The sequence below is a fragment of the Orcinus orca genome, chromosome 16, assembly GCF_937001465.1.
Source record: "Orcinus orca chromosome 16, mOrcOrc1.1, whole genome shotgun sequence".
In the NCBI taxonomy this organism is placed as follows: domain Eukaryota; kingdom Metazoa; phylum Chordata; class Mammalia; order Artiodactyla; family Delphinidae; genus Orcinus; species Orcinus orca.
This window is the reverse complement of record NC_064574.1, coordinates 29,519,801-29,764,365: the sequence shown is the minus strand read 5'-3', so window position 1 is coordinate 29,764,365 and position 244,565 is coordinate 29,519,801. Positions and strand designations below refer to the sequence as shown.

Genomic DNA, 244,565 nt, shown 5'->3' with positions numbered 1-244,565 from the left:
ATGTATGTCATAGAGTGTTCTGCCTATGTTTTCCTCTAAGAGTTTGATAGTTTCTGGCCTTACATTTAGGTCTTTAATCTATTTTGAGCTTATTTTTGTGTATGGTGTTAGGGAGTGATCTAATCTCATACTTTTACATGTACCTGTCCAGTTTTCCCAGCACCACTTATTGAAGAGGCTGTCCTTTCTCCACTGTACATTCCTGCCTCCTTTATCAAAGATAAGGTGTCCATATGTGCGTGGGTTTATCTCTGGGCTTTCTAACCTGTTTCATTGATCTATATTTCTGTTTTTGTGCCAGTACCATACTGTCTTGATTACTGTAGCTTTGTAGTATAGTCTGAAATCAGGGAGCCTGATTCCTCCAGCTCCTTTTTTCGTTCTCAAGATTGCTTTGGCTATTCGGGGTCTTTTGTGTTTCCATACAAATTGCAAAATTTTTTGTTCTAGTTCTGTGAAAAATGCCAGTGGTAGTTTGATAGGGATTGCATTGAATATATAGATCGCTTTGAGTAGTAGAGTCATTTTCACAATGTTGAGTCTTCCAATCCAAGAACATGGTATATCTCTTCATCTATTTGTATCATCTTTAATTTCTTTCATCAGTGTCTTATAATTTTCTGCATACTAGTAGTTTTCTGGTAGCATCTTTAGGATTCTCTATGTATAGGATCATGTCATCTGCAAACAGTGACAGCTTTACTTCTTCTTTTCTGATTTGGATTCCTTTTCTTCTCTGATTGCTGTGGCTAAAACTTCCAAAACTATGTTGAATAAGAGTGGTGAGAGTGGGCAACCTTGTCTTGTTCCTGATCTTAGTGGAAATGCTTTCAGTTTTTCACCATTGAGGATGATGTTGGCTGTGGGCTTGTCATATATGGCCTTTATTATGTTGAGGAAAGTTCCCTCTATGCCTACTTTCTTCAGGGTTTTTATCATAAATGGGTGTTGAATTTTGTCAAAAGCTTTCTCTGCATCTATTGAGATGATCATATGGTTTTTCTCCTTCAATTTGTTAATATGGTTTATCACATTGATAGATTTGCGTATATTGAAGAATCCTTGCATTCCTGGAGTAAACCCCACTTGATCATGGTGTATGATCCTTTTAATGTGCTGTTGGATTCTGTTTGCTAGTATTTTGTTGAGAATTTTTGCATCTATGTTCATGAGTGATATTGGCCTGTAGTTTTCTTTCTTTGTGACATCCTTGTCTGGTTTTGGTATCAAGGTGATGTGGCCTCGTAGAAGGAATTTGGGAGTGTTCCTCCCTCTGCTATATTTTGGAAGAGTTTGAGAAGGATAGGTGTTATCTCTTCTCTAAATGTTTGATAGAATTCGCCTGTGAAACCATCTGGTCCTGGGCTTTTGTTTGTTGGAAGATTTTTAATCACAGTTTCAATTTCAGTGCTTGTGTTTGGTCTGTTCATATTTTCTATTTCTTCCTGATTCAGTCTTGGCAGGTTGTGCATTTCTAAGAATTTGTCCATTTCTTCCAGATTGTCCATTTTATTGGCATAGAGTTGCTTGTAGTAATCTCTCATGATCTTTTTTATTTCTGCCGTGTCAGTTGTTACTTCTCATTTTTCATTGCTAATTCTATTGATTTGAGTCTTCTCCCTTTTTTTCTTGATGAGTCTGGCTAATGGTTTATCTATTTTGTTTATCTTCTCAAAGAACCAGCTTTTAGTTTTATTGATCTTTGTTATTGTTTACTTCATTTCTTTTTCATTTATTTCTGATCTGATTTTTATGATTTCTTTCCTTCTGCTAGCCCTGGGGTTTTTTTGTTCTTCTTTCTCTAATTGCTTGAGGTGCAATGTTAGGTTGTTTATTCGAGATGCTTCCTGCTTCTTAAGGTGGGCTTGAATTGCTATAAACTTCCCCCTTAGAACTGCTTTTGCTGCATCCCATAGGTTTTGGGTCGTTGTGTCTCCATTGTCATTTGTTTCTAGGTATTTTTTTATTTCCTCTTTGATTTCTAAAGTGATCACTTCGTTATAAGTAGTGTATTGTTTAGCCTCCATGTGTTTGTATTTTTTACAGATCTGTTCCTGTAGTTGATATCTAGTCTCATGGCGTTGTGGTCAGAAAAGATACTTGATACAATTTCGATTTTCTTAAATTTACCAAGGCTTGATTTGTGACCCAAGATATGATCTATCCTGGAGAATGTTCCATGAGCACTTGAGAAAAATGTGTATTCTGTTGTTTTTGGATGGAGTGTCCTATAAATATCAATTAAGTCCATCTTGTTTAATGTATCATTTAAAGCTTGTGTTTCCTTATTTATTTTCATTTTGGATGATCTGTCCATGGGTGAAAGTGGGGTGTTAAAGTCCCCTACTATGAATGTGTTACTGTCAATTTCCCCTTTTATGGCTGTTAGTATTTGCCTTATTATTGAGGTGCTGCTATGTTGGGTGCATAAATATTTACAATTGTTATATCTTCTTCTTGGATTGATCCCTTCATCATTATGTAGTGTCCTTCTTTGTCTCTTCTAATAATCCTTATTTTAAAGTCTATTTTGTCTGATATGAGAATTGCTACTCCAGCTTTCTTTTGGTTTCCATTTGCATGGAATATATTTTTCCATCCCCTTACTTTCAGTCTGTATGTGTCTCTAGGTCTGAAGTGGGTCTCTTGTAGACAGCATATATAAGGGTCTTGTTTTTGTATCCATTCAGCCAATCTGTGTCTTTTGGTGGGAGCCTTTAGTCCATTTACATTTAAGGTAATTATCAATATGTATGTTCCTATTCCCATTTTCTAACTTTTTTTGGGTTCGTTATTATAGGTCTTTTCCTTCTCTTGTGTTTCTTCTCTAGAGAAGTTCCTTTAGCATTTGTTGTAAAGCTGGTTTGGTGGTGCTGAACTCTCTCAGCTTTTGCTTGTCTGTAAAGGTTTTAATATCGCCATCAAATCTGAATGAGATCCTTGCTGGGTAGAGTAATGTTTGTTGCAGGTTTTTCTCCTTCATCACTTTCAGTATGTCCTGCCACTCCCTTCTGGCTTGCAGAGTTTCTGCTGAAAGATCAGCTGTTAACCTTATGGGGATTCCCCTGTGTGTTATTTGTTGTTTTTCCCTTGCAGCTTTTAATATGCTTTCTTTGTATTTAATTTTTGACAGTTTGATTAATACGTGTCTTGGCGTATTTCTCCTTGTATTATCCTGTATGGGACTCTCTGTGCATCCTGGACTTGATTAACTATTTCCTTTCCCATATTAGGGAAGTTTTCAACTATAATCTCTTCAAATATTTTCTCAGTCCCTTTCTTTTTCTCTTCTTCTTCTGGAACCCCTATAATTCGAATGTTGGTGCATTTAATGTAGTCCCAGAGGTCTCTGAGACTGTCCTCAGTTCTTTTCATTCTTTTTTCTTTATTCTGCTCTGCAGTAGTTATTTCGACTATTTTATCTTCCAGGTCACTTATCCGTTCTTCTGCCTCAGTTATTCTGCTATTGATCCCATCTAGAGTACTTTTAATTTCATTTGTTGTGTTGTTCTTTGTTGCTTGTTTCGTCTTTAGTTCTTCTAGTTCCTTGTTAACTGTTTTTTCATTTTGTCCATTCTATTTCCAAGATTTTTGATCATCCTTACTATCATTCTTCTGAATTCTTTTTCAGGTAGACTGCCTATTTCCTCTTCATTTGTTAGGTCTGGTGCATTTTTATCTTGCTCCTTTAACTGCTGTGTGTTTTTCTGTCTTCTCATTTTGCTTATCTTACTGTGTTTGGGGTCTCCTTTTTGCAGGCTGCAGGTTCGTAGTTCCTGTTGTTTTTGATGTCTGTCTCCAGTGGCTAAGGTTGGTTCAGTGGGTTGTGTAGGGTTCCTGGTGGAGGGGACTAGTGCCTGTGTTGTGGTGGATGAGGCTGGATCTTGTCTCTCTAGTGGGCAGGTTCACATCTTGTGGTGTGTTTTGGGGTGTCTGTGGCCTTATTATGATTTTAGGCAGCCTCTCTGCTAATTGGTGGGGTTGTGTTCCTGTTTTGCTAGTTTGGCATAGGTTGTCCAGCACTGTAGCTTGCTGGTCGTTGAGTGAAGCTGGGTGCTGGTGTTAAGATGGAGGTCCCTGGGAGATTTTTGCCGTTTGATATTATGTGGAGCTGGGAGGTCTCTTGTGGACCAGTGTCCTGAAGTTGGCTGTCCCACCTCAGAGGCAGAGCCCTGACTCCTGGCTGGAGCACCAAGAGCCTTTCATCCACACGGCTCAGAATAAAAGGGAGAAAAAGTAGAGAGAAAGAATTAGTAGAAGTAGGAAGAAAGAAAGAAAGAAAGGAGGGAAGGAAGGAAGGAAGGAAGAAAGAAAGAACGAAAGAAGCAAAGAAGGAAAGAAGGCAGGAAGGAAAGAAAGCAGGGAGGGAGGTAGGGAGGAAGGAAGGAAGGAGGGAAGGAGGGAGGGAAGGAAAAAAGACAGAAAGAAAGAAGATACAGTACAATAAAATAAAGTATAATAACGTTATTGAATTAAAAAATAATTATTTAGGGAAAAAAAAGGGGGCGGATAGAACCTTAAGACAAATGCTGGAAGCAAAGCTATACAGACAAAATCTTACACAGAAGCATACGCATACACCCTCACAAAAAGACGTAAAGGGGAAAAAATCATAAATCTTGCTCTCGAAGCCCACCTCCTCAATTTGGGATGATTCGTTGTCTAAAGGAGGGAAGGAAGGAAGGAAAGAAAGAAAGAAAGAAAGAACGAAGGTAAAGTATAATAAAGTTATTATAATTAATTATTAAGAAAAAAATTAAAAAAAAAAACCCATGGACGGAGAGAACCCTAGGACAAATGGTGGAAGCAAAACTATACAGACAAGATCTCACACAGAAGCATACACATACACATTCACAAAAAGAGGAAAAGGGGAAAAAAATCATAGATCTTGCTCTCGAAGCCCACCTCCTCAATTTGGGATGACTCGTTGTCTATTCAGGTATTCCACAGATGCAGGGTACATCAAGTTGATTGTGGAGATTTAATCCGCTGTTTCTGAGGCTGCTGGGAGAGATTTCCCTTTCTCTTCTTTGTTCTCACAGCTCACAGGGGCTCAGCTTTGGATTTGGCCCTGCCTCTGCGTGTAGGTCGCTGGAGGGCGTCTGTTTTTTGCTCAGACAGGAGGGGGTTAAAGAAGCCGCTGATTCGGGGCCTCTGGCGCACTCAGGCCGGGGAGGGGGGGGAGGGAGGGGCAGTGTGTGCGGGGCGAGCCTGCGGCGGCAGAGGCCGGCGTGAGGTTGCACCAGCCTGAGGCCCGCCTTGCGTTCTCCCGGGGAAGTTGTCCCTGGATCCCGGGAACCTGGCAGTGGCGGGCTGCGCAGGCTCCCCGGAAGGGGTTGTGGATAGTGACCTGTGCTCGCACACAGGCCCCTTGGCGGCAGCAGCAGCCTTAGCGTCTCCCGCCTGTCCCTGGGGTCTGCGCTTTTAGCCGCGGCTCGCACCCGTCCCTGGGGTCCGCGCTTTTAGCCGCGGCTCGGGCCAGTCTCTGGGGTCCGCGCTTTTAGACGCGGCTCGCGCCCGTCTCTGGAGTTCCTTTAAGCAGCGCTCTTAAACCCCTCTCCTCGCGCACCAGGAAACAAAGAGGGAAGAAAAAGTCTCTTGCCTCTTTGGCAGGTGCAGACTTTTTCCCGGACTCCCTACCGGCTATCCGTGGTGCACTAATCCCTTCAGGCTATGTTCAAGCCGCCAACACCAGTCCTCTCCCTGCGCTCCAACCGAAATCGAAACCCAAGCCTCAGCTCGCAACCCCGCCCGCCCCGGCGGGTGAGCGGACAAGCCTCTCGGGCTGGTGAGTGCCGGTCGGCACCGATCCTCTGTGCGGGAATCTCCCCGCTTTGCCCTCCGCACCCCTGTTACTGTGCACTCCTCCGCGGCTCCGAAGCTCCCCCCTCCGCCTCCCGCAGTCTCCGCCCACGAAGGGGCTTCCTAGGGTGTGGAAACTTTTCCTCCTTCACAGCTCCCTCCCACTGGTGCAGGTGCCGTCCCTATTCTTTTGTCTCTGTTTTTTCTTTTTTTCTTTTGCCCTACCCAGGTACGTGGGGAGTTTCTTGCCTTTTGGGAGGTCTGAGGTCTTCTGCCAGCCTTCAGTAGGTGTTCTGTAGGAGTTGTTCCACGTGTAGATGTATTTCTGGTGTATCTGTGGGGAGGAAGGTGATGTCCGCGTCTTACTCTTCCGCCATCTTCCCCCTGAGTTCCTGTTTCTTGCATTTTGTCCATTCTATTTCCAAGATTTTTGATCATCCTTACTATCATTATTCTGAATTCTTTTTCAGGTAGGCTGCCTATTTCCTCTTCATTTGTTAGGTCTGGTGCATTTCTATCTTGCTCCTTCATCTGCTGTGTGTTTTTCTGTCTTCTCATTTTGCTTATCTTACTGTGTTTGGGGTCTCCTTTTTGCAGGCTGCAGGTTCGTAGTTCCTATTGTTTTTGATGTCTGTCTCCAGTGGCTAAGGTTGGTTCAGTGGGTTGTGTAGGGTTCCTGGTGGAGGGGACTAGTGCCTGTGTTGTGGTGGATGAGGTTGGATCTTGTCTCTCTAGTGGGCAGGTCCACGTCTGGTGGTGTGTTTTGGGTTTCTGTGGAGTTATTATGATTTTAGGCAGCCTCTCTACTAATGGATGGGGTTGTGTTCCTGTTTTGCTAGTTGTTTGGCATAGGTTGTCCAGCACCGTAGCTTGCTGGTCGTTGAGTGAAGCTGGGTGCTGGTGTTAAAATGGAGGTCTCTGGGAGATTTTCGCCGTTTGATATTATATGGAGCTGGGAGGTCTCTTGTGGACCAGTGTCCTGAAGTTGGCTGTCCCACCTCAGAGGCAGAGCCCTGACTCCTGGCTGGAGCACCAAGAGCCTTTCATCCACACGGCTCAGAATAAAAGGGAGAAAAAGTAGAGAGAATTAGTAGAAGTATGAAGAAAGAAAGAAAGAAAGAAAGAAAGAAAAAAGGAGGGAAGGATGGAGGAAGGAAGGAAGGAAGGAGGGAAGGAAGGAAAAAAGACAGAAAGAAAGAAGATACAGTAAAATATAATATAGTAAAGTATAATAAAGTTATTGAATTAAAAAATATTATTTAGAAAAAAAAAGGGACGGATAGAACCTTAGGACAAATGTTGGAAGCAAAGCTATACAGACAAAATCTTACACAGAAGCATACACATACACCCTCACAAAAAGAGGTCAAGGGGAAAAAAATCATAAATCTTGCTCTCGAAGCCCACCTCCTCAATTTGGGATGATTCGTTGTCTAAAGGAGGGAAGGAAGGAAGGAAGGAAGGAAGGAAGGAAAGAAAGAAAGAAAGAAAGAAGGTAAAGTATAATAAAGTTATTATAATTAATTATTAAGAAAAAAATTTAAAAAAAAAAGGACGGATAGAACCCTAGGACAAATGGTGGAAGCAAAGCTATACAGACAAGACCTCACACAGAAGCATACACATACACATTCACAAAAAGAGGAAAAGGGGGAAAAAATCATAGATCTTGCTCTCGAAGTCCACCTCCTCAATTTGGGATGATTCGTTGACTATTCATGTATTCCACAGATGCAGGGTACATCAAGTTGATTGTGGAGATTTAATCCGCTGTTTCTGAGGCTGCTGGGAGAGATTTCCCTTTCTCTTCTTTGTTCTCACAGCTCACAGGGGCTCAGCTTTGGATTTGGCCCTGCCTCTGCGTGTAGGTCGCTGGAGGGCGTCTGTTTTTTGCTCAGACAGGACGGGGTTAAAGGAGCCGCTGTTTCGGGGGCTCTGGCGCACTCAGGCCAGGGGAAGGGAGGGGCACGGCGTGCGGGGCAGGCCTGCGGCGGCAGAGGCCGGCGTGAGGTTGCACCAGCCTGAGGCCCGCCTTGCGTTCTCCCGGGGAAGTTGTCCCTGGATCCCGGGAACCTGGCAGTGGCGGGCTGCACAGGCTCCCCGGAAGAGGGCTGTGGATAGTGACCTGTGCTCGCACACAGGCCCCTTGGTGGCGGCAGCAGCAGCCTTAGCGTCTTCCGCCCGTCCCTGGGGTCCGCGCTTTTAGCCGCACCTCGCGCCCGTCTCTGGAGTTCCTTTAAGCAGCGCTCTTAAACCCCTCTCCTCGCGCACCAGGAAACAAAGAGGGAAGAAAAAGTCTCTTGCTTCTTTGGCAGGTGCAGACTTTTCCCCAGACTCCCTCCCGGCTAGCCGTGGTGCACTAACCCCTTCAGGCTATGTTCAAGCCGCCAACACCGGTCCTCTCCCTGCGCTCCAACCGAAACCCGAGCCTCAGCTCGCAGCCCCGCCCGCCCCGGCGGGTGAGCAGACAAGCCTCTCGGGCTGGTGAGTGCCGGTCGGCACCGATCCTCTGTGCGGGAATCTCCCCGCTTTGCCCTACGCATCCCTGTTGCTGTGCTCTCCTCTGCGGCTCCGAAGCTCCCCCCTCCACCTCCCGCAGTCTATGCCCGCGAAGGGGCTTCCTAGGGTGTGGAAACTTTTCCTCCTTCACAGCTCCCTCCATTGTCCCTATTCTTTTGTCTCTGTTTTTTTCTTTTTCCTTTTGCCCTACCCAGGTACGTGGGGAGTTTCTTGCCTTTTGGGAGGTCTGAGGTCTTCTGCCAGCCTTCAGTAGGTGTTCTGTAGGAGTTGTTCCACGTGTAGATGTATTTCTGGTGTATCTGTGGGGAGGAAGGTGATCTCCGCGTCTTACTCTTCCGCCATCTTCCCAGCCTCTCCGATGAAATATCTGAAAGAGAAATTAAGGAAACACTCCCATTTACCATTGCAACAAAAAGAATAGAATACCTAGGCATAAACCTTCCTAGGGAGAAGAAAGACCTGTATGCAGAAAACTGTAAGACACTGATGAAAGAAATTAAAGATGATACCAACAGATGGAGAGATATACCATGTTCTTGGATTGGAAGAATCAATATTGTGAAAAGGACTATACTACCCAAACCAATCTACAGATTCAATGCAATCCCTATCAAATTACCAGTGGCATTTTATAGAACTACAACAAAAAATCTTAAAATTTGTATAGAGACACAAAAGACCCCACATAGCCAAAGCAATCTTGAGGGAAAAAAAAACAGAGCTGGAGGAATCAGACTCTCTGACTTCAGACTATGGTACAAAGCTACAGTAATCAAGACAATATGGTACTGGCACAAAAACAGAAACATCGATCAGTGGAACAAGATAGAAAGCCCAGAGGTAAACCCATGCACCTATGATCAACTAATCTATGACAAAGGAGACAAGGATATACAATGGAGAAAAGACAGTCTCTTCAATAAGTGGTGCTGGGAAAATTGGACAGCTACATGTAAAAGAATGAAATTAGAACACTCCCTAACACCATACTCAAAAATAAACTCAAAATGGATTAGAGACCTAAATGTGAGACCGGACACTACAAAAATCTTAGAGGAAAACATAGGAAGAACACTCTTCGATATAAATCACAGCAAGATATTTTTTGATCCACCTCCTAGGGTAATGGAAATAAAAATAAAAATAAACAAATGGGACCTAATGAAACTTCAAAGCTTTTGAACAGCAAAGGAAACCATCAACAAGATGAAAAGACAACCCTCAGAATGGGAGAAAATATTTGCAAATGAATCCACGGACAAAGGATTAATCTCCAAAATATAAAAAGAGCTCATGCAGCTTGATACTAAAAAAACAAACAACCCAATCCAAAAATGGGCAGAAGACCTAAATAGACTTTTCTCCAAAGAAGACATACAGATGGCCAAAAGCACATGAAAAGCTGCTCAACATCACTAATTATTAGAGAAATGCAAATCAAAACTACAATGAGGTTATCACCTCACACCAGTTAGAATGGGCTTCATCAGAGAATCTACAAACAATAAATGCTGAAGAGGGTGTGGAGAAAAGGGAACCCTCTTGCACTGTTGGTGGGAATGTAAACTGATATAGCCACTATGGAGAGCAGTATGGAGGTTCCTTAAAAGACTAAATATAGAATTACCATATGATCCAGCAATCCCAGTACTGGGCATATACCCAAGAAAACGGCATTTCAAAGAGACACATGCACCCCAACGTTCATTGCAGCACTATTTCCAATAGCCAGGTCATGGAAGCAACCTAAATGCCTATCAACAGACGAATGGATAAAGAAGATGTGGTAAATATTAACAATGGAATATTACTCAGCCATAAAATGAACGAAATTTGGTCTTTTGTTGAGACGTGGATGGATCTAAAGACTGTCATACAGAGTGAAGTAAGTCAGAAAGAGAAAAACAAATATCGTATATTAACGCTTATATATGGAACCTATAAAAATGGTATAGATGAACCGGTTGCAGGGCAGAAAGTGAGACACAGATGTAGAGAACAAACGTGTGGACACCAAGGGGGAAAGCTGCGGTGGGGGGAGTGGAGGTGGTGGTGTGATGAGTTGGGAGATTGGGATTGACATGTATACACTGATGTGTATAAAATTGATGACTAATGAGAACCTGCTCTATTAAAAAAGAAAAATGTTGTTTGTATCAGAATGATTACTGTGTGTTGCAGGGAGAGTGGGCTACTTTATAACTTTATGTTGTTTTCCTTAATTCCTTGGAATTTTCTTTGTAAAATAGATGAATTTCTTTTAGGAATTCCAGAAAGCCTTTAGAGAAATATTCTTAAAATTGTTTGCTTTACAAATGTATGTTATTATTTTATTGAGAAATAAGATTAAAATCATCTTTCTGATTTTAAGATAAAAAAATAAAAATCATGAAAAAAATGAATATATGTGTATATATAACTGATTCACTTTGCTGTACACCTGAAACTCACACATTTACATAGTTGTAAATCAACTATACCCCAGTATAAAATAAAAATTAAATTTAGAAAAAAAATAGAATAGTGGAAATAACTGCCACAGAGCAGACTAAAGGAAAAAGAATTAAAAGAATTGAGGAGAGTCTCAGAGACCTCTGCGACAACAGTAAACACAGCGACATTTGAATTATAGGGGTCCCAGGAGAAGAAGAGAAAAAGAAACGGTCTGAGAAAATATTTGAAGAGATTATAGTCAAAAACTTCCCTAACTTGGGAAAAGAAAGAGTCAAGGCCAGGAAGCACAAAGAGTTCCATACAGGATAAATCCAGAAAGAAACACTCCAATACACATATTAATCAAACTATCAAAAATTAAATACCAAGAAAAAATATTAAAAGCAACAAGGGAAAAGCACCAAATAACATACGAGGGAATCCCCATATGGTTAACAGCTGATCTTTCAGCAGAAACTCTGCAGGCCAGAAAGGAGTGGCAGGACATATTTAAAGTGATGAAAGGGAAGAACCTCCAACCAAGATTATTGTACCCAGCCAGGATCTCATTCAGATTTGATGGAGAAATTAAAACCTTTACAGACAAGCAAAAGCTAAGAGAATTCAGCACCACCAAACCAGCTCTACAACAAATGCTAAAGGAACTTCTCTAGGCAGGAAACACAAAAGGAGAAAAAGACCTACCAAAACAAACTCGAAACTATTAAAAAATGGTAATAGGAGCATACATATCAGTAATTACCTTAAATGTAAATGGATTAAATGCTCCAACCAAAAGACACAGGCAGGCTGAATGGTTACAAAAACAAGACCCATATATATGTGCTGTCTACAAGAGACCCACTTCAGAGCTAGGGACACAAAAAACAAAGTGAGGGGATGGAAAAAGATATTCCATACAAACGGATATCAAAAGAAAGCTGGAGTAGAAATTCTCATATCACACAAAATAGACTTTAAAGTAAAGACTATTACAAGAGACAAAGAAGGACACTACATAATGATGAAGGGATCAATCCAAGAAGAAGATATAACAATTGTAAATATTTATGCACCCAACATAGGAGCACCTCAATACATAAGGCAAATACTAACAGCCATAAAAGGGGAAATCGACAGTAACACAATCATAGTAGGGGACTTTAACACCCCACTTTCACCAATGGACAGATCATCCAAAATGAAAATAAATAAGGAAACACAAGCTTTAAAGGACACATTAGGCAAGATGGACTTAATTGATATTTAGGGGACATTCCATCCAAAAACAACAGAATACACTTTCTTCTGAAGTGTACATGGAACATTCTCCAGGATAGATCATATCTTAGGTCACCAATCAAGCCTCAGTAAATTTAAGAAAATTGAAATTGTATCAAGTATCTATTCCTACCACAACACTATGAGACTGGATATCAATTACAGGAAAAAAACTGTAAAAAATACAAACACATGGAGGGTAAACAATATGCTACTAAGTAATCAAGAGTTAGCACTGAAGAAATCAAAGGGGAAATCAGAAAATACCTAGAAACAAATGACAATAAAAACTTGATGACCCAAAACATATGTGTTGCAGCAAGAGCAGTTCTAAGAGGAAAGTTTATAGCAATACAATCCTACCTCAAGAAATAAGAAAAATCTTAAATAAACAACCTAACCTTACACCTGAAACAATTAGAGAAAGAAGAAGAAGAACACCAACCCCCCAAAAAAAATTAGCAGAAGGAAAGAAATCATAAAGATCAGATAAGAAATAAATGAAAAAGAAATGAAGAAAACAGTAGCAAAGATCAAGAAGACTAAAAGCTGGTTCTTTGAGAAGATAAACAAAGTTGATAAACGATTAGCCAGACTCATCAAGAAAAAAAAGGAGAAGACTCAAATCAACAGAATTAGAAATGAAAAAGAAGTAACAACTGACACTGCAGAAATACAAAGGATCATGAGAGACTACTACAAACAACTATATGCCAATAAAATGGACAACCTGGAAGAAATGGACAAATTTTTAGAAAAGCACAACGTTTCAATACTGAACCAGGAAGAAATAGAAAATATGAACAGACCAATCACAAGCACTGATATTGAAACTGTGATTAAAAATCTTCCAGCAAACAGAAGCCCAGGACCAGATGGCTTCACAGATGAATTTTATTAAACATTTAGAGAAAAGCTAACACCTATCCTTCTCAAACTCTTCCAAATTATAGCAGAGGGAAGAACGCTCCGAAACTCATTCTACGAGGCCACCATCACCCTGATACCAAAAGCAGACAAAGATGTCACAAAAAAAGAATCACTGATGAACACAGATGCAAAAATCCTCAACAAAATACAAGCAAACAGAATCCAACAGCACATTAAAAGGATCATACACCATGATCAAGTAGGGTTTATCCCAGGAATGCAACGATTCTTTAATATATGCAAATCAATCAATGTGATACACCATATTAATAAATTGAAGGATAAAAACCATATGATAATCTCAAAAGATGCAGAAAAAGCTTTTGACAAAATTCAACACCCATTATTTTATTTCATTATTATTTTTTAACTTCTTTATTGGAATATAACTGCTTTATAATGGTGTGTTAATTTCTGCTTTATAACAAAGTGAATCTGCTATACACATACATATATCCCCTTATCTCCTCCCTCTTGCCTCTCCCTCCTACCCTCCCTATCCCATCCCTCTAGGTGGTCACAAAGCACCAAGCTGATCTCCCTGTGCTATGTGGCTGCTTCCCACTAGCTATCTATTTTACATTTGGTAGTGTATATATGTCCATGCCACTCTCTCACTTCATCTCAGCTTACCCTCCCCCCAGCCATGTCCTCAAGTCAACTCTCTATATCTGCGTCTTTATTCCTGTCCTACCCCTAAGTCCTTCAGAACCTTTTTTTTCTTTTTAGATTCCATATATATGTGTTAGCATATGGTATTTGTTTTTCTCTTTCTGACTTACTTCACTCTGTATGACAGACTCTAGGTCCATCCACCTCACTACAATTAACTCAATTTCATTTCTTTTTATGGCTGAGTAATATTCCATTGTATATATGTGCCACATATTCCTTATCCATTCACCTGTCGATGGGCACATAGGTTGCTTCCATGTCCTGGCTATTGTAAATAGAGCTGCAATGAACACTGTCAACACCAATTTATGATAAAAACTCTCCAGAAAGTGGGCATAGAATGAACCTAAATCAACATAATAAAGGCCATATATGACAAATCCATAGCCAACGTCATTCTCAATGGTGAAAAACTGAAACCATTTCCTCTAAGATCAGGAAAAAGGCAAGGATGTCCACTCTCACCATTACTATTCAACATGGTTTTGGAAGTTTTAGCCATGGCAATCAGACAAGAAAAAGAAATAAAAGAAATCCAAATTGGAAAAGAAGTAAAACTGTCACTGTTTGCAGATGACATGATACTATACATAGAGAATCGTTTTTTAAAAAAAATAAATTTATTTATTTTTGGCTGTGTTGGTCTTTGTTTCTGTGTGAGGGCTTTCTCTAGTTGTGGCAAGTGGGGGCCAGTCTTCATCGTGGTGCGCGGGCCTCTCACTATTGCGGCCTCTCTTGTTGAGGAGCACAGGCTCCAGACGCGCAGGCTCAGTAGTTGTGGCTCACAGGCCTAGTTGCTCCGTGGCATGTGGGATCTTCCCAGACCAGGGCTTGAACCCATGTCTCCAGCATTAGCAGGCAGATTATCAACCACTGCACCACCAGGGAAGCCCCTACACAGAGAATATTAAATATGCTATCAGAAAACTACTAGAGGTAATCAATGAATTTGGTAAAGTAGCAGGATACAAAATTAATACACAGAAATCTCATGTATTCCTATGCACTAACAATGAAAAATCTGAAAGAGAAATTAAAGAAATACTCCCATTTACCATTGCAACAGAAAGAATAAAATACCTAGGAATAAACCTACCTAAGGAGAAAAAAGACCTGTATGCAGAAAACTGTAAGAGTCTGATGAAAGAAATCAAAGACGATACAAACACATGGAGAGATATACCATGTTCTTGGATTGGAATAATCAATATTGTGAAAATGACTGTCCTACCCAAAGCAATCTACGGATTCAATGCAATCGCTATCAAACTACCAATAGCATTTTTCACAGAACCAGAACAAAAAATTTTACAATTTGTATGGAAACACAAAAGACCCTGAAGAGCCAAAACAATCTTGAGAAAGAAAAAAGGAGCTGGAGGAATCAGGCTCCCAGACCTCAGACTATACTACAAAGCTATAATAATCTAGACAGTATGGTACTGGCACAAAAACTGAATTATAGATCAATGGAACAGGATAGAATGGCCAGAGTTAAACCCATGCACATATGGTCACCTTATTTTTGATAAAGGAGGCAAGAATATACAATGGAGAAAAGACAGCCTCTTTAATAAGTGGTGCTGGGAAAACTGGACAGCTACATGTAAAAGGATGAAGTTAGAACACTCCCTAACACCATACACAGAAATAAACTCAAAATGGATTAAAAACCTAAAGGTAAGGCCAGACACTATAAAACTCTTAGAGGAAAACAGGCAGGACACTCTATGACATAAATCACAGCAAGATCCTTTTTGAACCACCTCCTAGAGAAAAGGAAATTAAAAAAATAAGCAAAAGGGACATAATGAAACTTAAAAGCTTTTGCATACCTAAGGAAACCATAAACAAGACAAAAGACAACCCTCACAGTGGGAGAAAATACTTGCAAATGAAGTAGCTGACAAAGGACTAACCTCCAAAATTTACAAGCAGTTCATGCAACTCCGTATCAAAAAAACAAATATTCCAATCCAGAAATGGGCAGAAGACCTAAATAGACATTTCTCCAAAGAAGATATACAGATTGCCAACAAACACATGAAAGAATGCTCAACATCACTAATCATTAGAGAAATGCAAATCAAAACTACAATGAGGTATCACCTCACACGAGTAAGAATGGCCATCATCAAAAAATCTACAAAACAATAAATGCTGGAGAGGGTGTGGAGAAAAGGGAAGCCTCTTGCACTGTTGGTGGAAATGTAAATTGACAGAGCCACTATGGAGAACAGTATGGAGGTTCCTTTAAAAACTAAAAATAGAACTACTATATGACCCAGCAATCCCACTACTGGGCATATACCCTGAGAAAACCATAATTCAAAAAGAGTCATGTACCAAAATGTTCATTGCAGCTCTATTTACAATAGCCAGGACATGGAAGCAACTTAAGTGTCCATTGACAGATGAGTGGATAAAGAAGATGTGGCACATATATACAATGGAATATTACTCAGCCATAAAAGGAAATGAAATTGAGTTATTTGTAGTGAGATGGATGCACCTAAAGTCTGTCATACAGAGTGAAGTAAGTCAGAAAGAGAAAAACAAATACCGTATGCTAACACATATATATGGAATCTGAAAACAACAACAACAAAATTTCTGAAGAACCTAGGGGCAGGACAGGAATAAAGACGCAGATGTAGAGAATGTCCTCAAGGACAAAAGGAAGGGTAAGGGTAAGCTGGGACGACGTGAGAGAGTGGCATGGACTTATAAGTACTACCAAATGTAAAATAGATAGCTAGTGGGAAGCAGCCGCATAGCACAGGGAGATTAGCTCGCTGCTTTGTGACCACCTAGAGGGATGGGATGCGGGGGGCGGGGTGGCAGGGAGAGATGCAGAGTGGGGAGATGTGGGTATTTATGTGTGTGTATGGTTGAATCACTTTGTTGTAGAGCAGAAACTGTCACACCATTATGGAGCAATTGTACTCTGAAAAAGATGTTAAAAAAAAATCTGTGCAACTCAAAAAAAAAAAAAAAAGAAATCAATTACTGTAACCCATTACATCAATAGGCTAAAGAAGAAAATCACATGTCACATCAATAGATGCAGAAAAGACATTTGCCAAAATGCAACACTCATTTCAAACCTTCAGTAAACCAGGAATAGGGGGGATTTTTTCAATTTGATAAAGAACATCTACAAAATACCTAGCATCATACTAGAAGGTTTCTCACTAAGAGCAGGAACAAGGCAAGGATGTCTCCTCTCACCACTTTTTTTCAATATTGGATGTTCTAGCTAATACAATAAGAAAAGGAAATGAAAGGTGTACAGATTGTGAAGGAAGAAATAAAGCTATCTTTGTTCATAAATGACATTATTATTTTTGCAGAAAATCTGAAAGAATCAGCCACAACAGCAGCAAGCTCCTGGGACTAAGAACCTATTATAGCAAGATTGCAGGATTTAAGGCTAATATAAAAAAAATCAATCATTTTCCTATATACCAACAATGAAAAATGGAATTTGAAATTTAAAAAACCATAATATTATTTAATTTAACACCCTCCAAAATAAAACAGATAAAATGCTAAGAAAATACATACAAGATCTATACAAGGAAAACTACAAAACTCTAATGAAGAAATCAAAGTACTAAATATAGGACAGATATTCCATGTTTATGGATAAGAAGACTTAATATTGACAAGATGTCAGTTCTTCCTAACTTGATCTGTAGATTCAAAGCAATCCCAATTAAAATCTCATTGAGTCATTTTATGGATATCAACAAAATGATTCTAAAGTTTATATGGAGAGGCAAAAGACCCAGAATAGCCAGCACAGCACTGAAGGAGAAGAACAACATCAAAGGACTGACACTACTCAACTTCAAGATTTGCTATAAAGCTACAGTTATCAACACAATGCGGTATTGGTGAAAGAATAGACAAATAGATCAGTGGAATGGAATAGAGAGCCCAGAAATAGAGCCACATAAATATAGTCAACTGATCTTTGGTGAAGGAGCAAAGACAATACAATGGAGAAAAGATAATCTTTTCAACAAAGGATTCTGAAACAACTGGACATCTACATGCAAAAAAAATGAATCTAGACACAGACTTTATACCATTCACAAAAATTAACTCAAAATGAATCACAGACCTAAATGTAAGATGCAAAACTCTAAAACTCCTAGAAGATAACATAAGGGAAAATCTAGATGACCCTGGGTTTGGCAATGACTTTATTTATTTTTACTTAAAAAAATTTTTTTTTGGCTGCACTGAGCAAGATGCAGGATCTTAGTTTCCCCACCAGGGATTGAACCCAGGCCCCCTGCAGTGCAGCAGTGGAAGCACGGAGTCCTAACCACTGGACCACCAGGGAAGTCCGTGGCAATGACTTTTTAAATACAACACCAAAGGCATGATTCATGAAAGAATTAATAAGCTGGACTTCATCAAAATTAATAATTTCTCACCTACCAAAGACACTGTCAAGAGAATGAGAAGACAGCCACAGACTAGTAGAAAATATTTGCAAATGACATATCTAATAAAGGACTGTTATCCAAAATATACAAAGAACTGTTGAAGCTCAACAATAAGAAAACAAATAACCTGATTAAAATAAAGGCTAAATACATTTAGCAGACACCTCACTAGAGAAGATATATAGATGACAAATATGCATATGAAAAGATAGTGGACTTCATATGTCATCAGGGAAATGCAAATTAAAACAATGAGATACCATTACATATCTATCAGAACGGCCAAAATCCAGAACACTACCAATACCAAATGCTGATGTGGGTGTGGAGCAATAGGAACTCTCATTCATTGCTGGTGGAAATGCATAATGCTACTTTGGAAGAGAATTTGGCAGTCTCTTATAAAACTAAGTATACTGTTATTGCATGATCCAGCAATTGGGCTCCTTGATATTTGCTCAAAGGAGTTGAAAACTTATGTCCACACAAAACTCTGCCCATGGATGTTTATAGAAACTCTACTGATAATTGCCATAATTTGGAAGCATCCAAGGTGTCCTTCAGTGGATGAATGGATAAACAAACTGTGGCACATCTAGACAAAGGAACATTACTCAGAAATAAACTATCAAGTCATGAAAAGACTTAGAGGAAACTTAAATGCATATTACTAAGTGAAAGAAGTCTGGCTGACAAAACTACTTACTGTATGATTTCAACTATGTGGCATTCTGGAAGAGGCAAAACTATGGAGACAGGAAGAGGATCAGTGGTTGTCAGGTGTTAGAGGAGAAGGAGGGTACTATAATGGTGGATACATGTTATTATAAAGTTATCCAAACCCATAGAATGTACAACACCAAGAGTGAACCCTAATGTAAAACTATGAACTTTGGGTGATAATGATGTGTCAATATAGGCTCATCAATTGTAACAAATGTACTATAGGCTCATCAATTGTAACAAGTATGCTATTCTAGTAGGGATATTGATAATGGGGGAGGCTATGCATACGTGGGGGCAGGGGATATATGAGAAATATCTGTGCCTTCTGTTCAATTTTGCCGTGAATCTAAAACTACTCTAAAAAATAAAGTCCATTTATAAAGAAAGTTAAAAGGACAAAAATAAGAATAACAATGATTGCCACTCAAGAATGCTATATAGGATTCAGTAAGATAATGGACATGAAACATTGAGCACGATATCTGGCACATAGTAGGCACTCAATAAATTTTTAAAAATCCTTAGAACAGTGACTTACAGATTTTACACTCTCAACGAATGTTAGATATTATAATTTTTTAGTACTTCCAATTAGTCACTTCATTCATTCATTTGTTTGTTCAACTACAATCTCATTCACCTCTTTGGTCTTTAATGAATATCTATGGGTACTTAATCTACACCAGACACTGCTAAGTGTGGAGGGCTAAGGGAAACCTGGTTCTTGCCCATGACAAGTACATAGTCTAAGATGGGGAGAGGGATGTACAAAGGCCCAGATGACTTTAAGCCAAAGTGGTCTAAAAAGACATGTGCACAGTGAAGGGAATTTTAGATGAAGGAGGGGCCAACTGTGTATGGGTGCAGCAAGGGGAGGAGGGATACGGAGAAGGTTTCTCAGAAGAGGGGACATTTCACTGGAAAGGGCAAGGATGTATGCATGGACATGGAGAAAAATGGTTCCTTTGCTGTATAACAAACCACAGGAAAACATAGTGACAAAACAACCAGCCGCTCTGTGGCTTGTTTGGCTTCTGGACAGTTTCTGCTGGTTTTCACTCCAAACTCAATTTCTTTAACAGATATGGGGAATATCTACTTTTCTTGAATGAATTTTGATAGTCTGTGTCTTTCAAGGAATTCATTTTATCTAAGTTGTCTGATTTATTGGCATAACATTGTTCATAATATTCCTTTACTCCCTTTAAATAGCTGCAGGTGCATTCATTCCTGATATTTGTAATTTGTGTATTTTTTATTTTTTCCCAATCAGTTTGGCTAGAGATATATCAGTGTTATTCATTTCAAACAACCCACTTTTAGAGTCATTGGCCAATGGGATGTTTGCAGAAGTGAAATGCATAATTTCAACTTTTGACTTTCAGATTGGGAAGGAGGGTGCCCATCTATTCCCCTTTTCTTTCTTCCTGCTGGATGGCCTGTGGGCTTTTGCCTTGAGCTGGAAGAACCACCTGGAATCGATAGGTAGAAGCTATGTGTGGAGGATGACAGCATTGTAAGACAAGGAAGCCTGTGTCCCTGAGATGCTTCCCTTGGCTCTTATATGAGAGAAATTAATGCCCATTCTGTTTAGGACCCTGGCAGTTTGGGTTTCCCTGCTATGGCTACTGAGCATATATCCTAACCAATAGAGTAAGGTCACCTAATTCTGGGGTTCAGCCAGCAGGCCGACTGCATCTCACACTTTGCTACAACCTCTAACTTCTCTTCTACCAGAAATAAATATGGCGCTGTGGCTTCTGCCTGCTATTTCTTTGTTTTATTGCTAAAATCCTTCAGAACCCAAGTGGGGGGGAGGGGTGTATAGACATAGCTCTAAGACACATGTACTTGGGGTTGGTTACAAACTCCCCATGGATTTTTAATGACACACCTTAGGAGACTCCCTTGAGGATGGAAACCCAAAGGCAGGGATCATGCTCTTGTTGGTTTTTAATTTCTCTGGACAGAGCCTGGCAGAAAGCAGGCACTCGGGAGACGCTTGCTGACAGGGCTGATGCTTGAGGGATTTAAAGTCTGGGGCAGGCCTCATGTGGATGGGAGGAAATGGAAACCTCTGGATTTCCTTTTTTCTAATAGAAACCAGGGCAGAAGTCTGACTATTTCACCCTGCCCCTGCTCACTGGGGACTGGTGTCTCTCTCCAGGCCAAATCAAGGGGCATTTGAGAGAGTGGCAAGGCTCCAAGAAGAGAGACGAGCTTCCCCCTCCATAGCTGGGGGCCTGGTGTCCTGCAGAGACTGGGAGGCCCAGCTGCGTTCAGACACCAGAACTGGGCCCTGGTGAGAGCTCCTTGACACCAGGAGCAAGTATGGACACGCGTTCTGGTGCTGACTGCCCACCTGGGGCACTTGGAGGTGGGAAGCTGACGCTGGACCAGCTTGAGATGCAGAAGCGGGAGAGGAGGTGGCTGTGGCAGGGCAGTGGAGCCCATGAAAGGGAACTGGGCTCAAACCATCACAATAGGACCACTACTTCCAGAGCAGTTAGCGGTAGGGGAGAACCTCCAGAGGCTGAGTCTGAGGGGCATGTTGGCCACACTGGAGACATGCAACACAGAAAGCCTGCACTTACATGCCAGCCACGTGGCGGGCTCCTGTGGCCAGGCTGCATCAACACCAGTGAAATAGAACTTTGTCATTTTTCTCCTAATTTCCTCTCTCCCTTCTCCAACTCTGATGGATCAGGCAACAAGAGGGGAAGGAGGAAGGAAGAGGGGGCATGCACAGTGCCTCCTTCTGCAAGCCCAGGTCAGGCCTGAGCTGAGCATAGGGCAGAAGCTTTGAACTGGTTGTGAGGCTGAAGCTTCTGTGTAGGTTGGACTGGTCCCTTATATCCAAACAGGGAGGCATGATTGCCAAAATGGGGTTAGTCAGCACCAGTGACGGAAAGCTCTGGGATCTGCTTCGGGTATTTCAAGGGGCAAAGACTGAGGAACCCTGAGAGCATGTGTGAAGGCAGAGAAGGTTCTGGTGGAGTTAACAGGGCTCTGGCTGCAAGAGGAGGGGTGTGGCACAAGTTGGGGCGAGTGCAGTGTGAGCAGAGGTTGGGCCACCACCCACACCTGCTCTGTGAAAGGGTTCCAGTGAAGATTTTGAAGTCCCTTCTCACTCTGACGCCTGTAGAGACCCTGGAAGAGTTTGCCTGGCTCCACAGAGAGTGCCCGAAGCCTGCCTGGACAAGGCGCTCCCTCCAAGGCGCTCCCTGCCTGCTCCAAGGCAGCCAATCTCTTTTTGGACATCATCTTAGAGAGGTTTCCTAAACTGATTTGAAACGTCTCCCTAGTTTTGCACTTGGAGCCACACAGAACAAGCCCACTCTTCTTGGACACTGGAACATAGAGAGCACGGCCTCCCCAAGGCCATCTGTTCTCCAGAAGGACATGGCCCCAGCCCCCCTCTCTCCTTCTCCACCACCTGAGTTGAAGCAGCAGTCCTGTAAAGTGAGTGCTGTGTGATCGCGCTCTTTTTAACATTTATTTTGAGGGTGCGGTTGTGAGTGTTACAACAGATGGCTAACCATCATCCCCCCACCTCCATAGTGGCCTAAGAGAGGAGCAGGAATGTGCCAACTGCAGGCTGGGGATCAGCAAACAGTCCAGACCATCTTCTCCCCCTGTATCCATTTGGAGAGCTGCTGGGTCAGGTGTCGCTCCATGCCCACAGCACTGAGGGTATAAGGGCTGAGCAGGGTCATGGAGCTCACAGAGTGGGCGGTGTTGAGGAGAAGCTTGGGGAACGTGCAAAAGTGATCAAGCTGCGGGCCAGGGTGAAACCAGCCCAGCCTGGGAGCAAGGGAGGGGTGTGTGCTGGAGCCTGGAGGTCCGAGTCCAGGCCACCTTGGGGGATGGAGTGAGTTTCCCAGGCTGGACAGTGTGTGTGGGCAGGGGGCTCACTCCACAGGTGAGCGCTGCCTGCTCCCTGTTCCCCAGTTTGTATGGGGCCACCTGGGCCCTTCACTCGACCACTTTGATGGGCAGCATGCCCTTGATCGCGGAGAACTTGTTGCAGGAGAAGTTGACGAGGAGCTGCTTGGTGCCACTCCTGGTGGGCAGGATCTCAAAATCCACTTGGGACTGCTCCCTGGGGCTCAGGTTTGGCATGCTGATGGGGAAAGGCAGGAGTCAGTGTGAGGCCTCAAGTTCTGCTCTGGTCAAGGTCACTGCTCCTTCAACTCCCTCTAGCTGCCACCCTGGGTCATCAAACCCCTTCAGCTCTGGGACCCCTCAGCAGGGGAAGGGGCAGTGGGTGGATCCCATGATCTCCCAAATATGAGGACCAGCTCCAAGCTCTGGTGACGTGGACTCCCCTTGAGTTCAAGTTTGGTGAACCCCCAAACCAAATGCAAACGTGTATCCCTATGTGCAGATTCCCAGGTTCAGAGGCTAGAGGAGTTCTGTCTGCCCTGCCCCGGGCTCTGGGGAGGGCCCCTCTGCCCCCGCTCCCACCATCCCACACTGGACCCTCAGCCTGGGACTCACTCGATCTCGAGGGTGCCCTGCAGCAGGCCGCTCCCCTCCGCTATCAGCTTGCAGTCCTTCACCAGCTCATCCAGCGGGTTGGAGAAGAGAATCTGCACAGTCACAGGCTTTTGCACGCGGGCCTGGTCCAGCACCTGTGGGGAGAGGGGTTGACAGAGTCAGGGCTGGGCTGTTCATTTCATCTGCCCTTGATGAGAGCCGACGGGGCTGCGCCGGAGGCTTGGTGATGGGGAGGATGTTGCTGAGGACAAAGGTAGGGAGGATAACGATCCTTAGGAGGTTTATTCCTCCTAAGTTCCAGTGACGTCCATGCAGGGGGTTCCTAGGAAATTGCTGTCATCCCCAGGATACAGACAGGACACCCAGGCGTGGAAGAGAAGCAGCACATCGCAGAGGCTGAGAGGGCTTGAATTCCCAGCCAGGTTCACGGGCCCTTTCTTAGTTCATCTCAGGAAGGGCAGCCGCCACTTCCGAGGACGTGCCACATGTGGTCTGCACAGGGTCCTTGATCAGGGGCTGGAGAAACCTAGGTTTCTGGTCAGAGGAGCACCCTGGACTATTTGCTCCCAAAGATGAAACCTTGTGCTCCTGCTGGTAAGCCGCCGAGCCTGGGCAGATACATCGTCTCCCAGGGCCTTGACTCTCACGCTGATAAAGAGGGCTGATCCCTCCCCTCCTCCCTCCCTGGGCTACAAGGGACCAAATGAGATCATGGATGCAGAAGAAGGCGTTTTGGAAACAGAAACAGAAACTGGGTGACTGGTGGATTTCTTTTCTCTGTTAGAGGCCGCTACTTTTTGTTCATTTGGTTTTTTTTTTTTCTTGCCACCAATTCTCACTGCAATCATTTTACAGTAATAAATCTGCAGTTCAGGTTGATTCAATAACCGAGGCCTTTCTGGTTCCAGAGCCATTTGCTCTTCTTGCTAGACCCTGCAATGCCTGCTAATAATTTGTGCATAATTGAAACATTTTAGAGACCATGATCTATACCGTAATTTCTCCCATGGAACTCATTTAAGTGTATGACACGATTTGAAGAGTGAAGCATAATTTTATGCCATTGGGACACAAGGGTACATAAACGATGCCATATCCTTCACGCTGATATTCAATTTGAGATTTTCGTGTATTTGTTTTCTTTTCTTTATTGCTGCTTACCACCCCGTCCTATTGACCTAAATCTGTGCATGCACCCAAAGAAGAGAATAAGAGCCACCAGAAGACTGTGTCTGATTGTCAGTAGGTCATGGGCCAACGTGAAGGACATCACCCTTTAGAACAAAGTTCAGATTGTATGGTCTGGTTCTAAAGTCTTCAATACCTACTCCCAATCAGCGTCAAGTAAGATAATAGGATTTTACCCAAATTATTCTCTTTTCATACAGATCACCCACGTGTCCTGCTCTGAGTGAGCTATGCATTGATTCATTCAATCAAGATGAGATTGTCTTGATTCTCTGAAGGCTGAAGTAAGGAGAGGTTGCAATAAGAGCAAATTCACACCAAGACGCCCCAAAGAAGAAAGAGCAGATGCCCTTTAAAAAGATTAAATAAGAAAGTTTTTGATGGAATATTTCCAGGCTGTGTGTATTCTGATTTCCTTTGAAAAGATGTTACACTCTCTTGAAAGACAAAGCTGATTTGATATGGAAGTCTAAAAGATGTAGAGTAAAAGTACTGCATACAAGAGAAAGCTATAAGCAGGTTTGAGGATATTGGATAAGGGAATATAATGGGGGAAAAACTAACTTCATTTAAACACTGATAATTTTTATGCAGAATGTTTCATTTCGCAGCCTGAGGAGTGGGAAACAACACTTGCTGCCTGTCATTCTACAGGGACGGGGTGCATTTCTTGGAAACGTCCTGGGAAGCAGGAGAAGCTTCTACACTCAGGGGACAATCATGGATTGAGGATGAAAACTCGGCGGGCAGGAAAGAAGGTGAGCCTGGAGCCCAGGAGCTCTGTTCTAGTCCTGCCCAATGTGGGGGGCTGTTTCTGTTTCACAACCAGTGTGATGGACCCACAACAGGGGTGGCCCTCCCTCCCTGGCCCTGGAGGTGATGGACAACCCCCCTCCCCCCATTCTGAAGAACAGTCTAGACTAACCAGGACAATGAAAGAGCTCTATTGCAGGCTAGCTGCATGGAGCAGGTGCCCTGGGTCCCCCTGCCCTCTGTCTGACATTAGGAACCTCTGAAGCTGGGGTGTAGCTTAGGGAGGGTGGGGCTAGGGCAGCCACAAGTACTCTACAAATCTGGGGCTAGGGAGGCTAGTGGCACTGCGATGGAAAATAAAAGGCAATCTCTGTCTAGACCACTGGTGCAGATATTACAGCAGACTTGGGAGGAGCCTCGGGAGGACCCATGAAGCTCTCTGTGGGATCCCACGGGAAGGCCCCATCTTCCTGACCCATTCGTCTGCCTGTCCTTCCCTGCCAGGCTCTCACCCCTCAGATGTGTGCTGTCTGGCTCTGGCAGCCTCCACACTGGGCTGGGGTTGGCGTGGTCAGGGACAGGCTTGGAGTCAGCCAAATACTTCCAGCCCCAGTGCTGAGGAAGGAACAGAATGGCCCCAAGTGCCTCACGCCAACCTGCAAGCCCCCAGATGCCTGGGCTCCTGAGAGGGAGCCTGGGAGCAGAGCCTGCAGCCAAAAACTGAGGCATCCTCATTCTCAACCACTGGGAAGATGCTGTTGCTGGCTGTGGGTGTGCTGGGTGCCCTGGAAAGGGCCTGAGGTCTAGCCCTGGCTCTGGCAGTAATTGGAAATTCCCTTCTCCTCTCTGGGCCTCAGTTTACTGATATGTGAAATGGCAGGACATGGGAGCTTGAGACTAGTTCTCCAAGAGTCCACAATTCTGTAACTCTGGGGTCTAGAGTTGGGAGATGCACATGAGTTTTGACCATTGCGGATTTGCTCTACAAGTGTGTCCAGGGGCTGGGCTGTGGGTTTCTTGCAGTCAGGACCCACCCCTTGTGGCCCCCTGTGATTCCCAAGCCTGGCACAGCCCAGGACACAGCAGATGTCCAGAGCAAGTGAGCTGAAGAGCCCCTCTGGCCATCCTCAGCTGGCATCCCCAGCGGGTCTAGAGCTGCAACCAAAGAAGCCACAGGGCAACGTGCCTGTGGAGATTGTCAGACAGGGAGCAAGGAGGCTACTTTTTTTTTTGCCTCATCCCACAGCTTGCAGGATCTTAGTTCCCTGACCAGGGATTGAACCCGTGCCCCCTGCAGTAAAAGCTCTGAGTCCTAACCACTGGACCGCTAGGGAAGTCCCAAGGGCGCTACTCTGATTGGAACTCCTGACTGATCCATTTGGCAGAGGCTGGAGCTGAGCTGGGCCCGTCAGCAGGGGAGGGCCTTCTCTGTAGTCTGGGAGGGCTGGGCTGGCTGGAGAGGCACCCCTTCAGCACCCCTTTACCTCCAGGGTCAGGGTGGGGTTTTCCAGGATGATGTCCCTCTCCACCACCACTTCGGTCTCGTCGCTGATCTCGCACACGGCTGTGGCCCGGATCATGTTGTCTGCCTTCAGGTACTTCTCGTACAGTGCATATGCGATCTTTACAGGATGCTGTATTTCTGGAAGGAGAAGCCAGGGAGCAGAGTGAGAGGGAGTGGGGTCGAAACCTTAAAAGCTGATGCCAAGCCAAGTTGATGCGAGCTGACTGGGATCATCTGCAGCCCAGGCTTGCCTGAGCCCTCCCTGCCAGGCCCTGTGGGAAACATCTGTCTGCTCCGTGCAGGCTGCAGAGCAAGGGCCAGGGGCAGCCCAGGACTCTGGCTGGATGGGCTCATAGGGGCTGAAGCCTCCTCCCTGTCCTGGAAAATATCGGAGGGCAAGTTTCCTTCTAAGGGGCAGGGGAAGAATACGAGTACTAACTCATTGCCCAATGACGAAAACAGTAATGATGACAACACAGTAATAACTAGCAAGGGAAGCCAGGGCTAAATAAGCGCTTGGGTCCTCCCTGGTCATCCAGTAGCCTGGGATTCTGTGGCAACAGCATCTGGACCACCTCCCCACTTCTGGTCTCCCCTGCTTCCAAGACACACACACCGGAAGATAGGCTTTAGAAGCACTTCCACCCCCACCCCCAAATCATGTCACTCTTCTTCCACGTCACTTCAAAAATCTTCCACGGCCCCTCGCTCCCTCAGGAATAAAGTTCAGACCCCTCAGTACGGCCCTTCGTGACCCTCCCCCTCAAAAGAACGTTCCCTCCCATGCTTCTCATTGTCCTTTTGACAAAATAGGTACCTTATCACCTCCAAGCTTTGACTCACAAGGTCCCCTCAGATGGAAAGGCCTTCCCCAGCTTTCCTCCCTTTATCTGGCTCCTCCCTAAGCTTCAAGGCCCCTCTCTGACTCACAGGGCAGGCAGCAAGGGTCCTCCCCTTCCAGCGGGTGCAGGGCACTCCCCCCTCCCTTATGCAGTCATGTTGGGTGGTCTGGGGGGGCCCCCGCATCCACAGGGTCATACACCCCTTGAGGAAAGTCTGTGAGGAAGGAGCTGTCTCTGCTTTTAGCACTGGAGGGACTTACCTAGCCTGCCCCAAATGTGGAGACGCAGGCCCTTGCATCAGCTGGTCCTGCCCTCTTGGACAGTGAACGCTGAGGCTCAGCAAAAGAGGGGGACTTAACAGTGTCGCCCAGAAAGTAGGTGATGATGTCAGGCCTCCAGAACCACTTCACTTGCCTCCTTCCTCTCCTTCCCATTTCACTCTGCTGCCTCTGGCAGAAGTATGGATTTTTAGAAAGCATTACCTCACGTAAATTATTTTTGCTCTACAGAAATAGCTCTTCCCTTGAGCTTTGAAGGTAAATAAGAGCCAGGCAGTTGCTCTTGGTATGGGGAAGATTTCTGCTACATTCTGCCAGAAGAGAGGTTGCTAGGGATGCTGCCTTCTGACAGGTGTAATACAGAGGTATTGCAGTTTCTCTGCAGACAGAATTCCTTCAAGAAGGGCTGTGTAATTAATCAGTTTTTATTAGTTCCTTATGTGAAGCAAATAGCCACCCCACCCTTGTCAATCTGCTTTGTATAAGTCCAGACTTTTCATAACAGCTTGAAGGATTTTGCCACTGTGGGCACACCTGCATTCTAATCCTTCCACAGCCCCAGACTCTCTCTCCTCTACTTTGGTCCCCTCCTGTCTATGCTACCCAGGAGTACAAAGTCATGGTTCCTCCCAGAGGCTCAGACCTCCGAGAAAACCTATCACTGTCGCTGGGAATCAAGAAATTCCACGCACCCATTGGCAACTGTGGGGGAACATTGGAGAGGGTTCAAGACCTTGTGGTATATTGCAACCCTTCTAGGGTCAAACTCAGAAAGTGATTCATTGCGTGGTGGGGAGGGGTGGGGTAGGGTGGCAGCTGGTATGGGAGAGGGGTGGCAGCAATAAAACCTAGGAAATGTGTGGTGGCACTGGATTTAGCATTAGGAAATCTAGGACCAAGACTTGGCATTGCCACCTGCTAGCTATGACACAATCTCTTAAGCGAGTCACAATCTCTCCAAGCCTCAGTTTCCACCTCTGTAAAAGGGAATACTGAAATCTGTCCTTTTAGAAGGTCAAATGTGATAGTACCTACGAATATATAAGGAAGTACTCTGCCCACTGGGCAATGTGGTATGTACCTGTAAGGGGTATTTGCAGTGTGTCTATTAACTGCCAAAGCCTCCCGCCTTCTTCCCCCAGGGCATAAAAGGATTCGGGTTAGCACCACACTGACTTGCACTATTCACCATAATAGCAGCCTCCAAAACTTCAAAACCCCAGGCTTGACCACAGAGGTCACGTGCTGTTCCTTCCTTAATCAATTGACTCAGTTCCAACAGGAACTCTCCAATCCCAAGAGAATACCAGCTACCTTGGGTGCATGGTACCCCAGCAACCTACAGGATGAGTTACCTTCATTGGGACCCAGAGACAGGGTGACGGACTCCTTCCACACCTCGTGTACAAGTGTACCATTGTAGACGATGGTCCAGGCTGTCATGTTCACCGTCACTGTCTTCGAATCACCCGTTAGGTTTCTGAGCATCAGGGCCATGTTGACTTCTTTGCCCACTGTCAGTATGTCAGTGATCTTGAACTTCCCAGAGATGCTGGGCTCCCGTTCCTCTCTACTAAAGACTCTTGCAGATGTTGCGCGAAGTGACATGGAGGGTTGAAGTTTCCCCAAAGCCTTTTCAAACACTTGCCTTTCCTGGCTGGAACCTGTGTGGTGGGAAAAGAGAGAAGCACCTCAGGGATGCGGTGGCAACCTGGACAAAGGACAGCGTCCTGCTTGGAAGGGTGGCCTGGAACTAACACTGGTTCTGCTGCTTGCCCAACGATTCTGATTCAAGCAAGTGTCTGACCTCTGCAGGTCTCCATTTCATCCTCCTTAATATGAGGCTCACATCCCAGCTGTTCCAATCAGCTCTAAATTTCCATGGAGATGTAGGGAAAGGTGCATAAAATTACTCTATGGCTTGATATTTTGCTTAGGCTAATTAGGCTAGATCGCCCGCTTCCTTCCTTCCTCTCTTCCTCTCTTCCTTCCTTCTTTCTTTCTTTTGATAAATGGTCCTTTGTGAGACAAAGAAAAAACAGATAATTTAAAAATAACAAAAACTGAGCTAAAAAAGATTACAATAAGTTCATAAGTGAAAAAATGGTTATGATTTAGAGTTAACTTCATTGAAAAAAATTTCAAACCAGTTTACCATGTTATTCTGCTTTGTTTCTAAAGATGCTTTGAGAATTGAAGAGTGGAACTTTTGTCCATGTCAGTTGACGAGAACTTCCCACAGTTGTTGTGGTTCCAGGTTATGACTAGTTTAAATTGTCGAGAGAGTTCAGGTTTCATAAACACAAAGGCTGAACCACAGGTTGGGTTTCTGGTTCTGACTTGGGTCATGGGTGCTGCTGAATGTGATGCTATAAACAGTCCCTGGAGAATGGCCAAGATCATGGCCTAAAAATCACGGCTCCTGGGATGCTAAGAGCCAACTCCAAGTCTCTGAGCCCGGGTAGACCACACAGTGCACATAAGGCTCCCTGCCTGAGCTGAAGATAGACCCACTATCAAGGAGAAGGCATTGTCCTTCCAGGAACACAGACAAAGATACACAAAGAATGACCATACTTTTGCCCCCGCCCCCTAACTTCCCCAACCAACCTGTGAAATTTTAAGGCATCAGATGACTTACTTAGAAGCACTTTACAACCAACCTGTGAAATTTTAAGGCGTCAGATGACTTATTAGAAGCACTTTACAATTTAGTGAGGTCTTTCCCATAAGTTACATGTAACAACTGGCAGAGACCCCAGAGGCCAACTGTTAGAGTTAAGGCCCTAAGAGGAGGAGCGACTGGTCCAAGGGACTGGTAATCTGGGAATCAGGGGCAGAAAGAAGGCCAGTCCCCAGAAATCGAGACCTGAGTCTAGTAGTTCCTCCCGCACAGCTTACTGAAAAGAAGACAGGCAGCCCAGTTACCCAGGCTGTTGGCTCCTGGTGGGCTGGGTTCCTTTTGGTGCATTCCCATTCTCTAGCAGAGCTGTAAGTCCACACCCAGGTCTGATGGCTGTGCAGGGAGCTGAGCCTCTGTGCCCAGAACCTCGAAGCAGGTGTGTTATGCACAATGAGGCTCAGAGCCTACATAGCTACATAGGTCACCTGCCAGGCTTACCCAAGACCAAGCTTCCTGCTACTGTTTTCTCCCTTGGTGTTGCTGTTGCGCCAATGCTTAGCAGCCCATTTTATGAGCTTTTCCTCCCTGGGGCCATCAGACACAAGCTGGAATCATTAGGTAAGGAGGACTGATCAACAGCAGGCGGTGTGATCAGCCCTGCTGTCACACAGGGGCTAGGTCATCACCAGGGCTCCTGCAGGGATCCCACAACCTGGCCGTGGCCCCTTCCCATTTCTCAGGAGGTTTGGCTGGGACAGCCAGAGCCCCCAAGAAGCAGAATCAAGGTGTGACAGTCAGGTAAGGAACCCCACAGAATCACACAACCGTGTAAACAGTGCACTTCAGAAGTCCCTCTGGGAGGTCATTCCAATGAGGTTGCAGATGTTCAAGTTGACAAAAATCATCACTATTTATTAAGCCCTCACTATGTGCCGGGCACTGCCCTTGGCACTTTCTGTACACTAGCTCATTTAAATCCCACTGAAGATAGGCCTCGCTCTTCTCATTTTACAGGTGAGAAAACGAGGGATCAGAGAGGCTAAGCATCCTGCTTGAGGTTGCACGGTTATGAGGGGTAGGATGGAGTTCACCTCCTGCCCGGGGTTATCTTTTCCTTGGCCCCTACTCTTGTTTCTACATCATGACACTGTTGAGAATTCTTGTCACACACCGGCCTGTCCCCCTGGCCTGTGAGCTCTGCAGGGGCAGGGGCTCATCTGCGGGATGCTTCCTGGCCTCCCAGAGCCAAGCGTGGGTGGGCACTTGGGGAGGTCTCAGTACCTGTTTACTGACTGAGAGAAAGCCCATCTGACCCCAGCTGGGGGGAATGGCCTACATAGGTGGACTGGGGTCCAACTGAGGGCACCAATCTCATCACCCTAGAGTCGTGCCTCAAAATGGCCACAAATACCACACCCAGAGGTTCAGCCACCTGGACTTGGAGCCCACTCCCCTGCTCAGCTTTCCTCTTCTGTAAATGGCACCCAACAACAGCAGTCAGCAGGGTATGGAGCTGTGGGGTTCACGTTGGGGGCACGTGGGCACCTTCATGAGAGCACTTTTCTTGACACCTCAGAACCAACAGTGAGGATCAGCTGAAAGAACTATTTCCAAGTATTTTAGAAAGAGTGACATGTTGACCCCATTAAGGAGTGATTGGCCTGCTAGAGCAAGCATTAATTCACTTTTGCCTCTTTCTAAAAATGAACATCACCTTCAAATGTAGAACTTCGGTCACTATTGAGACTCCTCAAAGAGATAAGTCTCTGACTCTGAAAGCAACTTCCTAAATAGAGCAACAAATGTAATTTGTGTTAAAGGTGGCCTCGTAGCAACTAGGTGACTTTTCTAGGTGACTTTAGGGAGACCAGCACTCATGTGGATGCTGAAGATTTCAGGGACTCGGGCATTGTCCTCATGGTGTAAGCCCACCTCATCTGGCTTTTGGGGAGGCCTCTGAAGCAGACGAAGCAGTGCCCACATCTTGGGGGACTGTCCATTTCTTTTTTCAGAGAATGTTTCCTGCCTGTGTTTCTTAGAGGCTAGGGGAGTGGGCTGACTGAGAGGCCCTCGGGGGGTCTCTCGTGGGGGCCATGTTTCTCCCTGTGATGTTCAATCGTGGGGCTGTCATCCCAGTTGTGTAATTGGCAAAGGGACACAGCTGGAGATGAGCTGGACTGGCAGCTGCCTGAGTCCTATGGCCAATTGCCAGTGGTACAGTGTCTTTTCATGACGGTTCTGTTCCCACGGGAAACAGTCTGGGGAGCTGGGCATTAGATGCCAGGGAGCAGTCCTACCATTCAGGCAGAATTGGCTGACAATGCGGAAGGAGTATGAGCAATTTTTCCTTCTCCACCTCAGAGCTGTCTTCCCACCGTTAAGCCCTGGGTGGCACAGCCCATCCACACCCCCTCCTACCTTCTGGGTACTTGTACTTTTCGGTGACATCCATGCGAGAGTTGCTGCCCACCGCCTTGGTACTGATATTTTTGCCGATGGTGCGAGTGTTTGAGAAATTCTTCTTCAGGCTGCCGGTCGAGGCATTGTAGATCCATGTGATGCGGTCGGCATTAACCTCAGCAAAGATGAAGGGCATGTCGTAGTCCCAGTCCACATTACCCTCTCGGAGAGCGATGACTGAAGCAGGGCCGCACTGGAACACCCCTGGGGGCCAGGGTGCAGAGGTTGGATACATGCCAAACCCAGGCCCATCTGCAACAGTACACCCCATAGCCTGCTCCTCTGGGGGCCACCCATGACCACCCAACTCCCCTGCCTCTACCCCGCCAAACTCCTTCAACCCCAACAGTCTGCCCCCTTCTTGGGGCACTCAGCAGGACACTCCGGGGCTATTGTTATCTTCTGCAATAGTGCTCTGGTGAGACTCCACCTCCATAGAAGACGGCCCAATCCTGTATTCTGTGGGTGCATAATTTGTGCTGACCCACTGCCCTCAGTCTGTTTACTAAAGGGGAAAGTCTTGCTGTCTTGTGCTCAGGGCTGCCTCTTTTCTACTCTGCAAATCATTCATCATGGCACATATATGACCCTGAAACAAAAATTCCACAGGACAGTTCTTATTCTTAATGTCCAATGCACCCTGATATTTTCTTTTCCTTTCCTTTTCCCCACCCCTTTCCATGATATTCTATTTCATTTCTTAAAATGATGGTCACAACCCATTAACTTGATTTTATAGCTGCTAATGGGTTGCAGTGAAAAGGTTGAATAGTGGCCTAGAAAATATCTGGAAGGTCACCCTCCTCACACCCAAGTTCCCCAAATCTAATGTTCCTTGCTTCTGGTAGAGACGCTGCAGTTGGGGAAGGGAGTAAGACTTCATTTTCATTGTAAGTCCTTTTAGAATGATTTGAATTTTTTTTAAGCCATGTGCCTATATGACCTTTATGATTTTTTTTAAGTTTGAAAGAAACAACTGAAAATGAGGGTAACGGACAGGAATGCTCTGGAGGTCAGGGGAGGGAAGGGGAAAGGTTCCCGGAGAGCCTGAGACCCAAGCTCTGATGGGAGAGTGGCCAGAGGTGGGAGCACAGGGATGGGGCCGGGCCAGCCTGCGTGAAGGAGAGCTCGGTCTGGCAGGGGACACGTGTGAAGGTGAGAGAGGTGATGGGGGCCGTGATCACGGAGGTCTGGAGCTGAGCCAGGGAATTTGGGTTAAGTCCCAAGGCAATGGGGAACTGGAAGTTTTCTGTGCTGGGAGGGATGGGCTACCAGAGGTGGTGCAGGAGAATCATGGCTGGCAGGGGACGGCTCCTTTCCCTTGCTGCAGGGCATGTGCCAGGGCCTCTGCAGCAGCCATGTGAGTGCAGGTATGGCAGTCATTTTAATAGCAGCCTGAACCAAGAAAGTTAGGAGGGAAATCTACTTTCCAAATAGTTTTGTTTTAATCCCTCCTTTCCCTCTGGAGGTAGAGAGGATTTGGGTGACCTTGCTGTGCCGCTGTCCACCACTATAAAGAATCGAGAGGTCATGACTTAGAGCCAAACCCAGAGAAGGGGGCCGTCAGAGGGTTGGTCACCTTGGCTCCTTTCCTGGGGGGTGGCGTCCAGAACCTGCCATCCACTGTATGATGGGCTTAGGTCAGTCCGTGCAAACCAGCCTTCATTCCAGACGTGGAAATTCCTGCAGACAGAACCACAGACTACAGAGTTTGGCCAAGGCCACACAGCAGAGGAGTGGCAAAACACCACATCTCTGATCTGACAGTGCAGCACCCTGATACTCATCAAGCGAGTTTACTCTGTGCCAGATATTGTGCTAGACCTTGGCAAGCATTGTCGCACTTAAATTCTCACAGCACTGTTAAGTGGGTACTATTTTTATGCACATCTCTTAAAAGAGGAAACTGAGGCTCAGAGAAGTTAAGCAGCTAACAATGCCAGAGTCAAAGTTTGGACCCAGGTATGCCTAACTCCAAAACCTAGGTCCTTGACCACCATGTTCTACTGCCTTTCTGAGGAGCAGAACAGATCTAGGTTAGAGCCAGAATCCAGCAAGCAAACCCACACAGCTTTCTCCTATGCATCCTGTTGGGGGACACTACTGTATTTCGTGTGGGATGAAAATGAATGGGGCTGCAGCAAGAGTGCCAGGTCTGGCTAAGAGCCACAAAGCCCTTGGGCTGAGGTCTGGATTGAAGAATGACATATACCAGTCTTAAAATGTTCTTCATCCATGGCAGCCCCTTGTCTCCCAATCTATATGTCTCAGTCATTTGTCCCCTCCCTCAGCAGGTATAACCAGTTAGCCAAAGCTTTATGCATTCTTGATTCTGCCCTCTACTCTCCCCTTCTCCAATCCCACAGCAACTACATAAACATTGGCTTGGCAGTTTTGAGTCCAACTTAGAAGAAAATGTAAGTAAGTCTGACATAAATTCAAGTTCTATCCAACTTGAAAAAAAATTTTGTTATACTCATGAGTTGGAGAAGATAGTTTTAAGCAGAGAACCAACTTCTGAATGATAAATGTGACTAGGTAAAAATATTAAACTCGCATATACCAAAAAAACAAAGAAACAAACTATAGTTCTGTTTCCAGCATGGGAATAAGCTCATAATAGACAGTCCTTTCTGTAGAAAACAATAAACTGGGGAAAAAAATACAAAAGACAGCTGAGAGTAGACAAAGCAGGAGGATTTTGGGAGGGTGCCAAAACTTTTAGGAAGGGGCCAGCACGGGGCAAGTTGTACTGTGGTGCCCTTGCCCCTAAGGACAGGTTGCAGTTGAGGTAAAGTGCAGGGCAGTAAAAACTCCAACAGACAGCCTACATCTTTCTGACCTGGGGAGATAAGAAACTGAGCCTGGGTTAACCAGGGTTGCTAGAGAGTGAAGGGGAAGTCTTAGAAAGGAAAGAATCAGAAAGGGGGACCCAGATTTGTATATAAACTCTGCCTAAGCTTCTGGGTGACCTCTGAGCTAGGCATATATGAGGCAAACTACAAGTAGTCCAGCTAAAAATTCAAAAAATGAACTGAAATTTGGGCTGCTGCCCACCATAGGTGAGATAGAATTTGCAGTTTGAGTCTACCTCAGGTAGACTGCTAAGACAAAATGTAGAATCAAGAAGAAGCCAATGTCCAGGAGACAATCCAAATTTACTCAACATACAAAGAACCAGAAAAGTGTAGCTTGTCCTCAAGGTAAAAGACAATCAACAGGGACTAACCCTTAGATAATCCAGGTGTTGGCATTATTGGATAAAGACTTTAAAGCTGTTATGATAACTATTCTCAGTGTAATAAAGGAAAATATGATCATAACAAATGAAAAGAGGGGGCCTCTTAGCAGCAAAATAGAAAATATGAAAAAATGAACCAAATGGAATATTTTAACTGGGAAAAAGACCAATATCTGGAATTAAATAATTCAATGGATGGCTTACTAGCAGAATAGAGAAAACAGAGGGAAGAGTCAGCAAACTTGAGGACAGATCAGTAGAAATTATCCAATTTGAAGAAGAGAGAAAAAAGCGTTGAAAAAAATCCATTAAGCAGGGAAAATATATGCAACATGTATACTAGACAGAGATTTACTATAATGAATATTATAAAGTACTTACAAATCAATAAGACACAAAAGATCACCTAGAGGGGTGGGATAGGGAGGGTGGGAGGGAGACGCAAGAGGGAGGAGATATGGGGATATATGTCCATGTATAGTTGATTCACTTTGTTATAAAGCAGAAACTAAGACACCATTGTAAAGCAGTTATACTCCAATAAAGAGGTTAAAGAAAAAGACAAAAAAAAGGAAGTCAAACATGTCAATAATTGACAATGAGCAGGCAATTTTCATAAGCAACACAAATGATCACTGAACATATGGAAATAGTTTTAACTTCACCACCATTAAAAGAAAATTAAAATGACAAAGAAATACCATTACACTTATTAGCCTGCAAAGATGAAAGCATAGGATGATACACATTGTTGTGTGATACTCATCATTGTGTGGGAAAACAAGCAGTGTTATACACTGCTGGTGGGAGTTTAAATTGGTATGACATTTGTCAAGGGCAATTTGGCAATGAGTTTGAAATACCTTTAAAAACCTATATACTCACTGAGCCAGTAGTTCCACTTCTAGGAATTTCTCCTATAAAAACCCTCACATTAGTGCACATAGATGTACATGGAAAGATGTTCACTGAAGCACTGTTTGTAATAGCAAAAATAATGGAGGAAAAATTTATCAATAAGGAATTGGTCAGATAAATTGTGGCATAGCCATGCAGGAGAATATCGTGCAGTTGTCCAAAAGAATGAGGAAAATTAATCTAGCACTGACATGGAAGATGTCTAACTTATATGACCAAGTAAGAAAAAAAATTACAAAATAGTGTGTATATGTAGAAGCTTATAAAAAACATATTAATAAGATGAAACTATTTCGATTTAGAAAATTATACATTAAAAAAAGCAGTGAAAGTTAGTCCCCCATAATTCTATTATCTTAGATAACCACAGTTTAAATAATGGTTTGGTGTATATATTGTGCACATGGACAGATTTTGGTGCATATGAACTAAGTTGCACATTATTTATTTCTGTAATGTTTTCATATTCTATAATGAAAATTACTTATTACTTCTGTAATTCTATATTTACAAAATAAATAGATATTTAAAAATATGTATATTATATAAACACTAATAGCTAATACAGTTGTGTCAACACAGAATATTATTAAGTTTTCTGTCTTATATAGTAGCTCATTTAATCTTCACAATGCTCATATAAGATAGGAATAATTATTATCTCCTTTTGACAGTTCTAGAAACTGAAGCACAGAGAAGAAGTTAAGTGACTTGTTCAAGGTCTCAAAGTGAGTAAATAGGCAGAGTGGGATTTTAACCCAGGCAGAGGGCTGCAGGGTCCATGCTTTTAACTACTAAACTATACTGTCCTTCTAAATTTTAATTTATTGACAAGAAAGATATTAAAAATTATGAAATAGACTAGTTAACTTGGTCTCATTTGGGTAATTAACACTCAATGCACAAAAACAGAATGAAATGTCTGGAAGGATCTACCTCAAAATGTTGTTAGTGCTTTTCTTTGGGTAGCTATATTACTATTACTCTCACTAATTTATTTTTTTAGTGTTTTATAATCAGGAAAAGATTGTTTTTGTTTTGCATGCTGTAAAATGAAACCTGCAAGGCTTCCTACGGGGACCAGATTGGGAGTTCTACACTATACAGTTGTCAGGAGTTAGAAGTGCTCCCTAAGTACTGATCAGGTGCACTGTGACCCTGCTACATCCTTCAGAGAACAAGGGGAGAGTTACAAAGTCAGCTCCAAAACAAGACAGAAGGAATAAGACCATAAGAGGTAAACAAACAGACAATGATAAATAATACCAACCAATGATATGAGTAGGAAGAGCACATACTGTCAGTACTGTAAAGAAACACAGGTCAAACTCCCTCTTGCCAGAACACCAGAATGACAACTAGCTGCTGGACAATCATTGACAGGAAGACACTGGAACTCACCAAAAAAGACACCCCACATCCAAAGACAAAGGAGAAGCCACAATGAAATGGTAGGAGGGTCACAATCAATCACGGTAAAATCAAATCCCATAACTGGTGGGTGGGTGACTCATAGACTGGTGAACACTTATAGCACAGAAGTCCACCCACTGAAGTGAAGGTTCTGAGCCCCACGTCAGGCTTCCCAACCTGGGGGTCCGGCAACGGGAGGAGGAATTCCTAGAGAATCAGACTTTGAAGCCGAGTGGGAATTGATTGCAGGACTTCAACAGGACTGGGGGAAACAGAGACTCCACTCTTGGAGGGCACACACAAAGTAGTGTGCATATCGGGACCCAGGGGAAGGAGCAGTGACCCCGGTGGAGACTGACCCAGACCTACCTGCTAGTGTTGGAGAGTCCCCTGCAGAGGCAGGGGGTGGCTCTGTTTCACCATGGGGACAAGGACACTGGCAGCAGAAATTCTGGGAAGTACTCCTCGGCGTGAGCCCTCTCAGAGTCTGTCATTAGCCCCATCAAAGAGCCCAGGTAGGCTCCAGTGTTGGGTGGCCTCAGGCCAAACAACCAACAGGGAGGGAACCCAGCCCCACCCATCAACAGTCAAGTGCATTAAAGTTTTACTGAGCTCTGCCCACCAGAGCAACAGTCAGCTCTACCCACCACCAGTCCCTCCCATCAAGCCTCTTGATAGCCTCATCTACCAGAGGGCAGACAGCAGAAGCAAGAAGAACCACAGTCCTGCAGCCTGTGGAACAAAAACCCCATTCACAGAGAGATAGACAAGATGAAAAAGCAGAGGGCTATATACCAGGTGAAGGAACAAGATAAAACCCCAGAAAAACAACTAAATGAAGTGGAGATAGGCAACCTTCAAGAAAAAGAATTCAGAATAATGATAGTGAAGATGATCCAGGACCTTGGAAAAAGAATGGAAGCAAAGATCGAGGAGATGCAAGGAACGCACAACAAAGATCTAGAAGAATTAAACAACAAACAAACAGAGAGGAACAATACAATAACTGAAATGAAAACTACACTAGAAGGAATCGATAGCAGAATAACTGAGGCAGAAGAACGGATAGGTGACCTGGAAGACAGAATGGTGGAATTCACTGCTGTGGAACAGACTAAAGAAAAAAGAATGAAAAGAAATGAAGACAGCCTAAGAGACCTCTGAGACAATATTAAATGCAGCAACATTTGCATTATAGGGGTCCCAGAAGGAGAAGAGAGAGAGAAAGGACCAGAGAAAATATTTGAAGAGATTATAGTCGATAACTTCCCTAACATGGGAAAGGAAATAGCCACCCAAGTCAAGGAAGCTCAGCGAGTCCCATACAGGATAAACCCAAGGAAAAACACACTGAGACACATAGTAATCAAATTGGCAAAAATTAAAGACAAAGAAAAATTATTGAAAGCAACAAGGGAAAAATGACAAATAACATACAAGGGAACTCCCATAAGGTTAACAACTGATTTCTCAGCAGGAACTCTACAAGCCAGAAGGGAGTGGCATGATATACTTAAAGTGATGAAAGGGAAGAACCTACAACCAAGATTACTCCACTGGGCAAGGATCTCATTCAGATTCCATGGAGAAATCAAAAGCTTTACAGACAAGCAAAAGCTAAGAGAATTCAGCACCACCAAACCAGCTCTACAACAAATGCTAAAGGAACTTCTCTAAGTGGGAAACACAAGAGAAGAAAAGGACGTACAAAAACAAACCCAAAACATTAAGAACATGGTCATAGGAACACACATATCGATAATCCCCTTAAATGTGAATGGTTTAAATGCTCCAACCAAAAGACACAGGCTTGCTGAATGGATACAAAAACAAGAGATCAAGATAAAAAAAAATGAATTACATGGGACTGAGTGAACTGATGAGGATGATTATAATTTTTGTGACTTTCTGTTTGAATAAAAAAAAAAAATCTCACAAGGACTCAGAGGCAAAAAATGTACAAATCAATTATCACAGCAAAGTAAAGGAGCTGTTACAGTGGAGGATTACTGGACTGAATGTCAATATTATGACATAGTATGAGTGTGTTTCGTGTTTGGTAATTGCAATCATTGTTGCTTTTGTTGTGGTCATCCATTTACAATGCTTGGTGTCAGTTTATTTAACTCTTATAAAAATAAAATACAGTGTGTGTGTGTGAAAAAAAAAGAATGTTTAGTGCATCTTTAGCAGGGCGTGGGGTGGGGGGGATGAATTGGGAGATTGACATATATACACTAACATGTATAAAATAGATAACTAATAAGAACCTGCTGTATAAAAAATAAAATAAAATAAAATTCAAAAAAAAAAAAAAAAAGAAACATAGGTCATTACAAAATTTCTGGAAGGCTACAGCACTAGATGATTTTAAAATGTCCATTCCCTTTAACCCAGCATATACCATTACTAGGAATCTTTCTTATGGGACTAATCACAGACATGCTCAAGATTTACATATAACGATGCTCGTTACTGTGTTATTTACAGTAGGAAAAAATGGGGATAGGTAACATAGGGAATAGGAGATAGTTTATAGCAGGAAAAGAGATAATGGTTTAACCATTCAATGGAATATGATACTTTTAAAATCTTATTTTTTGAAGATTATTTAATGACATTGTGAAAATGTTCATAATACCATGTTTAGTCAAAAGCACACGATTTAAAACTATGAAGTGGTTGGTTTCCAGGTGTGGAGAAAAGTGGGATGTGTCTATCATATGCTCCGTCTTTTACCCATGCCTTTGTAAAATGTATGATCCCAATTCTATAAAAACAACAACTAATAAAGAAAAGATTGGATAGAAAACTACTTTACATATTTCTGAGATTTCCTATGACTGTGAAAAAAAAGTCATCTTAAAAATTATCTCCAGGCAGCCCCACAAAATGCCTTTTTGATTGGGTCCTTAAGATCAGTTAGAATTCACCCAGGAAAGTAAGAGGAGTGTGGGAAGATGACCCTAGAAGGGTGAAAGGAGAAAGAGAGGATGAGGAAACAGGGAGAACACCATGTTTCACATTCATCTCATTCCTGGCAGAGAGCCCCAGAGAAGGGCGGGTTGGTTAAGATAGATTGGTAAGTAGCTATGTTTGAATACTTATTTGCAAGGCAGGAATTTAAGACAAAGCAGATAAAAGTTCATCCTGGTCCCTCCATCATTTGAAAGGCAGCACTTTGCTCACAGCTACTTGGGATGTATGTGCCTTTCAAATGCACCATCGGGTTTGTTTCTGGTTGTGTGCCACATACTTTCCCACCTCCCAACCTTGGGCTCTGCTCCTGTCTTGAGTGTTTCAGGAGTAGGAGTTTAGGAAAAGGAGAGACTGAGGCATTTATTTAAAAAGATGCAGATTTATTTAAAAAGATGCAGCCCTCCCAGCTCCCTCCACTCAAATCAGTTCTAATGCGACCTTTGAAGTTTATAAACCACCGCCCCTAGAGACAGCAACTGAGTTATGCTAACCTTTGAATTCACGGGGTCAGGAGACCCTCTCTAGAAAGTGACCCAAATCCCTACCCATTCTGCCTATTTGTCCTTCCAAATACAGTTCAGATACCACCTCCTTCAGAAAATCTTTTCCTAACATACTCAGAGGGTGCCAACCTTACCTCTGTGCTATCTCTGCATCTTGCATGATTCAGTTATTTGACTTCTGCTCAGTAATCACCCAGCTTCTCATGCAGCTAGGAACTCCTCTAGCGAGATTCCTGTATCTCACTCCTCTTGGTGCCCTGTGCCCAGTGCAGGGTCTGGCATGCAGTACTTACACCATGCTCACTGAATTGAATTGTTGTGGAACCTGGACACTCTTGCAGCCTTGGTTTCCTTGCTGTGGGTCCGAGCAAGCTACTCCAGGTACGTTGGGGACTAGCTAAGTATTAGTGGAGGCTGGTGGCCATGGAGAGACGCATTAGGAGCCAGGGCTCGAGTGGGGGGTATGGGTTCTGACAGCTCTTCTCCAGAACTGACCGACGCCACCTCCCTGACCACAGGGCCGGGAAATCTCCATCTGCCTTCCACCTCGGAGCTCTATAAAAGGCTACAAAGAGAGTCAAGTCTGTGACTCGAGAAACTGGGGAATCAAGTTGAATGAAATAAGAAAATGAGCCAGAAATGCCAAGGTAAAGATAACCTTGGCTGAACTGTTCCAAATCATTTGGTTGCAGGTCTCAGAAACCTCCTTTATAGTGGTGTAGAAGGGAACCATATTAAAGAAGCTTCCCCCAGAGTGTCCTGACTCCGAAGAAGTGAAAACTCCAGAGCCTTGTGCCTTTTAAGCCCAACCACTGTCATGAGCAGAATGGCTTAGAAGAAAATGGACCCCACTGGATCCTGTAATGTGATTCAAAGAAGGATCTACATTAGAGAAATGCAAATCAAAACTACAATGAGATATCATCTCACACCAGTCAGAATGGCCATCATCAAAAAATCTAGAAACAATAAATGCTGGAGAGGGTGTGGAGAAAAGGGAACACTCTTGCACTGCTGGTGGGAATGTGAATTGCTTCAGCCACTATGGAGAACAGTATGGAGGTTCCTTAAAAAACTACAAATAGAACTACCATATGACCCAGCAATCTCACTACTGGGCATATACCCTGAGAAAACCAAAATTCAAAAAGAGTCATGTACCAAAATGTTCATTGCAGCTCTATTTACAATAGCCCGGCGATGGAAACAACCTAAGTGCCCATCATCGGATGAATGGATAAAGAAGATGTGGCACATATATACAATGGAATATTACTCAGCCATAAAAAGAAACGAAATTGAGCTATTTGTAATGAGGTGGATAGACCTAGAGTCTGTCATACAGAGTGAAGTAAGTCAGAAAGAAAAAGACAAATACCGTATGCTAACACATATATATGGAATTTAAGAAAAAAAATGTCATGAAGAACCTAGGGGTAAAGCAGGAATAAAGACGCAGACCTCCTAGAGAACGGACCTGAGGTTATGGGGAGGAGGAAGGGTGAGCTGTGACAGGGCGAGAGAGAGTCATGGGCATATACACACTAACAAACGTAGTAAGGTAGATAGCTAGTGGGAAGCAGCCACATGGCACAGGGATATTGGCTCGGTGCTTTGTGACAGCCTGGAGGGGTGGGATAGGGAGGGTGGGAGGGAGGGAGACGCAAGAGGGAAGACATATGGGAACATATGTTTATGTATGACTGATTCACTTTGTTATAAAGCAGAAATTAACACACCATTGTAAAGCAATTATACCCCAATAAAGATGTTAAAAAAAAAAAAAATGAAGGATCTAGAAGAAATTTTTGAGGTCCCCGACCTAGCCCTTCATTTTACAGATGGGAAACAAAGGTACAGAAAAGTTAAGGAATTTATGTAAAGTTAGGCATTTACTTAGAGCGTCCGAATGTCTCCAGCTGTTTACCAGTGCTTCCCCCTGGGCCTCTGTTTTCTCCTTTATGAAATGAGTAGGTCTCTCTCTAAGATCCCTTCCAGCTCTAACGTTCTTTGACTGGGGAGAGTCATGTTGACAGACACCTAGGTCCACCTCCAACTTGGATGCTATTTCAGTTTGACTTTGGGCAAATTGTTTCTCCCCACTGAGCTGCTGAGACAGCATCTAGTATCATAGAAAAGTTGCGTTTGCTGCCTAAGTGTGAACCTAAGAACCCAGCTTTTCCACCTGGTTGGTGTCCAGCCACTCCTTTTCTGGAAAATCTCAAAGTAAGCGGTCTGAATTCTCAAACATCAGTCAGGAATAGTGATAACATTCTTTGGCATCTCTCTGGTGCTTCATAGTTTACAAAGCCGCCTGGGTTCAAATCCCAGCTCCACCATTTTCTAGTTACCTGCCCTTGGGTGAATGACTCTGTGTCTCAGGTTCCTCAACTGTAAAATGGGGTGTTCATAATAGTGCCTACTTCATTGTTTCTGAAGAGTACATGCAAGCACTCAGAACATTACCTGGAACACAACAATTGCTCAGCAAATTATTAGTTGCTGCTGTTATCATTATTAAGCACTTTCAGATGCTTAACCTCACTTGATCCTTACATTCTATTACTTTAAGCAAATCTGGACAAGGTTCTAAAAATTTTTAACATTTACAACATACAAAGATTCAGTTGGAAGGAATTCTGTTCAAACCCAAACTGTCCTTTTAATAATAGGTTAGGAATCCCACTCTATGCAGAAAATGACTCGTGGGATAGCTCCCCCACTACCCCCCGGTGGGAACCATGTTGAAGGGATGCAATAGCTCCCTTTGGAGGGGTAGCTCTTACATAAAAAGTGGGGCAAACTGAAGCTGCAGAGAATAAAATAATTAAAAAGACTTAAGTGAACATCTAGTTTCAGGCCAACCTTTATATTTCACTGCTGGGGAAACTGGGGACCAGAAACATGAAGTGGCTTTCACAAGTTCTAGAGCCAGATGGTAGTGGGGCTGGAACTAGGGCTCAGGATTCCCTGTCTGCACACCACCCAGTGCAGGTTCCCCACCCACAGCTGGTAGGGAGGAGGGTGGGGAGGGACTCACAGCTCTCACTGCTTTCTGAGGACGGTTCTGATGAGGGGGGATGAGACTCCCAGGAAAAATCACAGCTTTAGGGCCCAATACCCTGCAATGAGGCCAAGAGAAATGACAGTGGAGACACCCTGGAATGTCTCCACAGGCCCAGACTTGCCCCAAGGTGATTATATTTGGAATGAATTATGAAGCTAATGTGGAGTGGTAGCATGAACCAGGAACCAAGAGATCTCAGGACTAATTACAAATTCAGCTTAAAGGCCCCACCTTCCTGTTCCCAGGAAGTCTTCCTTGATGGCTCCCTCCCTGAGTTCCCACAGTGCTTACTGTCTGAATCACGCACCTGGCATACCCCACACCATCCCACATTGCTAAGTAGCTTCTACTAATGGCCTCCCCACTCCTTATCTCCTAGCAGCACCAGATATGCTCTCAGTGGAGGGACTGAGCCTTAAGCATTCTGGTCTCTCTGCAGTTGCTAGTGTGCAGGATGATCACAGAAGGGTTACGCCAAAGGGGACCTCCCCTTCCCCAAATCAGTCATTTGTTGAACCAAGCATCTCCTTTTGTGAAGGAAGCCAAAGTCAGGACTGTCATTGCCCCAAGGATCAGAACAGGTTACAATGGGATTTTGGACACAGTAACAAAAGAAAAAAACAGGCAGAAGAAAAGACCTTCATTTATGAGAAGCTGGGAAAAAACCTCTCTGTAAGTAGCCGTGCCACTAGAGAGAAACGTTGTGTACGGGCAGGTTAAGAAAGAACCTCTGAAATAAGCTTTCTCTGCCCCATTAAACCCTAGAATCCATGTGACCTTGAGTGAATTCATACTCCTCCCTCCCTTCAGAGGGGAGGGGCTGCTTACACTACCCAGTGCCATTATTGGTGTGGGGTGTTGTTTATTTGTTTTAAAAGCTTTTTCTGTTCATTTTACTATTGCTTTGACTTTATTAGTTACCCTGAGTACATTTCAGTAAAGTTGGATCTACTTATTCTGGGAATAATAAGTAATAAAGAATTTTTTATAGACCATTTCAAAGTTGAACATCTGGAAATAAGATGGCATCTGTTATCAGGTTATCTAGACAAGTATATGCATGTGAGGGATTATGTGTGTGTATAGCCTTTGAAATGGATTCAAACAATGGATTATTGATATGTTCATGTAGTACTTTATATACATAGACACCTAGATATCTATGTGTATATACAGATATAGACATAATTATTTTCAGTTGCCATCTGGTAATAACGTGGCATATGGTTTAATCTTAAATAGCTGTAACAATATCTATTTTATGTATATATGCAGCTATACAAAGTTATGAATATATGTCTATAAGTTTTAGATAACTTACTTCCAGTTGGCATTTATTATATACTACATACATATGTGTGTGGATAGATTCGTGTGCACATAGCATATTTATGGTTAGAAATACATATGCCCAGTTACATAGAAAGCTTCTTTTTGTTCAGTTGGAATCCAGAATAAGCTAACATGTTATTCTATCAACCATGATACACAGCAAGTATATATGCATAAGAGAAAATGTGTCGCTTTTCTCTAAGAAAACCCAAAAGTCATATGGGTTGCCTGAAGTGACATAAGTCTATACTTATTACTAGAAAATCAATAGTTTCAGTGTTTATCTTCTAAAGTAGCATAGGGTCTAGTGGGCGCTACAAATTCAGGGAAGAGCCCAGGAATCATATCTTGCACTGGTATAACAGCCTTCATCTGGCGGCGAGATAAAGTAGACCATCAGATTTTGCAGAACTCTGAGAAGAGCTGTTTCGGGTCTTGCTAGATTCTTGCTAGATTCAGCATTTTCATTTTACACTTGATCTTAGCCAAAAGGTCAAGAAGTGATAGCATTTCCACTCTAAACCATATGTTGATATGGTACTTGCCTCCTAACTCCTGTTTGGAGCTGGGTCCCAGGAGCTGGGGAGAGCTGGGGAGAAGCTGCTCAGATGTGGTGCTCAGAAAGGGTCAGACACTCACCATACGCTGTCACTGCCTTTGTCGATGGGCCGTCCTCTGGGGTCATAGTACACATCCACGCTGAGGTTTTTGTCTGTGTCATGAGCTGAGTTGAAGTTGGTGATAACTCGGGAGGGAATCCCCAAACACCGCAGCGCTGCAAGTCAAGGGCAGTCTGAGGACTTGGGGTGCAGTGGAGGTGGTATCTTGGGGTACCCCACTGCTGCCCACCCAGGAAAGGCACATCACACTCAGAGTACCTGTGTTGAGGGTCCCAGCGAAGACCCAGCACTGGCCGTATCGGACTGGCCTGAAGCCAGAACTTTGCCACCGCTTGAGGATCTCCACGCTGCCATTCCAGTTCCTCGGGTCCTGGCCACCTACGTAGTTACCACTCCAGTTCCCAGAAACCACACCATAGTCATCATTGGCATTGATCTGGGCAGGAATAAAACCCCAAAGAAATCAGCACAGAGAGTGACATGCAGAGTTCAGGGGACAAGATAAGGAGACACGGAAGGAAGCCAGGGAGCCTCCTTCAAGTGGATTTTCTGTCTTTTTGGGTGATTTGGATGATAATTGTGACAATGATCCCCCTAGGGGTATCAAGCGGTATATGAATTTAACAGTGCTTTCCTTAACAGGCCATGTTTGCCCCTAATTCACATATCATCCCCAGCTCACAGGGAAAACTGAGGCTCTGGGGCTTGTCAGTGGTGAGGGACGGGCAAAAAATCAGCCTGCAGGCAATTTCTGGCCAGAACTCATGGGCAGCTGCTGCTGCCTGACTCGAGAGTCCACGGTTTGAAGCTCTCTTTTGGTGTCCTGGTCTTCTAAACAGATCCCCTTAGAACTTCAGCAACTAACTTCTTCTTGGAAAGAATAAAGATGGACTGTTGCTTTTCATTCATTCATTCATTTATTCATTCCCTCAACTTAAGGCATGATTCTTGTATAAGTAACACAACCACGATGCAGTATGAAAAGAGCGCTGGACTAGCGATCAAAAGATTTGAGTTTCTTAGTCTTAGTCTTTTATAGACTCCTATTGAAATATTTAGGGATGAAATGATATAATGTCTGGGATTTATCAAACAATCTGTGGAGGAAGGGACAGAGATGAAACAAGAATGGCCTTGAGTGGGTAATGGCTGAAGCCGGTGATGGGTACGTAAGAGTTAATTTTACTTTTTCCTCTACTTTAGTGAAAGTCTGAACTGTTCCATGACAAAAAGTTAAAAGAGAATGAAAAAAGGAGAAACCTGAGAGAAAAACAAATATCGTATATTATCGCTTATATGTGCAATCTAGAAAAATGGTGCAGATGAACGTATTTGCAAAGCAGAACTAGACACACAGATGTACAGAACGAATATATGGTTACCAAGGGGGGAAAGGGGGTGGTGGGATGAATTGGGAGATTGGGATTGACATACACACACTACTATGTATAAAACAGATAACTAATAAGAACCCGCTGTATCGCACAGGGAACTCCACTTTGCTGTACAGTAGAAACTAACACAACACTGTAAAACAACTATACCCCAATTTAAAAAATTTTTTTAAATAAAGTAAAATAATAGATAACTAATGAGAACCTACTGTATAGCACAGGGAGATCTACTCAATGCTCTGTGGTGACCTAAATGGGAAGGAAATCTAAAAAAGAGAGGATAGATGTATACGTCTAACTGATTCACTTTGCTTACAGCAGAAACTAACATAACATTGTAAAGCAACCCTACTCCAATAAAAAATAAAAAAAAAAGAAGAAGAAGAAACCCGAGTTGCAAGCCCAGCCTGGCTGCTTGTCAGCTGGGTGACTGCTTGCGCGGGAGTCGATTCACCTCTCTGGGCCTTCATTCTTCACCTTCCAACACAGGGAACTTTAGAAACAAGTACTTCCTCAGCTGTCTTCCAGCAGCCACGTTTTCAGAGTTTATGAAACTTTGACTAGCATTTATCCCAACCTTACAGTGAGAACGGCTCCCTCTCTTTGTGGGGGCCACAAGGGCAAGGCCTATGAGGACGAACAGTCTGGATATGGAAGGATCCTTGCCCAGGACAGGCTGACCCAGCCCTCCGCGGTCCCTCCGTGTGGTGGGTGAGCTCCACAGCCCCTCCAGGATGGTCTGGGCTGGAATAGCAGGATGGGGCCAGATGGGGCTCCTTCAAGATGGAAGATTGCACGGCCCATCCCCATCTCCTGAGTCACAGGTGCATCAGCCTCCAAAGTGGTAATCAGCAGGGTCATCTCTGACTGAAAGCTGAGGTTTCAAAGCCCCACACAGGCCATAATTCGCTCGTGGCCCAGCCCAACCAGGAGGGCTGGAGAGAGAGTGGGGAGGTTCCGCTGAGGCACCCAGCTCTGAGATCAAGTGGTTTGTCTGGAGGGCAGGGGTGAGTCAGCAACTACTGGAGCCAGCTGCCTCCCCTCCCCTCTCCTGAGCTGAGGAGGCTCAACTTCCTAAAGTGCCTGAATCCAGCTTCCCTCGACCTTAGCGTTGGCTTTAATCCACCCCCTCCTGGGCCACTTGGTTTTCCAGGTTGGGCCCAGGCCCACTCCCTCTCTGCACTCTTCCCGGCTGCCTTGGTCCCCACCATTTCCTCAGCACCTCCACATTGCCTGGGCCTCCCCACAGCTGTCCTGTGAAGTTTGGGTTAAGAAGTGCTGTCTGATGACCCCCGATATCTATCATGCAGTCAGAAGGTCATTCAAATTTCTAACCATGTAACTAGCTTGTTAGCTTGGATATTCTCCCAACTCAAAAGAGACTTGAAATGCCTAGTCCATTAATCAAAAAAAAAAAAAAAAAAAAAAAGGTAAAGACACTCCTGAGTAATCATTTAGTTTCAGAGGGTTAAAGTTCAAGAACTCTCTGACTTTTAGCTTTTTACTTTGTAACTTTTGAGCAGGCTATCCCTTGTTTTGATACTTTCTGATGGAGGTGCTCTCTGCACACTGACTACAGAGCAGTGCATTCCTCCAGCATCCAGCTTATGTGTGCCTCTGAGTGCACGTGCACATGTGTCTGGGGAAGTGGGGACAGGTTTCTCACGTGGAGGGACTGGACAAGTGAAGGAGGCCCTGGGCGGGCAGTTGGAGGCCTTGTTCTGACCAGACTCACAGGCTGAGGCTGTGAGTGAGTCACTTCAGCCCCCTGGCATCAGTTTCCGCATCTAGACAATGACTGTGTTGGCCTCTGCCCTCCCCACTGGCACTGGAGCCCTCTGTGCTGAGGATGGGATGAGTCAGAGCAAAGGAGGTTAACGCTTCAGGCTCACTCAGGAGCTTACCCCCTTTCCCAGGAGCCCCAGGGATGGAGCAAATTCTCAGCTTTGCCTCCTTCTGGTCCTGGCAGACACCCAAAGACCGAATCCTTCGTCATTGGAGGAAGGCCTTGCAATACAGTGGAAAGGGCTTTGGAGCCAGGCAGCCTGGGTCCAGTTCTGCCTTTGCCACCCACTCGCTGTGTGTCTCAGGAATGTTCTTTAATGTAGAGGCTCCACGCGTGCGAAATGGGGATGGTAACAGCCACAACTACATTTTGTGAGATGTCAACCAACGTTATAAGTGGTTGTGCCTAACCCATAGCTGGGTTTGATATACAGGAATAACTAGTTATTATGGTTTTCTCATCACTCACCATTGCACTCAGCACCCGGCCAATATACTGGGGATCGTCTCTGCGGGCCACATCAGTAGCAGGGTCACGGCGAAAATTCAGACTATTATCCAGCAGAGAGAGGCAAATGTTCAGAATGCCTTCTTCAAACTGTTCAAAATGGGACCATATGTTACGATGAAAGAAATGACAAATAGTATCAGCTTATTGAAGGCACGGGGGCTACCCTGGTAAGAACCATGGGCTCTGCCCAGATCCTTCTACTCCACAGCCTCCAGAGCTGAGAGAATCTGAGGAACAACCACCCAACTTGGGCTTTAACCCTGCAAACTCATCCAGAGCTCTCGCTATACACAGGGCCTTGAACTGAGGCCCCTGAAGTTAGTGGCACTCCCTCACTGTTATGAACTTGAGAGCAATCACTTGGCCTGTCTGGGCCTCAATTTGTCCATCTTTATAACAGGGGATCAGACTGAGCTCATCTCAAAGTTTCCATCTAGATCTGACATTGATCTTGAGCATATTACTCAGACTTTGGGGAAACTGATTAAAAAGATAAAATGTCTCATTAAATTGGAATTTGAAGCCATTTTCACAAAATAAGACTTATTGTTGTCATTCCTTCTCAAATGGAGAAGGCCAAGCTCTTTCTTGCCTTAGGGTCTTTGCATGTGCAGTTCCTTCGACCTCCAGTGCTCTTCCCCAAGAGATCTATCTGGCTCCTTTGCCTCCTTCAGGTTTCTGATCAAAAGTTCTTTTCTAAGAGAGGCTTACCCAGATCTCGCCCTTCAAAAATATCTTCCCTTCCATCCCCGGGTGCACCTTATGCCCTTACCCACCCCATCTCACTTCCTTTTTGAATGAAATTTAACACAGAACCCAACATATAAAACTCAACATATAAAATATATGGCAGATGTGCTCTGGTTGACTACAGAATGGGGTCTGGACATGGCAGAGAATGCACCTTTCCACCCCCTGCTGGACATGCAAGGTACCCCACCCAAGGCACTTCATTGTAATGTCTTCATTTGTCTACTGGAGAAAAGAAAAGGTGGAGGGAATCCCTGGATGTTTTTTAGGCTGAGCAAACCTGGGAACTCTGTGGACTCAGATGTCATACTAATGAAGGACCTTTGAAAGGTTGAATGCACACGCCAAGGAAGCTTCCTCACATTCTTACCTAGAATGAATAACAGAAACTACATTGTTGTCCCAAGTGTCTCTACTGGGCCTTATCCTCATCTGTGCATCATGGTACCAATAACACTTCGTTGCATCAATTTAGTTATGTGTCTGTTTTGCCCACTAGATTGTGACCTCCTCAAAGACAGGAAATCTGTCTTATCCATCTCCTGTATCCATAGTGTGCAGCTTGGGGCCTGGCACATAGTAGGTCATCAGTAAATGCCTTCTGAATGGATGAATGAAGAGAAGGCAGGCGAATGGACAGATTTGGGAACTTCCACCTATCTGTGGGGCCAGCGGCTGAGCTTCTTGGGTATAATAGGGACATTACCACCAGGCTTTATGATCTTTTTACCTGTCCATAGTTCCAGCCAATCACGCTAATGTAACTTGTTCTTCCCACGAAGATGACGCCAGCATCTTCCTGAACATACTCCTCTCTCTCATCATGGTTACTCATAAAGACACTATCAGCTGTTTGACACAAAAAGCAGATATTAGGGGTTATAGAGAGGACTATAGAGACCAGTCGTCCTCTCAGTCCTGAGTATCCTCCTGGGGGCTGGAGCAAGCCCCACCTGCAACCCTTCACCCAACCTCCACTGAGGAGTGAAGCCTTGGGCTATAATGCTTCCACCTCATATTATGGGAACTATGAGCTTGAAAAAGAAGCTGGGCTGACCTGAGAATCTGAAAATGAGACCCTTGGGAATGAAACACTTGCTTCTTCAGGCACAAGCTATCTCCACACTGCAGAATTGTGCTGTGGTCATTACACCGTACTATACAGTTTTCAAAAGCCCATGAGATCCCTGCAATAGCTCCAGAAATAGCAGGATGTCCATTTAATGGTGAGGAATTTGATGCTTGGAAGGGTAGAGTGACTGTCAGACACACAAAGCTGGTTAAGTGGCAGAGCTGGACTCAAACCCCTGGCTTCTGACTTCTAGCTTCTGTGCGGTTTCCATATTCCAGAAACTTTCCCTAATCAAACCTGAGCCCATGAAAATCATTCCCCCCGTCTCCTTTCCATGGGTATCGCTTGGCTGATGGCTGGGAGTGTGGGTGGCTAGGTGCCTACCTTGCAACCAGGGGTTAAAGAGCAGTATGAATGTTCCAACTTCCATAGTGGAGTCATTGCCCTCATAGGAGATCTCAATGCTCAGCGTGTATCTTCCTATGGGTGCATCGGCAGGACTGAGGATGGAGATGCTCAGAACATTGTTCTTGTTGTTCAGAAGTTGTGCACCCCAGCCAGTGCCACTTATCCTTTTGGAGAGTGGAAACACAGCCTTTGTCTTGGCGGACTCTGAGGGGTAAGGCCCTGTAAAAGAAGGCATAGGACAATGGAAACCAAGTAGTGTTGGCCAGACTGTGGGGAGAAACCAGATTCCAATATAACTGCCGGGGCCCTTTGGGAGACATCATACAATGAAGCATTGTGTTATGGCGCTGGAAGCAGCTGGAGAGACCACGTGGGCCAAATCCCTCTTGATGTGAAGACCGTGACCCTCAGACTCAGAGACAGGCCGAAACTTGCTCAAGGTCACACCAAGTCAATGGTAGAGCTGGGCTAAAGCCCGGGGCCACCACCACCACCATCCCTCGGATGCACAGCCCCGAGGTCTACTCAGATGTGTGTTGGCTGGGAGAGCAGGGAGCAGGTACCTGTGGAAGCTGTGAATGTCGCAGTTCTGTTACAGCCGAGACATCGGTATACGGTCAATGACATGTAGAAGAGTTGGCCTCTCCGCACGACAAGCTCCTGGCTGGAGAACTTGTCTGTGTGATGTGCCTGCTCATTGAGGCTTATCTGCCAGTCGACACTCTGGAGTCCTAAAGCCGTGAGACAGAAAAGAAGACTTGAGATCCTCAGAGGCAAGGGGTGGTGGTGTGGGGGAAAAAGTGTAAGTTACCAAAGAGACTGCTTTTGGACAGGGCTCGCTGGGGAAGAATATTCTAGGAAGAATCACATGAAAATGCAAGCATAGCAAGCACTTTACAACCTATTCCCATCTGCCTTTTCAGGCTGCTGAAGCTCTGCACACACTAGTCCCACTTCCCCCTCCCCCTGGCCAACTGTCACTCAGCTCTCAAAGAAGTAGCTTCACCCAACTGGCCAGGAGAACTGAGTACCCAATTCTGTCCACTTTATCCTCCTTCCTTTGTGGGTGGGGGCTCACGTAGAACTGGGAGGAGGCTACTTCTCTCGAGTCCACCTGGTTTGGCTTCCTTGCTTTTTCCTTTGTGTCCTCCCAGATACCAGGTGTCTTCCATCACTCCAACACCCAGCAAACATTTAGCTGTGTCATCGGTACTTTATATGTGCAACACCTCGGTGTTGGCCTGAGCATCTGATGCTGAGGAGGATTGTGTAACCCTGACAAGCATTTCGAGGCTGGACATTGGGCAATCACTGGCCTGGAAGGTCTTTCAAATGCTCACTGGCAAGAGTGGCCTAAGGCCGTGAGACCCCTGGATAAGACCCTGAGGACTAACACCTCAAAATCCACCCCCAAACTTCTCAGGTGACTGTGGAGGTGAGGGAGCTAAGTTGAGAAGGGTTTCAGAGAAGAAAGATTCCAGGAGATATGAGGAGTTTAGCCAATTTAAACCTTTTGAGATATTTAATTCCTTTGAGCTACATTTGAGATGTTCACCACCCATTCTTCTGCAAATGAAAGTGGTCTCTGTCTTTACGATGTGGCCATGGCTATGATGGGAGTGGAGTAGCCCATCCCAGCACCAGGCACAGCTCTTGTTTATAGGTGTCTGTCTGTGTTCATCAGAATGTGCCTTCTTGAACTTTATCTTCTGATGCCTAGCACATTGCTTGTCTGTATTAGGACAGTTAGACAAACAACCGAGGGAATAAATGAGCAAACAAACATAAAACTAATGTCATGCAATGACTATCATGACTAGAGCTCTAAATTTAGTCTATAAGGAAAGGTGTATATGGGGTATTTGTTCAATAAACATATAGAGAATACATATTATTTATAGAACACTATGTAAAGCACAATGTTGGGGGTGTGAAAATGTATGAAAAGTAGTTTGAATCCTCAAAGAGCTTCAGGAGTGCATAAGACAACATGTCAGAATGAATGGTGGAATGACGTAAATCCATTCTCCCCCAGAAAAGGTGTCTAGGAGATGTAGGTAAGAATCACTTTCAGTTATAGGGATCAGAAAAAATTCATTGAAAATGCTGGGCCTTGAAGGAAGAGAGAATTTTGTCAGGTACGTTGCAGACAACAGGCAGAGAGGCCCAAGGCCCAGGAGAGCAGGTGTCTCATTCGGCTAGAGCAGAGGCTTTGCACAGAGGAGAAAGGGGAGGCAGGGAGGGCGTGGCTCCAGGGCGGGCCTGGGGCTGGGGGCTCCCATCCAAGCAACTCCGGAGATGGGCAGAGGCTCGTAAGAGACACTCTCTTGAGTGGGACGCAGACTCGGGTGATGAGCCAAAGGCTGCTGCTGAAGCAGGGCTCAGGAGGTGATCTCACCTCCACTTGGAGTACTAAAGATTCATTCATTCAAATGCCTACTTGTTCATTCATTCATTGAACAAATGGTTATTGAAAGAATAAATTAAGTTTTTTTACTCAGGGAAACTAAAACATTCATGCAATCAAAAATATCTATTGAATGAAGGGCAAGGCAAACGGAGAGAAGGTGGGACAGAAGAAGATGAACGCTCCTGAATGCAGACATTGAATGGCGACAGCTCAGATCTCAGGCACCCTCTGGCAAACATCAAGCTCTACGTGACTGGCAGAGAGCTGGTTTGCTAAAAGCTAGGACTCTTTAGGGCAACGTCCCCACCTTTTAATCCCCTGCCTCTTACGAACTGTGCTCACTGCCTTCTGTGCATGGGATTCGGTAGAGCTTCACTCACTGTCTCGTTTTAGAAAAAAAGAAGAGCTCTTAGAAATGTGTGGTCTGAGGTCACACAAGCCCCCCTGGAGATTCTTTCCCGCTCCCAAACCCTAAAGGATATGCGCCTTCTCCCCAGGAGAAGCTTATTATTCTTGACCATGGACTCTTTGAGAGCAGCAATTATGTCCCCAGACAGCCCTCAGTCAAGCACAGGGGTGAGGAAAGAGGGGTGGCAGCGACTCCCATCTATAGCCAGCTTCTGCCTTCCCTCCAACAGGCCCACCTCATTCTTTGCTGTGCTGAGGGTTATGCACTGTTTGCTATATGAAAAAAAGATGAATCAACATGCAAAAGTACACACAGCCAGTGTACCTAGGTTTGCTTAAGTCCTGAAAAATAAAACAATTCTAACTATCAGAAAAATAGTAGCGATGTCTCCCTTTCACGCCAGAACGCAGTGGCTTGTCTGCAGGGAAAATGATGAAGAAGACTGAGCTCCAGGGTGCCTTGGCTGCAGACACACCGAAAGGAGACGAAGGGCACTTTGCGCAGACTAGGTGAAGTCCTGGGGTGACTGAGATGGTCATCTCTGCCTCTCCCAGCATAAGCCCCGGCATGAAGGAGTCTTGCTCCTTCATGGGGTGCTCGTGGGACATGCAGAGCTTCTCTGAGCTGGAGGGTGAGGAAGAGCATGACACATTTGTCATCAGTCTCCTATGTGTCAACTGCTCTTAACAGTACACAGACACCCCTTCAGGTGCGGGGAGGAGGGGCACCTGAGCCCTTACTGCCGGAAGGACATCGTGTGTAACCTTTGTGGCAAACGAGGACACGCCTTTGCCCAGTGTCCCAAAGCGGTTCACAATTCCGTGGCAGCTCAGCTAACCGGCGTGGCCGGGCACTGAACACCCGCCTGCCTGCCAGGGTGAACGCACAGCCAGCTTACCCCTCTTAAGTGCCAAACCTTTTTTTTTTTAACCATTTTTTATCGTTTTTGAAGATCAATGTTTGTTGAATTGAGAACATTGTTGACCCTGGCTTCTGTCAGGGTGTCTATCTTTTGAAGCTTATCCCGTCCCCTTTTAATTTGCTGCTTCTAATCTCCGTGGTCTGAGAATTTGTGAAACCAGTGTTGTTAGAAGTGTATGTAACCTGAGTCAATAGGCTCTGAATGGTGGCCAAGGGCCTCTCTTATGGCATTAAAATGCATGGACTTTGTGACAGCGCTTTCAGTGGCTCAGAAGCCATTCTTCACAGAATCATGGAATCGAATCTGGAATTTTCCTGCTGGAAAGGACCTAAAAATTGGTCTAGACCAATCCACTGGTTTTCCAACAGATGAAACAGGACCAGAGAGGTTAAATGACTGGGTCAAAACTCACATAGCTGTCTGGTGCCAGAGCTAGCCTAGAGTAGAGTTCCCTGACCCCAAGCCCGGTGCTCATTCCACTACCTCTCACACCTCACAACATTTTCCTCAACACTTGAGGGCCCAGAAAGTCTGCTCTTTCCAGAATAATGAGCCCAGGGGAATGCTAAGAAATCATCTGGGGAAGGAAGCAGAAGATTTGGCAGGAGCTTCAGAATACTTGGGAGATACGGAAGGGACAAAGGACCATAATCCAGGGGGTACTCATTGCCCCCTTGGGTACCATATCTGGATTAAAGTGGCCCCACTTCTTTGTGGCCTTCCCCTTCCCCGTTCATTGCCATCAGTGAGAAATAGAGGTGCTCCTGAGTAAAGGTTTGCATTTGCATCTTAGCCTCAATAGCTAGTGTCCCCAGAGAAGCAGCCGACTGGAGCTCATCGGCAACCTCCAGACTCTCAGGAGAAAGACGGAATTCCAAGGGAGCTGTTAACTCTGAAATGTACTTGGGAAATAGGCCAAGCTAGAGGGCATTGGGTCTACTAAGTGTTATCAAGTTCAAGTAGAAAAGACAGTACACTGCTTTTCTTTTAGTTTTTGTCTTTCCTTTATGTTTTGCGATTTCCTCGTGGCTTAGAATGTAAAATCGATTGTTTAAAGTTTTGTTCTGAATAAATATTTACCTTTTGTATTGCTAAAAAAAAAACCCAAAACAGTACACAGAGCACCTTACACCTGTCATCGATGAAATCTTACAGAAACTGCAAACTGAGGGGGGGATTAGCAGATACACACTACTATATATAAAATAGATAAACAACAAGGTCCTACTGCATAGCACAGGGAACTATATTCAATATCTTGTAATAACCTATAATGGAAAAGAATATATATATAAGGATAACCGAATCACTTTGCTGTATGCCTGAAACTAACAGAACATCGTAGATCAAGTATACTTCAACTAAAAAAAAAAAGAAAGAAACTGATACCTTATTTCAGGTCATATACCTAATGATTGGCAGAGCCAGGATTCTGAACCCAGGTCTTACTGACCCTCCCTGTTGCCATGGTCCCCTGTTCTCCACCTGGGAGGGGGACCCAGGTGGTGAGAAGCCCTCACTGTGCATTGTCCTCCCTTCTGGCATTTGCATCCTGACACGGAGCAGAGAGTGAGCACCTGGAAGGGGAAATGTGTTCCAAAGGGCATTCTACTGGGAGGTGAGTAGAAGAGGAGCATCCCTGAATCCCGAGGGGGACGGCATGCTGAGTGCACGCTCCCAAAGTCCCCAGGTGGTTCCTGCCTCCCTCGGTCACCGCCCCACATGTGAGCCCTAGGATCGTTTCTGCCAGCCCCAAATCAAAGACCTGATGATCCTGTCTGTGGATTATCCAGGGCCGTTGTTCTCCCACCCACCACCCCTTGGCATAGCACTAATCACAGCCAGAGTGTTCTAGAAAGTGTAGGGCAGGAGGTAGGGGAGGTGCACAGCCATCCAAGTTTCTTCTTGAGTTTACAACTTCATGGATGTTTATGAGCCTCAGAGCTGTTTTTTACACCTGCCTGGATGAAGGGCAGGGATGAAAGGAGAGTGGCTTCGCCCTTACAATTGACTCATCAGCACAGACTCTCAAAAACATCAGAGGGAGAAGCCTTGGAGACCGAGCATCTCCCCACACCCTTATTCTGGCTGTGAGGACGTGGAGGCCCAGGAGGTGGTTTGCCCACAGTGGGATGTTTCTGAACTCTCATCCAGGGCCCGTCTCACAATCCCACACCGCCTCCTTGAGTCACTGCTTAACTCTACCATCAGGCCGGGGGCAATTTCCCCAATATTTTTTTCCTGAGAATATCAGTGTCACCAGCAACACTAATGTGGTAGCAACTGACAAATGTCTATCCCAGGGCTTCCCTGGTGGCGCAGTGGTTGAGAGTCCGCCTGCCGAAGCCGGGGACACGGGTTCATGCCCCGGTCTAGGAAGATCCCACGTGCCGCGGAGCGGCTGGGCCCGTGAGCCATGGCCGCTGAGCCTGCGCGTCTGGAGCCTGTGCTCCGCAATGGGAGAGGCCACAACAGTGAGAGGCCCGCGTACTGCAAAAAAAAAAAAAAAGTCTATCCCAGTATTCACTTGCTCCTTCTTTCTTGGTAATAAAATCCCCCATGTTAATGGCCAGGCTCCCCTGCAGCTGGGGGTCATGTGAATGAGTTCTGGGCAATGACTTGTAGGTATAGTGATGTGTATTAACTTCTAGGAAACCTCTTTTTCTTAAATTGAGGTGAAATTCACTGTTTTAACCATTTAAAGCATACAATTCGGTGGCATTTAGTATATTCACAATGTTGTACAACCATCACCACTATCTACTTTCAGAACTTTTGCATCAACCCCAAATATATCCCCCACTCATCTGCAGTCACTCCCCATTCCCCGCTAACTGCAGCCCCTGGCAACCATTAATCTACTTTCTGTTCCCCTGGATTTGCCTATTTTGGTCATTTCATATCAATCGAGTCACACATGTATGTAGTCTTTGAGTCTGGTTTTTCACTTAGCATGATGTTTTCAAGGTTCATCCATGTGGTAGCATTTACCAGTAGCTCCTTCCTTCTTTATGGCTGAATAATATTCCACTATGTTTATATACTGTATTTTGTTCATCCCTTTATCAGTTGAGGGACATTTGGGTTGTTTCTACCTTTGGGCTCTTATAAATAGTGCTGCTATGAACATTCATTTGCAAGTATTTGTTTGAATACCTGTTTTCAATCCTTCTGAGGAAACCTCTTTTTCAAAAGTTGGCAAATGCCCTTAGCCTGCTCACTTCCATCTTCTTCCACCTGCTGCCCGGGGTGTGGGTGTGATGTAGACTCAACTCTAGACCACGCATGCCCTCAGGACATCAGAGTGGAGAACTGCACAGAGCCCAGGCCCCTGGGGATTGTGCAGCTGTCCTCTCCACCAGAATGGCCTACATCCAGGCCTATTGTGTAGGGAAGAAGTAAACTTCTGTCTTGTTTATTTCTCTAAGCCATTGTTATTTGGGGTTCACTGTCATTCACAGCTAAACCTAATTACATATACCTGATAATGTAACCTTCCCTTCTTCTGTGGTCCACCTTTGGCAGGGGTAACATGAGAAGCACAGAACAGATTCCAGATTGTGAAAGCGGGCTCACTAGGCAACCGTCTCCATCTTTATCAGCTGGGCTCTGTAATCGAGTCACCTGCAGCAGGTGGGGAGGATGACTTGGTTGCAGGTGTGGGACTGGGGTTTTCACTTGCTGTTTCCGGGAGGACCACAGAGAGCTGCTGGCAGGTGCCCATCACATAATGATACTCTAGGGGCTGCATCTTCCCCACCTGCCCAGACCCTATTCCCTAGGTCTCTTCTCTAGACTAAGATTTTTTTTAATCTTACAGATTTCTAGAGTTAATTAGGGCTGAGAGATATATTAAAAGTCATCTAGCCAAGTGTCTTCAAGCTTTTTGTTAGAGACTTCATTAATACAGAAATACATTTTGTACATTGCTTACACACATGGGTCTATGATTGACGTAAAGTTTCACAAAAAAATACTAACCCTTACTATGTACAATGCACTGATATTTTCTGTTTTTTTTTTTTTTAATTTGCTGATCACAATCCACTAAACTGATTTCACAACTTGCTAATGGGTGACAACTAGCAGCTTGAAAAACAGTGATGTGATCCAATATTCCCATATGACAGGTAAGAAAGCTGAGGCGTTGGAAGGGGAAGCCATCTGCTGAGGTCACAGGGTAGTTTAGAGGCAGAGCTTGGCTCAGAAACCAGGTCTTAGATCTTGGTCACTGGTGGGCTGTGAGTCATTCCAAATGCCCCCTTCAGCTCCAGGCAGGACCCCCACTCGCTCCAGCCCTTGCCACTCTGTTCTTTCTCTCTCTCTAGCCTGTGTTGCTTCCCTTCACCTTTCTCCCACATTCAGACATTTTCAATCCCTGTGCAGCATGGGTGGTACAATTTCTTGGCACCCAGGTCGTGGGGAAATGGGGGTTCCCTGGGTGGCTGAATGAGGGGCTGCTGAGGATCCTGGGATGAATGAGCCCTGAACGGATGGTTTGAGCAGCCTTGAGCAAGGTCTCAGCATCTCTGTAGAAGGGGACAGTGAAACCAAACATCCTCCCTTGTAGGGCTTTTGTTGGGATCCCACGTGTGCCCATCTAGGGCCTGGCCCTCTGGCAGGGGCATACAAATGCCTTAGGATCCCACACATAATGGCTCCAGCAACGCAGGATAGAGGAGGGTTTGAGCTTTCTCATGGGCTGCCATTGAGGGCCTCAGATGTGCAGACACTGCTAAGCATGTGTGAGCATGTGTGAGCATGTGTCCTTTCATAGTTACAAACCCTTCTATGTTGTCATTCTCATTTCACAGATGAGTGATTTGAAAGTCCAGTCAGGTGATGTCACTTGCCAAATATCACTTGCTCAGGCAGAGCCTGGCCTGAGCCCAGACTGGGAGCTGGTGCGGCCTGACCACACGCAATTTCCACGCTGCCACCCTGCAGCCAGCTGAGGTCGTGGTGGTGGCATGACCTGGGCACAGTTCCAGGAAGCTGCCAGAGAGAAAGGACCACCCACAGCTTCCTCCCCGCCTCGACATTATATGGTCAGCATGAGAGGAGAGGAAGGAAGAAGGATTCTGGGCCCCCTTCACTTCCAGAGAGAGTTTAGGATCTCTTAGACCCTCACTGAGTCCAAGGATCATTTGGAGAATTCATATTAGCCTAAGCCCCACCACTGACCCACGAAATCAGGATCTCGATCTCTGCGTTAGGGACAGCGTTGATTTTTTTCCCTTAACCTCTCCTGGTGATTCTAATTCGGAGCCAGAGCCAGGACTGAGAATCACTGCCTTAGGCCTACATAGCGTTTACACTAATCAAAGCTCCTTTCAGTGAATTCTCTCCCCTGAGCCACACAGCTGCTCTGGGAGGGAGGCAGATGGGGCAGTCACCACCTCCTGTTTACAAAGGAGGAAAACAGGCTGAGAGAGACGAGTGCAGACTCCTTCGGAATCCCCCTCAGCCCCTACCAGAGACCTGAGTCCCCGTTCCTTACTTCAGCAATCCAGAGACCTGAGTCCCCGTTCCTTACTTCCTCACTCCAGCTCACACCCCAGGCCAACACGTGGGCCCTGGGGAAGGAACAATTGCTCCAGCTGTGGAGCGCAGCCCAGCAGGGTGGAGGCTAAGCCGAGAAGTTCTCTGAGGTGAACAGAGCAGCACGGACACAGCGCAGGGGCTTGGAAATGGGGAAAGAGCCGCTGGCATCCCAGCTCCCAGGAAAGGGCTTCTGTGCAGACCCACAGCCCAGAACGGCACGGGTCCTCTGCACACTGGGGCTTGAGGCCAGAGAGGGTAAGTCCTGAAGCCAGCGCTCTGCCCAGCAAAGCGGCTGGCGGGAAAGCGCACCATCCCAGCGGGACAGGGCGTCAGTCCCCAGCACAGAGGTTCTGGCCTCCTGCAGGCAGAGGTCTGCATCCAGGTTGGAACCTTGGGGATCCTGCCTCTGACCCAGGGCCTCCGAGTGGCCTCAAGGATGGGGAACAATGCTTCCCCTCCACACTGGGCCCAGCGTCTGTGTCCACAGCCTGCATTCCTGTCTGGCGTGGGGCTCTGGCCTCGGTGCCTGGCAGGCAGATGGTGCCCGACCACTCTGTGCAGAAGGCTGCCAGGCCTTCCTCCACCACATCATCCCCCACTCCAGGAGGCGGAGTAACCGCACACCCCGGATTCCAACACGAACCTTAACTCGGGAGCTAGACACAGCCCTCTCAGACCAGCACGCTGCGATCCTGATAGTCCCCTGGGTCACACGTGCTCAACCACCCACGTTTCTTTTCCTGTTCCCTCCGCCCAGAACACTCCTCATTCCACAAAACTACTTTTTTTAAAATAATTAGTTAATTTGTTTTTTTGGCTGCATTGGGTCTTCACTGCTGCGCGTGGGCTTTCTCTCGTTGTGGCGAGCGCGGGCTACTCTTCGTTGCGGTGTGTGGGCTTCTCATTGAGGTGGCTTCTCTTGTTGCGGAGCACGGGCTCTAATACACGGGCTTCAGTAGTTGTGTCACGTGGGCCCAGTAGTTGTGGCTCGTGGGCATTAGAGCACAGGCTCAGTAGTTGTGGCACACGGGCTTAGTTGCTCCGCGGCATGTGGGATCTTCCCAGACCAGGGCTTGAAGCCGTGTCCCCTGCATTGGCAGGCGGATTCTTAAGCACTGCACCACCAGGGAAGCCCCCACAAAACTACTTCTGACTGAGTCCAACTCATCGTCCATACCAAGTGCCACCTGGGTCCCAGGGTCTTTCCTACCCCAAACCATGGCCAAGATTAATCCCCTCCTCCTCTTGGCCCCCTGGCTCTTGCTTGGATTTGTAACACAGCCTAATGACAATCCACTTCGAGCCCCACGAGGGCAGAGACCGCAGCTCATGATCTCTGTGCTCCACCGCGCCTCGTGGCTCTTTCCCTGGGTGTCCAGTAAGTGAACCCGTTCATTCAGGAACCATTTTCTGAAACCTGCTTGGCTGACTGACCAGGACGGGCCAGGAACTCAGGTGTGAGAGCTTCAAAGGAGTGAAGGTGTTTCCCTGTCTCTCTTTTTAAAAATTTGATTTTCTCTGAACTGACCATCGTCCACATTTCACTGTGACCTTAGAACATCTGGTGGATCCAGAAGTTGAGCCTTAAGAGCTCAATTCCATGAGTCACAGGCACTGACACACTGGGCCCCTCAGGACGTCATGCAGGTCTCCCGGTGGGCAGGCTGCTGTGGGTGCACATGCCCCCAGAGGGTGAGCCTCTGCCGGGGTCCATTGCTCTCTGTCCCGGGTGCCCTTTCATGGTGAGAGAGCTGTCAGTACTGGCAGGAGCCTGGAAGTCTATCCATTTCAAGCCCTTTGTCTTGAATCGGGAGCCTGAGGCTCAGCGGCAGCAGAGGCTCAGGCTCAAATGAGGAACCAGGTTCAGTACTGCTTTCCTGTGTCGCAGACGTCACCCGCACTCATGGATAAGCTCGGCTCTGATAGTAGGACACAGTGGAAAGGGTGCTACTAGAACCGAGTCTGGGCCCTGCTATCAGCTTTCTGTGGGACCCCGGTTAAGTGTCTGTAGCTTCCTGGGCCACCATCTCCTCCAGAGGGAGGGAGATGGCCTGGCTGACAGCTGGCATCCCCTCTTGCTAAAGTCTACAGGATCCAAAGCTCCCCTTCTTAGCAACCCAGCACTGCTGCATGCTCACGGTAGGAAGCTGGGGATAAGGGAATGGTCCTTTTTGCTGCCACCCTGTCCTGGTCTTTGTGACTTCTGAAGTAACCAGCATTGCCCGTTTGCATCGTGCTCAGCGATTTCTTGGGCAAACCTTCCTGCAGACCTAACCACCATTCACAGTATTTTACCGGTTTGATTCTTGCCTTGTTTGGATTTGGTGTAGCTGCCAAACCACTGGGCAGAGCACCCATGACAGGCAATAATTAGCCTGCTGCTTAGCAGGGGCGCCGTCAAAGCCGAGCCCAGTCCTCAAAGTGACCTCAGAGCCAGAGAACCTGAGCTCCCCAGCAGTGATTTTTCACCCCCTTCCCAGGGGCCGCTGGTAGGAACTGTCCTCGGCACACCTGCTCCCTTCTGCTCCTGGCGGTTCCAGCTCACCAAGTCACTTTTAAAGAGCTTGCTGGTGCTTCTGGATGTGTAGTTTACTTAGGAGAATTCCGGCGCTGCCGATGGTTTCTTTTAAATCAACTCACATGCTGTCACTCCCTCCCTCCCTTGTAGCCCTGAGATGCACTTTTCTTTGCCAGAGTGACTGACAGCTGGTAAAACTGCACTGAGAAACACAGAAAGCAGGTACCAGCTGGCTTGAAAAGGCAAAGCTTGTCTGTCTGTCTAAGGGGACGTGACCTCCAGCTGCGTTGAAGACCCTGCCCATTATTCAGGACTCCATCCCAAACACGCTCTATCTCCGGGACCATGCTAGAGGGAATAGACAGCCACTGAGAAAGAGAACCCTAAAATATCAAGGTCTAGCCTTCAGAGTTCCCAAGGCAGCTGTCCCGAGCTGGACACTCTTGCCTCTCAGTCGGCCCAGAAGCATGGGCATCCAGCGGGGGCTGGCAGAGAAGATTCCATGTACTCACCAGACATGTTTCACCTTCCTTTGCCTCCTCTCTGGGTTCGTCTGGGAATGGCACAGATGGTGTGGGGAGACTGGCCGCTGGGATCACCTTACCATTTATAGAAGCTTCTCCTACACACCCCAGTGAGAGTCCTAATGAGGTGGGTGAGGCACCCACCTCATTACAGGTCCTTCCTGTAGTACCTGTAAGCGTTTCACTAACCACGTACTTGTCACCCAATGGAAGGTCATGCTGCTTGTGCAAGACCAGCTTGGGGAGAAGAGGGGAGGTAAGAAAAAACATGCAGAGTTTGAGTTTATGATTTTTTTTTCAAGATGAGCAACTTCCTGGATCGTAGGGTTTAGGAAATGATGTCATGTTTTTCTCTTGTTTTTTTACGGTACGCGGGCCTCTCACTGTTGTGGCCTCTCCCGTTGCGGAGCACAGGCTCCAGACGTGCAGGCTCAGTGGCCATGGCTCATGGACCCAGCCGCTCCGTGGCATATGGGATCCTCCCGGACCGGGGCACGAACCCGTGTCCCCTGCATCGGCAGGCGGGCTCTCAACCGCTGCGTCACCAGGGAAGCCCGATGTCATGCTTTTCTTGAAGTAGTTTGTCCAGAGCTGATGCTGAGAAGTCCCTTGGGGAGGTCAAAGAAATGTCTCCCCAGAATGCAAGCAGAAAATTGCCTAGTCCTTTCTCACCATCTGCACACGCTGATGGTGTCCACTTGCATGAGGGGCGTGAGATGCTCATCACGGTTCACTGTTCAGGTTGCAGTGTGCCAGAAAGTGCATTTGATTTGGGGTTAGAAGCACTCAGTTCCGATGCTGGCTGGGTCCTGGGCTATCACTAAACCTTGAAACCTTGGAAGCCTCCTCTGACTAGAGTGGAGGCATGCCCACCCTTCTCAACTCGATAAGTGGGGGAATAATCAAATAGGTGATGTGAGTGGGAAGTGCACGGATGTGCACCATAATGGATTAAATCCAGTTGTCACCTGGAATCAAATGTCGGTTTGATTCAGATGTGGGGAGGGGCAGGGGGGGGACTGTTCTTTTTAATGAGGCAGTGGGGACAGCCCCTGAACCTGTAGCTGTGGCATGCTTTCATTCTGGCTCTGCCATGTACTCTCCGTAACACTGGAGGGTAAGTCACGGACCATCTCTGAGCCTAGCTTCTATACTGGTTACATAAAGGAGAGGGAGACTCTCATTCTACGTATTTTATTTGCTTGTTTGTTGTTTTAAGGGGATATATTTTTCAAAAGATCCTATTGTGGCTGTTTACAAGTTCCAAGGTTTCCTGTGACAGACAAGGGACTGTTAAAACGTGATAGTGCTCCAAGGGTCCATGACAGAGTGGAGATTCCCAAGGCTTCCCCCAGGCTGGAGGGGGAGGGAAGCACCAGGACATGGTTAGGGCGTTAGGGAGAAGGTGGGAATGCTGGATCTCGAGCAAAGTGAGAGTGAATAGACAGGCGGACGGGGAAAGAGGCATCCGCATTGTGTCTCTGTGCTCTGGGCTCCCACAGCACTTGGTACATCTTAGGGCCTCTCTTACCAAATGCATCTCCCTGCACTGGGGCAATCTGGTTAGGTCTGTCCCCATCACTCACTCTCTGAAGGTCCAGGCTGTGTGTTATCCACATCTTCTCAGAACAGAGCATAGGCTTGTCACACGGCAGGAGCACACATATTTTTGAATGAGTGGATCAAACAATCAGTGTAAAGGTGGAAATAATTACCATCAATGTAGAGCCCACCCTGGGCAGGCACTGTCTAAACGCTTCACATGTATTACCTTTTCTTGTCTTCAGATCAGTCTTATGGCATGGGTACCATTACTTTTGCTATCTTACGGGAGGGAGAAATGGGTTAACACAAGTCTGTGTGACCAGGAGATTCACACCCATATGTGAGCGACTCCAGAGCCCATCTGCTTAACCTGGAGGTTGGCTGCCTAAGTGACGTGGGACCGCAGCCTTTCCCAGGCCTCTGGCGGCTCTGTACCCATGGCCCCGTGGACTGTGGCCACTGTTGGCTCTGGCAGATGACTCGGAAGAGAGCAGAGTGTAGAGAGGTAATGGCGGGGAGAGCTGGCCCCAGCAGCAGCTGGGTGTGTGGCATGCATCCTGGCCCCTGCCGTGGCACTGGCTGGGACTCTGGGCAAGGCCCTCACTGTGCTGAGTCAGTCCTGCCAGAAACCCCGAGAGCTGCGTGATTCCAAGGGGATGAGCGGATGTGAAGGGCTGCACAAGCCCTCAAGCGAGGGATAAAGAAATGGGGGGAGGGGCTGCTTATTACTACTACTGCTGTTGTTGGCCTGGCAGCCAAGAATTGGACCCTGGGCATCCCTTTCAGTGACCTGGCAGGAAAAACTGACAAGGGGACAGGGAGGCAGTGCTGCCCTTGAAGAATCCTGAAGCCACGCAGACCGGGGTCCAAACTCGGCTGTGCCACCACCTCAACTCTTGGAGCCTCCGTTCCCTCATCAGTAAAGCTGAGATACAAGCCCCACGAGGATCGAAGGAGAGCATGAATACAAGTGCTCGGCATCACGTCTGGCACCACTCAGCATAACACGGTAGCACTGATGCTATTGGTATGCTCATTGCCCGTACAGCACCCCGCAGTAACGAGTGTCATAGATTTCGCGATGGGACCCACAGTGTGGACAGTGGTGCCTGCCCACCGGCCCCTTGGTTTCCCCTTGGAAAGATCTGTAGCTGATCAGTCTTGACCCCAGGGTGGTGTGGTAGAAAGATGCCCAAGTTGGATTCAGAGGAGCCCAACTAAACACCAGGCTCTGGGGCTTGCCCACTGTGTGACTTTGGCAGAATCCTTTTCCTTCTCTGAGCCTCAGTTTCCTCATCAGCCTATGCACACACCTCCCAGTGCTGTTGTGAGGTTCAGAACTCTGAAATCGTAGATATGACACTCCCCTATAGAAGGGTGGTGCCGACGTCCCTCCGCCCTGCCTGCTGCTCTGGCCCGGCTCCCTGCAGCCTGCTAACTGCCCAGCAGTGGGGCCTTGCCTCCTTGCCCTGAGCTGACTTCACATTAGCTGCTGGAGGATTGTACCACGGCCACAGATGCAGCCACAGCCCCAGCCTGCAGGCGGGGGTAATGCTGTAATTGGCATGCTGTGTCACAATTTCAGCTAATGATTTTCAATTCACAGGTGGAGTCACCCAGCCACACGCATGATGAAATTCCTGCTTGGCCACCCTTTCTGCACCTCAGACTCCATTAGGATGGAACATGCAAATATGGGCTTTAAAAAAAAAGGAGACGCTATTTGATCATTTGCCTTTTTTTCTCCCTCTAATTAAGGGATTTAGAGTTGCTGAAGATTTCACTACACGTGTAAAGGTACAAAACCTTATGAGAAGTCATCTACTCAGCCTTTTTCCCAGTGTAAGAATCCCCTTTCCTGACACATTTCTCTTGAAAACTCCGGTGACAGGGAACTCACAGTCTCAAAGCAGCCCATACACGAACCAGACAGCTCTGGCTGTAACATCCATTTCTGGGATGATTCTGTTTAAGGCATATCTTCCCCCATTTCATAGGAGTTCTGTGAAGGCAGGAGCTTTTTTCCAGATCCATCACTGCGCCATCCCCAGTGCATCACTGTGCCCAGAGCACACCGTGGGCTCTCAGGAGCTGGGGTTTAAAGTGCGTTGAAAGGACCAGAAAGTTCTTCTCCTTTGAACTGAGAATCTGTCTCCTTAGAGCTTCTGCCCATTGATCCTCGCTGCTTCTCCCCACCCCTCACTGATCCCACCTGAGTCCCCCATCCCCCTCTTCACCCAACAACCATCGTGTTCTCCCCCAAGTCTGGCAAACACCCCCATCTCTCCCAATAAGTCTGTTCTTCTCTAGGTTAGACGTCCGTCTCTCCAGCCATTCTTGGTGAGTCATGATTTAGAGCCCTCTCCTCCTGATGAGATCATGTGCTCCCCTCTTCTGAAAGCTTTGATGGCTCCCAGTGGCTCCCCATGGCCTATCACAGCTCAAGTTCCTTAGTCTGGCATTCACTTCAGCGAATGTCCAGCTTAATTCTGTTTTTTTCTACCACTCTTACACGAACTCTCCTAGACAGCAAAGCATGTCTAATCATTTTTCCTGGAACCCCACATGATTGTCCCTGCCTCTATACCTGTTTATAAAATGCCCCTGCCTGGAACACCTTCCCTATTCCTACTGTATCAAGGTCTCATCACTTCCAAGGCCCAAAGCAAGTGTCTCCTCTCCTCCTGGTCATTCCAGTATGTTGTGGAAAAAGGGTTTGTGATGAAACAAGCAAACCTAGGTTTAAGCCCCAGACACATTTCATGAGCACATATCTTTATAACCACATGGACCTTGGGCAGATCACTTAACATCTCTGAGCCTAAGGTTTCTCCTCTGAAAAATGGGTATGATGATGCCAGCACTGCTCACCCTCCAGAGCGTTCTGAGGAATTGTGTGATGATACACGTAAAAGCTCTTTGTAAATGACAAGGTGCATTGACTTCTCTCCGTGTGAGCCTCTGGAACTTGTCCAGTGTCATGCATCAGGCACCTAACGATACACGATCTGACTCTGTTAGTGACGTTTCCTCAGGAGGGGAGTGTGTGAGTCTGCATGGCTGGCCACCGTTTCCTGACACCAGGCCTTGTGCCAAGTGTTTCACATCAGTTGACTTTTAAACCTCACAACAATCCTCCCAGGGAGATAGTACAATTCCATTTTATAAATAAGAAACCAGAGGCTTAGTTAGAGAAGCTAAGGAACTTGACAAGGGTACACAGCTAACAAGTAGCAAAGCAGGATCTGAACCTGGGTCTGCTGGACAGCAGAGGCCTATCTATGTTACCCTGTCTCTGATGAATCCTCCAGTTCAGTGACACCAGGGTGTCTCTGGGTCTTGCCTTCAGGATATTGTTGTTACTGATACTGGTGACAATGATGTTAACTCAAGGCTGGACAGAAGGAAGGGCCCCTTCGGAACTAATATCAAAGCCTCGACTTTAATGTGTTTATATCCAAATTTTCCACTCCCACCCAAACAAACAAATAAAGCAAAACCTTGGAGGGAGAGTAGACTTGTAAAAGTCCCTCACAGTTCATGTCAGTGCTCATTTCATGCAATGTCTGTCGGAGGGGTGGGAACTGGTCAGGACTGGAGACTCCAAGCCCTCAGGAAGAGAGGGAGCAGCTTAGGGAGAAGCTGAACTTGTTTTAAAAGCAGAAACTCATAAGAGCTGGAAAGAGCTGCAGAACAAGTGATGGCCACCGATTGCGGAGATTAAAAAGAGTTATTTATTGAGGGGGAGGCAGGAAAAGACCAGAGAGAGCCATTCCAGGCAGAGGAGAGCAGGTAGCCTTCTCAGGAAAAGACTGCATGTGAGTTTATGGGAAGCACCAGCGCGAAGACAGTGGGAGAGGGTGGGGGAGGCCAGCTCTGCCCCGAAACAGGCTGAGGACACGATCCTGGGGCATGAGGAAGGGACATCAGAAGGCAGCCCCGCTCAGCACATCCGTGACGCCTCTTGAAGGGTTGGTTCACTCTGTCAAGCTGTCACTCAGCCACCTGTGAGTGTGTGGCTGGAAAACCAAAGAAGGAAGAGAAGAAGCCACTGCCAGAAGGCTGGCGGTGTGCACAAGAGCACAGGCACCAAGAGCATGCCAGGGAACAGGAGCACAGAGGGCAGGTCCCGGGGTTTGCCTGCCAGGAAACAAGAGCACAGAGGGCAGGTCCCGGGGTTTGCCTGCCAGGAAACAAGAGCACAGAGGGCAGGTCCCGGGGTTTGCCTGCCAGGAAACAAGAGCACAGAGGGCAGGTCCCGGGGTTTGTCTGCCAGGAAACAAGAGCACAGAGGGCAGGTCCCGGGGTTTGCCTGCCAGGAAACAAGAAGGACAGAGGGTAGGCCAACGGGTTGGTCAACAGGAAACAGGAAGGACAGAGGGCAGGTCCCCGGGGTTGCTCACCATGAAACAAGAAGGACAGAGGGCAGGTCCCCGGGGAGTTGCATAAGTTCTCAGAAAGGAAGTGGCCCAGAAAGGTCATTCAGCCCAAACCTGCCTTTTACATATGGGAGAACTGAGGCCTTTGGAGAAATGATTTGCCTAAGGTCACAGGATAAACTGGCCTGGGCTCAGAACTAGAAGAGCATTGAAGGTCATTTGTCCCACTTCTTCCTTCCACCAAAGAGAACAGTGAGCCCCAACACCTGGAACTAGGATGCGGGCTTCCCTGCTTGCCACACTCTGCTCTATCTGCTGCCATTTTGGTCCCTTCCTTTTTTTCAGTTAAGAAACCCATCTTAGAAAGGCCTCAAGAGTCGGGTATGCAAGATTAAGGAAATATTTTTCAATCTTATCAATAGCAGCAAATATTATTAACATTGTTAAATATTTGTACAATTATCACAACATTTGCTTTTATATTCACCATCTCCCCTGATCCTTACCAGGCTCCTAGGAGCAGATTTTAGTACAACTGCCATGTTATAAGGAAGAGAATGGAGGCCCAGATAGATTCTGTGTCTTAGCAGAAGCCAGACTCAAATCTAAACCTTTGACTCCTAATTTCATCCTCCTTCTTCTTCACCTCATGTCAAGTGCTAATATGGACAAATTCTTAGAAAGGCACGACCTTCTGAGACTGAACCAGGAAGAAATAGAAAATATAAACAGACCAATCACAAGCACTGAAATTGAAACTGTGATTAAAAATCTTCCAACAAACAAAAGTGCAGGACCAGATGGATTCACAGATGAATTCTATTCAACATTTAGAGAAGAGCTAACACTTATCCTTCTCAAACTCTTCCAAAATATAGCAGAGGGAGAACACTCCCAAACTCATTCTACAAGGTCACCATCACCCTGATACCAAAACAAGACAGAGATGTCATAAAAAAAGAAAACTACAGGCCAATATCACTGATGAATATAGATGCAAAAATCCTCAACAAAATACTAGCAAACAGAATCCAGCAGCACATTAAAGGATCGTACACCATGATCAAGTGGGGTTTATCCGAGAAATGCAAGGATTCTTCAGTATACGCAAATCAATCAATGTGATACACCACATTAACAAATTGAAGGATAAAAACCATACGATAATCTCAGTAGATGCAGAAAAAGCTTTTGACAAAATCCAAAACCCATTTATGATAAAAACTCTCCAGAAAGTAGGCCTAGAGGGAACTTACCTCAACATAATAAAGGCCATATATGACAAACCCACAGCCAACATTGTTCTCAATGTTGAAAAACTGAAACCATTTCCACTAAGATCATGGACAAGACAAGGTTGCCCACTTTCACCACTATTATTCAACATAGTTTTGGAAGTTTTAGCCACACCAATCAGAGACAAAAAAGAAATAAAAGGAATCCAAATTGGAAAAGAAGTAAACCTGTAAACCTGTCACTCTTTGCAGATGACATGACACTATACATAAAGAATCCTAAAGATGCTACCAGAAAACTATTAGAGCTAATTAATGATTTTGGTAAAGTAGCAGGATACAAAATTAATGCACAGATATCTCTTGCATTCCTATACACTAATGATGAAAACTCTGACAGAAGAATTAAGGAAACACTCCCATTTACCACTGCAACAAAAAGAATATAATACCTAGGAATAAACCTACCTAAGGAGACAAAAGACCTATATGCAGAAAACTATAAGACACTGATGAAAGAAATTAAAGATGATACCAACAGATGGAGAGATATACCATGTTCCTGGATTGGAAGAGTCAACATTGTGAAAATGACTCTAATACCCAAAGCAATCTACAGATTCAATGCAATCCCTATCAAACTACCACTGGCATTTTTCACAGAACTAGAACAAAAAATTTCACAATTTGTATGGAAACACAAAAGACCCCGAATAGCCAAAGCAATCTTGAGAATGAAAAAAGGAACTGGAGGAATCAGGCTCCCTGACTTCAGACTATACTACAAAGCTACACTTATCAAGACGGTATGGTACTGGCACAAAAACAGAAAGATAGATCAATGGAACATGATAGAAAGGCCAGAGATAAACCCACGCACATATGGACACCTTATCTTTGATAAAGGTGGCAGGAATGTACAGTGGAGAAAGGACAGCCTCTTCAATAAGTGGTGCTGGGAAAACTGGACAGGTACATGTAAAAGTATGAGATTAGATCACTCCCTAACACCATACACAAAAATAAGCTCAAAATGGATTAAAGACCTAAATGTAAGGCCAGAAACTATCAAACTCTTAGAGGAAAACATAGGCAGAACACTCTATGACATAAATCACAGCAAGAGCCTTTCTGACCCACCTCCTAGAGTAATGGAAATAAAAACAAAAATAAACAAATGGGACCTAATGAAACTTCAAAGCTTTTGCACAGCAAAGGAAACCATAAACAAGACTAAAAGACAACCCTCAGAATGGGAGAAAATATTTGCAAATGAAGCAACCGACAAAGGATTAATCTCCAAAATTTACAAGCAGCTCATGCAGCTCAATAACAAGAAAACAAACAACCCAATCCAAAAATGGGCAGAACACCTAAACAGACATTTCTCCAAAGAAGATATACAGACTGCCAACAAACACATGAAAGAATGCTCAACATCATTAATCATTAGAGAAATGCAAATCAAAACTACAATGAGATATCATCTCACACCAGTCAGAATGGCCATCATCAAAAAATCTAGAAACAATAAATGCTGGAGAGGGTGTGGAGAAAAGGGAACACTCTTGCACTGCTGGTGGGAATGTGAATTGCTTCAGCCACTATGGAGAACAGTATGGAGGTTCCTTAAAAAACTACAAATAGAACTACCATATGACCCAGCAATCCCACTACTGGGCATATACCCTGAGAAAACCAAAATTCAAAAAGAGTCATGTACCAAAATGTTCATTGCAGCTCTATTTACAATAGCCCGGCGATGGAAACAACCTAAGTGCCCATCATCGGATGAATGGATAAAGAAGATGTGGCACATATATACAATGGAATATTACTCAGCCATAAAAAGAAACGAAATTGAGCTATTTGTAATGAGGTGGATAGACCTAGAGTCTGTCATACAGAGTGAAGTAAGTCAGAAAGAAAAAGACAAATACCGTATGCTAACACATATATATGGAATTTAAGAAAAAACAATGTCATGAAGAACCTAGGGGTAAGGCAGGAATAAAGACGCAGACCTCCTAGAGAACGGACTTGAGGTTATGGGGAGGGGGAAGGGTGAGCTGTGACAGGGCGAGAGAGAGTCATGGACATATACACACTAACAAACGTAGTAAGGTAGATAGCTAGTGGGAAGCAGCCGCATGGCACAGGGATATTGGCTCGGTGCTTTGTGACAGCCTGGAGGGGTGGGATAGGGAGGGTGGGAGGGAGGGAGACGCAAGAGGGAGGACATATGGGAACATATGCTTATGTATGACTGATTCACTTTGTTATAAAGCAGAGACTAACACACCATTGTAAAGCAATTGTACCCCAATAAAGATGTTAAAAAAAAAAAAAAGAAAACTACAGGCCAATATCACTGATGAATATAGATGCAAAAATCCTCAACAAAATACTAGCAAACAGAATCCAGCAGCACATTAAAAGGGTCATACACCATGATCAAGTGGGGTTTATCCCAGAAATGCGAGGATTCTTCAGTATACGCAAATCAATCAATGTGATACACCACATTAACAAATTGAAGGATAAAAACCATACGATAATCTCAGTAGATGCAGAAAAAGCTTTTGACAAAATCCAAAACCCATTTATGATAAAATCTCTCCAGAAAGTAGGCCTAGAGGGAACTTAACATAATAAAGGCCATATATGACAAACCCACAGCCAACATTGTTCTCAATGTTGAAAAACTGAAACCATTTCCACTAAGATCATGAACAAGACAAGGTTGCCCACTTTCACCACTATTATTCAACATAGTTTTGGAAGTTTTAGCCACACCAATCAGAGACAAAAAAGAAATAAAAGGAATCCAAATTGGAAAAGAAGTAAACCTGTCACTCTTTGCAGATGACATGACACTATACATAAAGAATCCTAAAGATGCTACCAGAAAACTATTAGAGCTAATTAATGACTTTGGTAAAGTAGCAGGATACAAAATTAATGCACAGATATCTCTTGCATTCCTATACACTAATGATGAAAACTCTGACAGAAGAATTAAGGAAACACTCCCATTTACCACTGCAACAAAAAGAATATAATACCTAGGAATAAACCTACCTAGGGAGACAAAAGACCTGTATGCAGAAAACTATAAGACACTGATGAAAGAAATTAAAGATGATACCAACAGATGGAGAGATATACCATGTTCCTGGATTGGAAGAGTCAACATTGTGAAAATGACTCTACTACCCAAAGCAATCTACAGATTCAATGCAATCCCTGTCAAACTACCACTGGCATTTTTCACAGAATAGAACAAAAAATTTCACAATTTGTATGGAAACACAAAAGACCCCGAATAGCCAAAGCAATCTTGGGAAAGAAAAACAGAGCTGTAGGAACTAGAATCCCTGACTTCAGACTATACTACAAAGCTACAGTAATCAAGACAGTATGGTACTGTCACAAAAAAGGAAATAGAGATCAATGGAACAGCATAGAGAGCCCAGAGGTAAACCCACGCACATATGGTCACCTTATCTTTGATAAAGGAGGCAAGAATATACAATGGAGAAAAGACAGCCTCTTCAATAAGTGGTGCTGGGAAAACTGGACAGCTACATGTAAAAGTATGAAATTAGAATACTCCCTAACACCATACATAAATATAAATGCAAAATGGCTTAAAGACCTAAATGTAAGGTCAGACACTATAATACTCTTAGAGGAAAACATAGGCAGAACACTCTATGACATAAATCACAGCAAGATCCTTTTGGAGCTACCTCCTAGAGAAAAGGAAATAAAAACAAAAATAAACAAATGGGACCTAGTGAAAGTTAAAAGTTTTTGCACAGCAAAGGATACCATAAACAAGACGAAAAGACAACCCTCAGAATGGGGGAAAATATTTGCAAATGAAGCAACTGACAAAGGAGTAATCTCCAAAATTTACAAGCAGCTCATGCAACTTAATATCAAAAATCCAAACAACCCAATCCAAAAATGGGCAGAAGACCTAAATAGACATTTCTCCAAAGAAGACATACAGATTGCCAACAAACACATGAAAGGATGCTCAACATCACTAATCATTAGAGAAATGCAAATCAAAACTACAGTGAGGTATCACCTCACACCAGTCAGAATGGCCATCATCAAAAAATCTAGAAACATTAAATGCTGGAGAGGGTGTGGAGAAAAGGGAACCCTCTTGCACTGTTGGTGGGAATGTAAATTGATACAACCACTATGGAGAACAGTATGGAGGTTCCTTAAAAAACTAAAAATAGAATTACCATATGACTCAGCAATCCCACTACTGGGCATATACCCTGAAAAAACCCGTAATTCAAAAAGAGTCATGTACCACAGTGTTCACTGCAGCACTATTTACAATAGCCAGGACATGGAAGCAACCTAAGTCTCCATCGACAGATGAATGGACAAAGAAGATGTGGCACATATATACAATGGAATATTACTCAGCCATAAAAGGAAACGAAATTGAGTTATTTGTAGTGAGGTGGATGGACCTAGAGTCTGTCCTACAGAGTGAAGTAAGTCAGAAAGAGAAAAACAAATGCTGTATGCTAACACATATATATGGAATCTAAAAAAAAGGTTCTGAAGAACCTAGAGGCAGGACAGGAATAAAGATGCAGACATAAAGAATGGGCTTGAGGACATTGGGAGAGGGAAGGGTAAGCTGGGACAAAGTGAGAGAGTGGCATTGGCATATATACAGTATCAAATGTAAAATAGATAGCTAGTGGGAAGCAGCTGCATAGCACAGGGAGATGAGCTCGGTGCTTTGTGACCACCTAGAGGGGTGGGATAGGGAGGGTCGGAGGGAGGCTTAAGAGGGAGGGGATATGGGGACATATGTATACGTATAGCCGATTCACTTTGTTATACAGCAGCAACTAACACAACAATGTAAAGCAATTATACTCCAGTAAAGATGTTAAAAAAATAATAACAACAATAAATGGAAAAAAAGATGTTTAAGCTCACTCACGTGCTGGATGCTTAGAGTAACTTGTATGTACAGCGTTTCACTTTATTTTTACCACCTGACATAACGTAAGTTACTTGACTATAAATGTGATTTATGCAGAATCTAAAGGTTTGGGAAGAGGTGAAGGGCTGTCCAGGGGAGTGAAGTGGGGAAGGCATAGGCTGGGCTGGGAGTCCATAGCTTCAGGCGGCTCTGTCTGGCCCCAGCCCTGCTGCTCACCCACAGGCGGGCTCAGAGCCAGACGCCCCCTCTCAGGGCCCATCTCCCCAGCCTCCAAAGTGCTAAGAGAATTGAGGTGGTTAGTTTACACAGGCACTGCCTCTAACCTGGGCCCTTCCCATGGTGCCTGAAGAATCAACAGATCTTCCACAGAGGTCTCGAAAGACAAGAAGAAAGATTAGAGGGTGGGGCAAATATTTTTCTATATTCCATGCATTCATCCACCTCACATGTATTATGTCCACCATGTGCAAGGCTCTCTTTAGACATTTTGGAAAATTCAAACATAAACACATTTCATGAAGGGCAATTTGTACCAAAACCTTTAAAAGTATACATATACAAGTGCAAATAACAAAATGATCCATAAATTTGTTAATAAAAGGAAATACTTTGGAAAAAATATAAATGTTCAATAATAGGGAATTTATTAACTTGTGGCAGATCCATACATTATGCAGGTATTAAAAGGGATGATGTAGATACATGAGAATTTGACACTGAAAGATGTTCATGTTTTAAAAAAAAGTATGTAGGGGCTTCCCTGGTGAGCAGTGGTTGAGAGTCCGCCTACAGACGCAGGGGACACAGGTTCATGCCCCGGTCCAGGGGGATCCCACATGCCGCGGAGCAGCTGGGCCCATGAGCCATGGCCGCTGGGCCTGCACGTCCAGAACCTGTGCTCCGCAACAGCGGAGGCAACGTGAGAGACCTGCGTACCCAAAAAGAAAAAAAAAACGTATGTATGAATGAACATATTTAAATAAGTATTAATATATATGAGTGTGATACGTATACACACACTTGCTCTCAGAAGAAAATCTAGTCAAATATATAGAAGGCTACATATGAGAATGTAAATAGTGGTCTATGTGGTATGATTAAAAGATAATCTTGTGTGGCACATATATACAATGGAATATTACTCAGCCATAAAAAGAAATGAAATTGAGTTATTTGTAGTGAGGTGGATGGACCTAGAGTCTGTCATACAGAGTGAAGTCAGAAAGAGAAAAACAAATACCATATGCTAACACACATATATAGAATCAAAAAAAAATGGTTCTGATGAACCTAGGGTCAGGACAGGAATAAAGACGGAGACGTAGAGAATGAACTTGAGGACATGGGGAGGGGTAAGGGTAAGCTGGGACAAAGTGAGAGTGGCATTGACATATATACAGTATCAAGTGTAAAGTAGATAGCTAGTGGGAAGCAGCCTCATAGCACAGGGAGATGAGCTCAGTGCTTTGTGACCACCTAGAGGGGTGGGATAGGGAGGGTGGGAGGGAGACGCAAGAGGAGGGGATATGGGGACATATGTATACGTATAGCTGATTCACTTTGTTATACAGCAGCAACTAACACAACAATGTAAAGCAATTATACTCCAGTAAAGATGTTAAAAAAAAAGATAATCTTGATACTGTATGCCATTCTGTATTCTTTCAATTTTTATAAATCGTATCACATATTTTTCTAATCAGAAAAACAACATATTCTCATTTTTAAAAAATCAGAAAAAAACATATTTTCGTTAAGAAAATAACGTCATATTTACTGATGTTAATGATATAGAGTAACTTAAAAACGATTTAAAAACTTTATAGGGTAATCCAATTTTGATACACCTATAAAGGTAAGAATTTTAAATGTAGGAATTTTTTCTTTTTTCTTTTTTCTTTTTTTGCGGTACGCGGACCTCTCACTGTTGTGGCCTCTCCTGTAGCAGAGCACAGGCTCTGGACGCACAGGCTCAGCGGCCATGGCTCACGGGCCTAGCGGCTCCGTGGCATGTGGGATCTTCCCAGACCGGGGCATGTACCCGTGTCCCCTGCATTGGCAGGCGGACTCTCAACCACTGTGCCACCAGGGAAGCCCATGTAGGAATTTTTTTAATTCAAGTGTAGCTGATTTACAATATTGTATAAGTTACAGGTGTACAATATAGTGATTCACAAGTTTTACAGGTTATACTCCATTTATAGTTATTATAAAATATTGGCTATATTCCCTGTGTTGTACAGTATATTCTTTTAGTTTATTTCATACCTAATAGTTTGTACCTCTTAATCCCGTCTCTATATTGCCGCTCCCCTTCTCTCTCCCCATTGGTATCCACTAGTTTACTCTCTATATCTCTGAGTCTGCTGTTTTGTTATTAAATGTAGGAATTTTAAAAGCTTAGACTGTTGTACAACAAAATGCAAATGATTTGTATTCCCTGATTTTGCTTTGCTATATTGTCTGCTGTCTAGAATGAATATGCATAAATTATTAACAGGAAAGTAAAATTATGTAACAGGAAATTTTTTATTTTTCTAAAAAAAGTATTAATAAAATAGAATCCCTGCCCTAAACAGTTGAGTCTAACAGTCTAACAGAGGAGATGAGAAGAGAAAACCTGACAACACTGTGCAGCAGCGTTCTGCAGGCTTACCTGCTACGAGAAGGGAACAATCACAGTGAAGAGGACTCGAGGAGAGATTCATGGAAGACATTTGAGCCACTCCTTAAAAGGTAGATATGAACAAACAAAAATTGGAGGAAAGGGCATTCTTAGCAGGGAAAAGGCAGGGAAGAGGCTTGATCACACATGATCAACTCTTCTCTGTAAGCTGCCCGCCTTTCCCAGCCAAGCATCGTGCTTAGTTATCAAGTTTGTCCACACCTTTTCAAACAGCCCGCTCTGAATGAGTGCAAAGGGTGCACTTTCCATCCTGTTTTGATCTTGTTGTATACTGGATGAGGGAAAGAAACATGGATTTGGCGCTAGGTGACTTACGAGTGAATTATTTTACAGTTTGAATTATTGGTTCTTGGCTGGGTTTGACTGGCAATTTCCGTCTTCACCGAATGTATCTGATACTAAAGGTTCTTCAGTTCTCAAGGACAAGTGGGGATTTCCCACGCATCAGATTTAGCTCTTAGCTTCATGCATCTATAAAGAAAGGTATAAACTACAGAGGGCTCAAGCTTGTGCTGGCATAACATGGCCCTTCACAGCAAGGAAGTTACTGACTTTAAACCGGAAGAGTGACTGGCAAACAATGCTAGAACCCTGTCTGCTGGAAGAGAATCAGGACACTAGAAGTTCTGGGAACGGCTCTGTTCACCGCTCTGGAGCATGAAGTCCTGGAAAGTCCAAGTAGGCTGACTCTCAGAGAGGTGGCAATATTCACAGGACTTGTGCACAGGGAACATGAGAGGAAATGGAATTTCAAGTCAATCGAGACACAGGACCAATTAAAGAATTTACGAGCCACTATCTGCTTCCAACAGGCCCCACACACTTGGCCTCTCTTCAGTTTTGCCCCCCAGCAAAACAGCCAGGAGGACTTCCTCTGGCTCAGAGTCTCTGTCCTTAATGATCATATTTGGGTGACATTTGAGCAGTTAATTAGATAACTGGAAACTTAGTGCTAGTCCTGGCTCTTCACTAATTTACTTGGAGACCTTGGAAATGCGGGGTTTGGTGTCAGTCAGTAGGTCAGACCTTCTCTTCAGCCCCTACACCATCACACGTTCTACACACTCTCATCCAAAACACCTCTTTGGACACAGTGATGGTCAACAAGTGTGGCCCATTCTCTGACCTTCTCTGAGAATCTCAACAAAATGACCTTTGTATGTTTCACACCCCCAAGTCTTAAGGTTTAGGATTGTAGATTTAAATTATTATCAAAAGAGCACTGAAAAAAATAGACACACACACAATGATGCCTGCATATACTTGTGTGTGCTTAGACAATAACTGAAAAGATTTAAAAGAAGGTGCTAACGGTGGTTTTTCTCTCGGGAAGAGACCTAGAGTCTGGTGGTTAAGGAAACAAAGAGACTGACTTTTCTCCTCATTGAATTCATTTACCGGATACATATTAAGTTAGGAATGCCAACTGACTGCATGTAAAAGAGACCTGAGAAACGGTGACTTAAGCAAACAAGGGATTTTATTATTCTTACTAAATAAGAAGTCTGGGGCAGGCTGTCCAGAGCTGGTACCATGTTATTAAGGACGCAGGCTCCTTCCAGTTCTCTGTTCCCCTTCCTGAGATTCTGGCCTGCATCAGGCGGCAAGCTCACAGACAGCTGCTATACCTCTAGGCACGACCCCTGTGTTTCAGGCAAGAAGGTGAAAGGGCAAAGGGCAGTGCCTGCTGATTATGACCACTTAAAAGAGCTGTCTGGTAACCCTCCTCAGCTTACTTCTACTTACATTTCATTGCTCAGAACTTGTGTGGCTCTGTCACTTCTGACTGCAAGGGAGGCTGGGACATATTGCCACCTCATGTAAAACTGGGGTTCTGTTAGTAAGAATGGAGAGAAAGGATACGAGCTTTGTAATTAGTAGTGTCTGTCATATATGTGTTGTCTTTTTAAAATTAAGACTTTGTCTTTTTAGAGAAGTTTTGGGTTCACAGCAAAATTGAGGGAAAGGTACAGAGATTTTCCATATACCCTCAGCCGCCACACATGTATAGCCTCCCCCACTATTAATATCCCCCAGCAGAGGGTACAATTGTTACAACTGATGAACTTACATTGACACATCACAATTAGTGAAAGTCCATAGTTTACATGGGGGTTCTCTCCTGGTGTTATATACTCTGTGGGTTTGGGCAAATATATAATGACATGTAGCCATCATTATAGTATCACACGGAATAGCTTCACTGCCCTAAAAATCTGCTGTGCTCTGCCTATTCATCCTACCCCTCCCCAGTCCCTGGTAACCACTGATCTTTTTATTGTCTCCATAGTTTTGTCATTTTCAGAGTGTCATGTAGTTGGAATCATACAGTGTTTAGCCTTTGCAGGTTGCATTAGTAATTAGATTAGTAATTAAATTAAATTAGTGATATGCATTTAAATTTCCTCCATGTCTTTTCATGACTTAATAGCTCATTTCTTTTTAATGCCAATGATATCCCATTTTCTTCATGTACGGTGTGTTTATCCATTTACCTACTGAAGGACAGTTGGTTGGTTCCAAGATGTAATTATGAAGAAAGCTGATATAAACCACTGTGCGCAGGTTTTTGTGTGGACATAAATTTTCAGTTCCTCAGTGTAAGAGCATGTTTAGTTTTGTAAGAAATTGCAAAACTGTCTTCCAAAGTGGCTGTGACATCTTGCATTCCCATCAGCAAAGAATAAGAGTTGCCATTGCTCCACAGTCTCTCCAGCCTTTGGTGTTGTCAGTTTTCTAGATCTGGGTCATTCTGACAGATGTGTATTGTCTTAAAAAATATATATATATTTATTATATGTTTTATGTAATGTATATATACATGTGTATATGTATATATACATATATACATATGTGTATATATATGTATATATACACATATATTTTATGTATATGTACTTTATACATATACATATGAAAAATCCTTGAAATAAGGGGAGCAAAGAGTCACCATGAGAGAAATGACTGTGTGACTGGTGGTGTGGGGAACTTAATGGACTCCCCCCAAGCAACACAAACATCTAACTGGTGAAAATTATTAAAAAATCATATAACGTCTCTGGAAATTATTGTACAGCCATACAGCAAATGCATTTACTTAAGAAAACCTCCTAAATCTCAGTAGGAAGAGCGAGAGCCTGTGACATTGGGGTCACGTGCCCCTCCCCCCAGCTCCACGTGGTGAAATCTTCATCCAGGCAGGGATTCTTTCTCCAGCGCCCATTCACCTGCACTATGTAAAAGCCGGGCCTTGACCTGAGAGAGTATGGGTTTTAGAGATATTTCGTCCCAGTGTTTTGGCTCTTGTTTTGTTTTGAACAGCAGAGCTTCTTTTTAAGAACTGCTTTGGTTCTCCTAGGATTGTAAAGCCCAGAGCCCCCATTATGACAGAAAGCAAGAAATAGGACCAAGAATTGAGATATCCAGGTTTAAGTTGCTGCTTTCTTGAGCAAATCACTTCCCCTCTCTGAATTTCCACTTCCTCAAGAGAAAAAACAAAAACAAAAACATTAGGGAAACAGGAAGACAACTCCGGAGAGTCCCAAAGACTCAAGAGCCATGATCTGACTCTGCAGCCCCACAGCCTCCCCCTCCTGAATTCTGCTCCCTCTCCTCCCATCTCCTCTCATGCACTCTCTGTCTCTTTCTCTCTCACATCCATTAAAACGTTTATCTCTTGCAAAACGCCAGAGGAGGACGTACTGAACTGTGAGGATTTAATATAGGTGGTTAGAGCTTCCAATACCTGATTATATCAGAAGACTTAAGGCAAAAATCATGTTCTAGTGGAACAGCTAAGATCTGCATCTGGGAGGAAACAGAGGTAAGGAGGCAATTCCTACATAGAGGGAAACTTGGGAACAAGAAGGGTGGGGCTGAAATAGACATACAAGTCAAGTAGGTCATAAGTAAGTAGGTTTGCTTCCTCCCTCTTTCCTCCTACTTTCCCTACTCTCCTTCATCTCTTGGGAGTAGAAGAGAAAGAAGCAGAAAAGACCTCCAAAGCCTGCCATGTGCCAGCCACTGTGTTGGGTTCTGTACAGCTTCCCACTCCTCAGTCACTCATATAGCACGTTCATGGGTTTTGCCATGTCTACACACCAGCTATACCATTATCTACTTAGTAGTTTTCTTTCTTTTTTTTTTTTTACATCTTTATTAGAGTATAATTGCTTTACAATGGTGTGTTAGTTTCTGCTTTATAACAAAATGAATCAGTTATACATATACATATGTTCCCATATCTCTTCCTTCTTGCGTCTCCCTCCCTCCCACCCTCCCTATCCCACCCCTCCAGGTGGTCACAAAGCACCGAGCTGATCTCCGTGTGCTATGCGGCTGCTTCCCACTAGCTATCTATTTTATGTTTGGTAGTGTATATATGTCCATGCCTCTCTCTCGTTTTCTTTAAATCAACTCTCTTGTTTTCGTTAACTTATATACCTACTTTAGCCGTCTACCAATCAATATCTATAGAATGGTTTGGTATGTTAGTTATTTTTCTAATGCGTATTTAAATAAACATATAACTATTAGAATAAAAAAAAATTTGTCCCCATGTCATAGTTACTCATGCCGCACTTCAGGGTACATCTACATTAGCTCATTCAGTCTTTGCCGCTACTCTCAGAGGTAAGGTTAATGGTCCTCATCCTACCTATGAGGAAATTAAGGTTCAGAGGGGTTAAACAACTTGCTCAAGGTCACGAAACTAGCAAAGGCAGAGTAAGACTTGAAGCCACTTCCGTTTCTAAGGCCTACACTATTTCTCCTAACACTGCCCTGCCGTGGGAAGGGAGGAAGAAAGGAGCTCTACAAAAACAGGGTCCTCTGCAGAGTCAATGCATTTGGTCCAGCCAGCCTGTTCAGTTCCTATGAAGAGCCAAGCTCCATGGCCATTCTTGCCTCCCCTGCAAACTCCTGGCTTCCTCCACCACGATCAAGCCCTGTTTCTGGCACAGACCCGGTGCTTGACTTGTTTGTCAAGCGGTGGCTCTGCTCCAAGGGCAGATTCTGCTGTGGCTGTCCTGGTGTCAAGGCTCCTAGGAGCCATCCTGAATCCTGCCCTTTTTGCTGCCATCACTCAGAGCAGTGCTTTTGTTTCAGCTTCTTGCCCAGGCAGACAGGCCAAGGCTTTGCCCTCAAGTTGGGACTTGAGTAGGGCTTGGTATTTTAGGTAGTGGATTTATGACAGTAGGCATTTCTTCTGGAACAGTTTGACAGCATTCTTCAGTCTTCTCTTTTCAACAACAGCATCTGGTTGCCTAAGGCAGAGAGGACACACTTGCTTGGCAAAGAAGGTCAGGATTCTCTGCTGCCTCCCCCTGGGCCCCTTCGCCTCGGTCCTGCTGGGGTGTGGTCCTTCTATGAAACTGAGGGAACACGGCCAGAGTCATGTGGGGACTTAGACTCGGCGTACCTCCTGCTACGTTCTCAGCCCTGCCAGTGGCTGGCTCTGGGTTTGAAGGACGTGGGGTTGAGAGATTGAAGAAGAGTGTCAGGAGTAATGGGGCAAAGGAACTGATATTTATTATGGGTCTTCTATGTGTGAGACACTGTACTAGATACTCCATATCTGTTATCTCACTGAATTCTCTCAGTAACCTACAACCTTAACAAGTAGGTGCTATCATGCTCATCTTACAGATGAGGAAATCCAAGTCTGGAAAGTTAAGTAACTTGGTTAAGGCCACACAGCTATGAAAAGACAGGGCCGAGATTCAAACCCAGGTCTGTCTGACTCCAAAATCCCTGGTCTTTTCCCTACATCAGGCTACCTCATCTCTGGATGGGATATATTACAAGAGGCCTTGGAGATTGTCTAGTTCAGGATCTCCCAGGCTGTGTGCCTCACAACAGCAGTTCCTCAGGGAGGAGAAGGAGGTCAGAAGATTTTGGAGAAAGTTGGTTTAAATAAAATCAAATTGACGTCTTTACCACAGAACCATCACGGAAAGTTAGAGCTGGAAAAGAGAGCTTGGTGACTAAGTAATCCAGGCCAGGCTACATGCGGAAAGTGAGGCCAGGGGGCTGAGGTCTCACGTCGCTGGGATCCAGCACTGGGCCCCCACCCACAGTCCATGTGCAGTGTGAGACTTAAGCGATCGTGGTGGGAAATCAAAACGCAGTGCTTGTGAGCCTGCACACCATCTGTGGGGACTGGGTGGAGAAAAGGGGGCACTGTATCCAGTGCCTCCTGCTAGGGAGCCTTCGAGGTAGGTCCTTAGAAAGACAGGACTAGCTGCTCCAGACTCCAGGGGGCAGGTACTGGGCCTTTCTCAGACTCTGCCTCTGCGGCTCTGTGTGCCCTTGTTGTTGGGTGGGTGGGGGTACGGGGGTCACCTCCCCTCTCTCTGAGCCTGTTTCCTCATATCCAAGAAGGAGGACGTTGAGTTTGTGATGTTTCTCTGTGGATGTTCAATGGAAGGGAGCTTCAAGTCAAAGGGCAAAGCATAGCTGACATCCTACTACCTCTCACTTCCCCTGCGCTATGGCCTCACCCATTTAATCCCTGGCCTTTTACTGGGCATGTTTTTTCTCTTGAGGTTATAGAACCCATGTTCGAGAGACTCAAGGCCCAGGATGGGCAGGCCGTGCTCCTGGCAGAGTATAAATTAAATTACAACTACTTTGCCTGGGCAAGAGTGGGCCTGATGGGGCTGCAGCCTGAGCTGCAGGAGGGAGAGCCAGCTTGCCCTGAGGGACCCTCTCAAGAGCTCAGCCCCTTGCCCTCTGCCGGGCCCACAGCCACAGGCACAGGCCAGGGCCAGGCCCTGATGGCTAGAGCGCTGAGGTATTGACACAATGCTGCCTGTTGCCATGATTACCCAGAACAGTCCCAGGACGTGGATCCTACCAGTTCTAAAGCTCTAAAGCTCCCTGAGCTCAGAGACCACCTTTCCATCCTGCACTCCCTCCCCTCTCAGTGGGCATTTTTCTGAGGTCAGAGGTAGGCGTTGGGTAACCGTCCGAGAGGAAGTGCTCTCTGCAGTTCAGACTATCTCTGGAGTCCAGCTCAATTCTGAAATTTGGCCAGGAGGATGGCCATGATGATAATGGGTCTGCAAACCCAATTCTTCTTGGAATGTTTTCAGGGACTACCCTCTGACTGGAGTTACTTGGTGTAGAGATGTCTGGCTGCATGAGACAGAAGCATCACGATTAAGGTATTCAGTAGCTGATGGGCTGTCACGTTGAAGAGGGATTAGCTGTGTGTGGAATGAGCTCTAACGTAGAGGCACCTGAGTGGCAGGTTTAGCTCAACATAAGGGCCACACTTTCCAGAACTCAGATCAAGAGAAACAGTACTTCAAAGAATGCTGGATTTGTCCACCACTGCAGGACAAGTGGAGGCTCAATGACCGCGACAGAAATGTTTTGGAGACAGCTGGCAGACCAGCTGGGGTCAAGGGGGTTACACTAGATGGTCAATTTAAGGGCTCTTTCAGTGTGGAGACTTGAATTCTAGAAAATTCCTGAGAAGGAGATGCTTGCCCTTTGGGGCAGAGGTTGTCCAGTAGTGCCTGGATCCTTCCTGAAAGAAATCATTTCTCCAAAAACCTCTGGATTTATAGAAATCACATCCTTTCCCTCACCACCGACCATCATTCCTCGTTTGAGGCCTACTAATAAACACATGGAGCTCTCAACTTCTTTTAAGATTTCTCTCTTCACTTTTGAAATTCCTGGAGAATAAATAAGCACAGTCTTCCTTGTTGAGACATCTGTCCCATAAACTGGGATTTCAGTGCCAGGAGCTGCTTGGGCTGGGGGGGTGGGGTTAAATGTGTGTGTGTGTATTTCCTCCACTTTCTTTGCCAAGCTGGCATCATTTTACACTTGTGATTGATGGCTCATGGATTAATTCCTCTGTTTTGGTTTCTGATGAGATGATTAGAAATTTGGCTTCTGTTCACTGCCATCTTCACTCTGCCTTGGGCTGTTTGGGAAGCAGAATGCCAATTTGACCTTTTTACTGCTCTTCCAGAGAGAGTGAATAATGGTCAGGAACGACTGGAGAGGCCTGAGATACCCCCACATCCTTACATCATGGAAAGTCTGACTGTTTCCCCCAGTGATTTGCCATAGCACAGGTTCTGAAACCAGATATCAAGGGAGAACTCATAGAGGAACATGATCAGACTTGAACTCAGAAAATTCAAAAGGATTCAGTCTTGGGTCCCCCACTCTTTGGACCTCAATTTTCTCATCTGTAAGTTGGAGATTCATTTATTCATTAACTCAACAGAGCACTGTATGCAAGAAAAAATAACTTTCTCTACTTGTGGAATTGCTACACGTATGAGTTGAGATATGTCTGAAAAAGTTTTATAAATTATAAAGTACGTTGGAAAGAGAAGGGGTTGTTATATATAAGATGAGATCTAGAATATTTTTTCCTTTCTAATAAAGTCCATTGTGTTCAGTTCTAGGGAAATGTTTCTTAGCAATGATCCTACATCTTTTGTGGCTGACACCAGTGGAAATAGAGTAGATGAGAACAGCTATTGTCCTTCCTTCCATCCCATCCAAAGTGAAAAGTCAACACATTTATGAGAGAATAGAGGATGACTGCCTTCTATGCTTCAGTTCTCTTCAGTTAGCTGAAAGTCTGCTTAACTGCTGGGATCTCTCTAGACACACAGTCTTCTAAGAAGCGCCTCACATGCCCCAAGTTGTATAAGAATTCAAGGCCACTTTTCTGTTCTGGGGAAGCTTAGGAAGATGTAGTGATCATAAACAAAAACACAACAAAAACCCATCACTTAGAGACATCTTTGCCATTCACCATGGGCCTCTGTCTCCTCAACTTACGAGGAAGAGCTGTTGTGATGCTCCAATGAGACAATGTTGTGAAAGCACTTTGTAAAGTTAAAAGGCCAGGTACCGATGTCAGGTATTATTTTTCCATGCTTACCACCTGAACTTGTGGTAGCCCTTGTGATGCCTGCTTGTCTCCATGCTTCCTGATTACCAGTCCCGGCTTGGGCTGCAACCACAAGTGATAAAACCTAATGGTCTGATCATTACCTCAATAATTTTCCAACACTTGTATTTTCTGAGTCATTCTCTCTCCTTCTAAATATGTGCAAGGATCATTCTCCCAACACGGAAGTTGAAAACTGATTTCACCTGGTAGCCCAGCTGTTTGGCTGATGCCACCCTGTTACCACAAAGTGTAGCTCCATTTCCTTTTTCTATTTAAGCTACAGTCATTCTAAGTCATAGTCACCTACAAGCTAATGAATGCGATTTTATTTCCAAGCCTTGATGACGGTTCTGAGACAGACGTTCTACTTGCAACATCCCCCAGACACGTTCTACTTAGCATTTCTAAAGCACTTCGTGTCACAAAGGAATTTATGATTTGTTTTTATAAGTTCTTCCTTAGAACCTCCTTAAAAGTGTGGTCCATAAGACACTGGTGAAGATTTCAGTGTCCTGGGTGACACCATCAACATGACAAATCACCATTTCCATGGATAAGAGTTATATGATTAAGTCCTCCCGTAAATTCCTATGGGGTCGATTAAGTTTTGACATTAATAATAAAGGGATTGTGAGAGGTTCATCAAACAACCAATGAAAGTGACTGGTACTGATGGCCTTTCAAAACTCCACCAAGTAAGCTAATGAGTTCCAGGTGCATTTTCCTCCAGCTGGTACAAACATTTCTCTCCTTCCTATATGGGTATCTTAATTTTCTCAAAGGTGGAACAGGGAGTCTGAGGCCCTGAGAAGAGAAATGACTTGCCCACAGTCATTGAGTGAATCGGCTGCAGAGCCAAGACCACAGTGCTTGGTACAAAGTAAGTGCTAGGTAAGTAAATACTGGATAAATGAATGACTGATTGAACCCAAATCTGTTATGCGTTTTTCTCCCCTGACTGTGCTCTACAAGAAACTTTTTAGATTCCTACCATATTTTCTACCCTTCAGAAGTGAGGCTACTTTCCTCAAGCCTAACTAAGCCCTAGTCCTCACTGTCCAATATGACAGCCACAAGTCACATGTGATTACTGAGCACTTGAAATGTGGCAGGTCCAAATAGATGGGCTATAAATGAATCTCAAATTTTGAAGGATTAGTGTGAAAGAAGACTGTAAAATATCTCACTACTAATTTTTTTATATTGTTCAACCAATAATAGTTTGCATACACTGGGTTAAATAAAATATTATTAAAATCAATCACATTTGTTTCTTTTTTGATATGGCTACTGGAAAACTTTAAATTCCATGTATGGCTTTCCTTTGTGGCTTGCATTACAATTCTATTGAACAGCACTGCAATCTAGTCTATAGAAGCTTTAGAAAAAGAATTATATATTGGAGGGTTGGGGGAGATGAATAAAATAGGTGAAAGAACTTATGAGATACAACCTTCCAGTTATAAAATAAATAAGCCACAGGGATGTAACATACAGCACAGGGAATATAGTCAATAATATCATAGTAACTTTGTATGGTGAGAGATGGTAACTACTAGATTTATCGTGGTGATTATTTTGTAATGTATAAAAATATCAAATCACTATGTTGTGTAAAAAAAGAAAAAAGCTTTAAAAATAAACAAAAAAGAATTATATATGAGTTGTTAACCTTTCAGTAAAAGCTCCTTTGTTCAGGCTATCTGAGAACCTAGGAAATAAAGGTGAGAGTAATTAACTTTCTTCACGACAACAGCAACAAAATTCCTCCTTCTTTTCTCTACCTTAACCCTTTCCCTAAAGTTTCCATTGCAGTCTCTTTAACCACACACCTGAAAAGCTGGGAAATCCACTGAAGTATTGCTGGGTGGCTGGCCAGCCAACCCAGGAAGACAGACATCTAATCTGGCTTCTGAAGAACTACCATTCCAATCCAACTGTCACAGGCACAGAAGTCATATTAGAATGGAGGAAGTATTTTTGGGGTATACTCTTGGTGAACAAGTTTAATAACAGTAATTGCCATAATAACTGACGTTTTTATAGCAGTTTGCAATTTATAGAATACTTTCGCATGTATCATCTCATTTGATTCTCATAACAGTCCTATAGTATGGGCATTATTATGATCCCGTTTGATAGATACAGACACAAAACTCAAAGCGATTAAGAGGTTAGCTTATGACCACACAGCTAGAAGGAGGTAGATGTCGTTGGAAACCCTGGCCTCTGAACACAGGGCTTTAGTTTGTATCTCAGAGGGTCCAGAATCCAGGGTGTGAGCTCCCACTGGCCTGACCGAGGGTTCAGAGGCCCCAGTGTCCCTCTTCTGAGTGCCTCACTAGCATAGGTCAATAGCAGAGGAGGAAAGGAAAGATTTAAGAGGTAGGAGAGAAGAGATTTAAGAGGTAGGAGAGAAGAAAGAAATTCAGGTAAGGGAACACAGGTGTAATATCTTGATGAGAAACTTCCCTAATGGCACACGATAATCATCACTGTAATGGTCTTTTATGTCGATGCACATGGAAAAGGAAGTGCTATCACGGCCAAATAAATCCTTACTGGCGGAAGTCCTACCAACTGCTGGGCAGAGGCTGGTATTACTACCTCCATCAGAGAAGTGAGGAAACTGAGGCTCAAAGGTGTTAAGTCCAATGTTCATTCCACCACCCTCAGTTGGTTTGTGCATCAATATACAAATCATATGTATTTTTATTATTGCCATTTATTTTTTTGTCTTTACGCATTAATTACTCAATAATTATCTTATTTATATTCTAGTTTCTTTGGGTTTACCTTTTTTTTCCCTCTGGCTCTTAAAATAGGTTTAGGTTCTTTAAAAAAATTTTGGGGGGACTTCCCTGGTGGCCCAGTGGTTAAAAATCTTCCTTCCAATGCAGGGGATGCAGGTTCGATCCCTGGTGGGGGAACTAAGATCCCACATGCTGTGGAGCAACTAAAACCACGTGCTCTAGAGCTCTGGAGCCCGAGCACCACAGCTAGAGAGAAGCCCCGCACCACAACGAAAAGATTCCGCATGCCACAGTGAAGGTCTCATGTGCCACACATAGATGCGATGCAGCCAAAATAAATAAAATAAATATTAAAAAACATTTTTTTTTGTTTTCTAATGAGTGCACTTAAGGTTATGAATTTTTCTCCAGGTATCACTTTTGTTGCATCCATGTGTTTTGATTACTTCCATTGTGTGTGATAATACAAAAATGCATTTAATTAATGCTTTCATTAATACTTTCATATATTCAGCCCTAAGTATTTTATAATTTTCCTTGGCTTTCCTCTTTAACATGAATTATTTAGAAATATGATTTTTACCTTCCAAAAATAGTATCTATTTTTTGAATAGGTAATATACACACATGGTAAAAAATTAACGAGATATGAAAAAGTATGCAGTGAAAAGTCCCTCAAAAGCTACATCTGTGTAATCCCATTATGATGAAAAACAGAAAAGGCAAAACTATAGGGAGCTGCTACATAGCACACGGAGATCAGCTCCGTGCTTTGTGATGACCTAGAGGGGTGGGACGGTGAGGGTGGGAGGGAGGCTCAAGAGGGAAGGGATAAATGTATACATATAGCTGATTCACTTTGTTGAACAGAAGAAACTAACACAACGTGGTGAAGCAATTATAATCCAATAAAGATGTTAAAAAAAAAAAAGAACCACACACACACACAAAAAACTATAGGGAGAGAAAACAGATCAGTGGTTGTCGGGGCTAAGAGTGGTGTGAGGGCTTGGCTATAAAGAGCCAGGAGAAAATCTGAGGGGTGACGGAACTGTTCTATACCTGCATTGTGGTGGTGGTTATGTGGCTATAGGCATTTGTCAAAACTTGGGGAAATGTTTACTAAGAAAGGTGTATTGCACTGTATGTAAATTACACATTAATTTCTAATAAATAAATAAAGTCTCCCTCCCCTCTCCAGAATTAAATGGTAGTATTCCTATTCATCTAAAATTTGCGACTATGGTTTTTCTCCTCATAGTAGAGCAACCTCTATTTTAGTTACAAGGGAACTTTTAAAACTAATTTTTTAAAAAGCTGATTATCAAAACAATATTCTGAACTACAACATGTCCTTCACAATCTCCACATTCTACTGTGATCCACTGGTAATAAATTATCTTGAACACATAGACCCCTATACCTGGGAGCTACAGTATGTGTTGGAATCTACTAGCACTTCCTGGAAATCTTAGGGCGCTCTGGCAAAGTTCTGTACCCACATCTCTGCATCACTGTTTGAAGTACAACTAGAAGGATCAAGCTGACATTGTGCTTAAGCCCTAGACATCATCAGCTCTGCTGTGACACAAGTTAAGTAATCATGGGTTAAGCTCACAAACATGGCATGGTTTTAATTATCCATAGCCAAATTAAAACAATCTCTTTGTCATTAATATTGCTGGGTTATGGTAGCTGAACAACCAGGATTAAACAGGGAGTGGGTGAGGTACATCGTCGGCATCATCATAATTCCTCCTGTGTACAGCAGACAGATGCGGTAAAAGAAAACACTGCTTCAGGAGGACTATTTGTTAATGTAGTCTTCACCTTAATCCAGAAAGTGTTTAAAGGTGCTGAGCCCTTGCTTAGTCATTAAGTACACAAGTGTCAATGGAAAAAGCTCTCTAAGCCTTGGTTTCTTCCTTGATAAAGTAGAGAAAATTCCACCCATGTCCCATGTTACTAGAAAGACTGAGGGGGATCATGGATAGAGTCCCAGCACCAGAGAAGATTCCTTCCATAATCAGTGTATTTGTCAAGTGAGGGCCTCTGATTCTCCTACTGTAATGATGAGGGTAGCCTCCCATTCTAGTCCCTCGAGGGTCAGGAGGTCCAAAAAAACTCTCATCTGTGAATTTCCCAACCAGTATCATATCAACACTGAATAAAATAATGGATGGATAAGGGCTTTGGACCATACAAAACACTGTAATGGCCTCAATACCTCCCTCTCTCTCTCACACACCCCTTTCTACCTGGATAATTCAAACCTGTCCTTCAAAAGTCAGCTCAACCACCAACTCCTCCAGGAAGCCTTCCTGGAATGCCTGGCTTGAGCTTTAATAGCCCTCCTCTGGGCTTCCAGAGCCTCTCACACTACACTGTTATTGAATGTTTCTTGTCTGTCACCTCCTCTGATCTGGAGGGTAATGGTCCAAGTCTGCATCCTTCCTGTTTGCATCTCAGGGGAGGTATGGAGCCTGGCAGAGTGGGTATGCATACATGTTTGTTGACAGATTCTTACTGATGAAATTTAAGGTGCTGCTTTCACAAAGTCTCCCCCCATCTCTTGACCAGACATAATCTTGCTTTACTCTGAACAACTCAGGGCATTTTCTGTCTTCTCTTGTGGGACTGTAGCAAGTCCCTTCACCCTCTGAGCCTGATGAAGGCAACAATACTCACGCTGATGCTGCGGGAGCAGAGAGCTGGGAAGGTGCTCTGAAGGGATTGAGGGAGAGGAGCAACTGGGCGAAAGGCTTGAATTCTTTTTTTAAAAAATTTACTTTGTTGAAGTATAGTGGATTCACAATGTTGTGTTAATTTCTACTGTGCAGCAAAGTGATTCAGTTATATACATATATACATTCTTTTTATATTCTTTTCCATTATTGTTTATCACAGGATATTGAATATAGTTCCCTGTGCTATACAGCAGGACCTTGTTGCTTATCCATCCCATACATAATAGTTTGCATCTGCTAACCCCAAACTCCCAATGCAACCCTCCCCGTCCCTCCCTCTTGGCAACCACAAGTCTGTTCTCTATGTCTGTGAGTCTGTTTCTGTTTTGTAGATAGGTTCATTTGTGTCACATTTTAGATTCCACATATAAGTGATATCATATGGTATTTGTCTTTCTGACTTCACTTAGTATGATAATCTCTAGTTGCATCCATGTGGCTGCAAATGGCATTATTTCATTCTTTTTTATGGCTGAGTAGTATTCCATTGTATATATGTACCACATCTTTATCCATTCATCTATTGATGGACATTTAGGTTGTTTCCATGTCCTGGCTATTGTGAACAGTGCTGTTATGAACATAGGGATGCATGTATCGTTTTGGGGTTTTTGGGGGGTTTTGGGTTTTTTTTAAAAACATCTTTATTAAGAGTATAATTGTTTTACAATGGTGTGTTAGTTTCTGCTTTATAACAAAGTGAGTCAGTGATACATATACGTATGTCCCCATATCCCCTCCTCTTGCGTCTCCCTCCAACCTCCCTATCCCACCCCTCTAGGTTGTCACAAAGCACCGAGCTGATCTCCCTGTGCTATGCGGCTGCTTCCCACTAGCTATCTATTTTACGTTTGGTAGTGTATATATGTCCATGCCATTCTCTCACTTTGTCCCAGCTTACCCTTCCCCCTCCCCGTATCCTCAAGTCCATTCTCTAGTAGGTCTGCATCTTTATTCCCGTCTTGCCCCCAGGCTCCTCTGACCATCTTTTTTTTTAGATTCCATATACATGTGTTAGCATACGGTATTTGTTTTTCTCTTTCTGACTTACTTCACTCTGTATGACAGACTCTAGGTCCATCCACCTCACTACAAATAACTGTTTCATTCCTTTATATGGCTGAGTAATATTCCATTGTATATATGTGCTACATCCTCTTTTTTTTTTTTGCAGTACGTGCGCCTCTCACTGTTGTGGCCTCTCCTGCTGCAGAGCACAGGCTCCGGATGCACAGGCTCAGCGGCCATGGCTCACGGGCCCAGCTGCTCCGCGGCATGTGGGATCCTCCCGGACCAGGGCACGAACCCACGTCCCCCGCATCGGCAGGTGGACTCACAACCACTGCACCACAAGGGAAGACCTGTGCCACATCTTCTTTATCCATTCATCTGTTGATGGACACTTAAGTTGTTTCCATGTCCTGGCTATTGTAAATAGAGCTGCAATGAACATTTTGGTACATGACTCTTTTTGAATTATGGTTTTGTCCGGATATATGCCCAGTAGTGGGATTGCTGGGTCATATGGCAACTCTATTTTTAGTTTTTTGAGGAACCTCCATACTGTTCTCCATTGTGGCTGCACCAATTTACATTCCCACCAACAGTGTAGGAGGGTTCCCTTTTCTCCACACCCTCTCCAGCATTTGTTATTTGTAGATTTTTTAATAATGGCCATTCTGACCGGTATAAGGTGGTACCTCATTTTAGTGTTGATTTGCATTTCTCTAATAATTAGAGATGTTGAGCATCTTTTCATGAGTGTGTTGGCCATCTGAATGCCTTCTTCTTCAGAGAAATGTCTATTTAGGTCTTCTCATTTTTCGATTAGGCTGTTTGTTTTTTGTTGTTGAGTTGTATGAGTGGTTTGTATATTTTGGAAATTAAGCCCTTGTTGGTTGTATCATTTGCAAATATTTTCTCCCAGTCCGTATGTTGTCTTTTCCTTTTGTTTATGGTTTCCTTCGCTGTACAAAATCTTGTAAGCTTTATTAGGTTTCATTTGTTTAGTTTTGCTTTTATTTCTGTTGCCTTGGGAGACTCATCTAAGAAGACATTGGTATGAATTATGTCAGAGAATGTTTTACCTATATTCTCTTCTAGGAGTTTTACAGTGTCATGTCATATATTTAAGTCTTCAAGGGCTTGAACCCTTGCTTCATTTTCCCTATGTATTCTTTTTCTGTGGCACCAGAAACACATTTTAGAGCTGAGTCAGGATTAACTCTCAGCCATACATTCACTTCCCTCCCTGATCTTGAATGCCTGACACTTCACAGGGCTGATTTCTTTTCTGTGGAGGCCCTCGACCTTCCCACTGGCTTCCTGTGGGTGACACACACCTTGGTGATTTCCCAGCATCTTCTAGAACAGCAGCTCTCATTCCTCATTACACACTGATTCCTAGAGAGTGTTCAAAGATTCCTCTCTGCAGCTCCAGTCACAAATTCTGCCTTGATCAATGTGACATGGGTCTGTGCACGCCCCAACTTACATGGGTCACAGCTGGGACACCATTAGAGGAGGATAACATATCATTTAGAAAGTCAAACTAAATGGTCGCCAGAATGCCTCTAGCCTATAACCCTACATGTTTAAGCACATTTCCTGCTCCCCAGACATGTAGACTCTTAGAAGACGATACTGAGATGGCTGTTAGAGGTCAACAGGCCCAACCCATTAATTCTTAGATTAGGAAACTGTGGCCCAGAGAAGGTAGGGGATGTGGCAGGACCAGAACTTGAACTCAGGTTTCGCAACCCAGGTTACTGATACTTTCATGACCCAGGCTGAATTTTGGGATAGTGACTAGTTCTCTGCAACAGGGGATTGGGTGGGAGAGGTTCTTAATATTTCTTTCAAAGGAACTGTGTGCTTTGGCCAAAGCTGTTCATGGCTGTTGTCCAGACAATGTTTTTTTAAAAATTTTTTTATTTTATTTATTTATTTATACAGCAGGTCCTTATTAGTCATCAATTTTATACACATCAGTGTATACATGTCAATCCCAATCGCCCAATTCATCACCCCCCCCCCCCCCGCCGCTTTCCCCTCTTAGTGTCCATATGTTTGTTCTCTACATCTGTCTCAATTTCTGCCCTGCAAACCAGTTTATCTGTACCATTTTTTCTAGGTTCCACATATATGTGTTAATATACGATATTTGTTTTTCTCTTTCTGACTTACTTCACTCTGTACGACAGTCTCTAGATCCATCCATGTCTCTACAAATGACCCAATTTCGTTCCTTTTTATGGCTGAGTAATATGCCATTGTATATATGTACCACATCTTCTTTATCCATTAGTCTGTCAACGGCATTTAGGTTGCTTCCATGTCCTTGGCTACTGTAAATAGTGCTGCAATGAACATTGGGGTGCATGTGTCTCTTGAAATTATGGTTTTCTCTGGGTATATGCCCAGTAGTGGGATTGCTGGATCACATGGTAATTCTATTTTTAGTTTTTTAAGGAACCTCCATACTGTTCTCCATAGGGGCTGTATCAATTTACATTCCCACCAACAGTGCAAGAGGGTTCCCTTTTCACCACATCCTCTCCAGCATTTGTTGTTTGTAGATTTTCTGATGATGCCAATTCTAACTGGTGTGAGGCGATACCTCATTGTAGTTTTGATTTGCATTTCACTAATAATTAGTGATGTTGAGCAGCTTTTCATGTGCCTCTTGGCCATCTGTATGTCTTCTTTGGAGAAAAGTCTATTTAGGTCTTCTGCCCATTTTTGGATTGGGTTGTTTGGTTTTTTTAATATTGAGTTGCATGAGCTGTTTATATATTTTGGAGATTAAGCCTTTGTCCGTTGATTCGTTTGCAAATATTTTCTCCCATTCTGAGGGTTGTCTATTCATCTTGTTTATGGTTTCCTTTGCTGTGCAACAGCTTTGAAGTTTCAATAGGTCCCATTTGTTTATTTTTGTTTTTATTTCCATTACTCTAGGAGGTGGATCAAAAAAGATCTTGCTGTGATTTATGTCAAAGAGTGTTCTTCCTATGTTTTCCTCTAAGAGTTTTATAGTGTCCGGTCTTACATTTAGGTCTCTAATCCATTTTGGGTTTATTTTTGTGTATGGTGTTAGGGAGGGTTCTAATTTTATTCTTTTACATGTAGCTGTCCAGTGTTCCCAGCACCACTTATTGAAGAGACTGTCTTTTCTCCATTGTATATCCTTGCCTCCTTTGTCACAGATTAGTTGACCATAGGTGCATGGGTATATCTCTGGAATTTCTATCTTGTTCCATTGATCTATGTTTCTGTTTTTGTGCCAGTACCATATTGTCTTGATTACTGTAGCTTTGTAGTATAGTCTGAAGTCAGGGAGTCTTATTCCTCCAGCTCCGTTTTTTTCCCTCAAGATTGCTTTGGCTCTTCGGGGTCTTTTGTGTTTCCATACAAATTTTAAGATTTATTGTTCTAGTTCTGTAAAAAACGGCATTGGTAATTTGATAGGGATTGCAATGAATATGTAGATTGCTTTGGGTAGTATAGTCATTTTCACAATATTGATTCTTCCAATCCAAGAACATGGTATATCTCTCCATCTGTTTGTATCATCTTTAATTTCTTTCATCAGTGTCTTATAGTTTTCTGCATACAGGTCTTTTGTCTCCCTAGGTAGGTTTACTCCTAGGTATTTTATTCTTTTTGTTGCAATGGTAAATGGGAGTGTTTCCTTAGTTTCTCTTTCAGATAGTTCATCATTAGTGTACAGGAATGCCAGAGATTTCTGTGCATTGATTTTGTATCCTGCAACTTTACCAAATTCATTGATTAGCTCTGTAGTTTTCTGGTGGCATCTCTAGGATTCTCCATGTATAGTATCAAGTCATCTGCAAACAGTGACAGTTTTACTTCTTCTTTTCCAATTTGTATTTCTTTTTTCTTCTCTGATTGCCATGCCTAGGACTTCCAAAACTATGTTGAATAATAGTGGTGAGAGTGGATATCCTTGTCTTGTTCCTGATCTTAGAGGAAATGCTTTCAGTTTTTCACCATTGAGAATGATGTTTGCTGTGGGTTTGTCATATATGACCTTTATTATGTTGAGGTAGTTTCCCTCTATGCCCACTTTCTGGAGAGTTTTTATCATAAATGGGTGCTGAATTTTGTCAGCTTTTTCTGCATCTATTGAGATGATCATATGGTTTTTATTATTCTATTTTTTAATATAGTTTATCACAGTAATAGATTTACATATATAAAAGAATCCTTGCATGCCTGGGATAAATCCCACTTGATAATGGTGTATGATCCTTTTAATGTGTTGTTGGATTCTCTTTGCTAGTATTTTGTTGAGGATTTTTGCATCTATATTCATCAGTGATATTGGTCTGTAATTTTCTTTTCTTGTAGTATCTTTGTCTGGTTTTGGTATCAGGGTGATAGTGGCCTCATAGAATAAGTTTGGGAGTGTTCCTTCCTCCGCAATTTTTTGGAAGAGTTTGAGAAGGATGGGTGTTAGCTCTTCTCGAAATGTTTGATAGAATTCGCCTGTGAAGCCATCTGGTCCTGGACTTTTTTTTGTTGGAAGATTTTTTTTTTTTTTTTTTTGCGGTACGCGGGCCTCTCACTGCTGTGGCCTCTCCCATTGCGGAGCACAGGCTCCGGATGTGCAGGCTCAACGGCCGTGTCTTACAGGCCCAGGTGTTCCACGACATGTGGGATCTTCCGAGACCAGGGCACGAACCCGTGGCCCCTGCATCGGCAGGCGGACTCTCAACCACTGCGCCACCAGGGAAGCCCTGTTGGAAGATTTTTTTTTTTTTTTTGTGGTACGCGGGTCTCTCACTGTTGTGGCTTCTCCCGTTGTGGAGCACAGGCTCTGGACACGCAGGCTCAGTGGCCATGGCTCACGGGCCTAGCCACTCCGCAGCATGTGGGATCTTCCCGGACTGGGACATGAACCCGTGTCCCCTGCATCGGCAGGCGGACTCTCAACATTGCGCCACCAGGGAAGCCCCTGTTGGAAGATTTTTAATCACAGTTTCAATTTCATTACTTGTGATTGGTCTGTTCATATTTTTTATTTCTTCCTGGTTCAGTCTTGGAAGGTTATACCTTTCTAAGAATTTGTCCATTTCTTCCAGGTTGTCCATTTTATTGGCATAGAGTTGCTTGTAGTAGTCTTAGGATGCTTTGTATTTCTGTGGTGTCTGTTGTAACTTCTCCTTTTTCTTTTTTTTTTTTAACATCTTTATTAGAGTATAATTGCTTTACAATGGTGTGTTAGTTTCTGCTTTATAACAATGTTAATCAGTTATACATATACCTATGTCCCCATATCTCTTCCCTCTTGTATCTCCCTCCCTCCACCTGCTCTATCCACCCCTCTAGGTGGTCACAAAGCACCAAGCTGATCTCCCTGTGCTATGCAGCTGCTTCCCACTAGCTATCTATTTTACATTTAGTATTGTATATATGTCCATGCCACTCTCTCACTTTCCTTTTTCATTTCTAATTTTATTGATTTGAGTCCTCTCCCTCTTTTTCTTGGTGAGTCTGGCTAATGGTTTATCAATTTTGCTTATCTTCTCAAAGAACCAGCTTTTAGTTTTATTGATATTTGCTATTGTTTTCTTTGTTTCTATGTCATTTATTTCTGCTCTGATCTTTATGATTGCTTTCCTTCTGCTAACTTTGGGTTTTGTTTGTTCTTCTTTCTCTAGTTCCTTTAGGTGTAAGTTTAGATTGTTTATTTGAGATTTTTCTTGTTTCTTGAGGTAGGCTTGTATAGCTATAAACTTCCCTCTTAGAACTGCTTTTGCTGCATCCCATAGGTTTTGGATCGTCGTGTATTCACTGTAGTTTGTCTCTAGGTATGTGTTGATTTCCTTTTTGATTTCTTGGTTATTTAGTAATGTATTGTTTAGCCTCCATGTGTTTGTGTTTTTTACGTTTTCTTCCCTGTAGTTCATTTCTAATCTCATAGCGTTGTGGTCAGAAAAGATGTGTGCTATGATTTCAATTTTCTTAAATTTTCTGTGGCTGATTTGTGACCCAAGACGTGATCTACCCTGGAGAATGTTCCATGCACACCTGAGAAGAAAGTGTAATCTGCTGGTTTTGGATGGAATGTCCCCTAAATATCAATTAAATCTATCTGGTCTGTTGTGTCACTTAAAGCTTCTGTTTCCTTATTTATTTTCATTTTGGATGATCTGTCCATTGGTGTAAGTTGGGTGTTAAAGTTCCCCACTATTATTGTGTTACTTTCGATTTCTTCTTTTACACCTGTTAGCAGTTGCCTTATGTACTGAGGTGCTCCTATGTTGGGTGCATATATATTTATAATTGTTGTATCTTCTTCTTGGGTTGATCCCTTGATCATTATGTAGTGTCCTTCCTTGTCTCTTCCTTGTCTCATTCTTATTTTAGTCTATTTTATCTGATATGAGTATTGCTACCCCAGCTTTCTTTTGATTTCCATTTGCATGGAATATCTTTTTCCATTCTCTCACTTTCAATCTATATGTGTCCCTAGGTCTGAAGTGGGTCTCTTGTAGACAGCATATATATGCGTCTTGTTTTTGTATCTATTCAGCAAGCCTGTGTCTTTTGATTGGAGCATTTAATCCATTCACGTTTAAGGTAATTATCAATATGTATGTTCCTATGACCATTTTCTTAACAGTTTTGGGTTTGCTTTTGTAGGTTCTTTTCTCCTCTTGTGTTTCCCACTTAGAGAAGTTCCTTTAGCATTTGTTGTAGAGTTGGTTTGGTGGTGCTGAATTCTCTTAGCTTTTGCTTGTCTGTAAAGCTTTTGATTTCTCCATGGAATCTGAATGAGATCCTTGCACAGTGGAGTAATCTTGGTTGTAGGTTCTTCCCTTTCATCACTTGAAGTATATCATGCCACTCCCTTCTGGCTTGTAGAGTCTCTGCTGAGAAATCAGCTGTTAACCTTATGGGAGTTCCCTTGTATGTTGTCATTTTTCCCTTGCTGCTTTCAATAATTTTTCTTTGTCTTTAATTTTTGCCAATTTGATTACTATGTTTCTCGGTGTATTTCTCCTTGGGTTTATCCTGTATGGGACTCTCTGTGTGTTCTGGACTTGGGTGGCTATTTCCTTTCCCATGTGAGGGAATTTTTGACTATAATCTCTTCAAATATTTTCTTGGTTCCTTTCTCTCTCTCTTCTCCTTCTGGGACCCCTATAATGCTAAAGTTGTTGTGTTTAATGTTGTCCCAGAGGTCTCTTAGGCTGTCTTCATTTCTTTTCATTCTTTTTTCTTTATTCTGTTCCACAGCAGTGAATTCCACTATTCTGTCTTGCAGGTCACTTATCCGTTCTTCTGCCTCAGTTATTCTGCTATTGATTCCTTCTAGTGTATTTTTCATTTCAGTTATTGTATTGTTCATCTCTGTTTGTTTGTTCTTTAATTCTTCTATATCTTAGTTCAACATTTCTTGCATCTTCTCGATCTTTGCTTCTATTCTTTTTCCAAGGACGTGGATCATCTTCACTATCATTATTCTGAATTCTCTTTCTGGAGGGTTGCCTATCTCCGTTTCATTTAGTTGTTTTTCTGGGGTTTTATCTTGTTCCTTTATCTGGTGCATAGCCCTCTGCCTTTTCATCTTGTCTATGTTTCTGTGTGTGTGGTTTTTGTTCCACAGGCTTCAGGACTGTAGTTCTTCTTTCTTCTGCTGTCTGCCCTCTGGTGGATGAGGCTATGTAAGGGGCTTGTGGAAGTTTCCTGATGGGAGGGACTGGTGGTGGGTAGAGCTGACTGTTGCTCTGGTGGGTAGAGCTCAGTAAAACTTTAATCCACTTTAATGCTGATGGGTGGGGCTGGGTTACCTCCCTGTTGGTTGTTTGGCCTGAGGCAACCCAACACTGGAGCCTACCTGGGCTCTTTGTTGGGGCCAATGGCGGACTCTGGGAGGGCTCACGTCAAGGAGTACTTCCCAGAACTTCTGCTGCCAGTGTCCTTGTTCCCACAGTGAGCCACAGCCACCCCCTGCCTCTGCAGGAGACCCTCCAACACTAGCAGGTGCGTCTGGTTCCGTCTCCCCTGAGGTCACTGCTTCTTCCCCTGGGTCCCAATGTGCACACTACTTTGTGTGTGCCCTCTTAGAGTGGAGTCTCTGTTTCCCCCAGTCCTGTTGAAGTCCTGCAGTCAAATCCCACTAGGCTTCAAAGTCTGATTCTCTAGGAATTCCTCCTCCCATTTCTGGACGCCCAGGTTGGGAACCTGATGTGGGGCTCAGAACCTTCACTCCAGTGTGTGGACTTCTGTGGTACAAGTGTTCTCCAGTTTGTGAGTCACCCACCCAGCAGTTATGGGAATTGATTTTATGGTGATTGAGCCCCTCCTACCGTCTCATTGTGGCTTCTCCTTTGTCTTTGGATGTGGGGTGTCTTTTTTGGTGAGTTCCAGTGTCTTCCTGTCGATAATTGTCCAGCAGCTAGTTGCGATTCTGGTGTTCTTGCAAGAGGGAGTGGGAGCTCGTCCTTCTACTCCGCCATCTTGGTTCTTTCTCACAGTCCTAGATCACAGAGAGCGGTTTGCTTCTGTCTGAGGCCTCTCTCCTTGGCTTGCAGACGGCCACCTTCTTGCTGAATCCTCACATGGCCTTTCCTCTGAGCATGTGCACTCCTGTTCCAGACAATCTTGAATAGGAAAATTCTAAAATCAATAGAATTAGGAAGTTGTCAGACAGGGATGGGTTTGAGTCCCAGCTGTACTATTTATGAGCTGATTGACTTTGGACAAGTTGCTTCTGTGAACTTCAGTTCTCTCCTGTGGGCAACTGAGTCAATGGTGGCAGTGTAACATAAGTGCTGCCCAAGACAAATCCTGAGAGCCACGCTGGATTTCTCTAACAGCGCATCAATCACCGAGTCCTGCTGATTCCTACACTGATTTCTTTAACTCTTCCATTTCTTTCTTTCCTCCAATACTTTCCCATTCAGGCTGCTGTTCCTGCTGCTCTGGATCATGGTCATAGGTGACCTCACTTCTAGCTAAGTCTTCTTCAGAACTGGGACATCTCATGCTGTCATCCCACCAATGAAAACCTTCCTACCAATCTCAGGATAAGTCCAAAATTCTTACCAGGCTCCCCAGGGTCTGCTGTCTACCTACCACTCCGTTCTTGTTTCTCATCTTCCCGACCCACCACTTCCATCCCCATATCCTGTGCCTGGTCACCCTGGTCCTTTTAGTTGCTTCAGGGAGTCCTGCCTTCCCCATGTCTGAGTTAGGACCCATCTAAGTGCTCCTACAGAACTCTGAGCTTCTTCTATTATAACCACAGGATGCACTGTAACTGCCTTTTACCTGACTATCCCCCACAGCAAGTGCCATAGGAGGGACCATCTTGATTTTGATCTTCATTGTATCTCCAGCGCCAAGGATTGTGCTGGGCAATATGGTAGGCACTTCATTTCTTTTGAAATGTGAATGGATCTGTAAAATGATATGATACTGATTTAGCAGGATTGTCACACAGAGTAAATGACATAAGTCTACACAGTGTCTGATATGCAGCAGCGACCTTTAATCAGTTTTTCCCCATCCCTGTTTCCTTTGTCTGCCTTTTTGATCTGCTTTTAAAATGGTAAAAACTGGAAGGGAAACAACCCAACAGAGAGGGGAGAAAAAGACTTGAACCAGTCCTTCATAAAAGACGATATCTGGGCTTCCCTGGTGGCGCAGTGGTTGAGAGTCCGCCTGCCGATGCAGGGGACACGGGTTCGTGCCCCGGTCCGGGAAGATCCCACATGCAGTGGAGTGGCTAGGCCCGTGAGCCATGGCTGCTGAGCCTGCGAGTCCGGAGCCTGTGGTCCGCAATGGGAGAGGCCACAACTGTGAGAGGCCTGTGTACCGGAAAAAAAAAAAAAAAAAAAAGACGATAGCCAAGTGGCAAATAAGCATAACAAAAGTGCTCAATTTCATTAGTCATCAGGAAATACAAATTAAAACCACAATGTAATAATACCAACCTCACCCACCAGAATGGCTAAAATGAAAAGGACAGATAATAGCAAATGTTAACAAGGATGGGTAACAACTAAATCTCTCATGGGTTTGCTCATGGGTGTGTAAAACAGAACTACTTTGGAATAATGTGTGGGGGCATTGAGTAAAATGAACATATTCATACCCCATGACTCAGCAATTCCACTCCCAGATGTGTACCCAACACAATTGTATTCGTATGTTCACCAAAGATATGCACTAGCATGTTCATAGCAAAGACTGCAAACAACCCAAATTTCCATCAACATTAGAATGGATAAACAAATTGTTGTTTATTTACACAAAAAGAATACTACACAACAATTAAAATGAGCAACCTATGCACAACACCATGGGAGAATTTCACATGTCATGATAAGAAAAAAAGCGAGACACAAAAGCATACATGCTACATGATTCCATTCATATGAAGTTCAAGGACAGATAGAACAAATTATGGTGTTAGAAGTCACAATAGTGGTTACCCTTGGGGAGATGGATTTATGACCAGAAGAGGACATGAATGAGGCTTTGGGGATTCTGGTAATTTTTTTTCTTGATTTACGTGGTGGTTACACAAATGTGTTCACTCTGTGAAAATTATTTTATTCACATTATTATATGACAATAAGTCTGGGAACCTAGATTTTGGGAAGGTTTCTATCATTCCTTAAATGAAAAGAGTGGCTTGCTGTGCTAAACTGTTGGTAGGAACCATGTGGTTTTGCTTTCCTTCTGGGAGTATGGAATTCTGGTGCATGCTAGGCAGAGGGTGCCTATGTGACCTACCTCTACTAAAAGTCCTGGGCCCCTGAGGTCAGGCAGGCTTCTCTGGTAGGCAAGATTACATACCTGCTATCACAATTCATTGTTGGAAGAATTAAATGTGTCCACTGGGAGAGGACTCTTGGGAGCTTGGGGCTGGTTTCCTCTGGGCTTCACCCCATGCACCTCTTCCCTTTGCTGATTTTGCTTTGTGTCCTTCCACTGTAATAAACCTTAGCTGTGAGTACAACTATATGCTGAGTCCTGTGAGTCCTGATAAGGAATCAATGAACCTGTGGGTGTTCTGGGGGAGCCCAATGCAGAGTCAGAAGTGGGCTTCCCCAGAAGGACCCTGACTCTGAAATACAGTGAAAGGACTGTTTGGGAAAATGAAGGACGAAGGGGCAGGAGATGCTGAACACTTGGTGTCAGGATGACTCTGGAGATAGGGGTGGCATAAAACAGCAGTTCGGCTGCTGCCTCTTCTGAGAGGGAAAAGTTACCCATAGACTTTGAAAATGAGAGCTCAACTCCAGAAAAACAGGCTTGCAGCTGCCCTGGCTACTTGCTGGCTAGAGTGAGAGGGGAAATCCAGCCTGAGAGTTGCCTTTGCTTTCGTCCTCTCCTCCAGAGCCCAACTCTTGCAAAAGAGGAGCTCGCGTGGGCTACAGAGGTTGACATTTGTAATGTTCTTTCCTCTAAGGGGGAGGGCAAATTGGTTCCCAGGAGCAAAGCTTTAGACCAACTAGAGAAAAAATAAAGGAGGAGGCAATGCAGCCAATTCTTCAGGCCCATGTACCCCTGGCACTCCAGCCAAGATTTCCTGGCAGCTGTAATGTTAACCATGTAAATGCTGAATTTACTGCGTGGGATTTGAGTAAATTTGAAAAATGAAAGAAAAGGGGAGGGGAAATTTTTTAAATGGCTTTTACTTTGTGGCTAGGGCATTTGGATGTATGGCAAAAATTGAAGAAAAGTGTTATCCTTGTAATTTCACAAATGCTAGAGGGATCATCCCAAGCAGGGGAACTGCAAAAAAATAAAAAGTATTAAACACAACTTCCTTGCTTTTTTGCCACTGATGAGTAAATTAGAATTTAAACTCTTTGGATATTAAGCAGAATAAGTCTCCATACTGATGATTTTCACTATGAGTTTTGCCTATTGGAGCCTCTGGCGTGCCAAAACTGGGTCCGTTTGCCCAATGCCCAGCGCAAGCCAAACGCTGAGACGCCAAGGTTTGCAGTGGAGGAAGGGTTTCTTCACCAGGCGGCCAAGCAACGACATGGGAGAACAAGTCTCAAATCCGAGGGGCTGGGATATTGATGGGATAAAGAAGCAGGGTGGTCTGAGGTGTGGGGACAGACGACTGGAGGCAAGAAAAGGTGAAGTAAGCGGTGTTCTGTGCAGGTGTATCTGGCTTGTGTGCTCCTTCATCGGATGTGTGTTCAGAAAATGGTGGCTAGCATGATCTGAGGGTGGAGATTTTGGCCTCTGATGTCAAAAGGTCATCCACTGGACACTCGCACAGGCCCAGTTAAGTGGTCTCTACTGGTTTGAACTGGACAAGACTAGCTCCATGTTCCTGGAAAACAACTTAAGCAACCAATTCTATAGCGACCCACACATCAAAGGTGTTATCTATAGGGGTTGGTTAAAGGAGTCTCGTGATATATTGTCTAAGTTTCATGAAGCTTGGAGGAGATGATTTGAGAGAACAATTAAGGTGAGCTTAATCAATGAAGGCAGGTTACAGGGTATTATTTACTACGCAAGTTATAATTTAAGGGATCTAATTGATGGTTGCCCTTGGTTTCACTGGGAAAAGGCAATTGATATGAAAAGAGAAGCACTCACCAGTAGAAAACACACTTTGGAGATTTAAAAAGCAGTCTTTAGGCGAGGCCCCCTTCGTGGTCAAGATGGCGGCGCCCAGGCGGGCCGCGCCGAGGTTGATGGGAGCTACGGGATAAGGAAAAGGCTGTGAAGCTCACTGAAGAGGCTTGGGTTGGGAGTGCTGGAGGAGTGCACAGGTGGGGAAAATGTACCAGCGTGTAGGCCTACTGGGACCACGTTTTCCAGAACAGTTAAGCCCAGTGTCAACTGTGCTGTCCCACCTTCCTCTCTTAGTGAGAAGAGAGCAGGCTGAATGGAAGAAAGTCATTATGACCACTGGGGCCACTAAGGGGTGACCAGAGAAGGTAACTACTTTGCCCACGTCCTAAACTGATACACCAGAAATACATCTACACGTGGAACAGCTCCTACAGAACACCTACTGAAGGCTGGCAGAAGACCTCAGACCTCCCAAAAGGCAAGAAACTCCCCACATACCTGGGTAGGGCAAAAGAAAAAAAAGAAAAAACAGAGACAAAAGAATAGGGACGGCACCTGCACCAGTGGGAGGGAGCTGTGAAGCAGGAAAAGTTTCCACACACTAGGAAGCCCCTTCGCGGGCGGAGACTGCGGGAGGCGGAGGGGGGAGCTTCGAAGCCGCGGAGGAGTGCACAGCAACGGGTGCGGAGGGCAAAGCGGGGAGATTCCCGCACAGAGGATCGGTGCCGACCGGCACTCACCAGCCCGAGAGGCTTGTCTGCTCACCCGCCGGGGCGGGCGGGGCTGCGAGCTGAGGCTATGAGGCTCGGGTTTCGGTTTCGGACGGAGCGCAGGGAGAGGACTGGGGTTGGCGGCTTGAACATAGCCTGAAGGGGTTAATACACCACAGCTAGCCGGGAGGGAGTCCGGGGAAAAGTCTGCACCTGCCGAAGAGGCAGGAGACTTTTCCTTCCCTCTTTGTTTCCTGGGGCGTGAGGAGAGGGGTTTAAGAACGCTGCTTAAAGGAACTCCAGAGACGGGCGCGAGCCGCGGTTAAAAGCGCGAACCCCAGAGACGGGCGCGAGCCGCGGCTGAAAGCGCGGAATCCAGAGACGGGCGCAAACCGCGGCTAAAAGCGCGGACCCCAGAGGCGGGCGGGAGACGTTAAGGCTGCTGCTGCCGCCACCAAGGGGCCTGTGTGCGAGCACAGGTCACTCTCCACACCCCTCTTCCGCGGAGCCTGTGCAGCCCGCCACTACCAGGTTCCCGGGATCCAGGGACAACTTCCCCGGGAGAGCGCACAGCGCGCCTCAGGCTGGTGCAAAGTCACGCCGGCCTTTGCCACCGCAGGCCCGCCCCGCACTCCGTGCCCCTCCCTCCCCGCCGGCCTGAGTGCGACAGAGCCCCCGAATCAGCGGCTCTTTTAACCCCATCCTGTCTGAGCAAAAAACAGACGCCCTCCAGCGACCTACACGCAGTGGCAGGGCCAAATCCAAAGCTGAGCCCTGGGAGCTGTGAGAACAGAGAAGAGAAAGGGAAATCTCTCCCAGCAGCCTCAGAAGCAGCGGATTAAAGCTCCACAATCAACTTGATATACCCTGCATCTGTGGAATACCTGGATAGACAACCAATCATCCCAAGTTAAGGAAGTGGACTTTAGGAGCAAGATCTATGATTTTTTCCCTTTTCCTCTTTTTGTGAATGTGTATGTGTATGCTTCTGTGTGAGATCTTGTCTGTATAGTCTTGCTTCCACCATTTGTCCTAGGGTTCTATCCGTCCATGTTTGTTTGTTTTTTTTTTTAATATTTAATTTTAATAACGTTATTATACTTTACCTTCGTTCTTTCTTTCTTTCTTTCCTTCCTTCCTTCCCTCCTTTAGACAACGAATCATCCCAAATTGAGGAGGTGGTCTCTGACAGCAAGATTTATGATTTTTCCCCATTTACCTCTTTTAGTGAGGGTGTATGTGTATGCTTCTGTGTAAGATTTTGTCAGTATAGCTTTGCTTCCAACATTTGTCCTAAGGTTCTATCCATCCTTTTTTTTTTTTTCTAAATAAGAATTTTTTAATTCAATAACTTTATTATACTTTATTTTATTTTTACTGTATCTTCTTTCTGTCTTTTTTCCTTCTTTCCCTCCTTCCTTCCTTCCTCCCTCCCTCCCTCCCTCCTTTCTTTCCTTCTTGCCTTCTTTCCTTCTTTGCTTCTTTCTTTCTTTCTTCCTTCCTTCCTACCCTCCTTTCCTTCTTTCTTTCCTCATACTTCTACTAATTCCCTCTACTTTTTCTCCCTTTTATCCTGAGCCGTGTGGATGAAAAGCTCTTGGTGCTCCAGCCAGGAGGCAGGGCTCTGCCTCTGAGGTAGGAGAGCCAACTTCAGGACACTGGTCAACAAGAGACCTCCCAGCTCCACATAATATCAAACAGCGAAAATCTCCCAGAGACCTCCATCTTAACACCAGCACCCAGCTTCACTCAACGACCAGCAAGCCACAGTGCTGGAAAACCTATGCCAAACAACTAGCAAAACAGGAACACAACCCCACCCATTAGCAGAGAGGCTGCCTAAAATCATAATAAGGCCACAGACACCCCAAAACACACCACCAGACGTGAACCTGCCCACTAGAGTGACAAGATCCAGCCTCATCCACCACAACACAGGCACTAGTCCCCTCCACCAGGAAGCCTACACAACCCACTGAACCAACCTTAGCCACTGGAGACAGACATCAAAAACAGGAGGAACTACGAACCTGCAGCCTGCAAAAAGGAGACCCCAAACACAGTAAGATAACCAAAATGAGAAGACAGAAAAACACACAGCAGATAAAGGAGCAAGATAAAAATGCACCAGACCTAACAAATGAAGAGGAAATAGGCAGTCTACCTGAAAAAGAATTCAGAATAATGATAGTAAGGTTGATCCAAAATCTTGGAGATAGAATGGACAATAGAATGGACAAAATGCAAGAATCAGTTAACAAGGACCTAGAAGACCTAAAGATGAAACAAGCAACGATGAACAACACAATAAATGAAATTAAAAGTACTCTAGATAGGATCAACAGCAGAATAACTGAGGCAGAAGAATGGATAAGTGACCTGGAAGATAAAATAGTGGAAATAACTACTGCAGAGCAGAATAAAGAAAAAAGAATGAAAAGAACTGAGGACAGTCTCAGAGACCTCTGGGACAACATTAAATGCACCAACATTCGAATTATAGGGGTTCCAGAAGAAGAAGAGAAAAAGAAAGGGACTGAGAAAATATTTGAAGAGATTATAGTTGAAAACTTCCCTAATATGGGAAAGGAAATAGTTAATCAAGTCCAGGAAGCACAGAGAGTCCCATACAGGATAAATACAAGGAGAAATACGCCAAGACACATATTAATCAAACTGTCAAAAATTAAATACAAAGAAAGCATATTAAAAGCAGCAAGGGAAAAACAACAAATAACACATAAGGGAATCCCCATAAGGTTAACAGCTGATCTCTCAGCAGAAACCCTACAAGCCAGAAGGGAGTGGCAGGACATACTGAAAGTGATGAAGGAGAAAAACCTGCAGCCAAGACTACTCTACCCAGCAAGGATCTCATTCAGATTTGATGGAGATATTAAAACCTCTACAGACAAGCAAAAGCTGAGAGAGTTCAGCACCACCAAACCAGCTTTACAACAAATGCTAAAGGATCTTCTCTAGGCAAGAAACACAAGAGAAGGAAAAGACCTATATAACGAACCCAAACAATTTAGAAAATGGGAATAGGAACATACATATTGATAATTACCTTAAATGTAAATGGACTAAATGCTCTCACCAAAAGACACAGATTAGCTGAATGGATACAAAAACAAGACCCTTATATATGCTGTCTACAAGAGACCCACTTCAGACCTAGAGACACATACAGACTGAAAGTAAGGGGATGGAAAAAGATATCCCATGCAAATGGAAACCAAAAGAAAGCTGGAGTAGCAATTCTCATATCAGACAAAATAGACTTTAAAATAAGGACTATTAAAAGAGACAAAGAAGGACACTACATAATGATCAAGGGATCGATCCAAGAAGAAGATATAACAATTGTAAATATTTATGCACCCAACATAGGAGCACCTCAATACATAAGGCAAATACTAACAGCCATAAAAGGGGAAATCGACAGTAACACATTCATAGTAGGGGACTTAAACACCCCACTTTCACCCATGGACAGATCATCCAAAATGAAAATAAATAAGGAAACACAAGCTTTAAATGATACATTAAACAAGATGGACTTAATTGATATTTATAGGACACTCCATCCAAAAACAACAGAATACACATTTTTCTCAAGTGCTCATGGAACATTCTCCAGGATAGATCATATCTTAGGTCACAAATCAAGCCTTGGTAAATTTAAGAAAATTGAAATTGTATCAAGTATCTTTTCTGACCACAATGCCATGAGACTAGATATCAATTACAGGAAAAGATCTGTAAAAAAATACAAACACATGGAGGCTAAACAATACACTACTTAATAATGAAGTGATCACTGAAGAAATCAAAGAGGAAATCAAAAAATACCTAGAAACAAATGACAATGGAGACACAACGACCCAAAACCTGTGGGATGCAGTAAAAGCAGTTCTAAGGGGGAAGTTTATAGCAATACAAGCCAACCTTAAGAAGCAGGAAGCATCTCGAATAAACAACCTAACCTTGCACCTCAAGCAATTAGAGAAAGAAGAACAAAAAAACCCCAAAGCTAGCAGAAGGAAAGAAATCATAAAAATCAGATCAGAAATAAATGTAAAAGAAATGAAGGAAACAATAGCAAAGATCAATAAAACTAAAAGCTGGTTCTTTGAGAAGATAAACAAAATAGATAAACCACTAGCTAGACTCATCAAGAAAAAAAGGGAGAAGACTCAAATCAATAGAGTTAGAAATGAAAAAGGAGAAGTAACAACTGACACTGCAGAAATAAAAAAGATCATGAGAGATTACTACAAGCAACTCTATGCCAATAAAATGGGCAATCTGGAAGAAATGGACAAATTCTTAGAAATGCACAACCTGCCAAGACTGAATCAGGAAGAAATAGAAAATATGAACAGACCAATCACAAGCACTGGAATTGAAACTGTGATTAAAAGTCTTCCAACAAACAAAAGCCCAGGACCAGATGGCTTCACAGGCGAATTCTATCAAACATTTAGAGAAGAGCTAACACCTATCCTTCTCAAACTCTTCCAAAATATAGCAGAGGGAGGAACACTCCCAAATTCCTTCTACGAGGCCACATCACCTTGATACCAAAACCAGACAAGGATGTCACAAAGAAAGAAAACTACAGACCAATATCACTGATGAACATAGATGCAAAAATCCTCAACAAAATACTAGCAAACAGAATCCAACAGCACATTAAAAGGATCATACACCATGATCAAGTGGGGTTTATTCCAGGAATGCAAGGATTCTTCAATATACGCAAATCTATCAATGTGATAAACCATATTAACAAACTGAAGGAGAAAAACCATATGATCATCTCAATAGATGCAGAGAAAGCTTTTGACAAAATTCAACACCCATTGATGATAAAAACCCTGCAGAAAGTAGGCATAGAGGGAACTTTCCTCAACATAATAAAGGCCATATATGACAAGCCCACAGCCAACATCATCCCCAATGGTGAAAACCTGAAAGCATTTCCACTAAGATCAGGAACAAGACAAGGTTGCCCACTCTCACCACTCTTATTCAACATAGTTTTGGAAGTTTTAGCCACAGCAATCAGAGAAGAAAAGGAAATAAAAGGAATCCAAATTGGAAAAGAAGAAGTAAAGCTGTCACTGTTTGCAGATGACATGATACTATACATAGACAATCCTAAAGATGCTACCAGAAAACTACTGGAGCTAATCAATGAATTTGGTAAAGTAGCAGGATACAAAATTAATGCACAAAAATCTCTGGCATTCCTATATACTAATGATGAAAAATCTGAAAGTGAAATCAAGAAAACACTCCCATTTACCATTGCAACAAAAAGAATAAAATATCTAGGAATAAACCTACCTAAGGAGACAAAAGATCTGTATGCAGAAAATTATAAGACACTGATGAAAGAAATTAAAGATGATACAAATAGATGGAGAGATATACCATGTTTTTGGATTGGAAGAATCAACATTGTGAAAATGACTCTACTACCCAAAGCAATCTATAGATTCAATGCAATCCCTATCAAACTACCACTGGCATTTTTCACAGAACTAGAACAAAAAATTTTGCAATTTGTATGGAAACACAAAAGACCCCGAATAGCCAAAGCAATCTTGAGAATGAAAGAAGGAAATGGAGGAATCAGGCTCCCTGACTTCAGACTATACTACAAAGCTACAGTTATCAAGGCGGTATGGTACTGGCACAAAAACAGAAAGATAGATCAATGGAACAGGATAGAAAGCCCAGAGATAAACCCATGCACATATGGACACCTTATCTTTGATAAAGGTGGCAGTAATGCACAGTGGAGAAAGGACAGCCTCTTCAATAAGTGGTGCTGGGAAAACTGGACAGGTACATGTAAAAGTATGAGATTAGATCACTCCCTAACACCATACACAAAAATAAGCTCAAAATGGATTAAAGACCTAAATGTAAGGCCAGAAACTATCAAACTCTTAGAGGAAAACATAGGCAGAACACTCTATGACATAAATCACAGCAAGATCCTTTCTGACCCACCTCCTAGAGTAATGGAAATAAAAACAAAAATAAACAAATGAGACCTAATGAAACTTCAAAGCTTTTGCACAGCAAAGGAAACCATAAACAAGACCAAAAGACAACCCTCAGAATGGGAGAAAATATTTGCAAATGAAGCAACCAACAAAGGATTAATCTCCAAAATTTACAAGCAGCTCATGCAGCTCAATAACAAGAAAACAAACAACCCAATCCAAAAATGGGCAGAAGACCTAAATAGACATTTCTCCAAAGAAGATATACAGACTGCCAACAAACACATGAAGGAATGCTCAACATCATTAATCATTAGAGAAATGTAAATCAAAACTACAATGAGATATCATCTCACACCAGTCAGAATGGCCATCATCAAAAAATCTAGAAACAATAAATGCTGGAGAGGGTGTGGAGAAAAGGGAACACTCTTGCACTGCTGGTGGGAATGTGAATTGCTTCAGCCACTATGGAGAACAGTATGGAGGTTCCTTAAAAAACTACAAATAGAACTACCATATGACCCAGCAATCCCACTACTGGGCATATACCCTGAGAAAACCAAAATTCAAAAAGAGTCATGTACCAAAATGTTCATTGCAGCTCTATTTACAATAGCCCGGAGATGAAAACAACCTAAGGGCCCATCATCGGATGCATGGATAAAGAAGATGTGGCACATATATACAATGGAATATTACTCAGCCATAAAAAGAAACGAAATTGAGCTATTTGTAATGAGGTGGATAGACCTAGAGTCTGTCATACAGAGTGAAGTAAGTCAGAAAGAAAAAGACAAATACCGTATGCTAACACATATATATGGAATTTAAGAAAAAAAAATGTCATGAAGAACCTAGGGGTAAGGCAGGAATAAAGACGCAGACCTCCTAGAGAACGGACTTGAGGTTATGGGGAGGGGGAAGGGTGAGCTGTGACAGGGCGAGAGAGAGTCATGGACATATACACACTAACAAACGTAGTAAGGTAGATAGCTAGTGGGAAGCAGCCACATGGCACAGGGATATTGGCTCGGTGCTTTGTGACAGCCTGGAGGGGTGGGATAGGGAGGGTGGGAGGGAGGGAGACGCAAGAGGGAAGAGATATGGGAACATATGTATATGTATAACTGATTCACTTTGTTATAAAGCAGAAACTAACACACCAGTGTAAAGCAATTATACCCCAATAAAGATGTTAAAAAAAAAAAAAGCAGTCTTTAGTAGCTAATGCCCACCTGTAATCATATCAGATGTTGTAAACGCTGACCCTAACAGGCTGATGATTTTCTTGTCTGCTGTGCAAATTCTGAGTGTATCAACTTGGACTCTAAGAATAAGACAGAAAGTGCTTAGGGAAGACTGGCTTATCACTGGGCTTGGAACCCAGCCCTTTGGTCCACCAGTGTCAGACTTTTCTGCTGCCAAAGAAATGCTATTGGCCTTTTTGGAGTCCTGAATTCACTGACTCTAAGGGCCTGAGCCTAACTTGAAATCTGATACTCTCTGCTCTGGGTCTTTGTAGCCTCAGCTGGAGCTGGGCTGAACGAAAAGCTGGACCCAAGCTCTGGGAACTCTGGGACCTATGTAGATAAAGGGCCCTAAACAATGAGAATGTCATGGATTCTGGCTGCACTGTCTGGGTCGCATACAAGGGTCCACAGGAAAGGGCTTAGGTTCAAGATGGGACCCTCTGAAAAGGAGCTCCTGATAGGCTCTGTGCTTCTGATACAGAGACTGATGGTATTCTGATGGCGGCTGCCAGGTGGGGAGGGCACACCTCAGGGCCTGTAACCCCTCAGTCCCCTCCTGACAGATGGGTCTCTCAAGCCCCTCTCAGGGATGCCTCCCTGCTGTTCCCAGGTCAGTTCAGCTCAGCAGACGCATCGATGGCCCAGCTCCCTTGCCCTCCCCCTCCCCTCTCTCCTGGGCCCATACCTTAGGAGGCAGTTTGATAATCAAACACAGCCTGCTCTAGAAATCGATGCTCACAGGATAAAAGATCAGGATGAAAAGGATGGGAAGTTATGTAAGTCCATTCTGAAAGGCGTTGAAGATGCTGAATTTCATCCCAACCAATTCTTGAACAGGATTATCTTTCTGGTTCAGTTGTATAAAAATGTTTTTCTGTAAGAATGCTTTTTTTTTTTTTTTTTTTTCGCTACGCGGGTCTCCCACTGCTGTGGCCTCTCCCATTGCGGAGCACGGGCTCCGGACGCGCAGGCTCAGCGGCCATGGCTCACGGGCCCAGCCACTCCGTGGCATGTGGGATCTTCCCGGACCGGGGCACGAACCCATGTCCCCTGCATCGGCAGGCGGACTCTCAACCACTGTGCCACCAGGGAAGTCCCTGTAAGAATGCTTTTGATCCTCTTGCATACAACCCTTCTGGTGAAGGGTTTGGATGACAGTAAGGGATGATTGTAACATGTAAGGTTATGATTGCTGAATGGGACACACTGAGTTTGAAACAACAGAGGAAAAACCAAATCCCAGCACCTAGGGAGGCTCAGGGCAGCTCTAATGCCCTGTTTTTCAAAACTGTCCCTGGAAGCTGCCCCTCTTCCTGAAGGAAAACTCCCTGAGCACCTTTCCAAGCGGCTGGAAGCTTTTAACTCACACTGAGCCTTTATCACACCTGACAGCTCTGAGCATGGGACAGCAGGGGCAGCCCAGCTCCCCGCACTTCACGTGGAGAACACCTGCAGATGCTGTCCACTTGCGGGTGGATGAACTTCTGTCACAGACAAGCCCACCGTTCGTAACTGCCACCCTTGGGCAGTCCCTCCGAATCCGAGGACTGAATTGAACTAACTGGATGGAACTGGAGGCCTTCGGAGGGAGCCCCATGATGGGGACCCACAGTGGGGGCCCTGTGAACCCGTACTGCCTGCCCAGTGGCTGTCCTGCATGGGGTGCCCCAAAGATCATCAGCTCTTGGTTTCCAGGGGTTCCACGTGCACCCTCTGGGGTACTCTTCTTGTGTGTTGCACTTTCTAGCACCACCTCCGTCCTTGGAAGCCTTCGGGTCAGCTTTCACATTCCGTGCAGAGCTGTGCTGAACCTCATCTGATGCCTCGGACCAGTAAAAACTTGACAAGAAAGCCACCTGGATTGCTAAAACAGCCCTTTCTGGTTATTGGGCTTTGTTTAACTGGCAGAGTCCCGAACTTCTAAAGGGCATGACTGAGGTCAGTGCTGCAGGCTGGTCTCATCCTGCTGCATGCGCTCCTAATGAGAATAATTTTGCTGCAAAGATGCCTTGGCCAAGAATGGAGGGGGTGGACAGTGCAGAAAAGAGCGAGTATAGCAGGCCTGAGGCTGCACTTCAGAAAGAACAGCCCTTGGCTAGCACTGGGCAACATGGGTTTCAGGAGGGCTCTCTCCAGTCCTGAGATGATGAATGGCTCGCTGTGCTGAGATATTTGTACAAACCATGTGATTCATGCTGAATATCTGCTTTCCTTCTGGAAGCCTGGAGTTTGGGTGCCTGCCAGGCAGAGGCTACCTATGTGACTGACCCCCGATAAAACCCCGGGCCCCTAGGCTCAAGTGAGCGCCCCTGATAGATGACATATCACATGTGTGGTCACAATTTGTTGCTGGAGGAATTAAGGTACATCTACTGGGAATCTATTAACACTCCAGAAAGCCTGAGCCTGGTGCCCTCTAGACTGCCCCGTGTACCTCTTCCCTTCACTGATCTCACCTTGTGTCCTTTCACTGTAATAAATCACAGCTGTGAGTCCTCCTAACAGATCACAGAACCTGGGAGTGGTCTTGGGGATACCTACACACTATGGAAAAAGGACAAGAAGGATTAAGAGATTTGTAGGAAGGATGAAGAAAGCTCAATACAAGAAGATGGGAAAAGGGACAAAGACAGGAAACGAGGCAAGAATCAATATAGCAGCAGGACTGAACTTGTGGCCCCTGGGGCTGCCACCCACAATGTGAACTCAAGGGCTCACAGGATTGTCCAGAGGACAGTCCTCAGATGACCCCTGCACAGCACAACTGCCAGAGGGAACAGAATGACCAACACCCCCAACTCTACTGGAAACATGTGCAGACGGGGCAGTAATCCTTTTAGGATGTACAGATGCACAGGATTTGAGACTTTGTGTCCATTTTGTTGAGCTTTTGCAACCACTCTGTGAGGCAGACTGGACAGGGATGATTATTGCTCCTAATTCACAGAGCATGTAAAGGCCTCCTGCTTCTAGAGTCACAATTAATTGTCCCAGCTGTTTGTACCACTTTGATAAAACTCACCATGACCTACCACATGTGCTGGTTCACCGTGCATTTCTGTCTCTTCTACTAGACTGTGATTTCCTTCATGGGGCCTGCTCTGACTTTTTTTTCTTATCTTTTTTTGGGATGGGGGGAGAGGATAATCTTTTCTCATGATAAATTCATTGTGGGAAGATAATGAAAATAAAACAAAATAAAAATCTCATGTAATCCTTATTTTAGTCATTTCTGTGTCCCACCCAGATCCAAGAATAACCTGGCACGCAGTAGGTGTTGAATCAACAATTCATTGTTGTCACCTGAAGGGCTGTTGGAAGATGACATGAGATTAGGCCTGGCACCTAACACGCAATCTATCGTCTCTGTGTTCCACCCAGATCCAAGAATAACCTGGCACACAGTAGGTGTTGAATCAACAAGTCATTGATCTGTTGTCAGCTGAAGGGCTGTCGGAGGATGAAATGAGATTAGGCCTGGCACCTAACAGGCTCTCTATCAATGCTAGTTGAGTATCACTGTTATTTTTTTTTTTTTTTTTTTTGCTGTTAATAAGTTGAAACAGGAGGAAGAAGATCACCTTTTTGGCTTGCAGAACCTAGTGAAACTGGTCTAGCAGGTCACTTGTGAAACCAACCACAAAAGGTCTGCACCTAAGAGACCACATGAGTAAAATGTTAAAGTCAGCAGCTTCCACCCCTGGATGAGGCACCAAGTAGAACCAAGCATCTCATCCAGGTGTGAGGCTTCTTTTCAGCATCAGCCTCACTGACTGCCTGTGACTCACTCAATGTGGAATGGCTGACTTTGTCTTCGCATCTCATGAATGGGTGTCTGGGCAAGGACAAAGGAAACTCTTAGGGTGGGGAAGGGCAATTAAAAACCCCAATGAAGAAACTGAGGAATGACCAGAAACAAGCAATGTACAGAGTTGAGACATGCCAACTTGAAATCACGTCATGATGGTACCTTAGTTATCTCTTTAAAAATGCAAAAACTGCAGTAGACAGAAAATATGAGGGGGAAAAAAAGCTGTAACCATAATCAGAAAAGGCCAAGGTCAGCGAGCAGGGACGGAGCTACAAGATCACCTACTGGTATTCCCTGCAGCCACAGGAGTCTTCAGAGATGCTCCAGATACTACAAATCATTAAGTGTCTCTTGCCAAGAAGATGTCTTGCTGCTTGAGGAATCTTTTCAAGCTTTGAATCTGTTTTTGTTCCAGTGGTAGAGATCTAAAAATTAGTGATATACACCAGGCCTATCTTTTATAGTTAGGAATCTAAAGCCCAGAGAGGGCAATTAACTTGTTCAGAAAAACTCAAGGGCAGACCTGAGTCTTCAACCCATAAGTCTTGCTTCCCTAACCCACATGAGGATAAATTGATAAAATTGATAGACGCACTGGTTCCAATTGATGTATAATACCAGACATGGGCCTCTACCTGCCCCAAAACTAAAGGAGGTCTTCGTGAGAGCCCTCCTCTTGTCATCAGAAGGTGAGGTTCAGAAGGGCTTCAAGATTTGGGGATCAGAGAGTTCTCACTTCCTGAAACATGACCTCCCCAGATTTCTCTTGCCTGCTGCCTCCAGAACTAGTGTCTTACCCCCCGCTTTTATCCATGCCATTCTGGCTCAGTCTCTCTTTACCTTCTGCTCTCACCTTCCTGTCCCTCTGGGCTCAGCCTGGCCCTTGCACTGTGCAGTGAGTGAGAGGTCCTGGATGTCTCCACTCCCTCTTTCATTGACTCTCTCTGGGCCTGGATGGGGTTTACCTCCTTGCAGTGTCCCAGGGCAGCTAATCAATCCCAGTCAGAAGAGTCCTTGAGGTCTTACAGCTGGAAGAAAACTTTGAGGAGGAAGGACATATGAGAAAGGAGCAGAAATCACAAATCGATCCAAAAGAAGCTGTGAGGGGGACAAGGATGTATTCATCATCCTTAAGAGGCTTATGATCAAGAAGAAAAGGCAATAGCACAGGGAGATCTTCTCAGTGCTTTACAATGACCTACAGGGGTGGGATAGGGAGGATGGGAGGGAGGCTCAAGAGGGAGGGGATATGGGGCGTGTGTATGCATGTGGCTGATTGGCTTTGCTGTGCAACAGAAACTAACACAGTATTGGGAAGTAATTATACTCCAGTAAAGACCTATTAAAAGAAGAAGAAGAAAAAGCAAGACAAGTACATAACCCACGGCAATACATAAGGGCTCTAAAAAGGTTTACCCTTGTTAGATAAGAATGAAGGAAGTTTAAGATGCTTTGATAAAGGCTTCGGGGAAGAGGCAATAATTCAAACAGGTTAAATCATTCACCACCCATTCAGCTCCCTTCTAGCTGGCCCTTAGAGGCTAGAAAGCCAGAGACCATCCCTGACTCCCTTGCAGTTGGGGTGGCGAGGAGACTCCTTTCTGGCCAATGAGACATAAGCAGGTTCCTTCTAGGACAGCTTCTACCACTTCTGCCTCGTTCTTCCAGGAACTTGGGTTATGCTTAGAGTACAGCAGCTGTCTGTAGATAGAAAGAGTCTGGTTCTGGAAGGAATTCAGGATGAAGCTGCCACACCAGCCCTAGACTGCCTGCTCCTGGGCTTCCTGTTACATGAGATACATTGATCCCTATTGGTTCGGCCCCTGCAGCAGAACTTCTCTTATATGCAGCTGAATCCAAACTGGCTGCTTCACAGGCCTTGGAAAAGTGATGGGATTTCAAACAAGCAGAGGTGGAGGGCAAGGAGGGTGTAAAAGCAAGCACTCCAGGATGGGGAATGTATGGGGCACATTCTCAGGAAGCAGGAACGAGTACAGAGGGAGATCAGAGGAGAAGTTGAGAGATGCAGTCTGGTGCCGGGGACAGAACCTGGAAGCCTGTGGACTTCGTTCAGAAAGCAGAGAGGGATTGCTGAGAAGGGAGCAGCACTTCCTTGGGGAGCTGATGTTAGTTCCTTGGCATCAGACACCAGGTGCCTCGGTGAGCAGGCTGGAGCAAGGGTGGGTGGCCTGTTTCCTTCTAATCTGCAGCACACATATTACATTCCTGTTTGCTTAGTGTGTACACAGAACCTCAGGAACCGCAGTACCACAAACTCCCTCCCATCTGAAGGCGTTACTCTCATCACTTTCTTCCCACCAGCGCTTGCCTGGCTGGCAAAGCACAGCCAGAGCCCTCTGGCTCCTAAAGTGTGCCCTTCTCTGACTGCAGTTCGTGTCAGGCCACAGGCATCCTCACCAAGGATGCTCAAAGAGGGAAGCAATGAGAAGACAGACATATGCAAAAGTAAACCTGATCTGGGGTCACTGACGGGAAGATGGAAGTGGGAAAGATATCCAACCTATGATGGTCCTGAACAGGCTCAAGACCACCAGGCAGCAACACAGAATAAATTCTTCCCGGGTTGGACTTGTCTATGTGTTTCTCTGATTCAGACACTTAGGCTCAGAGTCAGTGTGATACAGTGGAGAAGTACTGCTTCCAGTCTGCCTCCAAATAGATGTTTGGACTAAAAACTTCTTTTAATTTTTGAAAATTTTTAAATTTTAAAAATTATCACTTCCTTGACTTCAATCTCCCCATATACCCACCTATACACTGAGAGGTCTGGATGGAAAATCAAAAGCTTCACCCTTCAAGCTCCCAGGGCAGCCAGCAGAGGGCCCTGCTCTCTCCACATCCAACTCACCAGGCCCTGTTCTGAGTCCTCAGTTCCTTGATTGGCAAGAATCCTGTTTTCTCCACAGTCAGTGCACATAGCAGAAACTCAATAAATCTTTACTGAGTGGATACATGAGCTGCACAGTAATTCTTTGGTAAAGGCTTTAGGAGAGGTACAGACACTCTACAGGCCTGGGACCACAGATGGCAATTAAATGGCACCCATCTGCACACCCAAGCCCTAGGCCAGTCGGCTCTGGGAGAGAATGAGGCTTAGTGCTGTTTTTCACCAACTACACTCCATAGAACCAGTCCCACTAGACGCTGATAACGTTCTGAGAAAAAGGTCCTCTGGTCAAAAAAAGTTAAGAAATGTGCTAACTTTACCTGGCATCCTACCCAACTCCCTGGGCATTAATTACCCTAGTAAAGGCCTGAGAAGTCCTATAGGAAAGATATTTGGTTAATCTTGTGTAACCTAGGGACTTCCCTGGTGGTCCAGCAGTTAGGAATCTGCACTCCTACTGCAGGGTCCTGGGGTTTGATCCCTGGTAGGGGAACTAAGATCCTGCAAGCCATGAGGCGCTGTCAAAAAAACATAAAAAAAACAACAACAAATAAATCCTGTGTAACCTAGAATTTCTCAAACTTATTTATCCATGCAACCTGTTTTTGGAGAATACCTATGAGCATGACCATGGTTGGAGAAACGCTGGTTTAATGTGAATGGTTTCTACAATGCAGTTTTCACTTACAAATCCTACTGAGCATGTGAAAAGACCCCCAGGACAAAAAAATCATCGGTTGCTGCATAAACAAATGGACAGGACAAGGAAATGAGGACAGATATAAGAATTCAGAATTATTACTACAATTATTGTCTCATCCTTCAGTGAACATCTACTCAACATCAGCAGGTTATCTATTTGGTGTTAAATACAGGGGATATAAAGAGAAATAAGGTAGCCCTTTCTCCATAAGAGGACTGCCTAAAGGGAAGAGATAGTAAGGACAGAATAATGTGCAAGTACCTAGGAAGAAAGACCTGGGAGAATCACGGAAACTGGACCTTGAATAATAAAAATAATAATAACATTAATAACAATACCTTTATATAGTGCTCGCCACATTGCCAAGTACTATTGTAAGCACTTTACATATATTAACCCACTTAAACCTCACAACAATCTTATTTAGTACCTGTATTCTACAAATGAGGTCAGTGAAGCCCAGAGAGGTTAAGCAACTTGCCCAAGATCACATAGCTAGGTGCCTAGACTGTTTGTGCAAACAATATGGTTTATGCTGAATACCATTTTCCTCCTGGAAGTCTGGAATTTTGGTAAATGCTAGGCAGAGGGTGTCTATGTGACCAGCCCCTGGAAGCAACCTTGGGGACTAGTTCTCTAATGAGTTTCCCCTGTTGACGGTATTTGACATGTGTTGTTACTGGGTGCTGCTGAGGAATTAAGCACATCCTGCATGACTCCAGTGGGAGAGGACTCTTGAGAGCTTAGGCCTTGTTTCCTCTGGCCTTCACCCCATGCAGCTTTTCTCTTTGCTGATTCTGCTTTGTATCCTTTCCCTGAAATAAACCTCAGCCACAAGTACAACTACATGCTGAGTCGCGTGAGTCCTCCTAGCAAATTACCAAACCTAGGGGTGGTCGCGGGGACCCCTGACATGTCTCCCCTCAGGTGGATGTGGGCTGGGAAGTATAGTCAGCATCTAAACCTGCATGGCCTCCCTATGCTCCTGGCCATCCTCCCATCTCTCTCTGCCTCAGTTCCAAAGGAAGATAGAACATCAGATGTTTATCTAAAATAAGCCTAGAGCTTCTCAGAAAAATGTGGGGTGCAGGTCAGGTGTGCTCCTCCAGCCCCACCTGTCCCGTGGCTGCATCCGGAGCACCAGGCAGGTAACACCCAGGCCCAGCTGCTTGTCGCCAGGAGCCTTAGCAACATATGTGGGCCGACCGCGTGCTTTCTGGGTGCCTATTCACTCCAGCAGCCTGTGACTCTGTGATTGCTCCATACTGGAATGGTCTGGGATTCTCCTGAGACAATTCCCAAAGGAGGAAACAAAGGCTGATGGTCACGAAGCTTGTAAAAGGAGGTGCAGGGCGAATCTTCCATGCCATGCCAGAATCCAAAGTAGCCCCAATTAACATGTGATGAGTGAAGGGTGATGCACCCCAGACCTCTGATCTTCACTGTCCCCAAGTTCAGGAATTTGCACGTTCTCCCAGCCAGGCCCTGGCTCCAGGGGTCTCAGTCATAAAGGTGCGTCTGAGGGAGGAGCTGTCAGACCAAACACTGGTTCCTCACACTGGCTCTGCTCTGCAAACTGCCAAGGTCCCCAAGTACTAAGCCAGGGTTCTCTGAGAATTGGGGGTGGAGAGCTGGGGGTGGAGAGCTGGGTGGGGGAGGGTTGATGGCCTTTTTGTGCTACAAGTCATAATTTTTGTTGCTGCCACACCTTATAAGATATGAGCTGGGGTAAAAAATATGAGGCCGGGCAAGCCCTTCACTGTCAATTCCCCATCATCCAGGGGACTGCCTTTCCTCCTAGAGCTCTAACATTGGCAGTATAGACTTTTTCTTTTCATTCTTTCCAGACATACTCCTCACTCCTCCCAGGAAAACAGAATATCAACAGTCTTGAAAGTAACAACCTATTCAACTACAGATGGGAGAGTTTATGGGGTTGCAAAGGGTACAGAGTGCTGCTCACACAATTCCATACCTGTATGTGGAGGTAGGTACCTGATTTTCCTATACAACCGTGAAGACCATCTGAGTCTTTGTAAGATGTAGTCTTTTTTTTTAGAGAATCCTTAAGTCTTCATTCTTTGATATAGTCACCTGGGGCTAGCCTTGCCTAATCTGGGTTTTCCTTTTGGCAGTTTACTAAGAAATCTCTATTTTCTTCTTAGTTTCACCCAAGTTCTATTACCCCCAAACTAGACTATTCCTTTTGTGGTCCATTACCTTGCAGAAACAACCAGAGTTCTGAGTTAAGATCTATAAGGGCTTGGTTTCAAATGCCACCAGTGGACTTTGGACAGGTTCCATAATCTCGCTGGGCCTCGTTTTTCTCACCTGTAAAACAGGAGCAAATATAATAACCCATGTGACAGGTTTAGCTGTGTGCCCTTCACATAGCAAACCTGGAATAAAAGGTGGCTGTTATTATATCACTTGCCACAGCAAAGACTTTCTCCAAGTCTCCTTAAACTCGGGTTTTAGAGGCCCCCATGCAGACAAAAGTATGGACTTTTTTTCCATTTCTCCCTCATCTTTTATTAACTCCCTATTTGTCTTCTCTCTTCTTTTCCCTTACGGATTATTCTCTGACATCTGAGTCCCGTGCGCCCTCTGACCCCCGGTTCAGCAATCTTTATCTCAAATCCACTCTTCGTGCTTCCTCCTCACGACTCTCTTAGTCAATTAGCAGGTGTTTATAGAGCACTTTCCAGGCTACAGGCAGCATTTTCACAGCAGATAGGACACATTAAATTTTTCTTCAGTTGAGACACTAAGAGTTAATAATGAATAAGAGCTACTAGAAAAAAGTTTCTTTCCTGATTTAGCTGAGTTTTGTATTACCTGTAACAAAGATTTTATGGTTGATTGAGATAGCTAAATAACCACTTTTCTTCTTTTATGAGCCACATGCATTCTAGATGCTTCTTTCCTCCTGAGGGTCTAATAAAGTCCCACCCTTTCTGCTGGAATAACAATGGCCATACAGCACATTGTCCAGTTGTGTGGGTTTCTGGGATCGGCGGGGGTGGGGGGGAGTAAGTATGAAATCCCATCATTTATCCAGCCAGAGTAGCTCCAAGGAGAGGCAAAAGAGGGCATTTAAATATCAGATTCAAGACACAGTATAGGTTTAGACATCAGGGAAATGCCAATCAAAACCATAATGAGATACCATCACACCTACCATTGTAGGATGGCTATAATCTAAAAGACAGATAGATCACAGGGGGGAGGAGGAAGATGGCAGAAGAGTAAGATGCAGAGATCACCTTCCTCCCCACAGATACATCAGAAATACATCTACACCTGGAACAACTCCTACAGAACACCTACTGAACGGTGGCAGAAGACCTCAGACCTCCCAAAAGGCAAGAAACTCCCCACATACCTGGGTAGGGTAAAAGAAAAAAGAATAAACAGAGACAAATGAATAGGGACGGGGCCTGCACCAGTGGGAGGGAGCTGTGAAGGGGGAAAGGTTTCCACACACTAGGAATCCCCTTTGCAGGCGGAGACTGCGGGTGGCGGAGGGGGGAGCTTCGGGGCCGCGGAGGAGAGCATAGCAACAGGGGTGCGGAGGGCAAAGCGGGGAGATTCCCGCAGACAGGATCGGTGCCGACCGGCACTCACCAGCCCGAGAGGCTTGTCTGCTCACCCGACAGGGCGGGCGCGGCTGGGAGCTGAGGCTCGGGCTTCGGTCGGAGCGCAGGGAGAGGACTGGGGCTGGCAGCATGAACACAGCCTGCAGGGGGTTAGTGCGCCACGGCTAGCCGGGAGGGAGTCCGGGGAAAAGTCTGGACCTGCCGAAGAGGCAAGAGACTTTTTCTTCCCTCTTTGTTTCCTGGTGCCTGAGGAGAGGGGATTAAGAGCGCTGCTTAAAGGAGCTCCAGAGATGGGCGCGAGCCGCGGCTAAAAGCGCGGACCCCGGAGATGGGCATGGGACTCTAAGGCTGCTGCTGCCGCCACCAAGAAGCCTGTGTGCGAGCACAGGTCACTCTCCACAACTCCCCTCCCGGGAGCCTGCACAGCCCGCCACTGCCAGGGTCCCGGGATCCAGGGACAACTTCCCCAGGAGAACGCATGGTGCACCTCAGGCTGGTGCAACGTCCCGCTGGCCTCTGCCGCCGCAGGCTCATCCCACACTCCGTGCCCCTCCCTCCCCCCAGCCTGAGTGAGCCAGAGCCCCCGAATCAGCGGCTCCTTTAACCCCGTCCTGTCTGAGCGAAGAACAGACGCCCTCAGGCGACCTACACGCAGAGGCAGGGCCAAATCCAAAGCTGAACCCCAGGAGCTGTGCGAACAAAGAAGAGAAAGGGAAATCTCTCCCAGCAGCCTCAGGAGCAACGGATTAAAACTCCACAATCAACTTGATGTACCCTGCATCTGTGGAATACCTGAATAGACAACGAATCATCCCAAATTGAGGAGGTGGACTTTGAGAACAATATATATTATTTTTTCCCATTTTCCTCGTTTTGTGAGTGTGTATGTGTATGCTTGTGTGAGATTTTGTCTGTATAGCTTTGCTTTCACCATTTGTCCTCGGGTTCTGTCCATCCATTTTTTTTTTTTTTTACTTTAAAAAATTTTTTTCTTAATAATTATTCTTTATTTTAAAAACTTTATTTTTTATCTTATTTTATTTTATCCTATCTCTTTCTTTCCTTCTACTTTTTCTCCCTTTTATTCTGAGCCGTGTGGATGAAAGGCTCTTGGTGCTCCAGCCAGGAGTCAGTACTGTGCCTCTGAGGTGGGAGAGCCAAGTTCAGGACACTTGTTCACAAGAGGCCTCCCAGCTCCACGTAATATCAAATGGCGAAAATCTCCCAGAGATCTCCATCTCAATGCCAAGACCCAGCTTCACTCAACGACCAGCAAGCTACAGTGATGGACACCCTAGGCCAAACAACTAGCAAGACAGGAACACAACCCCACCCATTAGCAGAGAGGCTGCCTAAAATCATAATAAGGCCACAGACACCCCAAAACACGCCACCAGACGTGGACCTGCCCACCAGAAAGACAAGATCCAGCCTAATCCACCACAACACAGGCACTAGTCCCCTCCACCAGGAAGCCTACACAACCCACTGAACCAGCCTTAGCCACTGGGGACAGACACCAAAAACAACGGGAACAACGAACCTGCAGCCTGCAAAAAGGAGACCCCAAACACAGTAAGATAAGCAAAATAAGACAGAAAAACACACAGCAGATGAAGGAGCAAGATAAAAACCCACCAGACCAAACAAATGAAGAGGAAATAGGCAGTCTACCTGAAAAAGAATTCAGAATAATGATAGTAAAGATGATCCAAAATCTTGGAAATAGAATAGAGAAAATGCAAGAAACATTTAACAAGGACCTAGAAGAACTAAAGAGGAAACAAGCAACAATGAACAACACAATAAGTGAAATTAAAAATACTCTAGGTGGGATCAATAGCAGAATAACTGAGGCAGAAGAACGGATACGTGACCTGGAAGATAAAATAGTGGAAGTAACTACTGCAGAGCAGAATAAAGAAAAAGGAATGAAAAGAACTGAAGACAGTCTCAGAGACCTCTGGGACAACATTAAATGCACGAACATTCGAATTATAGGGGTCCCAGAAGTAGAAGAGAAAAAGAAAGGGACTGAGAAAATATTTGAAGAGATTATAGTTGAAAACTTCCCTAATATGGAAAAGGACATAGTTAATCAAGTCCAGGAAGCACAGAGAGTCCCATACAGAATAAATCCAAGGAGAAACACGCCAAGACACATATTAATCAAACTATCAAAAATTAAATACAAAGGAAACATATTAAAAGCAGCAAGGGAAAAACAACAAATAACACACAAGGGAATCCCCATAACGTTAACAGCTGATCTTTCAGAAGAAACCCTGCAAGCCAGACGGGACTGGCAGGACATATTTAAAGTGATGAAGGAGAAAAACCTACAACCAAGATTACTCTACCCAGCAAGGATCTCATTCAGATTTGATGGAGAAATTAAAACCTTTACAGACAAGCAAAACCTGAGAGAGTTCTGCACCACCAAACCAGCTCTACAACAAATGCAAAAGGAACTTCTCTAGGCAAGAAACACAAGAGAGGGCTTCCCTGGTGGCAGAGTGGTTGAGCGTCTGCCTGCCGATGCAGGGGACACAGGCTTGTGCCCCAGTCTGGGAAGATCCCACATGCCTAGGAGCAGCTGGGCACGTGAGCCATGGCTGCTGAGCCTGCGCGTCGGGAGACTGTGCTGTGCAACAGGAGAGGCCACAACAGTGAGAGGCCCGCGTACCGCAAAAAAAAAAAAAAAAAAAAAGTAAGGTACCGGCACAAAAACAGAAATATAGATCAATGGAACAGGATAGAAAGCCCAGAGGTAAACCCACGCACATTTGGTCACCTTATCTTTGATAAAGGAGGCAAGAATATACAGTGGAGAAAAGACAGCCTCTTCAACAAGTGGTGCTGGGAAAACTGGACAGGTACATGTAAAAGTATGAGATTACAACACTCCCTAACACCATACACAAAAGTAAGCTCAAAATGGATTAAAGACCTAATTGTAACACCAGAAACTTTCAAACTCTTAGAGGAAAATATAGGCAGAACACTCTATGACATAAATCGCAGCAAGATCCTTTTTGATCCACCTCCTAGAGAAATGGAAATAAAAACAAAAATAAACAAATGGGACCTAATGAAACTTCAAAGCTTTTGCACAGCAAAGGAAACCATAAACAAGACCAAAAGACAACCTTCCAAATGGGAGAAAGTATTTGCAAATGAAGCAACTGACAAAGGATTAATCTCCAAAATTTACAAGCAGCTCATGCAGCTCAATAACAACAAGAACAAAAAAAAAACCCAATCCAAAAATGGGCAGAAGACCTAAACAGACATTTCTCCAAAGAAGATATACAGATTGCCAACAAACAAGAAAGAATGAATGCTCAACATCATTGATCATTAGAGAAATGCAAATCAAAACTACAATGAGATATCATCTCACACCAGACAGAATGGCCATCATCAAAAAGTCTAGAAACAATAAATGCTGGAGAGGGTGTGGAGAAAAGGGAACCCTCTTGCAGTGTTGGTGGGAATGTAAATTGATACAGCCACTATGGAGAACAGTATGGAGTTTCCTTAAAAAACTACAAATAGAACTACCATACGACCCAGCAATCCCACTACTGGGCATATACCCTGAGAAAACCATAATTCAAAAAGAGTCATGTACCAAAATGTTCATTGCAGCTCTATTTACAATAGCCAGGAGATGGAAGCAACCTAAGTGTCCATCATCGGATGAATGGATAAAGAAGATGTGGCACATATATACAATGGAATACTACTCAGCCATACGAAGAAATGAAATTGAGTTATTTGTAGTGATGTGGATGGACCTAGAGTCTGTCATACAGAGTGAAGTAAGTAAGAAAGAGAAAGACAAACACCATATGCTACCACATATATATGGAATCTAAAAAAAAAATGTCATGAAGAACCTAGGGGTAAGACGGGAATAAAGACACAGACCTACTAGAGAATGGACTTGAGGATATGGGGAGGGGGAAGGGTAAGCTGTGACAAAGTGAGAGAGTGGCATGCACATATATAGAGTACCAAACGTAAAATAGATAGCTAGTGGGAAGCAGCCGCATAGCACTGGGAGATCAGCTTGGTGCTTTGTGACCACCTAGAGGGGTGGGATAGGGAGGGTGGGAGGGAGGGAGACGCAAGAAGGAAGAGATATGGGAACATATGTATATGTATAACTCATTCAGTTTGTTATAAAGCAGAAACTAACACATCAGTGTAAAGCAATTATACTCCAATAAAGATGTTAAAAAGATAACATAAAATAAAATCTTGACACACACACAAAAAAATAAAAGACAGATAGCAACAAGTGTTGACAAGGGTGGAGAATTTGGAAGCCTCAAACACTGCTGGTGGGAACATAACATGGTGGGGTTGCTGTGGAAAGCAGTTTGGCAGTTTCTTAAAAGGTTAAAGATAGATTTATCATATATATGATCCAGCAATTTCACTCCTAGTTATATATCCAAGAGAAATGAAAACATATGTCCACACAAAAATGAACCTTGAAAACGATACGCTACATCAAAGAAGCCAGTCATCAAAGATCACATATTGTATGATTCATTTTATATGAAATGTGCAGAATAGGCAAATCTATAGCGCCAGAAAGTAGATTAGTAGTTGCCTAGGGCTGAGGAAGGTTGGAGGGAAATGGGAGTGACTGCTCATAGTACAGGATTTCCCTAGAGCGTGATGAAAATGTTCTAAAATTGATTGTGGTGATGGTTGCTCAACTTGGTGAAATGCTGGAAAAACACTGAACTGTACACTTTAACTGGGTATACTGTATGGTATGTCAATTACATCCCAATAAAATGATTATACTATAAATAGATAGATAAATAAATAAACAAGCAGGACAGAATCTTGATAACAAAGACTAAAGACTGAAGGTCAAAAGATAGTCTGAGTAACTATAATCCCCTAGGCGAACCTAACCATCAGTGCAAAATGGGTGCTACGTGCTGTAAGGAAAACCAAAACTTCAAAACCAGATAAAAGTGGATCATCTAAAAAGACACTTTAATGTCACCTTCCCTTGGCTACTTTAAATTATATCCAGATTGCTCAGGATAGTAATTATGAGGTAAAAGCTAAACCTATATGCAGTGCTACGTGGCAACCAAACCAAGTAAAGATGTTATTGGCCATTGTGCACTCCACGCCATCGAACAACTCCCAGGTTATTCTAGGCCCTGCCTGGGAGTTGTTTGCCATGTCTGATTTAGCGCTCTGCCTGTTACATGCCAACCAAGTCAGCTTTGCCATCTGCCTCAGAGTCTCAGCTCACCTCTTACCATGAGTAGCAAATGTAAAAGATGTTGTTCCTATATCCAGTAATAACCTAAAGTATAGTAATCATATAAGATATAAAAATAAATATATTCATTTCATAATATAATATAAATATAATAAATAAGGCCCTGCTGACAATGGCAACAAGGAACACAAAATGTGTGATATCAATATACAGGAACTATAAAATTCTACTGAAGAACAAAAAAGATATGAATAAAAGGAACAATATTCCATGTACCAGGATGGGAAGACTTGGTATTGAAAAGAAATCAATCCCCTTCAAATTATTCCATAGGTTCAATAAAATTCCAGTGAAATTTCTAGTGGAAGCAAGTGTGTGTGAGAATGTGTACGTGTATGCGTTAGTGGGCATGTGTGTAGTGCGTGTAAACAAGTACTTTTGCAGGGGGTAGGGGCACAATTTGGACAACTTGATTCTCAGGTTTTCTTGGATGAGACTATAGCCAAGAGTTGTTTAAAAATAGGAACAATGAGGGTGGAGTAAAGCAACATCTATAGAATTAGAGGAGCAGAAGAGAGTTCAGAAATAGACCCTTATATTTATAAGAAATTTGTAAATGATGTTGGGACAGCTGGCCAGTGTGAGAGGCCACGGCTGGCCTGCTGCTTGGGCGGCTCTAGGCCGGAAAGCTTCTCCGCGGCAGGGAAAGCCCTCGTGTCAAACTGAAAAGTCCTAGGTCTGTGACACAGCTAATGTGAGAACAAGAACCCAGACATCAGGACATCTAGACTTGGAGTCTAGATTGGCAGGTACAGAGTAGTTACACTGCTGTGTAGGGTAGGGGTGGGAGCTATTGTATTAATAACATGACTTCCTACTATATTGGGAATAAAAACTCGAGCAGAGGAGATACAAAAGATTCCCCTAATCCTAACCTCTGCCACCCTATGTGAGCCTCAGAGAGAGAAGGTGGGTCGTGAGGAACTGTGAAAGCTTTCCATCAAGGTACCCTTCACCTGAGTTAAGTAATCGCTTGCCCTCACTGACTCCACGTCTGAATATCTAATTTCCGCGGAGCCAGCAACTAACGGGGGCCTTGGCCTCTCACAAGTCTCCATTTGGAAAAGTGCAAAATTGATCTCTCCCTTAATCTGTTCACCAAAATTAATTCAAATAAATTAACCTTTTGATGCAACAATTCAACTTCTAGGAATCTCAACTATTGCAGTGCTCATAAAAAGTATATCAAGACGGGCTTCCCCGGTGGGGCAGTGGTTGAGAGTCCACCTGCCGATGCAGGGGACATGGGTTCGTGCCCCGGTCCGGGAAGATCCCACATGCCGCGGAGCGGCTGGGCCCGTGAGCCATGGCCGCTGAGCCTGCGAGTCCAGAGCCTGTGCTCCGCAACGGGAGAGGCCACAACAGTGAGAGGCCCGTGTACCGCAAAAAAAAAAAGTATATCAAGACATATGTTAAAGAATATTCATTACAGCAATGCTTGTATTGGCCAAAAGAGTAGAAAATAGTAGTCATAATAGGTAATAGATATTGAGGACTCACTGTGAGTCTGGCTTTGCTTGAAGTCTTTACACTGAGGCCCTCATCTGACCTGCACTGCACCCCACCAGAGAAGTGCTGTTATCAGTTCCATTTTACAGACTGGGAAACGGTGGCACCGAAATGTGGTCACATAGCTGGTTTGACTTAGATATCTGGCTCCAAAGATCGCTCTCTTAAGCAGTACTCTTCACTGCCTCAACGCAAACATTCATGACTCATTCACTCATTCGTTCATTGGAAAATCTTTATTGAGCACTACCGTGCTAAGCACTGGAGACAGCGAACAAGAGTAAACATGGTTCCTACCCTCGTTGAGCTTTCAGTCTAGTGGGGGGACAAAGACATACAAAAGCATGCCTAACTATAAAGTATAATGAGTGCAAGAAAGACGGATATACAGTGTTTTGCTAGGAGGCCATTTAATAGGTCACATGATGAACCCAGGGTGCGGGGAAGGCTACCCTGAGGAAATCACATCAAAGCTGAGATCTGACGGGGCAGTAGGTTGGGGCAGGTAGGGGTGTGTGTGTGTGTGTGTGTGTGTGTGTGTGTGTGTGTGTGCAGAGAACAACCTGTGTAATGATCCTGTGGCAGAGGGAGTGTGGTGTAAACACTTACACCAGTAACTATAAGCACTATTTTAGGGCCCTGGCTTCTGGGAAACCTACACGTGTCGTCCTGTTTGCAATCTCCCAGCCACAGAATGCTGGCGCTTGGTAGGGTGCAGGGTGATGGCAGTTTTGTCCGGGTCTGGAGTGTTTGCCTCTAGGGCTTGGGAGGGAAGGAGGCCCAGATACTTCCAGTTGCTGGGCTGGGGCTTAGCATGCTTCACATGCAAACAGCACCTTTGGGGATACACATCTGCAGGAGGGAATGAGTCTAATCTGGTCTAGAGGGAGGCCACTCCTTCTCCAGAAAGGAGAGACAAATTCAGATGGATACAAAGGACCAGAGACAAACTCATTTTCAAAGGCACTATGTGGACGGGACAGCTGGGAGGTCCTGGCTGCTTCCTGGAGTCAGATACAGTGTGCATCTGCTCTCCACTGGAAAGCGAGTTTCCCAAGCACATAGCAGGGGTAAAGCACAGGCTTGCAAGCTGAGGGCAATAGAACGAAATACTGTACTTACATACCTCAGAGGGCCTCAAATCATTTTTGAAATGAGAAGCAGTATAAATAAATATAACAGAAAAAGCAAGGCATACACACATAAAAAGATCAAGTTCTACACAAAATATATTATGAATATAACCATATAAAACAAACCAACCAGAATACTATAAACAGTAAAAGGACTGGGAAGAAATATTCTTAAAAAAGAGTGTAAATTATGTTTTTCCTCTCAAATGTGAAATTAGGTAAGGGTTTTCCCACTATTCTCTATTTCCTAAAGTTCTAAAATAAACACACTACATTTCTGATGGCAAAATAGTAAACTTTATTTAAATCCATTAATTAATGCACTCAGTAGATCCTCACTGAGTGCCTCTTGCACCAGGCATGCTTCTAGAAGCTGGGATTCAACAGTGTGTGTGTTGACATCTCGAGGATCAGGAAGGGCAGCGTGGCTGAGGCAGAGGGAAGGAGGGAGGAGGAAGGAGCGGGGGTGGGGGGGTGGGGGGGAGGGGATTACAGGGTAGCGGCATCCTGTAGGCCCTTTAGAACATGAAAAGATTTTGGATTTTATTCTAAATGGGTTTAAACAAAATACTAAGCGAGAGTAAAATGCCCTTGCAGGAGAGAGAGCAAAACAGTATATAACTTCCCAGTTCAGATGTCGCGGTGAGGAAGGTAAGGACCCTGGGCAGGAGAGTGAGGAAGGCTTCACAGGTGGAGTAATCAGCAAGCTGGGCGTGAAGGAAGGTAGGATTCACACCAGCAGATAAGGCCACGCTGGGTGGAGGACACCTATTTTGTCACAGCCCTTTAACAAAATCAAACCCAAACTACGAATTAAATAAATCTTGCGAATAAATATTTTAAAGGAAGGAAGCTCTGTGTTAATAATGGACAGCTAGACCTTTTATTGGAGATAAAAAATATGCCAAAAATGATGCAGGAAATTTGCAAGATGTCTGATATAATTGTGTCCATAAGATCTCAAAGTATGTTAAACCTCCTGGCTCTTAGGAAATAGTCACATTAGGGAGGAAAAAGAAATTCTACTTAGAGGGCAGCCCAGAACCTTTGTGAACCTATGGAACAATGAGGAAGAACTTTCCATTCCTTCCCCCCCACCCCCTTCTTGGCACCTGCTAAAAGGGACCTGTCCAGCCATCAAACACAGGCTTGTAATTGAACATGATACAACCATTAGCCATGTGTTCCGAAAAGGTGGGGCTTTACTTTCAAAGTCATCATACAAGGGTACAATTTCAGAGCACTTCCGAGCCAGGTAGAGTGCCAGGCACAATACCAGGTCACCTGTGAGGGTCACTCCACAAGCAGTTAGTGCACAAGGAGCAAGGGAAGAAGGAAAGCGGGGAGGAGGCCAGGGTGCTCGTACAAGAAGTAACTGAAGAGTCCTTGTTTTATGTCCCCCCAAATGGAAGGCGCCCTAGGCACAGCATTTCTAACCCCCAACTGAGCCACAGAAGGCAGCCCAGGTAAGCTCACTCCTTCCTCAGATCTAGCAAGAATCTCTCCATCAGCACTAGGGGAGCCCAGCAGTACTAGCAAGTGGAACAGATTGGGAGCCCTGCTGAACAAAAAGTGCAGCTGGGGGAAATGCTCCACTTCTCCACTGGGCCTCAGACTCCTTCCAAGCCCATCAAGGGGATACTGTGGTGGTGGGTGGTACTGGCAGGAGGGACTCTAACACCACAGGCAGCCTGGCCCAGGAAGCATCTTTGTCCCCATGGGCTTGAAACTCCATTCTCCCACCCAAAGATGGGGGTAGCCAGGTGATATTGACATGAGGGATTCTGCCATAGCAAGTGCCTGGCCTAAGAAGCCTCTTTGTCCCCATGGGCCTTGTCCCCTCCCCAACTGAGAGACACTCAGTGGCCCCAGTCTGGGGAAACCCCTTCCTCCCCCATAGGCAGCTCCAGCAGAGGCCTATGGGAACAGCATCAGATAAACCAAGCAGACCCAGATAACACTGCAAAGGCTCTGAAAATTAAACTGCCATTGAAACCACAGCCCACCAAAGTAGACCAGGACCTGTGTGCTAAACCTAAGCACAGTGAATGCCTGCTAAAATAAAAAAATTTAAATAGGACCTCAAGCATGCTACTCAAGTATCCTAACATAATAGACAATATGTCCAGGAAACAATGTTTTAAAAATCCATTACACCAAGGACCAAGAAAATCACAACTTGCATGAGAAATCAACTGATACCAATCAAGATAAATTAATGTTGGAATTACCTGACAAGGATTTTAAAGCAGTTGTCATAAAAATCCTTCAACAACTAATTACAAATCCTCTTGAAACAAATGAAAAAATAGAAATTCTCAGCAAAAAAAGAAATCATAAAAAGGAACCAATTGGGCTTCCCTGGTGGGGCAGTGGTTGAGAGTCTGCCTGCTGATGCAGAGGACACGGGTTCGTGCCCCGGTCCGGGAAGAACCCACATGCCACGGAGCAGCTAGGCCTGTGAGCCACGGCCGCTGAACCTGCGCGTCCGGAGCCTGTGCTCTGCAATGGGAGAGGCCACAACAGTGAGAGGCCTGCGTACCGCAAAAAAAAAAAAAAAAAAAAAGAACGAATGAAAATGCAAAAACCAACTGAAAAATGCAATAACAAAAATAAAAATCTTGCTGGCTAGTTTCAATATTAGAGAGGAGATGACAAGATAAGATAGAATCAGTGAACTTGAGGACAGACCAAAAGAATTTAAGCAGTTGAACACAGAAAAAACAGAAAAATAAATTAACAGAGCCTCAGGCTCTGGTTGGATAATAACAAAAAAGCCAACATTAATCACTGGAGTCCCAGAAAGAGAGGAGTTAAAAGAGTATCCAAAAAAATAATAGCTGAAAACAAAAATTCTCCAAATTTTATAGACACAACCTACAGATTCAAGAAGCTGAGTGAATCCAGAGGATAAATCTAAAGAAATCTACGCTAAGACACATGATAATTAAACTTTTAAGAACTAAAGACAAACACAAAATTTTGAATGCAGCCAGGGAGGAACAACACAGTACCTATAGGGGAACACCAATTTGAACGACAAATTTCTCATCGGAATCCACGGACGCCAGCTGAAAATTGCACCACATTTTTTCAAGTGCTGAAAGAGAAGCTGTCAACAGTGAGTTCTCTGTCCAGCAAAATTTTCCTTCATGAATAAAGGGGAAATAAAGTCATCCTCAGTCAAAGAGAAGCTAAAAGAATTTGACACTGGCAGACCTACCCTTAAAGACTGCTATAGGATGCTCTTCAAGTAGAAATGAAATGATAAAAGAAGGAATCTTGGAGCATCAGGAAAGAAGAAGGAAGAGTGGATAAAACAGATATATGGTTACATACAATAGAATATTCTCTTCATGACATTTATAAGGATATTTGATGACTGAAACAAATATAAGACACTATCTGATACCCATGTACACAGTATTTAAAAACAGGGAAAGTAAAGGAACCTAAATGAAAGTAAGGTTTCCACACTTTACTTGAAGTGGTAAAGTCACATACGCATAATGTAACACCGACAGCAAGCACTAAGAAAACTATACGAAGAGATACACTCAAAAACACTATAAATAAATCAAGATGGAATTCTAAAAAATGTTCAAGAAACTCACAGGAAGTCAAGAAAAGAGAAACAGAGAAATGATAATCAGAGGAATCAAACAGAAAATGAATAATAAAAGCTTTGGCAGACCAAAGCTCTAACATATCGATAATTATCTTACACATAAATGGTCTAAACACATCAATCAAGAGACAGAAGTCAGCAGAACGGATTTAAAAAAAAAATGATAAAAATGGGCTTCCCTGGTGGCGCAGTGGTTGAGAGTCTGCCTCCCGATGCAGGGGACACGTGTTCGTGCCCCGGTCCAGGAGGATCCCACATGCCGCAGAGCGGCTATGCCCGTGGGCCATGGCCTCTGAGCCTGTGCGTCCGGAGCCTGTGCTCCGCAACGGGAGAGGCCACAGCAGTGAGAGGCCTGTGTACCACAAAAAAAAAAAAAAAAAAAAAAAGGCAGGAGTTCCTATATTAATATCTGATAAGATAGACTTTTGAGCAAAGAACATCACTAGAGAAAAAGAGAGACATTACATACTAATAAAAGAATGAATCCACCAAGACATAACAACCCTAAATGTCTATGCACCAAGCAACAGGGCATCAAGATACAAGAAGCAAAAACTGAGAGAGCTGAAAGAAGAAACAGAAAAATCCACAGTTACGGTTGAGGACTTTAACACCCCTTCTCGGCAACTAACAGAACTACTAGACAGAAGATTAGCAAAGATATTTAAGAGCTGACCAACACAATGCTGATTTTAGGATACAATTTCTATCCTCTGGGAGAACTGCTTCTACCTCAAAATGATTCATACTGTGAGAAAAGCCCTTGAGGAAATCACCAAATCCCTGCCTCCTGAGAGCACAGACAAGCAGTATGGACCACATTTCAGAATCAGCACAGAAACTTCATATGGACAACTGGTCAGAAGGAGATAAGCATCATAGATCATTAAGGTTGGAAGAAGTCGTAAAGGTCATTTATACCAGCTCTGGCCCCAGGCAGTACTTCTTTCCACAGTATTTCGTCCACCAAATAATCTAGCTCAGTGATGTCCAACTATGGGGCAAGATAAAGGGACTCACTCTTTTTAGAAGCTGTTATAATTCATGCTCAGTATTAGGAAAACAGAGTTGAGACCACAAAAGTTCTCACTCATGAAATGAGCACTCTCTTTCAATCGTCAGCAGTCCCAATTAGTACAAAGTCTTGAGAAGATAATATAAATGTAAGTATACATGCATATATAAGCATAAAAAATTAATAAAATAAAATATACCATTAACAGGGATTATCTCTAGCATTATAGTACCTTTGGCACTTTTGTTTTCCTCATAGTCTTGTCGGCCTAAATAAAGAGTTAAACTGAGCCAAGCTCAAAGTTGTCAAAAAGATGAGCTCTTGCAGGAATAGCAGAGGAAATGCAATTCAGGACACAGACTATAGCAAGCTACAGGTGCTGAGGCTTGGGGGCAGGAAAGCAAAGAAAGGAGAGCTCACTTAGAGTCAGTTACAAAACAGAGACCAGCTTGAAGATTCCCTGAGCAGACAAAACCAGTACAGCCATACAAAGCTCAGTTCAGCTTGTTTTTTGAGACCAACCCGACCTGGGTCATGATTCACGCCTCTGGAAACCATAAGCAAAACTTCCCATGGTCGATACGAGGCAACCCCTGACCAAGTGCCTATCATTTAAGAAAATGCCAATATTATCAATTTTCTGTAATCAGGCATTTACAGGAAATCAGTGTCTCGGTCCTTAGGTTTTGTTTTCCTGAGGGCACATGTGTGAGATTTTACATTTTATATCCTCTGGCTCCATTTTAGATCGAAATTCTTTAACAGTTTACAAAATGTTTACTTCTATAATCACAAAATACTCAAGTTAAGTTTTGATTTTGACAAGAACTTTACCTTTATCATCACGGCTGTCAGCTCACCTCTTGTTGTCCCTTTGCTCCCACCATCAACGACCCCGTCCCTATGGTTCTCAAAGTCTGACTTGCACCTCCCTCCTTTTGTATTACTTTCGTTCTAACACAAACCAAAATCCTCTTTTCTTTTTTCTCTTCAGCAGGCCAAGACAAGGTGGCCTTTTCCAAATTCAACTGAGAGAATTAAAAGGAAAACAATTATAGAAAAGACTAGTAGGAACAAAACAGTTATGGCAAGCACTGTTGGTCTGCTCACTCAGCACGCTATCCACACCTGTGGTACCTCGTCACGTGCGCTACTGAGCCCTGAAGGGTGGCCGGTCCAAAATGAGATGTGCTAAATACACCAGGTTTGGAAGACTTCATACAAAAAAAAAAGTCCAAATTCTCTCATTAATAATTTGTATATTGATTACATGCTAAAATGATTTGGGGATATAGTGAATTAAATAAAACATATTTTAAACATTCATTTCAGCTGGGTTTTTTTTAAACACCTTTTAAAAAGTGTGCTACTGGATCATTTAAAATTACATACCTGGCTCGGGTTTGAGTTCCACTGGGCAGCACTGCCCTACCCCTGTCAAACCCTTCAGCGGTCAAACCAACAAGAGCAGAAGGATTATCCTGTAATTAATGAATAATACTTTAAATAATGAAAACCATAAACTACATATATTTGGAACCAGCAAACACAGTAGCAGGAAGCACACTCTCAGAGGAAACACTCAAGCCCCACTGACTCGTCTCCAGGCAAACATCCCGGTTCTCTGGGCTGTCCCCGGTCAGGGTGCGGTGTTCAGTGCCCTGGCCGTTCTGAACATCCTCTCCTGAATGTACTGTGGTTTGCCTGATTCTCCTTCAAGTATGCCACTGGGAGAAAAGAAAAGCCCACGTGCTAATCTGTACACCTGAGCTCTTCACAGCACCAGCCATCCGAGCATCAGAATGCACCGCAGGCGGCCTGCTGCCTCTGGTCCAGCCGCTGGACCTGAAGTGCAGCCAACAGAAGTGACAGTGTGTCGACACTCAACAGCCACCAGGGGGCCTCAGCACTGGGGATCAGTTGACCCAGCTTCTAGATCCAGCTTGTGTGCCCTCAGGAAAATCACGATTACGGGAAAAAACCTCAGTTAGCACCCACTTCAGGTCTCAGACATTCCAACATCACTCCTCTGCCACCATGAGAGCAGCTGCACAGGCAAACTGTGACCCATGTCTGTTGTTGCCTCTCCTCTTCAGTAAATGGCACCTTTCACCCAGGTGCTCAGGCCCAAGCCCTGGAGTCATTCGGGATTCCTCGTTCTCTCCCACCAGACATGGAACTATTAGCAGAACTTTGAAGCTTTACCTTCCCAAATCTAGTACCTCTCACATTTTCTCTCCACCGCCCCAGTCCAAGCTATCGTCACCTCACACCTGGGCTCTTGGAAAAGCCTCCTAACTGGTCTCCTCCCGAAAATCTATTCACTCCCCAGTCACCGGAATGGTCCTATCCGTCAGGCGATGTCACCCCACTGCTCTCACTCCTTCAATGTCTTCCTGTCTCCCTTAGAATGAAAATCTAAAGTCCTTTCCACTCTCTCTAGGGTCCTAGAGCAGACCCCACCCCTCCCTGCTCCCTCCACTGGCTCCATCATTTCCTCCTCGCCAGCCACTCTGGTCTCCCACCTCAGCGACTTCGCACAGCCACCCCTCTGCTCAGAACAGACTTTCACCATTTATCATTCTTCATTTCCTTCAGGTCTATGCTCACAATTCCTCTCCTCGGAGAGGCTCTCCATGGCACATAAATTTATTGTCTGTCTCCTCCCACTAGAATATAAGCTACTTGATGGCGGGAGCTTCTTCTGTTCACTGCTGGGTCCCCAACACCCTCATAGAGAGTCTGGGAATGAGGTGAATGAAGAGCTAAATGAATAAATATCTTGCTCAAAGCCTCTGTCTGATGACTGGGCTGACTTGCTACTAAAGGTTCTACTGCAAGATGAAAAGAGACTTGTTCCTCAATATTCCAAAGATGTCACAGAGCTCACTCGGGTTGAATCAGAGGTAGGATGCTCCAAACTCTGCCTGTTTGGGTAGCTCTTCTCCCCAAAATGGCAGCTCCTGGTGGGGGGGAGGGGCCCTTTGAACCCCAAAACCCCCACAGAGCAGTATTAAAAGCACTAGATTAGGTGATTCCTAAAGGATTCTCTAACCCAAAAGTCAAATACCGTGAGAGGATCAGGAGCAGAAAGACCTTCCCTGGGGCTGCTGCCCTGCTCTGAAAGCGGCCACAGAGGTAGAAGGAGGAACCTGATGCTGTGTGAGGTTGTCCTGGTAAACGGGGGCCCGTGCAGCTGAAGGGCTGCAGCGATAAACTCTCATTGAGCCCCGCTGTCTCAGGAGTGTACTGTCAAGCAATCCACTAAGGGATGAGGAAATTGCATCAAGGAAGCCAGCTCACCCTTGGGGAGATGAGAACACAGGACCTGACATCAGCATGACACCAGACTCTTAGCAGAGCCTACGTCACAGAAATAATGCTCTTGTCAACCTCATTATGAAAATAATACAGAAATCTGCAGCAGATGTCACTGTCAGCTTCTGGACTGTGAATCAATGACACCAACGCTTCAGGAATCAAACTAGAAGGCTAGACAAGGTCATTGAACGTGACTATTAAACGAGGTAATGGGACGTAATACAGTTCCTGGAACACATGTTCAACAAATGTTAATTGCTAGTAGTCAGAGCAATGTGAAACCGACTGTTTCTAAAGTTTCCTGCGTGGATTCGCTCATTCATTCCACAAACATTTGCTAGGCCCCTACGACGTGCTAGGCAATAAGGAGAGGAAAAAGGCTATAAAAGACTGTCCTGCCTTTTGTAAGCTAACAATATAATAACAATGATGATGGTGATGAAAAGAGCAGCTAACATGTTTTGAGGATTTGCTCTGTACCAGGTACTGCTGGACCCTTTAAGTGCAGTATCTCATATGGGTATCACTATCCTTGTTTCAAAGATGAGGAAATTGAGGCTCAGAGACTTATCCAAGGTCACATGGGGCTCAAATCCCCTCTGACTTTCAAAGCCAATTCTCTGTGACCTCCATGAAACATTGCTTATTTACCATTTGACCTAGTGGGTTAACATTTAAGGTGAGTTAAGGGAGGATTTCTGAAAACAAAAGAAGAAAAATACTATTACCAGATGCTCCTGCTGCAGCTGGCAGAGGAGGTCAGCCCAGGAGTCCAAGGCTGGGAATCCGTAGCAGTGGCCAGATTAGAGTGGTGGGCAGGAATGCATTTAGCTGCACAGCTCCCAACAGAGATGGGGGATGGGGGTCTCATGTCCTAGACTTTTTATTGCGTGGAGGGATAGAAATTTACTCCCCTTCCTCACAATGCCCACAGTATCTCATCTGTAACTTCCTCACAGCACTTGCTACTTTCTATTCTACTGTTCTAGAGACTCGCCGACACACAGTGCTAATTAATTTTTACTGAATTGGTGCTGGGGAGATGGCGGAAGAGTAAGACGCGGAGATCACCTTCCTCCCCACAGATACACCAGAAATACATCTACACGTGGAACAACTCCTACAGAACACCTACTGAATGCTGGCAGAAGACCTCAGACCTCCCAAAAGGCAAGAAACTCCCCACGTACCTGGGTAGGGCAAAAGAAAAAACAGAGACAAAAGAATAGGACGGCACCTGCACCAGTTGGAGGGAGCTGTGAAGGAGGAAAGGTTTCCATACACTAGGAAGCCCCTTCGCGGGCGGAGACTGCGGGAGGCGGAGGGGGGACCTTCGGGGCCGCAGAGGAGAGCACAGCAACAGGGGTGCGGAGGGCAAAGCGGGGAGATTCCCGCACAGAGGATCGGTGCCGACCGGCACACACCAGCCCCAGAGGCTTGTCTGCTCACCCTCCGGGGCGGGCGGGGCTGCGAGCTGAGGCTCGGGCTTCGGTGGGAGTGCAGGGAGAGGACTGGGGTTGAGGGCTTGAACACAGCCTGAAGGGGTTAGTGCACCACGGCTAGCCGGGAGGGAGTCCGGGGAAAAGTCTGCACCTGCCAAAGACGCAAGAGACTTTTTCTTGTTGGTTTTTAATCTCTCTGGACAGAGCCTGGCAGAAAGCAGGCACTCGGGAGACGCTTGCTGACAGGGCTGATGCTTGAGGGATTTAAAGTCTGGGGCAGGCCTCATGTGGATGGGAGGAAATGGAAACCTCTGTATTTCCTTTTTTCTAATAGAAACCAGGGCAGAAGTCTGACTATTTCACCCTGCCCCTGCTCACTGGGGACTGGTGTCTCTCTCCAGGCCAAATCAAGGGGCATTTGAGAGAGTGGCAGGGCTCCAAGAGGAGAGACGAGCTTCCCCCTCCGTAGCTGGGGGCCTGGTGTCCTGCAGAGACTGGGAGGCCCAGCTGCGTTCAGACACCAGAACTGGGCCCTGGTGAGAGCTCCTTGACACCAGGAGCAAGTATGGACACACGTTCTGGTGCTGACTGCCCACCTGGGGCACTTGGAGGTGGGAAGCTGACGCTGGACCAGCTTGAGATGCAGAAGCGGGAGAGGAGGTGGCTGCGGCAGGGCAGTGGAGCCCATGAAAGGGAACTGGGCTCAAACCATCACAATAGGACCACTACTTCCAGAGCAGTTAGCGGTAGGGGAGAACCTCCAGAGGCTGAGTCTGAGGGGCATGTTGACCACACTGGAGACATGCAACGCAGAAAGCCTGCACTTACATGCCAGCCACGCGGAGGGCTCCTGTGGCCAGGCTGCATCAACACCAGTGAAATAGAACTTGGTCATTTTTCTCCTAATTTCCTCTCTCCCTTCTCCAACTCTGATGGATCAGGCAACAAGAGGGGAAGGAGGAAGGAAGAGGGGGCATGCACAGTGCCTCCTTCTGCAAGCCCAGGTCAGGCCTGAGCTGAGCATAGGGCAGAAGCTTTGAACTGGTTGTGAGGCTGAAGCTTCTGTGTAGGTTGGACTGGTCCCTTATATCCAAACAGGGAGGCATGATTGCCAAAATGGGGTTAGTCAGCACCAGTGACGGAAAGCTCTGGGATCTGCTTCGGGTATTTCAAGGGGCAAAGACTGAGGAACCCTGAGAGCATGTGTGAAGGCAGAGAAGGTTCTGGTGGAGTTAGCAGGGCTCTGGCTGCAAGAGGAGGAGTGTGACACAAGTTGGGGCGAGTGCAGTGTGAGCAGAGGTTGGGCCACCACCCACACCTGCTCTGTGAAAGGGTTCCAGTGAAGATTGTGAAGTCCCTTCTCACTCTGACGCCTGTAGAGACCCTGGAAGAGTTTGCCTGGCTCCACAGAGAGTGCCCGAAGCCTGCCTGGACAAGGCGCTCCCTCCAAGGCGCTCCCTGCCTGCTCCAAGGCAGCCAATCACTTTTTGGACATCATCTTAGAGAGGTTTCCTAAACTGATTTGAAACGTCTCCCTAGTTTTGCACTTGGAGCCACACAGAACAAGCCCACTCTTCTTGGGCACTGGAACATAGAGAGCACGGCCTCCCCAAGGCCATCTGTTCTCCAGAAGGACATGGCCCCAGCCCCCCTCTCTCCTTCTCCACCACCTGAGTTGAAGCAGCAGTCCTGTAAAGTCAGTGCTGTGTGATCGCACTCTTTTTAACATTTATTTTGAGGGTACGGTTGTGAGTGTTACAACAGATGGCTAACCATCATCCCCCCACCTCCACAGTGGCCTAAGAGAGGAGCAGGAATGTGCCAACTGCAGGCTGGGGATCAGCAAACAGTCCAGACCATCTTCTCCCCCTGTATCCATTTGGAGAGCCGCTGGGTCAGGTGCCGCTCCATGCCCACAGCATTGAGGGTATAAGGGCTGAGCAGGGTCATGGAGCTCACAGAGTGGGCGGTGTTGAGGAGAAGCTTGGGGAACGTGCAAAAGTGATCAAGCTGCGGGCCAGGGTGAAACCAGCCCAGCCTGGGAGCAAGGGAGGGGTGTGTGCTGGAGCCTGGAGGTCCGAGTCCAGGCCACCTTGGGGGACGGAGTGAGTTTCCCAGGCTGGACAGTGTGTGTGGGCAGGGGGCTCACTCCACAGGTGAGCGCTGCCTGCTCCCTGTTCCCCAGTTTGTATGGGGCCACCTGGGCCCTTCACTCGACCACTTTGATGGGCAGCATGCCCTTGATCGCGGAGAACTTGTTGCAGGAGAGGTTGACGAGGAGCTGCTTGGTGCCACTCCGGGTGGGCAGGATCTCAAAATCCACTTGGGACTGCTCCCTGGGGCTCAGGTTTGGCATGCTGATGGGGAAAGGCAGGAGTCAGCATGAGGCCTCAAGTTCTGCTCTGGTCAAGGTCACTGCTCCTTCAGCTCCCTCTAGCTGCCACCCTGGGTCATCAAACCCCTTCAGCTCTGGGACCCCTCAGCAGGGGAAGGGGCAGTGGGTGGATCCCATGATCTCCCAAATATGAGGACCAGCTCCAAGCTCTGGTGACGTGGACTCCCCTTGAGTTCAAGTTTGGTGAACCCCCAAACCAAATGCAAACGTGTATCCCTATGTGCAGATTCCCAGGTTCAGAGGCTAGAGGAGTTCTGTCTGCCCTGCCCCGGGCTCTGGGGAGGGCCCCTCTGCCCCCGCTCCCACCATCCCACACTGGACCCTCAGCCTGGGACTCACTCGATCTCGAGGGTGCCCTGCAGCAGGCCGCTCCCCTCCGCTATCAGCTTGCAGTCCTTCACCAGCTCATCCAGCGGGTTGGAGAAGAGAATCTGCACAGTCACAGGCTTTTGCACGCGGGCCTGGTCCAGCACCTGTGGGGAGAGGGGTTGACAGAGTCAGGGCTGGGCTGTTCATTTCATCTGCCCTTGATGAGAGCCGACGGGGCTGCGCCGGAGGCTTGGTGATGGGGAGGATGTTGCTGAGGACAAAGGTAGGGAGGATAACGATCCTTAGGAGGTTTATTCCTCCTAAGTTCCAGTGACATCCATGCAGGGGGTTCCTAGGAAATTGCTGTCATCCCCAGGATACAGACAGGACACCCAGGCGTGGAAGAGAAGCAGCACATCGCAGCGGCTGAGAGGGCTTGAATTCCCAGCCAGGTTCACGGGCCCTTTCTTAGTTCATCTCAGGAAGGGCAGCCGCCACTTCCGAGGACGTGCCACATGTGGTCTGCACAGGGTTCTTGATCAGGGGCTGGAGAAACCTAGGTTTCTGGTCAGAGGAGCACCCTGGACTATTTGCTCCCAAAGATGAAACCTTGTGCTCCTGCTGATAAGCCGCCGAGCCTGGGCAGATACATCGTCTCCCTGGGCCTTGACTCTCATGCTGATAAAGAGGGCTGATCCCTCCCCTCCTCCCTCCCTGGGCTACAAGGGACCAAATGAGATCATGGATGCAGAAGAAGGCGTTTTGGAAACAGAAACCGAAACTGGGTGACTGGTGGATTTCTTTTCTCTGTTAGAGGCCGCTACTTTTTGTTCATTTGGTTTTTTTTTTTTTCTTGCCACCAATTCTCACTGCAATCATTTTACAGTAATAAATCTGCAGTTCAGGTTGATTCAATAACCGAGGCCTTTCTGGTTCCAGAGCCATTTGCTCTTCTTGCTAGACCCTGCAATGCCTGCTAATAATTTGTGCATAATTGAAACATTTTAGAGACCATGATCTATACCGTAATTTCTCCCATGGAACTCATTTAAGTGTATGACACGATTTGAAGAGTGAAGCATAATTTTATGCCATTGGGACACAAGGGTACATAAACGATGCCATATCCTTCACGCTGATATTCAATTTGAGATTTTCGTGTATTTGTTTTCTTTTCTTTATTGCTGCTTACCACCCCGTCCTATTGACCTAAATCTGTGCATGCACCCAAAGAAGAGAATAAGAGCCACCAGAAGACTGTGTCTGATTGTCAGTAGGTCATGGGCCAACGTGAAGGACATCACCCTTTGGAACAAAGTTCAGATTGTATGGTCTGGTTCTAAAGTCTTCAATACCTACTCCCGATCAGCGTCAAGTAAGATAATAGGATTTTACCCAAATTATTCTCTTTTCATACAGATCACCCACGTGTCCTGCTCTGAGTGAGCTATGCATTGATTCATTCAATCAAGATGAGATTGTCTTGATTCTCTGAAGGCTGAAGTAAGGAGAGGTTGCGATAAGAGCAAATTCACACCAAGATGCCCCAAAGAAGAAAGAGCAGATGCCCTTTAAAAAGATTAAATAAGAAAGTTTTTGATGGAATATTTCCAGGCTGTGTGTATTCTGATTTCCTTTGAAAAGATGTTACACTCTCTTGAAAGACAAAGCTGATTTGATATGGAAGTCTAAAAGATGTAGAGTAAAAGTATTGCATACAAGAGAAAGCTATAAGCAGGTTTGAGGATATTGGATAAGGGAATATAATGGGGGGAAAACTAACTTCATTTAAACACTGATAATTTTTATGCAGAATGTTTCATTTCACAGCCTGAGGAGTGGGAAACAACACTTGCTGCCTGTCATTCTACAGGGACGGGGTGCATTTCTTGGAAACGTCCTGGGAAGCAGGAGAAGCTTCTACACTCAGGGGACAATCATGGATTGAGGATGAAAACTCGGCGGGCAGGAAAGAAGGTGAGCCTGGAGCCCAGGAGCTTTGTTCTAGTCCTGCCCAATGTGGGGGGCTGTTTCTGTTTCACAACCAGTGTGATGGACCCACAACAGGGGTGGCCCTCCCTCCCTGGCCCTGGAGGTGATGGACAACCCCCCTCCCCCCATTCTGAAGAACAGTCTAGACTAACCAGGACAATGAAAGAGCTCTATTGCAGGCTAGCTGCATGGAGCAGGTGCCCTGGGTCCCCCTGCCCTCTGTCTGACATTAGGAACCTCTGAAGCTGGGGTGTAGCTTAGGGAGGGTGGGGCTAGGGCAACCACAAGTACTCTAGAAATCCGGGGCTAGGGAGGCTAGTGGCACTGCGATGGAAAATAAAAGGCAATCTCTGTCTAGACCGCTGGTGCAGATGGTACAGCAGACTCGGGAGGAGCCTCGGGAGGACCCATGAAGCTCTCTGTGGGGTCCCACGGGAAGGCCCCATCTTCCTGACCCATTCGTCTTCCTGTCCTTCCCTGCCAGGCTCTCACCCCTCAGATGTGTGCTGTCTGGCTCTGGCAGCCTCCACACTGGGCTGGGGTTGGCGTGGTCAGGGACAGGCTTGGAGTCAGCCAAATACTTCCAGCCCCAGTGCTGAGGAAGGAACAGAATGGCCCCAAGTGCCTCACGCCAACCTGCAAGCCCCCAGATGCCTGGGCTCCTGAGAGGGAGCCTGGGAGCAGAGCCTGCAGCCAAAAACTGAGGCATCCTCATTCTCAACCACTGGGAAGATGCTGTTGCTGGCTGTGGGTGTGCTGGGTGCCCTGGAAAGGGCCTGAGGTCTAGCCCTGGCTCTGGCAGTAATTGGAAATTCCCTTCTCCTCTCTGGGCCTCAGTTTACTGATATGTGAAATGGCAGGACATGGGAGCTTGAGACTAGTTCTCCAAGAGTCCACAATTCTGTACCTCTGGGGTCTAGAATTGGGAGATGCACATGAGTTTTGACCATTGCGGATTTGCTCTACAAGTGTGTCCAGGGGCTGGGCTGTGGGTTTCTTGCAGTCAGGACCCACCCCTTGTGGCCCCCTGTGATTCCCAAGCCTGGCACAGCCCAGGACACAGCAGATGTCCAGAGCAAGTGAGCTGAAGAGCCCCTCTGGCCATCCTCAGCTGGCATCCCCAGCGGGTCTAGAGCTGCAACCAAAGAAGCCACAGGGCAACGTGCCTGTGGAGATTGTCAGACAGGGAGCAAGGAGGCTACTTTTTTTTTTGCCTCATCCCACAGCTTGCAGGATCTTAGTTCCCTGACCAGGGATTGAACCCGTGCCCCCTGCAGTAAAAGCTCTGAGTCCTAACCACTGGACCGCTAGGGAAGTCCCAAGGGCGCTACTCTGATTGGAACTCTTGACTGATCCATTTGGCAGAGGCTGGAGCTGAGCTGGGCCCATCAGCAGGGGAGGGCCTTCTCTGTAGTCTGGGAGGGCTGGGCTGGCTGGAGAGGCACCCCTTCAGCACCCCTTTACCTCCAGGGTCAGGGTGGGGTTTTCCAGGATGATGTCCCTCTCCACCACCACCTCGGTCTTGTCGCTGATCTCGCACACGGCTGTGGCCCGGGTCATGTTGTCTGCCTTCAGGTACTTCTCGTACAGTGCATATGCGATCTTTACAGGATGCTGTATTTCTGGAAGGAGAAGCCAGGGAGCAGAGTGAGAGGGAGTGGGGTCGAAACCTTAAAAGCTGATGCCAAGCCAAGTCGATGCGAGCTGGCTGGGATCATCTGCAGCCCAGGCTTGCCTGAGCCCTCCCTGCCAGGCCCTGTGGGAAACATCTGTCTGCTCCGTGCAGGCTGCAGAGCAGGGGCCAGGGGCAGCCCAGGACTCTGGCTGGATGGGCTCATAGGGGCTGAAGCCTCCTCCCTGTCCTGGAAAATATCGGAGGGCAAGTTTCCTTCTAAGGGGCAGGGGAAGAATACGAGTACTAACTCATTGCCCAATGACGAAAACAGTAATGATGACAACACAGTAATAACTAGCAAGGGAAGCCAGGGCTAAATAAGCGCTTGGGTCCTCCCCGGTCATCCAGTAGCCTGGGATTCTGTGGCAACAGCATCTGGACCACCTCCCCGCTTCTGGTCTCCCCTGCTTCCAAGACACTCACACACACCGGAAGATAGGCTTTAGAAGCACCTCCACCCCCACCCCAAATCATGTCACTCTTCTTCCACATCACTTCAAAAATCTTCCACGGCCCCTCGCTGCCTCAGGAATAAAGTTCAGACCCCTCAGTACGGCCCTTCGTGACTCTCCCCCTCAAAAGAACGTTCCCTCCCATGCTTCTCATTGTCCTTTTGACAAAATAGGTACCTTATCACCTCCAAGCTTTGACTCACAAGGTCCCCTCAGATGGAAAGGCCTTCCCCAGCTTTCCTCCCTTTATCTGGCTCCTCCCTAAGCTTCAAGGCCCCTCTCTGACTCACAGGGTAGGCAGCGAGGGTCCTCCCCTTCCAGCGGGTGCAGGGCACTCCCCCCTCCCTTATGCAGTCATGTTGGGTGGTCTGGGGGGGCCCCCGCATCCACAGGGTCATACACCCCTTGAGGAAAGTCTGTGAGGAAGGAGCTGTCTCTGCTTTCAGCACTGGAGGGACTTACCTAGCCTGCCCCAAATGTGGAGACGCAGGCCCTTGCATCAGCAGGTCCTGCCCTCTTGGACAGTGAACGCTGAGGCTCAGCAAAAGAGGGGGACTTAACAGTGTCGCCCAGAAAGTAGGTGATGATGTCAGGCCTCCAGAACCACTTCACTTGCCTCCTTCCTCTCCTTCCCATTTCACTCTGCTGCCTCTGGCAGAAGTATGGATTTTTAGAAAGCATTACCTCACGTAAATTATTTTTGCTCTACAGAAATAGCTCTTCCCTTGAGCTTTGAAGGTAAATAAGAGCCAGGCAGTTGCTCTTGGTATGGGGAAGATTTCTGCTACATTCTGCCAGAAGAGAGGTTGCTAGGGATGCTGCCTTCTGACAGGTGTAATACAGAGGTATTGCAGTTTCTCTGCAGACAGAATTCCTTCAAGATGGGCTGTGTAATTAATCAGTTTTTATTAGTTCCTTATGTGAAGCAAATAGCCACCCCACCCTGGTCAATCTGCTTTGTATAAGTCCAGACTTTTCATAACAGCTTGAAGGATTTTGCCACTGTGGGCGCACCTGCATTCTAATCCTTCCACAGCCCCAGACTCTCTCTCCTCTACTTTGGTCCCCTCCTGTCTATGCTACCCAGGAGTACAAAGTCATGGTTCCTCCCAGAGGCTCAGACCTCCGAGAAAACCTATCACTGTCGCTGGGAATCAAGAAATTCCACGCACCCATTGGCAACTGTGGGGGAACACTGGAGAGGGTTCAAGACCTTGTGGTATATTGCAACCCTTCTAGGGTCAAACTCAGAAAGTGATTCATTGCGTGGTGGGGAGGGGTGGGGTAGGGTGGCAGCTGGTATGGGAGAGGGGTGGCAGCAATAAAACCTAGGAAATGGGTGGTGGCACTGGATTTAGCATTAGGAAATCTAGGACCAAGACTTGGCATTGCCACTTGCTAGCTATGACACAATCTCTTAAGCGAGTCACAATCTCTCCAAGCCTCAGTTTCCACCTCTGTAAAAGGGAATACTGAAATCTGTCCTTTTAGAAGGTCAAATGTGATAGTACCTACGAATATATAAGCAAGTACTCTGCCCACTGGGCAATGTGGTATGTACCTGTAAGGGGTATTTGCAGTGTGTCTATTAACTGCCAAAGCCTCCCGCCTTCTTCCCCCAGGGCATAAAAGGATTCGGGTTAGCACCACACTGACTTGCACTATTCACCATAATAGCAGCCTCCAAAACTTCAAAACCCCAGGCTTGACCACAGAGGCCATGTGCTGTTCCTTCCTTAATCAATTGACTCGGTTCCAACAGGAACTCTCCAATCCCAAGAGAATACCAGCTACCTTGGGTGCATGGTACCCCAGCAACCTACAGGATGAGTTACCTTCATTGGGACCCAGAGACAGGGTGACGGACTCCTTCCACACCTCGTGTACAAGTGTACCATTGTAGACGATGGTCCAGGCTGTCATGTTCACCGTCACTGTCTTCGAATCACCCGTTAGGTTTCTGAGCATCAGGGCCATGTTGACTTCTTTGCCCACTGTCAGTATGTCAGTGATCTTGAACTTCCCAGAGATGCTGGGCTCCCGTTCCTCTCTATTAAAGACTCTTGCAGATGTTGCGCGAAGTGACATGGAGGGTTGAAGTTTCCCCAAAGCCTTTTCAAACACTTGCCTTTCCTGGCTGGAACCTGTGTGGTGGGATAAGAGAGAAGCACCTCAGGGATGCGGTGGCAACCTGGACAAAGGACAGCGTCCTGCTTGGAAGGGTGGCCTGGAACTAACACTGGTTCTGCTGCTTGCCCAACGATTCTGATTCAAGCAAGTGTCTGACCTCTGCAGGTCTCCATTTCATCCTCCTTAATACGAGGCTCACATCCCAGCTGTTCCAATCAGCTCTAAATTTCCATGGAGATGTAGGGAAAGGTGCATAAAATTACTCTATGGCTTGATATTTTGCTTAGGCTAATTAGGCTAGATCGCCCCCTTCCTTCCTTCCTCTCTTCCTCTCTTCCTTCCTTCTTTCTTTCTTTTGATAAATGGTCCTTTGTGAGACAAAGAAAAAACAGATAATTTAAAAATAACAAAAACTGAGCTAAAAAAGATTACAATAAGTTCATAAGTGAAAAAATGGTTATGATTTAGAGTTAACTTCATTGAAAAAAATTTCAAACCAGTTTACCATGTTATTCTGCTTTGTTTCTAAAGATGCTTTGAGAATTGAAGAGTGGAACTTTTGTCCATGTCAGTTGACGAGAACTTCCCACAGTTGTTGTGGTTCCAGGTTATGACTAGTTTAAATTGTCGAGAGAGTTCAGGTTTCATAAACACAAAGGCTGAACCACAGGTTGGGTTTCTGATTCTGACTTGGGTCATGGGTGCTGCTGAATGTGATGCTATAAACAGTCCCTGGAGAATGGCCAAGATCATGGCCTAAAAATCACGGCTCTTGGGATGCTAAGAGCCAACTCCAAGTCTCTGAGCCCGGGTAGACCACACAGTGCACATAAGGCTCCCTGCCTGAGCTGAAGATAGACCCACTATCAAGGAGAAGGCATTGTCCTTCCAGGAACACAGACAAAGATACACAAAGAATGACCATACTTTTGCCCCTGCCCCCTAACTTCCCCAACCAACCTGTGAAATTTTAAGGCATCAGATGACTTACTTAGAAGCGCTTTACAACCAACCTGTGAAATTTTAAGGCATCAGATGACTTATTAGAAGCACTTTACAATTTAGTGAGGTCTTTCCCATAAGTTACATGTAACAACTGGCAGAGACCCCAGAGGCCAACTGTTAGAGTTAAGGCCCTAAGAGGAGGAGCGACTGGTCCAAGGGACTGGTAATCTGGGAATTAGGGGCAGAAAGAAGGCCAGTCCCCAGAAATCGAGACCTGAGTCTAGTAGTTCCTCCCATACAGCTTACTGAAAAGAAGACAGGCAGTCCAGTTACCCAGGCTGATGGCTCCTGGTGGGCTGGGTTCCTTTTGGTGCATTCCCATTCTCTAGCTGAGCTGTAAGTCCACACCCAGGTCTGATGGCTGTGCAGGGAGCTGAGCCTCTGTGCCCAGAACCTCGAAGCAGGTGTGTTATGCACAATGAGGCTCAGAGCCTACATAGCTACATAGGTCACCTGCCAGGCTTACCCAAGACCAAGCTTCCTGCTACTGTTTTCTCCCTTGGTGTTGCTGTTGCGCCAATGCTTAGCAGCCCATTTTATGAGCTTTTCCTCCCTGGGGCCATCAGACACAAGCTGGAATCATTAGGTAAGGAGGACTGATCAACAGCAGGCGGTGTGATCAGCCCTGCTGTCACACAGGGGCTAGGTCATCACCAGGGCTCCTGCAGGGATCCCACAACTTGGCCGTGGCCCCTTCCCATTTCTCAGGAGGTTTGGCTGGGACAGCCGGAGCCCCCAAGAAGCAGAATCAAGGTGTGACAGTCAGGTAAGGAACCCCACAGAATCACACAACCGTGTAAACAGTGCACTTCAGAAGTCCCTCTGGGAGGTCATTCCAATGAGGTTGCAGATGTTCAAGTTGACAAAAATCATCACTATTTATTAAGCCCTCACTATGTGCCGGGCACTGCCCTTGGCACTTTCTGTACACTAGCTCATTTAAATCCCACTGAAGATAGGCCTCGCTCTTCTCATTTTACAGGTGAGAAAACGAGGGATCAGAGAGGCTAAGCATCCTGCTTGAGGTTGCACGGTTATGAGGGGTAGGATGGAGTTCACCTCCTGCCCGGTGTTATCTTTTCCTTGGCCCCTACTCTTGTTTCTACATCATGACACTGTTGAGAATTCTTGTCACACACCGGCCTGTCCCCCTGGCCTGTGAGCTCTGCAGGGGCAGGGGCTCATCTGCGGGATGCTTCCTGGCCTCCCAGAGCCAAGCGTGGGTGGGCACTTGGGGAGGTCTCAGTACCTGTTTACTGACTGAGAGAAAGCCCATCTGACCCCAGCTGGGGGGAATGGCCTACATAGGTGGACTGGGGTCCAACTGAGGGCACCAATCTCATCACCCTAGAGTTGTGCCTCAAAATGGCCACAAATACCACACCCAGAGGTTCAGCCACCTGGACTTGGAGCCCACTCCCCTGCTCAGCTTTCCTCTTCTGTAAATGGCACCCAACAACAGCAGTCAGCAGGGTATGGAGCTGTGGGGTTCACGTTGGGGGAACGTGGGCACCTTCATGAGAGCACTTTTCTTGACACCTCAGAACCAACAGTGAGGATCAGCTGAAAGAACTATTTCCAAGTATTTTAGAAAGAGTGACATGTTGACCCCATTAAGGAGTGATTGGCCTGCTAGAGCAAGCATTAATTCACTTTTGCCTCTTTCTAAAAATGAACATCACCTTCAAATGTAGAACTTCGGTCACTATTGAGACTCCTCAAAGAGATAAGTCTCTGACTCTGAAAGCAACTTCCTAAATAGAGCAACAAATGTAATTTGTGTTAAAGGTGGCCTTGTAGCAACTAGGTGACTTTTCTAGGTGACTTTAGGGAGACCAGCACTCATGTGGATGCTGAAGATTTCAGGGACTCGGGCATTGTCCTCATGGTGTAAGCCCACCTCATCTGGCTTTTGGGGAGGCCTCTGAAGCAGACGAAGCAGTGCCCACATCTTGGGGGACTGTCCATTTCTTTTTTCAGAGAATGTTTCCTGCCTGTGTTTCTTAGAGGCTAGGGGAGTGGGCTGACTGAGAGGCCCTCGGGGGGTCTCTCGTGGGGGCCATGTTTCTCCCTGTGATGTTCAATCGTGGGGCTGTCATCCCAGTTGTGTAATTGGCAAAGGGACACAGCTGGAGATGAGCTGGACTGGCAGCTGCCTGAGTCCTATGGCCAATTCCCAGTGGTACAGTGTCTTTTCATGACGGTTCTGTTCCCACGGGAAACAGTCTGGGGAGCTGGGCATTAGATGCCAGGGAGCAGTCCTACCATTCAGGCAGAATTGGCTGACAATGCAGAAGGAGTATGAGCAATTTTTCCTTCTCCACCTCAGAGCTGTCTTCCCACCGTTAAGCCCTGGGTGGCACAGCCCATCCACACCCCCTCCTACCTTCTGGGTACTTGTACTTTTCGGTGACATCCATGCGAGAGTTGCTGCCCACCGCCTTGGTACTGATATTTTTGCCGATGGTGTGAGTGTTTGAGAAATTCTTCTTCAGGGCGCCGGTCCAGGCATCGTAGATCCATGTGATGCGGTCGGCATTAACCTCAGCAAAGATGAAGGGCATGTCGTAGTCCCAGTCCACATTACCCTCTCGGAGAGCGACGACTGAAGCAGGGCCGCACTGGAACACCCCTGGGGGCCAGGGTGCAGAGGTTGGATACATGCCAAACCCAGGCCCATCTGCAACAGTACACCCCATGGCCTGCTCCTCTGGGGGCCACCCATGACCACCCAACTCCCCTGCCTCTACCCCGCCAAACTCCTTCAACCCCAACAGTCTGCCCCCTTCTTGGGGCACTCAGCAGGACACTCCGGGGCTATTGTTATCTTCTGCAATAGTGCTCTGGTGAGACTCCACCTCCACAGAAGACGGCCCAATCCTGTATTCTGTGGGTGCATAATTTGTGCTGACCCACTGCCCTCAGTCTGTTACTAAAGGGGAAAGTCTTGCTGTCTTGTGCTCAGGGCTGCCTCTTTTCTACTCTGCAAATCATTCATCATGGCACATATATGACCCTGAAACAAAAATTCCACAGGACAGTTCTTATTCTTAATGTCTAATGCACCCTGATATTTTCTTTTCCTTTCCTTTTCCCCACCCCTTTCCATGATATTCTATTTCATTTCTTAAAATGATGGTCACAACCCATTAACTTGATTTTATAGCTGCTAATGGGTTGCAGTGAAAAGGTTGAATAGTGGCCTAGAAAATATCTGGAAGGTCACCCTCCTCACACCCAAGTTCCCCAAATCTAACGTTCCTTGCTTCTGGTAGAGACGCTGCAGTTGGGGAAGGGAGTAAGACTTCATTTTCATTGTAAGTCCTTTTAGAATGATTTGAATTTTTTTTAAGCCATGTGCCTATATGACCTTTATGATTTTTTTTGTTTGAAAGAAACAACTGAAAATGAGGGTAACGGACAGGAATGCTCTGGAGGTCAGGGGAGGGAAGGGGAAAGGTTCCTGGAGAGCCTGAGACCCAAGCTCTGATGGGAGAGTGGCCAGAGGTGGGAGCACTGGGATGGGGCCGGGCCAGCCTGCGTGAAGGAGAGCTCGGTCTGGCAGGGGACACGTGTGAAGGTGAGAGAGGTGATGGGGGCCGTGATCACGGAGGTCTGGAGCTGAGCCAGGGAATTTGGGTTCAGCCCCAAGGCAATGGGGACCTGGAAGCTTTCTGTGCTGGGAGGGATGGGCTACCAGAGGTGGTGCAGGAGAATCATGGCTGGCAGGGGACGGCTCCTTTCCCTTGCTGCAGGGCATGTGCCAGGGCCTCTGCAGCAGCCATGTGAGTGCAGGTATGGCAGTCATTTTAATAGCAGCCTGAACCAAGAAAGTTAGGAGGGAAATCTACTTTCCAAATAGTTTTGTTTTAATCCCTCCTTTCCCTCTGGAGGTAGAGAGGATTTGGGTGACCTTGCTGTGCCGCTGTCCACCACTATAAAGAATCGAGAGGTCATGACTTAGAGCCAAACCCAGAGAAGGGGGCCGTCAGAGGGTTGGTTACCTTGGCTCCTTTCCTGGGGGGTGGCGTCCAGAACCTGCCATCCACTGTATGATGGGCTTAGGTCAGTCCGTGCAAACCAGCCTTCATTCCAGACGTGGAAATTCCTGCAGACAGAACCACAGACTACAGAGTTTGGCCAAGGCCACACAGCAGAGGAGTGGCAAAACACCACATCTCTGATCTGACAGTGCAGCACCCTGATACTCATCAAGCGAGTTTACTCTGTGCCAGATATTGTGCTAGACCTTGGCAAGCATTGTCGCACTTAAATTCTCACAGCACTGTTAAGTGGGTACTATTTTTATGCACATCTCTTAAAAGAGGAAACTGAGGCTCAGAGAAGTTAAGCAGCTAACAATGCCAGAGTCAAAGTTTGGACCCAGGTATGCCTAACTCCAAAACCTAAGTCCTTGACCACCATGTTCTACTGCCTTTCTGAGGAGCAGAACAGATCTAGGTTAGAGCCAGAATCCAGCAAGCAAACCCACACAGCTTTCTCCTATGCATCCTGTTGGGGGACACTACTGTATTTCGTGTGGGATGAAAATGAATGGGGCTGCAGCAAGAGTGCCAGGTCTGGCTAAGAGCCACAAAGCCCTTGGGCTGAGGTCCGGATTGAAGAATGACATATACCAGTCTTAAAATGTTCTTCATCCATGGCAGCCCCTTGTCTCCCAATCTATATGTCTCAGTCATTTGTCCCCTCCCTCAGCAGGTATAACCAGTTAGCCAAAGCTTTATGCATTCTTGATTCTGCCCTCTACTCTCCCCTTCTCCAATCCCACAGCAACTACATAAACATTGGCTTGGCAGTTTTGAGTCCAACTTAGAAGAAAATGTAAGTAAGTCTGACATAAATTCAAGTTCTATCCAACTTGAAAAAAATTTTTGTTATACTCATGAGTTGGAGAAGATAGTTTTAAGCAGAGAACCAACTTCTGAATGATAAATGTGACTAGGTAAAAATATTAAACTCGCATATACCAAAAAAACAAAGAAACAAACTATAGTTCTGTTTCCAGCATGGGAATAAGCTCATAATAGACAGTCTTTCTGTAGAAAACAATAAACTGGGGAAAAAAATACAAAAGACAGCTGAGAGTAAACAAAGCAGGAGGATTTTGGGAGGGTGCCAAAACTTTTAGGAAGGGGCCAGCACGGGGCAAGTTGTACTGTGGTGCCCTTGCCCCTAAGGACAGGTTGCAGTTGAGGTAAAGTGCAGGGCAGTAAAAACTCCAACAGACAGCCTACATCTTTCTGACCTGGGGAGATAAGAAACTGAGCCTGGGTTAACCAGGGTTGCTAGAGAGTGAAGGGGAAGTCTTAGAAAGGAAAGAATCAGAAAGGGGGACCCAGATTTGTATATAAACTCTGCCTAAGCTTCTGGGTGACCTCTGAGCTAGGCATATATGAGGCAAACTACAAGTAGTCCAGCTAAAAATTCAAAAAATGAACTGAAATTTGGGCTGCTGCCCACCATAGGTGAGATAGAATTTGCAGTTTGAATCTACCTCAGGTAGACTGCTAAGACAAAATGTAGAATCAAGAAGAAGCCAATGTCCAGGAGACAATCCAAATTTACTCAACATACAAAGAACCAGAAAAGTGTAGCTTGTCCTCAAGGTAAAAGACAATCAACAGGGACTAACCCTTAGATAATCCAGGTGTTGGCATTATTGGATAAAGACTTTAAAGCTGTTATGATAACTATTCTCAGTGTAATAAAGGAAAATATGATCATAACAAATGAAAAGAGGGGGCCTCTTAGCAGCAAAATAGAAAATATGAAAAAATGAACCAAATGGAAAATTTTAACTGGGAAAAAGACCATAATTAAATTAAATAATTCAATGGATGGAATTAAATAATTCAATGGATGGCTTACTAGCAGAATAGGGAAAACAGAGGGAAGAGTCAGCAAACTTGAAGACAGATCAGTAGAAATTATCCAATTTGAAGAAGAGAGAAAAAAGCATTGAAAAAAATCCATTCAGCAGAGAAAATATATGCAACATGTATACTAGACAGAGATTTACTATAATGAATATTATAAAGTACTTACAAATCAATAAGACACAAAAGATCACCTAGAGGGGTGGGATAGGGAGGGTGGGAGGGAGACGCAAGAGGGAGGAGATATGGGGATATATGTCCATGTATAGTTGATTCACTTTGTTATAAAGCAGAAACTAAGACACCATTGTAAAGCAGTTATACTCCAATAAAGAGGTTAAAGAAAAAGACAAAAAAAAGGAAGTCAAACATGTCAATAATCGACAATGAGCAGGCAATTTTCATAAGCAACACAAATGATCACTGAACATATAGAAATAGTTTTAACTTCACCACCATTAAAAGAAAATTAAAATGACAAAGAAATACCATTACACTTATTAGACTGACAAAGGTGAAAGCATAGGATGATACACATTGTTGTGTGATACTCATCATTGTATGGGAAAACAAGCAGTGTTATACACTGCTGGTGGGAGTTTAAATTGGTATGACATTTGTCAAGGGCAATTTGGCAATGAGTTTGAAATACCCTTGAAAACCTATATACTCACTGAGCCAGTAGTTCCACTTCTAGGAATTTCTCCTATAAAAACCCTCACATTAGTGCACATAGATGTACATGGAAAGATGTTCACTGAAGCATTGTTTGTAATAGCAAAAATAATGGAGGAAAAATTTATCAATAAGGAATTGGTCAGATAAATTGTGGCACAGCCATGCAGGAGAATATCGTGCAGTTGTCCAAAAGAATGAGGAAAATTAATCTAGCACTGACATGGAAGATGTCTAACTTATATGACCAAGTAAGAAAAAAAATTACAAAATAGTGTGTATATGTAGAAGCTTATAAAAAACATATTAATATGATGAAACTATTTCGATTTAGAAAATTATACATTAAAAAAAGCAGTGAAAGTTAGTCCCCCATAATTCTATTATCTTAGATAACCACAGTTTAAATAATGGTTTGGTGTATATATTGTGCACATGGACAGATTTTGGTGCATATGAACTAAGTTGCACGTTATTTATTTCTGTAATGTTTTCATATTCTATAATGAAAATTACTTATTACTTCTGTAATTCTATATTTACAAAATAAATAGATATTTAAAAATATGTATATTATATAAACACTAATAGCTAATACAGTTGTGTCAACACAGAATATTATTAAGTTTTCTGTCTTATATAGTAGCTCATTTAATCTTCACAATGCTCATATAAGATAGGAATAATTATTATCTCCTTTTGACAGTTCTAGAAACTGAGGCACAGAGAAGAAGTTAAGTGACTTGTTCAAGGTCTCAAAGTGAGTAAATAGGCAGAGTGGGATTTTAACCCAGGCAGAGGGCTGCAGGGTCCATGCTTTTAACTACTAAACTATACTGTCCCTCTAAATTTTAATTTATTGACAAGAAAGATATTAAAAATTATGAAATAGACTATTTAACTTGGTCTCATTTGGGTAATTAACACTCAATGCACAAAAACAGAATGAAATGTCTGGAAGGATCTACCTCAAAATGTTGTTAGTGCTTTTCTTTGGGTAGCTATATTACTATTACTCTCACTAATTTATTTTTTTAGTGTTTTATAATCAGGAAAAGATTGTTTTTGTTTTGCATGCTGTAAAATGAAACCTGCAAGGCTTCCTACGGGGACCAGATTGGGAGTTCTACACTATACAGTTGTCAGGAGTTAGAAGTGCTCCCTAAGTACTGATCAGGTGCATTGTGACCCTGCTACATCCTTCAGAGAACAAGGGGAGAGTTACAAAGTCAGCTCCAAAACAAGACAGAAGGAATAAGACCATAAGAGGTAAACAAACAGACAATGATAAATAATACCAACCAATGATATGAGTAGGAAGAGCACATACTGTCAGTACTGTAAAGAAACACAGGTCAAACTCCCTCTTGCCAGAACACCAGAATGACAACTAGCTGCTGGACAATCATTGACAGGAAGACACTGGAACTCACCAAAAAAGACACCCCACATCCAAAGACAAAGGAGAAGCCACAATGAAATGGTAGGAGGGTCACAATCAATCACAGTAAAATCAAATCCCATCACTGGTGGGTGGGTGACTCATAGACTGGTGAATACTTATAGCACAGGAGTCCACCCACTGAAGTGAAGGTTCTGAGCCCCACATCAGGCTTCCCAACCTGGGGGTCTGGCAACGGGAGGAGGAATTCCTAGAGAATCAGACTTTGAAGCCGAGTGGGAATTGATTGCAGGACTTCAACAGGACTGGGGGAAACAGAGACTCCACTCTTGGAGGGCACACACAAAGTAGTGTGCATATCGGGACCCAGGGGAAGGAGCAGTGACCCCGGTGGAGACTGACCCAGACCTACCTGCTAGTGTTGGAGAGTCCCCTGCAGAGGCAGGGGGTGGCTCTGTTTCACCATGGGGACAAGGACACTGGCAGCAGATTCTGGGAAGTACTCCTCGGCGTGAGCCCTCTCAGAGTCTGTCATTAGCCCCATCAAAGAGCCCAGGTAGGCTCCAGTGTTGGGTGGCCTCAGGCCAAACAACCAACAGGGAGGGAACCCAGCCCCACCCATCAACAGTCAGGTGGATTAAAGTTTTACTGAGCTCTGCCCACCAGAGCAACAGTCAGCTCTACCCACCACCAGTCCCTCCCATCAAGCCTCTTGATAGCCTCATCCACCAGAGGGCAGACAGCAGAAGCAAGAAGAACCACAGTCCTGCAGCCTGTGGAACAAAAACCCCATTCACAGAGAGATAGACAAGATGAAAAAGCAGAGGGCTATATACCAGGTGAAGGAACAAGATAAAACCCCAGAAGAACAACTAAATGAAGTGGAGATAGGCAACCTTCAAGAAAAAGAATTCAGAATAATGATAGTGAAGATGATCCAGGACCTTGGAAAAAGAATGGAAGCAAAGATCGAGGAGATGCAAGGAACGCACAACAAAGATCTAGAAGAATTAAACAACAAACAAACAGAGAGGAACAATACAATAACTGAAATGAAAACTACACTAGAAGGAATCAATAGCAGAATAACTGAGGCAGAAGAACGGATAGGTGACCTGGAAGACAGAATGGTGGAATTCACTGCTGTGGAACAGACTAAAGAAAAAAGAATGAAAAGAAATGAAGACAGCCTAAGAGACCTCTGAGACAATATTAAATGTAGCAACATTCGCATTATAGGGGTCCCAGAAGGAGAAGAGAGAGAGAAAGGACCAGAGAAAATATTTGAAGAGATTATAGTCGAAAACTTCCCTAACATGGGAAAGGAAATAGCCACCCAAGTCAAGGAAGCTCAGCGAGTCCCATACAGGATAAACCCAAGGAGAAACACACCGAGACACATAGTAATCAAATTGGCAAAAATTAAAGACAAAGAAAAATTATTGAAAGCAACAAGGGAAAAATGACATAAAACATACAAGGGAACTCCCATAAGGTTAACAACTGATTTCTCAGCAGGAACTCTACAAGCCAGAAGGGAATGGCATGATATACTTCAAGTGATGAAAGGGAAGAACCTACAACCAAGATTACTCCACTGGGCAAGGATCTCATTCAGATTCCATGGAGAAATCAAAAGCTTTACAGACAAGCAAAAGCTAAGAGAATTCAGCACCCCCAAACCAGCTCTACAACAAATGCTAAAGGAACTTCTCTAAGTGGGAAACACAAGAGAAGAAAAGGACCTACAAAAACAAACCCAAAACATTAAGAACATGGTCATAGGAACATACATATCGATAATTCCCTTAAATGTGAATGGATTAAATGCTCCAACCAAAAGACACAGGCTTGCTGAATGGATACAAAAACAAGAGATCAAGATAAAAAAAAATGAATTACATGGGACTGAGTGAACTGATGAGGATGATTATAAGTTTTGTGACTTTCTGTTTGAATAAAAAAAAAATCTCACAAGGACTCAGAGGCAAAAAATGTACAAATCAATTATCACTGCAAAGTAAAGGAGCTGTTACAGTGGAGGATTACTGGACTGAATGTCAATATTATGACATAGTATGAGTGTGTTTCGTGTTTGGTAATTGCAATCATTGTTGCTTTTGTTATGGTCATCCATTTACAATGCTTGGTGTCAGTTTATTTATCTCTTATAAAAATAAAATACAGTGTGTGTGTGTGAAAAAAAAAGGTTTAGTGCGTCTTTAGCAGGGCATGGGGTGGGGGGGATGAATTGGGAGATTGGGATTGACATATATACACTAACATGTATAAAATAGATAACTAATAAGAACCTGCTGTATAAAAAATTAAATAAAATAAAATTCAAAAAAAAAAAAAAGAAACATAGGTCATTACAAAATTTCTGGAAGACTACAGCACTAGATGATTTTAAAATGTCCATTCCCTTTAACCCAGGATATACCATTACTAGGAATCTTTCTTATGGGACTAATCACAGACATGCTCAAGATTTACATATAACAATGCTCGTTACTGTGTTATTTACAGTAGGAAAAAATGGGGATAGGTAACATAGGGAATAGGAGATAGTTTATAGCAGGAAAAGAGATAATGGTTTAACCATTCAATGGAATATGATACTTTTAAAATCTTATTTTTTGAAGATTATTTAATGACATTGTGAAAATGTTCATAATACCATGTTTAGTCAAAAGCACACGATTTAAAACTATGAAGTGGTTGGTTTCCAGGTGTGGAGAAAAGTAGGATGTGTCTATCATATGCTCCGTCTTTTACCCATGCCTTTGTAAAATGTATGATCCCAATTCTATAAAAACAACAACTAATAAAGAAAAGATTGGATAGAAAACTACATTACATATTTCTGAGATTTCCTATGACTGTGAAAAAAAAAAGTCATCATAAAAATTATCTCCAGGCAGCCCCACAAAATGCCTTTTTGATTGGGTTCTTAAGATCAGTTAGAATTCACCCAGGAAAGTAGGAGGAGTGTGGGAAGATGACCCTAGAAGGGTGAAAGGAGAAAGAGAGGATGAGGAAACAGGGAGAACACCACGTTTCACATTCATCTCATTCCTGGCAGAGAGCCCCAGAGAAGGGCGGGTTGGTTAAGATAGATTGGTAAGTAGCTATGTTTGAATACTTATTTGCAAGGCAGGAATTTAAGACAAAGCAGATAACAAGTTCATCCTGGTCCCTCCATCATTTGAAAGGCAGCACTTTGCTCACAGCTACTTGGGATGTATGTGCCTTTCAAATGCACCATCGGGTTTGTTTCTGGTTGTGTGCCACATACTTTCCCACCTCCCAACCTTGGGCTCTGCTCCTGTCTTGAGTGTTTCAGGAGTAGGAGTTTAGGAAAAGGAGAGACTGAGGCATTTATTTAAAAAGATGCAGATTCCCTGCCCTCCCAGCTCCCTCCACTCAAATCAGTTCTAATGCGACCTTTGAAGTTTATAAACCACCGCCCCTAGAGACAGCAACTGAGTTATGCTAACCTTTGAATTCACGGGGTCAGGAGACCCTCTCTAGAAAGTGACCCAAATCCCTACCCATTCTGCCTATTTGTCCTTCCAAATGCAGTTCAGATACCACCTCCTTCAGAAAATCTTTTCCTAACATACTCAGAGGGTGCCAACCTTACCTCTGTGCTATCTCTGCATCTTGCATGATTCAGTTATTTGACTTCTGCTCAGTAATCACCCAGCTTCTCATGCAGCTAGGAACTCCTCTAGCGAGATTCCTGTATCTCACTCCTCTTGGTGCCCTGTGCCCAGTGCAGGGTCTGGCATGCAGTACTTACACCATGCTCACTGAATTGAATTGTCGTGGAACCTGGACACTCTTGCAGCCTTGGTTTCCTTGCTGTGGGTCTGAGCAAGCTACTCCAGGTACGTTGGGGACTAGCTAAGTATTAGTGGAGGCTGGTGGCCATGGAGAGATGCATTAGGAGCCAGGGCTCGAGTGGGGGGTATGGGTTCTGACAGCTCTTCTCCAGAACTGACCGACACCACCTCCCTGACCACAGGGCCGGGAAATCTCCATCTGCCTTCCACCTCGGAGCTCTATAAAAGGCTACAAAGAGAGTCAAGTCTGTGACTCGAGAAACTGGGGAATCAAGTTGAATGAAATAAGAAAATGAGCCAGAAATGCCAAGGTAAAGATAACCTTGGCCGAACTGTTCCAAATCATTTGGTTGCAGGTCTCAGAAACCTCCTTTATAGTGGTGTAGAAGGGAACCATATTAAAGAAGCTTCCCCCAGAGTGTCCTGACTCCGAAGAAGTGAAAACTCCAGAGCCTTGTGCCTTTTAAGCCCAACAACTGTCATGAGCAGAATGGCTTAGAAGAAAATGGACCCCACTGGATTCTGTAATGTGATTCAAAGAAGGATCTAGAAGAAATTTTTGAGGTCCCCGACCTAGCCCTTCATTTTACAGATGGGAAACAAAGGTACAGAAAAGTTAAGGAATTTACGTAAAGTTAGGCATTTACTTAGAGCGTCCGAATGTCTCCAGCTGTTTACCAGTGCTTCCCCCTGGGCCTCTGTTTTCTCCTTTATGAAATGAGTAGGTCTCTCTCTAAGATCCCTTCCAGCTCTAATGTTCTTTGACTGGGGAGAGTCATGTTGACAGACACCTAGGTCCACCTCCAACTTGGATGCTATTTCAGTTTGACTTTGGGCAAATTGTTTCTCCCCACCGAGCTGCTGAGACAGCATCTAGTATCATAGAAAAGTTGCGTTTGCTGCCTAAGTGTGAACCTAAGAACCCAGCTTTTCCACCTGGTTGGTGTCCAGCCACTCCTTTTCTGGAAAATCTCAAAGTAAGCGGTCTGAATTCTCAAACATCAGTCAGGAATAGTGATAACATTCTTTGGCATCTCTCTGGTGCTTCATAGTTTACAAAGCCGCCTGGGTTCAAATCCCAGCTCCACCATTTTCTAGTTTCCTGCCCTTGGGTGAATGACTCTGTGTCTCAGGTTCCTCAACTGTAAAATGGGGTGTTCATAATAATGCCTACTTCATTGTTTCTGAAGAGTACATGCAAGCACTCAGAACATTACCTGGAACACAACAATCGCTCAGCAAATTATTAGTTGCTGCTGTTATCATTATTAAGCACTTTCAGATGCTTAACCTCACTTGATCCTTACATTCTATTACTTTAAGCAAATCTGGACAAGGTTCTAAAAATTTTTAACATTTACAACATACAAAGATTCAGTTGGAAGGATTTCTGTTCAAACCCAAACTGTCCTTTTAATAATAGGTTAGGAATCCCACACTATGCAGAAAATGACTCGTGGGATAGCTCCCCCACTACCCCCCGGTGGGAACCATGTTGAAGGGATGCAATAGCTCCCTTGGGAGGGGTAGCTCTTACATAAAAAGTGGGGCAAACTGAAGCTGCAGAGAATAAAATAATTAAAAAGACTTAAGTGAACATCTAGTTTCAGGCCAACCTTTATATTTCACTGCTGGGGAAACTGGGGACCAGAAACATGAAGTGGCTTTCACAAGTTCTAGAGCCAGATGGTAGTGGGGCTGGAACTAGGGCTCAGGATTCCCTGTCTGCACACCACCCAGTGCAGGTTCCCCACCCACAGCTGGTAGGGAGGAGGGTGGGGAGGGACTCACAGCTCTCACTGCTTTCTGAGGACGGTTCTGATGAGCGGGGATGAGACTCCCAGGAAAAATCACAGCTTTAGGGCCCAATACCCTGCAATGAGGCCAAGAGAAATGACAGTGGAGACACCCTGGAATGTCTCCACAGGCCCAGACTTGCCCCAGGGTGATTATATTTGGAATGAATTATGAAGCTAATGTGGAGTGGTAGCATGAACCAGGAACCAAGAGATCTCAGGACTAATTACAAATTCAGCTTAAAGGCCCCACTTCCTGTTCCCAGGAAGTCTTCCTTGATGGCTCCCTCCCTGAGTTCCCACAGTGCTTACTGTCTGAATCATGCACCTGGCATACCCCACACCATCCCACATTGCTAAATAGCTTCTACTGATGGCCTCCCCACTCCTTATCTCCTAGCAGCACCAGATATGCTCTCAGTGGAGGGACTGAGCCTTAAGCATTCTGGTCTCTCTGCAGTTGCTAGTGTGCAGGATGATCACAGAAGGGTTACGCCAAAGGGGACCTCCCCTTCCCCAAATCAGTCATTTGTTGAACCAAGCATCTCCTTTTGTGAAGGAAGCCAAAGTCAGGACTGTCATTGCCCCAAGGATCAGAGCAGGTTACAATGGGATTCTGGACACAGTAACAAAAGAAAAAAACAGGCAGAAGAAAAGACCTTCATTTATGAGAAGCTGGGAAAAAAACCTCTCTGTAAGTAGCCGTGCCACTAGAGAGAAACGTTGTGTACGGGCAGGTTAAGAAAGAACCTCTGAAATAAGCTTTCTCTGCCCCATTAAACCCTAGAATCCATGTGACCTTGAGTGAATTCATACTCCTCCCTCCCTTCAGAGGGGAGGGGCTGCTTACACTACCCAGTGCCATTATTGGTGTGGGGTGTTGTTTATTTGTTTTAAAAGCTTTTTCTGTTCATTTTACTATTGCTTTGACTTTATTAGTTACCCTGAGTACATTTCAGTAAAGTTGGATCTACTTATTCTGGGAATAATAAGTAATAAAGAATTTTTTTATAGACCATTTCAAAGTTGAACATCTGGAAATAAGATGGCATCTGTTATCAGGTTATCTAGACAAGTATATGCATGTGAGGGATTATGTGTGTGTATAGCCTTTGAAATGGATTCAAACAATGGATTATTGACATATGCATGTAGTACTTTATATACATAGACACCTAGATATCTATGTGTATATACAGATATAGACATAATTATTTTCAGTTGCCATCTGGTAATAACGTGGCATATGGTTTAATCTTAAATAGCTGTAACAATATCTATTTTATGTATATACGCAGCTATACAAAGTTATGAATATATGTCTATAAGTTTTAGATAACTTACTTCCAGTTGGCATTTATTATATACTACATACATATGTGTGTGGATAGATTCGTGTGCACATAGCATATTTATGGTTAGAAATATATATGCCCAGTTACATAGAAAGCTTCTTTTTGTTCAGCTGGAATCCAGAATAAGCTAACATGTTATTCTATCAACCATGATACACAGCAAGTATATATGCATAAGAGAAAATGTGTCGCTTTTCTCTAAGAAAAACCCAAAAGTCATATGGGTTGCCTGAAGTGACATAAGTCTATATTTATTACTAGAAAATCAATAGTTTCAGTGTTTATCTTCTAAAGTAGCATAGGGTCTAGTGGGCGCTACAAATTCAGGGAAGAGCCCAGGAATCATATCTTGCACTGGTATAACAGCCTTCATCTGGCGGCGAGATAAAGTAGACCATCAGATTTTGCAGAACTCTGAGAAGAGCTGTTTCGGGTCTTGCTAGATTTTTGCTAGATTCAGCATTTTCATTTTACACTTGATCTTAGCCAAAAGGTCAAGAAGGGATAGCATTTCCACTCTAAACCATATGTTGACATGGTACTTGCCTCCTAACTCCTGTTTGGAGCTGGGTCCCAGGAGCTGGGGAGAGCTGGGGAGAAGCTGCTCAGATGTGGTGCTCAGAAAGGGTCAGACACTCACCATACGCTGTCACTGCCTTTGTCCATGGGCCATCCTCTGGGGTCATAGTACACATCCACGCTGAGGTTTTTGTCTGTGTCATGAGCTGAGTTGAAGTTGGTGATAACTCGGGAGGGAATCCCCAAACACCGCAGCGCTGCAAGTCAAGGGCAGTCTGAGGACTTGGGGTGCAGTGGAGATGGTATCTTGCGGTACCCCACTGCTGCCCACCCAGGAAAGGCACATCACACCCAGAGTACCTGTGTTGAGGGTCCCAGCGAAGACCCAGCACTGGCCGTATCGGACTGGCCTGAAGCCAGAACTTTGCCACCGCTTGAGGATCTCCACGCTGCCATTCCAGTTCCTCGGGTCCTGGCCACCTACGTAGTTACCACTCCAGTTCCCAGAAACCACACCATAGTCATCATTGGCATTGATCTGGGCAGGAAAAAAACCCCAAAGAAATCAGCACAGAGAGTGACGTGCAGAGTTCAGGGGACAAGATAAGGAGACACGGAAGGAAGCCAGGGAGCCTCCTTCAAGTGGATTTTCTGTCTTTCTGGGTGATTTGGATGATAATTGTGACAATGATCCCCCTAGGGGTATCAAGCGGTATATGAACTTAACAGTGCTTTCCTCAACAGGCCATGTTTGCCCCTAATTCACATATCATCCCCAGCTCACAGGGAAAACTGAGGCTCTGGGGCTTGTCAGTGGTGAGGGACGGGCAAAAAATCAGCCTGCAGGCAATTTCTGGCCAGAACTCATGGGCAGCTGCTGCTGCCTGACTCGAGAGTCCACGGTTTGAAGCTCTCTTTTGGTGTCCTGGTCTTCTAAACAGATCCCCTTAGAACTTCAGCAACTAACTTCTTCTTGGAAAGAATAAAGATGGACTGTTGCTTTTCATTCATTCATTCATTTATTCATTCCCTCAACTTAAGGCATGATTCTTGTATAAGTAACACAACCACGATGCAGTATGAAAAGAGCACTGGACTAGCGATCAAAAGATCTGAGTTTCTTAGTCTTAGTCTTTTATAGACTCCTATTGAAATATTTAGGGATGAAATGATATAATGTCTGGGATTTATCAAACAATCTGTGGAGGAAGGGACAGAGATGAAACAAGAATGGCCTTGAGTGGGTAATGGCTGAAGCCGGTGATGGGTACGTAAGAGTTCATTTTACTTTTTCCTCTACTTTAGTGAAAGTCTGAACTTTTCCATGATAAAAAGTTAAAAGAGAATGAAAAAGGAGAAACCTGAGAGAAAAACAAGTATCGTATATTATCGCTTATATGTGCAATCTAGAAAAATGGTGCAGATGAACGTATTTGCAAAGCAGAACTAGACACACAGATGTACAGAACGAATATATGGTTACCAAGGGGGGAAAGGGGGTGGTGGGATGAATTGGGAGATTGGGATTGACATACACACACTACTATGTATAAAACAGATAACTAATAAGAACCCGCTGTATTGCACAGGGAACTCCACTTTGCTGTACAGTAGAAGCTAACACAACACTGTAAAACAACTATACCCCAATTTAAAAAAATTTTTTAAATGAAGTAAAATAATAGATAACTAATGAGAACCTACTGTATAGCACAGGGAGATCTACTCAATGCTCTGTGGTGACCTAAATGGGAAGGAAATCTAAAAAAGAGAGGATAGATGTATACGTCTAACTGATTCACTTTGCTTACAGCAGAAACTAACATAACATTGTAAAGCAATCCTACTCCAATAAAAAATAAAAAAAAAAGAAGAAGAAGAAACCCGAGTTGCAAGCCCAGCCTGGCTGCTTGTCAGCTGGGTGACTGCTTGCGCGGGAGTCGATTCACCTCTCTGGGCCTTCATTCTTCACCTTCCAACACAGGGAACTTTAGAAACAAGTACTTCCTCAGCTGTCTTCCAGCAGCCACGTTTTCAGAGTTTATGAAACTTTGACTAGCATTTATCCCAACCTTACAGTGAGAACGGCTCCCTCTCTTTGTGGGGGCCACAAGGGCAAGGCCTATGAGGACGAACAGTCTGGATATGGAAGGATCCTTGCCCAGGACAGGCTGACCCAGCCCTCCGCGGTCCCTCCGTGTGGTGGGTGAGCTCCACAGCCCCTCCAGGATGGTCTGGGCTGGAATAGCAGGATGGGGCCAGATGGGGCTCCTTCAAGATGGAAGATTGCACGGCCCATCCCCATCTCCTGAGTCACAGGTGCATCAGCCTCCAAAGTGGTAATCAGCAGGGTCATCTCTGACTGAAAGCTGAGGTTTCAAAGCCCCACACAGGCCATAATTCGCTCGTGGCCCAGCCCAACCAGGAGGGCTGGAGAGAGAGTGGGGAGGTTCCGCTGAGGCACCCAGCTCTGAGATCAAGTGGTTTGTCTGGAGGGCAGGGGTGAGTCAGCAGCTACTGGAGCCAGCTGCCTCCCCTCCCCTCTCCTGAGCTGAGGAGGCTCAACTTCCTAAAGTGCCTGAATCCAGCTTCCCTCGACCTTGGCGTTGGCTTTAATCCACCCCCTCCTGGGCCACTTGGTTTTCCAGGTTGGGCCCAGGCCCCACTCCCTCTCTGCACTCTTCCCGGCTGCCTTGGTCCCCACCATTTCCTCAGCATCTCCACATTGCCTGGGCCTCCCCACAGCTGTCCTGTGAAGTTTGGGTTAAGAAGTGCTGTCTGATGACCCCCGATATCTATCATGCAGTCAGAAGGTCATTCAAATTTCTAACCATGTAACTAGCTTGTTAGCTTGGATATTCTCCCAACTCAAAAGAGACTTGAAATGCCTAGTCCATTAATCAAAAAAAAAAAAAAAAAAAAAAGGTAAAGACACTCCTGAGTAATCATTTAGTTTCAGAGGGTTAAAGTTCAAGAACTCTCTGACTTTTAGCTTTTTACTTTGTAACTTTTGAGCAGGCTATCCCTTGTTTTGATACTTTCTGATGGAGGTGCTCTCTGCACACTGACTACAGAGCAGTGCATTCCTCCAGCATCCAGCTTATGTGTGCCTCTGAGTGCACGTGCACATGTGTCTGGGGAAGTGGGGACAGGTTTCTCACGTGGAGGGACTGGACAAGTGAAGGAGGCCCTGGGCGGGCAGTTGGAGGCCTTGTTCTGACCAGACTCACAGGCTGAGGCTGTGAGTGAGTCACTTCAGCCCCCTGGCATCAGTTTCCGCATCTAGACAATGACTGTGTTGGCCTCTGCCCTCCCCACTGGCACTGGAGCCCTCTGTGCTGAGGATGGGATGAGTCAGAGCAAAGGAGGTTAACGCTTCAGGCTCACTCAGGAGCTTACCCCCTTTCCCAGGAGCCCCAGGGATGGAGCAAATTCTCAGCTTTGCCTCCTTCTGGTCCTGGCAGACACCCAAAGACCGAATCCTTCGTCACTGGAGGAAGGCCTTGCAATACAGTGGAAAGGGCTTTGGAGCCAGGCAGCCTGGGTCCAGTTCTGCCTTTGCCACCCACTCGCTGTGTGTCTCAGGAATGTTCTTTAATGTAGAGGCTCCACGCGTGCGAAATGGGGATGGTAACAGCCACAACTACATTTTGTGAGATGTCAACCAACGCTATAAGTGGTTGTGCCTAACCCATAGCTGGGTTTGATATACAGGAATAACTAGTTATTATGGTTTTCTCATCACTCACCATTGCACTCAGCACCCGGCCAATATACTGGGGATCGTCTCTGCGGGCCACATCAGTAGCAGGGTCACGGCGAAAATTCAGACTATTATCCAGCAGAGAGAGGCAAATGTTCAGAATGCCTTCTTCAAACTGCTCAAAATGGGACCATATGTTACGATGAAAGAAATGACAAATAGTATCAGCTTATTGAAGGCACGGGGGCTACCCTGGTAAGAACCATGGGCTCTGCCCAGATCCTTCTACTCCACAGCCTCCAGAGCTGAGAGAATCTGAGGAACAACCACCCAACTTGGGCTTTAACCCTGCAAACTCATCCAGAGCTCTCGCTATACACAGGGCCTTGAACTGAGGCCCCTGAAGTTAATGGCACTCCCTCACTGTTATGAACTTGAGAGCAATCACTTGGCCTGTCTGGGCCTCAATTTGTCCATCTTTATAACAGGGGATCAGACTGAGCTCATCTCAAAGTTTCCATCTAGATCTGACATTGATCTTGAGCATATTACTCAGACTTTGGGGGAACTGATTAAAAAGATAAAATGTCTCATTAAATTGGAATTTGAAGCCATTTTCACAAAATAAGACTTATTGTTGTCATTGCTTCTCAAATGGAGAAGGCCAAGCTCTTTCTTGCCTTAGGGTCTTTGCATGTGCAGTTCCTTCGACCTCCAGTGCTCTCCCCCAAGAGATCTATCTGGCTCCTTTGCCTCCTTCAGGTTTCTGATCAAAAGTTCTTTTCTAAGAGAGGCTTACCCAGATCTCGCCCTTCAAAAATATCTTCCCTTCCATCCCCGGGTGCACCTTATGCCCTTACCCACCCCATCCCACTTTCTTTTTGAATGAAATTTAACACAGAACCCAACATATAAAACTCAACATATAAAATATACGGCAGATGTGCTCTGGTTGACTACAGAATGGGGTCTGGACATGGCAGAGAATGCACCTGTCCACCCCCTGCTGGACATGCAAGGTACCCCACCCAAGGCACTTCATTGTAATGTCTTCATTTGTCTACTGGAGAAAAGAAAAGGTGGAGGGAATCCCTGGATGTTTTTCAGGCTGAGCAAACCTGGGACTCAGATGTCATACTAATGAAGGACCTTTGAAAGGTCGAATGCACATGCCAAGGAAGCTTCCTCACATTCTTACCTAGAATGAATAACAGAAACTACATTATTGTCCCAAGTGTCTCTACTGGGCCTTATCCTCATTTGTGCATCATGGTACCAATAACACTTCATTGCATCAATTTAGTTACGTGTCTGTTTTGCCCACTAGATTGTGACCTCCTCAAAGACAGGAAATCTGTCTTATCCATCTCCTGTATCCATAGTGTGCAGCTTGGGGCCTGGCACATAGTAGGTCATCAGTAAATGCCTTCTGAATGGATGCATGAAGAGAAGGCAGGCGAATGGACAGATTTGGGAACTTCCACCTATCTGTGGGGCCAGCGGCTGAGCTTCTTGGGTATAATAGGGACATTACCACCAGGCTTTATGATCTTTTCACCTGTCCATAGTTCCAGCCAATCACGCTAATGTAACTTGTTCTTCCCACGAAGATGACGCCAGCATCTTCCTGAACATACTCCTCTCTCTCATCATGGTTACTCATAAAGACACTATCGGCTGTTTGACACAGAAAGCAGATATTAGGGGTTATAGAGAGGACTATAGAGACCAGTCGTCCTCTCAGTCCTGAGTATCCTCCTGGGGGCTGGAGCAAGCCCCACCTGCAACCCTTCACCCAACCTCCACTGAGGAGTGAAGCCTTGGGCTATAATGCTTCCACCTCATATTATGGGAACTATGAGCTTGAAAAAGAAGCTGGGCTGACCTGAGAATCTGAAAATGAGACCCTTGGGAATGAAACACTTGCTTCTTCAGGCACAAGCTATCTCCACACTGCAGAATTGTGCTGTGGTCATTACACCGTACTATACAGTTTTCAAAAGCCCATGAGATCCCTGCAATAGCTCCAGAAATAGCAGGATGTCCATTTAATGGTGAGGAATTTGATGCTTGGAAGGGTAGAGTGACTGTCAGACACACAAAGCTGGTTAAGTGGCAGAGCTGGACTCAAACCCCTGGCTTCTGACTTCTAGCTTCTGTGCGGTTTCCATATTCCAGAAACTTTCCCTAATCAAACCTGAGCCCATGAAAATCATTCCCCCCGTCTCCTTTCCATGGGTATCGCTTGGCTGATGGCTGGGAGTGTGGGTGGCTAGGTGCCTACCTTGCAACCAGGGGTTAAAGAGCAGTATGAATGTTCCAACTTCCATAGTGGAGTCATTGCCCTCATAGGAGATCTCAATGCTCAGCGTGTATCTTCCTATGGGTGCATCGGCAGGACTGAGGATGGAGATGCTCAGAACATTGTTCTTGTTGTTCAGAAGTTGTGCACCCCAGCCAGTGCCACTTATCCTTTTGGAGAGTGGAAACACAGCCTTTGTCTTGGCCGACTCTGAGGGGTAAGGCCCTGTAAAAGAAGGCATAGGACAATGGAAACCAAGTAGTGTTGGCCAGACTGTGGGGAGAAACCAGATTCCAATATAACTGCCGGGGCCCTTTGGGAGACATCATACAATGAAGCATTGTGTTATGGCGCTGGAAGCAGCTGGAGAGACCACGTGGGCCAAATCCCTCTTGATGTGAGCCTTTGTCTTGGCCGACTCTGAGGGGTAAGGCCCTGTAAAAGAAGGCATAGGACAATGGAAACCAAGTAGTGTTGGCCAGACTGTGGGGAGAAACCAGATTCCAATATAACTGCCGGGGCCCTTTGGGAGACATCATACAATGAAGCATTGTGTTATGGCGCTGGAAGCAGCTGGAGAGACCACGTGGGCCAAATCCCTCTTGATGTGAAGACCGTGACCCTCAGACTCAGAGACAGGCCGAAACTTGCTCAAGGTCACACCAAGTCAATGGTAGAGCTGGGCTAAAGCCCGGGGCCACCACCACCACCATCCCTCGGATGCACAGCCCCGAGGTCTACTCAGATGTGTGTTGGCTGGGAGAGCAGGGAGCAGGTACCTGTGGAAGCTGTGAATGTCGCACTTCTGTTACAGCCGAGACATCGGTATACGGTCAATGACATGTAGAAGAGTTGGCCTCTCCGCACGACAAGCTCCTGGCTGGAGAACTTGTCTGTGTGATGTGCCTGCTCATTGAGGCTTATCTGCCAGTCGACACTCTGGAGTCCTAAAGCCGTGAGACAGAAAAGAAGACTTGAGATCCTCAGAGGCAAGGGGTGGTGGTGTGGGGGAAAAAGTGTAAGTTACCAAAGAGACTGCTTTTGGACAGGGCTCGCTGGGGAAGAATATTCTAGGAAGAATCACATGAAAATGCAAGCATAGCAAGCACTTTACAACCTATTCCCATCTGCCTTTTCAGGCTGCTGAAGCTCTGCACACACTAGTCCCACTTCCCCCTCCCCCTGGCCAACTGTCACTCAGCTCTCAAAGAAGTAGCTTCACCCAACTGGCCAGGAGAACTGAGTACCCAATTCTGTCCACTTTATCCTCCTTCCTTTGTGGGTGGGGGCTCACGTAGAACTGGGAGGAGGCTACTTCTCTCGAGTCCACCTGGTTTGGCTTCCTTGCTTTTTCCTTTGTGTCCTCCCAGATACCAGGTGTCTTCCATCACTCCAACACCCAGCAAACATTTAGCTGTGTCATCGGTACTTTATATGTGCAACACCTCGGTGTTGGCCTGAGCATCTGATGCTGAGGAGGATTGTGTAACCCTGACAAGCATTTCGAGGCTGGACATTGGGCAATCACTGGCCTGGAAGGTCTTTCAAATGCTCACTGGCAAGAGTGGCCTAAGGCCGTGAGACCCCTGGATAAGACCCTGAGGACTAACACCTCAAAATCCACCCCCAAACTTCTCAGGTGATTGTGGAGGTGAGGGAGCTAAGTTGAGAAGGGTTTCAGAGAAGAAAGATTCCAGGAGATATGAGGAGTTTAGCCAATTTAAACCTTTTGAGATATTTAATGCCTTTGAGCTACATTTGAGATGTTCACCACCCATTCTTCTGCAAATGAAAGTGGTCTCTGTCTTTACGATGTGGCCATGGCTATGATGGGAGTGGAGTAGCCCATCCCAGCACCAGGCACAGCTCTTGTTTATAGGTGTCTGTCTGTGTTCATCAGAATGTGCCTTCTTGAACTTTATCTTCTGATGCCTAGCACATTGCTTGACTGTATTAGGACAGTTAGACAAACAACCGAGGGAATAAATGAGCAAACAAACATAAAACTAATGTCATGCAATGACTATCATGACTAGAGCTCTAAATTTAGTCTATAAGGAAAGGTGTATATGGGGTATTTGTTCAATAAACATATAGAGAATACATATTATTTATAGAACACTACGTAAAGCACAATGTTGGGGGTGTGAAAATGTATGAAAAGTAGTTTGAATCCTCAAAGAGCTTCAGGAGTGCATAAGACAACATGTCAGAATGAATGGTGGAATGAGGTAAATCCAATCTCCCCCAGAAAAGGTGTCTAGGAGATGTAGGTAAGAATCACTTTCAGTTATAGGGATCAGAAAAAATTCATTGAAAATGCTGGGCCTTGAAGGAAGAGAGAATTTTGTCAGGTGTGTTCCAGGCAACAGGCAGAGAGGCCCAAGGCCCAGGAGAGCAGGTGTCTCATTCGGCTAGAGCAGAGGCTTTGCACAGAGGAGAAAGGGGAGGCAGGGAGGGCGTGGCTCCAGGGCGGGCCTGGGGCTGGGGGCTCCCATCCAAGCAACTCCGGAGATGGGCAGAGGCTCGTAAGAGACACTCTCTTGAGTGGGACGCAGACTCGGGTGATGAGGCAAAGGCCGCTGCTGAAGCAGGGCTCAGGAGGTGATCTCACCTCCACTTGGAGTACTAAAGATTCATTCATTCAAATGCCCACTTGTTCATTCATTCATTGAACAAATGGTTATTGAAAGAATAAATTAAGTTTTTTTTACTCAGGGAAACTAAAACATTCATGCAATCAAAAATATCTATTGAATGAAGGGCAAGGCAAATGGAGAGAAGGTGGGACAGAAGAAGATGAACGCTCCTGAATGCAGACATTGAATGGCGACAGCTCAGATCTCAGGCACCCTCTGGCAAACATCAAGCTCTACGTGACTTGCAGAGAGCTGGTTTGCTAAAAGCTAGGACTCTTTAGGGCAACGTCCCCACCTTTTAAACCCCTGCCTCTTACGAACTGTGCTCACTGCCTTCTGTGCATGGGATCCGGTAGAGCTTCACTCACTGTCTCGTTTTAGAAAAAAAGAAGAGCTCTTAGAAATGTGTGGTCTGAGGTCACACAAGCCCCCCTGGAGATTCTTCCCCGCTCCCAAACCCTAAAGGATATGTGCCTTCTCCCCAGGAGAAGCTTATTATTCTTGACCATGGACTCTTTGAGAGCAGCAATTATGTCCCCAGACAGCCCTCAGTCAAGCACAGGGGTGAGGAAAGAGGGGTGGCAGCGACTCCCATCTATAGCCAGCTTCTGCCTTCCCTCCAACAGGCCCACCTCCTTCTTTGCTGTGCCGAGGGTTATGCACTGTTTGCTATATGAAAAAAAGATGAATCAACATGCAAAAGTACACACAGCCAGTTTACATAGGTTTGCTTAAGTCCTGAGAAATAAAACAATTCTAACTATCAGAAAAATAGTAGTGATGTCTCCCTTTCATGCCAGAACGCAGTGGCTTGTCTGCAGGGAAAATGATGAAGAAGACTGAGCTCTAGGGTGCCTTGGCTGCAGACACACCGAAAGGAGACGAAGGGCACTTTGCGCGGACTAGGTGAAGTTCTGGGGTGACTGAGATGGTCATCTCTGCCTCTCCCAGCATAAGCCCCGGCATGAAGGAGTCTTGCTCCTTCATGGGGTGCTCGTGGGACATGCAGAGTTTCTCTGAGCTGGAGGGTGAGGAAGAGCATGACACATTTGTCATCAGTCTCCTATGTGTCAACTGCTCTTAACAGTACACAGACACCCCTTCGGGTGCGGGGAGGAGGGGCACCTGAGCCCTTACTGCCGGAAGGGCATCGTGTGTAACCTCTGTGGCAAACGAGGACACGCCTTTGCCCAGAGTCCCAAAGCGGTTCACAATTCCGTGGCAGCTCAGCTAACCGGCGTGGCCGGGCACTGAACACCCGCCTGCCTGCCAGGGTGAACACACAGCCAGCTTACCCCTCTTAAGTGCCAAACCTTTTTTTTTTAACCATTTTTTATCGTTTTTGAAGATCAATGTTTGTTGAATTGAGAACATTGTTGACCCTGGCTTCTGTCAGGGTGTCTATCTTTTGAAGCTCATCCCATCCCCTTTTAATTTGCTGCTTCTAATCTCCGTGGTCTGAGAATTTGTGAAACCAGTGTTGTTAGAAGTGTATGTAACCTGAGTCAATAGGCTCTGAATGGTGGCCAAGGGCCTCTCTTATGGCATTAAAATGCATGGACTTTGTGACAGCGCTTTCAGTGGCTCAGAAGCCATTCTTCACAGAATCATGGAATCGAATCTGGAATTTTCTTGCTGGAAAGGACCTAAAAATTGGTCTAGACCAATCCACTGGTTTTCCAACAGATGAAACAGGACCAGAGAGGTTAAATGACTGGGTCAAAACTCACATAGCTGTCTGGTGCCAGAGCTAGCCTAGAGTAGAGTTCCCTGACCCCAAGCCCGGTGCTCATTCCACTACCTCTCACACCTCACAACATTTTCCTCAACACTTGAGGGCCCAGAAAGTCTGCTCTTTCCAGAATAATGAGCCCAGGGGAATGCTAAGAAATCATCTGGGGAAGGAAGCAGAAGATTTGGCAGGAGCTTCAGAATACTTGGGATATATGGAAGCGACAAAGGAACATAATCCAGGGTGTACTCATTGCCCCCTTGGGTACCATATCTGGATTAAAGTGGCCCCACTTCTTTGTGGCCTTCCCCTTCCCTGTTCATTGCCATCAGTGAGAAATAGAGGTGCTCCATAGTAAAGGTTTGCATTTGCATCTTAGCCTCAATAGCTAGTGTCCCCAGAGAAGCAGCGGACTGGAGCTCATCTGCAACCTCCGGACTCTCAGGAGAAAGACGGAATTCCAGGGGAGCTGTTAACTCTGAAATGTACTTGGGAAATAGACCAAGCTAGAGGGCATTGGGTCTACTAAGTGTTATCAAGTTCAAGTAGAAAAGACAGTACACTGCTTTTCTTTTAGTTTTTGTCTTTCCTTTATGTTTTGCGATTTCCTCGTGGCTTAGAATGTAAAATCGATTGTTTAAAGTTTTGTTCTGAATAAATATTTACCTTTTGTATTGCTAAAAAAAAAACCCAAAACAGTACACAGAGCACCTTACACCTGTCATCGATGAAATCTTACAGAAACTGCAAACTGAGGGGGGGATTAGCAGATACACACTACTATATATAAAATATATAAACAACAAGGTCCTACTGTATAGCACAGGGAACTATATTCAATATCTTGTAATAACCTATAATGGAAAAGAATATATATATAAGTATAACCAAATCACTTTGCTGTATGCCTGATACTAACAGAACATCGTAGATCAAGTATACTTCAACTAAAAAAAAAAAGAAAGAAACTGATACCTTATTCGAGGTCATATACCTAATGATTGGCAGAGCCAGGATTCTGAACCCAGGTCTTACTGACCCTCCCTGTTGCCATGGTCCCCTGTTCTCCACCTGGGAGGGGGACCCAGGTGGTGAGAAGCCCTCACTGTGCATTGTCCTCCCTTCTGGCATTTGCATCCTGACACGGAGGAGAGAGTGAGCACCTGGAAGGGGAAATGTGTTCCAAAGGGCATTCTACTGGGAGGTGAGTAGAAGAGGAGCATCCCTGAATCCCGAGGGGGACGGCATGCTGAGTGCACGCTCCCAAAGTCCCCAGGTGGTTCCTGCCTCCCTCAGTCACCATCCCACGTGTAAGCCCTAGGATCGTTTCTGCCAGCCCCAAATCAAGGATCTGATGATCCTGTCTGTGGATTATCCAGGGCCTTTGTTCTCCCACCCACCACCCCTTGGCATAGCACTAATCACAGCCAGAGTGTTCTAGAAAGGGTAGGGCAGGGGGTAGGGGAGGTGCACAGCCATCCAAGTTTCTTCTTGAGTTTACAACTTCATGGATGTTTATGAGCCTCAGAGCTATTTTTTACACCTGCCTGGATGAAGGGCAGGGATGAAAGGAGAGTGGCTTCGCCCTTACAATTGACTCATCAACACAGACTCTCAAAAACATCAGAGGGAGAAGCCTTGGAGACCGAGCATCTCCCCACACCCTTATTCTGGCTGTGAGGACGTGGAGGCCCAGGAGGTGGTTTGCCCACAGTGGGATGTTTCTGAACTCTCATCCAGGGCCCGTCTCACAATCCCACACCGTCTCCTTGAGTCACTGCTTAACTCTACCACCAGGCCGGGGGCAATTTCCCCAATTTTTTTTCCCTGAGAATATCAGTGCCACCAGCAACACTAATGTGGTAGCAACTGACAAATGTCTATCCCAGGGCTTCCCTGGTGGCGCAGTGGTTGAGAGTCCGCCTGCTGATGCAGGGGACACGGGTTCATGCCCCGGTCCAGGAAGATCCCACGTGCCACGGAGCGGCTGGGCCCGTGAGCCATGGCCACTGAGCCTGCGCGTCTGGAGCCTGTGCTCCGCAATGGGAGAGGCCACAACAGTGAGAGGCCCGCGTACTGCAAAAAAAAAAAAAGTCTATCCCAGTATTCACTTGCTCCTTCTTTCTTGGTAATAAAATCCCCCATGTTAATGGCCAGGCTCCCCTGCAGCTGGGGGTCATGTGAATGAGTTCTGGGCAATGACTTGTAGGTATAGTGATGTGTATTAACTTCTAGGAAACCTCTTTTTCTTAAATTGAGGTGAAATTCACTGTTTTAACCATTTAAAGCATACAATTTGGTGGCATTTAGTATATTCACAATGTTGTACAACCATCACCACTATCTACTTTCAGAACTTTTGCATCAACCCCAAATATATCCCCCACTCATCTGCAGTCACTCCCCATTCCCCGCTAACTGCAGCCCCTGGCAACCATTAATCTACTTTCTGTTCCCCTGGATTTGCCTATTTTGGTCATTTCATATCAATCGAGTCACACGTGTACGTAGTCTTTGAGTCTGGTTTTTCACTTAGCATAATGTTTTCAAGGTTCATCCATGTGGTAGCATTTATCAGTAGCTCCTTCCTTCTTTATGGCTGAATAATATTCCACTATGTTTATATACTGTATTTTGTTCATCCCTTCATCAGTTGAGGGACATTTGGGTTGTTTCTACCTTTGGGCTATTGTAAATAGTGCTGCTATGAACACTCATTTGCAAGTATTTGTTTGAATACCTGTTTTCAATCCTTCTGAGGAAACCTCTTTTTCAAAAGTTGGCAAATGCCCTTAGCCTGCTCACTTCCATCTTCTTCCACCTGCTGCCCGGGGTGTGGGTGTGATGTAGACTCAACTCTAGACCACGCATGCCCTCAGGACATCAGAGTGGGGAACTGCACAGAGCCCAGGCCCCTGGGGATTGTGCAGCTGTCCTCTCCACCAGAATGGCCTACATCCAGGCCTATTGTGTAGGGAAGAAGTAAACTTCTGTCTTGTTTATTTCTCTAAGCCATTGTTATTTGGGGTTCACTGTCATTCACAGCTAAACCTAATTACATATACCTGATAATGTAACCTTCCCTTCTTCTGTGGTCCACCTTTGGCAGGGGTAACATGAGAAGCACAGAACAGATTCCAGATTGTGAAAGCGGGCTCACTAGGCAACCGTCTCCATCCTTATCAGCTGGGCTCTGTAATCGAGTCACCTGCAGCAGGTGGGGAGGATGACTTGGTTGCAGGTGTGGGACTGGGGTTTTCACTTGCTGTTTCCGGGAGGACCACAGAGAGCTGCTGGCAGGTGCCCATCACATAATGATACTCTAGGGGCTGCATCTTCCCCACCTGCCCAGACCCTATTCCCTAGGTCTCTTCTCTAGACTAAGATTTTTTTTAATCTTACAGATTTCTAGAGTTAATTAGGGCTGAGAGATATATTAAAAGTCATCTAGCCAAGTGTCTTCAAGCTTTTTGTTAGAGACTTCATTAATACAGAAATACATTTTGTACATTGCTTACACACATGGGTCTATGATTGACGTAAAGTTTCACAAAAAAATACTAACCCTTACTATGTACAATGCACTGATATTTTCTGTTTGTTTTTTTTTAATTTGCTGATCACAATCCACTAAACTGATCTCACAACTTGCTAATGGGTGACAACTGGCAGCTTGAAAGACAGTGATGTGATCCAATATTCCCATATGACAGGTAAGAAAGCTGAGGCATTGGAAGGGGAAGCCATCTGCTGAGGTCACAGGGTAGTTTAGAGGCAGAGCTTGGCTCAGAAACCAGGTCTTAGATCTTGGTCACTGGTGGGCTGTGAGTCATTCCCAATGTCCCCCTCAGCTCCAGGCACCGGGATGTTTCCAGCTCCAGGCAGGACCCCCACTCGCTCCAGCCCTTGCCACTCTGTTCTTTCTCTCTCTCTAGCCTGTGCTGCTTCCCTGCATCTTTCCCCCACATTCAGACATTTTCAATCCCTGTGCAGCATGGGTGGTACAATTTCTTGGCACCCAGGTCGTGGGGAAATGGGGGTTCCCTGGGTGGCTGAATGAGGGGCTGCTGAGGATCCCGGGATGAATGAGCCCTGAACGGATGGTCTGAGCAGCCTTGAGCAAGGTCTCAGCATCTCTGTAGAAGGGGACAGTGAAACCAAACATCCTCCCTTGTAGGGCTTTTGTTGGGATCCCACGTGTGCCCATCACTAGGGCCTGGCCCTCTGGCAGGGGCATACAAATGCCTTAGGATCCCACACATAATGGCACCAGCAACACAGGATAGAGGAGAGTTTGAGCTTTCTCATGGGCTGCCATTGAGGGCCTCAGATGTGCAGACACTGCTAAGCATGTGTGAGCATGTGTCCTTTCATAGTTACAAACCCTTCTATGTTGTCATTCTCATTTCACAGATGAGTGATTTGAGAGTCCAGTCAGGTGATGTCACTTGCCAAATATCACTTGCTCAGGCAGAGCCTGGCCTGAGCCCAGACTGGGAGCTGGTGCGGCCTGACCACACGCAATTTCCACGCTGCCACCCTGCAGCCAGCTGAGGTCGTGGTGGTGGCATGACCTGGGCACAGTTCCAGGAAGCTGCCAGAGAGAAAGGGCCACCCACAGCTTCCTCCCCGCCTCGACATTATATGGTCAGCATGAGAGGAGAGGAAGGAAGAAGGATTCTGGGCCCCCTTCACTTCCAGAGAGAGTTTAGGATCTCTTAGACCCTCACTGAGTCCAAGGATCATTTGGAGAATTCATATTAGCCTAAGCCCCACCACTGACCCACGAAATCAGGATCTCGATCTCTGTGTTAGGGACAGCGTTGATTTTTTTCCCTTAACCTCTCCTGGTGATTCTAATTCGGAGCCAGAGCCAGGACTGAGAATCACTGCCTTAGGCCTACATAGCGTTTACACTAATCAAAGCTCCTTTCAGTGAATTCTCTCCCCTGAGCCACACAGCTGCTCTGGGAGGGAGGCAGATGGGGCAGTCACCATCTCCTGTTTACAAAGGAGGAAAACAGGCTGAGAGAGACGAGTGCAGACTCCTTCGGAATCCCCCTCAGCCCCTACCAGAGACCTGAGTCCCCGTTCCTTACTTCAGCGATCCAGAGACCTGAGTCCCCGTTCCTTACTTCCTCACTTCAGCTCACACCCCAGGCCAACACGTGGGCCCTGGGGAAGGAACCATTGCTCCAGCTGTGGAGCACAGCCCAGCAGGGTGGAGGCTAAGCCGAGAAGTTCTCTGAGGTGAACAGAGCAGCACGGACACAGCGCAGGGGCTTGGAAATGGGGAAAGAGCCGCTGGCATCCCAGCTCCCAGGAAAGGGCTTCTGTGCAGACCCACAGCCCAGAACGGCACGGGTCCTCTGCACACTGGGGCTTGAGGCCAGAGAGGGTAAGTCCTGAAGCCAGCGCTCTGCCCAGCAAAGCGGCTGGCGGGAAAGCGCACCATCCCAGCGGGACAGGGCGTCAGTCCCCAGCACAGAGGTTCTGGCCTCCTGCAGGCAGAGGTCTGCATCCAGGTTGGAACCTTGGGGATCCTGCCTCTGACCCAGGGCCTCCGAGTGGCCTCAAGGATGGGGAACAATGCTTCCCCTCCACACTGGGCCCAGCGTCTGTGTCCACAGCCTGCATTCCTGTCTGGCGTGGGGCTCTGGCCTCGGTGCCTGGCAGGCAGATGGTGCCCGACCACTCTGTGCAGAAGGCTGCCAGGCCTTCCTCCACCACATCATCCCCCACTCCGGGAGGCGGAGTAACCGCACACCCCGGATTCCAACACGAACCTTAACTTGGGAGCTAGACGCAGCCCTCTCAGACCAGCACGCTGTGACCCTGATAGTCCCCTGGGTCACACGTGCCCAACCACCCACGTTTCTTTTCCTGTTCCCTCCGCCCAGAACACTCCTCATTCCACAAAACTACTTTTTTTTAAAAAATTAATTAATTTGTTTTTTTGGCTGCATTGGGTCTTCATTGCTGCGTGCGGGCTTTCTCTCGTTGTGGCGAGCGCGAGCTACTCTTCTTTGCGGTGTGTGGGCTTCTCATTAAGGTGGCTTCTCTTGTTGTGGAGCACGGGCTCTAATACACGGGCTTCAGTAGTTGTGTCACGTGGGCCCAGTAGTTGTGGTTCATGGGCGCTACAGCACAGGCTCAGTAGTTGTGGCACACGGGCTTAGTTGCTCCACGGCATGTGGGATCTTCCCAGACCAGGGCTTGAAGCCGTGTCCCATGCATTGGCAGGCGGATTCTTAAGCACTGCACCACCAGGGAAGCCCCCACAAAACTACTTCTGACTGAGTCCAACTCATCGTCCATACCAAGTGCCACCTGGGTCCCAGGGTCTTTCCTACCCCAAACCATGGCCAAGATTAATCCCCTCCTCCTCTTGGCCCCCTGGCTCTTGCTTGGATTTGTAACACAGCCTAATGACAATCCACTTCGAGCCCCACGAGGGCAGAGACCGCAGCTCATGATCTCTGTGCTCCACCGCGCCTCGTGGCTCTTTCCCTGGGTGTCCAGTAAGTGAACCCGTTCATTCAGGAACCATTTTCTGAAACCTGCTTGGCTGACTGACCAGGACGGGCCAGGAACTCAGGTGTGAGAGCTTCAAAGGAGTGAAGGTGTTTCCCTGTCTCTCTTTTTAAAAATTTGATTTTCTCTGAACTGACCATCGTCCACATTTCACTGTGACCTTAGAACATCTGGTGGATCCAGAAGTTGAGCCTTAAGAGCTCAATTCCATGAGTCACAGGCACTGACACACTGGGCCCCTCAGGACGTCATGCAGGTCTCCCGGTGGGCAGGCTGCTGTGGGTGCACATGCCCCCAGAGGGTGAGCCTCTGCTGGGGCCCATTGCTCTCTGTCCCGGGTGCCCTTTCATGGTGAGAGAGCTGTCAGTACTGGCAGGAGCCTGGAAGTCTATCCATTTCAAGCCCTTTGTCTTGAATCGGGAGCCTGAGGCTCAGCGGCAGCAGAGGCTCAGGCTCAAATGAGGAACCAGGTTCAGTACTGCTTTCCTGTGTCGCAGACGTCACCCGCACTCATGGATAAGCTCGGCTCTGATAGTAGGACACAGTGGAAAGGGTGCTACTAGAACCGAGTCTGGGCCCTGCTATCAGCTTTCTGTGGGACCCCGGTAAGTGTCTGTACCTTCCTGGGCCACCATCTCCTCCAGAGGGAGGGAGATGGCCTGGCTGACAGCTGGCATCCCCTCTTGCTAAAGTCTACAGGATCCAAAGCTCCCCTTCTTAGCAACCCAGCACTGCTGCATGCTCATGGGAGGAAGCTGGGGATAAGGGAATGGTCCTTTTTGCTGCCACCCTGTCCTGGTCTTTGTGACTTCTGAAGTAACCAGCATTGCCCGTTTGCATCGTGCTCAGTGATTTCTTGGGCAAACCTTCCTGCAGACCTAACCACCATTCACAGTATTTTACCGGTTTGACTCTTGCCTTGTTTGGATTTGGTGTAGCTGCCAAACCACTGGGCAGAGCACCCATGACAGGCAATAATTAGCCTGCTGCTTAGCAGGGGCACCGTCAAAGCCGAGCCCAGTCCTCAAAGTGACCACAGAGCCAGAGAACCTGAGCTCCCCAGCAGTGATTTTTCACCCCCTTCCCAGGGGCCGCTGGTAGGAACTGTCCTCGGCACACCTGCTCCCTTCTGCTCCTGGCGGTTCCAGCTCACCAAGTCACTTTTAAAGAACTTGCTGGTGCTTCTGGATGTGTAGTTTACTTAGGAGAATTCCGGCGCTGCCGATGGTTTCTTTTAAATCAACTCACATGCTGTCACTCCCTCCCTCCCTTGTAGCCCTGAGATGCACTTTTCTTTTCCAGAGTGACTGACAGCTGGTAAAACTGCACTGAGAAACACAGAAAGCAGGTACCAGCTGGCTTGAAAAGGCAAAGCTTGTCTGTCTGTCTAAGGGGACGTGACCTCCAGCTGCGTTGAAGACCCTGCCCATTATTCAGGACTCCATCCCAAACACGCTCTATCTCCGGGACCATGCTAGAGGGAATAGGCAGCCACTGAGAAAGAGAACCCTAAAATATCAAGGTCTAGCCTTCAGAGTTCCCAAGGCAGCTGTCCCGAGCTGGACACTCTTGCCTCTCAGTCGGCCCAGAAGCATGGGCATCCAGCGGGGGCTGGCAGAGAAGATTCCATGTACTCACCAGACATGTTTCACCTTCCTTTGCCTCCTCTCTGGGTTCGTCTGGGAATGGCACAGATGGTGTGGGGAGACTGGCCGCTGGGATCACCTTACCATTTATAGAAGCTTCTCCTACACACCCCAGTGAGAGTCCTAATGAGGTGGGTGAGGCACCCACCTCATTACAGGTCCTTCCTGTAGTACCTGTAAGCGTTTCACTAACCACGTACTTGTCACCCAACGGAAGGTCATGCTGCTTGTGCAAGACCAGCTTGGGGAGAAGAAGGGAGGTAAGAAAAAACATGCAGAGTTTGAGTTTATGATTTTTTTTTCAAGATGAGCAACTTCCTGGATCGTAGGGTTTAGGAAATGATGTCATGTTTTTCTCTTGTTTTTTTACGGTACGCGGGCCTCTCACTGTTGTGGCCTCTCCCGTTGCGGAGCACAGGCTCCAGACGTGCAGGCTCAGTGGCCATGGCTCATGGACCCAGCCGCTCCGTGGCATGTGGGATCCTCCCGGACCAGGGCACGAACCCGTGTCCCCTGCATCGGCAGGCGGACTCTCAACCGCTGCGTCACCTGGGAAGCCCGATGTCATGCTTTTCTTGAAGTAGTTTGTCCAGAGCTGATGCTGAGAAGTCCCTTGGGGAGGTCAAAGAAATGTCTCCCCAGAATGCAGAGCAGAAAATTGCCTAGTCCTTTCTCACCATCTGCACATGCTGATGGTCTCCACTTGCATGAGGGGCGTGAGATGCTCATCACGGTTCACTGTTCAGGTTGCAGTGTGCCAGAAAGTGCATTTGATTTGGGGTTAGAAGCACTCAGTTCCGATGCTGGCTGGGTCCTGGGCTATCACTAAACCTTGAAACCTTGGAAGCCTCCTCTGACTAGAGTGGAGGCATGCCCACCCTTCTCAACTCGATAAGTGGGGGAATAATCAAATAGGTGATGTGAGTGGGAAGTGCACGGATGTGCACCATAATGGATTAAATCCAGTTGTCACCTGGAATCAAATGTCGGTTTGATTCAGATGTGGGGAGGGGCGGGGGGGGACTGTTCTTTTTAATGAGGCAGTGGGGACAGCCCCTGAACCTGTAGCTGTGGCATGCTTTCATTCTGGCTCTGCCATGTACTCTCCGTAACACTGGAGGGTAAGTCACGGACCATCTCTGAGCCTAGCTTCTATACTGGTTACATAAAGGAGAGGGAGACTCTCATTCTACGTATTTTATTTGCTTGTTTGTTGTTTTAAGGGGATATATTTTTCAAAAGATCCTATTGTGGCTGTTTACAAGTTCCAAGGTTTCCTGTGACAGACAAGGGACTGTTAAAACGTGATAGTGTTCCAAGGGTCCATGACAGAGTGGAGATTCCCAAGGCTTCCCCCAGGCTGGAGGGGGAGGGAAGCACCAGGACATGGTTAGGGCGTTAGGGAGAAGGTGGGAATGCTGGATCTTGAGCAAAGTGAGAGTGAATAGACAGGCGGACGGGGAAAGAGGCATCCGCATTGTGTCTCTGTGCTCTGGGCTCCCACAGCACTTGGTACATCTTAGGGCCTCTCTTACCAAATGCATCTCCCTGCACTGGGGCAGTCTGGTTAGGTCTGTCCCCATCACTCACTCTCTGAAGGTCCAGGCTGTGTGTTATCCACATCTTCTCAGAACAGAGCATAGGCTTGTCACACGGCAGGAGCACACATATTTTTGAATGAGTGGATCAAACAATCAGTGTAAAGGTGGAAATAATTACCATCAATGTAGAGCCCACCCTGGGCAGGCACTGTCTAAACGCTTCACATGTATTACCTTTTCTTGTCTTCAGATCAGTCTTATGGCATGGGTACCATTACTTTTGCTATCTTACGGGAGGGAGAAATGGGTTAACACAAGTCTGTGTGACCAGGAGATTCACACCCATATGTGAGCGACTCCAGAGCCCATCTGCTTAACCTGGAGGTTGGCCGCCTAAGTGACGTGGGACCTCAGCCTTTCCCAGGCCTCTGGCGGCTCTGTACCCATGGCCCCGTGGACTGTGGCCACTGTTGGCTCTGGCAGATGACTCGGAAGAGAGCAGAGTGTAGAGAGGTAATGGCGGGGAGAGCTGGCCCCAGCAGCAGCTGGGTGTGTGGCATGCATCCTGGCCCCTGCCGTGGCACTGGCTGGGACTCTGGGCAAGGCCCTCACTATGCTGAGTCAGTCCTGCCAGAAACCCCGAGAGCTGCGTGATTCCAAGGGGATGAGCGGATGTGAAGGGCTGCACAAGCCCTCAAGCGAGGGATAAAGAAATGGGGGGAGGGGCTGCTTATTACTACTACTGCTGTTGTTGGCCTGGCAGCCAAGAATTGGACCCTGGGCATCCCTTTCAGTGACCTGGCAGGAAAAACTGACAAGGGGACAGGGAGGCAGTGCTGCCCTTGAAGAATCCTGAAGCCACGCAGACCGGGGTCCAAACTCGGCTGTGCCACCACCTCAACTCTTGGAGCCTCCGTTCCCTCATCAGTAAAGCTGAGATACAAGCCCCACGAGGATCGAAGGAGAGCATGAATATAAGTGCTCGGCATCACGTCTGGCACCACTCAGCATAACACGGTAACACTGATGCTATTGGTATGCTCATTGCCCGTACAGCACCCCGCAGTAACGAGTGTCATAGATTTCGCGATGGGACCCACAGTGTGGACAGTGGTGCCTGCCCACCGGCCCCTTGGTTTCCCCTTGGAAAGATCTGTAGCTGATCAGTCTTGACCCCAGGGTGGTGTGGTAGAAAGATGCCCAAGTTGGATTCAGAGGAGCCCAACTAAACACCAGGCTCTGGGGCTTGCCCACTGTGTGACTTTGGCAGAATCCTTTTCCTTCTCTGAGCCTCAGTTTCCTCATCAGCCTATGCACACACCTCCCAGTGCTGTTGTGAGGTTCAGAACTCTGAAATCGTAGATATGACACTCCCCTATAGAAGGGTGGTGCCGGCGTCCCTCCGCCCTGCCTGCCGCTCTGGCCCGGCTCCCTGCAGCCTGCTAACTGCCCAGCAGTGGGGCCTTGCCTCCTTGCCCTGAGCTGACTTCACATTAGCTGCTGGAGGATTGTACCACGGCCACAGATGCAGCCACAGCCCCAGCCTGCAGGCGGGGGTAATGCTGTAATTGGCATGCTGTGTCACAATTTCAGCTAATGATTTTCAATTCACAGGTGGAGTCACCCAGCCACACGCATGATGAAATTCCTGCTTGGCCACCCTTTCTGCACCTCAGACTCCATTAGGATGGAACATGCAAATATGGGCTTTTAAAAAAAAGGAGACGCTATTTGATCATTTGCCTTTTTTTCTCCCTCTAATTAAGGGATTTAGAGTTGCTGAAGATTTCACTACACGTGTAAAGGTACAAAACCTTATGAGAAGTCATCTACTCAGCCTTTTTCCCAGTGTAAAAATCCCCTTTCCTGACACATTTCTCTTGAAAACTCCGGTGACAGGGAACTCACAGTCTCAAAGCAGCCCATACACGAACCAGACAGCTCTGGCTGTAACATCCATTTCTGGGATGATTCTGTTTAAGGCATATCTTCCCCCATTTCATAGGAGTTCTGTGAAGGCAGGAGCTTTTTTCCAGATCCATCACTGCGCCATCCCCAGTGCATCACTGTGCCCAGAGCACACCGTGGGCTCTCAGGAACTGGGGTTTAAAGTGCGTTGAAAGGACCAGAAAGTTCTTCTCCTTTGAACTGAGAATCTGTCTCCTTAGAGCTTCTGCCCATTGATCCTCGCTGCTTCTCCCCACCCCTCACTGATCCCACCTGAGTCCCCCGTCCCCCTCTTCACCCAACAACCATCGTGTTCTCCCCCAAGTCTGGCAAACACCCCCATCTCTCCCAATAAGTCTGTTCTTCTCTAGGTTAGACGTCCGTCTCTCCAGCCATTCTTGGTGAGTCATGATTTAGAGCCCTCTCCTCCTGATGAGATCATGTGCTCCCCTCTTCTGAAAGCTTCGATGGCTCCCAGTGGCTCCCCATGGCCTATCACAGCTCAAGTTCCTTAGTCTGGCATTCACTTCAGCGAATGTCCAGCTTAATTCTGTTTTTTTCTACCACTCTTACACGAACTCTCCTAGACAGCAAAGCATGTCTAATCATTTTTCCTGGAACCCCACATGATTGTCCCTGCCTCTATACCTGTTTATAAAATGCCCCTGCCTGGAACACCTTCCCTATTCCTACTGTATCAAGGTCTCATCACTTCCAAGGCCCAAAGCAAGTGTCTCCTCTCCTCCTGGTCATTCCAGTATGTTGTGGAAAAAGGGTTTGTGATGAAACAAGCAAACCTAGGTTTAAGCCCCAGACACATTTCATGAGCACATATCTTTATAATCACATGGACCTTGGGCAGATCACTTAACATCTCTGAGCCTAAGGTTTCTCCTCTGAAAAATGGGTATGATGATGCCAGCACTGCTCACCCTCCAGAGCGTTCTGAGGAATTGTGTGATGATACACGTAAAAGCTCTTTGTAAATGACAAGGTGCATTGACTTCTCTCCGTGTGAGCCTCTGGAACTTGTCCAGTGTCATGCATCAGGCACCTAACGATACACGATCTGACTCTGTTAGCGACGTTTCCTCAGGAGGGGAGTGTGTGAGTCTGCATGGCTGGCCACCGTTTCCTGACGCCAGGCCTTGTGCCAAGTGTTTCACATCAGTTGACTTTTAAACCTCACAACAATCCTCCCAGGGAGATAGTACAATTCCATTTTATAAATAAGAAACCAGAGGCTTAGTTAGAGAAGCTAAGGAACTTGACAAGGGTACACAGCTAACAAGTAGCAAAGCAGGATCTGAACCCGGGTCTGCTGGACAGCAGAGGCCTATCTATGTTACCGTCTCTGATGAATCCTCCAGTTCAGTGACACCAGGGTGTCTCTGGGTCTTGCCTTCAGGATATTGTTGTTACTGATACTGGTGACAATGATGTTAACTCAAGGCTGGACAGAAGGAAGGGCCCCTTTGGAACTAATATCAAAGCCTCGACTTTAATGTGTTTATATCCAAATTTTCCACTCCCACCCAAACAAACAAATAAAGCAAAACCTTGGAGGGAGAGTAGACTTGTAAAAGTCCCTCACAGTTCATGTCAGTGCTCATTTCACGCAATGTCTGTCGGAGGGGTGGGAACTGGTCAGGACTGGAGACTCCAAGCCCTCAGGAAGAGAGGGAGCAGCTTAGGGAGAAGCTGAACTTGTTTTAAAAGCAGAAACTCATAAGAGCTGGAAAGAGCTGCAGAACAAGTGATGGCCACCGATTGCGGAGATTAAAAAGAGTTATTTATTGAGGGGGAGGCAGGAAAAGACCAGAGAGAGCCATTCCAGGCAGAGGAGAGCAGGTAGCCTTCTCAGGAAAAGACTGCATGTGAGTTTATGGGAAGCACCAGCGCGAAGACAGTGGGAGAGGGTGGGGGAGGCCAGCTCTGCCCCGAAACAGGCTGAGGACACGATCCTGGGGCATGAGGAAGGGACATCAGAAGGCAGCCCCGCTCAGCGCATCCGTGACGCCTCTTGACGGAAGGGTTGGTTCACTCTGTCAAGCTGTCACTCAGCCACCTGTGAGTGTGTGGCTGGAAAACCAAAGAAGGAAGAGAAGAAGCCACCGCCAGAAGGCTGGCGGTGTGCACAAGAGCACAGGCACCAAGAGCATGCCAGGGAACAAGAGCACAGAGGGCAGGTTCCGGGGTTTGCCTGCCAGGAAACAAGAGCACAGAGGGCAGGTCCCGGGGTTTGCCTGCCAGGAAACAAGAAGGACAGAGGGTAGGCCCCCGGGGTTGCTCACCAGGAAACAGGAAGGACAGAGGGCAGGTCCCCGGGGCTGCTCACCATGAAACAAGAAGGACAGAGGGCAGGTCCCCGGGGAGTTGCATAAGTCCTCAGAAAGGAAGTGGCCCAGAAAGGTCATTCAGCCCAAACCTGCCTTTTACATATGGGAGAACTGAGGCCTTTGGAGAAATGATTTGCCTAAGGTCACAGGATAAACTGGCCTGGGCTCAGAACTAGAAGAGCATTGAAGGTCATTTGTCCCACTTCTTCCTTCCACCAAAGAGAACAGTGAGCCCCAACACCTGGAACTAGGATGTGGGCTTCCCTGCTTGCCACACTCTGCTCTATCTGCTGCCATTTTGGTCCCTTCCTTTTTTTCAGTTAAGAAACCCATCTTAGAAAGGCCTCAAGAGTCGGGTATGCAAGATTAAGGAAATATTTTTCAATCTTATCAATAGTAGCAAATATTATTAACATTGTTAAATATTTGTACAATTATCACAACATTTGCTTTTATATTCACCATCTCCCCTGATCCTTACCAGGCTCCTAGGAGCAGATTTTAGTACAACTGCCATGTTATAAGGAAGAGAATGGAGGCCCAGATAGATTCTGTGTCTTAGCAGAAGCCAGACTCAAATCTAAACCTTCGACTCCTAATTTCATCCTCCTTCTTCTTCACCTCATGTCAAGTGCTAATATGGACAAATTCTTAGAATGGCACGACCTTCTGAGACTGAACCAGGAAGAAATAGAAAATATAAACAGACCAATCACAAGCACTGAAATTGAAACTGTGATTAAAAATCTTCCAACAAACAAAAGTGCAGGACCAGATGGATTCACAGATGAATTCTATCCAACATTTAGAGAAGAGCTAACACTTATCCTTCTCAAACTCTTCCAAAATATAGCAGAGGGAGAACACTCCCAAACTCATTCTACAAGGTCACCATCACCCTGATACCAAAACAAGACAGAGATGTCATAAAAAAAGAAAACTACAGGCCAATATCACTGATGAATATAGATGCAAAAATCCTCAACAAAATACTAGCAAACAGAATCCAGCAGCACATTAAAAGGATCATACACCATGATCAAGTGGGGTTTATCCCAGAAATGCAAGGATTCTTCAGTATACGCAAATCAATCAATGTGATACACCACATTAACAAATTGAAGGATAAAAACCATACGATAATCTCAGTAGATGCAGAAAAAGCTTTTGACAAAATCCAAAACCCATTTATGATAAAAACTCTCCAGAAAGTAGGCATAGAGGGAACTTAACTCAACATAATAAAGGCCATATATGACAAACCTACAGCCAACATTGTTCTCAATGTTGAAAAACTGAAACCATTTCCACTAAGATCATGGACAAGACAAGGTTGCCCACTTTCACCACTATTATTCAACATAGTTTTGGAAGTTTTAGCCACACCAATCAGAGACAAAAAAGAAATAAAAGGAATCCAAATTGGAAAAGAAGTAAACCTGTCACTCTTTGCAGATGACATGACACTATACATAAAGAATCCTAAAGATGCTACCAGAAAACTATTAGAGCTAATTAATGACTTTGGTAAAGTAGCAGGATACAAAATTAATGCACAGATATCTCTTGCATTCCTATACACTAATGATGAAAACTCTGACAGAAGAATTAAGGAAACACTCCCATTTACCACTGCAACAAAAAGAATATAATACCTAGGAATAAACCTACCTAAGGAGACAAAAGACCTGTATGCAGAAAACTATAAGACACTGATGAAAGAAATTAAAGATGATACCAACAGATGGAGAGATATACCATGTTCCTGGATTGGAAGAGTCAACATTGTGAAAATGACTCTACTACCCAAAGCAATCTACAGATTCAATGCAATCCCTATCAACCTACCGCTGGCATTTTTCACAGAATAGAACAAAAAATTTCACAATTTGTATGGAAACACAAAAGACCCCGAATAGCCAAAGCAATCTTGGGAAAGAAAAACAGAGCTGTAGGAACTAGACTCCCTGACTTCAGACTATACTACAAAGCTACAGTAATCAAGACAGTATGGTACTGTCACAAAAAAGGAAATAGAGATCAATGGAACAGCATAGAGAGCCCAGATGTAAACCCACGCACATATGGTCACCTTATCTTTGATAAAGGAGGCAAGAATATACAATGGAGAAAAGACAGCCTCTTCAATAAGTGGTGCTGGGAAAACTGGACAGCTACATGTAAAAGTATGAAATTAGAATACTCCCTAACACCATACATAAATATAAACGCAAAATGGCTTAAAGACCTAAATGTAAGGTCAGACACTATAATACTCTTAGAGGAAAACATAGGCAGAACACTCCATGACATAAATCACAGCAAGATCCTTTTGGAGCTACCTCCTAGAGAAAAGGAAATAAAAACAAAAATAAACAAATGGGACCTAGTGAAACTTAAAAGTTTTTGCACAGCAAAGGATACCATAAACAAGACGAAAAGACAACCCTCAGAATGGGGGAAAATATTTGCAAATGAAGCAACTGACAAAGGAGTAATCTCCAAAATTTACAAGCAGCTCATGCAACTTAATATCAAAAATCCAAACAACCCAATCCAAAAATGGGCAGAAGACCTAAATAGACATTTCTCCAAAGAAGACATACAGATTGCCAACAAACACATGAAAGGATGCTCAACATCACTAATCATTAGAGAAATGCAAATCAAAACTACAGTGAGGTATCACCTCACACCAGTCAGAATGGCCATCATCAAAAAATCTAGAAACATTAAATGCTGGAGAGGGTGTGGAGAAAAGGGAACCCTCTTGCACTGTTGGTGGGAATGTAAATTGATACAACCACTATGGAGAACAGTATGGAGGTTCCTTAAAAAACTAAAAATAGAATTACCATATGACTCAGCAATCCCACTACTGGGCATATACCCTGAAAAAACCCGTAATTCAAAAAGAGTCATGTACCACAGTGTTCACTGCAGCACTATTTACAATAGCCAGGACATGGAAGCAACCTAAGTCTCCATCGACAGATGAATGGACAAAGAAGATGTGGCACATATATACAATGGAATATTACTTAGCCATAAAAGGAAACGAAATTGAGTTATTTGTAGTGAGGTGGATGGACCTAGAGTCTGTCCTACAGAGTGAAGTAAGTCAGAAAGAGAAAAACAAATGCTGTATGCTAACACATATATATGGAATCTAAAAAAAAGGTTCTGAAGAACCTAGAGGCAGGACAGGAATAAAGATGCAGACATAAAGAATGGGCTTGAGGACATTGGGAGAGGGAAGGGTAAGCTGGGACAAAGTGAGAGAGTGGCATTGGCATATATACAGTATCAAATGTAAAATAGATAGCTAGTGGGAAGCAGCTGCATAGCACAGGGAGATGAGCTCGGTGCTTTGTGACCACCTAGAGGGGTGGGATAGGGAGGGTCGGAGGGAGGCTTAAGAGGGAGGGGATATGGGGACATATGTATACGTATAGCCGATTCACTTTGTTATACAGCAGCAACTAACACAACAATGTAAAGCAATTATACTCCAGTAAAGATGTTAAAAAAATAATAACAACAATAAATGGAAAAAAAGATGTTTAAGCTCACTCACGTGCTGGATGCTTAGAGTAACTTGTATGTACAGCGTTTCACTTTATTTTTACCACCTGACATAACGTAAGTTACTTGACTATAAATGTGATTTACGCAGAATCTAAAGGTTTGGGAAGAGGTGAAGGGCTGTCCAGGGGAGTGAAGTGGGGAAGGCATAGGCTGGGCTGGGAGTCCATAGCTTCAGGCGGCTCTGTCTGGCCCCAGCCCTGCTGCTCACCCACAGGCGGGCTCAGAGCCAGACGCCCCCTCTCAGGGCCCATCTCCCCAGCCTCCAAAGTGCTAAGAGAATTGAGGTGGTTAGTTTACACAGGCACTGCCTCTAACCTGGGCCCTTCCCATGGTGCCTGAAGAATCAGCAGATCTTCCACAGAGGTCTCGAAAGACAAGAAGAAAGATTAGAGGGAGGGGCAAATATTTTTCTATATTCCATGCATTCATCCACCTCACATTTATTATGTCCACCATGTGCAAGGCTCTCTTTAGACATTTTGGAAAATTCAAACATAAACACATTTCATGAAGGGCAATTTGTACCAAAACCTTTAAAAGTATACATATACAAGTGCAAATAACAAAATGATCCATAAATTTGTTAATAAAAGGAAATACTTTGGAAAAAATGTAAATGTTCAATAATAGGAAATTTATTAACTTGTGGCAGATCCATACATTATGCAGGTATTAAAAGGGATGATGTAGATACATGAGAATTTGACACTGAAAGATGTTCATGTTTTAAAAAAAAGTATGTAGGGGCTTCCCTGGTGAGCAGTGGTTGAGAGTCCGCCTACCGATGCAGGGGACACAGGTTCATGCCCCGGTCCAGGGGGATCCCACATGCCGTGGAGCGGCTGGGCCCATGAGCCATGGCCGCTGGGCCTGCACGTCCAGAACCTGTGCTCCGCAACAGCGGAGGCAACGTGAGAGACCTGCGTACCCAAAAAGAAAAAAAAAGTATGTATGAATGAACATATTTAAATAAGTATTAATATATATGAGTGTGATACGTATACACACACTTGCTCTCAGAAGAAAATCTAGTCAAATATATAGAAGGCTACATATGAGAATGTAAATAGTGGTCTATGTGGTATGATTAAAAGATAATCTTGTGTGGCACATATATACAATGGAATATTACTCAGCCATAAAAAGAAATGAAATTGAGTTATTTGTAGTGAGGTGGATGGACCTAGAGTCTGTCATACAGAGTGAAGTCAGAAAGAGAAAAACAAATACCATATGCTAACACACATATATAGAATCAAAAAAAAATGGTTCTGATGAACCTAGGGTCAGGACAGGAATAAAGACGGAGACGTAGAGAATGAACTTGAAGACATGGGGAGGGGTAAGGGTAAGCTGGGACAAAGTGAGAGTGGCATTGACATATATACAGTATCAAGTGTAAAGTAGATAGCTAGTGGGAAGCAGCCGCATAGCACAGGGAGATGAGCTCGGTGCTTTGTGACCACCTAGAGGGGTGGGAGGGAGACGCAAGAGGAGGGGATATGGGGACATATGTATACGTATAGCTGATTCACTTTGTTATACAGCAGCAACTAACACAACAATGTAAAGCAATTATACTCCAGTAAAGATGTTAAAAAAAAAGATAATCTTGATACTGTATGCCATTCTGTATTCTTTCAATTTTTATAAATCGTATCACATATTTTTCTAATCAGAAAAACAACATATTCTCATTTTTAAAAAATCAGAAAAAAACATATTTTCATTAAAAAAATAACGTCATATTTACTGATGTTAATGATATAGAGTAACTTAAAAACGATTTAAAAACTTTATAGGGTAATCCAATTTTGATACACCTATAAAGGTAAGAATTTTAAATGTAGGAATTTTTTCTTTTTTCTTTTTTCTTTTTTTGCGGTACGCGGACCTCTCACTGTTGTGGCCTCTCCTGTAGCAGAGCACAGGCTCTGGACGCACAGGCTCAGCGGCCATGGCTCACGGGCCTAGCGGCTCTGTGGCATGTGGGATCTTCCCGGACCGGGGCATGAACCCGTGTCCCCTGCATTGGCAGGCGGACTCTCAACCACTGTGCCACCAGGGAAGCCCATGTAGGAATTTTTTTAATTCAAGTGTAGCTGATTTACAATATTATATAAGTTACAGGTGTACAATATACTGATTCACAAGTTTTACAGGTTATACTCCATTTATAGTTATTATAAAATATTGGCTATATTCCCTGTGTTGTACAGTATATTCTTTTAGTTTATTTCATACCTAATAGTTTGTACCTCTTAATCCCGTCTCTATATTGTCCCTCCCCTTCTCTCTCCCCATTGGTATCCACTAGTTTACTCTCTATATCTCTGAGTCTGCTGTTTTGTTATTAAATGTAGGAATTTTAAAAGCTTAGAATGTTGTACAACAAAATGCAAATGATTTGTATTCCCTGATTTTGCTTTGCTGTATTGTCTGCTGTCTAGAATGAATATGCATAAATTATTAACAGGAAAGTAAAATTATGTAACAGGAAATTTTTTATTTTTCTAAAAAAAGTATTAATAAAATAGAATCCCTGCCTCTAAAGAGTTAACTCTAACAGTCTAACAGAGGAGATGAGAAGAGAAAACCTGACAACACTGTGCAGCAGCGTTCTGCAGGCTTACCTGCTATGAGAAGGGAACAATCACAGTGAAGAGGACTCGAGGAGAGATTCATGGAAGACATTTGAGCCACTCCTTAAAAGGTAGATATGAACAAACAAAAATTGGAGGAAAGGGCATTCTTAGCAGGGAAAAGGCAGGGAAGAGGCTTGATCACACATGATCAACTCTTCTCTGTAAGCTGCCCGCCTTTCCCAGCCAAGCATCGTGCTTAGTTATCAAGTTTGTCCACACCTTTTCAAACAGCCCGCTCTGAATGAGTGCAAAGGGTGCACTTTCCATCCTGTTTTGATCTTGTTGTATACTGGATGAGGGAAAGAAACATGGATTTGGCGCTAGGTGACTTACGAGTGAATTATTTTACAGTTTGAATTATTGGTTCTTGGCTGGGTTTGACTGGCAATTTCCGTCTTCACCGAATGTATCTGATACTAAAGGTTCTTCAGTTCTCAAGGACAAGTGGGGATTTCCCACGCATCAGATTTAGCTCTTAGTTTCATGCATCTATAAAGAAAGGTATAAACTACAGAGGGCTCAAGCTTGTGCTGGCATAACATGGCCCTTCACAGCAAGGAAGTTACTGACTTTAAACCGGAAGAGTGACTGGCAAACAATGCTAGAACCCTGTCTGCTGGAAGAGAGTCAGGACACTAGAAGTTCTGGGAACGGCTCTGTTCACCGCTCTGGAGCATGAAGTCCTGGAAAGTCCAAGTAGGCTGACTCTCAGAGAGGTGGCAATATTCACAGGACTTGTGCACAGGGAACATGAGAGGAAATGGAATTTCAAGTCAATCGAGACACAGGACCAATTAAAGAATTTACGAGCCACTATCTGCTTCCAACAGGCCCCACACACTTGGCCTCTCTTCAGCTTTGCCCCCCAGCAAAACAGCCAGGAGGACTTCCTCCGGCTCAGAGTCTCTGTCCTTAATGATTATATTTGGGTGACATTTGAGCAGTTAATTAGATAACTGGAAACTTAGTGCTAGTCCTGGCTCTTCACTTATTTACTTGGAGACCTTGGAAATGCGGGGTTTGGTGTCAGTCAGTAGGTCAGACCTTCTCTTCAGCCCCTACACCATCACACGTTCTACACACTCTCATCCAAAACACCTCTTTGGACACAGTGATGGTCAACAAGTGTGGCCCATTCTCTGACCTTCTCTGAGAATCTCAACAAAATGACCTTTGTATGTTTCACACCCCCAAGTCTTAAGGTTTAGGATTGTAGATTTAAATTATTATCAAAAGAGCACTGAAAAAAATAGACACACACACAATGATGCCTGCATATACTTGTGTGTGCTTAGACAATAACTGAAAAGATTTAAAAGAAGGTGCTAACGGTGGTTTTTCTCTAGGGAAGAGACCTAGAGTCTGGTGGTTAAGGAAACAAAGAGACTGACTTTTCACTGTATCCTCATTGAATTCATTTACCGGATACATATTAAGTTAGGAATGCCAACTGACTGCATGTAAAAGAGACCTGAGAAACGGTGACTTAAGCAAACAAGGGATTTCATTATTCTTACTAAATAAGAAGTCTGGGGCAGGCTGTCCAGAGCTGGTACCATGTTATTAAGGACGCAGGCTCCTTCCAGCTCTCTGTTCCCCTTCCTGAGATTCTGGCCTGCATCAGGCGGCAAGCTCACAGACAGCTGCTATACCTCTAGGCATGACCCCTGTGTTTCAGGCAAGAAGGTGAAAGGGCAAAGGGCAGTGCCTGCTGATTATGACCACTTAAAAGAGCTGTCTGGTAACCCTCCTCAGCTTACTTCTACTTACATTTCATTGCTCAGAACTTGTGTGGCTCTGTCACTTCTGACTGCAAGGGAGGCTGGGACATATTGCCACCTCATGTAAAACTGGGGTTCTGTTAGTAAGAATGGAGAGAAAGGATACGAGCTTTGTAATTAGTAGTGTCTGTCATATATGTGTTGTCTTTTTAAAATTAAGACTTTGTCTTTTTAGAGAAGTTTTGGGTTCACAGCAAAATTGAGGGAAAGGTACAGAGATTTTCCATATACCCTCAGCCGCCACACATGTATAGCCTCCCCCACTATTAATATCCCCCAGCAGAGGGTACAATTGTTACAACTGATGAACTTACATTGACACATCACAATTAGTGAAAGTCCATAGTTTACATGGGGGTTCACTCCTGGTGTTATATACTCTGTGGGTTTGGACAAATGTATAATGACATGTAGCCATCATTATAGTATCACACGGAATAGCTTCACTGCCCTAAAAATCCGCTGTGCTCTGCCTATTCATCCTACCCCTCCCCAGTCCCTGGTGGTAACCACTGATCTTTTTATTGTCTCCATAGTTTTGTCATTTTCAGAGTGTCATGTAGTTGGAATCATACAGTGTGTAGCCTTTGCAGGTTGCATTAGTAATTAGATTAGTAATTAAATTAAATTAGTGATATGCATTTAAATTTCCTCCATGTCTTTTCATGACTTAATAGCTCGTTTCTTTTTAATGCCAATGATATCCCATTTTCTTCATGTACGGTGTATTTATCCATTTACCTACTGAAGGACATTTGGTTGGTTCCAAGATGTAATTATGAAGAAAGCTGATATAAACAACCGTGTGCAGGTTTTTGTGTGGACATAAATTTTCAGTTCCTCAGTGTAAGAGCATGTTTAGTTTTGTAAGAAATTGCAAAACTGTCTTCCAAAGTGGCTGTGACATCTTGCATTCCCATCAGCAAAGAATAAGAGTTGCCATTGCTCCACAGTCTCTCCAGCCTTTGGTGTTGTCAGTTTTCTAGATCTGGGTCATTCTGATAGATGTGTATTGTCTTAAAATATATATATATATATTTATTATATGTTTTATGTAATGTATATATACATGTATATATACATATATACATATGTGTATATATATGTATATATACATATATATTTTATGTATATGTACTTTATACATATACATACGAAAAATCCTTGAAATAAGGGGAGCAAAGAGTCACCATGAGAGAAGTGACTGTGTGACTGGTGGTGTGGGGAACTTAATGGACTCCCCCCAAGCAACACAAACATCTAACTGGTGAAAATTATTAAAAAATCATATAACGTCTCTGGAAATTATTGTACAGCCATACAGCAAATGCATTTACTTAAGAAAACCTCCTAAATCTCAGTAGGAAGAGCGAGAGCCTGTGACATTGGGGTCACGTGCCCCTCCCCCCAGCTCCACGTGGTGAAATCTTCATCCAGGCAGGGATTCTTTCTCCAGCGCCCATTCGCCTGTGCTATGTAAAAGCCGGGCCTTGACCTGAGAGAGTATGGGTTTTAGAGATATTTCGTCCCAGTGTTTTGGCTCTTGTTTTGTTTTGAACAGCAGAGCTTCTTTTTAAGAACTGCTTTGGTTCTCCTAGGATTGTAAAGCCCAGAGCCCCCATTATGACAGAAAGCAAGAAATAGGACCAAGAATTGAGATATCCAGGTTTAAGTTGCTGCTTTCTTGAGCAAATCACTTCCCCTCTCTGAATTTCCACTTCCTCAAGAGAAAAAACAAAAACAAAAACATTTAGGAAACAGGAAGACAACTCCGGAGAGTCCCAAAGACTCAAGAGCCATGATCTGACTCTGCAGCCCCACAGCCTCCCCCTCCTGAATTCGGCTCCCTCTCCTCCCATCTCCTCTCGTGCTCTCTCTGTCTCTTTCTCTCTCACATCCATTAAAACGTTTATCTCTTGCAAAACGCCAGAGGAGGACGTACTGAACTGTGAGGATTTAGTATAGGTGGTTAGAGCTTCCAATACCTGATTATATCAGAAGACTTAAGGCAAAAATCATGTTCTAGTGGAACAGCTAAGATCTGCATCTGGGAGGTAACAGAGGTAAGGAGGCAATTCCTACATAGAGGGAAACTTGGGAACAAGAAGGGTGGGGCTGAAATAGACATACAAGTCAAGTAGGTCATAAGTAAGTAGGTTTGCTTCCTCCCTCTTTCCTCCTACTTTCCCTACTCTCCTTCATCTCTTGGGAGTAGAAGAGAAAGAAGGAGAAAAGACCTCCAAAGCCTGCCATGTGCCAGCCACTGTGTTGGGTTCTGTACAGCTTCCCACTCCGCAGTCACTCATATAGCACGTTCATGGGTTTTGCCATGTCTACACACCAGCTATACCATTATCTACTTAGTAGTTTTCTTTCTTTTTTTTTTTTACATCTTTATTAGAGTATAATTGCTTTACAATGGTGTGTTAGTTTCTGCTTTATAACAAAATGAATCAGTTATACATATACATATGTTCCCATATCTCTTCCTTCTTGCGTCTCCCTCCCTCCCACCCTCCCTATCCCACCCCTCCAGGTGGTCACAAAGCACCGAGCTGATCTCCGTGTGCTATGCGGCTGCTTCCCACTAGCTATCTATTTTATGTTTGGTAGTGTATATATGTCCATGCCTCTCTCTCGTTTTCTTTAAATCAACTCTCTTGTTTTCGTTAACTTATATACCTACTTTAGCCATCTACCAATCAATATCTATAGAATGGTTTGGTATGTTAGTTATTTTTCTAATGCGTATTTAAATAAACATATAACTATTAGAATTAAAAAAATATTTGTCCCCATGTCATAGTTACTCATGCCGCACTTCAGGGTACATCTACATTAGCTCATTCAGTCTTTGCCGCTACTCTCAGAGGTAAGGTTAATGGTCCTCATCCTACCTATGAGGAAATTAAGGTTCAGAGGGGTTAAACAACTTGCTCAAGGTCACGAAACTAGCAAAGGCAGAGTAAGACTTGAAGCCACTTCCGTTTCTAAGGCCTACACTATTTCTCCTAACACTGCCCTGCCGTGGGAAGGGAGGAAGAAAGGAGCTCTACAAAAACAGGGTCCTCTGCAGAGTCAATGCATTTGGTCCAGCCAGCCTGTTCAGTTCCTATGAAGAGCCAAGCTCCATGGCCATTCTTGCCTCCCCTGCAAACTCCTGGCTTCCTCCACCACGATCAAGCCCTGTTTCTGGCACAGACCCGGTGCTTGACTTGTTTGTCAAGCGGTGGCTCTGCTCCAAGGGCAGATTCTGCTGTGGCTGTCCTGGTGTCAAGGCTCCTAGGAGCCATCCTGAATCCTGCCCTTTTTGCTGCCATCACTCAGAGCACTGCTTTTGTTTCAGCTTCTTGCCCAGGCAGACAGGCCAAGGCTTTGCCCTCAAGTTGGGACTTGAGTAGGGCTTGGTATTTTAGGTAGTGGATTTATGACAGTAGGCATTTCTTCTGGAACAGTTTGACAGCATTCTTCAGTCTTCTCTTTTCAACAACAGCATCTGGTTGCCTAAGGCAGAGAGGACACACTTGCTTGGCAAAGAAGGTCAGGATTCTCTGCTACCTCCCCCTGGGCCCCTTTGCCTCGGTCCTGCTGGGGTGTGGTCCTTCTATGAAACTGAGGGAACACGGCCAGAGTCATGTGGGGACTTAGACTCGGCGTACCTCCTGCTACGTTCTCAGCCCTGCCAGTGGCTGGCTCTGGGTTTGAAGGACGTGGGGTTGAGAGATTGAAGAAGAGTGTCAGGAGTAATGGGGCAAAGGAACTGATATTTATTATGGGTCTTCTATGTGTGAGACACTGTACTAGATACTCCATATCTGTTATCTCACTGAATTCTCTCAGTAACCTACAACCTTAACAAGTAGGTGCTATCATGCTCATCTTACAGATGAGGAAATCCAAGTCTGGAAAGTTAAGTAACTTGGTTAAGGCCACACAGCTATGAAAAGACAGGGCCGAGATTCAAACCCAGGTCTGTCTGACTCCAAAATCCCTGGTCTTTTCCCTACATCAGGCTACCTCATCTCTGGATGGGATATATTACAAGAGGCCTTGGAGATCGTCTAGTTCAGGATCTCCCAGGCTGTGTGCCTCACAACAGCAGTTCCTCAGGGAGGAGAAGGAGGTCAGAAGATTTTGGAGAAAGTTGGTTTAAATAAAATCAAATTGACGTCTTTACCACAGAACCATCACGGAAAGTTAGAGCTGGAAAAGAGAGCTTGGTGACTAAGTAATCCAGGCCAGGCTACATGCGGAAAGTGAGGCCAGGGGGCTGAGGTCTCGCGTCGCTGGGATCCAGCACTGGGCCCCCGCCCACAGTCCATGTGCAGTGTGAGACTTAAGCGATCGTGGTGGGAAATCAAAACGCAGTGCTTGTGAGCCTGCACACCATCTGTGGGGACTGGGTGGAGAAAAGGGGGCACTGTATCCAGTGCCTCCTGCTAGAGAGCCTTCGAGGTAGGTCCTTAGAAAGACAGGACTAGCTGCTCCAGACTCCAGGGGGCAGGTACTGGGCCTTTCTCAGACTCTGCCTCTGCGGCTCTGTGTGCCCTTGTTGTTGGGTGGGTGGGGGTACGGGGGTCACCTCCCCTCTCTCTGAGCCTGTTTCCTCATATCCAAGAAGGAGGACGTTGAGTTTGTGATGTTTCTCTGTGGATGTTCAATGGAAGGGAGCTTCAAGTCAAAGGGCAAAGCATAGCTGACATCCTACTATCTCTCACTTCCCCTGCGCTATGGCCTCACCCATTTAATCCCTGGCCATTTACTGGGCATGTTTTTTCTCTTGAGGTTATAGAACCCATGTTCGAGAGACTCAAGGCCCAGGATGGGCAGGCCGTGCTCCTGGCAGAGTATAAATTAAATTACAACTACTTTGCCTGGGCAAGAGTGGGCCTGATGGGGCTGCAGCCTGAGCTGCAGGAGGGAGAGGCAGCTTGCCCTGAGGGACCCTCTCAAGAGCTCAGCCCCTTGCCCTCTGCTGGGCCCACAGCCACAGGCACAGGCCAGGGCCAGGCCCTGATGGCTAGAGCGCTGAGGTATTGACACAATGCTGCCTGTTGCCATGATTACCCAGAACAGTCCCAGGACGTGGATCCTACCAGTTCTAAAGCTCTAAAGCTCCCTGAGCTCAGAGACCACTTTTCCATCCTGCACTCCCTCCCCTCTCAGTGGGCATTTTTCTGAGGTCAGAGGTAGGCGTTGGGTAACCGTCCAAGAGGAAGTGCTCTCTGCAGTTCAGACTATCTCTGGAGTCCAGCTCAATTCTGAAATTTGGCCAGGAGGATGGCCATGATGATAATGGGTCTGCAAACCCAATTCTTCTTGGAATGTTTTCAGGGACTACCCTCTGACTGGAGTTACTTGGTGTAGAGATGTTTGGCTGCATGAGACAGAAGCATCACGATTAAGGTATTCAGTAGCTGATGGGCTGTCACGTTGAAGAGGGATTAGCTGTGTGTGGAATGAGCTCTAACGTAGAGGCACCTGAATGGCAGGTTTAGCTCAACATAAGGGCCACACTTTCCAGAACTCAGATCAAGAGAAACAGTACTTCAAAGGATGCTGGATTTGTCCACCACTGCAGGACAAGTGGAGGCTCAATGACCGCGACAGAAATGTTTTGGAGACAGTTGGCAGACCAGCTGGGGTCAAGGGGGTTACACTAGATGGTCAATGTAAGGGCTCTTTCAGTGTGGAGACTTGAATTCTAGAAAATTCTTGAGAAGGAGATGCTTGCCCTTTGGGGCAGAGGTTGTCCAGTAGTGCCTGGATCCTTCCTGAAAGAAATCATTTCTCCAAAAACCTCTGGATTTATAGAAATCACATCCTTTCCCTCACCACCGACCATCATTCCTCGTTTGAGGCCTACTAATAAACACATGGAGCTCTCAACTTCTTTTAAGATTTCTCTCTTCACTTTTGAAATTCCTGGAGAATAAATAAGCACAGTCTTCCTTGTTGAGACATCTGTCCCATAAACTGGGATTTCAGTGCCAGGAGCTGCTTGGGCTGGGGGGGTGGGGTTAAATGTGTGTGTGTGTGTGTGTGTGTATTTCCTCCACTTTCTTTGCCAAGCTGGCATCATTTTACACTAGTGATTGATGGCTCATGGATTAATTCCTCTGTTTTGGTTTCTGATGAGATGATTAGAAATTTGGCTTCTGTTCACTGCCATCTTCACTCTGCCTTGGGCTGTTTGGGAAGCAGAATGCCAATTTGACATTTTTACTGCTCTTCCAGAGAGAGTGAATAATGGTCAGGAACGACTGGAGAGGCCTGAGATACCCCCACATCCTTACATCATGGAAAGTCTGACTGTTTCCCCCAGTGATTTGCCATAGTGCAGGTTCTGAAACCAGATATCAAGGGAGAACTCATAGAGGAACATGATCAGACTTGAACTCAGAAAATTCAAAAGGATTCAGTCTTGGGTCCCCCACTCTTTGGACCTCAATTTTCTCATCTGTAAGTTGGAGATTCATTTATTCATTAAATCAACAGAGCACTGTATGCAAGAAAAAATAACTTTCTCTACTTGTGGAATTGCTACACGTATGAGTTGAGATATGTCTGAAAAAGTTTTATAAATTATAAAGTACGTTGGAAAGAGAAGGGGTTGTTATATATAAGATGAGATCTAGAATATTTTTTCCTTTCTAATAAAGTCCATTGTGTTCAGTTCTAGGGAAATGTTTCTTAGCAATGATCCTACATCTTTTGTGGCTGACACCAGTGGAAATAGAGTAGATGAGAACAGCTATTGTTCTTCCTTCCATCCCATCCAAAGTGAAAAGTCAACACATTTATGAGAGAATAGAGGATGACTGCCTTCTATGCTTCAGTTCTCTTCAGTTAGCTGAAAGTCTGCTTAACTGCTGGGATCTCTCTAGACACACAGTCTTCTAAGAAGCGCCTCACATGCCCCAAGTTGTATAAGAATTCAAGGCCACTTTTCTGTTCTGGGGAAGCTTAGGAAGATGTAGTGATCATAAACAAAAACACAACAAAAACCCATCACTTAGAGACATCTTTGCCATTCACCATGGGCCTCTGTCTCCTCAACTTACGAGGAAGAGCTGTTGTGATGCTCCAATGAGACAATGTTGTGAAAGCACTTTGTAAAGTTAAAAGGCCAGGTACCAATGTCAGGTATTATTTTTCCATGCTTACCACCTGAACTTGTGGTAGCCCTTGTGATGCCTGCTTGTCTCCATGCTTCCTGATTACCAGTCCCGGCTTGGGCTGCAACCACAAGTGATAAAACCTAATGGTCTGATCATTACCTCAATAATTTTCCAACACTTGTATTTTCTGAGTCATTCTCTCTCCTTCTAAATATGTGCAAGGATCATTCTCCCAACACGGAAGTTGAAAACTGATTTCACCTGGTAGCCCAGCTGTTTGGCTGATGCCACCCTGTTACCACAAAGTGTAGCTCCATTTCCTTTTTCTATTTAAGCTACAGTCATTCTAAGTCATAGCCACCTACAAGCTAATGAATGCGATTTTATTTCCAAGCCTTGATGACGGTTCTGAGACAGACGTTCTACTTGCAACATCCCCCAGACACGTTCTACTTAGCATTTCTAAAGCACTTCGTATCACAAAGGAATTTATGATTTGTTTTTATAAGTTCTTCCTTAGAACCTCCTTAAAAGTGTGGTCCATAAGACACTGGTGAAGATTTCAGTGTCCTGGGTGACACCATCAACATGACAAATCACCATTTCCATGGATAAGAGTTATATGATTAAGTCCTCCCGTAAATTCCTATGGGGTCGATTAAGTTTTGACATTAATAATAAAGGGATTGTGAGAGGTTCATCAAACAACCAATGAAAGTGACTGGTACTGATGGCCTTTCAAAACTCCACCAAGTAAGCTAATGAGTTCCAGGTGCATTTTCCTCCAGCTGGTACAAACATTTCTCTCCTTCCTATATGGGTATCTTAATTTTCTCAAAGGTGGAACAGGGAGTCTGAGGCCCTGAGAAGAGAAATGACTTGCCCACAGTCATTGAGTGAATCGGCTGCAGAGCCAAGACCACAGTGCTTGGTACAAAGTAAGTGCTAGATAAGTAAATACTGGATAAATGAATGACTGATTGAACCCAAATCTGTTATGCGTTTTTCTCCCCTGACTGTGCTCTACAAGAAACTTTTTAGATTCCTACCATATTTTCTACCCTTCAGAAGTGAGGCTACTTTCCTCAAGCCTAACTAAGCCCTAGTCCTCACTGTCCAATATGACAGCCACAAGTCACATGTGATTACTGAGCACTTGAAATGTGGCAGGTCCAAATAGATGGGCTATAAATGAATCTCAAATTTTGAAGGATTAGTGTGAAAGAAGACTGTAAAATATCTCACTACTAATTTTTTTATATTGTTCAACCAATAATAGTTTGCATACACTGGGTTAAATAAAATATTATTAAAATCAATCACATTTGTTTCTTTTTTGATATGGCTACTGGAAAACTTTAAATTCCATGTATGGCTTTCCTTTGTGGCTTGCATTACAATTCTATTGAACAGCACTGCAATCTAGTCTATAGAAGCTTTAGAAAAAGAATTATATATTGGAGGGTTGGGGGAGATGAATAAAATAGGTGAAAGAACTTATGAGATACAACCTTCCAGTTATAAAATAAATAAGCCACAGGGATGTAACATACAGCACAGGGAATATAGTCAATAATATCATAGTAACTTTGCATGGTGAGAGATGGTAACTACTAGATTTATCGTGGTGATTATTTTGTAATGTATAAAAATATCAAATCACTATGTTGTGTAAAAAAAGAAAAAAGCTTTAAAAATAAACAAAAAAGAATTATATATGAGTTGTCAACCTTTCAGTAAAAGCTCCTTTGTTCAGGCTATCTGAGAACCTAGGAAATAAAGGTGAGAGTAATTAACTTTCTTCACGACAACAGCAACAAAATTCCTCCTTCTTTTCTCTACCTTAACCCTTTCCCTAAAGTTTCCATTGCAGTCTCTTTAACCACACACCTGAAAAGCTGGGAAATCCACTGAAGTATTGCTGGGTGGCTGGCCAGCCAACCCAGGAAGACAGACATCTAATCTGGCTTCTGAAGAACTACCATTCCAATCCAACTGTCACAGGCACAGAAGTCATATTAGAATGGAGGAAGTATTTTTGGGGTATACTCTTGGTGAACAAGTTTAATAACAGTAATTGCCATAATAACTGACGTTTTTATAGCAGTTTGCAATTTATAGAATACTTTCGCATGTATCATCTCATTTGATTCTCATAACAGTCCTATAGTATGGGCATTATTATGATCCCGTTTGATAGATACAGACACAAAACTCAAAGCGATTAAGAGGTTAGCTTATGACCACACAGCTAGAAGGAGGTAGATGTGGTTGGAAACCCTGGCCTCTGAATACAGGGCTTTAATTTGTATCTCAGAGGGTCCAGAATCCAGGGTGTGAGCTCCCACTGGCCTGACCGAGGGTTCAGAGGCCCCAGTGTCCCTCTTCTGAGTGCCTCACTAGCATAGGTCAATAGCAGAGGAGGAAAGGAAAGATTTAAGAGGTAGGAGAGAAGAGATTTAAGAGGTAGGAGAGAAGAAAGTAATTCAGGTAATGGAACACAGGTGTAATATCTTGATGAGAAACTTCCCTAATGGCACACGATAATCATCACTGTAATGGTCTTTTATGTCGATGCACATGGAAAAGGAAGTGCTATCACGGCCAAATAAATCCTTACTGGCGGAAGTCCTACCAACTGCTGGGCAGAGGCTGGTATTACTACCTCCATCAGAGAAGTGAGGAAACTGAGGCTCAAAGGTGTTAAGTCCAATGTTCATTCCACCACCCTCAGTTGGTTTGTGCATCAATATACAAATCATATGTATTTTTATTATTGCCATTTATTTTTTTGTCTTTACGCATTAATTACTCAATAATTATCTTATTTATATTCTAGTTTCTTTGGGTTTACCTTTTTTTTCCCTCTGGCTCTTAAAATAGGTTTAGGTTCTTTAAAAAAATTTTGGGGGGACTTCCCTGGTGGCCCAGTGGTTAAAAATCTTCCTTCCAATGCAGGGGATGCAGGTTTGATCCCTGGTGGGGGAACTAAGATCCCACATGCTGTGGAGCAACTAAAACCACGTGCTCTAGAGCTCTGGAGCCCGAGCACCACAGCTAGAGAGAAGCCCCGCACCACAACGAAAAGATTCCGCATGCCACAGTGAAGGTCTCATGTGCCACACATAGATGCGATGCAGCCAAAATAAATAAAATAAATATTAAAAAAAATTTTTTTTTGTTTTCTAATGAGTGCACTTAAGGTTATGAATTTTTCTCCAGGTATCACTTTTGTTGCATCCATGTGTTTTGATTACTTCCATTGTGTGTGATAATACAAAAATGCATTTAATTAATGCTTTCATTAATAGTTTCATATATTCAGCCCTAAGTATTTTATAATTTTCCTTGGCTTTCCTCTTTAACATGAATTATTTAGAAATATGATTTTTACCTTCCAAAAATAGTATCTATTTTTTGAATAGGTAATATACACACATGGTAAAAAATTAACGAGATATGAAAAAGTATGCAGTGAAAAGTCCCTCGAAAGCTACATCTGTGTAATCCCATTATGATGAATAACAGAAAAGGCAAAACTATAGGGAGCTGCTACATAGCACATGGAGATCAGCTCCATGCTTTGTGATGACCTAGAGGGGTGGGAAGGTGAGGGTGGGAGGGAGGCTCAAGAGGGAAGGGATAAATGTATACATATAGCTGATTCACTTTGTTGAACAGAAGAAACTAACACAACATGGTGAAGAAATTATAATCCAATAAAGATGTTAAAAAAAAAAAAGAACCACACACACACAAAAAAAACTATAGGGAGAGAAAACAGATCAGTGGTTGTCGGGGCTAAGAGTGGTGTGAGGGCTTGGCTATAAAGAGCCAGGAGAAAATCTGAGGGGTGACGGAACTGTTCTATACCTGCATTGTGGTGGTGGTTATGTGGCTATAGGCATTTGTCAAAACTTGGGGAAATGTTTACTAAGAAATGTGTATTGCACTGTATGTAAATTACACATTAATTTCTAATAAATAAATAAAGTCTCCCTCCCCTCTCCAGAATTAAATGGTAGTATTCCTATTCATCTAAAATTTGCGACTATGGTTTTTCTCCTCATAGTAGAGTAACCTCTATTTTAGTTACAAGGGAACTTTTAAAACTAATTTTTTAAAAAGCTGATTATCAAAACAATATTCTGAACTACAACATGTCCTTCACAATCTCCACATTCTACTGTGATTCACTGGCAATAAATTATCTTGAACACATAGACCCCTATACCTGGGAGCTATAGTATGTGTTGGAATCTACTAGCACTTCCTGGAAATCTTAGGGCGCTCTGGCAAAGTTCTGTACCCACATCTCTGCATCACTGTTTGAAGTACAACTAGAAGGATCAAGCTGACATTGTGCTTAAGCCCTAGACATCATCAGCTCTGCTGTGACACAAGTTAAGTAATCATGGGTTAAGCTCACAAACATGGCATGATTTTAATTATCCATAGCCAAATTAAAACAATCTCTTTGTCATTAATATTGCTGGGTTATGGTAGCTGAACAACCAGGATTAAACAGGGAGTGGGTGAGGTACATCGTCGGCATCATCATAATTCCTCCTGTGTACAGCAGACAGATGCGGTAAAAGAAAACACTGCTTCAGGAGGACTATTTGTTAATGTAGTCTTCACCTTAATCCAGAAAGTGTTTAAAGATGCTGAGCCCTTGCTTAGTCATTAAGTACACAAGTGTCAATGGAAAAAGCTCTCTAAGCCTTGGTTTCTTCCTTGATAAAGTAGAGAAAATTCCACCCATGTCCCATGTTACTAGAAAGACTGAGGGGGATCATGGATAGAGTCCCAGCACCAGAGAAGATTCCTTCCATAATCAGTGTATTTGTCAAGTGAGGGCCTCTGATTCTCCTACTGTAATGATGAGGGTAGCCTCCCATTCTAGTCCCTCGAGGGTCAGGAGGTCCAAAAAAACTCTCATCTGTGAATTTCCCAACCAGTCTCATATCAACACTGAATAAAATAATGGATGGATAAGGGCTTTGGACCATACAAAACACTGTAATGGCATCAATACCTCCCTCTCTCTCTCACACACCCCTTTCTACCTGGATAATTCAAACCTGTCCTTCAAAAGTCAGCTCAACCACCAACTCCTCCAGGAAGCCTTCCTGGAATGCCTGGCTTGAGCTTTAATAGCCCTCCTCTGGGCTTCCAGAGCCTCTCACACTACACTGTTATTGAATGTTTCTTGTCTGTCACCTCCTCTGATCTGGAGGGTAATGGTCCAAGTCTGCATCCTTCCTGTTTGCATCTCAGGGGAGGTATGGAGCCTGGCAGAGTGGGTATGCATCCATGTTTGTTGACAGATTCTTACTGATGAAATTTAAGGTGCTGCTTTCACAAAGTCTCCCCCCATCTCTTGACCAGACATAATCTTGCTTTACTCTGAACAACTCAGGGCATTTTCTGTCTTCTCTTGTGGGATTGTAGCAAGTCCCTTCACCCTCTGAGCCTGATGAAGGCAACAATACTCACACTGATGCTGCGGGAGCAGAGAGCTGGGAAGGTGCTCTGAAGGGATTGAGGGAGAGGAGCAACTGGGCGAAAGGCTTGAATTCTTTTTTTAAAAAATTTACTTTGTTGAAGTATAGTGGATTCACAATGTTGTGTTAATTTCTACTGTGCAGCAAAGTGATTCAGTTATATACATATATACATTCTTTTTATATTCTTTTCCATTATTGTTTATCACAGGATATTGAATATAGTTCCCTGTGCTATACAGCAGGACCTTGTTGCTTATCCATCCCATACATAATAGTTTGCATCTGCTAACCCCAAACTCCCAATGCAACCCTCCCCGTCCCTCCCTCTTGGCAACCACAAGTCTGTTCTCTATGTCTGTGAGTCTGTTTCTGTTTTGTAGATAGGTTCATTTGTGTCACATTTTAGATTCCACATATAAGTGATATCATATGGTATTTGTCTTTCTGACTTCACTTAGTATGATAATCTCTAGTTGCATCCATGTGGCTGCAAATGGCATTATTTCATTCTTTTTTATGGCTGAGTAGTATTCCATTGTATATATGTACCACATCTTTATCCATTCATCTATTGATGGACATTTAGGTTGTTTCCATGTCCTGGCTATTGTGAACAGTGCCGTTATGAACATAGGGATGCATGTATCGTTTTGGGGTTTTTGGGGGGTTTTGGGGTTTTTTTAAAAAACATCTTTATTAAGAGTATAATTGTTTTACAATGGTGTGTTAGTTTCTGCTTTATAACAAAGTGAGTCAGTTATACATATACGTATGTCCCCATATCCCCTCCTCTTGCGTCTCCCTCCCACCCTCCCTATCCCACCCCTCTAGGTTGTCACAAAGCACCGAGCTGATCTCCCTGTGCTATGCGGCTGCTTCCCACTAGCTATCTATTTTATGTTTGGTAGTGTATATATGTCCATGCCATTCTCTCACTTTGTCCCAGCTTACCCTTCCCCCTCCCCGTATCCTCAAGTCCATTCTCTAGTAGGTCTGCATCTTTATTCCCGTCTTGCCCCCAGGCTCCTCTGACCATCTTTTTTTTTTTTTTTTTTTAGATTCCATATACATGTGTTAGCATACGGTATTTGTTTTTCTCTTTCTGACTTACTTCACTCTGTATGACAGACTCTAGGTCCATCCACCTCACTACAAATAACTGTTTCGTTCCTTTATATGGCTGAGTAATATTCCATTGTATATATGTGCTACATCCTCTTTTTTTTTTTGCAGTACGTGCGCCTCTCACTGTTGTGGCCTCTCCTGCTGCAGAGCACAGGCTCCGGATGCACAGGCTCAGCGGCCATGGCTCACGGGCCCAGCTGCTCCGCGGCATGTGGGATCCTCCCGGACCAGGGCACGAACCCACGTCCCCCGCATCGGCAGGTGGACTCACAACCACTGCACCACAAGGGAAGACCTGTGCCACATCTTCTTTATCCATTCATCTGTTGATGGACACTTAAGTTGTTTCCATGTCCTGGCTATTGTAAATAGAGCTGCAATGAACATTTTGGTACATGACTCTTTTTGAATTATGGTTTTGTCCGGATATATGCCCAGTAGTGGGATTGCTGGGTCATATGGCAACTCTATTTTTAGTTTTTTGAGGAACCTCCATACTGTTCTCCATTGTGGCTGCACCAATTTACATTCCCACCAACAGTGTAGGAGGGTTCCCTTTTCTCCACACCCTCTCCAGCATTTGTTATTTGTAGATTTTTTAATAATGGCCATTCTGACCGGTATAAGGTGGTACCTCATTTTAGTGTTGATTTGCATTTCTCTAATAATTAGAGATGTTGAGCATCTTTTCATGAGTGTGTTGGCCATCTGAATGCCTTCTTCTTCAGAGAAATGTCTATTTAGGTCTTCTCATTTTTCGATTAGGCTGTTTGTTTTTTGTTGTTGAGTTGTATGAGTGGTTTGTATATTTTGGAAATTAAGCCCTTGTTGGTTGTATCATTTGCAAATATTTTCTCCCAGTCCGTATGTTGTCTTTTCCTTTTGTTTATGGTTTCCTTCGCTGTACAAAATCTTGTAAGCTTTATTAGGTTTCATTTGTTTAGTTTTGCTTTTATTTCTGTTGCCTTGGGAGACTCATCTAAGAAGACATTGGTATGAATTATGTCAGAGAATGTTTTACCCATATTCTCTTCTAGGAGTTTTACAGTGTCATGTCATATATTTAAGTCTTCAAGGGCTTGAACCCTTGCTTCATTTTCCCTATGTATTCTTTTTCTGTGGCACCAGAAACACATTTTAGAGCTGAGTCAGGATTAACTCTCAGCCATACATTCACTTCCCTCCCTGATCTTGAATGCCTGACACTTCACAGGGCTGATTTCTTTTCTGTGGAGGCCCTCGACCTTCCCACTGGCTTCCTGTGGGTGACACACACCTTGGTGATTTCCCAGCATCTTCTAGAACAGCAGCTCTCATTCCTCATTACACACTGATTCCTAGAGAGTGTTCAAAGATTCCTCTCTGCAGCTCCAGTCACAAATTCTGCCTTGATCAATGTGACATGGGTCTGTGCACGCCCCAACATACATGGGTCACAGCTGGGACACCATTAGAGGAGGATAACATATCATTTAGAAAGTCAAACTAAATGGTCGCCAGAATGCCTCTAGCCTATAACCCTACATGTTTAAGCACATTTCCTGCTCCCCAGACATGTAGACTCTTAGAAGACGATACTGAGATGGCTGTTAGAGGTCAACAGGCCCAACCCATTAATTCTTATATTAGGAAACTGTGGCCCAGAGAAGGTAGGGGATGTGGCAGGACCAGAACTTGAACTCAGGTTTCGCAACCCAGGTTACTGATACTTTCATGACCCAGGCTGAATTTTGGGATAGTGACTAGTTCTCTGCAACAGGGGATTGGGTGGGAGAGGTTCTTAATATTTCTTTCAAAGGAACTGTGTGCTTTGGCCAAAGCTGTTCATGGCTGTTGTCCAGACAACGTTTTTTTAAAAATTTTTTTATTTTATTTATTTATTTATACAGCAGGTCCTTATTAGTCATCAATTTTATACACATCAGTGTATACATGTCAATCCCAATCGCCCAATTCATCACCCCCCCCCGCCGCTTTCCCCTCTTAGTGTCCATATGTTTGTTCTCTACATCTGTCTCAATTTCTGCCCTGCAAACCAGTTTATCTGTACCATTTTTTCTAGGTTCCACATATATGTGTTAATATACGATATTTGTTTTTCTCTTTCTGACTTACTTCACTCTGTATGACAGTCTCTAGATCCATCCATGTCTCTACAAATGACCCAATTTCGTTCCTTTTTATGGCTGAGTAATATTCCATTGTATATATGTACCACATCTTCTTTATCCATTAGTCTGTCAATGGCATTTAGGTTGCTTCCATGTCCTTGGCTACTGTAAATAGTGCTGCAATGAACATTGGGGTGCATGTGTCTCTTGAAATTATGGTTTTCTCTGGGTATATGCCCAGTAGTGGGATTGCTGGATCACATGGTAATTCTATTTTTAGTTTTTTAAGGAACCTCCATACTGTTCTCCATAGTGGCTGTATCAATTTACATTCCCACCAACAGTGCAAGAGGGTTCCCTTTTCACCACATCCTCTCCAGCATTTGTTGTTTGTAGATTTTCTGATGATGCCAATTCTAACTGGTGTGAGGCGATACCTCATTGTAGTTTTGATTTGCATTTCACTAATAATTAGTGATGTTGAGCAGCTTTTCATGTGCCTCTTGGCCATCTGTATGTCTTCTTTGGAGAAAAGTCTATTTAGGTCTTCTGCCCATTTTTGGATTGGGTTGTTTGGTTTTTTTAATATTGAGTTGCATGAGCTGTTTATATATTTTGGAGATTAAGCCTTTGTCCGTTGATTCGTTTGCAAATATTTTCTCCCATTCTGAGGGTTGTCTATTCATCTTGTTTATGGTTTCCTTTGCTGTGCAACAGCTTTGAAGTTTCAATAGGTCCCATTTGTTTATTTTTGTTTTTATTTCCATTACTCTAGGAGGTGGATCAAAAAAGATCTTGCTGTGATTTATGTCAAAGAGTGTTCTTCCTATGTTTTCCTCTAAGAGTTTTATAGTGTCCGGTCTTACATTTAGGTCTCTAATCCATTTTGGGTTTATTTTTGTGTATGGTGTTAGGGAGGGTTCTAATTTTATTCTTTTACATGTAGCTGTCCAGTGTTCCCAGCACCACTTATTGAAGAGACTGTCTTTTCTCCATTGTATATCCTTGCCTCCTTTGTCACAGATTAGTTGACCATAGGTGCATGGGTATATCTCTGGACTTTCTATCTTGTTCCATTGATCTATGTTTCTGTTTTTGTGCCAGTACCATATTGTCTTGATTACTGTAGCTTTGTAGTATAGTCTGAAGTCAGGGAGTCTTATTCCTCCAGCTCCGTTTTTATCCCTCAAGATTGCTTTGGCTATTCGGGGTCTTTTGTGTTTCCATACAAATTTTAAGATTTATTGTTCTAGTTCTGTAAAAAACGGCATTGGTAATTTGATAGGGATTGCAATGAATATGTAGATTGCTTTGGGTAGTATAGTCATTTTCACAATATTGATTCTTCCAATCCAAGAACATGGTATATCTCTCCATCTGTTGGTATCATCTTTAATTTCTTTCATCAGTGTCTTATAGTTTTCTGCATACAGGTCTTTTGTCTCCCTAGGTAGGTTTACTCCTAGGTATTTTATTCTTTTTGTTGCAATGGTAAATGGGAGTGTTTCCTTAGTTTCTCTTTCAGATAGTTCATCATTAGTGTACAGGAATGCAAGAGATTTCTGTGCATTGATTTTGTATCCTGCAACTTTACCAAATTCATTGATTAGCTCTGTAGTTTTCTGGTGGCATCTCTAGGATTCTTCATGTATAGTATCAAGTCATCTGCAAACAGTGACAGTTTTACTTCTTCTTTTCCAATTTGTATTTCTTTTTTCTTCTCTGATTGCCATGCCTAGGACTTCCAAAACTATGTTGAATAATAGTGGTGAGAGTGGATATCCTTGTCTTGTTCCTGATCTTAGAGGAAATGCTTTCAGTTTTTCACCATTGAGAATGATGTTTGCTGTGGGTTTGTCATATATGACCTTTATTATGTTGAGGTAGTTTCCCTCTATGCCCACTTTCTGGAGAGTTTTTATCATAAATGGGTGCTGAATTTTGTCAGCTTTTTCTGCATCTATTGAGATGATCATATGGTTTTTATTATTCTATTTTTTAATATAGTTTATCACAGTAATAGATTTACATATATAAAAGAATCCTTGCATGCCTGGGATAAATCCCACTTGATAATGGTGTATGATCCTTTTAATGTGTTGTTGGATTTTCTTTGCTAGTATTTTGTTGAGGATTTTTGCATCTATATTCATCAGTGATATTGGTCTGTAATTTTCTTTTCTTGTAGTATCTTTGTCTGGTTTTGGTATCAGGGTGATAGTGGCCTCATAGAATAAGTTTGGGAGTGTTCCTTCCTCCGCAATTTTTTGGAAGAGTTTGAGAAGGATGGGTGTTAGCTCTTCTCGAAATGTTTGATAGAATTCGCCTGTGAAGCCATCTGGTCCTGGACTTTTTTTTGTTGGAAGATTTTTTTTTTTTTTTTTTTTGCGGTACGCGGGCCTCTCACTGCTGTGGCCTCTCGCATTGCGGAGCACAGGCTCCAGATGTGCAGGCTCAACGGCCGTGTCTTACAGGCCCAGGTGCTCCACGACATGTGGGATCTTCCGAGACCAGGGCACGAACCCGTGGCCCCTGCATCGGCAGGCGGTCTCTCAACCACTGTGCCACCAGGGAAGCCCTGTTGGAAGATTTTTTTTTTTTTTTTGTGGTACGCGGGTCTCTCACTGTTGTGGCCTCTCCCGTTGTGGAGCACAGGCTCTGGACACGCAGGCTCAGTGGCCATGGCTCACGGGCCTAGCCACTCCGCAGCATGTGGGATCTTCCCGGACTGGGACATGAACCCGTGTCCCCTGCATCGGCAGGCGGACTCTCAACATTGCGCCACCAGGGAAGCCCCTGTTGGAAGATTTTTAATCACAGTTTCAATTTCATTACTTGTGATTGGTCTGTTCATATTTTTTATTTCTTCCTGGTTCAGTCTTGGAAGGTTATACCTTTCTAAGAATTTGTCCATTTCTTCCAGGTTGTCCATTTTATTGGCATAGAGTTGCTTGTAGTAGTCTTAGGATGCTTTGTATTTCTGTGGTGTCTGTTGTAACTTCTCCTTTTTCTTTTTTTTTTTTAACATCTTTATTAGAGTATAATTGCTTTACAATGGTGTGTTAGTTTCTGCTTTATAACAATGTTAATCAGTTATACATATACCTATGTCCCCATATCTCTTCCCTCTTGTATCTCCCTCCCTCCACCTGCTCTATCCACCCCTCTAGGTGGTCACAAAGCACCGAGCTGATCTCCCTGTGCTATGCAGCTGCTTCCCACTAGCTATCTATTTTACATTTAGTATTGTATATATGTCCATGCCACTCTCTCACTTTCCTTTTTCATTTCTAATTTTATTGATTTGAGTCCTCTCCCTCTTTTTCTTGATGAGTCTGGCTAATGGTTTATCAATTATGCTTATCTTCTCAAAGAACCAGCTTTTAGTTTTATTGATATTTGCTATTGTTTTCTTTGTTTCTATGTCATTTATTTCTGCTCTGATCTTTATGATTGCTTTCCTTCTGCTAACTTTGGGTTTTGTTTGTTCTTCTTTCTCTAGTTCCTTTAGGTGTAAGTTTAGATTGTTTATCTGAGATTTTTCTTGTTTCTTGAGGTAGGCTTGTATAGCTATAAACTTCCCTCTTAGAACTGCTTTTGCTGCATCCCATAGGTTTTGGATCGTCATGTATTCACTGTAGTTTGTCTCTAGGTATGTGTTGATTTCCTTTTTGATTTCTTGGTTATTTAGTAATGTATTGTTTAGCCTCCATGTGTTTGTGTTTTTTACGTTTTCTTCCCTGTAGTTCATTTCTAATCTCATAGCGTTGTGGTCAGAAAAGATGTGTGCTATGATTTCAATTTTCTTAAATTTTCTGTGGCTGATTTGTGACCCAAGACGTGATCTACCCTGGAGAATGTTCCATGCACAACTGAGAAGAAAGTGTAATCTGCTGGTTTTGGATGGAATGTCCCCTAAATATCAATTAAATCTATCTGGTCTGTTGTGTCACTTAAAGCTTCTGTTTCCTTATTTATTTTCATTTTGGATGATCTGTCCATTGGTGTAAGTTGGGTGTTAAAGTTCCCCACTATTATTGTGTTACTTTCGATTTCTTCTTTTACACCTGTTAGCAGTTGCCTTATGTACTGAGGTGCTCCTATGTTGGGTGCATATATATTTATAATTGTTGTATCTTCTTCTTGGGTTGATCCCTTGATCATTATGTAGTGTCCTTCCTTGTCTCTTCCTTGTCTCATTCTTATTTTAGTCTATTTTATCTGATATGAGTATTGCTACCCCAGCTTTCTTTTGATTTCCATTTGCATGGAATATCTTTTTCCATTCTCTCACTTTCAATCTATATGTGTCCCTAGGTCTGAAGTGGGTCTCTTGTAGACAGCATATATATGCGTCTTGTTTTTGTATCTATTCAGCAAGCCTGTGTCTTTTGATTGGAGCATTTAATCCATTCACGTTTAAGGTAATTATCAATATGTATGTTCCTATGACCATTTTCTTAACAGTTTTGGGTTTGCTTTTGTAGGTTCTTTTCTCCTCTTGTGTTTCCCACTTAGAGAAGTTCCTTTAGCATTTGTTGTAGAGTTGGTTTGGTGGTGCTGAATTCTCTTAGCTTTTGCTTGTCTGTAAAGCTTTTGATTTCTCCATGGAATCTGAATGAGATCCTTGCACAGTGGAGTAATCTTGGTTGTAGGTTCTTCCCTTTCATCACTTGAAGTATATCATGTCACTCCCTTCTGGCTTGTAGAGTTCCTGCTGAGAAATCAGCTGTTAACCTTATGGGAGTTCCCTTGTATGTTATTTGTCATTTTTCCCTTGCTGCTTTCAATAATTTTTCTTTGTCTTTAATTTTTGCCAATTTGATTACTATGTTTCTCGGTGTATTTCTCCTTGGGTTTATCCTGTATGGGACTCTCTGTGCTTTCTGGACTTGGGTGGCTATTTCCTTTCCCATGTGAGGGAATTTTTGACTATAATCTCTTCAAATATTTTCTTGGTTCCTTTCTCTCTCTCTTCTCCTTCTGGGACCCCTATAATGCTAAAGTTGTTGTGTTTAATGTTGTCCCAGAGGTCTCTTAGGCTGTCTTCATTTCTTTTCATTCTTTTTTCTTTATTCTGTTCCACAGCAGTGAATTCCACTATTCTGTCTTGCAGGTCACTTATCCGTTCTTCTGCCTCAGTTATTCTGCTATTGATTCCTTCTAGTGTATTTTTCATTTCAGTTATTGTATTGTTCATCTCTGTTTGTTTGTTCTTTAATTCTTCTATATCTTAGTTCAACATTTCTTGCATCTTCTCGATCTTTGCTTCTATTCTTTTCCAAGGACGTGGATCATCTTCACTATCATTATTCTGAATTCTCTTTCTGGAGGGTTGCCTATCTCCGTTTCATTTAGTTGTTTTTCTGGGGTTTTATCTTGTTCCTTTATCTGGTGCATAGCCCTCTGCCTTTTCATCTTGTCTATGTTTCTGTGTGTGTGGTTTTTGTTCCACAGGCTTCAGGACTGTAGTTCTTCTTTCTTCTGCTGTCTGCCCTCTGGTGGATGAGGCTATGTAAGGGGCTTGTGGAAGTTTCCTGATGGGAGGGACTGGTGGTGGGTAGAGCTGACTGTTGCTCTGGTGGGTAGAGCTCAGTAAAACTTTAATCCACTTTAATGCTGATGGGTGGGGCTGGGTTACCTCCCTGTTGGTTGTTTGGCCTGAGGCAACCCAACACTGGAGCCTACCTGGGCTCTTTGTTGGGGCCAATGGCGGACTCTGGGAGGGCTCACGCCAAGGAGTACTTCCCAGAACTTCTGCTGCCAGTGTCCTTGTTCCCACAGTGAGCCACAGCCACCCCCTGCCTCTGCAGGAGACCCTCCAACACTAGCAGGTGCGTCTGGTTCCGTCTCCCCTGAGGTCACTGCTTCTTCCCCTGGGTCCCAATGTGCACACTACTTCGTGTGTGCCCTCTTAGAGTGGAGTCTCTGTTTCCCCCAGTCCTGTTGAAGTCCTGCAGTCAAATCCCACTAGGCTTCAAAGTCTGATTCTCTAGGAATTCCTCCTCCCATTTCTGGACGCCCAGGTTGGGAACCTGATGTGGGGCTCAGAACCTTCACTCCAGTGTGTGGACTTCTGTGGTACAAGTGTTCTCCAGTTTGTGAGTCACCCACCCAGCAGTTATGGGAATTGATTTTATGGTGATTGAGCCCCTCCTACCGTCTCATTGTGGCTTCTCCTTTGTCTTTGGATGTGGGGTGTCTTTTTTGGTGAGTTCCAGTGTCTTCCTGTCGATAATTGTCCAGCAGCTAGTTGCGATTCTGGTGTTCTTGCAAGAGGGAGTGGGAGCTCGTCCTTCTACTCCGCCATCTTGGTTCTTTCTCACAGTCCTAGATCACAGAGAGTGGTTTGCTTCTGTCTGAGGCCTCTCTCCTTGGCTTGCAGACGGCCACCTTCTTGCTGAATCCTCACATGGCCTTTCCTCTGAGCATGTGCACTCCTGTTCCAGACAATCTTGAATAGGAAAATTCTAAAATCAATAGAATTAGGAAGTTGTCAAACAGGGATGGGTTTGAGTCCCAGCTGTACTATTTATGAGCTGATTGACTTTGGACAAGTTGCTTCTGTGAACTTCAGTTCTCTCCTGTGGGCAACTGAGTCAATGGTGGCAGTGTAACATAAGTGCTGCCCAAGACAAATCCTGAGAGCCACGCTGGATTTCTCTAACAGCGCATCAATCACCGAGTCCTGCTGATTCCTACACTGATTTCTTTAACTCTTCCATTTCTTTCTTTCCTCCAATACTTTCCCATTCAGGCTGCTGTGCCTGCTGCTCTGGATCATGGTCATAGGTGACCTCACTTCTAGCTAAGTCTTCTTCAGAACTGGGACATCTCGTGCTGTCATCCCACCAATGAAAACCTTCCTACCAATCTCAGGATAAGTCCAAAATTCTTACCAGGCTCCCCAGGGTCTGCTGTCTACCTACTACTCCGTTCTTGTTTCTCATCTTCCCGACCCACCACTTCCATCCCCATATCCTGTGCCTGGTCACCCTGGTCCTTTTAGTTGCTTCAGGGAGTCCTGCCTTCCCCATGTCTGAGTTAGGACCCATCTAAGTGCTCCTACAGAACTCTGAGCTTCTTCTATTATAACCACAGGATGCACTGTAACTGCCTTTTACCTGACTATCCCCCACAGCAAGTGCCATAGGAGGGACCATCTTGATTTTGATCTTCATTGTATCTCCAGCGCCAAGGATTGTGCTGGGCAATATGGTAGGCACTTCATTTCTTTTGAAATGTGAATGGATCTGTAAAATGATATGATACTGATTTAGCAGGATTGTCACACAGAGTAAATGACATAAGTCTACACAGTGTCTGATATGCAGCAGCGACCTTTAATCAGTTTTTCCCCATCCCTGTTTCCTTTGTCTGCCTTTTTGATCTGCTTTTAAAATGGTAAAAACTGGAAGGGAAACAGCCCAACAGAGAGGGGAGAAAAAGACTTGAACCAGTCCTTCATAAAAGACGATATCTGGGCTTCCCTGGTGGCGCAGTGGTTGAGAGTCCGCCTGCCGATGCAGGGGACACGGGTTCGTGCCCCGGTCCAGGAAGATCCCACATGCAGTGGAGTGGCTAGGCCCGTGAGCCATGGCTGCTGAGCCTGCGAGTCCGGAGCCTGTGGTCCGCAACGGGAGAGGCCACAACTGTGAGAGGCCCACGTACCGGAAAAAAAAAAAAAAAAAAAAAGACGATAGCCAAGTGGCAAATAAGCATAACAAAAGAGCTCAATTTCATTAGTCATCAGGAAATACAAATTAAAACCACAATGTAATAATACCAACCTCACCCACCAGAATGGCTAAAATGAAAAGGACAGATAATAGCAAATGTTAACAAGGATGGGTAACAACTAAATCTCTCATGGGTTTGCTCATGGGTGTGTAAAACAGAACTACTTTGGAATAATGTGTGGGGGCATTGAGTAAAATGAACATATTCATACCCCATGACTCAGCAATTCCACTCCCAGATGTGTACCCAACACAATTGTATTCGTATGTTCACCAAAGATATGCACTAGAATGTTCATAGCAAAGACTGCAAACAACCCAAATTTCCATCAACATTAGAATGGATAAACAAATTGTTGTTTATTTACACAAAAAGAATACTACACAACAATTAAAATGAGCAACCTATGCACAACATCATGGGAGAATTTCACATGTCATGATAAGAAAAAAAGCGAGACACAAAAGCATACATGCTACATGATTCCATTCATATGAAGTTCAAGGACAGATAGAACAAATTATGGTGTTAGAAGTCACAATAGTGGTTACCCTTGGGGAGATGGATTTATGACCAGAAGAGGACATGAATGAGGCTTTGGGGATTCTGGTAATTTTTTTTCTTGATTTACATGGTGGTTACACAAATGTGTTCACTCTGTGAAAATTATTTTATTCACATTATTATATGACAATAAGTCTGGGAACCTAGATTTTGGGAAGGTTTCTATCATTCCTTAAATGAAAAGAGTGGCTTGCTGTGCTAAACTGTTGGTAGGAACCATGTGGTTTTGCTTTCCTTCTGGGAGTATGGAATTCTGGTGCATGCTAGGCAGAGGGTGCCTATGTGACCTACCTCTACTAAAAGTCCTGGGCCCCTGAGGTCAGGCAGGCTTCTCTGGTAGGCAAGATTACATACCTGCTATCACAATTCATTGTTGGAAGAATTAAATGTGTCCACTGGGAGAGGACTCTTGGGAGCTTGGGGCTGGTTTCCTCTGGGCTTCACCCCATGCACCTCTTCCCTTTGCTGATTTTGCTTTGTGTCCTTCCACTGTAATAAACCTTAGCTGTGAGTACAACTATATGCTGAGTCCTGTGAGTCCTGATAAGGAATCAATGAACCTGTGGGTGTTCTGGGGGACCCCAATGCAGAGTCAGAAGTGGGCCTCCCCAGAAGGACCCTGACTCTGAAATACGGTGAAAGGACTGTTTGGGAAAATGAAGGACGAAGGGGCAGGAGATGCTGAACACTTGGTGTCAGGATGGCTCTGGAGATAGGGCTGGCATAAAACAGCAGTTCGGCTGCTGCCTCTTCTGAGAGGGAAAAGTTACCCATAGACTTTGAAAATGAGAGCTCAACTCCAGAAGAACAAGCTTGCAGCTGCCCTGGCTACTTGCTGGCTAGAGTGAGAGAGGAAATCCAGCCTGAGAGTTGCCTTTGCTTTCGTCCTCTCCTCCAGAGCCCAACTCTTGCAAAAGAGGAGCTTGCGTGGGCTACAGAGGTTGACATTTGTAATGTTCTTTCCTCTAAGGGGGAGGGCAAATTGGTTCCCAGGAGCAAAGCTTTAGACCAACTAGAGAAAAAATAAAGGAGGAGGCAATGCAGCCAATTCTTCAGGCCCATGTACCCCTGGCACTCCAGCCAAGATTTCCTGGCAGCTGTAATGTTAACCATGTAAATGCTGAATTTACTGCGTGGGATTTGAGTAAATTTGAAAAATGAAAGAAAAGGGGAGGGGAAATTTTTTAAATGGCTTTTATTTTGTGGCTAGGGCATTTGGATGTATGGCAAAAATTGAAGAAAAGCGTTATCCTTGTAATTTCACAAATGCTAGAGGGATCATCCCAAGCAGGGGAACTGCAAAAATATAAAAAGTATTAAACACAACTTCCTTGCTTTTTTGCCACTGATGAGTAAATTAGAATTTAAACTCTTTGGATATTAAGCAGAATAAGTCTCCATACTGATGATTTTCACTATGAGTTTTGCCTATTGGAGCCTCTGGCGTGCCAAAACTGGGTCCGTTTGCCCAATGCCCAGCGCAAGCCAAACGCTGAGACGCCAAGGTTTGCAGTGGAGGAAGGGTTTATTCACCAGGCGGCCAAGCAACGACATGGGAGAACAAGTCTCAAATCCGAGGGGCTGGGATATTCATGGGATAAAGAAGCAGGGTGGTCTGAGGTGTGGGGACAGACGACTGGAGGCAAGAAAAGGTGAAGTAAGTGGTGTTCTGTGCAGGTGTATCTGGTTTGTGTGCTCCTTCATCGGATGTGTGTTCAGAAAATGGTGGCTAGCATGATCTGAGGGTGGAGATTTTGGCCTCTGATGTCAAAAGGTCATCCACTGGACACTCGCACAGGCCCAGTTAAGTGGTCTCTACTGGTTTGAACTGGACAAGACTAGCTCCATGTTCCTGGAAAACAACTTAAGCAACCAATTCTATAGCGACCCACACATCAAAGGTGTTATCTATAGGGGTTGGCTAAAGGAGTCTCGTGATATATTGTCTAAGTTTCATGAAGCTTGGAGGAGATGATTTGAGAGAACAATTAAGGTGAGCTTAATCAATGAAGGCAGGTTACAGGATATTATTTACTACGCAAGTTATAATTTAAGGGATCTAATTGATGGTTGCCCTTGGTTTCACTGGGAAAAGGCAATTGATATGAAAAGAGAAGCACTCACCAGTAGAAAACACACTTTGGAGATTTAAAAAGCAGTCTTTAGTAGCTAATGCCCACCTGTAATCATATCAGATGTTGTAAACGCTGACCCTAACAGGCTGATGATTTTCTTGTCTGCTGTGCAAATTCTGAGTGTATCAACTTGGACTCTAAGAATAAGACAGAAAGTGCTTAGGGAAGACTGGCTTATCACTGGGCTTGGAACCCAGCCCTTTGGTCCACCAGTGTCAGACTTTTCTGCTGCCAAAGAAATGCTATTGGCCTTTTTGGAGTCCTGAATTCACTGACTCTAAGGGCCTGAGCCTAACTTGAAATCTGATACTCTCTGCTCTGGGTCTTTGTAGCCTCAGCTGGAGCTGGGCTGAACGAAAAGCTGGACCCAAGCTCTGGGAACTCTGGGACCTATGTAGATAAAGGGCCCTAAACAATGAGAATGTCATGGATTCTGGCTGCACTGTCTGGGTCGCATACAAGGGTCCACAGGAAAGGGCTTAGGTTCAAGATGGGACCCTCTGAAAAGGAGCTCCTGATAGGCTCTGTGCTTCTGATACAGAGACTGATGGTATTCTGATGGCGGCTGCCAGGTGGGGAGGGCACACCTCAGGGCCTGTAACCCCTCAGTCCCCTCCTGACAGATGGGTCTCTCAAGCCCCTCTCAGGGATGCCTCCCTGCTGTTCCCAGGTCAGTTCAGCTCAGCAGACGCATCGATGGCCCAGCTCCCTTGCCCTTCCCCTCCCCTCTCTCCTGGGCCCGTACCTTAGGAGGCAGTTTGATAATCAAACGCAGCCTGCTCTAGAAATCGATGCTCACAGGATAAAAGATCAGGATGAAAAGGATGGGAAGTTATGTAAGTCCATTCTGAAAGGCGTTGAAGATGCTGAATTTCATCCCAACCAATTCTTGAACAGGATTATCTTTCTGGTTCAGTTGTATAAAAATGTTTTTCTGTAAGAATGCTTTTTTTTTTTTTTTTCCGCTACGCGGGTCTCCCACTGCTGTGGCCTCTCCCATTGCGGAGCTCGGGCTCCGGACGCGCAGGCTCAGCGGCCATGGCTCACGGGCCCAGCCACTCCGTGGCATGTGGGATCTTCCCGGACCGGGGCACGAACCCATGTCCCCTGCATCGGCAGGCGGACTCTCAACCACTGTGCCACCAGGGAAGTCCCTGTAAGAATGCTTTTGATCCTCTTGCATACAACCCTTCTGGTGAAGGGTTTGGATGACAGTAAGGGATGATTGTAACATGTAAGGTTATGATTGCTGAATGGGACACACTGAGTTTGAAACAACAGAGGAAAAACCAAATCCCAGCACCTAGGGAGGCTCAGGGCAGCTCTAATGCCCTGTTTTTCAAAACTGTCCCTGGAAGCTGCCCCTCTTCCTGAAGGAAAACTCCCTGAGCACCTTTCCAAGCGGCTGGAAGCTTTTAACTCACACTGAGCCTTTATCACACCTGACAGCTCTGAGCATGGGACAGCAGGGGCAGCCCAGCTCCCCGCACTTCACGTGGAGAACACCTGCAGATGCTGTCCACTTGCGGGTGGATGAACTTCTGTCACAGACAAGCCCACCGTTCGTAACTGCCAGCCTTGGGCAGTCCCTCCGAATCCGAGGGCTGAATTGAACTAACTGGATGGAACTGGAGGCCTTCGGAGGGAGCCCCATGATGGGGACCCACAGTGGGGGCCCTGTGAACCCGTACTGCCTGCCCAGTGGCTGTCCTGCATGGGGTGCCCCAAAGATCATCAGCTCTTGGTTTCCAGGGGTTCCACGTGCACCCTCTGGGGTACTCTTCTTGTGTGTTGCACTTTCTAGCACCACCTCCGTCCTTGGAAGCCTTCGGGTCAGCTTTCACATTCCGTGCAGAGCTGTGCTGAACCTCATCTGATGCCTCGGACCAGTAAAAACTTGACAAGAAAGCCACCTGGATTGCTAAAACAGCCCTTTCTGGTTATTGGGCTTTGTTTAACTGGCAGAGTCCCGAACTTCTAAAGGGCATGACTGAGGTCAGTGCTGCAGGCTGGTCTCATCCTGCTGCATGCGCTCCTAATGAGAATAATTTTGCTGCAAAGATGCCCTGGCCAAGAATGGAGGGGGTGGACAGTGCAGAAAAGAGCGAGTATAGCAGGCCTGAGGCTGCACTTCAGAAAGACCGGCCCTTGGCTAGCACTGGGCAACATGGGTTTCAGGAGGGCTCTCTCCAGTCCTGAGATGATGAATGGCTCGCTGTGCTGAGATATTTGTACAAACCATGTGATTCATGCTGAATATCTGCTTTCCTTCTGGAAGCCTGGAGTTTGGGTGCCTGCCAGGCAGAGACTACCTATGTGACTGACCCCCGATAAAACCCCGGGCCCCTAGGCTCAAGTGAGCGCCCCTGATAGATGACATATCACATGTGTGGTCACAATTTGTTGCTGGAGGAATTAAGGTACATCTACTGGGAATCTATTAACACTCCAGAAAGCCTGAGCCTGGTGCCCACTAGACTGCCCCGTGTACCTCTTCCCTTCACTGATCTCACCTTGTGTCCTTTCACTGTAATAAATCACAGCTGTGAGTCCTCCTAACAGATCACAGAACCTGGGAGTGGTCTTGGGGATACCTACACACTATGGAAAAAGGACAAGAAGGATTAAGAGATTTGTAGGAAGGATGAAGAAAGCTCAATACAAGAAGATGGGAAAAGGGACAAAGACAGGAAACGAGGCAAGAATCAATATAGCAGCAGGACTGAACTTGTGGCCCCTGGGGCTGCCACCCACAATGTGAACTCAAGGGCTCACAGGATTGTCCAGAGGACAGTCCTCAGATGACCCCTGCACAGCACAACTGCCAGAGGGAACAGAATGACCAACACCCCCAACTCTACTGGAAACATGAGCAGACGGGGCAGTAATCCTTTTAGGATGTACAGATGCACAGGATTTGAGACTTTGTGTCCATTTTGTTGAGCTTTTGCAACCACTCTGTGAGGCAGACTGGACAGGGATGATTATTGCTCCTAATTCACAGAGCATGTAAAGGCCTCCTGCTTCTAGAGTCACAATTAATTGTCCCAGCTGTTTGTACCACTTTGATAAAACTCACCATGACCTACCACATGTGCTGGTTCACCGTGCATTTCTGTCTCTTCTACTAGACTGTGATTTCCTTCATGGGGCCTGCTCTGACTTTTTTTTCTTATCTTTTTTGGGATGGGGGAGAGGATAATCTTTTCTCATGATAAATTCATTGTGGAAGATAATGAAAATAAAACAAAATAAAAATCTCATGTAATCCTTATTTTAGTCATTTCTGTGTCCCACCCAGATCCAAGAATAACCTGGCACGCAGTAGGTGTTGAATCAACAATTCATTGTTGTCACCTGAAGGGCTGTTGGAAGATGACATGAGATTAGGCCTGGCACCTAACACGCAATCTATCGTCTCTGTGTTCCACCCAGATCCAAGAATAACCTGGCACACAGTAGGTGTTGAATCAACAAGTCATTGATCTGTTGTCAGCTGAAGGGCTGTCGGAGGATGAAATGAGATTAGGCCTGGCACCTAACAGGCTCTCTATCAATGCTAGTTGAGTATCACTGTTATTTTTTTTTTTTTTTTTTTTTTGCTGTTAATAAGTTGAAACAGGAGGAAGAAGATCACCTTTTTGGCTTGCAGAACCTAGTGAAACTGGTCTAGCAGGTCACTTGTGAAACCAACCACAAAAGGTCTGTACCTAAGAGACCACATGAGTAAAATGTTAAAGTCAGCAGCTTCCACCCCTGGATGAGGCACCAAGTAGAACCAAGCATCTCATCCAGGTGTGAGGCTTCTTTTCAGCATCAGCCTCACTGACTGCCTGTGACTCACTCAATGTGGAATGGCTGACTTTGTCTTCGCATCTCATGAATGGGTGTCTGGGCAAGGACAAAGGAAACTCTTAGGGTGGGGAAGGGCAATTAAAAACTCCAATGAAGAAACTGAGGAATGACCAGAAACAAGCAATGTACAGAGTTGAGACATGCCAACTTGAAATCACGTCATGATGGTACCTTAGTTATCTCTTTAAAAATGCAAAAACTGCAGTAGACAGAAAATATGAGGGGGAAAAAAAGCTGTAACCATAATCAGAAAAGGCCAAGGTCAGCGAGCAGGGACGGAGCTACAAGATCACCTACTGGTATTCCCTGCAGCCACAGGAGTCTTCAGAGATGCTCCAGATACTACAAATCATTAAGTGTCTCTTGCCAAGAAGATGTCTTGCTGCTTGAGGAATCTTTTCAAGCTTTTAATCTGTTTTTGTTCCAGTGGTAGAGATCTAAAAATTAGTGATATACGCCAGGCCTATCTTTTATAGTTAGGAATCTAAAGCCCAGAGAGGGCAATTAACTTGTTCAGAAAAACTCAAGGGCAGACCTGAGTCTTCAACCCATAAGTCTTGCTTCCCTAACCCACATGAGGATAAATTGATAAAATTGATAGACGCACTGGTTCCAATTGATGTATAATACCAGACATGGGCCTCTACCTGCCCCAAAACTAAAGGAGGTCTTCGTGAGAGCCCTCCTCTTGTCATCAGAAGGTGAGGTTCAGAAGGGCTTCAAGATTTGGGGATCAGAGAGTTTTCACTTCCTGAAACATGACCTCCCCAGATTTCTCTTGCCTGCTGCCTCCAGAACTAGTGTCTTACCCCCCGCTTTTATCCATGCCATTCTGGCTCAGTCTCTCTTTACCTTCTGCTCTCACCTTCCTGTCCCTCTGGGCTCAGCCTGGCCCTTGCACTGTGCAGTGAGTGAGAGGTCCTGGATGTCTCCACTCCCTCTTTCATTGACTCTCTCTGGGCCTGGATGGGGTTTACCTCCTTGCAGTGTCCCAGGGCAGCTAATCAATCCCAGTCAGAAGAGTCCTTGAGGTCTTACAGCTGGAAGAAAACTTTGAGGAGGAAGGACATATGAGAAAGGAGCAGAAATCACAAATCGATCCAAAAGAAGCTGTGAGGGGGACAAGGATGTATTCATCATCCTTAAGAGGCTTATGATCAAGAAGAAAAGGCAATAGCACAGGGAGATCTTCTCAGTGCTTTACAATGACCTACAGGGGTGGGATAGGGAGGATGGGAGGGAGGCTCAAGAGGGAGGGGATATGGGGCGTGTGTATGCATGTGGCTGATTGGCTTTGCTGTGCAACAGAAACTAACACAGTATTGGGAAGTAATTATACTCCAGTAAAGACCTATTAAAAGAAGAAGAAGAAAAAGCAAGACAAGTACATAACCCACGGCAATACATAAGGGCTCTAAAAAGGTTTACCCTTGTTAGATAAGAATGAAGGAAGTTTAAGATGCTTTGATAAAGGCTTCGGGGAAGAGGCAATAATTCAAACAGGTTAAATCATTCACCACCCATTCAGCTCCCTTCTAGCTGGCCCTTAGAGGCTAGAAAGCCAGAGACCATCCCTGACTCCCTTGCAGTTGGGGTGGCGAGGAGACTCCTTTCTGGCCAATGAGACATAAGCAGGTTCCTTCTAGGACAGCTTCTACCACTTCTGCCTCGTTCTTCCAGGAACTTGGGTTATGCTTAGAGTACAGCAGCTGTCTGTAGATAGAAAGAGTCTGGTTCTGGAAGGAATTCAGGATGAAGCTGCCACACCAGCCCTAGACTGCCTGCTCCTGGGCTTCCTGTTACATGAGATACATTGATCCCTATTGGTTCGGCCCCTGCAGCAGAACTTCTCTTATATGCAGCTGAATCCAAACTGGCCGCTTCACAGGCCTTGGAAAAGTGATGGGATTTCAAACAAGCAGAGGTGGAGGGCAAGGAGGGTGTAAAAGCAAGCACTCCAGGATGGGGAATGTATGGGGCACATTCTCAGGAAGCAGGAACGAGTACAGAGGGAGATCAGAGGAGAAGTTGAGAGATGCAGTCTGGTGCCGGCAACAGAACCTGGAAGCCTGTGGACTTCGTTCAGAAAGCAGAGAGGGATTGCTGAGAAGGGAGCAGCACTTCCTTGGGGAGCTGATGTTAGTTCCTTGGCATCAGACACCAGGTGCCTCGGTGAGCAGGCTGGAGCAAGAGTAGGTGGCCTGTTTCCTTCTAATCTGCAGCACACATATTACATTCCTGTTTGCTTAGTGTGTACACAGAACCTCAGGAACCGCAGTACCACAAACTCCCTCCCATCTGAAGGTGTTACTCTCATCACTTTCTTCCCACCAGCGCTTGCCTGGCTGGCAAAGCACAGCCAGAGCCCTCTGGCTCCTAAAGTGTGCCCTTCTCTGACTGCAGTTCGTGTCAGGCCACAGGCATCCTCACCAAGGATGCTCAAAGAGGGAAGCAATGAGAAGACAGACATATGCAAAAGTAAACCTGATCTGGGGTCACTGACGGGAAGATGGAAGTGGGAAAGATATCCAACCTATGATGGTCCTGAACAGGCTCAAGACCACCAGGCAGCAACACAGAATAAATTCTTCCCGGGTTGGACTTGTCTATGTGTTTCTCTGATTCAGACACTTAGGCTCAGAGTCAGTGTGATACAGTGGAGAAGTACTGCTTCCAGTCTGCCTCCAAATAGATGTTTGGACTAAAAACTTCTTTTAATTTTTGAAAATTTTTAAATTTTAAAAATTATCACTTCCTTGACTTCAATCTCCCCATATACCCACCTATACACTGAGAGGTCTGGATGGAAAATCAAAAGCTTCACCCTTCAAGCTCCCAGGGCAGCCAGCAGAGGGCCCTGCTCTCTCCACATCCAACTCACCAGGCCCTGTTCTGAGTCCTCAGTTCCTTGATTGGCAAGAATCCTGTTTTCTCCACAGTCAGTGCACATAGCAGAAACTCAATAAATCTTTACTGAGTGGATACATGAGCTGCACAGTAATTCTTTGGTAAAGGCTTTAGGAGAGGTACAGACACTCTACAGGCCTGGGACCACAGATGGCAATTAAATGGCACCCATCTGCACACCCAAGCCCTAGGCCAGTCGGCTCTGGGAGAGAATGAGGCTTAGTGCTGTTTTTCACCAACTACACTCCATAGAACCAGTCCCACTAGACGCTGATAACGTTCTGAGAAAAAGGTCCTCTGGTCAAAAAAAGTTAAGAAATGTGCTAACTTTACCTGGCATCCTACCCAACTCCCTGGGCATTAATTACCCTAGTAAAGGCCTGAGAAGTCCTATAGGAAAGATATTTGGTTAATCTTGTGTAACCTAGGGACTTCCCTGGTGGTCCAGCAGTTAGGAATCTGCACTCCTACTGCAGGGTCCTGGGGTTTGATCCCTGGTAGGGGAACTAAGATCCTGCAAGCCATGAGGCGCTGTCAAAAAAACATAAAAAAAACAACAACAAATAAATCCTGTGTAACCTAGAATTTCTCAAACTTATTTATCCATGCAACCTGTTTTTGGAGAATACCTATGAGCATGACCATGGTTAGAGAAACGCTGGTTTAATGTGAATGGTTTCTACAATGCAGTTTTCACTTACAAATCCTACTGAGCATGTGAAAAGACCCCCAGGACAAAAAAATCATCGGTTGCTGCATAAACAAATGGACAGGACAAGGAAATGAGGACAGATATAAGAATTCAGAATTATTACTACAATTATTGTCTCATCCTTCAGTGAACATCTACTCAACATCAGCAGATTATCTATTTGGTGTTAAATACAGGGGATATAAAGAGAAATAAGGTAGCCCTTTCTCCATAAGAGCACTGCCTAAAGGGAAGAGATAGTAAGGACAGAATAATGTGCAAGTACGTAGGAAGAAAGACCTGGGAGAATCATGGAAACTGGACCTTGAATAATAAAAATAATAATAACATTAATAACAATACCTTTATATAGTGCTTATCAGGTACCTTTAGTACCTGTATTCTACAAATGAGGTCAGTGAAGCCCAGAGAGGTTAAGCAACTTGCCCAAGATCACATAGCTAGGTGCCTAGACTGTTTGTGCAAACAATATGGTTTATGCTGAATACCATTTTCCTCCTGGAAGTCTGGAATTTTGGTGAATGCTAGGCAGAGGGTGTCTATGTGACCAGCCCCTGGAAGCAACCTTGGGGACTAGTTCTCTAATGAGTTTCCCCTGTTGACGGTATTTGACATGTGTTGTTACTGGGTGCTGCTGAGGAATTAAGCACATCCTGCATGACTCCAGTGGGAGAGGACTCTTGAGAGCTTAGGCCTTGTTTCCTCTGGCCTTCACCCCATGCAGCTTTTCTCTTTGCTGATTCTGCTTTGTATCCTTTCCCTGAAATAAACCTCAGCCACAAGTACAACTATATGCTGAGTCGCGTGAGTCCTCCTAGCAAATTACCAAACCTAGGGGTGGTCGCGGGGACCCCTGACATGTCTCCCCTCAGGTGGATGTGGGCTGGGAAGTATAGTCAGCATCTAAACCTGCATGGCCTCCCTATGCTCCTGGCCATCCTCCCATCTCTCTCTGCCTCAGTTCCAAAGGAAGATAGAACATCAGATGTTTATCTAAAATAAGCCTAGAGCTTCTCAGAAAAATGTGGGGTGCAGGTCAGGTGTGCTTCTCCAGCCCCACCTGTCCCGTGGCTGCATCCGGAGCACCAGGCAGGTAACACCCAGGCCCAGCTGCTTGTCGCCAGGAGCCTTAGCAACATATGTGGGCCGACCGCGTGCTTTCTGGGTGCCTATTCACTCCAGCAGCCTGTGACTCTGTGATTGCTCCATACTGGAATGGTCTGGGATTCTCCTGAGACAATTCCCAAAGGAGGAAACAAAGGCTGATGGTCACGAAGCTTGTAAAAGGAGGTGCAGGGCGAATCTTCCATGCCATGCCACAATCCAAAGTAGCCCCAATTAACATGTGATGAGTGAAGGGTGATGCACCCCAGACCTCTGATCTTCACTGTCCCCAAGTTCAGGAATTTGCACGTTCTCCCAGCCAGGCCCTGGCTCCAGGGGTCTCAGTCATAAAGGTGTGTCTGAGGGAGGAGCTGTCAGACCAAACACTGGTTCCTCACACTGGCTCTGCTCTGCAAACTGCCATGGTCCCCAAGTACTAAGCCAGGGTTCTCTGAGAAATGGGGGTGGGGAGCTGGGGGTGGAGAGCTGGGTGGGGGAGGGTTGATGGCCTTTTTGTGCTACAAGTCATAATTTTTGTTGCTGCCACACCTTATAAGATATGAGCTGGGGTAAAAAATATGAGGCCGGGCAAGCCCTTCACTGTCAATTCCCCATCATCCAGGGGACTGCCTTTCTTCCTAGAGCTCTAACATTGGCAGTATAGACTTTTTCTTTTCATTCTTTCCAGACATACTCCTCACTCCTCCCAGAAAAACAGAATATCAACAGTATTGAAAGTAACAACGTATTCAACTACAGATGGGAGAGTTTATGGGGTTGCAAAGGGTACAGAGTGCTGCTCACACAATTCCATACCTGTATGTGGAGGTAGGTACCTGATTTTCCTATACAACCGTGAAGACCATCTGAGTCTTTGTAGGATGTAGTCTTTTTTTTTAGAGAATCCTTAAGTCTTCATTCTTTGATATAGTCACCTGGGGCTAGCCTTGCCTAATCTGGGTTTTCCTTTTGGCAGTTTACTAAGAAATCTCTATTTTCTTCTTAGTTTCACCCAAATTCTATTACCCCCAAACTAGACTATTCCTTTTGTGGTCCATTACCTTGCAGAAACAACCAGAGTTCTGAGTTAAGATCTAAAAGGGCTTGGTTTCAAATGCCACCAGTGGACTTTGGACAGGTTCCATAATCTCGCTGGGCCTCGTTTTTCTCACCTGTAAAACAGGAGCAAATATAATAACCCATGTGACAGGTTTAGCTGTGTGCCCTTCACATAGCAAACCTGGAATAAAAGGTGGCTGTTATTATATCACTTGCCACAGCAAAGACTTTCTCCAAGTCTCCTTAAACTCAGGTTTTAGAGGCCCCCATGCAGACAAAAGTATGGACTTTTTTTCCATTTCTCCCTCATCTTTTATTAACTCCCTATTTGTCTTCTCTCTTCTTTTCCCTTACGGATTATTCTCTGACATCTGAGTCCCATGCGCCCTCTGACCCCCGGTTCAGCAATCTTTATCTCAAATCCACTCTTGGTGCTTCCTCCTCACGACTCTCTTAGTCAATTAGCAGGTGTTTATAGAGCACTTTCCAGGCTACAGGCAGCATTTTCACAGCAGATAGGACACATTAATTTTTTCTTCAGTTGAGACACTAAGAGTTAATAATGAATAAGAGCTACTAGAAAAAAGTTTCCTGATTTAGCTCTGAGTTTTGTATTACCTGTAACAAAGATTTTATGGTTGATTGAGATAGCTAAATAACCACTTTTCTTCTTTTATGAGCCACATGCATTCTAGATGCTTCTTTCCTCCTGAGGGTCTAATAAAGTCCCACCCTTTCTGCTGGAATAACAATGGCCATACAGCACATTGTCCAGTTGTGTGGGTTTCTGGGATCGGCGGGGGTGGGGGGGAGTAAGTATGAAATCCCATCATTTATCCAGCCAGAGTAGCTCCAAGGAGAGGCAAAAGAGGGCATTTAAATATCAGATTCAAGACACAGTATAGGTTTAGACATCAGGGAAATGCCAATCAAAACCATAATGAGATACCATCACACCTACCATTGTAGGATGGCTATAATCTAAAAGACAGATAGATCACAGGGGGGAGGAGGAAGATGGCAGAAGAGTAAGATGCAGAGATCACCTTCCTCCCCACAGATACATCAGAAATACGTCTACACCTGGAACAACTCCTACAGAACACCTACTGAAGGCTGACAGAAGACCTCAGACCTCCCAAAAGGCAAGAAACTCCCCACATACCTGGGTAGGGTAAAAGAAAAAAGAATAAACAGAGACAAAGAATAGGGACGGGGCCTGCACCAGTGGGAGGGAGCTGTGAAGGGGGAAATGTTTCCACACACTAGGAAGCCCCTTTGCGGGCGGAGACTGAGGGTGGCGGAGGGGGGAGCTTCGGACCGCGGAGGAGAGCATAGCAACAGGGGTGCGGAGGGCAAAGCGGGGAGATTCCCACACAGAGGATCGGTGCCGACCGGCACTCACCAGCCCGAGAGGCTTGTCTGCTCACCCGACAGGGCGGGCGGGGCTGGGAGCTGAGGCTCGGGCTTCGGTCGGAGCGCAGGGAGAGGACTGGGGTTGGCAGCATGAACACAGCCTGCAGGGGGTTAGTTGCACCACGGCTAGCCGGGAGGGAGTCCGGGGAAAAGTCTGGACCTGCCGAAGAGGCAAGAGACTTTTTCTTCCCTGTTTGTTTCCTGGTGCCTGAGGAGAGGGGATTAAGAGCGCTGCTTAAAGGAGCTCCAGAGACGGGCGCGAGCCGCGGCTAAAAGCGCGGACCCCGGAGACGGGCATGGGACTCTAAGGCTGCTGCTGCCGCCACCAAGAAGCCTGTGTGCGAGCACAGGTCACTCTCCACAACTCCCCTCCTGGGAGCCTGCGCAGCCCGCCACTGCCAGGGTCCCGGGATTCAGGGACAACTTCCCCAGGAGAACGCATGGTGCGCCTCAGGCTGGTGCAACGTCCCGCTGGCCTCTGCCACCGCAGGGCAGGCTCATCCCACACTCCGTGCCCCTCCCTCCCCCCAGCCTGAGTGAGCCAGAGCCCCCAATCAGCGGCTCCTTTAACCCCGTCCTGTCTGAGCGAAGAACAGACGCCCTCAGGCGACCTACACGCAGAGGCAGGGCCAAATCCAAAGCTGAACCCCAGGAGCTGTGCGAACAAAGAAGAGAAAGGGAAATCTCTCCCAGCAGCCTCAGGAGCAACGGATTAAAACTCCACAATCAACTTGATGTACCCTGCATCTGTGGAATACCTGAATAGACAACGAATCATCCCAAATTGAGGAGGTGGACTTTGAGAACAAGATATATTATTTTTTCCCATTTTTCTCGTTTTGTGAGTGTGTATGTGTATGCTTCTGTGTGAGATTTTGTCTGTATAGCTTTGCTTTCACCATTTGTCCTCGGGTTCTGTCCATCCATTTTTTTTTTTTTACTTTAAAAAATTTTTTTTCTTAATAATTATTCTTTATTTTAAAAACTTTATTTTTTATCTTATTTTATTTTATCCTATCTCTTTCTTTCCTTCTACTTTTTCTCCCTTTTATTCTGAGCCGTGTGGATGAAAGGCTCTTGGTGCTCCAGCCAGGAGTCAGTGCTGTGCCTCTGAGGTGGGAGAGCCAAGTTCAGGACACTTGTTCAAAAGAGGCCTCCCAGCTCCACGTAATATCAAACGGTGAAAATCTCCCAGAGATCTCCATCTCAATGCCAAGACCCAGCTTCACTCAACGACCAGCAAGCTACAGTGATGGACACCCTAGGCTAAACAACTAGCAAGACAGGAACACAACCCCACCCATTAGCAGAGAGGCTGCCTAAAATCATAATAAGGCCACAGACACCCCAAAACACACCACCAGACGTGGACCTGCCCACCAGAAAGACAAGATCCAGCCTAATCCACCACAACACAGGCACTAGTCCCCTCCACCAGGAAGCCTACACAACCCACTGAACCAGCCTTAGCCACTGGGGACAGACACCAAAAACAGCGGGAACAACGAACCTGCAGCCTGCAAAAAGGAGACCCCAAACACAGTAAGATAAGCAAAATAAGACAGAAAAACACACAGCAGATGAAGGAGCAAGATAAAAACCCACCAGACCAAACAAATGAAGAGGAAATAGGCAGTCTACCTGAAAAAGAATTCAGAATAATGATAGTAAAGATGATCCAAAATCTTGGAAATAGAATAGAGAAAATGCAAGAAACATTTAACAAGGACCTAGAAGAACTAAAGAGGAAACAAGCAACAATGAACAACACAATAAGTGAAATTAAAAATACTCTAGGTGGGATCAATAGCAGAATAACTGAGGCAGAAGAACGGATACGTGACCTGGAAGATAAAATAGTGGAAATAACTACTGCAGAGCAGAATAAAGAAAAAGGAATGAAAAGAACTGAAGACAGTCTCAGAGACCTCTGGGACAACATTAAATGCACGAACATTCGAATTATAGGGGTCCCAGAAGTAGAAGAGAAAAAGAAAGGGACTGAGAAAATATTTGAAGAGATTATAGTTGAAAACTTCCCTAATATGGAAAAGGACATAGTTAATCAAGTCCAGGAAGCACAGAGAGTCCCATACAGAATAAATCCAAGGAGAAACACGCCAAGACACATATTAATCAAACTATCAAAAATTAAATACAAAGGAAACATATTAAAAGCAGCAAGGGAAAAACAACAAATAACACACAAGGGAATCCCCATAACGTTAACAGCTGATCTTTCAGAAGAAACCCTGCAAGCCAGAAGGGACTGGCAGGACATATTTAAAGTGATGAAGGAGAAAAACCTACAACCAAGATTACTCTACCCAGCAAGGATCTCATTCAGATTTGATGGAGAAATTAAAACCTTTACAGACAAGCAAAACCTGAGAGAGTTCTGCACCACCAAACCAGCTCTACAACAAATGCAAAAGGAACTTCTCTAGGCAAGAAACACAAGAGAGGGCTTCCCTGGTGGCGGAGTGGTTGAGCGTCTGCCTGCCGATGCAGGGGACACAGGCTTGTGCCCCAGTCTGGGAAGATCCCACATGCCTAGGAGCAGCTGGGCACGTGAGCCATGGCTGCTGAGCCTGCGCGTCGGGAGACTGTGCTGTGCAACAGGAGAGGCCACAACAGTGAGAGGCCCGCGTACCGCAAAAAAAAAAAAAAAAAAAAAAGTAAGGTACCGGCACAAAAACAGAAATATAGATCAATGGAACAGGATAGAAAGCCCAGAGGTAAACCCACGCACATTTGGTCACCTTATCTTTGATAAAGGAGGCAAGAATATACAGTGGAGAAAAGACAGCCTCTTCAACAAGTGGTGCTGGGAAAACTGGACAGGTACATGTAAAAGTATGAGATTACAACACTCCCTAACACCATACACAAAAGTAAGCTCAAAATGGATTAAAGACCTAATTGTAACACCAGAAACTTTCAAACTCTTAGAGGAAAATATAGGCAGAACACTCTATGACATAAATCGCAGCAAGATCCTTTTTGATCCACCTCCTAGAGAAATGGAAATAAAAACAAAAATAAACAAATGGGACCTAATGAAACTTCAAAGCTTTTGCACAGCAAAGGAAACCATAAACAAGACCAAAAGACAACCTTCAAAATGGGAGAAAGTATTTGCAAATGAAGCAACTGACAAAGGATTAATCTCCAAAATTTACAAGCAGCTCATGCAGCTCAATAACAACAAGAACAAAAAAAAAACCCAATCCAAAAATGGGCAGAAGACCTAAACAGACATTTCTCCAAAGAAGATATACAGATTGCCAACAAACAAGAAAGAATGAATGCTCAACATCATTGATCATTAGAGAAATGCAAATCAAAACTACAATGAGATATCATCTCACACCAGACAGAATGGCCATCATCAAAAAGTCTAGAAACAATAAATGCTGGAGAGGGTGTGGAGAAAAGGGAACCCTCTTGCAGTGTTGGTGGGAATGTAAATTGATACAGCCACTATGGAGAACAGTATGGAGTTTCCTTAAAAAACTACAAATAGAACTACCATACGACCCAGCAATCCCACTACTGGGCATATACCCTGAGAAAACCATAATTCAAAAAGAGTCATGTACCAAAATGTTCATTGCAGCTCTATTTACAATAGCCAGGAGATGGAAGCAACCTAAGTGTCCATCATCGGATGAATGGATAAAGAAGATGTGGCACATATATACAATGGAATACTACTCAGCCATACGAAGAAATGAAATTGAGTTATTTGTAGTGATGTGGATGGACCTAGAGTCTGTTATACAGCGTGAAGTAAGTCAGAAAGAGAAAGACAAATACCATATGCTACCACATATATATGGAATCTAAAAAAAAAAATGTCATGAAGAACCTAGGGGTAAGACAGCAATAAAGACACAGACCTACTAGAGAATGGACTTCAGGATATGGGGAGGGCGAAGGGTAAGCTGTGACAAAGTGAGAGAGTGGCATGCACATATATAGAGTACCAAACGTAAGGTAGATAGCTAGTGGGAAGCAGCCACATAGCACTGGGAGATCAGCTTGGTGCTTTGTGACCACCTAGAGGGGTGGGATAGGGAGGGTGGGAGGGAGGGAGACGCAAGAGGAAAGAGATATGGGAACATATGTATATGTATAACTCATTCAGTTTGTTATAAAGCAGAAACTAACACATCAGTGTAAAGCAATTATACTCCAATAAAGATGTTAAAAAAATAACATAAAATAAAATCTTGACACACACACAAAAAAATAAAAGACAGATAGCAACAAGTGTTGACAAGGGTGGAGAATTTGGAAGCCTCAAACACTGCTGGTGGGAACATAACATGGTGGGGTTGCTGTGGAAAGCAGTTTGGCAGTTTCTTAAAAGGTTAAACATAGATTTATCATATATATGATCCAGCAATTTCACTCCTAGTTATATATCCAAGAGAAATGAAAACATATGTCCACACAAAAATGAACCTTGAAAACGATACGCTACATCAAAGAAGCCAGTCATCAAAGATCACATATTGTATGATTCATTTTATATGAAATGTGCAGAATAGGCAAATCTATAGTGCCAGAAAGTAGATTAGTAGTTGCCTAGGGCTGAGGAAGGTTGGAGGGAAATGGGAGTGACTGCTCATAGTACAGGATTTCCCTAGAGCGTGATGAAAATGTTCTAAAATTGATTGTGGTGATGGTTGCTCAACTTGGTGAAATGCTGGAAAAACACTGAACTGTACACTTTAACTGGGTATACTGTATGGTATGTCAATTACATCCCAATAAAATGATTATACTATAAATAGATAGATAAATAAATAAACAAGCAGGACAGAATCTTG

General features: G+C 44.9%; 2 protein-coding genes across 3 annotated transcripts; both read right to left on the bottom strand.

Annotated features, from left to right (window-relative positions):
- Nucleotides 1-22,297: 22,297 nt before the first annotated feature.
- Nucleotides 22,298-188,649, bottom strand: TGM3 (transglutaminase 3). 2 transcript variants are annotated; one of them, XM_049699739.1, is made up of 13 exons: nt 188,520-188,649; nt 53,535-53,702; nt 52,948-53,190; nt 52,222-52,340; nt 50,700-50,828; nt 47,310-47,487; nt 47,071-47,206; nt 34,558-34,661; nt 32,937-33,182; nt 29,251-29,559; nt 26,756-26,913; nt 23,331-23,464; nt 22,298-22,953 (listed from the first exon to the last, which is right to left on the bottom strand). In XM_049699739.1, the coding sequence occupies exons 1-13, from the start codon at nt 188,524-188,526 to the stop codon at nt 22,806-22,808; spliced, it is 2,079 nt and encodes a 692-aa protein (XP_049555696.1). In that variant the 5' UTR covers nt 188,527-188,649; the 3' UTR covers nt 22,298-22,805. The 2 variants fall into 2 exon arrangements, with proteins under 2 accessions (XP_049555696.1, XP_049555695.1); XM_049699738.1 differs by lacking the exon at nt 188,520-188,649 and adding an exon at nt 65,287-65,433.
- On the bottom strand, nt 146,321-188,631 carry LOC125961507 (protein-glutamine gamma-glutamyltransferase E-like). The gene is made up of 13 exons (XM_049699737.1): nt 188,520-188,631; nt 176,756-176,923; nt 175,959-176,201; nt 175,233-175,351; nt 173,721-173,849; nt 170,332-170,509; nt 170,093-170,228; nt 158,484-158,587; nt 156,866-157,111; nt 153,180-153,488; nt 150,682-150,839; nt 147,256-147,389; nt 146,321-146,878 (listed from the first exon to the last, which is right to left on the bottom strand). The coding sequence occupies exons 1-13, from the start codon at nt 188,524-188,526 to the stop codon at nt 146,731-146,733; spliced, it is 2,079 nt and encodes a 692-aa protein (XP_049555694.1). The 5' UTR covers nt 188,527-188,631; the 3' UTR covers nt 146,321-146,730.
- Nucleotides 188,650-244,565: the final 55,916 nt, after the last annotated feature.

Excerpts from the sequence above, each read along its gene's own strand:
- LOC125961507 (XM_049699737.1), bottom strand. Across the intron at positions 170,510-173,720 it reads GCCGGGTGCTGAGTGCAATG|ATCAATGCCAATGATGACTA; the intron begins GTGAGTGATGAG and ends TTTCCTGCCCAG. Across the intron at positions 146,879-147,255 it reads CAGGGCACCCTCGAGATCGA|CATGCCAAACCTGAGCCCCA; the intron begins GTGAGTCCCAGG and ends TTTCCCCATCAG.
- TGM3 (XM_049699739.1), bottom strand. Across the intron at positions 53,191-53,534 it reads GACATTCACAGCTTCCACAG|GGCCTTACCCCTCAGAGTCC; the intron begins GTACCTGCTCCC and ends CTTCTTTTACAG. Across the intron at positions 52,341-52,947 it reads CTTTAACCCCTGGTTGCAAG|CTGATAGTGTCTTTATGAGT; the intron begins GTAGGCACCTAG and ends TGTGTCAAACAG.